The sequence below is a fragment of the Dipodomys spectabilis genome, unplaced genomic scaffold, assembly GCF_019054845.1.
Source record: "Dipodomys spectabilis isolate Male_0828 unplaced genomic scaffold, ASM1905484v1 ptg000108l, whole genome shotgun sequence".
Classification (NCBI taxonomy): Eukaryota; Metazoa; Chordata; class Mammalia; order Rodentia; family Heteromyidae; genus Dipodomys; species Dipodomys spectabilis.
In genome coordinates, this window is record NW_024870785.1 from 6,844,885 (window position 1) to 7,049,004 (window position 204,120).

General features: G+C 48.0%; 7 protein-coding genes, 1 long non-coding RNA gene and 3 other non-coding genes across 12 annotated transcripts; 5 read left to right on the forward strand and 6 right to left on the reverse strand.

The window, feature by feature from the left end:
• The first annotated feature begins 561 nt into the window (after window positions 1–561).
• On the forward strand, window positions 562–32,913 carry Sord (sorbitol dehydrogenase). Its single transcript, XM_042687766.1, has 9 exons — window positions 562–708; window positions 11,638–11,671; window positions 18,553–18,717; window positions 20,564–20,723; window positions 24,357–24,475; window positions 24,707–24,772; window positions 26,089–26,264; window positions 30,467–30,588; window positions 31,849–32,913. The coding sequence occupies exons 1-9, from the start codon at window positions 643–645 to the stop codon at window positions 32,012–32,014; spliced, it is 1,074 nt and encodes a 357-aa protein (XP_042543700.1). The 5' UTR covers window positions 562–642; the 3' UTR covers window positions 32,015–32,913.
• Window positions 32,914–44,616: 11,703 nt separating this feature from the next.
• Window positions 44,617–66,165, reverse strand: Duox2 (dual oxidase 2). The gene is made up of 33 exons (XM_042687681.1): window positions 66,119–66,165; window positions 65,845–65,957; window positions 65,415–65,579; window positions 64,490–64,677; window positions 64,173–64,374; window positions 63,872–64,038; window positions 63,095–63,155; window positions 62,873–62,969; window positions 61,845–61,935; window positions 61,000–61,102; window positions 60,078–60,241; window positions 59,450–59,625; window positions 59,139–59,257; window positions 58,695–58,832; window positions 58,340–58,453; window positions 57,978–58,180; window positions 57,485–57,670; window positions 56,064–56,289; window positions 55,869–55,962; window positions 53,794–53,981; window positions 53,275–53,344; window positions 52,849–52,917; window positions 52,090–52,268; window positions 51,685–51,915; window positions 51,421–51,520; window positions 50,669–50,718; window positions 50,355–50,482; window positions 50,001–50,154; window positions 48,180–48,412; window positions 47,782–47,940; window positions 47,332–47,487; window positions 47,100–47,228; window positions 44,617–46,462 (listed from the first exon to the last, which is right to left on the reverse strand). The coding sequence occupies exons 1-33, from the start codon at window positions 66,163–66,165 to the stop codon at window positions 46,340–46,342; spliced, it is 4,623 nt and encodes a 1,540-aa protein (XP_042543615.1). The 3' UTR covers window positions 44,617–46,339.
• Window positions 66,166–67,387: 1,222 nt separating this feature from the next.
• Duoxa2 (dual oxidase maturation factor 2) lies at window positions 67,388–71,302 on the forward strand. The gene is made up of 6 exons (XM_042687595.1): window positions 67,388–67,536; window positions 68,822–68,879; window positions 69,895–70,029; window positions 70,362–70,575; window positions 70,691–70,905; window positions 71,133–71,302. The coding sequence occupies exons 1-6, from the start codon at window positions 67,390–67,392 to the stop codon at window positions 71,300–71,302; spliced, it is 939 nt and encodes a 312-aa protein (XP_042543529.1). The 5' UTR covers window positions 67,388–67,389.
• A 1,345-nt stretch (window positions 71,303–72,647) lies between these two features.
• Window positions 72,648–83,995, reverse strand: Duoxa1 (dual oxidase maturation factor 1). The gene is made up of 8 exons (XM_042687773.1): window positions 83,945–83,995; window positions 83,146–83,266; window positions 76,890–77,052; window positions 76,330–76,387; window positions 75,300–75,434; window positions 74,938–75,151; window positions 74,467–74,684; window positions 72,648–73,533 (listed from the first exon to the last, which is right to left on the reverse strand). The coding sequence occupies exons 3-8, from the start codon at window positions 77,034–77,036 to the stop codon at window positions 73,280–73,282; spliced, it is 1,026 nt and encodes a 341-aa protein (XP_042543707.1). The 5' UTR covers window positions 77,037–77,052; window positions 83,146–83,266; window positions 83,945–83,995; the 3' UTR covers window positions 72,648–73,279.
• A 747-nt stretch (window positions 83,996–84,742) lies between these two features.
• Window positions 84,743–122,283, forward strand: Duox1 (dual oxidase 1). The gene is made up of 34 exons (XM_042688010.1): window positions 84,743–84,769; window positions 86,804–86,913; window positions 89,278–89,361; window positions 89,565–89,729; window positions 90,505–90,692; window positions 90,808–91,009; window positions 91,143–91,309; window positions 92,015–92,075; window positions 92,198–92,294; window positions 94,215–94,305; window positions 95,596–95,698; window positions 95,917–96,089; window positions 98,005–98,180; window positions 98,264–98,382; window positions 98,808–98,945; window positions 99,774–99,887; window positions 100,636–100,835; window positions 101,858–102,043; window positions 105,310–105,535; window positions 106,090–106,183; window positions 106,411–106,586; window positions 108,700–108,769; window positions 109,066–109,185; window positions 109,673–109,851; window positions 110,213–110,443; window positions 111,359–111,458; window positions 111,725–111,774; window positions 113,197–113,324; window positions 118,262–118,415; window positions 118,814–119,046; window positions 119,265–119,423; window positions 120,668–120,823; window positions 120,927–121,055; window positions 121,551–122,283. Exons 2-34 carry the CDS (start codon window positions 86,856–86,858, stop codon window positions 121,671–121,673), a joined length of 4,650 nt encoding a protein of 1,549 aa, XP_042543944.1. The 5' UTR covers window positions 84,743–84,769; window positions 86,804–86,855; the 3' UTR covers window positions 121,674–122,283.
• Window positions 122,284–123,712: 1,429 nt separating this feature from the next.
• Shf (Src homology 2 domain containing F) lies at window positions 123,713–144,810 on the reverse strand. 2 transcript variants are annotated; one of them, XM_042687684.1, is made up of 7 exons: window positions 144,258–144,810; window positions 134,534–134,675; window positions 131,915–132,121; window positions 130,103–130,243; window positions 128,631–128,802; window positions 128,327–128,446; window positions 123,713–124,410 (listed from the first exon to the last, which is right to left on the reverse strand). In XM_042687684.1, exons 1-7 carry the CDS (start codon window positions 144,771–144,773, stop codon window positions 124,224–124,226), a joined length of 1,485 nt encoding a protein of 494 aa, XP_042543618.1. In that variant the 5' UTR covers window positions 144,774–144,810; the 3' UTR covers window positions 123,713–124,223. The 2 variants fall into 2 exon arrangements, with proteins under 2 accessions (XP_042543618.1, XP_042543617.1); XM_042687683.1 differs by lacking the exon at window positions 130,103–130,243.
• Window positions 144,811–148,400: 3,590 nt separating this feature from the next.
• Window positions 148,401–150,410, reverse strand: LOC122114701. Its single transcript, XR_006148601.1, has 3 exons — window positions 150,128–150,410; window positions 149,096–149,242; window positions 148,401–148,547 (listed from the first exon to the last, which is right to left on the reverse strand). It is a non-coding gene; the product is annotated as an uncharacterized LOC122114701 (long non-coding RNA).
• On the reverse strand, window positions 149,318–149,389 carry Trnah-gug. The gene has a single exon. It is a non-coding gene; the product is annotated as a tRNA-His (tRNA).
• Window positions 150,411–151,240: 830 nt separating the features above from the next.
• On the reverse strand, window positions 151,241–151,312 carry Trnah-gug. Its single transcript has one exon. It is a non-coding gene; the product is annotated as a tRNA-His (tRNA).
• A 619-nt stretch (window positions 151,313–151,931) lies between these two features.
• Window positions 151,932–152,003, forward strand: Trnah-gug. The gene has a single exon. It is a non-coding gene; the product is annotated as a tRNA-His (tRNA).
• A 15,067-nt stretch (window positions 152,004–167,070) lies between these two features.
• Slc28a2 (solute carrier family 28 member 2) lies at window positions 167,071–186,386 on the forward strand. The gene is made up of 18 exons (XM_042687596.1): window positions 167,071–167,151; window positions 167,286–167,374; window positions 171,424–171,515; window positions 172,388–172,571; window positions 174,708–174,849; window positions 175,670–175,783; window positions 176,375–176,452; window positions 177,138–177,218; window positions 177,860–177,940; window positions 179,770–179,895; window positions 179,976–180,106; window positions 180,516–180,684; window positions 180,916–181,113; window positions 181,966–182,047; window positions 183,833–183,931; window positions 184,136–184,247; window positions 185,948–185,992; window positions 186,181–186,386. Exons 1-18 carry the CDS (start codon window positions 167,071–167,073, stop codon window positions 186,296–186,298), a joined length of 2,022 nt encoding a protein of 673 aa, XP_042543530.1. The 3' UTR covers window positions 186,299–186,386.
• The last annotated feature ends 17,734 nt before the right edge of the window (window positions 186,387–204,120 follow it).

Sequence of the window (204,120 nt, forward strand, 5' to 3'; positions counted from 1 at the left end):
CTCAAGCTGGACCTTTTGCTGGATGCTGGGGTCACGGAACCAACATGGGTCCTGCATCTTGCAAGGCACACAGTGTGCTACCTGCAGTGCCATGGTTGTCACTTTAGTGACAGACCCTTGGGCCTCACCTCGGGCTTAGATTGACAGTGTTGGTCCTGAGAACCTGCCCTCACTACCACTGCCCACATTCCCCAAGCCCATTTTTCTGCAGCGAGCAGCCGGTGGCCACCTTTTTGGCAATCTGGTCTAAGGGATGCGGACAGAAAGAGCACGCGGCAGACGGGAGGAGGTGCGCGGCTGCCCACCGCGCGGCGCACCCTCTCCCCCCCCCCCCCCCCCCCCCCCCACCCGCCAGGCGAGCCCAGCTCCTCCGCGCCAGTCCCGCCCCCGGCTGTCTGTCAAGGAGGAGGAGGCCCCGCCCCTTCGCGCCAGCCCCGCCCTCAGCTGTCAAGCTCGCGGGTGACCCCGCCCCTGGCCCTCCAGGCCCGCGCGCCCCAGTGCGCGCGCTTCTCGAAGTCCAGGCCCCGCCTCCGCCCTGACCCCGGACCCTTCGCCCCGCGGGTGACGGACCAGAACCACCGCCTGCCCCGCAGACCGCGGCCTCCACTGCAGCCCGCACTACGGAGCGAGGGAGAAAGCGACATGGCGGCGGCAGCGAAGGCCGAGAACCTCTCACTGGTGGTGCACGGACCCGGGGACCTTCGCCTGGTAAAAAAAAAAAAAAAAAAGGAAGAAGGGTGGGAAGCCCGCTCCAACCGGCCTCACCCCTCCCGGGCCGGCCGCGGCTCCCCAGCTCCAGCCGCGGGGCCCCAGCCCGGCGGGGCCCCAGCACGGAAGGGCCCTGCGCTCCGCAGCCCCGATCAGCGCTGATTTGGGGCTAGTGGGGGTGGGGTGGCAGTTTGAGGTTATCGTTGAAGGAGGGACCTGGTCTGGTGTCTTCGAACCTCAGTCCCGTGCCTGGCACGTGGCCTGCCCCCAGAACTGCTGGAAATATCTGGAAGCCTTCCTCTTTCGGTGCCTGCTCCAAGTCACGGTCCAGACCCTTGCTAATTGCGTTTTTTTGGTTTTTTAAACGGGACAGATAAGAGGGAATGTGGCCGGACCTACCCTGAACTTCTCTGGCTGGGCAGGCAACGCAGAACCGAGAGAGGGATGCAAGATTTAATCTCCTTTGGCCTGATTAAAAAACAAAAACAGAAAACCTTCCTAGACTGAGTACTGCAATTGTGAGGGTGCTCAGAAAGTGCCGGCTTTGGATGAGGATGTAGCTTATCTTTTATCTACCTTAAGTCCACGTGTGGTTTTTGCTTTCTAGTCATTTTCCTTTCAGATCTGGTACCCTATAGGAAGGTTCTGTATAGGTCTGGCTGAGACCTTGATCCTGGCTATGGGAACCAAAGTTCTGAGAATTGCTGAATCGCCTGTGGTCATGTGAGAATTCCCCCTGGCAAAGTCCAGCTCTGATGAGGCTGGGATGGTACTCAGTAAGTGAGGCCACTACCAGCCATCACTGCTGCTCCCATCTCCTCCTTCAAAGAATAGGCATGGGAATCTAAATTGGAGAGCTTCTGTACTGTCTACAACACCAGTTCTTGGCTGTTTTAAGAATCTGTAGTTGGTTGTCTCTCCACAGAATGTAAACAGACTGAGCAATTTCAGATTGTTGGATTCCCTTTACTTCCATCTACAGACTTCTCTCTGTGGATGCCAGAATGTTTGACCCCTGTGGAACGGAGACTTTATCTGGTAAAGAATATACTACTTCAAGGTGATAGTTCCTTCTCAGAGCCTAGACAAGAACTTGGAAGTTCTATCCTAGTGCTGTTTCTATACACCTTGGAGCCTCCACCCAACGGCCAGACTTAAGCAGTATTATCAGTGTTTTTCAGTAAACATCAGTGGTATTCTGAGGAAAAAGTGTTGTACTCTATACCACCTTTATTAGATGAAAGGCTGTCCACTTATCTTTCCCAAACACTGGGGAAAGGACACAGCAACTGCCCTCAAGTACCAAATAGTTCTCTGTGGGATAACCAGATGACTAAGCTTGCCTGTGCTAGGGGGAAGGAAAGAAGTGGAGGACAGTGCCCTTAGAGACTGGAAGAGCTTTCTTTAGTGGTTTTGGTTGGGTTGATGGTATTAACAGTGAACCAGAGATAGCAACTGGGAAGAAGAATACTAGGGGAGTTATGAGGGGGTGGGTCCTGTTTTCCCTGGGGAGGATCAAGGTAAAACAAAAAATGTCTTGGTCAAAATGTTGGCATTTGAGCAGGGTGCTAGTGGCTCACACCGGTAATCCAGCTACTCCGGAGGCTGAGATCTGAGGATCAGGTTCAAAGCCAGCCTAGGCAGGAAAGTCTGTGAGACTCTAATCTTCAATAAACCACCAGAAAACTGCAAGTGCTGCAGTTAGGCCCTGCCTAACTCTACCACTAAGCCACATTACTAGCACCATTCCCCTTTTCTTTTCTTTTGGGGGGGGGGTCCGGTCGTGGGGCCTGAACTCTGGGCCTGGGCGCTGTCCCTCAGCTCTTCAGCTCAAGGCTAGCAGTCTACCACTTGAGCCACAGCACCACTTCTGGCTTTTTTTTTTCTGCTTATGTGGGGGGGGCCTCATGCATGTAAGACAAGCACTCTACCACTGAGCCACCTTCCCAGCCCAAAAGAAGGCATTTTCAAATGCCACCTTTTATTAATTTTTTTCTTTTTTTTTTTTTTTTTCTGGTCCTGAGCCTTGAACTCTGGGCCTGGGAGCTGTCCCTAAGCTTCTTTTGTTCAAGGCTAGTGCTCTACTACCTGAGCTATAACACCACTCCTGGCTTTTTACTGTGACTAATTTGAGATAAAAGTCTCAGGACTTTTTCCTTGGGGGCTGGCTTACAACTGTGATCATATCTCAGCCCAGAATAGCTAGGATTAAAGGTGTGAGCTACTGGCACACAGCAAACACCATCATTTTGACCAAGGTAAAAACATCACAATTATTTTCCCTTTTACCTTTTCTACTTCATATCCACCCTAGCCAAAGGCTTTTCCCAGATGCCACTTTTTTTTTTTTTTTTGTCAGTTGAGGGGTTTGAACTATGGGCCTGGGCGCTGTCCCTCAGCTCTTCTGCACAGGCTAGCACTCTACCACTTGAGCCACAGTGCCACTTCTGGCTTCTTCTGCTTATATGGTACTGAGGAATTGAACCCAGGGCTTCATGCATGTTAGGCAAGCACTCTACTACTAAGCCACATTCCCAGCCCTAAACATCAGTGTTTTTTTTTGTTTGTTTGTTTTTTGTTGGTCATGGGGCTTGAACTCTTAGCCTGGGCACTGTCCCTCAGCTCTTTTGCTTAAGGCTAGGGCTCTACCACTTGAGCTATAATGCCACTTCCGGTTTTCTGGTGGTTTACTGGAAATAAGAGTCTCATGGACTTTCCTGCCCAGGCTGGCTTTGAACCTGGATGTTCAGATCTCAGCCTCCTGAGCAGCTGAGATTACAGGCGTGTGCCACCCACACCCCGCTAAACATCAGTTTTAAAGCAGAATGCATTCTTTCCTAAAAGAGATGCCTAATTATAATAGTCACATAGTTAAAGAACAGGTCATTCTTAGACTCTAAGCTTAAGTAATAAAAGTGTAACACTAAGAATAATTAAGAGCAAAGAGATACACTCATCTTAAAGTCAAACCCTGCCTTTGTTTCATGTGTGTGTGTGTATGTGTGTGTGTGTGTGTGTGTGCATGCATGCATGCATGCTAGGCAAGCACTGTACCATTAAGCCACATTCCCAGGCCTGGTTTTCTTAAATTTAGAAGAAAAATTCACACCTGTAATCCTAGGTGCTCAGGAGGCTGAGATATGAGGATTGCTGTTCAAAGTCTGGAAGGACAGGAAAGTCCAAGAGACTCCTATCTCCAACTACTCACCAAAAAAATGGAAGTGGAGCTGTGACTCAAGTGATAAAGGGCTAGCCTTCAACCAGAAAAAGCTCAAGCTCAAGGACAGTGCCTAGGACCCGAGTTCAAGTCCCAAGGCCAACACCAAAAAATAAAAAAATCTCAGATTCAAGAATTTTTGCTTTCTATTTTATATAATTTTTATCAGATATGGGGCTTGAACTCAGGGCCTGAGCGCTGTCCCTGAGCCTCTTTGTGTTGTGCTCAAGGTTAGTGCTCTACCACTTGAGCCACAGCACCACTTCTGGCTTTTTCTGAGTGGTTTATTGGAGATAAGGTTCTCACAGACTTTTCTGCCCAGGCTGGCTTCAAGCCGCAATCCTCAGATTTCAGCCTACCAAGTAGCTAGGATTACAGGTGTTAGCTATGAGCACTCAGCTTTCTCTCTGGTTTAGATGGAGAAGATTTGGGACTTTAAATGGAGCAAGAGGAAGGAGCAGTCAAGCCAATGCAAACAGCCCATCAGTGTTAGCTCTCTGAAGTCTTTTTTTTTTGGTTTTGTAAAGTTTATTGAAATATTCATTCTGAGGACAAATTCTTATTTTGTGTTTAGGAAGCTTTTCTTTCCATTTCTTCGGGTTGGACCTTAGGGCCTCACAGCTAAGGGCTTTCTGTTGAACCACATCTCCAATTCTTTTTTTTTTTAATTTAATTTTATTTTATTTGTGAACATACTGTACAGAGGGGTTAAAATTACATGGGCAGGATAATGCGTACATTTCTTACCAAGCATTGCAGCCTCCTCCTTTGGTTTACCCTTCACATCCCTTCCCAGCCTCCCCCCTCCCCCCCAATCCCAATCCTTCTCCTTCCCACCCCTTCCCCCCCTCCCTCTCTGAAGTCTTTAAGCAGTAGTAATGTCAATGTCAACCTGGAGCCTTGGAATAGCATTTAGTCTCAGCCTCTACTGCTGCAATTTTGTGGATCAACCATTTTTATTTGGCTTCAATTTCCTCATCTTGAAAAGGAGAATGGTGGAGCTGGGAAGGTGGCTTAGTGGTAGAGCACTTCCCTTGCATCCTTGAGGCCCTGGGTTCGATTCCTCAGCCCCACATAAGCAGAAAAAAAAAGCCAGAAGTGGTGCTGTGGCTCAAGTGGTAGAGTGCTAGCCTTGAGCTGAAGAGCTGAGGGACAGCGCCCAGGCCAAGAGTTCAGGCCCCACGACCGGACTCCCCCCCCCAAAAAAAAAGAAAAGGGGAATGGTGCTAGTAATGTGGTTTAGTGGTAGAGTTAGGCAGGAGATCAAAGTCCATGAGAACTGCACATTTTAAAACAGGGGCTGGGAATGTGGCTTAGTTAGTGGTAGAGTGCTTGCCTAGCATGCAGGAAGCCCTGGGTTTGATTCCTCAGTATCACATACACAGAAAAAGCCAGAAGTGGCACTGTGGCTCAAGAGGTAGAGTGCTAGTCTTGAGCAAAAGAAGCTCAGGGACAGTGCCCAGGCCCTGAGTTCAAGCCCTAGGACTGGCCAAAAAAAAGTTGCATAATAGAGAAGGTGAAATATCTCGTATTGACATCCAAATCAGAAGTCTTTCCCCATGCATTTAAAGCTGAGTTTCCTCCAAACCAGATTGGCATAGAGAATGTTAATTTCTGAGGAGAATACCTATAAAAATTGTGCCCAGTGGGCTGGGAAGGTGGCTCAGTGGTAGAGCGCTTGCCTTGCATGCCTGAGGCCCTGGGTTTGATTCCTCAGCACCACATAAGCAAAAAGAAAAAAGCCGGAAGTGGCGCTGTGGCTCAAGTGGTAGAGTGCTAGCTTTGAGCTGAAGAGCTAAAGGACAGCACCCAGGCCCAGAGTTCAGGCCCCAGGACCGGACCCAAAAAAAAAAAAAAATTGTGCCCAGCTCAGCAATGAAAAAAAAACACACAAACATGTAAATGTACAATTATGTAGACATGAGCACAATGAGCAATTATTCAATATTGATAATAGGCAGTAAGAAGCATCTAGAAAGTTAACCTGTGTCTACGTTCTTTTTTTTGGGGGGGGGGGGGTCTGGTCGTGGGACCTGAACTCTGGGCCTGGGCGCTGTCCCTCAGCTCTTCAGCTCAAGGCTAGCACTCTACCACTTGAGCCACAGCGCCACTTCCAGCCTTTTCTGTTTATGTAGTGCTAAGGAAACCCAGGGCCTCATGCATGCAAGGCAAGCACTCTACCACTGAGCCACCTTCCCAGCCCCAGGAGATAATTTTTATACTTTTATTAATGTTGAGAAGTAAATAGTCCCGTGACTATACTGTCTGAGTTTAGTTGGGGGTGGAGGGGGGGAGTGGAAGATAGGGAGGTGGAAAGGAGAGGAGGAGTCACTTTCCTAATCCGGTAGCCACCAGGAAAGATCTTACTGGAGATGTTACCGGAGTACCAGTCCCTAGAACAAAGGTCAACCCAATCTGGATGTCTCTTCTTTTTTGTTTGTTTCAGTCCTGGGGCTTGAACTCAGGGCCTGGGCACTGTCCCTAAGCTTCTTTTGCTCAAAGCTAGCACTCTATCACTCGGGCCACAATGTGACTTCCAGATTTGTCTATTTATGTGGTATTGAGGAATTGAACCCAGGGCTTCGAGTATACTAGGCAACCACTAAGCCACATTTCCAGCCCTGCATGTCTCTTAAACACCTAAGTGCCGAACACATCCAAACTTAAGTCTCTTCAAGTTCCCATTGGAATTAGGTCTTGTGTGGTGTCTTGCAGGAAAGGGAAAATTGGCCTCTGCAGGGTGCTTGACATGGTCAGAGTTACCGTGAGAGGGAGGCACAGTTAGCCATAGGAGGGGGCATAGGCTTTCCAGGGTCACTGGAGACTGTAAACAATTTGCAGTTCAGAAAGATTGTTATCTGCAGATCAAAGGCGGGACTAGTGAGAGCTTGGGCAAGGAACCAGCTTAGCGGATGATGGGAGTGCATCCAACCACCTACTCTGAACCCCTGCTGTGCCAGACCCACAGCTAGAACAAATCCTCTGAAGTAAGGGCCAGTTGGGGAACCTTTGGCTTTTCTTCCTACCCCCAAAACACCTTTCAAGTACCCAAGGAAAGGGGCAACAATGGGACCTCCTGTTCTCTGTAAGTATGCAGGACAGCCCCTAAGGGTCACAGGGGACCTGACAGGTAGAAACAAGTGGCAAGGATGTCTGCTGAAAATCTGAGGGCTACTGCCTTCTTTATTCCCTGTCCTGCCTGCTGTCCCATCTAAGGGGTGGTTTTATCTTCTTTTCATAACTGAGAGAAGCAAGCCTTGAGGCTTGAGTCCTATTCTTCCAACTCCCCAGCCTTTTAAAGAACAGTTGGCTAAAAACAATGGGAATATAACTTTTTCCAAAAACAATTTTAGCAACTTTGCCCTTTATAGTTGTCTAGAACTGTTTCAACCACTGTACGAGGTGATTGTGGAAAACAACTTCACTTCCTTCCTTCCTTCCCCTCTCCTCCCCCTTTCCTTTCCTCCTCCCTTCCCCTTCCCTTCCTTCCTTCCTCTCCTTTCCTTTCTTTTTTTGCCAGTCCTGGGGCTTGACCTCAGGGCCCATGCACTCTCCCTGAGCTTCTTTTACTCGCGGCTAAAAGTCTACCACTGGAGCCACAACGTCACTTCTGGCTTTCTCTGTGTATGTGGTACTGAGGAATCAAACTCAGGACGTCATGCATGCTAGGCAAGCACTCTACCGCCAAGCCACATTCCTAGTCCATCACTTTTATTGCTTTTGTCATAAGAGCAAGCTTATTTCCCTTTTATGACCCTTCTTGTTATACAGAGGAGGAAATTGAGGACACAAAGAGGTTAACTGCCCAAGGTACACAGTGGGTGGCAGAGAGCCCAGTTAGCACATGGACAGACCATTCCAGAGTCTGAACTCCACATGGTCACGCATAGGTCAGCTGGAGGAGGGGAAAAGTATCTTCCTGTTTTTTGTGTTGTGGACCCAGTAAAAAGCCACATGGGACAGGTGGAGGGTGTGAACTCAGATGAACAGGTAAAAGTAGAGGAAAGAGAACCAATGATGACATATTTAGGAAATATATATTCTGGCTGACTTTAGAACAAATAGGGCAAGACAGAGTATAGGATGAGAGAGATACCTGAGATAGTCCTGGATGCCCAAAGAGGTCTTCCTGGGGCATTTCCATGAGCTACTGTGGGGGTGGGGGTGGATGGCTGTGCGAATGGCTATAAGGAGGGGGAGACTACAGATGAGATTCAGATAGGTACTTCTAACTTGAAACATGCTAGGCATAACTGACATACCTATACTGTATGTATGTATGTATGCATGCATGTATGTATGCATGCATACATGCAGTTCCTCTAGCCTTTGCTATTCTCTTACAGAAAGATTAAGAATCCTTAGCTGGGCACGGGTGGCTCACACCTGCAATCCTAGCTACTCAGAGGCTGAGATCTGAGAATCGCAGTTCAAAACCAGCCCTGGCAAAAAAAAAAAAAAAAAAAAAAAAGGCCCTGTGAGATTTGAGATTTACCTCCAATGAACTACCAGAAAACCAGAAGTGGCACTGTGGCTCAAAGTGGCAGAACCCCAGCCTTGAGAAAAAGAGTTCAGAGACAGCACCCAGGCCCTGAATTCAAGCCCCATGACAGACCAAATTAAAAAAAAAAAAATTCCTTGAATGTGTCAGACTTCAGAACCTTTGGGAATGAAGAATAGGGATACAGATCTCAGAGGAGCCAAGAAGCCTGTGTATGTGATTGTGTGAATGTGGGTGTGTATTGTTGCTGGAGGTCAAACTCAGGTTTTTGGACATGATAAGGAAGCATTCTGCACCCAGCTACATCTCCAGCTCTAAATAACTGTGAGAAATGAGAAAGGATTAAAAAAAAAAAAGCATGTTACCACTGAAATCTGAGATAGAAAAGGAGATTAAGTAAACAGGATTGTAGCCAACATACTAAGGAAGCAAAATCAGAGCAAGGGGTTTTAGTGACTAGGCTTTAAAAAACAATGTGGGCTTCACAAGGTGCTTAGAATAGTGTTTACAATTTTAAGATTGACAATCTTTTCTTTTTATTTGGCGATTGAAGGGCTTCAACTCAAGGCTGGGGTGCTATCCCTGAGCTCTTTTTTTTTTTTTTTTTTGCCGGATGTGGGGCCTGAACTCTGGGCCTGGGCACTGTCCTTCAGCTCTTCAGCTCACGGCTAGTGCTCTACTACTTGAGCCACAGCGCCACTTCCGGCTTTTTCTGATTACGTGGTGCTGAGGAATTGAACTCAGGGCCTCATGCATACAAGCAAGGCAAGCACTCTACCACTGAGCCACCTTCCCACCCCCTCCCTGAGCTCTTTTGCTTAAGGCTAGTGCTCTACCACTTTAAGCCACAGTTCTACTTCTAGTTTTCTGGTGGCTAATTAGAGATGAGTCTCTCATATTTTCCTGCCCAGAATGACTTTGAGCTGTGAGTCTTAGATCTCAAACTCCTGAGTAGCTAGGATTACAGGTGTAAGCCACCAGTGCCCAGCAATCTTTTTTCTTTCTTTCTTTCTTTTTTTTTGTTTTAACACAACACTCAGTCGTGAGGGTTGATGGCAGTATGGTCTCATGCCTCATATGGCATCTCTCCTGCAACAAAGGGAAGCAGGAACTGAACCTGAGTTTTAAGGGTGATTAGAATCTGCAAGAAAGAGAAGGGAAAAGTAAAGTTGCTATGCAGGGAGAATAACTGAAGTTCTTCAGGATGTGTCTTTACTAAGGAAAAAAAAAAAAAAAAAAAAGCTGCAGCACAGCACACTCTAGTGTTTCAGAGAAGCACTGCAGCTTTACCTATAGTCCAAAAACAGAGATTACAGTACAATAGTAACTTCTGGTGGACCTAGGGCTTATTTGCACTTGACTGTTTCTCTGAGCTTGAATCTTACCGCCCCAATGTTCCCAAATGGCAAGTCCACACTTGACTGATCTGGAGAATTGTCTATTAATGTCATAGGGTGGGTTGGGGGGATAGGGGACACCCGTGGTTCATGCCTGTAATTAAGCCTAGCTACTCAGAAGGCTGAGATCTCAGGATCTTGGTTTGAAGCCAACCCAGGCAAAAATGTCTATCAGACTCCTATCTCCAATTAATCACCAGAAGGCCAAAAGTGGAGCTGTGGCTCAAGTGGTGGAGTATTAGACTGGAGCACAAAAGCTCAGACACAGCACTCATGTTGATTGAGTTCAAGCTCCAGAACCAGCATACAAACAAATCATAATACTAATGAGTATGTGTTTTTATGCTGTGAGCAGCCTGTAAAAGCATTTAGGGAAGCTTTGAGCAGTATCTCCTCTGAGACTACTCTGTATGGGGCCTACCTATCAATCTGACCTGACTGAGACAGTTCTTTATATCACCTGAAGGACAAGAGAGTCCACTGTGAGCGTGTACTAGGATACAGTGGAAGCCTAAGTATGGAAGTCAGACACACATGGGTTGAGCCCTAGTTAATCCATGATATGATCTTAGCCAAATTATGTAACTTCTCAGCCTTGGGTCTCTTATCTACAAATTACAAACTGTGGACTGTTGGCCCAGCGCAGGCATTGTAAACACTATATTTTCCTTTGATTCTTGTGCCCTCAAAGTACTAATAATACCGGCTGGGAAGGTGGCTCAGTGGTAGAGTGCTTGCCTTGTATGCATGAGGCCCTGGGTTCGATTCCTCAGCACCACATAAGCAGAAAAAGCCAGAAGTGGCACTTGTGGCTCAAGTGGTAGAGCACTAGCCGTGAGCTGAAGAGCTGAGGGAGAGCGCCCAGGCCCAGAGTTCAGGCCCCACAACTGGCAAAAAAAACCACTAATAATAGGAACACTTGGATTTTGTCACTCAATGTCCCTCCTATCACTAGGACCTTCTTATCTTGGTATTGGAGAGAAAGAGTTTGGTAGGCCAATTCTGCTCTATTTGTGATGAATACCAGAATAGACCAGACTGCTTTTTGCACCTTTGAGAGTGGCCAAAATGTGCATTGACAAGGACCCCTAAAACTATCCGGGAGATTTGTAACAGATATTCTCTGATAGAACAAGAAAGTAGAAGCACAGATACTTTCCCAGCTGCCTAGAGATTACACACAGCCCTCCTGCACCTACCAGAAACTCCTTGAATCCTTTCTCTGTAAGAGTAGGCTAGAACAAACAAACTGGCATGTAAGAACATGTTTTTTCAGGATGGAAGGATCTGGTAAGGAAAGCAGATGTGGAGACCTAGAGGCCGACCAAACATCCCTTCTCCTGATTATCATCTAAACAGCCTTTTTCTTGGTCCTGGGCAAGTTGCACTAGTGGGCTGGATGAAGTTGATAGCCCAGGCCCAGAGTTCAGGCCCCATGACCAGACCCCTCCCAAAAAAAAAGAAGAAAAGGGCAGGCACCTGTAGCTCAACCTGTAATCCTAGCTACTCAGAAGGCTAAGATCTGAGGATCATGGTTCAAAGGCAGCCCAGGCAGGAAAAGCCATGAGACTCTTAGCTCCAATTAATCACAGAAAATGCCAAAAGTGACTCTTTGGCTCAAAAAGAGCTCAGGGACAGAGCCCAAGCCCCAGGACCTGTAAAAAATAAATAAATAAAATTTACTCACTATCTGACTTATGAAATAACAACCCCTCTGTACAACAATAAAATTATTTTAAAATAAGAAATACTCATTAGTTACAAAGCTAAGTTATTGTGCATGCTAACCAACTTTTTGTGTTTTATTTTTTTAGGAGAATTATCCAGTTCCTGAACCAGGCCCAAATGGTAGGTTCTTAGGAAACTGAACTGCTAGTTTGTTTTATATTGTTTAGTTGAAGAGATTACTTTTGTGTAACTGTGTGACTGTGGCAAAAATACCAGTGGAAGAAAGGAATTATTTTGGCTCATGATTTTCAGATGTTTTAGTCCATAGTCCATGTCTCCCTTGATTTTGGGCCTATGTGAGGCAGAAAGAATCATGGCAGCAGGAATGTGGAAGAGGAGAGTGCTTACCTCCTGGTGGACAGGAAGCAGAGGAACTGGGGACCAGATATAGCCTTCAAAATCTGTTTCCAGAACTCCCCAAATTAGGGCCACCATCTGAGGACAAAGCTCCCCAACATATGAGCCTTTTTGGAGGACACATCATACCTAAACCATAACACACAGCATATTGCTCCCTGAACCCTCTTCACCAATCTCTTTTTTCTTTTCGCTCCATTTAAAAAGAAATAAGCAAAGTATGCTTCAGGCTAAGGACCAAGTCCATTCTCCACAAGACTCATCTGTGTGGGCTGCTCTGTGAGAGAGTGGCAGACCCAGGGCTGGTCCCTGGAGTCACAGCATTTGCTAGGGAAAGAGGATTATGACTTTTAGGTAAGCCTGAGACACACTGAGCTCTATATACTGGTAACTGTGGTAGGGCTTACTCAACATGTTGAAAGCTGAACTTGATCCCTAACACCACAAAACAAAAAGAATCAGAAAAATTCTTTCAGACTGTAGACTAGTCCCAGAGGTTTTTTGTTGTTATTTTGTGTTTGTGTGTGTGTCTTTTGCCAATCCTGGGGCTTGAACTCAGGACACTGTTCCTGAGCTATTCTTTAGCTCAAGGATAGCACTCTACCACTTGAGCCATAGTGCCACTTCCAGCATTTTCTGTGTATGTGGTACTGAGAAATCAAGCCCAGGGCTTCATGCATGGTTGGCAAGCACTCTACCGCTAAGCCATATTCCCAGCCCGCTAAGTTTTTGATGTAAAGTATCCCTAGTCTTTCCTTTCCTCTCCTCCTTTCCCCCTCTTCTTCTCCTTTTTTTTTTTTTTTTTAATTTCTTTTGGGTATAGGGTATTTTTGAGTGCCCCATGCCTCTTTTTTTCTTTTGCCGGTTGTGGGGCTTGAACTCTGGGCCTGGGCGCTGTCCCTCAGCTCTTCAGTTCAAGGTGAGCGCTCTAGCACTTGAGCCACAGTGCCACTTCCGGTTTCCTAGTGGTTTATTGGAGATAAGAGTCTCCCAGACTTTCCTGCCTGGGGTTGGCTTTGAACTGTGATCCTCAGATCTCAGCCTCCTGAGTAGCTAGGATTACAGGCATGAGCCACCAATGCCCAGCTGCCCCATGCCTCTTAAGTGTTGATTACAGACATGTACTGCCAAGCCCAGCAGAACTATCCTCATTTGACCTAACAAATGAGGATCATGTTTGAGTTTGTAAATCATGTCCTAATCCTAATACCAAAATAGAGTGAATCTCCAGAATTTAATCTTTCAATTAGCAAAGGGAGCACCAGGACAGCGTAACCTAGGACAGCCAGTTTCCAACAAGTAGAACAGCCCGAGACTTTCTTTCTAGGAGCCTTGCCCCCTGCTCTAATCAACCAACACTAAAGGTGAGGAGCACACCAGCGCCGGGCCCCTGACACCTTGGCTCCACTACTTCCAGGCCTGTCACTGGGCGAGCCCATGGGGCCTAGCAGACATGCATGTAGGTTTTCTGGAGTGGCGGGTGACAGGTCTGTATCTGGGGACAATACCACCACCCCGCTGGCTAGGGCAGATCCTTGCTGGTGGTTCCTAATCCCCCCCCCCCCATCCCTGGAATCCCACTTCTAGTCTGTTGGAATCAGCCAGAGGCTGGAGACAACTGGCAAAGTATCTATGAACAGTTCAAACTCAGCCACTCAGGTCCCCCTCCTTGTCCTTGATGAGTTGGGATGATGTCCACCCTCACCCTGCCACACCTCAGTCCACAACCTGAGCATCTGTGAGAATATCATCAGATTGAAGGCTGCCTTCGCTTTGATAATCAAAGGTCAGTTGAGTTATTGACTTAAAGTGATAAGACACTGAAAACAACCCTTTTTATCAATGTTTGGCAAGCAATGTGTACTTAGGATTTAAGACTTTTTCACAGAAACAACATGTTCAGGGAAGTAAGTGACTGATGGAGAAAACTCAGTGTCATGAACAATCAGGGGTGTTGATCCCAGAGGTGGCCAAACAAAGGCTATCTTGGATTCCAAAGGATCCTCCCCCCCCCCCCCCCCCCCCCCCCCCCCGCAACACCTTTACTGAGACTGAGACTGCAGTGTTGTGCTCTCCTTTGCTTGTCTTATCATGCTTGAATTGGGAGGGAGAAAATTATATGTCAGCTATCATTCTCTAGCAAGTTTGATTTCATCTCTTGGGTATACACTGGTAACTGGAAAGAAAATTCTGAGGCAGATTTCCTAATTCCAAGATTTTTCCCTACCTTTGCTCTCACAATTTGCTCTGCCAGTTCTTACACTGGTCACCAAAGCCAAGAACAAAGGGAAGTTTTCCAGAACCACACCTGGCACATACATCTAATCATAGCAGACCTACTGCGTTGCTCTTTTTTCCCAGAGAACTAATTGTAACATGGTCATCTTGGTCTGATTAAGATTACAATCCTTCATACTTCTTTCTGCTGAGCAGCTCAGTGGCATCAGGAACAATATCACAAGGTCTCATGTTTTTTAGCCCTTGGGAGGGAAATGCCAGTTGATATCTGACTGCTTTAAATAAATGCACATCTTTTTATTTTAAAATTTTTATTCAGGCTCATTTACCCTCATTAGCCCAACCCCTCCCACTTATACCTATTCCCAACAGAGCTTGTTTCTTTATCCCTTCCTCTGTAACTTTATCAATCAGCACTTTTCATTGAGATTATTCTGGTTTTAATATCTAGCTTGAATGTATTTCAAATCTGTTCACATACTATCCCTATTTTAATTGCTATTCCAGGCCTCCTGAGTCTGTTTACTGTTCCTTTCCTCTCTTTTTTTTTTTTTTTTTCCAGTCCTGGGGCTTGAACTCAGGACCTGGGCACTGACCCTGAGCTTCTTTTTGCTCAAGGCTAGCACTCTACCACTTGAGCCACAGTGTCACTTTGAGCTTTTTCTGTTTATGTGGTACTGAGGAATTGAACCCAGGGCTTCATGCATACTAGGTAAGCACTCTACCACTGAGCCACGTTCCCAGCATCCTTTCCTCTTTTTTTTTTTTCCAGTACTGAGGAACCCAAGGTTTATCATGAATTAGAGGTCTACCACTGAACTATATCTCTAGCCCTGCTTGATTTTCTTAACTATATAACTTGTTCCATAAAATCAGTTGAGAGAGCTGGAAATTTGGCGTAGTGACAGAATGCTCACTTAGTATGCATGAAGCCCTGAGTTCGATTCCTCAGTACCATATCACCAGAAAAAAACAGAAGTGGCACTGTGGCTCAAGTGTTAAGAGTGCTAGCCTTAAGCAAAAGAGTGCTCAGGGACAGTGCCCAGGCCCTGAGTTCAAGCCCTGTGACTGAAAAAAATTCAGTTGAGATTCCTGCAAGTAATTTTTGCTGAATCAAGACAGAAGTTCTAGAGACAAATAAATTGGTTCTCAAAAAATAAGCTGAAATCTGAAGTATACATCTGTTTCCAGTTAAGTGTTACCTGGAGACCATCTACTGTACAATTCATCAATCTCCATATTGAATAGCTTTCCTAGAATAAGGTTTGTTTAATGAACATCTTCTCACAGTTTTTTAGCATAAAGAGTCAGAGATATAGTCATAAAACGAAACAAGACAGTGCATGTTGGTTTGGGGCTAAAAGCCCATACTCTTTTATGTGGTAGTACGAGGATCTTGAAAATAAGATAATAACTAACTAAAAGTATCATCAGAACACTAAATGGTTTAGGGCATGTAGTGTTCATACAGCTGCTGCTACATTAATTTTCTTTCCTATTTTTCCATTTATAACAGCAGACACTGTTTTCTTCTTTACTTTTGGCCTATAATAAAATTACCTGAATACATCTATTTCCTTCTTCTTCTTCTTTTTTTTTTTTGTCAGTCATGGGGCTTGAACCCTGGGCCTGGGTGCTGTCCCTGTGCTCTTCAGCTCAAGGTGAGCACTCTACTGCTTGAGCTACAATGCCACTTCTGGTTTTCTAATAGTTTATTGGAGCTAAGAGTCTCACAGACTTTCCTGCCCAGGCTGGCTTTAGGGAACCATGATCCTCAGATCTCAGCCTCCTGAGTAGCTAGGATTAAAGGAGTGAGCCACCGGTGCCCAGCTTATTTCCTATTTTTTTTTTGTTGGTCGTGGGGCCTGAACTCTGGGCCTGGGCACTGTCCCTCAGCTCTTCAGCTGAAGGCTAGCGTTCTACCGCTTGAGCCTCAGCCCCACTTCCGTTTTTTTCTGCTTATGTGGTGCTGAGGAATCGAACCCAGGGCCTCAGGCATGCAAGGCAAGCGCTCTACCACTGAGCCACCTTCCCAGGCTCACCACATAAGCAAAAAGAAAAAAGCTGGAAGTGGTGCTGTGGCTCAAGAGGTACAGCGCTAGCCTTGAGCTAAAGAGCTGAGGGACAGCGCCCAGGCCCAGTTCCCACGACCAGACCCCCCTCCCCCCCAAAAAAAAGAAAAAAAAAGTTATACAAAAAACAGGAAAGTCAGTTATCATTTTTAATTTTGAGACAAGGTCTTCAATCAATGGAATTTGACAGTGAAGTTGCAACACAGAAGTCTATCTGTGCAAAGAAATTGTGATACAAGGATTTATATCCTGCTAAATTGACTCAGAGGATAAAGGTTATAGACAAAGAGTCTCATTTGTTCTTTGCTTTTTCCAACTTGACTGGCACTCTTATCACTTGAGCCACATGTCCACTTCTGACCTAGTAAGACAGGTGCCCAGCTCATGAAATGCTATGATAGAAGTGACATTCTATTACCTTTAATGTATTCCATGGTAGCACTCATACAGGCTCTCTCCACTGAACAATGATGGAAACACAGGGAATGGACCATAGGTCCTGGTCACAGGTCCACCAGAGATTTTTAAAGAACTTCTTGCTGGAAAACCACCTTTTCTTATTGTGATGGTGGCTGAATTCAGATTTGCTGGCATGCTAAGTGTGTGTTCTACACTGAGCTACATCCCACACTCCATCACCTTAAGTAGTAGGAAACTAAGGCAAGTAATTAAGAACTGTGGTTGCTGAGAAGGGTCAGGTGTAGAGTTGGCAGGTTACCCAGCTGAAGCAGAGGGATGGCTGCTTAAATGATGCCAACATTTGTAATATAGTTCTGTCCAACTCAAGTACAGATCTTCAGTTGAGGTAGTAGTCTTCAAACACCAACTCTATTTGAGGGATCTGGACACATTTCCCCAAAAGGAAAAAATCCATGCCACCAAGAATGCTACGTGGCCAGAGGACAGCAGTCACTGGAGACCACTGTGGTGTACTTTAAATGACTCAGGATGTTAATATCAAAATATAATAACTAAGTATAGATATGCCAATTTGAATAGTAAATAACATAGTATCTACAACAAAGAAACACCAATATGATTAAATCCATGACTTCATAGTATTACCTAACACAAGCTTAATTGGTCATAGTTAGTATATAATAGTATACTCATTCATTGATTCAAAACTTGAAGATTAAGTGAGAAGAAAAAAATCCACCATTGATCATAGATCATGTATGTCTATAGTACCACTGGCATACCAAAAAGCTAGTGGAGGCATTTTCTTTATAGAAAAAAAAAAGCACGAAGAAATTGGCCTGATAGCTCAGCATATGCTGGCAACAAAAGTGCCACATTTGTTCTCATGAATCAGGTACAGTGTAGTAATTTTCTGGAAACAGTTATCTCTTGAAGTACTGTTTGTTTGCCTAAGTGGTTGGTATATTGCTTCCTCCTAATATTTCCTTTACACCATGACTGGCTAGAACTCTTCAGACAAAAAGAACAAATAAGATCTGTGTGTATGTATATGTATGTGCATACACAGAGACAGGCAGGGGGCAAGGGAGAGAAGGGAAGTTTATTTTAAACAATTGGCTCCTATGATTACGGGAGATTGTAAGGTTTGAGGTTTGCATGCCAGAGCAGCAGGAAGAATCAATCCCATCTTTCCAGAAATCTCTCTCTTTCCTTTTAAGCCTTCACCTGATTGGATCTTGTTCACTTATTTTATATAGAATAATCTGGTCTCAAAATCTGATTTAGCCAAGTGTGGTAGTGGATACTACCTATGAGGGAAATGGAAATGAAAAGATTGCTGTTTGTGGCCAGCCTGGGCAAACAAATAGAGACTCTATCTCAAAAAGCCAGCTAGGAGTCTTGGCTCCTATTCACTGTAGTCTAAGGGTGGCCTCAGGCAAAAATTGCCAAACCTTATCAGAGAAATTAAACTAAACAGGGATGGCTAAAGTAGTAGAGTGCTTACCTAGCAAGCACAACGCTCTGAGTTCAAATCTGAATAGCTCTCTCTCTCTCTCTCTCTCTCTCTCTCTCTCACACACACACACACACACACACACACACACACACACACACACACACACACAAATGTACTGACTTAACTGCTAATCATACCTTAAAAAATGGCTTCAAAACAACATCTACACTGGCACTTGCCTAAACTAACTGTTCAGCACAGCCTGATCAAATTGACACATAAAGTTACCTACCCATCACTGGTCAAGGAAGCAGTTCTGCCTTAATACTCTTAACTTGTTTTTACTCCAGGGTCTGAATTTGACCTGGAGATTTCCAAAGGGAAATCGCTGGGCCTCTTCAGTGACAGCAGTGGCTCCTTCCCTTACTAGTTTCCCCCTTTCCTGTCTCCATCAGAGGTACTGTTGAAGATGCACTCAGTTGGAATTTGCGGCTCAGATGTCCACTACTGGCAGCACGGTCGAATCGGGGATTTCATTGTGAAAAAGCCAATGGTGCTGGGGCATGAAGCTGCAGGAACAGTCATAAAAGTGGGATCATCGGTGAAGCACCTCAAACCAGGTCAGCAAGGTCCTTCAGTTAAGGCATGGGTAATCATTTCACCTAAGTGTTTGTAGATGCTCTCCCTGGACCAGGCCCTGTTAAACACTGGTGTACGACAATGAATACAATGGTGCTGGCCCCTGCATGTATTCATCTGACCTTCCACAGGGGACGCAGATGGGACAGACAGGTAGTAAGGCACAGGTGGTGTTAAGGGCAGAGGAAAAGAATGCTAGCAGTGTTGGCAAGTCTTATCTAGACTTTAGTTCCTTTTATGAGAAACTTTATCTCCACTGCCTGGAGATTAAGCAGGTAGGGAAATGTTGCTACCTCAACTGGAGAAGAGGCATTGCCTGAAATACAGCTTTCAATATGAACAGGAGCCACAAAATGCCTCAACAGGCTAGGAACTAAGGCCTTAAATGCAATCCTCCATTCTTATTGGAGTCTGGGCAAATGGCTGTATTTCCCCCTAGATCGGCTTAATTTATTTTCCAGAGGGAAGAATCCTCAGCTTTGGGCAGTTATCCCTGACCCCATGAATTACAGCCCAGCTGCCTCGGCATAGCTAGCTGTGGGCTAGTTTTACTTTGTTAACAAGAGAGGCCTGTTCAGGCCTGGACAGAGGATGTCAGCTAACTTGAAAGAAGAGGGAGGGTAGCAGGAGGGGTGCAATCTTGTGTTAGTCATAACTCAAGAGCCCCAAGCCACATTAGCTCAAAAGACATTAAGCACATATCTCACTTAAGATTTTTTTTGATGGATTCTTTTAATTGTAAAGATACTGTACAGAGGGGTTGGTTACACTTAAAATTTTAACTCTAGGATTCCAGCCATCATTAGTGATCATTGGAAAAGCATCTGTGCTGTCACAGGGTTGTTCCAGAGCCAAAAGTTCCTATCGTCCAATAACCACTTATGATTGAGTCTTACTTGTGAGACCATGTTTCCAAATACTGGGTTATCTAAATGTAAGTTCTAATAAATGCTTAGTATCATGAATTCAATCCTGGGCACCAGGTGTGAGCCTGTAATCCTAGCTACTCAGGAGGCTGAGATCTGAGGATCAAGGTTCAAAGTCAGCCACAGCCAGACAGTCCTTGAGACTTAATCTCCATTTAATCACCAAAAAGAAGGAAGAAGCTCAAATAGTAGGGCGCTAGCCTTGAGCAAAAAAGCTCAGGGACTGTACCAAGACCTTGAGTTCAAGCCCCAGAACCAGTATTTTAAAAAAAAATGCTACCTGTGGCACATGCCTTAATCCCAATTTAGGAGATGGAGGCAGGCAGGGTGCCAGCGGCTCATGCCTGTAATACTAGCTACTCAGGAGGCTAAGATTTGAGGACCATAGTTCAAAGCCAGCCTGGGCAGGAAAGCCCATGAGACTCTTATTTCAAATTAACCGTTAGAAAATAGAACTGCTAGAAGTGGTGCTGTGCCTTCAAGCAGTGCAGCACTTGCTTAAAGGGGAAAAAAAAGGGTTGGAGGGCTCAAGTGATAGTGTGCTTGTTTAATAACATAAGACCTTGGGCACCATTCCCAGTACTGGGGAGAGGGAAGAGAAGGGAGAGATAGTGTTTTTGTTTTTCTGTTTTTCATCCTGGGGCTTGAACTCTGGGCCTGGGCACTGTCTCTGAGCTTCTTTTGCTCAAGTCTAGCCTTCAACCACTTGAGCCACAGCACCACTTCTGGCTTTTTCTGTTTATGTGGTACTAAGGAGTTGAACCCAGGGCTTCACGCACACCAGGCAAGCACTCCACCACTAAGTTATACTCCCAGCCCCCAATTTTTTTTTTTTTTTTTAAAGAAAAAAGCTCTGCTTCCTTTGCCAAACACAGCAATCCATTTTGGTTTTCCTTTCCAGGTGATCGTGTTGCCATTGAGCCTGGGTCTCCCCGAGAAAATGATTATTTCTGCAAGATCGGGCGGTATAATCTGACCCCATCCATTTTCTTTTGTGCCACTCCCCCTGATGATGGAAATCTGTCCCGATTCTACAAGCATAATGCTGACTTCTGCTACAAGTTAGTATTCACATTCCAGCTGCTGGGACCTCTTTCCTCTTGGTTGTTTCATGATGCTTCTATATCCCAGTGATTTCATCATTTTCAGTTCATGCACATGAAGCACACCCCTAGTGGGCCCGCCTATCTTGGTGGCACAGAGGGAGGGTAGCCTTATGGGGCTAGATTGACTCAGTGGTAGATTTTAATCTAGAAGAATACAAAATTGGTGCCAAGATCTGTCATCCCCTCCAGCCATCCTAGAGAGAACGCATGGTTCCATTTTGGTTTCCACTATAATCCCCAGAAAGCTGTAGTGTGCTGCCATGGTATGAGTCTTGGCATGCTGAATCCACTCTTGCCTTTTCAGTGACTTTAAGGACATGATTGAACCTTCCTCTGCTGTAGTTTCAATTAATCACCAGGAGACTAAATTAGACAATTACTACAGACCTGCCTTTGTATAATACAATAGGGGCTTTGCATGCCGTATAATCACAAGGTGCACGTTATTGTTGCAGTTTCATCCAAGGGCTAAAGGATCCAGACACAGAGCAGATCCAGGACAGGGGTCCACCTCTTATCTGAAATGGCCCTGGGCTGAGAAGCTGTGTCTGAGAGATGCCCCACAATGGAGCTCTGTGGTATTAGTGTGTGGCTCCCTGCTAACCTGACTCAAATTTTCCTTCCACCCCAACCTGGCCCCAGTGATGGCTCTTAGCTGGTATGGGAGCCAGTCACAGGGGCAGTCTGATAGCTTTTATGGGGTGCCCACTAGAAGTCTTGGAAATAATCAACAGACCAGAGACCTTGTGTGTGGTGAATTTAAGTCAACACCTGAGCCTGCTCTGGAGGAAAGCAGTTTTGTGGGCCAATTCCTCCTTCCAGTAGGTGGTTGCTGAATCAACCCATCTTTTTTGGAACCTGTCCAAGTCAAGATACAAACAATAAGCCAGGTGCTGGTGGCTTTGACTGTTAATCCTAGCTACTCAGGAAAGTGAGATGTGAGGACCCTAGTTCTAAGCCAGCCCAAGCATGAGAGTTAACCAACCTGAAAAAAAAAAAGCTGGAAGTAGAGCTGTGGCTCTACTAAGGGACAGGTCCTGAGTTGAAGTCACAAAGAAACAGACATAAACTATTTTCATGGAAGGCAGAAGAACAAGTGGTAAAGTTCAAGGTCAATCATTCATCTCCATCACACACTGTGTATCCCTGAAGGAATGCCTTAAGGTTTGTGACTTCAGTATCCTTGTCTGTGAAGTGGACATAATATTGGCACCTCTGTCACAGAACAGCTGATGAGATTCAATGAGAAACGTGTACCAAGTACTCCATATGAAGCTGGCACAGAGACCTGGTGCACACAGATAAATGGTGCCAACCTGAGTCAGCCATGGTCTTGTCATCCAGCAATGGAGGTACAGATTAGATCTGAGAGGGAAGCCTGGCACTGGCAATTGAGATAGCTGTAGCTTGTGTGTAGGGACTGGTGTAGGGGTGTAACTGGTTGGCAGTGCTCTGGGACAGCAGAGCACCCAAGGATCTCTGGGGGCTATGTAACCCTTGACCTTCCTCTCTGAGGATACTTCCTGCCCCTGCAACTACTGTAGTCCTAGACCTTAGTTCTCTTCTGATACCTGTTTGTGAGGATGCATTCCTACATCACTACTACCTCTTTATTTTCCTACCCTCCTATCTTCTATCTTCCTGCTTCCTTCTCCTTGCTTCTTGGTCATTCTTTCCTCCTTTGTCTGTTTCCTGTGGCGTATTATAAAAAACAACTTGTTTTGTTCTCTGGTGTTCATAAAAACATGAATGGTCAGGGATGGACAGAAGCCTGGAACTCTCTCTTCTCCATTCCCTCTGAACCCCCACTGGACAATGTTGGAGAGAGAGGACCCAGGAATCTAACCCCTGACCGGTGACAGAGGGACCAGCTATAGAACTCCTGTTCATGTATCTGAGGGAAATACTCAGCCTTCATCACCCTGCCATCTCCAATTCCACTTCTCTTTGATGTTCTTTTCCTTTGGGGGGGGGGGGTGTTACTGGATTTTTTTTGAAACTTTTTTTGTGTGAAAATACTGTACAGAGGGGTTAAAATTACATGGGCAAGATAATGAGTACATGTCTTATGTTACTGGATTTTTTTAAGGGAAAGGGTACTTGCTGTTCTTTGGGGAGGGGTACTGGTGTTTATACTCACTCAGTTCCTTGTACCTGCTAGACAGGCAGTTTACCACTTGTGCCAGGCCTGTTGTAATTCTAAGAGGTCAAAGGAAGGACAGAGAAGGAACTGGCTTAGAACCATTGGAGATCTGTGGGAATCCAGACGTGAAGTGGCAGGCTATTGTGTCTAGAGCATGTGGTATGTGTGTGTGTATGTGGGGGGGAAGTTTAAAGAATGAGGGCAAGTTCATTATTTCATTTCCAGTTCTTTCCCCTTCCATGGAATTGATGCCTGTGGAGATGATGTAAGAAAAGTTGAGGGACAAGGAAGAAGTGAGGCTGCTAACCACAGGCTTGGAATTTATTTAGTTGAGGATTGGAAACAGAGACAGGAGGACCACAAGACTTGGGGATGAGCATACGTATGCACTTGGCTAGCTACTCTGTATTTCTTTTGGGAATTTGAAGGATTTTGTGTTCCATCACATGTAGGTTTTGGGGCACTCAGTAAATACTGGACAGCAAGGAACTAACAGAAATGAGATACTACCCACAGAACCAAAAACCAGCTAATGTGGGGTCAGGCAGAAGATACAGAACTAGGACACCTTGGTTCAAGGCCTGGAACTGGCCTTCCAACCTTGGGCCACTTTTAATGTCATTGAGCTTCAGTTTCCTGTTCTGTAAGATAAAGGTAAAAATAAAACCTGTCTTGTCTGCCCAATACTGTTATACTGAGGATTAAATCAGATAATGGGTGAGTAAGTTCTCTAACCTCTAAAGCCTACTGCAAATGTTTACTGTCATCATCAGCGGGATTGAGGATGGGGTTGAGATGCCAGTGAACTCAGAAGTGAAAACCAAGAACCCTGTGGTGAAAGTGACACAGCACTGAGTGAGCTAAGTGGAACAGGCTCTGTTCCCAGTTTAACCAGTCCTGGACAGCCAGGCAGCTGCTGTCACCAGACGTGGCTCCTCTGAAACACAGAGTGGGGGACAAACAACAGATTGACACCTGCTGTTACCTCACCGTGCTTCTGACAGCAAAGAGAATGTGTTCACTGAGAACTCTGAAGTGAGTCTCCAAAGAGAATCATTGCATGAGAGGAGTGTGGCCTGTGTTCTGGAGCCAGACATATATCTAGCTTCGAATTCAAAACCTTTTGAGCCCCTGACTAGTTTTGAATCTTTGGGGCAAGTCCTTTATCCACAAAGCCTCAGTTTCCTCATCAGAAAAGTAGAAATAATGGTATCTATTATAGAAGTGTTCTGAGATGGATATGAGTGAATGTGTCTAAAGTGCTAAGCACATTGTCTTGCCATAAATAAATAATGCTCAGTGTTATTACTATTATGTAATAAGTATGTTATAATTATGTAATAATAATATGCTACAATAATTATGCAATAATTATGTTACAGTAATATACTGTTGTTAGTGTAGTTAAGCCAGAGGATCTAACTGCATGTTGGGTAACTCCTTAGGCTCCCTGACAATGTCACCTTTGAGGAAGGGGCCCTGATTGAGCCCCTCTCTGTGGGGATCTATGCCTGCCGTCGAGGTGGAGTATCCCTGGGGAACAAGATCCTGGTGTGTGGAGCTGGTAAGAAATGGAGGACACTTGGTTATATGGTTGTGGTTTTACTGATTGGGAATGGAGACCCCTCTTCCATGTGACTCCCCCTCCAAATGCTAAGATTCTTTCCAGAATCTTACTCAATGATCAGCACTCTTCTGTGCCCTGGAGGCCTCAGATGAATGCCCGTGACACTGGATTATAGGAAGAGCTGATACTGAATAATCTACAAACATCTTTTTTTTCTTTTTAATGCAGGGCCCATTGGACTGGTTAATCTGATTGTGGCCAAGGCAATGGGAGCAGCTCAAGTCCTGGTAACTGGTATGAAAGTTGGGTTTGTGGGGGTTTTTTTTGTTTGTTTGCTTGCTTTAATCTTGAGATGGAAAGAGCTGCATAAAGTATAATTCAGGGCAGGAGCATGAGACCCATTGCTTTCATTATTAGTCTACTTTCTGTTCCTATAACAAGATACCCAAGGCTGGGTACCTTGAAAGGGGTTTATTTAGCTCACTGTTTCAGAGGCTGAGAGACTGGGCAGCCCCATTGGTTTATCCTTTAGTGAAAGCCCTATGCAGCTGGCAGAAGCACATGCAGAAGGTATCATGTATCTGTTAACTGAACAACCCCTTTGTACAACTACTTTAATTTTTGCTGGGCGCCAGTGGCTCACGCCTGTAATCCTAGCCACTCAGGAGGCTAAGATCTGAGGATCATGGTTCAAAGGCAGCCAGGGCAGGAAAAAATCTGTGAGACTTTTATTTCCAATAAACCACCAGAAAACCAGAAGTGGCGCTGTGGCTCAAGTGGTAGAGCGCTCGCCTTGAGCTAAAGAGCTGAGAGATAGTGCCCAGGCCAGAGTTCAGGCCCCATGACCAAGAACAACAACAATAACAACAAAAGAAAAATCACAAGTTAAGACAAGAAGCCAGAGAACCTTGCACTCTCTGCAAGGTCAGCATTAACCCTTTCATGGGCAGTAACCCTAATGAATCCAATTCCCTTGTATTGGGTCTTTAGGGGTTCCACCATTCTAACACTAGAGGCAAACCTCCAACACTTGCTTATCCTGTAAGGAACAAACCACAGGTACTTGTCAGGGCACTAGGTTCCTTAAGGAGTTCTACCTCTTCTCCTGGATTCTAGGGTTGAAAAGTCTACCCGGGGATGAGTAACTCAGGACTGAGGTTGTGAAGAGAGAGGTAGCAGCTGGGGAGAATAGGATGTGGTCCTTCATGTGTGGACACACAGCCCTTGGACTGTTTGACTATTAGGAGGCAAACAAGATTTGTGTGTGTGGTATGGTAGTGGTGGCAAGCATCATAAATTCGTAAAAATGTAAGGGTGTATGTGCTGTGTACGTATGCACTACGGGATCAAATATGTGTGGAAGTACTGTGTAGTTGTGAAGAGCTGTGGTGTTCACAGGGCCTTGTGCAGATGTAAAGGTGTGTGTGTGTGAGTGTGTCGTGAGGAGAGGACTTTGTGAAGCTGTGTGGCAGTGGGTGAGGTTGCAGAGTGCTTCGGGCTCAGCATCACCTCCAGTACAGCTTTGTTGCCATCAGATCATACACGTGTTTTTCCCTTATCAGTCAGTCATCCCCTTTCTCAGTTTAAAAGGAATTTTGGCTTACCTTTAGATATGAATGCCTCTCGGTTGAGTAAAGCCAAGGAAGTAGGAGCTGATTTCATTCTCCAGATCAACAAGGAGAGTCCTAAGGAAATTGCCAGTAAAGTGGAAAAACTTCTGGGGTCCAAGCCGGAAGTCACCATCGAGTGCACAGGGGCAGAGTCCTCCATCCAGACGGGGATCTATGTGAGTGGACTGCAGGCGCTGAGCTGGGGGGCGGCTTCAGGCAATAAAGAGAGCAGAAGTAAGGAGACTCGTTTTCAAGCTTCTCTACTAATTTGCTGTGTGACACCTCCCCCTCCCCCAAGCAGTACTCTCCATAGTTTGTCTTCTTTTTCTTGGACAATATTGAGGTTTGAACTCAAGGCCTCATGCCTGCCAGACAGTCAAGTCTACAATTAGCCTACATCCTGCTCCTAAAATTTTGTGTGTTTTTTTTTTTCCCCCTCAGTCCTAGGCTTGAACTCAGGGCCTGAGCACTGTCCCTGAGCCTCTTTGTGTTCAAGACTAGCATTCTACCACTAAAGCCACAGCAACACTTCTGGCCTTTTCTGAGTAGTTTATTGGAGATAAAGGTCTCACAACTTTTCTGCCAGGGCTGGCTTCAAACTGCAATCATCAGATCTCAGCCTCCTGAATAGCTAGGATTAGAGTTGTGAGCCACTGGCACCCAGCTCAAAATTCTGTTGTTGTTTTTTTTTTAATCTCTAACGTGGACATGGTAGCATTTGCTTTACTATTAGCAGGAGGAACAGAAGTCATACCTTAGTCCAGTGGGAAATTCCTGGATTATTTTACTGAGGAAAATTGTAATGTTTGAGCCATTGCTATTGGGCAAAAGTCAATTCAGTTCATCACAAAGATGAAGTGATTTCTTGGGGTCAAAGTTGTCTCCTATTGTGCTGTCACCTAGAACTAGAAACTGATAAGTTGCCAATGCCTGATTTACTGTAAATCAGGGGTCCCACCCATCAGCAATTTATGGGAAATGGACAAGGAGTTGGGGTGGAGAGTTGCATCAACAGATCAAAGTACAAGGAAAAGAGGGAAAAGGATAACTTCTAGGTTCCCAGAACTACTGTATAATGTGAGGGACCTGTGTTCATTGCTTTCTATAGCATGATGTCTAATCTGCACAAGTCAGGTACCACACTGTTTTGTTTTGTTTTTTTGGTTAGTCATGGGACCTGAACTCTAGGCCTAGGCACTGTCCCTGAGCTCTTCAGCTCAAGGCTAGCGCTCTACCACTTGAGCCACAGCACCACTTCCTGCTTTTTTCTTTTTGCTTATGTGGTGCTGAGGAATCGAACCCAGGGCCTAATGCATGCAAGGCAAGCACTCCACCACTGAGCCACCTTCCCAGCCCCTCAGGCACCACACTGAGAGTTACATTGCTGACCTAGCTTCAAGCTCTATAAAGTCTTATAGTCATCAGCTATAGTCAGTGCCTGAGCTTTTCACAATGTTCTCGCGTGGCTCCAGAAACAAAAGGAAGCAACTGTGATCACACGGAAAGAGCTGAGCTAAGGAAGGCAGCTGGCCAGGAACTGTCCCTGCCTCCCAGACTGCTGCCTCACAGGAGCACGGGCTTCCAGCCGGTCCACACATAGGACACTGCAGTGTGAAAAGTATTGATCAGGCTAACCCCTCTGGTGGTGGCACATCCTCGAGCCTGGTACAGCTGCCTAGTCCTCCTCCTATCAAGATTCCTGGTGGCTTTGGGAACACAGGGAGTAGCCCCAGGGACCAGCAGGTGTCACTTAGCCCTGTCCTGAGTTTCATCTGGAGTCAGCCAGCCCTTTGCTCTACTGTCATAGACCAGTTGCCGTGTGGGAAGGGGCAAGAAGAAATCAAAACCTCAGAAGGGATGATGGGTCCATGTGTGATAGGTCTACTACACCTTAGGTACTTGCTGAATGCAAGTACTCGGTATTAGGCATCTTGAGGGCAATAGCAGCAGGGACGGTTTATCTACTGTCTGAAGCGGATGGCAGGTCAGTGGTTGCCCAGTACAGAGGCACACTGGGACAGCTGAGGGACTTAGGGCACATCTTTCTTTGCTCGTCTGCTCTGACATGAGTGCCTTTGGGAACAGATGTTTCTTCCAGTTGTTGATGGTAGAAGTCCAGTGGCAGGGGACCAACCTGAGATGGGCAGGGAGAGGAATGAGAGCCAGGGGCTTCAGCAGCTTGAAATGGCATCTCTCCTGAGTAGCAAGTGGAGCCTTCAGCAGCTCATACACACATATCTGAGCATCTTGTTTCTGCCCCATGCTCAATGGATGTTGTTTGTGAGATGCTCCTTGGCACAGAGGACTGATCACCTCCTTGGTGTACTAGTGGTCAGATAGTCTTGAGCAATGCTGGGCATGTGGTCAAAAGCTGTTAAAACTCCTGGCCGTTTGGCATGGCTGACTGTGGGTGAGTAACTGCAAATGGTTGGAAGATCGTTTTTCTGGAAAATTTTTCAGTCACGAGTTTTCTATGCACTAGGTACCTAGAAAGACAGGTTCACGCCTGTCATCATTGCTACTCAGAGCTGAGATCTGAGGATTGTGGTTCAAAGCCAGACTAGGCATGGAAGTCTTTGAGAATCTTATCTCCAATTAGCCATCAATAAACCGAAACAGAGCTGTGATTCAAGTGGCAGAGTGTCAACCTTGAACAAAAAAGCCTAGTTAAATCCCTAGTACCAGTACAAAAAAAAAAGTTTTCTTTAGCTCAACTCACAACTTTGACCCTTCTCTCCCATTTACCCAAAAGGACCGCAATATCTGTGACTGCGCGTCAGCAAAAATATAAAACAGCCAAACTCCCAGTCCAACTACTATGACTGTTACACACCAGAGACTAGCCTAGAGGCAAGCCCAGGGTCCCGCAGCTCAACACCGGGAGTCACCCCTACTTGGCTCTAGACCCATGCTCTGCCTCTGGCTCCCAGCACTGCAAAATCCTCTCCATACGTCATTGAGAATGGGTCTGCGTCACTTATCTTTTTTATAGCTCTACCCTTTTTTCCCCTAGTCCTAGGGCTTGAACTCAGGGCCTGGGCACTGTCTTTGGCTCAAGACTAGCACTCTAGGGCTGGGAAGGTGGCTCAGTGGTAGAATACTTGCCTTGCATGCATGAGGCCCTGGGGTTCGATTCCTCAGCACCAAATACGCAGAAAAAGCCATAAGTGGTGCTATGGCTCAAGTGGTAGAGCACTAGCCTTGAGCTGAAGAGCTGAGGGACAACGCCCAGACCCAGAGTTCAGGCCCCACGACCGGACCCCCCACCCCCAAAAAAAAAAAATAAAACTAGCACTCTACCACTTGAGCCTCAGCAGCACTTTTAGCTTTTTTTTTCTCCTTCTTGGTACTGAGGAATCAAACCCAGGGCTCATGCATCTAGACAAGCACTCTACCACTGAGCCACCTTCCCAGCCAGCTCTACTCTTTTGGTTGTTGGTCGTGGGACTTAAAGGCAGGGCCAGGGCAATTTTGCACTCAAGGCTAGCCCTCTACCACTTTGAGCTACTGAGCCACTTCTGGATTTCTGGTGGTTAATTGAGGGACTTTCCTGCCTAGGCTGGTTTGGAACTGCAATCCTCAGATCTCAGCCTTCTGAGTAGCTAGGATTACAGACATGAGCCACAGTGCCTAGCCAGGAAGTCATTTTTACAACCACAGAATTCCAGGAGCCCAGCTGTTTGGGTGCAGTTTTTTCCCTGCTGGTGAGCTCAGAAGGTGGCTACTGAGGGGCCTGTTGAAGTCCTGCCAGGATATGGACGTGGCTAATGCCAATATCTACTATTGAGGTTATTTACTTATTTATTTTTGTGGTACTGGTGCTTTAAATTCAAGGCCTCAGGCTTGCTAGGCAGGTACTCATCTTTTGAGCCATACCTCCAGCCCTCTGGTACTGAATTTTTTTTTTTTGGGGGGGGGGAGGGTCTGGTTGTGGGCCTGGGCGCTGTCCCTCAGCTCTTCAGCTCAAGGCTAACGCTCTACCACTTGAGCCACAGTGCCACTTTCGGCTTTTTTCTTTTTGCTTATATGGTGCTGAGGAATCGAACCCAGGGCCTCATGCATGCAAGGCAAGTACTCTACCACTGAGCCACCTTCCCAGCCCACTGAATTTTTAAGGCTCTGAAAGATATACCTGGTTCTTCTCCATTGGTCAAATATGTTGTTTCAGGGCCTACAAAGCTGATATTTACTATGTTGCTCTGACAAGTTTGATAGGCATGTTGAAGATTTCAGGAATAGAATGAGAATCAAACCCTCTCGAACTTTTCGCATGCACACCAGATGCAGGCAGAAGACATCTGTGTGACATTGCAGGTCTCAGTGAAAGTCTGTGTTTTCTTTTCAACTGGGTCTTCTTGCTTCTATGATTCTTCTGCAGGCCACTATCTCTGGTGGAACCCTGGTGCTTGTGGGAATGGGTGCTGAGATGGTGTCTGTACCCCTAGTGCATGCAGCCGCCCGGGAGGTGGATATCAAGGGTGTATTTCGATACTGCAACACGTGAGTATGCTGTGGGTGAGCCGGGGTGGCCAGCCGCCAATCAGTCCAGGGCAGGCCCACACAGCCTCTGAGACTATGAGTCTCTGCCTGTTTATTCATGAGGGGCACTCCCTGGCCACACTGACAGCCATGTGATATGATAGTGCTCCAAAGAGAGAACATGTACTTCTTTCCCTGATGGAGAGACAGGGAGGGGAAATTTGAGGCATGCACTACTGGCTGTTTGCTGCTGTTACCCAGGTTCCCTCCACTGTGGCTCACACCTGTAATCTTAGCTACTCAGAAGGCTGAGATCTGAGGATCACAGTTCAAAGTCAGCCTAGGCAGAAAAGACTGTGAGACACTTACCTCCAAATAAGCGCCAAAATCCAGTAGTGGAGCTGTGGCTCAACTAGTAAAGTACTAGCCTTGACCAAAAACCTCAGGAACATCACCAAGGCCCTGAGGTCAAGCCCCAGGGCTAGCTAAATAAATTCAATTTAAAATTTAAAGAAGAGCACTGGGAAGGTGGCTCAGTAGTAGAGTGCTTGCCTTGCATGCATGAGGCCCTGGGTTCGATTCCTCAGCACCACATAATCAGAAAAAAGCCAGAAGTGGTGCTGTGGCTCAAGTGGTAGAGCGTGCTCGCCTTGAACTGAAGAGCTGAGGGACAGCCTCCAAGCCCAGAGTTCAAGCCTCACAACCGACAAAAAAAAAAAAAATAATAATAATAAAGGAGAAGGAGGACAAGTCCAAGAAATCAAGTCCTTTGGCTCACACTTGTGAATCCCAGGTTCCATTTTGGAGAATAGAGTCTTATTTATCCCACCCACATCCTATATACTACTTTGTTATCTCCTAGAGCCCTCTATCTGGGACATCTTTCCCAGCTTAAGGGTCTGTAAGTCCAGTTCCTCAATAGAGCATCTGTTTTCTAGTAAACTTTGCCAAGCTGAGCTGGTAGTGGATGTGACTGGATTATCCTAACTGCCTTTTCACAGAGGCTTCTGTAGGATACATATCATCTTCATGCCAATGCAATCCTATGCTTCATGATGAACCTTGTAAAATGAAGGGATGGGGTATGGGCCACGGGGCAATTAGAAATGGTTCCTACACCTGCGAGCGATTAGGTGCTTTCCTCAAGCAACAGTGTATAAAATTTGCCTTAGAGAAGCACAGTGCTAAAAATCAATGTGGCCAAGGTGTTTTGGTGCTCGGTACTTTCCGGGGACCTGTCTCTTCCTGAAGTTTCAGTATAATGCTTGTGATCTCTTACAGGTGGCCAATGGCAATTTCAATGCTTGCATCCAAGACTATAAACGTGAAGCCCTTAGTCACACATAGGTTTCCTCTGGAGAAAGCCATGGAGGCCTTTGAAACATCCAAACAGGGAGTGGGGCTGAAAGTCATGATCAAGTGTGACCCTAATGACCAGGATCCCTGATGTGAACTGGGCGGTGCCCCCTTCCTACCCTTTCAGCATCTCAGGGCTAAACAGCTGAGCAGGGTGGGCCTCGTGACAAACTTTTTTTTTTCTGAATGACAAGAATAATTAATGTAATTCATTAAGCACAGAGCCTTACAGAGGAGTTGGTGTGCCTTGAAAATGCAAATAGGTAGAGTTTGGAGACCTTGTACCCAGAATGACCTGCTTGTGCTAAGCCAAGTCCTGCACATAGAGCTATGTCTGGCAGCCAAGGGTTAGGACCTGCCCTTCTTCTCTTCTTTGGGTGGGGACAGAAATTCTGCCCTTGTGTTTCTGGTACCACCATGACTGCCAGGGAATGGGCAGCCCTGAGGCTGAATGCCTTGCAAAGTGTCTAACCATCTTTCTCCTACTCCTAACTCTACCTGAAGCATGGCCTCTACTGCTAGTCAACTTGGAGACCTTCAATGCTTCCTGACTAGCCCAAAAGAGCTTGGTCAACTACCTGAGGATTTGATATCCCCACCCTAACCCCTCCTAGGCTCCCTCAGTTAATAGACAATTCTATTCGATTCTGGTCATTGTAAGTGGAGGAAAAATGGTCCCTCTGATCACTGCAGTTGAGGCTCTTGGTATCTTCCTGTCTTTTGGAAGAGTATCTCTAAACTTACCCTATTTTAATCTTGGGTTGTTACTTTTTTCCTGTATAACATTTTAAAAGGCCAATCACACCCTTGGTGATTTTTGAGATTAATAATCAAGAATGAGGATATAGTAGCTGTGACGGAACTTGGGCTATAGCCTTTAATTCCTTACTTCAGATGTGGGCAGAGGGTTTATATGGGGAAACAGCATGGCCAGTGCCTAAAATTCATCAAACTGCTTTGGGCAATAAATTCTCTGCTTCTGGTATCTGACTACAGCTGTTGTTTGTGTCCGTTTGTGGAGGAGTGGACTTAGGTTATCTGCTTCACAGAAGGAAGAATCCCAGGACTTTACCGAGTATACATTGTGCACTAGATAGGATTTTCATTAACTGCTGGAAATCTACACAAATCATTCAATCCACACAGCAAGCCAAACTCATTATGATAGTCTGCAGGTAACAAAGTAATTTGATCAAGGCCATATACTGCTTTTCTCTCACCCCTGGAAGGATAGGGTCAGGAGACATCTGTCTCTGCACACTCTCAGTAGCCAGGTAGCCCAGCCCACCTGGTCCTTCCTTCTCTTAGTTCTATTTAGTTAGGACCACACTTGGCACCTGCCTTCTCTTTAATCCACTTCCACAGCCAAGGTTCCTTTAGCAGTTAAGAGGCCTGGTCTTCAAAGCCAAGATCCTGATAACTTCCATTTTCTAGTCCCAGATGCCAGTGTGTGACTATGAAGTGAATGGGCAGATCAAAAGTAGTCCAGAGCTAGGAATAGTGGTCACACCTGTAACTCCAGCACTTGAAGGGCTTAGGCAGGAGAACGACAAGTTTGAGGACATCCTGGACTTCACGGCAAGACCCTGTCTCAAAAACACACCAAATAGCCAGGTGCTGGTGGCTCACACCTCTAATCCTAGCTACTCGGGAGGCTGAGATCTGAGGATCCCACTTCAAAGCCAGCCCAGGCATTCCCTACCACCGCCTCCACAAGGTGCTCAATCAGTGTTGATTGACTCAGTGAATCAGTCCCGGAACAAGAATATGAATTCCCCGCGAGTTCCCCAACCTTGGGAGGCCTGGCAGCCTCTGTGTGCTCTGTCACCAGGCACTGGTTCACTTTCTGTCAACACTGAGGACCCCACCCAGCCGGCACTCCCAGCACTGAATCGAGTGGGGGTGTAAGGGTGGAGAGCAGGGAAGGACCCTACATGCAACCTTGAAGGTGAAAAGGGGAGGATTACCTCATGCCCCCCCTCTGCCCCCCCTCGCCCCCATCCCAAGAAGGAAGGAGTGCACTGACTCCAGCAACAGCTCCCACCCTGTGGTCATGGCAAATGCTGGTGTGAGATCATTTCTGGACACACTCCCTGAATCTGAGCCATCTTTCCTCTTTTCTCTCGGTTCCCTGTTTTACATAAAGGGAGCCTTATTGAAGCCAGAGGTCAGGCTCAGGATCAGGGAGATGCCAGGATGAGTGGAGTATTTGCCCTTCTCCAGAACTGACGCAGGCTCATGGTATCAGTAGGTCCAGTACAGAGGCCAAACAACAGGCAACGCCTGCCCAGTTCTGAACATCAGGCTGGGGACTGAAGCTGGGTGAGGTGTCGTTACAGGTTACAGATGGTGACTGATATGTACTCTGGGTGACGGGTCTACAGCATCTCCATCTTCCTTACTACATACTGCAAACCATTCAAATAGGATGGAGAAGGGGCAGCAATAGTGCAGTGGCTTGGCCAAGGAGCTCATGGCTCATGGGAAGCACCTTCCAGACATCAGTAGATGGTCTCTGACACAGTAGCATCCAACCCTGGCTTACCTATGCTCTGAAAGCCCTGGCTAAGTCAGATACTCTGCTCCTTCCCGGGGCACCTAAAAGTGGGTACAGGTATGAGGATGATGTTACCTCCAAGAGATTATTCAATGCATCAAGGAGGAGCTGGTTGAAGACTGTGTCCTCAAGAGCGCAGCCTCTGAGAGGTAGCAAGTTTTAAAAGATTTAATTCAAGTATTCCTGGGTTCTGTCTAATCTTGGGCACTTCCATCAGTCTGTTTCCTCCTATGCTACCAGCAGGGTTGTACTAGACTATCTTAAGGTCTCTTCAGGCACTGATACCGTATATGTCTCCATCGCCCAGAGGGCCTGGGGCGTGAGGAGGCCTTAGGACTGACTGACAGGGGCATTCTCAAGTTCCACTTCTAGTCTTGTCTCCATGGCTAGAGTGAAGGGTCGGGGGAGGGCTGCCTGTGAAAACACTCTTGGCTTCAGGCTCCTAGGTGTGTTGTCTGAAGGGTCTACACAGCCCAGATGTAGGCTCTGGCAGGTCAGACTCATCGCTGACTTCACTATTGTGGCAACTAACTGGCCTTCTTGTGCTCCATAATAGAAGCCTGCTAGGGGCAGAGGGTAGGAAAAAGGTGGGCCTTCAGGTAGGTGGGTTTGTACTAGGCCTGTCACCTCTGAGGCATGATGGAGGAACAGATCCCTCACGCCAGCCCAAGCTGGCCGACAGGCTGCTAGCTGCTTAGCCCATCCAGTGCCTACGGCCTTTCCCTTAGGCCTCTTCACAACTCCTTCCTGGTTACAATCCCAAGGCACTTCAAATCAGCTGTTTACTGAGCCCTCATCACCAGGAGATACCATAATCCCTTTTCACACAAGTTGGTGCATTGTAAGAAAATAAAGGCAGAAAAATAAAAAAGAGAAAGTCAGTATAATCCATTTGCTAAAGATGTTAAGCTACTGAGGTGCCGGGCATGAATCCTGTGAATCACAGGAAGAAAGATGCCGGAGTACTCTCTTCCAGCTTTTCCCTTGACAATCTCTTTACATGTAAAACATGTATATATATTCATAAGTATAATGACAGCATTGACTTTTTTCCATTTTCACTCATAACTTTAAAAAAACACTTATTAAATGATTCTCATCATTATATCCACCAGATTAACAATGATGTCTTTATATCATACACTAATCAATTTTCCCTAATTATCTTAGGTCCCACTACTTTGGCTTAAATGTCATCATTCTAACATATACACAAATACACACACAAATACACATGCACACATACACACATACATACATACACACCTATACATTGTGTTACTGGGGATTGAATGCAGGGTCTCACACTTGCTAGATAAGTTTTCTATCATTTGGGCTACTACACCAGCCCTTTTATTTACTTGTTTATTTTGTTGTTTTCTAACTTTGCCCTGGGTGGACTTGGATTCACAAGCCTCCTGTCATTGCCTCTTGAGTGACAGAACTCAGACATGTGCTTGTTACATTTTAGAATGAAAATAACTGGGTTGGAGACTACATATCTTTCTGTACCTTCCTTCCCCCTCCTTCTCTTTCCTTCCTTCTTTGCTAGGGATGGAACCTAGGGCCTTTGTGCTTGTTAGGCAAGCACTCTACCACTGAGCCACACCTCAAGCCTTGAGTAGACCTGGCAGACAAGAAATTAAAGTACTGAGGCTGGGAAAGTGGCTCAGTGGTAGAGTGCTTTGCCTTGCATGCATGAGGCCCTGGGTTCGATTCCTCAGCACCACATAAGCAGAAAAAGCCAGAAGTGATACTATGTCTGCTAGCTGAAGGACAATGCCCAGACCCAGAGTTCAGGCCCTACGACTGACCAAATTAAAAAGAAAAAAGAAATTAGAGTATTGACACTGAGAACAATGAACTCTGGAGATCCCCCTCCCAGGCCATGTACATGTGGAAGAACTTGGATCTAAAGGAGTACTCAGGGGCTGCTGAGGATCTAAAGGAGTACTCAGGGGCTGCTGAGGATAGAACCCCAGTGGTTGTAGAGGGTTCCTTTGCAGCTCTGGACTGTCTTAAGTTGGTATAAATCTGGATGGCTTAGAATGAGTTGGATGAGCTATTAATGCAAATCTTGGATCCTCAGGTCCCAAGAAGCTTGGCAATTTATAGGACCCTTGAGGGACTCAGATTCAAATACAATTGTCGCTTTACTATTTTATTTTCGTACCACATATAATATACATTTAATGGCATGGTTACCTATCTTAACAATGTAGATTTTTCAAGATTTGCTCTCAGAATCCCCAAAGTGAATCATTTCCCTGGTCACCCACTACGTGATGGAATGGGATGGGGCTACCAACAAACAGTACTTATCAGGGACTAATTTGGAAGAATTTCTTGGAAGAACTGTTATCAGTAATTGGGAAGTCAACAAGTTATCAGACAGAAAGTGAAAGAGGAAGGTGGTTGAGGAAAAAACTGAGCAACAAAGAACCACTAATCCAAGGTAGTGAGAAGAATGTGACTCAGCACTGGCCTAGGCTTTCAAAGAAACACAGGAACAGACAAGCTCCAGCCAGACCCCCGCCCACTCGGCCATCCCTAACCTTACCACACCCTAACTTCCACACTTAGACACCCAACTAAACCAGGATGCCAGAAAGCTTTGTTTTTCCCCAAGCAGAGGTTGGCTGCCATTGACTTACATCTTCTCATGGGCCATAGGGCAACATGGGGAAAAGACGCCCATGTACTAATTCAGAAGAGAAGGTCAGGAAAGAAGCCAGTGGATGTCTTGGGTTCTATTCTATGCATAGAAAGAATGAAGAATTCAATTACTCGATTGACTCAAAACCTTGAACACCTCAAGTGACTTCTTCAAAGGCTTGAGTTTCCTCATCTTTTTTTGTTTACAGTGCCAGTACTTGAAATCAGGGCCTCATGGACCTTCTCCCTGAGTTGTTTTCTGATGTTGATGATGATGTTGCTTGTTTTGTGCCTGTTCTGGGGGCTTGAACTCAGGGCCTGGGTATTGACCCTTAGCTAACACTGGGCCACTGGAGCCACAGTTCTACTTCTGACATTTTGGTGGCTGAGATTAAGCAATCAATCAATCAATGTTTCACAGACTTTCTTGCCCGGCCTAGCTTTGAACCAGGCTTTTCAGCTCTTACCCTCCTGAGTAGTGGCTGGAATTGCAGGCAAGAGCCAGCAGTGAGCGCCTGCATTTCCTCATCTCTTCAATGGGAGAAATCACACCTACCTCAGGGTCACCACAGGGATGGACGGAGCCATCCAGAAGTTCTGGGCAGGATGAATGGGTGCTCGCAACAGACCTTCTCTCTTCGGCTCTTACACGAGCAGTGTGGCCCATTCCTCTAGTTCCGAGGCCTCACGCTGCAAAGGTGCCTGCCACCTTTGGAAATGGGCAGCGGGCACGAAGGCCAACATGGCAGGCGGGAAAACAGCGACGCAGCACAAAAACAGCTCTCCTTCCGGGTCAGGCCACAGGCGCGCTGGGCCTTTAACGCATGCGCCGCCCGCGTCGAGGTGGAGTGCCCGCCTCTCCACGTGTGTGCGCTTAAGGCGCCATTCCTGTTGTGGGCGCCAATCAGAAGGAAACTTCCTCACCCGCCCCAATAGGGAAGGGAACCAATCGTAGAGCATCCATGACCACGACTCGACCAATCAAATCAACGATGGGCGGGAAGGGGTGGAGAGACTGACCCATACATTTGGTAGACCCAAGCAATCATTGTAGAAACTCAGTTCCTGGAACCCTTCTCTTCTGAGAAGCTAGGACACTCTCAAATAAACTTGCTCCATCTATTTTAAACACGTGTGTGTGTGTGTGTGTGTGTGTGTGTGTGTGTGTGTGTGTGTTTAAAGTGTCTTTAGATGCCAGTACTAGGGCATGAACTCAGGGCCTGGGCATTGTCCTTTAGCTTGTTTCTAGTTCAGGCTAGTGCCTTATCACTTGAGCCATTTAATTTGTGTAAATTCTTGCATAGTCTGTGATGAACCTCACTGAAACCACTCTCGGCATTATTGCCACCTATCAACAGAATACTACACTGCAATGAAAAAGAAGGGAACCATCCTAGCAGCTACCTGCAAAGACCAGGTGTCTTAAATCCTTTAATCATTGACTTATTACTACTCCATTTTATAGCAGGAAAAAAAAGATGAAACAATCCCAGTTTCACACCTACACCCCACACACATACACATATTTGAGAGTGTGTGGAAAACATTCTGTCTCCAGGGATGGATGTCAAATTGTGAGAAGGTAATTGTAGAAGAAAAGATTTGAGCCAGGTGCATGGTGGTTCACACCTGTAATCCTAGCTACTCAGGAGGCTGAGATCTAAGAATCACAGTTAGCCTGGGCAGAAAAGTCAGTGAGAGTATTATCTCTAATAAACTACATTAAAAAAAAGCTACTTAGTGATGCTGTGGCTCAAGTGGTAGAGTGCTAGCCTTGAGCATAAAGAGGTTCAGGGACAGTGTTCAGGCTCTGAGTTCAAGCCCCAGGACTGGCAAAAAAAAAAAGAAAAAATCACAGTTTCAATGGTGGTTCTCAGGCTCAAAAGCAGAAAAACAGAAGCAATGACACAGGTTCCCACAGCTGAGTACCTCTTCATCCCCCCACAGGCCTTTGGCTGTAGCCATGAGGAGGTGCTGAATGAGGAAGGAACTGCACACTCATGTGCCCACCCCAGCGGAGCCTCTGAACCCCAGGCAGGATGAGCTGTTAATCACAGAGCCATGAAAGCACAGTAAACACACCCGGCAAAGGCTGCTTCCAAGAAGTCACCTGCTTTCTCTCCTTCTTGGTCTTTTAAGCAATGATCCTTTATTTGCTGAGCAGCTAGTGATTTCCACAACAGGGAAGTCCGTGTCACTTCCTTTTAGATGAGTGCATCTGTGGTTTTGGTCTTAGCCATATCTTCTGGAGTCTCTGTACCACTTGGGTAACACCTCCCAGCCCTTTTTACTTTTAGTTGTTTTTCTAAAAGTAGTAGTCTGCTATGGCCAGCCTCAGATTACAATCCTTCTATTTATGCTCTAACACGGCTGGGATTACAGGCTGGACTACTGTGTTGTGTGAGGGGAGGGGGAAGAGGGACCTGTGCACTTTCACTCAAAGATAGCCCTCTGCCACTTGAGCCATAGCTCCACTTCCTGCTCTTTTGGTAGTTAATTGGAGAGAAGAGTCTCAAGGACTTTCTTGCCCTGAGTTGGCTTTTTTAATCCTTAGATCTCAGCTTCCTAAGTAGCTAGGATTGCAGACATGAGACAAGCCACCTCTGGATTTTATTACTGAACCAAGTCAATGATCCTTTTATTTTCTGAGGAATTCATTATGCCTATGATTACAATGTCTGTATTTTCATCCCCCCTTGGAGATGGTGTTTTGCTGTTTTTGTTTTTGTTTTCTTCCTTTGAATAGCTATGAGTTTTACCTCTGGGTTCTTCATGAATTTTCCAGTTGCAACTTTACCTCCTCTCAAAAGGAATAAATCAAAGCAAGGAGCCAGTGGCTCATACCTATAATCCTAGGTACTCTGGAGACTGAGGTCTGAGGATTGTAGCTCAAAGCCAGACTAGGCAGGAAAGTCCATGAGATTCTTATCTCCAATTAACCACCAGAAAAACCAGAAGTGGTGCTGTGGCTCAAATGGTAGAGCGCTAGTCTTGAGCTGAAGAGCTGAGGGACAGTGCCTAGGCCCAAGGTTCAAACCCCATGACCAACAGCAACAAAAAAAAGGAATAAATCAAAAAAGCCTGTAATTTCAACTATGAAATGTTGAGAAAGTAACAACCTTATGTAAATAAATATTGAGCTTAAGCTTTGACAAAGAAATGGCAAATCTTCCAAAAAAGTGAAGGGAGAATAAACTTTATACCAAGATATAACTGTGATAATATAAATAACTTTGCATTCAAGAAAGGTTATCCATATGCAATGTAACCATGCAAATATAATCTATTAAAAAACAGGAGCTGGGCGCCAGTGGCTCACGGCTGTAATCCTAGCTACTCAGGAGACTAAAATCTGAGGATCGCAGTTCAAAGCCAGCCTGGGCAGGAAAGTCTGGGAGACTCTTAGCTCCAATAAACCACCAGGAAACTGGAAGTGGCGCTGTGGCTCAAGTGGTAGAGTGCTACCCTTGAGCTGAAGAGCTGAGAGACAGTGCCCAGGTGCAGAGTTCAAGCCCTACAACCGATAAAAAAAAAAAAAAAAAAAAGAGGAGCCGGGCGCTGGTGGCGCACGCCTGTAATCCTAGCTACTCAGGAGGCTGAGATCTGAGGATCGCAGTTCAAAGCCAGCCCGGGCAGGAGAGACCATGAGACTCCTATCTCCAATAAACCACCAGAAAACCGGAAGTGGCACTGTAGCTCAAGTGGTAGAGCACTCGCCTTGAGCTGAAGAGCTGAGGGACAACGCCCAGGCCCAGAGTTCAAGCCCCACGACCGACAAAAAAAAAAAAAAAAAAAAAAGAGGATGGAGGAAACCGAAACAGGAAAAGAAACTGGAAAAGAAATATATGGGAAAAAAAGAAATATATGGCTATGAAATCCAGAAGGCCTGCAGAATCATTCAATATTCATTTTATAAGAATTCATTGCTGAGATATATTTTTTTGTGTGTCTGTTTGCTTGCCTATCCCAGGGCTTGAACTCAGGGCATGGGCACTGTCCCTAAGCTTCTTTTGCTCAAGGCTAGCATTCTATCACTTGAACCACAGTGCCACTTCTGGCTTTTTCTGTTTATGTGGTACTGAGGAATCAAACCCAGGGCATGCTAGGCAAACACTCTACCACTAAGCCACATTCCCAGGCCCTGCTGAGACATTTTCTATGTAGTCCAGACTAGCCTCAAATTCATGATGCTTCTATCTTAGCCTCCCAAGTGCTGAAATTTATCAATGTGCACCACCATATCTGGCTAGTACATTGACTCTACCACTTGAGTTATATACTTGTCTTTACACTGACTTAAAAATTTTTAATTTTTTCATAAAGGTGATGTACAGAGGGTTACAGTTGCATAAGTTAGGTAAAGAGTACATGTCTTTTTGGTCAATGTTATGCATTGACTTTTTTTTTTTTTTTTGGTCATGGGGCTTGAGCTCTGCACCTTGGCACTGTCCCTCAGCTCTTCAGCTCAAGGCTAGCATTCTACCACTTGAGCCACAGCACCACTTCTGGCTTTTTTCTGCTTATGTGGTGCTAAGGAATCGAACCCAGCGCATCATGCATGCAAGGCAAGCACTCTACCACTGAGCCACCATCCCAGCCCATGCATTGACTTTTGATGGCTGTTTTTCAAACCTGTCTCTACTGTATTGGGAGAATTCTGCACATTTTCCCAGAGGGAGGGTAGGATGATCACCAGCAACCTAGAAGGTACTGAGTAGCAGCCTCTCCCCTCCCCCCCTCCCATCAGCTTCACATCTTCCTCCTTGGGCTTGCCTGTGTTCACTTCCTCCTTTTGCTTTCCTTTCCCTCCTTCTATGTGGTTCCTGTGGAGGACTTAGCTGTCTTTGTCCTTTTACATTCGCTCAGAAGAAAACATGACTTTAACTTTGTAGCTTTCAAAGCCAAAAAGTTAGTTTCAAAGCTGGTTTTCTTTTATTTATTGTTTACTTATTTATTTCATGTAACAGGATTCTATATCCAAGGCTAGTTTCAAGTTCTGTTCCTTCTACCTCGACTTCCTGGGTGCTGGGATTGCAGGCATGAAACTCCATGCTTGACTTTTAAAACTGGTTCCTTTATCATAAGAAGTTTTTACATGTATCTATAGAGATAGATAGATAACTAGATTTAGGTACTCTACTATTAATTTCCTTTTAGGGCCCTGTGTATGTTAGGCAAATGCTTTACCACTGAACTACCAACTAGCCAACGCTAGTAATGATTTCTATTAACAATTGAGTTGTCTTTTTGTTTGTTTGTTTATGTGGTATTGAGGATTTGAACCCAGAGCCTTATGCGTGCTAGATAAGTACTCTAAGCCACATTCCCAGCCTTGAGTTGTCTTTTAATATTGCTCTAGAGAAACATAGATTTCAGATTTCCTCCAATAACTTCATCCACATATTGGTATTTATTTCTGCCAGATCTTCCTATCCATTCTTTTAGTTGTTTTCATGATAGTGAATCCTACCACTAGTTAACTGCCCTCGGGTCATTAAGTATTCCATCAGCAAGCCTTTCAGATAATTTTTCTGTTTATGTTCTAATGTTCTTTTGAGACTTCCATTCCTTCTGTGTGTGTGTGTGTGTGTGTGTGTGTGTGTGTGTGTGTGTGTGTGTGTGCGCCTGCACTGGGAATTGAACTCAGGGCCTAGACACTGTCCCTGAGCCTCTTTTTGCTCAAAGATAGTGCTCTACCACTTTGAGCCACCACACCACTTCCAGTTTTTTCTGGGTAGTTTATTGGAGATAAGAGTCTCATGAACTTTCCATGCTGGCTTTGGACTGCAATCCTCAGATCTCAGCCTCCTGAGGAGCTAGGATTACAGGCATGAGCCACTAGCACCCAGCTAAGATTATGATTCTTTTCTTTAAAGTTGTTCTCATTTTCTGAGGCTGGAGAAATTATTTCTTTTTTTTTTGGGGGGGGGGGGGTCTGGTCATGGGGCTTGAACTCTGGGCCTGGGCACTGTCCCTCAGCTCTTCAGCTCAAGGCTAGCGCTCTACCACTTGAGCCACAGCGCCACTTCTGGCTTTTTTTCTTTTTGCTTATGTTGTGCTGGGGAATCAAACCCAGGGCCTCAGTCATGCAAGGCAAGTGCTCTACCACTGAGCCACCTTCCCAGCCTTGGAGAAATTATTTCTAGGAACATCGTATGCCAGCATTTTTTTTGTCAGCTGTGGGGGTTGAACTCATTGCCTGAGTTCTATCCTCCAGCCTCTTGTGCTCAAGGCTAGCACTCTATCACTTGAGCCACAAAACCACTTCTGGTTTTTTTTTGTTGTTGTTGTTCTTGTTTTTGTTTTTTGCCAGTCCTGGGGCTTGAACTCAGGGCTTGGGCACTGTCCCTGAGCTTCTTTTGCTCAAGGCTAGCACTCTGCCACTTGAGCCATAGGACCACTTCTAGCTTTTTCTGTTTATGTGGTACCGAGAAATCAAACCCATGCATGCTAGGCAAGCAGTCTACCACTGAGCCACATTCCCAGTGTTTTTAGTGGTTTATTGGAGATAAGAGTCTCGCAGGGACTTTTCTGCCCTGACTGCTAAGAACTACAATCCTCCGATCTCAGCCTCTTTAGTAGCTAGGATTATAGGCTCGAGCCACAGAACCCAGCTTCCAGCATCTTAAGAGATCTCTTTCTCTACCTTCCAACCACTCACCAAGTCCTATACTCATGTTCATATGATCCTTCTTGATTGTATCTCTGCATTGGTGTCTCGGAGTTGGCAGGTAGAGCTGCAGGAGAAGTCATAGGGGATCATATTTCTTTCTGAGTTTTACAAACACTGTATCATCTTACCCTCACGGGGGAGGAAATTGAGACCCAGAACAGTAATGAAACCTGGATAAAGGTAACTGGCGTGGTATGATTGGAGCCCCAGCTTGGTGGCCCCAAAGGCCATTTCCTCAACCACAATGACTTTGTACTTTCTTCATGATACTCTTAGTCCAGTCATTGCCCTTGAATCTTGTTGTTTTCTTTGACTAGTTGCTAGATTCCTGGGGATTGTTTTTTTTGTTTTGTTTTGTTTTTGGGTGGGTACTGATCCTGAACTTTTTGCTCAAGGCTAGGGCTCTACCACTTGATTGGCAACTCCACTTCTGGCTTTTTGGTGGTTAATTAGAGAGAAGAGTCTCATAGTCTCTTTCCTGCCCGAGCTGGTTTCAAACCCGTGATCCTAAGACCTCAGCCTCCTAAGAACTTGGTTTACAGATGTGAGTCCCTGTGCTCTGCCCTCGTATTACTATAGTGTTGTCAGAGAAGGATCTCCAATATCTTGGGAAGCAGAGACATTTGGCTTCTGAATAAATCTAATGCAGAGAGGAGCCAGGCTCAGAGAGATTGAGATAGCCTGAAACTCCTCCTATTACAACTTCTACCAACTGGAGAACTTCACCCCCCTCCTTCCACCCCCAGCCATGCCATCTATCCCTTAGCTATATACCAAAGAGAAATGAGCACATTTAGTCCACTAAAAGGTAGGTACAAGAATCTCATAGCAGTTTATTCACAGCAAAACAAACCCAAACAACACAAAAGCCCATCAACAGAAGAATGGGGCAGCAACAGAATACTACTCAGCAATAAAAAGAAACAAACTACTGACGAACAGACAGAACAGCATGAATGAGTCTAAAAGGCACTGTGGTGAATGAAATGCGCTGGGCTTATAGGAATACATTCAGTATGATCCAAACTTGAGCGACAGAAATCATATTAGTAGTTGCATCCAAGCGTTAGGGTAAGAAGGACTGGAGGGGAATGCAAGGAAAGTTTCTGGGGTGATGGGACTCTTGAACTATTTTATATCTAAACCTGAATGATGATAAACCTTTACATGATTACTTCAAGATTTGTATACCTCCATCTGGGTTCTGTGGAGCATCCCTATAATTTCAGCTACTTGGGAGGCAGAGATAGGAGGATCATGATTCAAGGTAAGCCCAGAACAAATCATTTATTGAGATCTTATGGCAAAGAATAAGCTGGTGGTTTGCATGTGTAATTCAGTTACTCAGAAGGTAGAGGTAGAAGAATTGTGGTTCTGAAAGAAGCTTTTGAAATCCTTTTCCAAAATATAACCTTTTGAAATCCTTTTCTGAAATATAATAACTAAAAGCAAAATAAGTTCAGGAGGTAGGGGCACGGTAGGCATGAAGCCTTGAGCTCAAAACCCCAGTATTGGCAAAAGAAAGTCTGTATACCTTACTATACGCAAAGCCCAGCTTTTTAGGGGGTGTGGGGAGGGTAAAAAGGTAAAGAAGAAAAAGGACAAATATTAATGCTGGTGGAAGTAACATGTCAGGTTAGCTTCTAGGTGAGGTGATCAAGTGCCCTGATCTGCCCGAGAATGAGAGACTTCCGGTGCTAACTATGTCCAGGGCAATCCTGGACAGTCAGTTATTTATTTCCCCTGGTAGTTGGGAACTGAAAGAGAGCTCTGGACATCTGGTAGACTGGCTGCTCCAAGCAGTTTGGAGAGAGGCCTGCCCAGAGTGGTTAGAACAGCAGACACCCTGGCTAACAGCAGGAACATTAGGGCTTGGAAAGGCATCTTTCTTCTCTGGGGTCTCCTAAGACTCTTCTAAGGGACAGGAAGCAGGAGTCAGGCTGCTTTTCTTCAGAGCAGGAGGAGGAAAGGCCCAGAGGTGGTTGGGTTGTCCTGATTTCTAGCATCATGGCGCTTGAGCTGGGCTTGGAGATTCTCTCGCAGAGATATCCTCATTTCTCCTTTTTTTTTCAAAGGCTTCTGGCGAAGCCAGTTGCAAACAATTTTGTAGGAACAAAATGGAGGAGTTCTCAGAAGTGACCAGTTTGGACCGTTTCACAGTTGAGACTGTGAGAGACAGTGGAGACAGCAGAGCTGTCCCTTCCCCACGTTCCTTATGACAACTTGCAGGGCTTGAGCTAGGACGAGGGTAGGGGAGACTTTCTCTAGTGTCCCAGAGCACTGGATGGGTAGGGCAAAGACAAGCATTCTGGCTGAGGCGAATGCTCACAGAGATATCACCAGCAGGTCAGGATTGTTTTTGGTTGTTGTTGTTTTTTTTGAAAAAAAGCCCAGGCTAGCCTCCAACTCAAGACCCTCTTGCTTCAGCCTTCCAAGGGCTGAGATTACAGGCATCCGCCACCATTCCCAATTGGTGGCAAGCTCATTTCTGGGGAATGGGAGACTGGAAGCAGGATCCAGGGAGGACAAGCTTAGAAATTCTTATAGTGGTGCACGAAGTGGGCCCGGTCCTGTCTGTTGATGAGCTGGCAGGCCTTCTCCACATTCTTGGTCATTCCTGGAGGGCCACAGCTGAACACGCCGATCTTGTGCACCTGTCAGGTAATTGGAAAGAAAAGGAGAGGCCTAGCCCGGGCACTAATGGCTCACGCCTGTAATCCTAGCTACTCAGGAGGCTGAGATTTGAGGATCACAGTTCAAAGCCAGCCCGGGCAGGAAAGGCCTGTGAGAGTCTTATCTCCAATAAACCATCAGAAAACAGGAAGTGGTGGTGTGGATCAAGTAGTAGAGTGCTTGCCTTTGAGCTGAAGAGCTCAGGGACAGCGCCCAGGCCCAGAGTTCAAGTCCTACAACCAACAACAACAAAAAACAGAAACAGAAAGAAAGAAAGGAAGGAAGGAAGGAAGGAAGGAAGGAAGGAAGGAAGGAAGGAAGGAAGGAAGGAAGGAAGGAAGGAAGGAAGGAAAGGAGAGGTCTGCAGCCTTGTCATGCTCACAACCCCAAAGAAAGATTCTTCCACAGCCTGACCAGAATGACCAGAGTTCTACCCCAGACTCTGGGGAGGAATCTTGAGCTATTTAGGGTTGAAATCCTCTTGCAACAATACCCTACCTTAGCCAGGATAGAACTTCTCTGCTCAAGACAGAGCTAGGGAGGAGGGGGGAGACCTTGAGGACCAAGATATCCTGGCAGGGCAAGACCAGAGTCCCAGGGTGACAGTAGATGACTGACCTGTGGGTGGACCTCCTGCAGGGAGTTGAAGAAGGGCTCAAAGGGCGGGCGGCCAAAGTGGGTGATGGAACGCAGCCCCGTGAAGAGACTCCGGTTCAGCACCTTCTGGAAATGTCGCTCACAGATGTACTGGAGGAGGGGACACGGAGGAAGATCACACAGATGCCACCAGGCCCAACCCCTCACCCAGACACGGGTTCTGCCTGCCCTAGCCCGGCCAGTCGTGACCCACCAGCATGGTGGTCCTGAGGTCGAATTTCTCAGCCAGCTGGGTGATGTAGATGTGCACAGACACCAGGTCCTGGCAGTCATTCTCCTCCACCTCCCGGATGATGTCAGCCAGCCACTCGAACTGCCTCTGGGTCCTGGTCACCCAGATGAAGTAGATCTGAGTGGGGACACACTCTGCTCAGGCTCCGTACAATCCCAAGTGCCTTCGCCTGAGAGACTGGGAAGCCCACCGGCCTGATGCCGGGTCTGACCACACTCCTTCCTCCCTCTGAGTCTGTTATCTGGATAACTGCATGTAACAGCTGCTGAAGACCCCAGAGCCCCAGCACACAGCTTTCCTAACTCTGCTGCAAGGTCAGAACACCATCAAGCCCTGAGTTCCTCAAGGATGGGGGAGGAAGGGAGGGAGGAAGAGAGGGAGGAAGGAAGGGAGGGAGGGAGGGAGAGTTACCTTTTTGCAGAGCATCTGAGTGCCCACTGAGGATTTGAAGACCAAGTCTTTGAGGATGGAGGCAAAAGGGGTGACCCCAATGCCCCCTCCCACCAGCACGGACACCTCAAACTTATGCCACTCCTGGTGGCCTTCTCCAAATGGTCCATCAAGATACAGCTGCCGAGAGAACAAGAGAGAGATGAGCCTGACCTGTCCCAGCATGCAGGCCACAATGGAAGCTGGAGGGAGGGGGGAAGAGGGGGGACACAGACAGGAGGGGACCAGAGCTTCTCCTCTAAGGTACCCCAGCCTCCTCACAGCCTGGCCTTGGAGTGGCTGGAGAGCCTGATCTCCGGGCATGAGAGATTAGGATCTTCAGCCAATGACAGAGACTGAAAAGGGAGATTTGTAGATACCTTTGGGTATCTGGCACAGCTGTCCCCCGTTGGCGGGGAGTAGATCTCCCGGAGCCGAGTGGTCCAGGGTCCTACTGCCCGGATGTGCAGGCTGAGGGTGTCCTCGTGGGGCGCCGAGGTCAGCGTGAAGGGGTGGTACTCAGTGGTCCCCAGGGCCAGGCAAGCGATCTGCACCCACTGCCCTGACTTGTACTCAAAGTCTTGGGGCCGCTGGAACTGCAGGTGGGTTACACCTGGGGGGGGGGAGTGTCATAGGAGGGGAAAAGCATAGATCAGAAGGTCTATTTCTGGGTGGCTGACAACTGATGGGTGTCTGTCCTTTCTACACTGATAAGGCCCAGGGAGTGTCACGTGGTCTGGGTTCCTGGGGACAGAGAATAGGAGCATCCCCATCTTTATTTTGTGGGTTGGAGTTCTCTGCTTCTTTTTTTTTTGGGTCCAGTCGTGGGGCCTGAACTCTGGGCCTGGGCGCTGTCCCTCAGCTCTTCAGCTCAAGGCTAGTGCTCTACCACTTGAGCCACAGCCCTACTTCCGGCTTTTTTCTTTTTGCTTATGTGGTACTGAGGAATCGAACCCAGGGCCTTGAGCATGCAAGGCAAGCGCTCTACCACTGAGCCACCTTCCCAGCCCCAGTTCTCTGCTTCTTTGACCCAGCCTCTCTCTTTTTCTATCCTTCTTCCCATGAAGGGTTCAGGCCTCTTATTACTGCCCTGAATTCCGGCCTGCAGGTAGAGGGGAACTCAAGTTCCCCATCAAACCTGCTACCATCGAACTGATGGTGACTGCCATGCCTTGACCAAGCTGAGCCTCGGGGCCTGCCGGATCTTTCTTGAACAAGGAGGTGCTGGTGAGAACCAAAGGATTACTAACACCGCCGCCAAGACATTTTGGTCGGAGTCAAATGAAAAGGAGAAACAATTTTCTTACAACGTGAGCCCTGAAGATGTGATGGTTATGTGACACCTAAAATCATCTCCACCACCTCCCATAATGATCGGCATCCCTATCGTGGCTAATCCTGACCCAACGACATCTGGACAATCACAGCCATTTCCATGTCTTCATTCTTTCTTTCCTTTTTTTTTTTTGGTCAGCTGTGGGGCCTGAACTCTGGGCCTGGGCGCTGTCCTTCAGCTCTTCAGCTCAAGGTGAGCACCCTACCACTTGAGCCACAGCGCCACTTCTGGCTTTTTTCTGCTTATGTGGTGCTGAGGAATCGAACCCAGGTCCTCATGCATGCAAGGCAAGCACTCTACCACTGAGCCACCTTCCCAGCCCATTTCCATGTCTTCAAAGGACTGTTCTGAGAAAACAGACAACTCCCTGACCTGCACCTCCTATACCCACATCACACATTTAGGGGGTCTTTTGTATCCTCAAACTCCTATGCATCACTTTAGCCACCTCTCCCTCTCTCTCTCTCTTTCTTTCTTTCTTCCTTCCCTTCTTTCTTTCTTTCTTTTTCCTCTTTCTCTCTCTCTTTCTTAGCTTTTTTGCTAAAGGCTATACTCTACCACTTGATCCACTTCTGGCTTTCTTGCTGGGTAATGGCAGATAAAGAGTTTCCCAAACTTTTCTGCCCAGGCCGGTGCTGAATCACAACCTTCAGATCTCAGCCTCCTGAGTAGCTAGGCTTACAGGCGTGAGCCACTGATGCCCAGCTACTCTGGCCTTTCTTTGGGCCAGCTGCATTTCTATCGGGGGAAAGCTTCAGGAGTTCCCAAGAGGGTGTCAGAGGCAGTGCCAGAGGTCAGGAGACCTGTCCTGTGTTGAACCTGAGGAACTGATCTTCGGTGCTCCCCCACCCAAGCTGGCTGGTACCTGAAGGCAGCAGCTCCACCTTCACCACGCTGATCTCCACCTTCTTCCGGCTCAGGCTCACCAGCTTGTCCCCACCAAAGATAATCGCAGGGACCAGGAAGTAGATGTGGAAACTGGGCAGTTGGATGAGAGCGAAGCTGCCGTGGATGATGAGCTGGAGATGATGGCCAATTAATATAGCTCAGTCCCAGCGGGATCCCTGTCCTGCACCCCTGTGCAGACTCCAAGATCTCAAATCTCAGGGACTCAGTCTGAGATCGTAAGTCTCATTCTCCTGCATCCACCTTTATTTACCCTCCACCCCTCTCCTGAGGACCCTCATCTATGGCCTGATACAGCTCAGAAATGTCTTACCAGGGCATAAAGAATGACATAGAGGTGATGAGTCAGCCAGAAACCCCGGAAGCTGCAGCAGCGGAAGTGGTGAGAGGCAAAGACATACATAATGGCCAGGACCAGGAGCAACAGAACTCCTGTCATACCTGGGATAGGCCGGAGGATAGGATCAGTGACTGGTCTCAGGACTGCAGCCTGGACTGAAAAGATAACAATGCACTCCCCCATGTCCCCCTCTCTCCCCTCTCATCTCTTCAGCCCGATTCCAGGCCAGTGTGTATTCAGGGAAATGGAGTCAGACAGACAGACAGACTCACAGGTCCACTTCCTACCTGGAATCGTCTCGAAGAACCACCAGTAGAACTTCTGGGGAAGCTTAGACCTGTGGGGAAAAAGCACATGGTACCTCTGGCTGGGGCAGGAGGGGTTCCACTACAACCACACCCCAAGCTGACTTTGTTCCTCTTGGCCCTGACTGTTGAGGTTATCAGACCCTTCCACCCAGATGGCCAAGAGATTCTTCCAAGAAGTTAATGGCCCTCATTTTCCCATATTCCTCTCCTCTTCACCCTCAGCAATCTTTCTCCTCTGTTATCCTAAACTCTCTTACTGCGGTTGACTCTTTCTGTCTTGAGTATCCAGTCCTTTGTTTTGAGAGCTCTGTGTGGGCAAAGGGTTTCTATTTTACTTACTACTCTACCCCTAGGCTCACAGCTCTACTGACATATGCAGTAGAGATTCAATAAGCATCTGTTGAACATCTGTATCTATTTTGGCATCCCCACTTCCAGGCAAGTGAATCACCACCCAGAACATGGCTCATAAATGTTGGCCTGATGAATGGCTGGTAAACTGATATGGTAAGCTATGTGGTAGGTACTTCTCCTGCTCTTTTTCTGCTTGATCACAGCCAGCATCCTGCCTGAGGGCAAACACGGCACCTTTTATCTTCCTCCGGAGGGCTGGCTTTGTACCTTTACTGGGGAAGGAGTTCAGTGTGGGTATCTTATGGCCATCTATGTCTTCGTAGATCCCCTCAGGTCATGCAAGAGACTCAGGAGACCCCCCCTTCCCCAGAACTGACCCATCATTCACAAAGACGTTGGGGAATACGCAGGCCATCAGGCTGAGGGGGCTGACTGAGAAGATGTAGAAATTCACCACGTGACCAGCACTGTGCAAAACTGAAAGAGAGATCCTTGTCAGAGATGTTAACCAGGGCCGATGACCTCTAGTCCTGCGTGAGAGAGCAGAGGCACCCAGGAGGAGAGAAGAAGACACAGGGAGTTCCCCGGCTCCTCACGGTAGGGGGCTACAGCAAAGGGGGAGAATGTCAGGGGCCACCTACTGGCCAGGATGACAGCCCCCATGGCGATCCAGCGGTGGAAGTCCACGGCGGCATCGAAGGGGATGTAGCGGTTGAGGAAGGTCTCCCGCAGGAAGGTGAGGAGGTTGCGGCACATGGTGAGCAGGATGTAGGAGAACATGAAGGAGATGCTGGCTGCCGTGCCCCGGGACACGATGATGCCCACGTAGGTGGTCTCTTCGATGTCGGTGGGTGGTGAGGAAAACGCATAATCTGGGGCATGGTAGAAGAAGAAGTAGGTTCTTGAGCCCCAATTGGAACATCTGAAGGGGGGCGGGGCGGGGTTCTCGATCCAGGTATTGAGCAGCAAGAAAGGCGACCCAAGCTCCATTCCTCCCTGAAAGCAAGGGGGGGGGGGAACCCTCCTCCCCAGCCCAGAGCTCTTACAGTAGGAACGTTCTGCAAACAGGCCCACACAGATGGCTGAGAAGATTGCGATACACATGATATGACGTCGGTAGTTCTCCACAAAGCGCTTGAATTGCTGTAGTTTCTGGGTGACAAGGCCCCGTTGCATCTTCTCCTGAAGGGCTTCTGTGTACAGCTGGGGAGGGGTCCCCACTGCCCTAGAGAAGGCAACCTGTCATTCTTCCAACTCATTTTTTTTTTTCTGTCAGTTGTGGGGTTTGAACTCTGGGCCTGGGCGCTGTTCCCTGAGCTCTTCAGCTCAAGGCAAGCACTCTACCACTTGAGCCACAGCACCACTTCTGGTTTTCTGGTGGTTAATAGGAGATAAGAGTCTCATGGATGTTCCTGCCCTGTCTGGCTTGGAGCCACGATCCCCAGATCTCAGTCTCCTGAATAGCTAGGATTAGAGGTGTGGGCCACCAGCATCAGGCTTCTCCCAACTCTTTCTCTCCATTCTTACTTGTTCTGTCCTTCCCTCCTCCTGCTCCCTGCACAGACCCACTGCTGTGCCCAAGGCCACAGGGGCCAAGAGAGCCTTTACTACCACTATGGTGTTATTCTGAGCCAGCTGGAGAAGGTGATGTAGAGGTTGAGAGAGGAGGAAAAGTCATTGGGCACCCTAGCCCCAGGTAGATCAGGGATGAGATTTCGAAGGGTCTCTCTTTATGTCAAAGACCAGAGACCCCCCAAGACTTCTCTCCTTGTCTTCTTGGGCCCAGAGCTCTAAGAAGCACTCACTTTTTGCCAAATCTCTTCTTTAGACCAGGGGTGTCTGAGGCAGGGAGGACCAGCTCCTGGGGGTAAGAGCTAAGAAAAAGAAAAACGGAGCCTGTTCACCCCTGGTCTTTCCAGCCAGGAAAAGAAGCACTGGGTGAGAGCGTGGGGTGGAGGTGGGAGGGGGGGGTGAATCCTGGGACCAGGCAGGGGACATGGTGGAATGAGTGGTTAGGGTTGGCTGATGTGTTCTGCAGGATAACAAGAGTCTAGAATGGCAGGAAGACACCCAATCTCCTGGGAAGTATTCACTTGGGAGGCAACTGGGATTTGGGTTGAAACTGGCCATGTCGATAAGAACTACTTTCTTGGGGCAAACATCTGACCATAGGGGCTGATTGGCCCAGGGACCCTAGCCAAGGAGACCTCCAGTGCTTTGTTCCGCAATGCCAGTTCTCAGGAGTCCGAGTGATGAATGAGACTCGAGAGCTGATATTTGGTTTAAAGATGTTTCCAACACCTGAAAAAGGAGAAGAAGAAACTGGACTGGCTTCCACATGGTGGGAAACTGCGTTCTTCTCTCAATGCCTCTGGGTCATGTGTACATCTCAGCCTTTAACCCTACTCTCCTCCCTCTCCCCCACAAAGAATCGACTGTATGTACATAGGGCAACTAGATGCAATCCTGTCTGTCCTTTGTGTAAAGAATAGAGTAAGTCCTCCTCTGGCCAGATATAGTCCAGGTCAACGCCCACAGCTTTGGAAAGTGTATAGGCTGAGTTCCAATGACTCCAGTGAGCAACTTTGTGCAGAATACTACTTGACACGGAGCCCTTGGTTCCATGTCAGACTCAGTATAAGGCACTAAGGACGCAGAGAAGAATTAGACCTGGGTCCTGTCCATCGGGACAACTGCTTTGAAGACACACTCTCTACCTGACTGTGACCATTCTTTATACACTCCCACACCTCCAACTCTACCTTTGACACAGAGCTGTGTGAAGCAGAGCTCGCTGTCATGGTCCCGAAGCATAAAGTGGAAGTCCTCCCAGGTCAGCTCCTCCTTGTCCTGGAAACCTGACTCTCGGAACATGGACTCCATCACCTCGGCCAGCTGGGCCTTGGATAGGCAGTTGTTGGAGATCTCGATGAAGGATCTGGAGGACAAGAGACAAACAACCTGTTGCCCAGTGAGGTCAGGCTTAGGCCAAGTACAGGGAGGTGCAGATCCCAGATTCCTTAAAGTGGCTACCAGTGACCTGAGAAACAACATTGAGAACATGCTAAGTTCATAAATTCAGCTTGGCTAACTCACCCAAAGCTGGGAAAGGTAATGGCTAGGGGTCACCAGCACCTGGCTGTTTTGCTCTTTTAAGAGCCCATGTCAGAAAAGTGGGGCTATGGCTCAAGTGGTAGAGTGCTAGCCTTGAGCACAAAGAAACTCAGGGACAGCACTCAGGTCCTGAGTTCAAGCCCCATCTCTCTCTCTCTCTCTCTCTCTCTCTCTCTCTCTCACACACACACACACACACACACACACACACACACACACACCTGTGTCTAGCTGGAGTATCTAGACTGTAAGAGGTAAAAGTGTAGAGGGACAGAAACATGAAAAGTATCTGGGCTGCTATTTTTCATTCCTTGTTTATTTGCTCATTTATTTCACTCTGTCTTACTCCTTGAGCTAAGTATCAAATCCCTGCTCTGTGTCAATGTCAATATGGAAGAAACAGATGTTAAAAAAAAGAACAAAGAGAAATATGCCCTGGTGGTGCTGAAGCGGGGTATGTTACTGATGTCGGGTCCTCAGGAATGAGATGTTCATGATGCCCAAAGTTGGTCTTTCTTGGCATATCAAAACAAGAAATGGGCTGGGCACTAGTGGCTTATACCTGTAATCCTAGCTACTCAGGAATCTGAAATCTGAGGATTGCAGTTAGAAGCTAGCCCAGGTAGGAAAGTTCATGAGACTCTTATCTCCAATTAAGCACCACAAAACCAAAAATGGAGATATAGCTTAAGTGGTAGAACACTAGATTTATGCAAAAAAAAAAAAAAAAAAAAAAAGCTCAGGGACAGCACCCAGGCCCTAAGTTCAAGCCCCAGGATTGGCACATATAAATAAGACATGGTGGGCTGGGAAGGTAGCTCAATGGTAGAGCGCTTGCTTCGCATGCCTTGCCCTGGGTTCAATTCCTCAGCACCATATAAACAGAAAAAGCTGGAAGTGGCACTGTGGCTCAAGTGGTAGAGTGCTAGCCTTGAGCTGAAGAGCTGAGGGACAGAGCTCAGGCCCAGAGTTCAAGCCCCACAACTGACAAAAAACAAACAAACAAACATGGTTTCACACACAGAATAAAAGGACTGAAACTCTCCATGTTTCTCCTACCAGCTTGTCATGCTGATTAACATTAGGTGAACAACCTTCATTCATCCATCATTGCATCATGTAAAGATCAGTGTTCAGCATACAGCAAAAGAGTTGACAAGAATTCAAAGACATCCAAAAGGATTATATGAACTTTTGCTGTTGGTTACACTGGAGTTTTTTGTTGTTGCTGTTTATTTTTGTCAGTCATGGGGCTTGAACTCTGGGCCTGGGTGCTGTCCCTCAGCTCTTCAGCTCAAGGCTAGAGCTCTACCACTTGAGCCACAGTGCCACTTCTGGTTTTCTGGTGGTTTATTGGAGATAAGAATCTCACGGGGTTTCCTGCCCAGGCTGGCTTTGAACCCCGATCCTCAGATCTCAGCCTCCTGAGTAGCTCGGATTACAGGTGTGAGCCACTAGCGCCTGGCCACACTGGTATTTCGTTGTTGTCGTGTTAGCTAGGGAGACTTTTCTGGCTGTTGTGGACAATGGAAATATAGATCCTGCTCAAGGCAGAGGTGTGGACAAGGTAAACTGTGGGTGCTCTGAGAGTCTATGATGTAATGTCCCCTTTCAACACAGGTGGACACCTAGCCTTGCCTGTCCTTCTTTGGACTTGTTTTCCCATTGAAACCATCAGGCTGTCTTAGGATTGCCAGGGCCCACTTGGTACCGCATCATGGTGAAGAATTCATCCTTGGAGAGGAAGCCATTCCCATCCAGGTCATACATGGTGAACATCAGTCGGGACTTATCTTCTGGGGAGCCTGAGAGAAAAAAAAAAAAGACGTGTGTGTGGAGGGGGGGATTCAGGCTACTTCCCTGTTTACAGAACCCCGAAATGGCCTGCCATCGTCCATGCTTCTACCTTTCATGAAGACCACCAGGATGTCCAGGAACTCGTGGAAGGACAGGTAGCCATTGCCATCTTTGTCAGCCAAAGAGAACATGGACTCCACAAACATGTCCTGAGGCCTGAGACCCAGGGACTCAGCAAACTCAGCCCTGCTCAGCTCACAGGTCAGGGCTTCTCGAACCTTCTGGGATGAGTCCACTGGCAAGGTCCCTGCATCCGCCTGGTTGATGTTTAACACCTGTACTTGGGCAGCCACAGAGGAAGGGGAAGAAGGCTGTGAGGCTAGGTGGAATACAACCCCAAAGTCCAATGCTGAACAGTTGAACCCTGCTGATACTTAGGTATGCTAACCGGAGCCTCTGCTCTCCTAGGGAAGTCAAGTGAATAACAGCAGCCTTCCATTTCTCCTTAGGCCTGAGCACAACAGAGAATAATGATGGCAGAAGGAGGAGGTGGGGAAGGGAGGGTGGATGGGTGGGGTGCAAACTTGGAGAATGCAAAGTAAAACAACCTGCACTGGGGCAGGAAGATGTTGGTCATAGACGTGGCAGGAAGAGGCTAGAAATGGGAGCTTATGTCAAACACAGATTCGTGAGTCTTACTCCCCAGCAAGCTGTTTGGGAAGGAAACTGAGAAGCTGCATTTCTAAGTACTCTGGTGAGGTTCATGTTGGTCTAGGGATGAACATTTGAGAATCTGTCACGTTGGGTAGCTCACTGGGTCTACTCCACAGTGTGTGTGTTGGGTTGGGAAGGTGGCTCAGTGGTAAAGTGTTTGCCTTGCATGCTTGAAGCCCTAGGTTCGATTCCTCAGGACCACATAAGCAGAAAAAAAGCCAGAAGTGGCGCTATGGTTCAACTTTGAACTGAAGAGCTGAGGGACAGTGCCCAGGCCCAGAGTTCAGACCCTGCAACTAGCCAAAAACAAAAACACAAAACAACAACAACAACAAAAAAGTGTGTGTGTGTGTGTGTGTGCGTGCGTGCATGCGCATGTGTACACACGTGTGCCAATACTAGGGCTTGAACTCAAGACATGGGCGCTTGAGCTTTTTCACTCAGGACTAGTGGTCTACCACTTGAGCTATAGCTTTTTGGTGGCTTATCCCAGACTTTTCTGCTCAAGCTGGCTTGGAAATACAATCCTCAGATCTCAGCCACCTGAGTAGCTAGGCTTACAGGCATGAGTTACCAGCACTGGGCTTTAATTACTGCTTCATAGATGACAACATGGAAATAGAGAGCCCAGATGATGTGAGTTTCCTAACATCACATAGTCCACAAGGGTCACAACCCAAGCTGTCTGCCTCCCACCCACAGGATGGAAGCTTAGCTCACTCACATAGAAGGTTCTGCCCAACCCAGGTTGGTCTAATCCCCTATGCCAGTCTCCCCCCCCCCCCCCCCGCCTCCAGAAGGCACAAGTCATGGCACCTGAGCAAAAAGATGCCTGAAGAAGATCTCCAGGATGCAGCCTCGCTGTTGCTTAGTGACAGCCTTCTTGAAGAGCTCACTCTCGCTCATCTGAGCCACACGGAGGCCTGGACTCCAGCACTTACAGAGGTCCTGCAGTTGCTGCACAAAGGCGCCTCGCTCCTCTTCTGAGTTAAACTGCAACACCTAGGTGAGAAGGAGCCCCCCACACCCCCATGTCATACTTAAAGCTCAAACTTCTGGTCCAGCCTCCTCACAGAGGACATCAGGTTGGGAAAAGGAGAGAAAAGTCCCTCCCTATCCATCCAGGCTTGGGCCAGGTAGGTAGTCTTGGAGGCGGGGGGGGGGGGGAGGATGGTGGTGGTCAGGTAGAATTTGGGGAGCCCCTTTCCCAGCATCAGCCTTCCCAGGCGAGCATTGTGGCTGCGGATGGAGTAGTCATCTGAGAGGGAAATATATGTGAGAACTCCTGTGTGGGCAGGAGGGGCTGTACCAGGTCATACTCCTTGGGGATCTTGAGCAGCAGTGTCCTGCATCCCCGGTTGCTGGACAGGATAAGGTTGACCTGCTGCAGGGGCTGCAGCTGGATGGTGCGAAGCACCGTGAGCCCTCCGTCCAGCACCTGTAAGCACTTGTCCGGGAGCAGCCGGATGGTGATAGGATAGCTACTCTCCTTGGGGCCTGGCCACTCCATCCCTGGGAAAGAGACACTGGGCAGAGTGAGTCATGGGAGTCTGCGCAGGACATCAGCTCTCCCCCCCACCCAACTCTGTGATTTAGTTTTTTCCTCAGACCTCCCCCCCCCCAACCCCACCATCTCCTCTTTCTCCCTCCTTCTCCTCTGCCTCGGCTCACCTGTCACTCCAACTTTGATGGCTTCATCCTTCATGCTCTCTTTGCCTTTCCTTTGTAGCTTCTTGCGCTCTTGGTTCCGGAAATGAGCCACCACCCCAGCCATAAGCAGACTCACTGAAGAAGACCAGAGAAGCCAGTCAGGAGGACATCCCCTTTGATCCAGCAGCTTCAGATGCTGCTCCTCCCTTCTGAAGACCTCCCTTCCCCCCCCCCCCCCCCCCCGCCCCGTCTCCACTCCAGGAGCCTGGCCTCAAGCTAATCCAAAGAGTTCATCCCAGGAGCCAGTGCAGCTCAGAGGGGCTGAGCTAGTCTGTGGGGGAGAGAAGAGACAGCAGGAGGAGGTTGAAGGACTCACCTAAGGGAAAGCAGCAGAGAGCCACAATGACAAGGCCATAGCCCGCACCGCTGCCCTTGAAGTAGTCAGTCACAGTAAGGGGCACACAGTTGGGCAAGCCTTCAGTTGTGAGCTGCCGGGGCTGTGGGCAGGGCGCACCTAAGAGACAGAGCACAGAAGAGCCCCAAGTCCAAGGGCCCTCTCCTTGAGCAGGTGTGATTCTGCATCTTGGAAAAGACCAAGATATCCTACACCACCATCTTCAAGGCCTACCTCCCTGGGCCTTGTTCCCCTTCCCAAATCCCTCAGCATCCACCCCAGATTGACCTGCTGTGAGAATTAGCCAAATGTAGACCTCTCCACCCAACACAGAAAGCACCTGGCTCTCTGGATGTCACCAAGTCACCAAGTAGTTCCGTCTCCCCGCTCCCACCTCCACCCACCAGGTGCTCCTAGGCTACTCACCTTCCTGCCAGACAAAGACATTGGGCTGCAAGGAGCTAGGGTCAACGTTAGTGACCGCTACCAACACATCCCGGAGGGTGGTGTTTCTGATTTCTGCAATCTCTTCCTCGGAGAACAGCCTGGGTTGGAGAAAGGCAAGAGTTATCAGAGTAGGAAGAGAATAGGAGCCTCTGGAACCCCAAACCCAAGGACCTAGATGAGAAAAGAACCCTAGAGGGCATGAGTAGGAGGGCTGGAATCAACACCTCTAGGGGGCCATCCTGGTCCAGGCTGAGGTCGAGGCTGAGGTGGGGTCCAAAGCCAGGTCTTACCCATTCTTGGTGTTCTCAAACCAATAACGGTCACCATCCCTCAGTCGCACAAACTGATTGAGGATGATGTTGCTGAATAGGGGTCCAGGGTCTCCATAGCTCTCCAGGAGCCCACCCAGGAGTAGCTCTAGCCGAGACAGGTCCTGGTTGTACAAGGCAGCTGTAGCCTCCAGCACCTAGGGCATCATGGGAGGTAAATAGTGTCTATGCATGTGTGTGAACTCGCCAACAATGTCATCAGTAAAGTGGGAGATGTTGAAAAGTATCTATACTATATGTATATGGCCAGGCACCAGTGGCTCACACTTGTAATCCTAGCTACTCAGGAGGCTGAGATCTGAGGATGGCCCTTCAAAGCCAGCCCAGGCTGGAAAGCCTGTGACACTCTAATCTCCAGTTAAGCACCAGGAAACTGGAAGTGGTGCTGTGGCTCAAGTGGTAGAGCACTGGCCTTGAGCTGAAGAGCTCAGGGACAGAACCCAGGTCCAGAGTTCAAGTCCCACGACCGACAAAAAAACAAACAAACAAAAAACTGTATAAGGATTACACATAAGCTAACATAAAGGATTTGAGGCAGCATTGCCATGGGAAAGCTTCAACTGTCGTTATTATCGTTATTCTTCTTTACCTGGGGTTCTACCTTGGGGTTGAGGTCCCTCCAGTTCTTTGGGGGCTCCTGTCCCAAAGCCAGCATGGCTTGGCTATAGCTGGGCAGCCCCATATCTCGACCACGTTGGATGCTGCTGGCCACGTAGTCTGTGCGGGAGAACTTGTCAGGGCCAGGCCAATAATCTGAGGAAAGATGGGACTTTGAAGTTAATCCTCTCAACACTTCCTTTGCCTGCAGTCTTCTATCCATCTGTCAGTACTATCACACCCTCAACACATACACAGACATACACAGAGTCCTCCACATCCCTCTCCATGAGATCTATGCCCACATTGGCCTTGTCTTGGTGTGGGTCCAATGTTATTGTGTGTTTTTGTCAAGATTCTTCTTCTAAGACTCAAGATGGATCTTTTTTCTTTCTTTTTTGTCACTCAGGGCCTGAGTGCTGTCCCTAAGCACTTTTGCTCTAGGCTAGTACTCTACCACTTTGAGCCACAGCTCCACTACTTCCGGTTTTCTGGTGGTTAATTGGAGTTAAGAGTCTTATGGACTTTCCTGCCCAGGCTAGCTTTGAACCAACATCCTCAGATCTCACCTAGGATTATAGGCATGAGCCACCAGTGCCCAGCTTCAAGATGGTTCTTGATATAATGCAGAAATTACATGCCCTATGCCTCCCCAACCTTAAAGCAAGATTGGATGAAAATATTCACCCCCACACTCCAATACTCGTATCTGATTTAAGTTAGAAACAACATAGAACTGTGTATTAGGAGAGAGGAAGCTCAAAGTTTCATTTTATTCTGATGAGTATTTGAAGTCTGTGTGTACATCTTTGCTTCTGGATCATGGTCATTCTAGATCTACCTGTTGACCCACCCAGAAGGATCCCCAGTCTCCCTGGGGATCTGGCTCCCATCCCTTCCAGCTCTAAGCTTACCCCTCAAGTCTTCGATCACTATCCTGTCCTCCAGTTCTGAGATCTGCGAGGCCATTCCCAGTAGCAGTTCATTCACATCCTGGGTATTCTTCAGATTAGGATTCTGAAAGGAAGCAAACAACTCATTCAAGATAAGTTATAGGGTCCTTCCCAAAAACTCATTCCCTCTTATCTTGTAGGTAAGAGTTAAGCACTTTGGGACAAAAGCTTCACACACACACACACACACATACTTTCTTCCCCTTTTCCTTTCCCCTTTCCCTCCCTACTTTTTTGTCTTTTTTTTTGGTCGTGGGGCTTGAACTCTGAGCCTGGGCGCTGTCCCTGCGCTCTTCAGCTCAAGGCGAGCGCTCTACCGCATAAGCCACAGCACCACTTCCAGTTTTCTAGTGGTTTATTGGAGATAAGAGTCTCATGGACTTTCCTGCCCGAGCTGGCTTTGAACCGCGATCCTCAGGTCTCAGCCTCCTGAGTAGCTAGGATTACAGGCATGAGCCACTGGTGCCCAGCTTCTTTTGTCTTTTTATCTCTTCAGAAAGCCTTCATTTCTGTTCCTGCTCTACCCCTTCTCTATTGTCTTTTAGTCTTGTTAAAACGCTCAAGCTGGCCTTGAATTCTGGGGTTCAACCAATCCTCTTGCCTCAGCCTTCTAAGAGGCTGGGATTACAGGCATGTGTCACTGCCTGAGCTCTCTTGGGAAGTTGTCTCAAGGTGATTTTTTTTTTCTTGCCCCTTTCCCACCAATCTGGATCACCCACACCATTAAGTCAATTTTTTTTCTAAGAATTTGTAAAGACATTGATCATGACACACATGCACACCCCTATCCCTCGTTTCAGCCTGACCTCCCGAATCCAGTAGCTGTTGCAGACCCTGAGAGCTGGAGAGCTGCCCAAATCCTTGTTCAGGACTTCCCGGAAATGACAGCTGGAGTTTCTGAAATGAGAAATCGGGATGAGGTGAAGGAATTCAGGGAAGAAAGTAAGATGGGGTTCAGTAAGGTTAGGGACTCCGTTGTGGTTGGCCAGGATTGAAAGGTGGCTCACAAACTTCCTTGAACATAACAGGGATATGACAATGTATTTTTTTTTTTTTGTCGGTCGTGGGACTTGAACTCTGGGCCTGGGCGCTGTCCCTCAGCTCTTCAGCTCAAGGCGAGCGCTCTACCACTTGAGATACAGCGCCACTTCCGGTTTTTTCTGGTGGTTTATTGGAGATAGGAGTCCCACGGTCTCTCCTGCCCGGGCTGGCTTTGAACCGCGATCCTCAGATCTCAGCCTCCTGAGTAGCTAGGATTACAGGCGTGAGCCACCAGCGCCCGGCTAATGTATTTTTTTTTTAATTAAAGAAAGAGTAAGCTGTTTGTCCACACAGGATAAGTAGGGAATGAGGGAGGAGGGTGACCTATCTGTTGGACAAATCACATATTCTGCTACCAAAATTCTGTCATTAGGCCCCGTGCTGGTGGCTCACACCTGTAACCCTAGCTACTCAGGAAGCTAAAATCTGAGGATCCTGGTTCAAAGCCAACCCAGGCAGGAATTAACTACCAAGAAGCTGAAGTGGAGCTGTGGTTCAAGTGGTAGAACACTAGCCTAGAATACAAAAGCTCAGGGACAGTGCCTAGGCCCTGAGTTCAAGCCTCAGGACTAGCATATACCACACTCACAAATCTGCCATTAGAAAAACTGGAGATTTCCCTATTGAGATCACACCAACCATGTATAAGTGTCCCAAATTCTGCTTCCCTTTTTTTGAAACACAAAGAGGTGCATGAAAAGCCCCAGACCTCCAAATCCACCCCTTAGCACCTGGGATCATTGTGATGTACCTGTTGGCACCTCCCCCTCCCCCCCCCCAGGTCTTCCCTGACCTCATGTAGACACCAGGGGGCACCATAGTGGAGAAGAACTGCTCAGTGGCCACCACGAACTCCGGGGAGATGCTGGGATCAGTGAAAGGGTGGTACCCTGTAGTAAACAGGACACAAAACAGATCAGATCCCCACACCCACATCCTGGCATCGCATGAATCTAGCTGTCTTCTCCCCCCTATGAATCTTCAGCCCAGGGATTCCCAACCCCCTCATCCTCACCTGTATACGGCGGGGGCGTTTTCTGCAGGAAGCTGGGCAGCCACTCATACAGAGCAATGTTCTGAGGGGACAGGGCGGGGGGGGGGGGGGGGGACACACGTGTTGGGCTGGACCAGGAGGAAATCCGAGCCTAAGGGAGGCTGAGGTGCAGAGATGAGGGGCAGGGGCAGGACAGACTTCCGCAGGATCCAGATGAGCCCCGTCTCCCCATTCGGGGAAGACTTGAGGGGTGCGCATGCCAACTAGCTTCCCAAGCGACATCTCCCCCAGAAGCCGCGTTCTGGCCCCTACTTGTCATCCAGGGGGGGCTTTGCGTGGACATGAGGTCTCTGGGCACAGGGGCCTCCTGGAAGGGGCGTTCCTGGGTGGGGGTGGTCCCCGGGTTGGAGGAGCTCTGCGGGGAGTCCCGAGTGTCGGGGTACCGCAGGTGGATGGGGTGGGCACAGGGGAGGGGTGGCAGGTGCACCTGGTGGATGGGGTGGGGGGCGGGCTCACCTGGTGGATGGGGGTTGGGCTCAGCTGGTGGATGGGGCGGGGGGGGGGGGACGGGCTCACCTGGTGGATGGGGCGGGGGGGGGACGGGCTCACCTGGTGGATGGGGCGGGGGGGGGCGGGCTCACCTGGTGGATGGGGTGGGGGGCGGGCTCACCTGGTGGATGGGGGTTGGGCTCACCTGGTGGATGGGGGGCGGGCTCACCTGGTGGATGGGGGGCGGGCTCACCTGGTGGATGGGGTGGGGGGTCGGGCTCACCTGGTGGATGGGGTGGGGGGGCTCACCTGGAAGGTGGCGATGACCCTCTTGCGCGCGTGCTGGAACAGCTCCTCGTCGCCCCAGCGCGGCCGCTCCCGCGCCAGCCTGCGCGCGCACGCGTTGTGGTAGCGGAACCACAGCAGGCCCAGCGCCTGCAGGAAGGGCTCCCTGTTGCCCCGCGGGGCCCCGAAGGCTGCGAGCAAGCGGGCGCCAGGGGCTGAGCGGGGCTGGCGCAGGGGACGCGGGGGCCCGGGGATCCCCCCCCCCGCCCTCTGCGCGCCCCGACGCGTGCGGCCCGCACCCCGCGCCGGCCGGCCGGGCGCTCACCGTACAGCCCGCGGGGCCCGCCCTGGCCCGTGGCGGGGTCGGGCGCCGACCACATGAGCAGCGCGGCCTGCGGGTCCCGCGGGAAGTTGGGGTCGGACCCCGACGCCAGCTGTCCCCCGGAGAAGCTCCTCAGGGCGTCGCTCCACGAGTGCGAGGAGCCGTAGATGGCGCTGCCGTCCAGCCAGCCGCTCACCTGGTTGGTCTGGGGGGGGCGAGGGAAGGTCAGGGCAGGACTGGACCCCAGGGCTAGGCTGGGGGAGCCGGGGGGGACCCCCAAGTGCTAAGGCATGCCCAGCTCCTGGTGTGCGCGTCCTCACCAGGTCCCGGGGGTTACTGGGGCTCTGTCCGGTCTCGGGGTCCCAGCGGCTCCTCTGGAAGGGCAGCACCACGTCCCCGCGCCGCTGGGGGTCAAACACGGGGTCTCCGGGCGGGATGCGGATGTTGAGGAACTCGGCGGGGCAGCCGGGGGTCTCCACGCTCACCAGGTCGGACAGCACGTGGTAGCCTGGAGCAAACCCCCACCGTCGGGCCCTGCGCCGCCGGACCCAGGGCCAGGGCGGCCCCCAGGAGCCGAAGCACAGAGGTCCCCGCGCCGGCTCTGTGGGCCTCAACTCCTTTTTTTGGAGGGGGAAGGGGTTCGGTCGTGGGGCTTGAACTCGGGGCCTGGGCGCTGTCCCTCAGCTCTTCAGCTCAGGGCGAGCGCTCTACCACTGGAGCCACAGCGCCGCTTCCAGTTTTGGGGGGGTTTATTGGAGATCAGAGTCTCATAGACTTTCTGCCTGGGCTGGCTTTGAACTATGATCCTCCGCTCTCACACTCCTGAGTAATAGCTAGGATGACGGGCGTGAGCCACTCGGCACCTTGCTGGGCCTCAAACTTTCTCCATGGTAGAAGAAGCGTGGGAGAATCACAAGGATGGAATGAATAGCAAGCCCTCACCCCTTCTTCATTTGAGCAAACCAAGTCCCTGCCCCTCTGTGCCTCAATACTATCATGGGGGGGGGGGGGTTGGAACAGAGATGGGGTGGCAAATGTCCCTTGCACAGACAGACACTCCAAAGCCTTCCAAGAACGAGGAGGCAGAGCAGACATGCAGCTTGGGGATCCGGGCTGGTCTCTTGAAGACTGGCAAGGGAACCCCAACGTCCCCACCCCTCCCGACCCCTCACTCCCCAACTCCCACCTCCGGGGGTGTTAAATGGCTTCCCTCCCCACCCCACTCCCTCTTTCTTTTGCGCTCACCATAGAAGACGCCCAGCACCGTGCGGTTGCGCAGCGACGCCATCCCGGCTCGGCCCCGAGCCACCGCATCGCTCAGCCGGCGAGGGTTGGGCAGCAGCGGCTCCTCCAAGGCCTGGTAGACGCCATCCGCGTAATGGGCCGGGACTAAGCGCTGCAGCCGCGAACCTGGAGAAGGCAAAGGGCTAGGTTCTGTGGAGCACTGGGTTACCCCCCACCATTCATGCATTCGCCCCCCCCTTCCAGCCCTCGACCTTTTCTGCCATGTCCCTTTGGGGGGGGATAGAGAGGTTGGGGAGGTAGGAATGAGGTGCATTAGAAGCTGGGCTGAGTGCCCGTTACCTCATCTCACACTCTACAAGCCAGGGCTGCTGTGCACTCCCCCGGCTTCTGCAACCCCCCCAAAAACACCCATTCCAACACCCCGACTTACCAACCGCCCCGCGTTCATGGTGCCTGAGATTGTTGAACCAGCCGTCATAGCGCTGCACTTCCCAGGCCAGTGGGGGCGCATCCTGGCCGCCTGGGGGGGGGGCACCCAGAGATATCCTTTTAGCACTGTGTGCCCCCCCAGACCCCTTCCACCCTCCCATCATTTGGACCCAACATCCCAGATTGAACAGCCGCCTGTCTGCACATCTTTCTTCCTATACCCCCAGCATGTACCTCTAAAATTAGGGTGCTTACCCACTGCATCCTCCACGGGTCCAGTCAGCAGAGTTCCCAGGAATATCAGGGCTCTTGCTCTCAGCATGGTGTCTCTGAGTCTGGGAGTGGAGTTGAGGGGAAAGGATTTGAGAGGGGTGCACACACACACACACACACACACACACACACACACACACCAGGAGTTTCTACTTCTGGAGCATCAAGAACCTACATCTGCTGGGGCTGGGAAGGTGGCTCAGTGGTCCAGTGCCTGCCCAGCATGCATGAAGCCCTGGGTGCCATTCCTCAGTACCACAGACACAGAAAAAGCCGGAAGTGGTGCTGTGGCTCAAGTAGTAGAGTGCTAGCTTTGAGCAAAAGAGGCTTAGGGGACAGTGCCCAGGCCCTGAGTTCAAGCCCCAGGAGAGAGAGAGAGAGAGAGAGAGACAGAGAGAGAGACAGAGACAGAGAGACAGAGACAGAGAGACAGAGACAGAGACAGACAGAGACAGAGACAGACAGAGACAGAGAGACAGAGACAGAGACAGACAGAGAGAGGAGAATCTACATCTTCACTCTTTCCAGGAGAGCTGGCTCTTTTCCTACCTTCACCCCCTCCCCACCATCCCAGGGCTAAAACTTCAATCACAGAAACCCACTGGGAACCATCTTGGACCCCATACCAGTCCTAGACAGCACTGGCCTAGTTTTCTAGGAGGTTCTAGCCCAAAGCCTGGGGGCCACCCGCCCCCGTCCCTCCCCACCCCCTATCCCAGTTCGCTAGGTATTACTTCTGCTCATCAGAAGAACTGGCAACCCAGGACTGGCACCTTCCCCCTCCACGCGCACCCCATGCATGGAAAGCGAGGGCTAAGGAAGACCAATAACCGTTCTGCCCTCCCCACCCCACCCGCCTCTCACCCCTAGGTCAACCCCGTCTCCCGGCTGCGTGCGGCGCCGCCGGCGTCCGCTTGGACTGTGCAGCGGGTGTGAATGTCTGCACCGCGGGGCTCTCCCGCCTGCGGGGTGGGCGGGGCTCCCGTCCTATTTGCATACCCGCCCTTCATTTGCATAGCGCCTGTCCCGGGCTCAGACCCCGTATAAAGACAAAAAACAGGTGCGGGTCTCCCCCGGGGACTTCCAACCGGATCGCAGCCGGGAGAACTAACCCCGGAGCGCTGGGAGGGTTTTTGGGGTGGGGTGGGGGGACCTCTCTCTGCGCTCAGACTGAGCTCGCTCACACTTGATTGGCTTTTGTCCCCACACTCCAGCTCGCTCTGGGGGCGCAGAGCTCCCCCCCCCAATCCACCTCCCCACCCCCGCTTGCAGGATGACCCTGTGGAACGGTGTGTTGCCTTTTTACCCCCAGCCCCGGCATGCTGCTGGCTTCAGCGTCCAACTGCTCATAGTCATTCTGGTATTCCTGGCCTTGGCTGCCAGCTTCCTGCTCATTTTGCCTGGGATCCGTGGTCACTCGGTAAGAGGGGTGCTAAAAGCTGGGGGGAAGGTGGGGGTGTTTGGGTGGGGGGGGGCGGAGAAGGGGGGGAAATCTTAGGGAGTCCTGCCTAAAACCCAGGATAACCAAGACCATTGCAAGGATCTCCAGAAATATTCAACATAAGGTCAGGAGAAACGAATTCAGAAATCTAATTGGATCAAGAACAACTCCCCTACCCCCACCCCTTTTTCTTAAACCAAGAGCAGGGAGAGTTCCTGATCCAAGGTTTCCTGGAAAGGAACCCCAGCTGTGGCAGAGAGTGGGCACCCAGTCTAATAACCAGCTCCATGATCTCCCTCTACTGCGATCAAACTATCCTGTCCTCCAGGTGACGGCTTTCCTGCCAAGAGGACAGACCCCCGCGGCTGAGACTGATGTGTTCTCCTTTGGTCTTGGCCCAAAAGAGGGGTTTGGCTGTGCATGGGTGTCCTATTCTTAGGGACTAAGAGAATCCCACACAGGATTTTTTTTTTTTTGGTCCGGTTGTGGGACCTGAACTCTGGGCTTGGGCGCTGACCCTCAGCTCTTCAGCTCAAGGCTAGCGCTCTACCACTTGAGCCACAGCGCCACTTCCGGCTTTTTTCTTTTTGCTTATGTGGTGCTGCGGAATCGAACCCAGGGCCTCAAGCATGCAAGGCAAGCACTCTACCACTGAGCCAACTTCCCAGCCCCATCCCACACAGGATTTTTAAGTTGTAGCAGACTACAGTCATTGCCTTAGACTTTCCCTTCTTCCAGACCCTAGATTGTGCTTTTGCTTTTTTTTTTTTTCTTTTTTTTTCCAAATACAAGACCACCCTCAATCTTAGTGCCTGTCAATCTTTTTCATTTTAGTTGCCAGGGAACCAATGTACTTAGTAATACCTACATTTCCACCTCGTTTATTTGGCCACCAAGCCCTGGGGCCTCCCTCTTTTTTGGGGGGGAGGGGTAGTCCTTGCTTTCTTTCCTAATACTTCTGAACTCACTGAGCCTCACCAAGCAGTGGCTGGGGAGAAGTGAATTGGGGGCCAGGTGCCAGATAACTAGGGGTGTAAAAGTGCCCAGAGAGTACTAGGCAGGGTGGATCTGGAAATTGGACACCAGGTAAGGTAGAAACATATGACCAAACAACAACAACAACAAAAGCACCCTCAAAATGTCAGTGGTCCAGGAAAAGCACATGTTGACATCAGCAGTTAAAGGTCGGGAGTGTGGCTGAGATTGAAGTGGCAGGGAGTGGAGGGAGAGGCCTTGGGGGCTGACTTGAGTGTCTGTTCTGCAGCGCTGGTTCTGGTTGGTGAGAGTTCTTCTCAGCCTGTTCATAGGAGCAGAAATTGTGGGTGAGTATGTGATTCAGCCTGAGGGAAGGGGGAAACAGGTGGGGAATGAGGTGGGAAGAGGGTACCTGGGGAAATGGGATCTGCTTCCTCTTCCCACTTCCTACACTTTTCTTTATCCACTCTTGAATATGCATTTTTTTAAACAACAACAACATATTTTGGTCTTTTTTTTTGGGGGGGGTCCGGTTGTGGGGCCTGAACTCTGGGCCTGGGCGCTGTCCCTCAGCTCTTCAGCTCAAGGCTAGCGCTCTACCACTTGAGCCACAGTGCCACTTCTGGCTTTTTTTTTTCTTTTTGCTTATGTGGTGCTGAGGAATCAAACCCAGGGCCTCAGGCATGCAAGGCAAGCGCTCTACCACCACGGAGCCATTTTCCCAGCCCGGTATTTTTGGTCTTGTATTTTGTTTGGTTTTGGAAGCACCGGGATTTGAACTCAAGGTTGTGCTTGCTAAGCAGTGGTCCGCCACAGAACCATGCCCCTCCAGCGCCCTCCCCCTTTTTTTTGGCACCAGTTATTTTTGACCTTAGGTCTTGCTTCTAGCCTGAACCACCATCCATCTATTTTAGGCTCTCTGTACTAGCTAGGATGGCAGTTGTAGGTTGCCACCCCAAGAGTCTTTTGGTTGCAATGGGCTTTTCTGAACAGCTGGCCTCCAGCTGGTCTCATTCTCCTAAGCAGTGGCTAGGATTGCCAGTGTGTGAGGCAGGAGCACCTGGCTTGTGTTAGTTTGTTTCTTTGAGACCTGGACTCACTGTCGCCCCTGGTCTGTCTGTCCTGCCTCTGACTGGAACTCTGCGATGGCAAGTGTGTGACACACGCCCACTCTTCACTACTTACCCTTCTGCTCTTCTCTGTGCTTCTGTTGGAATCCCCTAGACTCCTCCCCCAGCTCTTTGGACCTCCTAGACCGCCCCCCCCCAGTTCTCTGGACCCCCTAGACCCAGTTGTCTTCTGTTTCATTACTCTCCTAAATTCCATTCCCCCCCTACCACCACCATATGCATTTCCCCACAGCTGTGCACTTCAGTGGAGACTGGTTCGTGGGCAGCGTGTGGACCAACACATCGTACAAGGCGTTCAGTGTGGAGCGTGTGCAAGCCCACGTCGGTCTGCACGTGGGGCTGGTGGGCATTAACATCACCCTCAGAGGTGAGGCCATGGTTGAGGGAGGGAAGGTGGGAGGGAGGGGAAGCTGCCCTCTTCTCAGCCCTCAGATTGGGGGGAAACACACACACACAGACACACAGACACACACACACACATCTCAGCACCACCAAACCTTTGGTATTGGTAGAGTTGTGATTTCTCCCAACCGTCAACCAACCCATCTGCATCCCCCCCTCCCCATCCCAACCCCATGGGCGCCCCACCCAATGGAAATCAGTTTGGTTTCCGGGTCCATGACCTTGTACGGGGGTGTGTGTGTGGGGGGGGTCCCCCTCGTTTGACCCCACCCCTTCCTCCCCTCCCCGCCCTTGCAGGAACCCCAGTGCAGCAGCTGAACGAGACCATCGACTACAACGAGAGGTTCACCTGGCGTCTGGACGAAGACTACACCAAGGAGTACGTGAATGCCCTGAAAAAGGGGCTGCCGGACCCCGTGCTCTACCTGGCAGAGAAATTCACCCCGACCAGCCCCTGCGGGCTGTACCCCCAATACCACCTGGCGGGACACTACGCGGCGGCCACGCTGTGGTGAGCGCGGGGGGCGCGGAGCGGTGTGCGGGGCGGCGGGGCCGGGTGCGATCACCGACCGATCATCGATCGATCGCGGGGACCCGATCGCGGGACCCGGTCCCCCCCCCCCCAGGGTGGCCTTCTGCTTCTGGATCGTCGCCAACGCGCTGCTGTCCACGCCCGCCGCGCTGTACGGGGGCCTGGCGCTGCTGGCCACCGGCGCCTTCGCGCTCTTCGCCGTCTTCGCCTTCGCCTCGGTCTCCTCCGTGCCGCTCTGCACCTTCCGCCCGGGCTCCGCGGCGCTCACGCCTCGCTACGGCGCCTCCTTCTGGGTCACGCTGGCCACGGGTGAGAACCCGAGGGCTGGGGGGGGGGGGGGGGGAGCGCGCACGCATGCGCATTTGGAGAGGGAACTCCCAAGGATAGCCCTCCCCACCCCCCCCACAACCACCAAAGGGGAGGGAGTGGGGGACAGGGCCCCCGGTTTCCAGCCTGGAGTCTTCCCTGCTGGGTCCGCTTCATGCCTGTGTCCCCCCTCCCCTTCCTGTCCCCCTCCCTCCCTCCCCCCCATACAGGCCTCCTGAGCCTCCTCCTGGGAGGGGCGGTGGTGCTGCTGCACTACACCCGGCCCCGTGTTCTTCGCATCCTTCTGGATCAAAGTGTCCAGGGCTACAGTAACTCCCCTTTCACCCTCAGCACCCCGCGATTGGGGGCCCCACACTTACAGATTACCACTGCCTTGTAAAGGAAATACAATGGTGGACAGCTACTCAGTGCTGTCAGTGGGGGGGAGGGGGGAGGAGGAGGGATGGGGGAGGAGAGCACGGTGCTGTTTGTTCCCCACCCCCATCCTTGCCAGTGGACATGCTGCCCACTTGCAGCAGGGTGGGTTGTAAATAAACTTTATGATTATTTTATTTAAAAGCTTGTGTGTGTGTGTGTGTGTGTGTGTGTGAGTACTGAGGCTTGAACTCAAGGCCCTAGCCTTTTTTTTCTGCTCTAGGTTGGCACTCTACCACTTGAGCCATAGCTCCGTGTGTGTGTGTGTGTGTGTGTGTGTGGAGTTGCTGGTTAATTGGAGATAAAAGTCACACACACCTGGTGACACACACCTGTAATCCTAACTACTCAGGAGGCTGAGATCTGAGGATCTCGGTTCAAAGCCAGCCGGGGGCAGGAAAGTCCATGACACTTTTTTTTTTTTTTTGTCAGTCGTGGGGCCTGAACTCTGGGCCTGGGCGCTGTCCCTCAGCTCTTCAGCTCAAAAGGCAGCGCTCCACCACTTGAGTCACAGTGCCACTTCCAGCTTTTTTCTGCTTCTGTGGTGCTGAGAATTCAAACCCAGGGCGTCATGCATGTGAAGCAAGCACTCTACCACTGAGCCAACTTCCAGTCCCTCCATGAGACTATCTCCGGTAAACCACCAAAAAACAGAAAGTGGAGCTGTGACTCAAGTGGTAGGGCAGTTTCCTTAAGCTGAAGAGCTGAGGGACAGCATCCAGACCCAGAGTTCAAACCCCACAACCAAAAAAAAAAAAAAAGTCTCACACAGACTTTCCTGCCCAGGCTGGCTTCAAACCACAATCCTCAGATCTCAGCTTCCTGAGTAGCTGGAATGACAGGCATGAGTACTAGCACCCAGCCTTTAATTTTTTTTTTTTCTTTCCCCTGTCAATTTCCATGGCTTCTTTGGGTTCTTGGAATCCACGTGCCTCAAGAGATTTAGCCGGGCTGGAAACAACTTTTACTTTGCAGTCTCTAATTCTGCGAATCTCATTCTCTTTGGAGAAACCGAAAAACAAAAATGAAACAAAACAAACCAGAACAAAACAAAACAAAAAACAAAACAGAAAGGCTCTGGGAAGAGCGCCCTCTAGTGAGGCCAGATAGGAATCAACCGGCTCCAGCTTCCTGAGCTGCCCTGGCCGGATTGGGTAGGGTTTAGTGACCACGCAGTGACTTTCCTATTCTTTCTTTTGGCCAAGCTGAATGGACTGGGAAAGGCATAGGGTTTGGAATTGATTACTAATACTTCCCAGTTTTGTTTTTTGAGAGGGGGAAGACTATCTTAGTGCCAAGGTAAATGCCAGTCAGGTATAAAAATATACATCTTAGGATTTATTTATTTTTCTTTAAAAAAAAAAATCCTTGGCAAGTCTTACCATCTCATTTGACATATCTGGGAACTGAAATGAGGCACAAAGTGAATGTGGAATGGCTGGTTAATGTTAGACCCGGCCTGAGATGTGTGGTCTCCTCGTTCCAGTGCAGACCAAGAGGTCACTTAGAAGAAAAGGTGATCCAGAAAAAAAAGACAGAAAGAAAACAAGAGTAGCTGAGGGCCAAGAAGGACCAAAAGAAGATCACTTTGGAACCGCTCTGCCTCCCCACACATTCCTTATTGCGAGAAAGCTGGGTTTCACTGAAGGACACCTTGAAGAGAGGAAGCATCCAGGAAAAGTGCATTGCTGTGCAAAAATAAGAGCCACTCTCGCTTGGGTTGATCATAGCAACAGGGCTTCTGGGTAGGAGCCACATCTCCTCAGTACCTTAGGGCTTTTGTTTTGTAGAGCCTCCTTTTTTCTTTCCTTCACCTGTAGGTTGGAGCTGTGGGTCTAATACAACCCTCAACCCCTTCCCTCCGCCCTTGCCCCCCATTGATGGTTCTGGTGAATCCTGAGGGCTCCTTGATTCGGAGAGGAATTCCTCTCCATGTCTGGAGTTACAGGGCACAATCGGAATCTTTGGGGTGTTCCTCCTTACAGCATGCCTCAGAGGGAGTCTCTGACAGGGGAATGTCCTGGGGTTCAGGACTGTCAGTCACGGCCCTGTAGCGGGGAGTCAGGAGTTCTCCTTCTTCGGGACTCCACTCCAGCACAGGGTCCTCCGCACTCTGGTTGAAGAAAGCCTTCAGCCTCTGGGGCTGCATCTTATGGGCCACCGCCAGGATCAGGCCCAGCAGCATACACAGCAGTCCTGAGGATGAGGGCCACAGGTGCTTAGCTCTAGGAATACCTTCCCAAGGAGATCTCATAGGAACATCAACTTTAAGAGCGACCTGGGCCCGCCCTCAGGGTAATGAGGGCTCAGAGAAGGGACTGGCTGGCTTCCAGTCATATGACTGAGGAGGGTCTAGTGTTCTGCATTTCCAGATTCACAGCCCAGACGTCTTTTAGTTGAATCCCAGTTGCAGAGGGAGAGACAGCAGAGGAGAAAAGAAGAGGGAGAAGGATGAAGAGGAAGAAGGAGAGAAGGAGAAGGAAAGGGAGGAGGAGGAGAGAGAGTTTGCCTCTAAAAACAGGAAGAAGAGGAGAAAAGAGGTAAATAGGGGCACAAAGGGTTAGACGGGGGTGGGGGGGGGGATAGGAGGTGAATAAAACTGTAGGACAAACTGATTTAGGGCTAGTGAGAGGAGACATGGAGCTGGAATTCTTTTGTTTGTTTTTGTCGGTCGTGGGGTTTGAACTCTGGGCCTGGGCACTGTCCCTCAGCTCTTCAGCTCAAGGCGAGCGCTCTACCACTTGAGCCACAGCGCCACTTCTGGTTTCCTGGTGGTTCACTGGAGATCAGAGTCTCATGGACTTTCTTGCCCGGGCTGGCTTTGAACCTATGATCCTCAGATCTCAGCCTCCTGAGTAGCTAGGATGACAGGCGTGAGTGTCCAGGGAGGATCTAGGTAAAAAGGGGTCAGGTGACCTGACAGGGACAGAGCGAGAAGATACAGGGAAGCAAGCATATGAGGAAGAAGAGGAAATGGCATCAGGAGGAGAAATCCAGGAGTTGAAGGCTCTGGCTTTTAAGAGGGCAGAAGTTATCTCAGCCTCTAGAAGCAGACCCTCAACCTCCCAACCTAACGGTGCCTTCTCAGCCCTGAGTCCCGCAGTGCCTGTCATTAGGAGCGGGTCTCACCTGTGGCCAAGGTGGTCCAGAAGGCAGGACCGTGGTGAACTCGCAGCACAGCGGTGCCCAGGCGGAGGGGGCAGGGTGGGGTGAGTGACGTGGTGGTGGAGAAGAAGAGCAAGGCCAACAGCTGGAAGATGCCAGTAGCCAGCAGCATGTGGCCACCATAGACCAGCACAGGCATGGACAACATCACATTGGTCAGCAGCCAGCAGAGGAATGATACCCTGAAGAGCCAGGACTCAGTGAGAACAGGCCTGGACACCTGTATCTGCAGGTGAGACTAAAGGGACCCGTGTGGAGACTCAGGGACTTAAGGAGGAGGAGATTCCTGCCTGTGGGCTTCCCAACCAGCCACCCATGGCGACCCATAGACCAGCCCATCCCATTCAGAATGCTCACACACACGAGGAGAGATGGAAGAAACGGGCTTCCTGCGTCTAGTCTGGGAGGACTTATCCCTCTCCTTCCATGGCTCACCACAGCATGACTGAGGCATAGTGTCCGGCCAGGCGGTACTGGTTGTGCAGGCCACATGGGCTTCGAGGGGTGAACTTCTCGGCCAGGTAGAGCACGGGATCTGGTAGGCCTTTCTCCAGTGCCTTGGCGTAGGCCTCGGTGTAGGCGCCCCCTAGAGGCCAGTTGAATTCCTCGTTGTAATCGATGGTCTCATTGAGCTGCTGCACCGGAGTTCCTGGGGAATGTAACAGTTCATCTCCACTGGGCAGAAATCCAGGGGTTCATCTCTCAACAGAGAGATGACAGCTTTGGTTCTACCCTTCCCACCATCCCTCCAACACACACACACACACACACACACACACGTAAGTACCCTCCCTTACCTGTGAGTGTAATGTTGACTCCTCTGAGCCCGACCTGCAGCCCCACGCTAGCGCTGATCCTCTCGGGACTGAAGGCTTTGTATGTTGTGTTGGCATTGACCTGACCCACAGACCACTCAGAGCTGAAATTCACAGCTGGGGAAGGTGGGGGGGGGGCAGGGCATGGAGGAGTTGGATATTTGGGAACTCATGGAGGTGGAGGTTAGCCAAAAAGGAGAGAGCTACAAGGGCTTCGTGCCTGTATGGGCTATCATCATTGCAGACCCATAAACTAGCCCAGGGTTTGGCTCCTAGGAAGTCAAACCACCATTGTTGGGAAAGAATACTTGGGTTAGAAAATCCAAGATCTAAGCCAGGTACCAGTGGCTCCTGCGTCTCCCTAGCTACTCAGGAGGCTATGATCTGAGGATCAAGGTTCAAAGCCAGCCTGGGCAGGAAGTCGGTGAGACTCTTATCTCCAATAAATCACTCAGGAAACCGGAAGTGGCGCTGTGGCTCAAGTGGTAGAGCGCTCGCCTTGAGCTGAAGAGCTGAGGAACAGCGCCCAGGCCCAGAGTTCAAGCCCCACGACGACCACCACCAAAATCCAAGATCTACAACTCTGTATACGTTGCCCCAACTCAGGAACATTCACTGAGGTGCAGGGGGACAGGGGGTGGGGGTAGGAGAGTATCCTAGCGTATATCCTAATGGACAAATGCAGACAGCTTCAACATAGACTCTATCTCTTCTTCCTGCCTAATCACCAAAGCCAAGCCAGCCGCCAGCCCTCCCTCATTTTTTCCACTCCTGTCCTCATCCCGGGAAGTCTTCTGGCCCAAATATTGAGGAGAGGCAACCACAGAAGGGCTCCCTGCCACCTTCTCTGGGCAAGTGAATGAGTGCAGGGACAAGAAGGATGTAGCTGGATCACCAGCAGAAATGGAAAACCCCTTCTGGAAAAACCAGGAGAGGCAAGCAGGCTGCCCAGCGAGCTACAGGAGACAGGGACGCCTGCCCACGTCCGTCATCATCCGGGCTTGGCACTCACCCAGGATCACAGCACCGACGAATAAGCTGGTCACCACCCGGAACAGCCAGAACAGCCTCTGAGTCACAGGGAAGGCAGGCTCAGGAAGCAGAGCCTTCTTCCCTTCCCCACCCTTCCTCTTCCCACATTTGGGGAGAGGTAGGGACTCCATTGAGATCAGACCACACCAGCGTGGACAAGAATTCTCTACTGGGAAGGTGGCTCAGCGGTAGAGTTCTGGCTCACATGCATGGGGCCCTGGGTTCGATTCCTCGGCACCACATAAGCAGGAAAAGCCAGAAGTGGTGCTGTGGCTCAAGTGGCAGAGTGCAAGAGCCAGGGACAACGCCCAGGCCTAGAGTTCAAGCCCCACGACCGACCAAAAAAAGAATTCTCTATTGGATTTCTGAATGGGGGTGGAGGGAAGGGGAGACGCAACTCCCTGCTAAGGGTGGTGGTGATGTTTTTCTCAGCATTGGAGTCTTTTCCTTGAATCTGGTTGTAGACAGAATCTGTATCTCATATTCTGAGGTTGAGGTGTCTGTGGGGCTTGGGTCTCCAGGGCTGGATTTGTTTCTTACCGTCTTGCCCCGGATGCCAGGTAGGATGATGATAAAGATGACCAAGGCAGTCAGGAAGATGGTGATGATGACAGCCAAGGTGGTGTCCACTGGGAAGATGGGCTTGGGGCCAGCATAGAAAGGGAATGTGTGTCCCAGAGCAGCCATTTTGCTGGAGGTGGTTCTGTAACAACAGACATTTGCCTTCGATGGACCAGGCACATTGTGTGTGTGTGTGTGTGTGTGTGTGTGTGTGTGTGTGTGGTCTACCACTTGAGCCTCAGCTCCACTTCTGGCTTTTTGCCGGTTGATGAGACACGAGTCTCTCAGGTTTGTCTACCTGGTTGGCTTCAAACCATGATTCTCAGAGATCTCAGCCTATTGAGTAGCTAGAGTTACAGGTGTGAGCACTTGGTCTCCAGACATTATTTGTTTTTGGTGGTGGAGCTCCAATGGAGAATAAACTAGACTGGTTCCTCATCTCCGGAGCTCACCTTTTTGGCCTTACCCTTCAGTCTTCCTTACTCCATCATTTTTTTGTTTGTTTGTTTGTTTTGATCTGATTAAAGTTTTGGCAGCTCACCTCTGCTCTCCTGTGCTCTCTTCCTAACCCCTAGTTTCCTCAGTCAGTGCCAACATTACCACTGAAGCTTCTCCGTTTCTTCTCAGATTACTTAAGAGATGTAATTCTCTAGCACAAGCCGATAGATCACAGAACGAACAAACAAACAAAAAAGAGCTGTAGTAACTGTTGAGTTAAAGCCTTAGGGTAAAAGAGAGAGCCTATTACAAGATTAGCTTTCTTCCTTTGTTCCCAAAGCAACAGAAGCCAAACAGCTCTGCTAAGTATACACTGCACATTAGAGGACTGAGTCCCAGACCCGGCCCCGCCCACAGCAGTCAGACCAAGCTTTCTCAAGCATTCTGACTATCGTTGTGATGAATTCAGAACCACCGAACTCTAGTTCACCTGAATAAGCTCTGACGGAGCCCCTGCCTCTCCCCCCCCCCCTCCCAGGTAGTGCTGGGCCAGATGTCTTCCTGAGGCTCACATCAGTCACATAGACCCTTCTCTCCCACTCGAATTCCGAGCTCATGTTGCAGCTCATTAACTGGTTTTCTCTGCCAGACTACTGAGCTTGGAACTTATTTGTCCCGTTACAGACAGAATATTGGGGAAATGGAACCTGGACACACAAGGCCTACTGTTATTTTACATACAAGAAAGAAAGAGGAAGGAAGGAAGGAAGGAAGGAAGGAAGGAAGGGAGGGAGGGAGGGAGGGAGGGAGGGGAGGAGAGGGGGAGAGGAAAGAGAGGAGGGAAGGAAGGAAGGAAGGTAGGGAAGGAGAGAAGGAAGGAAGGAAGGGAGGGAGGGAGGAAAGAAGGGAGGGAGGAAGGAAGGAAGGGAGGGAGGAAGGAAGGAAGGAAGGGAGGGAGGGAGGGAGGGAAGGAGGGAAGGAGGAAGGGAGGGGGAGGAGGAGAAGGGGAGAGGAAAGAGAGGAGGGAAGAAAGGAAGGAAGGAAGGGAGGGAAGGAGAGAAGGAAGGAAGGAAGGGAGGAAGAAAGGGAAGGAGGGAAGAAAGAGTGAAAGAGAGAGACACAGAGAGAGAGAGAATTACTACTTAAACCATGACAGCCATTACTGGCAAGACACACCTAATTTCAGAAATGTTAAAATGTGCGGGGTGCCAGTGGCTCACGCCTGTAATCCTAGCTACTCAGGAGGCTGAGATCTGAGGATCATGGTTCGAAGCCAGCTGGGGAAGGAAAGTCCGTGAGACTCTTATCTCCAATAAAACCACCAGAAAACCAGAAGTGGTGCTGGGGCTCATGTGGTAGAGCGCTAGCCTTGAGCTGAAGAACTGAGGGACAGCGTCCAGGCCTAGAGTTCAAGCCCCATGACCGACAAAAAAAGAAATGTTAAAATGTGAGGTTGAGGGCGGGGGTGGGGGGGGGTGGGGGGGGAGGGGAGGACTTTAGCATCAATGGTCCAAGCTTTGTTCACTCTGCAGTGTCAGCAAATCTCTTGCTGAGGTGCCATAATGTAATCATGCAGCTCATTTCTTGGCAATATTTGAATTTGAACTCAGAGCCTTGAGCTTGCTAGGTAAGCACTCTAGCACTTGAGTCATGCACACAGTTTTAAGTGATATGAAATGTAAGCTGTGGAATCCAGAAGCTCCATAGGGTTTGAATTTCACCTCTGTTTCTCCCAATTTCTGTGACCTCTACGGAGACCTAGCTTTAGTGAGAACTGGGAAAAGTCATGTCTGCTTCACAGGATGAATTGAGTTTGAATATGGAAAATGTGAAGAATATTACAAATAAGCTGTCAGTTGGGAAAAAGAGGCATTTTAGTTACACCATTTAAAAAAAATAAATTTTTGGTCATGGGACTTGAACTCTGGGCCTGGGCACTGTCCCTGAGCTCTTCAGCTCTACCACTTGAGCCACAGTGCCACTTCTGGTTTTCTGGTGGTTAACTGAAGTTAAGAGTCTCATGGACTTTCCTGCCTGGGCTGGCTTGGAACCATGATCCTCAGATCTCAGCCTCCTGAGTAGCTAGGATTACAGGCGTGAGCCATCAGTGTTTGGCTCTTTATCACCTCTTCTAGCAGGTCTTGGATAGACTCCTGAGATAGTTCTGGTCTGGGTGCAGTTCTTCCCTCATTAACAGGTAAAGCTCTCCCTCATTTTCAACTAGATATGACCATCTTCAGGTCCCTTTTAGTGAGTTTGCTTGTTTTTCTGTCAGTTTTGGGGCTTGAACTCAGGGCCTGGGCACTGAAAGTTCTCCAATGAATATCTGGATATCAAACTCAAAGGACTCATTACTTCATGGAGGTTTGCCCTTGACTGTTCCTTCAGTGCCTCTGATTTTTCTAAAAGGCAAATAGGACCACTTCACTTCTTTACTTTAGGTAAAACCTAGTCTCACTGTCACACATAGGGCGCTCTGTGATCTGGTATCCTTCCCCATTGGTCCAGCTCTACCCTGGGCCCCGTCTAGTCTACAGCAACGCCTCTCTACATGTATCCGACATGTTCCACGCCTTCCTGCCTTTGTACGCTAGCCTTTTCTTTACCTGAAATCCTCTACCCCTTTTGGCAAATAGCTTTTCACTCTTCAAGTCTGAGCTTGCTCCACCTCCTCTCTCAAGTTTCCTCTGAGATGACTGGGCCAGCCCAAATGTTCCCTACTCCAGAACATTCTAATTGCATGTGAGTATATCTCCATGATCACAACAATTACACAGTCCTCTAATTGTTTTCACATTGTCTCCTTATTAGATTCTAATCTTCTCGCAGGCAAGGACTTAATCTTCCCATCTTTATATTGCCTACTTGTAATGTATATACTAATCAAGTTCCAGATCAAATGACCAAATACAAATGAGTTCTTCCCACGTGTTGCTTCTGATTCCTTACACAAGGGGGAGCTATACTCCACCACTGGCCATACTACATACAACACAATAATCAAGTATCACCGATAGAAGAAGGGATTTCACTAACCACTGTTCAGTGATTTCAAAATATTTTCAGAAAGCCTCTTCCAATATATTGGAGCCTCCAAAACTAGCAAAGACCCAAGCATGAATATCTGTGTTTAAGTGAATATGCAACATACATTTCAACCCTAGCTGAGGAAGTGTAACTAAGGATTTATTAAATAAATTATTTTGTAAAATATGTGATGAGTGACATTTATTTTAAGGCTGAATTCTTTTTATTGAATTTATGATGCCTAGATTTAGGCCACTTTTTTTTAAAGTAAAAGGCTGTAGGAGGAAGGGTCATAAAATGTAGAATATCTTGGTTAATAAGCTGGGAAGATAAAGCAAAGTTGTTCATAAGTAGACGCATATTATGTGCTGGAATTTCAAAAGCAAATATTTTTTTAATACAAGCAAATAACAAATAATGTAATGTATTTTGCTTCAGATCATATAGTAGTAGTATTCCTGCATTTTATTTTATTTTATTTTATTGTCAATCATGGGGCCTGAACTCTGGGCCTGGGCACTGTCCCTCAGCTCTTCAGCTCAAGACTAGTGTTCTACTACTTGAACCACAGTGCCACTTCCAGTTTTCTGATGGCTTATTGGAGATAAGAGTTTCATGGACTTTCCTGCCCAGGCTGGCTTTGAACTTCAATCCTCAGATCTCAGCCTTCTGAGTAACTAGGATTACAGGCGTGAGCCATGGATGCCTGGCTCCTGCATTTAATTTAATGAGAGGTTATAAATTTTTTTACAAGAATAGCTCATCTCTATTAACATGCTTCAAAGAAACACTAACAAAAGTCTTTCTGTCTTAAGTACAGAAGGATAATGTTATTTCCAATTTTCCAAAATATTGCTTTAAAGTGACTTAAAGCAAAAGAGGCAGTTGGCAAGCCTACAGTGGTAGTGCATGCCTATAATCCCACCATTTGAGAGGTTGAGACAGGAGGATTGCAAGGTCGAGAGCGATTTCCAAAACAACAGCACAAAGCGTTTGGTGAATAAAATTTGCCTTTCTTAAATCTCTTCTGGGTCAAATTTATAATTTGCTCTTCCTTAATCTACATTTAATCTCATTTAACTTTAACTTTCATGAGCCTGAGCTCCATTCACTTTTCATTACTAAACTAACATGAAGAAGTAGGACTCGAAAAAAAAGTCTCTGGAAATCCTGCTGTCTTTTGGGTTAGCCAGGTGTAGTGGCTCAAGCCTGTAGCCCTAGCGAAACTGCAGTCATGGTGCAAGGCCAGCCCTGAACTGAGACACCATCTTCACTAATGGCAGAGTGTGGTACCATCCATGTATCTCTTATCCCCAGTGACATGGGAAGGCATAGGTACCAGGATCATAGCCCTCTACCCACGGGAGATAAAGTGAGCCACAGTGTGGAAAAGAACCAATGTCAAAAGAAGAGTCTGGAGGTGTGGCTCAAGTGATAGAGCTTCTATTCAGTCCTCAGTACTATCTTTCTCCCTGTTGACATGTAAAGTCTGACAATGGAATTGGTTCTAATATGATTCCCCCCCAAAAACAACAACAACAACAACAACAACAAACTCATGTCAAGATTAACTTGAGCTGGGCGCCAGTGGCTCATTCCTGTAATCCTAGCCACTCAGGAGGCTGAGAAATGAGAATCTCAATTCAAAGCCAACAGGGACAGGAAAGTCCGTGAGACTCTTATCTCCAATTAACCACCAGAAATCTAGAAGTGCACTGTGGCTCAAAGTGCTAGCCTTGAGTAAAAGAGCTCAGGGACAGCACCTCGCCCGACTTGTCCCCTAGCTCGCCACTGTGGCTGGTCTACATTTACAGTGTATACTGACCTAAATAAGCAGGCAGCAAATACAAAGAGGATGTGGTCTTGGGGAAAATTCAGCCTGGTAAAGTGTCAGTCTTCATCACTCAAATCACATGCCTTTGTGAAGTGCTCTGTACCTTTACTAATCCCCTACAAAGTACCAGAAGGTGACACCCCTAAAGCTGTCAAAGGCTCTGACTGGAAAATGCATGGCTACTGGAATTTCATGCTTTATTTCTCTGGCTTGGGTAGATGTCAAAATTTATGACTTTGGCTAGCTGTCAGGAACTCCTGTCTTTGTCTTTCCTCTGGAGGAAGTAGAATGTGTGTGTGTGTGTGTGTGTGTGTGTGTGTGTGTGTGTGTGTTGTTGTTGTTGTTGTTGCATTAAAGGAGGTCTTAGGTGGAGAAACAGAACAAGATCTAAAGAGTGAGTTGAGACAGGGCTCCCCAGTGAGGGATGATGAGGTAAGCAGTCAGGGGAGGGGTGATTATGCAAGTGAACCTATCCAGTTAAAAGACAGTAAGGATTCAATATCTGTTAAGCAGGTGTCTTTTATAGCCTAAGGAACTTTCCCTTGCCTTCATTTCTTATCAAACTTTCCCCGGGGGGAGCCCCTGACTTGATCTTAATTTGGTCCAGCAAAACTCAAGCAACGAAGCCCCTAAAAATGAACTATGTCCTTTGTGGGCAGGGACAGGAGGGGAAAACTGAGGGAAAGCGAAATAAGGGGTGACATTGTTCAAAACAGGAAATGTTCTCATTACCTGACTTATGAAATGCTTAACCCTTCTGTATAGCACCTTAATAATAATAATAATAAAATTGCATTAAAGAAAAATGTGCCCCTAGAGGCCAGTATAAGAGCAGGAACACTTCAAGGCCTCTGAACCCACTCTGCTAAGGGTAACCCCCAGTAGTCACATTCCATCCCAACCCCCAACCCCAAAATCCAGACCACTGTTCCCTACCTTTTCCTCTTCCGAATAATAGCTGTGTGGCAGCCGGCGGCTGTGCTGGCCTCTGGCTGTGCAACCTCACAAGCGGGCTTTGAGGCTGGGGGAGTCAGGAAGGGGACCCGGTCCAGATGTCCTGTCAACAAAAGCACGCACTTTTCTCCCGGTTTTTTGTTTCTTTTGGCGGGGGGTGGAGGCGGGAATGGGACTCCCTTCCAACCTCTACTCCTCTTCATTCAGGACCAGGTTAGGACTGGACAAACCGGGTCTGGGGTGCTCCCCCGCCCTGTCACTTTAAGTCCTCCCCAACCTTCTCAGACTGCGCCCGAAGGGAAGGATGGGTGTCCCAGGACAGGTTACCCTGTGTCTGCCCCCTCCCACAGCCACCACTACCCCTCCCAACCCCCTCCTTCCCCCCCCCCATTCCCCATCCATGCGCAAAGCACTCGGGTGTCTCCGATGCAAACCCAGCAATGCAGTTCCTCCCCCGCTCCATCCCCCCACGCCTCGGAGTCCTGTCTGGAGAAAGTTCTCAGGATGCCTAGCTTTGGCATCAGGACTGCTCCGTGGGCAGAGGTCGGATGGTCCCCTTCCGTTTCCGAGACCTGACCAGGATGGAGAGGGTTTGGGGACAGCCTCTCCGCCTTCTCCCCACACCCACTGCACCCTCTTTTGTCTTTTCTCCCACCCTCTCCTCTACCCCAACCAACTTAATAGAAGCGGGCCAGTGGCGTTCGTGGCCACCCTCGCTGAGCCCCGAGCCCCGCAGGGACACCCCGCATCTGAGCCAGGCGAGGCTAACACGCGGTCTCACCTCTCTGCGTGCGCGCCAGTGGCTCCCGAGCACCTTGGCGGGTCCCGGCGCCAGCGCTCCCGCCTCTACCCGGCCCCGCCCGCCCCGCCCCTCGGGCATAGCCCCGCCCCTCGAGCATAGCCCCGCCCCGCCTTGGAGCTGGGCCCTCTCCACCCCCAGCCCTGCCCGCCCCGCCCCATAGCCCCGCCCCCTCAGAGCCCCGCCCCGCCTCGGCTCTGGGCCCTCTTCACCCCCCCACCCCATTCGCCCCGCCCCCATTCGCCCCGCCCCCTCGGAGCCCCGCCCCGCCTCGGCGCTGGGCCCTCTTCACTCCCAGCCCTACCCGCCACGCCCCTCGGAGCCCCGCCCCCAGAAGCCCCGCCCCACTCCGCCTCGGCGCCGGGCCCTCTTCACCCCCAGCCCCACCCGACCCGCCCCTTAGAGCCCCGCCCCTCTCGGAGCCCCGCCCCGCCTCGGCGCTGGGCCCTCTTCACCCTCAGCCCCATCCGCCCCGCCTCCTCACAGCCCCGCCCCCTCGGAGCCCCGCCCAGCTTCGCCCCGCCCAGCCTCGGCGCCCGGCCCTCTTCACCCCAAGCCCCACCCGCCCCGCCCCTCAGAGCCCCGCCCCCTCGGAGCCCCGCCCCTCGCGGAGCCCCGCCCCTCCTCGGCGCCGGGCCCTCTTCACCCCAGCCCCACCCGCCCCGGCTCACAGCTCTGAGGCAGCGGAGCCGCGAGCGAGCGAGCGAGCAAGGAGAGAGCGCGAACGAGTTGGGGGGCCCCAGTCGAACCCCAGACCGGAGCCCATCGCAGTCCCAGGCTGGGGTGGGGGGGGACCACGCTGCCAAGGTCAGATCCTGGGGGGGGCTTCTCCTGGCGGGTGGATGTGGGTGCTTGAGGAGAAACGCGCTCCCGTGGGCTCCGAGGGCCGCGGGGAGCCACCCGCCCCCCAAAATCTGGGCCCTTTTTTATTGTTTTGAGGGAGGGGGAATTCTTCCCAGCCACCTCGTCCACACCTGCTACCTTTTCCTGAGGCTGAAAGGGGGTCCAGGTTAGAGCCTGTGCTCTTCCTCATCAAGGTTTGGGGAGAGTTGGGGGGTCTTCGGGGTCCGGGAATGTCGGATGACCCAGTTTGCTTGGGCTGAGGATCTCCTGACATCAGCACAATCTGGCCGAGGCAAGGAATGTGGGTCCATCCTTTTACCCTTTGGCCCTCTTTTGGAACCAGCTTAGAGTCTCTAGGCTCTTAACTCATCTTTCCCCCTGTCTCAAGAGCCACCCGGGACCCTATTCTGTAACTTTAGGCTGGAAAGAACAACAAAACAACAATAACAAAGTGGTCTTGTGGAACCAGAACCTAGCAGGCCTGTGCTTGTTCCCAGGTACCACTGCTTGCTGGTTTTTTATTGCCTTGTGCCTGGGCCTGCTGCCTTCATTTCAAGGCTGTGTGGAAGCCACTGCACCCATGTGGCGGTGTAAATCCTCCAGGGATATTTGCCCACAAGGAGTGGTTGTGAAGCATACCTCTTGTCCCCCCCCCCCCCCACCAGCCTGGCCTGAAAGCCATGACAGCATGACAGCATGCCCTCAGGTGGGGCAAGTGGTACATGGGGGTTTGGGGCCCAGGATCCTGAAGACCTGTTGAGAGGGGGAGGGGAAGGGGAGGACAGTGCGGATGAGGGAGGAGCACAGTGGCCGCTTCAGCATTTCCAGCCTTCCAGCTTCAAAGAGCCAGAGCCCAGCTCTCTTTACACATTTCCCAAGGCAGCGTGGGGAGGACTCGGTGGGATGGTGTCATACTGAGTTTGGAATTGTGGCGAGGCCTAACAATTCAGTAGTTGGTTGGTTGGTTTTCCGTTTGTTTCATAGAGTATTAAGGCATGAGAATGAGGTCACTTCCTGGAACTCTGAGGTTTGGCTAAAGCAACTCCATTTCTTACCCCATCCCCAGGTTGCCTGTAGAAGGACTTCACTGGCTTTAGATCTGCTTTGTGCCACTCAGAAGTGCCAGCCTGGGTCTTCCTCTGCTTTTGTTTCCTTCTGGTCTCAGTGTGGTGTGTTGGCCTATATGGGTGGGGAGAGCTGGAAGCCTATACTAAATCCTGAGTAGCAAGCCCTGCACCCCTCCTGAGTTTACCCAGAGGAGCCATATCACACTTGGGTCACACTTGTCACTTTTCTTGCTCTAAGTTCAACCTCATTGTCACATCTGGTTTCTGGAGATCATGCTGGGAAGTAAACAGGCATATTTACTACCAAGGCTGGAAAGAGGGGAAAAAAGGGTCCAACCAGATAAGTGACTAGTCTAATACCCTGTTGTAGGAGGGGGAGCCACACTGAGATCATAGCCCAGCCTCCTGCCCTCTGTGGGCAGCTGGGCCACAGCATGGGTTTTCTAACTAATCAGAAGCTAAGATCTGTGAAGGCCAAGGTTATGATTATGTTCATTTTTCCTTAATCTCATGCCTATGTTAGTTTCTGTTTGCAGCAGGCCCATTGAGGATTTATAGAATGAATAAAAGAATCTCAGGAGGGGCTGGGAAGGTGGCTCAGTGGTAGAGTGCTTGCCTTGCATGCATGAGGCCCTGGGTTCCATTCCTCAGCACCACATCAGCAGAAAAAGCCAGAAGTGGCGCTGTGGCTCAAGTGGTAGAGCACTCGCCTTGAGCTGAAGAGCTGAGGGACAGCGCCCAGCTCAGAGTTCAGGCTCCATGACCACCACCACCACCACCAAAAGAATCTCAGGAAAGAGTGGGTCTCTTACCCCACTCTGGCCTGGGCTCAGCCCTCCCCCCGCCCCCTTCCGGCTTTGATTCTTAACATCTGCTGAGATGGATGCTTCTGAATTGCTCGGGCTCATTTCTTTGTTCTCTCCTTTTCTAGGATCTCCACTTTGGAGTAGTCTAACATCTGAGCTCCTATTATCATTGTCATCATGAGCTTCCACCTGGCTCTGGCATGGGCGTTACTGGTTGGACCATGGACCCCCCTGGGTGAGTAGACATTAGGAGGAAAACAGCTAGGAACAGAGGGACCAGAATCTTCTTGGTTCCTCCAGGGACAGCAGCTGTGTCATATTCATCTCTGTATCTTTAGTCCCTGGCTGACCCAATCTCTGGTAGATACCCATTTCTAGCTGCTGAATAAATAAGTGGATATTGGAATGATAATTATTTCCAAGGGCTGGGAAGTTGGCTCAGTGGTAGAGTGCTTGCCTCTCATGCATGAAGCCCTGGGTTCAATTCCTCAGCACCACATAAGCAAAAAAAAAAAAAAAAAACCATGCAATCCAAATACATTTAGTAATTCACTTGGTATTTGATCCCTTCTAGTTTTTTGGGGAGCAATTTCTCTTTTTCTTCTTTTTTTTTCATAAAACAAGTACTTCTGATTTGATACAGGAAAAGATTAATTAGAGAGTAGAGACAGAAATGGAATTTTGGGTCAGATTGTACCCAAAGCTGAAGAAGAGTGACCAATTAAAAAAAATAATATGATGGAAACTAAAAATAGGATTAACCACAAGAATTCAGCTTTGGACAGCCTCTGTTTTTCTTTTTTTCTTCTGTTCTATTTTTTCCTTCCTTCCTTTCTTCCCTCTCTCCTTCCCTTCCTCTCTCCCTCCCTCCCTCCCTCCTTCCTTCCTTCCTTTCTTCATGCTGGTACTGGGGTTGAACTCAGGCCCTCTCCTTTAGCTTGTTCACTCAATGCTGGTGCTCTACCATTTGAACCACACCTCCACTTCCAGTTTTTTGCTAGTTAGTTGGAGATAAAAGTCTCACAGACTTTTCTGCCCAGGTTAGGTTCGAACCATGATCCTCAAATCTCAGCCTCCTGAGTATCCTGGATTACATGTATGAGCCACTGGTGCCCAGCTCTGACAATCTCTTATTAAAAATCTAAGGCTCTTCCCTTAGAAGGGAAGTGGGTTTAAGATGCCAAAAGTTAGGCTACAAAGAGCCAATCTCTGCTCATTAGGGATGGATGATGTAAAACAAGAGAAAAGGAAAACCCATGGAATGATCTGCCCTGGTTTGAAGATGGTGGCTCGGCCTCTCCAGTTCTCCTTTGTCAGAGCTGCTCAACTTTGAGTTCTTTCCCGTCCTCCCTTTTCCTTGGCTTTGGTGTTTCCCTTTATCCTCAGCTCTTGCCCCAAATCCTTAATAGATATTCTCTCTCTGTATTCTCCTTCTAAAGCCCCTTCCATGTTCTGCTACCCGTTCATCTTACTTTAAAGATCACATGTATATGGCTGTCCTAGTCCTTGCCCAGATCTTATACAGATCCCAGCCATGTTCTTTGCTTAAACTTCAGTGCCTGAGTCATTTTTCCCTCCCTAGCCCCTAGCTCGTCATCCAATATACTGGCCAGAATGACTTCCATTCCTTACCTGATTCTGGACCCTCCTTCCTGCCCCTCCCTTCCTCAGTTCTTCCCTTCTGGAAGGGATGCAATAGCATCAAAGGCAGGAATTCTATGGGGGACAAGATGTTCCAAAGGGGGAAGGAGCAAAGTCATTCACGTGGCCAGTACAGTCCCTGTTCCCACCCAAGAAACTGGGAAAAAGACCAGAGGAGCAGCACCACACCTCTGCCCTGGGCTCAGCTCAACCACAGAGGGCCAGGCCCCTCTTCCCATTGCCCCTGCCCATTGATGGGTCACAGAATGACTTGTCCTTCCCAAGTATGGGGTGTGGTTGGCCCTTCCTCTGTGTGATGTCTGAGAACTAGGAAAGATTTCTGTCCTACTGGGTCCCCCAGGGATCTGACAGGTGTGGGGAGCACAGATTCCTGCATCTTCTTCTCCATCCATGGCCACTCCTCTTCCTTGAGGCCATTTGTCTCCAGGCATTGTATCCTGCTAGAAGTATCCTTTAGAAGGCGCCGGTGGCTCATGCCTGTAATCCTAGCTACTCAGGAGACTGAGAGCTGAGGATCATAGGTTCAAAGCCAGCCCAGGCAAGACAGTCCATGAGACTGATCTCCAATTAAGCACCAGAAAACCAGAAGTGGCGCTGTGCCTCCAGTGGTAGAGCGCTCACCTTGAGCTGAAGAGCTGAGGGACAGTGCCCAGGCCCAGAGTTCAAGCCCCACAACTGACACACACAAAAAGAAGTAATGGTATCTGTTAAAAGTAATGTTGTCCCACTGAATGGCTTAGAGTGGACTTGAGTTTGACATTATTTTACCCTGTTTTCTCCCTCTGTACCCTATCTCCGAACCCCCTACCTCCCCTGCCCCATCTGAGCTGGGGGTCCCGCTACTGCTACTCGAAGTGCTAGACTCACAGAGCTCCGTAGCCTGCCTGGCCTCTCACCCTGACTTGTCCAGCTGCCCCTTGTCCCTATTTTCACACAGGAGCTCAGAACCCCATTTCATGGGAGGTGCAGAGATTTGACGGGTGGTACAACAACCTCATGGAACACAGATGGGGCAGCAAAGGTAGGTGAGAGCCAAGAGTTGATAGAGTCCCGGGGCTGGGGTGGCACCTACTGATGGAAGCCAAGGCTGGCAAACATCCACAAAGGCCATCCAGGTCTAAGTAAAACCATTTTCAGATCCCAGGTACGGAAAGCAGCTTGGGAGAGAAGAGGCCAAAAACGCTCCCTGATCCTTCATGCGTGTTCTTAACTCTCCTATTCTAGGCTCTCGACTTCAGCGCCTGGTCCCAGCCAACTATGCAGATGGTGTGTACCAGCCTTTGGGAGAACCCTACCTGCCTAATCCCCGGGACCTTAGCAACACTGCCACGAAGGGCCCTGCAGGGCAGGCTTCTCTGCGGAACCGTACAGTGCTGGGAGTCTTCTTCGGTGAGGACGCTTTCTGGGGAGAGGTCAGCATCTATGTATGGACAGGGGATGAGGAGAGAAGCGGAAGGGAGATGCGGAGGACCCTTGCTGAAGGGGGGTGGACAGAAGCATAAATGTGTTCCTCGCAAGAAGGAGAGGTGGGGGGGGGGAGGGAAAACAGGGAGCATCTCTATACGTGGCTGTTGGAGGCTGGCGGGTAGAAGCAGGATGTGAAAAGGATCTGGTAGGTATTTTTCCTTCTGCCCTGTGTTCCCAGTTGCTTCTGGGACAGGCTCAGGGCTCTGGACTGTTGGCAGGCCGAGGGGAGGTCACGGGGAGAGCGCTAGGGTGCTCAGGGTTGGTGGCAAGTCCAGCCACAAAGCCAGGCGTCTCCTTCGCCATCTATGTGGGCTCCTTCGGCGTTGGCTGGCAGTGGGGCGAGCCAGGGAGGCTCCCAAGTGCGTGTTGGCACGGGTCGTGTCGGCCTGTCTGCCCAGCCCCAGCACCTCCCAGTTACCAAGGAGAATGCCAAACTGACTGACGACAACATCTGAGATCAGGTGTTGGGCACGGGCAGGGCGAGAAGGCCTGGAGAGACGAAGAACGGGGAGGGAACGCAAGAGGTCAAGGCTTGGACTTGCCCATCGTGGAAGGAAGATGACTCTGGAAGCTTCTCAGGGGAGGGAGGAGGGCTAAGAGCCTGGGAGGGGGTGGGGAGGAGGAGGTTGGGCGGGGCGGAGAGCCCGCCTTCCACTGGCCCAGCGCCCCCCACCCCCTCCCCCGGCCTCGTGGGCAGGCTACCACGTGCTGTCCGACCTGGTGAGCGTGGAGACCCCCGGCTGCCCCGCCGAGTTCCTCAACATCCGCATCCCGCCCGGAGACCCCGTGTTTGACCCCCAGCGGCGCGGGGACGTGGTGCTGCCCTTCCAGAGGAGCCGCTGGGACCCCGAGACCGGACAGAGCCCCAGTAACCCCCGGGACCTGGTGAGGACGCGCACACCAGGAGCTGGGCATGCCTTAGCACTTGGGGGTCCCCCCTGGCCCCCCCAGCCTAGCCCTGGGGTCCAGTCCTGCCCTGACCTTCCCTCGCCCCCCCCAGACCAACCAGGTGAGCGGCTGGCTGGACGGCAGCGCCATCTACGGCTCCTCGCACTCGTGGAGCGACGCCCTGAGGAGCTTCTCCGGGGGACAGCTGGCGTCGGGGCCCGACCCCAACTTCCCGCGGGACCCGCAGGCCGCGCTGCTCATGTGGTCGGCGCCCGACCCCGCCACGGGCCAGGGCGGGCCCCGCGGGCTGTACGGTGAGCGCCCGGCCGGCCGGCGCGGGGTGCGGGCCGCACGCGTCGGGGCGCGCAGAGGGCGGGGGGGGGATCCCCGGGCCCCCGCGTCCCCTGCGCCAGCCCCGCTCAGCCCCTGGCGCCCGCTTGCTCGCAGCCTTCGGGGCCCCGCGGGGCAACAGGGAGCCCTTCCTGCAGGCGCTGGGCCTGCTGTGGTTCCGCTACCACAACGCGTGCGCGCGCAGGCTGGCGCGGGAGCGGCCGCGCTGGGGCGACGAGGAGCTGTTCCAGCACGCGCGCAAGAGGGTCATCGCCACCTTCCAGGTGAGCCCCCCCCACCCCATCCACCAGGTGAGCCCGACCCCCCACCCCATCCACCAGGTGAGCCCGTCCCCCATCCACCAGGTGAGCCCGCCCCCCATCCACCAGGTGAGCCCAACCCCCATCCACCAGGTGAGCCCGCCCCCCACCCCATCCACCAGGTGAGCCCGTCCCCCCACCCCATCCACCAGGTGAGCCCGTCCCCCCACCCCATCCACCAGGTGAGCCCGCCCCCCATCCACCAGGTGAGCCCGCCCCCCCCCCGCCCCATCCAGGTGAGCCCGCCCCCCACCCCATCCACCAGGTGCACCTGCCCCCCCCCTCCCCTGTGCCCACCCCATCCACCTGCGGTACCCCGACACTCGGGACTCCCCGCAGAGCTCCTCCAACCCGGGGACCACCCCCACCCAGGAACGCCCCTTCCAGGAGGCCCCTGTGCCCAGAGACCTCATGTCCACGCAAAGCCCCCCTGGATGACAAGTAGGGGCCAGAACGCGGCTTCTGGGGGAGATGTCGCTTGGGAAGCTAGTTGGCCTGCGCACCCCTCAAGTCTTCCCCGAAGGGGGAGACGGGGCTCATCTGGATCCTGCGGAAGTCTGTCCTGCCCCTGCCCCTCATCTCTGCACCTCAGCCTCCCTTAGGCTCAGATTTCCTCCTGGTCCAGCCCAACACGTGTGTCCCCCCCCCCCCCCTGCCCTGTCCCCTCAGAACATTGCTCTGTATGAGTGGCTGCCCAGCTTCCTGCAGAAAACGCCCCCGCCGTATACAGGTGAGGGGATGGGGAAGAGGGGGAGACAGTTGGCTGGAGGTGGTTGTCAATAGAGATATTTGGGGGGTAGGGGTGGCTGTAGGATGGAGTAGTTGCACGACTCTCTCCCTTTCTTCCGTCAGGATACCGTCCATTTGTGGACCCCAGCATCTCCCCCGAGTTCGTGGCTGCGTCAGAGCAGTTCCTCTCCACCATGGTGCCCCCTGCTGTGTACATGAGGTGCGGGAGGGGCTGGTCCTTTTCAGTCTTGGGATGGTGTTGATAAAAATCTGCCCTCAGGAACCCTTAGGACACAGTTATCAGGGGGCTGGGAAGGTGGCTCAGTGGAAGAGCCCTTGCCTTGCATGCCTGAGGCCCTGGGTTCGATTCCTCAGCACCACATAAGCAAAAGGAAAAAAGCCAGAAGTGGCGCTGTGGCTCAAGTGGTAGAGCGCTAGCCTTGAGCTGAAGAGCTGAGGGACAGCGCCCAGGCCCAGAGTTCAGGCCCCACGACCGGACCCCCCCCCCAAAAAAAAGGACCCAGTTATCAGTTGGAATCTTGCTTGTTCCTCCAAGGAAAGTAAGTGTTAAAGAAGGTAGATCTTGGTGATAACATCTTTTGGGGAAGGAGGCTGTGAGCAAGCTGGACAGGTGCTCTTCCATTTAAGCCGCGCCTTCAGCCCTTGTAGGGAACTTTTATGCCCTTTCTCGTGCAGCTGCTGTAGTACACACACACACACACACACACACACACACACACACACACACAAAGGCAGAGTAACTGAGGCCCAGAGGAAGCCCACCAGTAGGAGCCTCAGGTCCCAGCACTAAACTTGGGGCATATTTAACTAGAAGCACCAAATGAGGGGCTGGCAAGCCTTTGGAAGAAGTTTGAAAAATAAGCACAATGGGAGAGTGAGAGAAGAGGTGACATTATCCAAAGAGGAATACACTTATTACTTCACTTCCAGCACTGGAACCACTCTGTATGTCACAATAAAAATGAAAAAAATTTTAAATGTGTGCAAAACATGAGGAAAAACTATTGCCTCCAAAAGACTGCAAAGGGAACATTGAAATAAAAATACACAAGCTTGAATAAACGTATATGAAAGAAAGGCAAGTCAATTTACTGTGCTTTGGGTTTGGGTTTTTTGGTTTGTTTTTACAATTGCATTACAGTTTTTACAGGACAAATTTTCAAGACAATGTCTAGGTATACCTGATGATAGAATCTCATTATAAAGTCCAGGCTGACCTTGAACTCACAATTCCTCTTCCTCAGCCTCCCAACTCAGTGGGATTACAGTTGTGCCACAGACTAGTTTTATATCCCTTAAAAATATTTACACACATATAATGTTATATATAGTATGAATACAGTAAGCCTTCCGTATCGGCAAATTCCCCTCTATACATTCATCTGACCTCAGATTAAAATTTTTTATTTTTATTTATTTATTTTTTTTGTCAGTCATAGGGCCTGAACTCTGGGCCTGGGCACTGTCCCTTAGCTCTTCAGCTCAAGGCTGGCACTCTACCACTGAGCCACAGTGCTACTTCTGGCTTTTTCTGCTTATGTGGTGCTTAGGAATTGAACCCAGGGCCTCATGCATGCAAAGCAAGCACTCTACCACTGAGCCACCTTCCTAGCCCTAAAAATATTTTTAATGCATCTGCACAGATGCAATTAATGACCTGCATTAGTCCCTTATTAATCTCTCATATAGCCTAACAACTATTTACTTAGCATTTACCTTGAATTAAGTAATGTAAGAATCAAGAGATGAGTTAAGGTATACAGATAGATGTCTGTAGATTATGGCATTTTATGCAAAGGACTTGAACAAAAATGAATTTGATATTTGCAAGGGTCTGAGAATCAGTCCCCAGTAGATACTAAGAGGCCGTTGTATATGTGTGCATGCATATGTGTGTTTATACAGGGACCTTCTTCCTAGAAGGAGAGACAGGAAGAGTGCTCTATGGGCTATATTTGACCAAAAAAAGTCAGCTTGTCTAGCCAGGTAGCATGACGGCATACCATCTAAGGCAGACCATAACCCAGGGCCCCTGGCCATAGTCTCAGAGATCACAGCTGAGGCCTGACATTAGGACCTTATGGCCGTGGTCACCACTCCCCTGCTCCTTGCATTTTAGGAATGCCAGCTGTCACTTCCAGAGGATTGTCAATCGGAACTCGAGTTTCTCCAGAGCTCTCCGGGTCTGCAACAGCTACTGGAGTCGAGAGGTCAGTGTTGGGGACGCATACGTGGGTAGCTGTATGTGTGTGTGGTGTGTGTGATGTGTAGTGTGCATGCCTTGTGTGTTTGTGTCTGAGAGCATGTGGGAGGGGTGTAATAGAACTGATGGGCTGGGCTTAAGTGAAGGGGGGCTTTCCGGGGTGTCTACTCATAAATCCAGCCTCTCACCTCAGGGCTCTGTGAGAGATCATGGGGGCTGTACTGGAGTGGTTCTATAGCTTTGGGTTCTTTGAGGTTTTGGGGCACCTAACCCTACCCCCAGAGAAGCTTTCTATGGCAGAGTGAGAAAGTGTGTGTGTGTGTGTGTGTGTGTGTGTGTGTGTGTGTGTGTGTGTGTGTGTGTGTGTGTGTGTTGGGTGGAGAGGAGAGGCGGTTCTAAGAGATTATGGGGGGGGGAAAGTCTGTCCATCCAAAACAAGCCAGTGTGTGAAGAGCCTTGGCCACTAATTTAAAGCAAAATCAAGCATTTCTGTGAGTGCTTACAAAGGAGACAGTTGAGGGCTGGGAAGGTGGCTCAGTGGTAGAGTGCTTGCCTTGCACGCATGAGGCCCTGGGTTCGATTCCTCAGCACCACATAAGCAAAAAGAAAAAAGCTGGAAGTGGTGCTGTGGCTCAAGTGGTAGAGCGCTAGCCTTGAGCTGCAGAGCTGAGGGACAGCGCCCAGGCCCAGAGTTCAGGCCCCACAACCGACCAAAACAAAAAACAAAAAAAAACAAAGGAGACAGTTGAGAGCCAAGGAGAAGAGGGTAGCAGCATGCAGCAGAGGTGGCCGAGGACGCAGCATCCTCCCAATCGGTTACGTGTTGGGATTTTTGTTGTTTTTTGGTGCTGGGATCGAACCAAAGCTGCGGTCATCCTTGGCAATGGCTCTATCCCTGAGCCACACCCCTGCCCCAAGTATTTTTATTTTTATTTATTTATTTATTTACTAATGGGAGGACAATGAGTTCAGAGAAGTCCTAACATTTGCCCAAGATGATACAGCTGATGCATGCCAACACAAGGGACAAAGAAGACCTAGATATTGTAATGCCCTTGCCAACCATATTGTCAAGTCTCCCAAGATAAATAGCACGTGTTAAGGTTGTTTGTGCTCTTAGAAGCCTGGGCACTGACTGGGAACATTGCTCAACATGAATGGGGAATTCACCTGCAGGGATCAAGCACCAGCACTGAGCTGGCTCAAGGATTTGGAGGATGTATGTAGTGGAGAAAGGCTGGCTGCCCAACTCTGGCCTCGTTAACCACATCCTTCTCCTTCCTCCTACTCACCAAAGCACCCAAGCCTACAAAGGGCTGAGGATGTGGATTCCCTGCTGCTGGGCATGGCTTCCCAGATCGCAGAGAGAGAGGACCATGTGATGGTAGAAGATGTGCGAGGTGAGCCTCAGGCTGTCTCTGTGGATCTCCGGCCTCTGGGAGGAGATCCCTGGAGAGCCAGGGAGGCCACCCTGGGTTGAGGACCTGCAGCTCTTTCTTTGTTGAGAGAGCTTCTAACCCACTCGCTGGGGCTGCCTCTGGAGTTGGTTAGAGCAACTTGAACTAGAGGCTACATCGGTGGCCCTCAGCTGACTCTGACCCTCTGATCTTTGTTCCAGATTTCTGGCCTGGCCCACTGAAGTTTTCCAGGACAGATCACTTTGCCAGCTGTCTGCAGCGAGGCCGGGATCTGGGCCTACCCTCTTACATGAAGGCCAGGGAAGCCATGGGCCTGCCTCCCATTACTCAATGGCAGGACATCAACTCTGCACTTGCAAAGAGCCATGGCAATGTAAGGAGGGGCCGGGGTGGGAGGGGCTAAGCACACACCTTCCCTAGACATGGAAGTTAGGCGACGAGACACGGGTACCAGAGAGCAGCACCTGGTGGGCAGAGCAGGGCTCATTCTTCCCCATCTCACACACTGGGATGGAGAACAATCAGATTTGGCTTTTAGCTCTGAAGGCTCAGCTCCAGCAAACATTTCTATTGCATGCCAGGCACTTAGTAGATGTTACCTCCTTTATTCTTCCCAACGGTCCCTGAGTGAATGTAACAGGTCTTTGACTTAGGAACAAGCTATTTTATGTACTAATATCCCAGCCACCTTTGGGAAGTCAGCTGGTCTACTCTGACTTTCTTACCTGACCAAGCGGTGTGGCCTGCTATCCCAGCAGATCAGCTTTGGCTGCCTTAACAACCTGGCACTGTGTTTCTACCATTGTATGCCTTATTACATTCTGCTTTTACTGTGTGATAGAGTTGTTGGAAAGTGGAAAATTGCAAGGCCCATAAAGAAGCGATGCCTGGGGAATGGGGCTCACACAATTTATATAAAAATCCAGATAAAGATAAGAATCTCAGGCATCTCAGTAGGATCAAATATTTGCCTTCAACGGGCCTTCTTTACACTGTGGAGTATAGAACTAAAGATCAGGTTGAAAATACTGGCTCTAGGCATAGCGGCACACACATGTAGTCCTAGCATTCAGGAGGCTGAATTAAGAAAATGGAGAGAGGGGCTGGGAAGGTAGCTCAGTGGTAGAGTGCATGCCTTGCAAGCATGAGGCCCTGGGTTCGATTCCTCAGCACCACATAAACAGAAAAAGCCGGAAGTGGTACTGTGGCTCCAGTGGTAGAGCACTAGCCTTGAGCTGAAGAGCTGAGGGACAGCGCCCAGACCCAGAGTTCAGGCCCCATGACCGGCAAAAAAAAAAAAAAAAAAAGAAAATGTAGAGAAGCCGGGTGCCAGTGGCTCACACCTGTAATCCTAGCTACTCAGGAGGCTGAGATCTGAGGATCATGGTTCAAAGCCAGCCCAGGCAGAAAAGTCCGTGAGACTCTTATCTCCAATTAAGCCAGACAACTGGAAGTGTCACTGTGGCGCAAAGTGGTAGAGCACTAGCCTTGAGTGAAAAAGTTCAGGGACCGTGCCCAGGTCCTGAGTTCAATTAAGAGAAAAAGAAAAAAGGCTGGGAATGTGGCTTAATGGTAGAGTCCTTGCCTTGCATGCATGAAACCTTGGGTTTGATTCCTCAGTACCACATACACAGAAAAAGCTGCAAGTGACACTATGGCTCAAGTGGTAGAGTGTTAGCCTTGAGCAAAAGAAGCTCAGGGACAGTGCCCAGGCCCTGAGTTCAAGCCCCAGGACTGGCAAAGAGGTGGGGGGGAGAAAGATGTGGAGGTTGAAACCAGTTAGGACTACATGATAAGACCTTGTTTCAAAGTGATAGAGATAGGAAAGGGGGGAGGAAGGGAGAGAGAAACAGTGGTGATATGTTATTGAGGACTGTCTCTAAAAAGCAAGGCATAGTCAAAGATTTGATGGTCTAAAAAGCATTTCTTAAGTTCTGAAGAATAGAAACCACTAGGTTTCACTGAAGTGGTAAAGCACTTAGCAGACTCGAGGCCCTGAATTCAATCCCCACTACATTTTTTAAAAATGTGTGGGAGATGCTCTGATGTTGTCGGATCTATTCCAACTTCGTCACACAGGCCGTTGGATCTGGGAGAAAAGTTCCCGGAAATGAGTTAACTTGGTAAAGCACCCAGAGCAGTGCCTGGGGCATATAAGAAGCCTTTTCCAGGCATCAGTAATTGTGGCTGCCACTTTGTTATCCCTGGAGCTAATTCCTAGGAGCCTCATCTTTGCTGCAGTCTGCGTGCTGACTCCTTTCACGCATTCTTGCCTCTACTGGTTGCAGGTGCTGCAGGCCACGGCTGCTCTGTATAACCAGGACCTGTCTCGGCTGGAGCTGCTCCCAGGTGGGTTTCTGGAGAGCCATGGAGACCCTGGACCCCTGTTCAGCGCCATTGTCCTTGACCAGTTTGTGCGGCTGCGGGATGGTGACCGCTATTGGTTTGAGAACACCAGGAATGGGTAAGAGCTGCCTGGACCTCACCTCAGTCTGGGGGGACCATAGACCCCTCTGCACCTCTCTTCTCTACTTGTGCCTCTCCTAGGCTGTTTTCTGAGGATGAGATTGCAGAGATCAGAAACACTTCCCTGAGGGATGTTCTGGTGGCTGTCACCAATGTGGAACCCGCTGCTCTGCAGCCCAATGTCTTTTTTTGGCTGGCAGGTAAGTGGCAGCTGGAGGGCCGAAGGGGTATGTGTGTGTCTGGAACCTTTTTGTCCCTCTTCACCTGCGAGCATGGCATAGATGTGACTGGTCAGCCAGATTGTGAGCTATGGCTCTGCCTGCCCTTGGGAACTTTGGTTCTGAGGACCAAGGCTACTACCTACATGGTACACCCCTAGGAGGCGCTGTGCATGAATGAGTCAGGGCGGAATTGGCCCTTTCAGAGACAGGTGGAGAGCCTTACATTCATCTGGGATGGGGTTGGGGCATTAGGAGGGCCAAATACAATGATGAGGGAAGTGTGTGTGTGTGTGTGTGTGTGTGTGTGTGTGTGTGTGTGTGTGTGTGATACAACCTCAGTGATCCTGTTCCAGAGCCTCTACCCAGCCTTTACTCATGACTCTTGACTTCTTTTGCCTCCCCAGGAGACCCCTGTCCACAGCCAAAACAGCTCAGCACTGAGGGCCTGCCAACCTGTGTCCCCCTCATCATTCGTGACTATTTCGAGGGCAGTGGATTTGGCTTTGGGCTCACTATTGGGACCTTATGCTGCTTCCCGCTAGGTAAAAGTGAAGGGTGGGCAGGGTGGGGCTAGGTGCCAGCTAGGGGCTGGGGTGGAGTGGTTCCATCTATGACAACAAACTGTACACATGGTTGTCCTTCTAGCAGGTGAAGCGAACAGGGTAAAGGAATGTGGCTTAGTGGTAGAGTGCTTGCCTAGCATGCATGTAGCTTCGATTCCTCAGTACCACATACACAGAAAAAGCCAGAAGTGGTGCTGTGGCTCACGTGGTACAGCGCTAGCCTTAAGCAAAAGAAGCTCAGAGACAGTGCCCAGGCCCTGAGGTCAAGCTCCAATTCTGCCCCCCACCACGCACACACACACACACACACACACACACACAAAAGAATTGTCTTGCTGAAGATAAGTGAGCTCCAGGGACCCTCCCTGATCTCCTGGGATCTGCTTGGATCCAGCCTGAGAGAGATCAAAGTCAACAATTGTTAGCTGGAACCCAGGGGACTGTCTAAAGCAAATTCTCACTTGAGAACCAGAGCTGGGGGCAGTGCCTGGGACTTTGTCTTTGGCAAGGCCAGGTCTGGGTAGACCAGATGTACGGATGACTCAAAGACTCTGGGCTTCATTTTTGGCTGGAAAGGGGCTTAAGTAGTAGAAGCAAGGGTGGTTGGAAGAATGCCTTAAATTCTTCCCAGAACTCTTCATGGGATGTAGAATAGCTCTCTGTCCACAGACATTCACAATTTGAAAGTTGCATAAGACTTGGGAGCTGAGGAAAGCAGGGGGGCTTTAGCCAAGGAAAGGAGCTGGGAAGGGAATTCCTTCCATCTCACCTTCCTGAGCATCTCACTACTTGTCTCTGTCTCTTCAGTGAGCCTGCTCAGTGCCTGGATTGTTGCCCGGCTCCGGATGAGGAATTTCAAGAAGCTCCAGGGCCAGGGCCGTCAGAGCGTCATGTCTGAGAAGCTCGTGGGGGGAGTAGAAGGTAACCAGAGTACTGATAGGAAGGACATGGCTCTGGGCTGCAGTCTCCACTTTCATCCTCAGGAAAAGGGATCTCTTTTCTAGAGCTGTAGACAAGGCCAGAGCAGGTGATAGAAGTTGGACTTACAGTCTTCCCATTTCAATAGCTCCTCCCAAATCAAGGGAGCATGATAGATTTGTGGAAGCATCATAAGACCCTGCCTACATCTCCCAGGGTTATTATGACTCACAAATCCCTGAAGACGTCTGCTTTGTGGCATCTCACCCTGGAACTGCGGCCACAGAGAAGTGATTATGAAGGTCTGGAATCAGATTGGGGTTGGACTCTGAGTTCCACCACTGTAGGTTGGTTGTTGGATGGATCTTTGGCAGATTTATGTATGTATGTATGTATGTATTTTTGGTCGGTCAGGGGGCTTGAACTCTGGGCCTGGGCTCTTCAGCTCAAGGCGAGCGCTCTACCGCTTGAGCCACAGCTCTTTGGCAGATTTTTGTTGTTGTTTTTCGTCTATAATCTCTCCAAACCTATTTCTTCTTTCCAGTAAAAATAACAGCTTCCACCCCCATAGGTTTACGATGAAAAATATCTCATGTGGAACACTCCAGAAAGGATAGTCATGGGTTTCTTGTCCAAGAGGAAACGAGGTTCCTAGGAACCTGTGGAGTCCAATCCTGGGCCGGTCCTCTTTCATCCAGTGTATCTCTGGAGACGCCTCAGTTGGCCTAATCCATCTTTCTTTTCCCCCCAGCTTTGGAATGGCAAGGCCGCAAGGAGCCCTGCCGGCCTGTGCTTGTACACCTACAGCCTGGGCAGATCCGGGTGGTAGACGGCAGGCTCACGGTACTCCGCACTGTCCAGCTGCGGCTCCCTCAACAAGTCAACCTCATCCTGTCCAGCAATCGAGGACGCCGCACCCTGCTGCTCAAGATCCCAAAGGAGTATGACCTGGTAGGCGCCAAGCTGGCCTCTGGTTGCTTGTTCATAGCCATAGCCAGTGAGACAGGTGGAAGTGAAGGAACACTGGGCCACAAGGCAGGCTTTCTGGCATCTAGTCCTCAATGGTAGGGCCTGATAGAGAGATAAACTTGAACATGTTTGTCCTGTTCTAGGGCTACAGGATATTTATTACTGCAGCCACAGTCAGCTTCCTCCTTTTCTTTTCCTCTCTCTCTCTCTCTCTCTCTCTCTCATTCTTTGTTTAGTTGTAGGGCTTGAGCTCTAGGCCTGGGCGCTGTCCCTGAGCTCTTCAGCTCAAGGCTAGTGCTCTACCATTGGAACCATAGTGCCACTTCCAATTTTCTGGTGGTTTATTGGAGATAAGAGTCTCATGGACTTTCCTGCCCCGGCTGGCTTTGAAACACCATTTTCAGATCTTAGCCTTATGAGTAGCTAGGATTACAGGTGTGAGCCACCAGCACCTGGCTAACTTTCTCCTTTTCTAAGGATATTCTCATGCATTCTACCTTGGGGTCCTTGGAGCTAGGTCCTGTGCCTTACCCTTTAATTTCAGGATCTAGTGATTTTTAGGAATTCGGGATGGGAGCTAAATTAGAGGCTGATCACGGACTGACTGCCTAGCTCATTTTTTGACCTCCCCTTTTACAGTATGGAATTGGGGGGGGGGAAGAATAGCTTTGTAAAAGTGCCTTTGAAGCCATGTGCTGACGGCTCATGCCTGTAATCCTAGCTACTCAGGAGACTAAGCTATGAAGGTCACGGTTCAAAGCCAGCAGGGACAGGAAAATTTGTGAAACTCTTGTCCCCAGTTAACTCCCCCCCCCCCCCCCACAAACCCCAGAAGTGGAGCCGTGGCTCAAGTGGTAAAGCACTAGCCTTGAGCCAAAAAGCTCAGGAACAGCACCCAGGCCCTACAAGGCTGTAACAGTGGTCCCTCTGGTATAATCTATATAAAGTACCTGCCTTTAAGAGGCCTTGGCAAAGGATTGTTCTTATGTCTGCTGCCTCCGAAGGTGCTGCTGTTTAACCTGGAGGAAGAGCGTCAGGCCCTGGTGGAAAACCTTCGGGGGACTCTGAAGGAGAGTGGGCTGAGCTTCCAGGAGTGGGAGCTGCGGGAGCAAGAGCTGATGCGGGTGGCGGTGACTCGGGAGCAGCGGAGCCACCTCCTGGAGACCTTTTTCAGGCACCTTTTCTCCCAGGTGCGTAACACGGGATCAGATCTGTCCGTGTGAGTGTACGTGGGCTGGCATCCTTACCGCCAGTGGCATCCTTCCCCACATGAGGCCCTGGGGTGAACTCTGAAGAAGTCAGAAGTGCTGAGTTCTCAGCTGAACACCAACGCTTGTCACCACTGTTGGATAAGTCACCTGACTTCATGTTATAGGATCCCTAGAACGGAGGTCCAGATTTGAAGAGGTCCCACCAAGTAAGGTCTGACCATTTGCCCCAGAAATTAAGCAGAAAAGTAATGGTAGGAAAGGAATTTAATCAATACAGCCACATGGGGAAGATGGAAGAGGTCAAACATCTCAGTCCTGTCTTCTGGGAATACTGATGTCAGCTTTCACATTATGTCCAAAAGGAATAGAAGAGGGGAAAGCAGGAAGCAGGCAGAGCTAATCAGTCTCGGTCAGAACTGAGCTCTGGCTGACCATTATCTCAGTTCTGGTTTTGTGAGGTGGCTTCTGAGAGCTTGTTCTTGCTGTCATTGCTTGAGAGGGCCATCTGGTTCTTGGGAAATGATTTCTCATGTCTGGGGGCAGGGAGGGGGGGAAAGGGTGGTGGGAAGGGCAGCCTCAGTGCCCATCATGGGGCTCCTACTTAAGAGGGAAATACCATCAAGGGATGACCTGAATGCAGGCTTTGATGTTCCTGGGATCCAAAATGACTGAAGATTTAGGATAATAACTGGATACTCTCTGGTGCTTGTTGTTGTTGTTGTTGTTGGTCGTGGGGCTTGAACTCTGTGCCTGAGCACTGTCCCTCAGCTATTCTGCTCAAGGCGAGTGCTCTACCAGTTGAGCCACAGCACCACTTCAGGTTTTCTGGTGGTTTATTGGAGATAAAGAGTCTCACGGCCGGGCTGGGAAGTTGGCTCAGTGGTAGAGCACTTGCCTTGCATGCCTGAGGCTCTGGGTTCGATTCCTCAGCACCACATAAGCAAAAAGCCAGGAGTGGCATTGTGGCTCAAGTGGTAGAGTGCTAGCCTTGAGCTGAAGAGCTGAGGGACAACACCTAGGCCCAGAGTTCAGACCCCACGACCGGACCCCCCCCCCCAAAAAAAAGAGTCTCACAGCCTTTCCTGCTTGGGCTGGTTTTGAACCTCCATCCTCAGATCTCAGCCTCCTGAATAGCTAGGATTACAGTGCCCAGCTGCAGTACAGCTTTTTTAAGTCAGCACCTTGCATACACTCAGCTTTGCTTACTTACTCCACTAGTGCTCCACCACTTGAGCCACGTCTTCAGCTCTGCTTTTCACTGCTTAGTTTGGAGATGGAATTTCTTGGACTTTCCTGCCTAAGATTATATTCAAACCATGATCCTCGGGGTTGGGAAGGTGGCTCAGTGGTAAAGTGCTTGCGTTGCATGCATGAGGCGCTGGGTTCGATTCCTCAGCACCACATAAGCAAAAAAGAAAAAAAGCCAAAATTGTGCTGTGGTTCAAATGGTAGAGCGCTCACCTTGAGCTGAAGAGCTGCGGAACAACGCCCAGACCCAGAGTTCAGGCCCCATGACTGACCAAAAAACAAAACAAAACAAAACAAAACCGTGATCCTCTGCATCTTAGCCTCCTGAATCACTAGCATTACAGACATGAGCCACTGCCACCCACTTTATCCTCCTTTTAGTTATCCATTGGGCATCTGCAGGCCCGAGGGAAGAGTAGATGATGGTCCTTGTTACATTTACTGCAAAGAGATGTCCCTGCCCCCATCTGAATCCTGTCTCAGGATGTGAGAGGGAGTCACGTCCAGGAATGGGGCAGGACAAGCCAAGCAGTCCTGAGAACCACAGTTCCTCCCTCCCGTGGGGGAAATGTAGCGGGTTTGGACAACTAATAGAAAGATGCTAGCTCATGCCTGTATATTCCTAGCTACTCAAGAGGCTGAGCTCTGAGGGTGGCGGTACACAGTTAGTCTGGGCAGGCAAATCTGAAAGACTCCTATCTCCGATTAGTTGCAAAATCTGCAACTGTAGGTGTGGCTGACATAGTAGAGTACTATCCTTGAGCCAAAAAAACACAACAACAACAAAATCTAATAAGCAAGTGAGACTCCAGTATCAGGCACAAAAAGAAGAAGAAGAGGAGGAGGAAGAGGAGAAGAGGAGGTGGAGAAGAAGGAAGATTGGCTAGGGAGAGAGTTCTGTGGGACTCTGCCATACTATTATCCAATGTGTATATTTGTGCCACATTTAACCCTTCTACGGCTTGAATATCAAAAATGCCTGAGAACTGAAGGGTTCTTCACTGGGAAAATTCCTAGCTAGGGCCCAGGCAGAGCCTGGAAACCTCCCTGCCCCTCACAATGCATCAGGGCCATGGGGAGCCCCTGTGCTGGGCAGTCGGGGGGGGGGGGGACTGCTGTCTCCTGGGAGTGGCTGTCCATCCCAGATAGCTGTCTGGGTGCTTTCCTCTTTCGAAACTTTGCCCACACAACAATTCCTGTTGATTGTCACAATAACCCTGTGAGCTGAGCAGGGCAGGAGAGGAAATGAAACCCAGATGACTGAAGAGAACTGCCTGGGGTCATGCAGCAAGCAGGTAGCAGAGTTGAGCCGTGAACCCAGGTCTCTAGCTTCCAGCCCCAGGCTCTTTCCATTAAAGCACCTGTTCAAAGCTGTACACTTGGCCCCGTGAACCACAACCAGGCTTACACTAACTAGCCAAGTTGATAGGCAGGAAAGACAGGTACCTTGGCCTGTCGCCTGTCTGTTCTCTGATGAGGGCGGCCCCCGGGTGAGCCAGAAAAGGCTTGTAAGGAGAATTGTCTTTTCTCAAACCCTTCTCTGAGTTCAACTTCTTTTAGATGCAAGGGTCAGGTGACACCGAGGATCCAAACCATCTCAGGGATTCCAGTGAGAAAACTCTCACCAAGCAAGACTGCTCCTCCATTAGGCTGTCTCTGTTTGCTCCCTGCTTTTGCTTTTTCCTGGATCTCTGAGCACCTGAAGGAGAAACATGGTCTCTGTCATGTGGAATTTTGGGGGGCTCAGGACAACACATATCTAGGACTTTTACTTCCAATTCTAGATTCCCCAGCTCCGATCAACTTTATATCAAGTTTGGTCCAATCAGCTAAGACAGAGAGGCCAAGACTTGATAATACAAATATAGTCCCGGGGACTGCCCAATGGGCTGCTTATCTAGGAGTGATGGGCAGACCCCTCAGAAGGTGGTTCCTCCATGGTTTTCAAGGCAGCTTTGTCTCTTTTTCTCCCTCCTTCTGTGGCTGGCCAAGTACAGGTGTTGGACATCAACCAGGCAGATGCAGGGACCCTGCCACTGGACTCATCCCAGAAGGTTCGAGAAGCCCTGACCTGTGAGCTGAGCAGGGCTGAGTTTGCTGAGTCCCTGGGTCTCAAGCCTCAGGACATGTTTGTGGAGTCCATGTTCTCTTTGGCTGACAGAGATGGCAATGGCTACCTGTCCTTCCGGGAGTTCCTGGACATCCTGGTGGTCTTCATGAAAGGTAAGGGAGGAGAAAAAGCTATGTGGAGGGTAGAGCGTGGACAAGCAATGGGGACAGAGTTTGGGGTGTGACTGGGCTGTTAGAGATAGGAAACAATGGGGCTGCATCTCCAGACGTGGCAGACATCTACAACTGCTCAGGGGGGAGTTAAAAGAAGCAGAACAAATCAGGCGCCGGTGGCTCACGCCTGTCATCCTAGCTACTCAGGAGGCTGAGATCTGAGGATCACGGTTCAAAGCCAGCCCGAGGCAGGAAAGTCCTTGAGACTCTTATCTCCAATCAGCTACTGAAAAAGCCAGAAGTGGAGCTGTGGTTCTGTGGTTCACATGGTAGAGGGCTAGCCTTGAGCAAAAATAAAGCTCAAAGGATAACACCCAGGCCCTGAGTTCAAGTCCCAGGATGGAGACAAAAAATAATTAAAATTAAAAAATGAAAGAAGCAGAATGACCCCTTGCCGGGTCTGGCAGTGAGTCTTGACCCTGCTGCCTCGGGTCAGCCTGAGGGTTTCCAGATAGTGGGCCCATGTTCTCCTCACAGAGTCCTTCTTCTCCCAGGCTCCCCTGAGGAGAAGTCTCGCCTGATGTTCCGCATGTATGACTTCGATGGGAATGGCCTCATTTCCAAGGAAGAGTTCATCAGAATGTTGAGGTCAGTCCTCTCGATGGCCCGGAGATTAAGCAAGGGCAGAGACTTCTTGGGAAAGGAGGAGACCTGCTCGGGGAGGGAAAGCAGATGTGTAAAGGAGAATTGGAGGCCTCCTCTTTACCTTCATAACCACACTCCTGTTAGAACTTAGTAAGAGGCTTGGGATGTGGCCAATGGAGGCCTGGTGGCCATTGTGTCTGGGTACGAGGATTCTTCTTCCTCAACTCCAGATCCTTCATCGAGATCTCCAACAACTGCTTGCCCAAGGCCCAGCTGGCCGAGGTGGTGGAGTCCATGTTCCGAGAGTCAGGTTTCCAGGACAAGGAGGAGCTGACCTGGGAGGACTTCCACTTTATGCTTCGGGATCACGACAGCGAGCTCCGCTTCACACAGCTCTGTGTCAAAGGTGAGGCCCAGCTGGCAGGCAGATGGGCCCCACCTGACTACTCTGTTAGACCCAATACATTGTTAGAAAATACGTTAGAAGAATATTGGGAAAAAATATTTTCTTTCTCTTTTTTTTTGTTGGTCGTGAGGCTTGAACTCTGGGCCTGGGTGCTGTCCCTCAGCTCTTCAGCTTAAGGATAGCACTCTACCACTTGAGCCACAGCACCACTTCTGGCTTTCTAGTGGTTTATCGGAGATAAGAGTCTCAAGGACTTTCCTGCCCGGGCTGGCTTTGAACCACGATCCTCAGATCTCCGCCTCCTGAGTAGCTGGGATTACAGACATGAGCCACTGTGTACCCAGCTAGAAAATATATTTTCTAATCGACAGTTTTATTTGTATGAGGAAAGGGATCTGAGATGCATGTTCTTCAGGCTCATGAAAGTCATTAGACAGGGGCTGGGAATGTAGCTTAGTGGTAGAGTGCTTGCCTAGCATGCATGAAGCCCTGGGTTCAATTCCTGAGTACCACATACACAGAAAAAGCTGGTAGTAACGCCGTGGCTCAAATGGTAGAGTGCTAGCCTTGAGCAAAAGAAGGGACAGTGCCTAAGCCCTGAGTTCAAGCCCTAGGACTGGCCCCCCCCCCCCAAAAAAAAAAAACCCAAAGACAAAAACAGTCATTAAACAGCCCTGCTGGTGGGATGGGTAGAATCAGGATGTGCACACATACACACACACACACACACACACACACACACACACACACTCCCCCTGGCTAAGTATCCTTCCCCCAGCTCCCTGCCCTGCCTGAGTCTGGCTCAAGTTAATAGAAGCTGGAGTCAGAATGGCAGGGAGCAGGCAGAAGGGGTCTGTGAGTGGCCTCCTCTCTCTGAGAACTGGCACGATGTCTTCTCAGTTTCAGATTCTCACTGGGACATGTTGAGACCAAACCCAGTCCCTCCCAGGATTATGAGAAGAGTGGGGAGCAGGGCAGATTCCATGGGGAACCAGGAGCAAGTTTAAGAGAAAATGTGGGTGCAAGAGTATTTCCTGGCCCTGGGGGTGGGGGCGGGGGGTGAAGGGAGTTGGTAAAGAAGCTTTCTATCTTTCCCAGGTAGTGGGCTCCTGAGTCTAAGGTAGGGGTATGAGAGTTTCCTGGAGGCAGACCATAAACCTGGCTACTGAGGCCCAGGGACATCCAATAATGACAGGGACTGAGGATGAAGCAGAGGGCTAGCTTTGTTTGTTGTCTTGTTTTAATCACTGATGTGCTTTATTGTTTCCTCCAGACTTTATTTTCATCGATTTTTGAACTATACAAAACAACAAGAACAATACAAACAGCCCTTTACTTCTCCCCTAGATTTGCCCTTGTTTTTCTAATCTTTTTTTTTTTTTTTTTTTGCCAGATTTGCTGTTTATTGAACCATTTAAGCGTATAGACCATTATGCTTTGTTTTAAACACTCAAATTCCAGTTACATCAGCTCACTCACTTTTGACCTTGGCTGTAGACCAGGGTTCACATGGAGATTGGTTCAGCACTGGAAAACTGTCCTAGAGACTCCTGGGCCTTTTACAAGAACCTGGATTTGTAGCTCCATCTTGCCCTGTCAGCCAAGACAGGAACAATGAAGTGGGGTTCCCCCCTCCCTGGTATTTTATTATGAACATTTTTTTTTTTAAAAGCAAAGTAGAAAGAGTTTTTGAGTGATCTCCCCTATCCCTATCACCTGGACTGTATATTTCTCTCTTGGGAGGTTTTAAGTTGGAGGGCCTTTGACAGAGTTGTTTGTTTTTGTAGCAAAAGGGGCTTTAACAGGCAAGTTACATAGTTTCTGAATTTTACCCCCATACCCCATACCAGTCCTAGTAGTGCCACACATCCTCATGGATGCCTGTCTGGTCAATTTCACCTCATGCCTTCCTTTTCCTCACCCACACAAGTCTGGGTGCAATGTCCATTAGAGACAAGGGCTGAGGTTGGGGTGCCTGCAAAGTCACGGTGTCCACTGAAGGAGGACTCTGTTTAGGTATGAACATGGGAAAGTAGGGTGCCATGCCTTGAGCCAGGCTCTCTAGTCTCTGGGCACTGAGATGCTTTCTAACCGAGCTCTGCATTCATTGCAGGAGTGGAGGTACCAGAAGTTATCAAGAACCTCTGCCGGCGGGCTTCCTACATGAGCCAGGAGATGATCTGGTGAGCCTCTCTCTGGGAACTGCCGTTTCTCTCCCTAGAACGGCTGGGATGGGGGCACCCAGATTATTCCATATAGTACCTTCCAACAAACCTACTAGATTTCCGTGCTCACTGCCTGGGTCACGTGACCTTGTGGTGGGTACAAATATAGGACCCAAGGATCTCTCTGTCTCTATCTCTCTGGGAGTCCCACTGTCTTCTCATGGAGAGCTCTGGGCTTTTCCAGAGAAAGTGAGTTTGGAGGCAGGCTACGGGCAGGAAGTGGCCAAGGTCTTAGCTCTTGTGTTCCTTCCTAGTCCCTCTCCCAGAGTAAGTGCCCGCAACAACGTCAGGACTGAGATGACACCACCGCAGAGGCTGCAGTGCCCCCGGGACACAGACCCACCCCAGGAGATCCGGCGGAGGTTTGGCAAGAAGTACGTCGGCTCTTACCCGCTTTGAGCCCATCCACCCCTTCAACATCTCATGCCAGGCCCTCTGCTCACCACCAGGGAGGCAGACAGTTACTGCCCAAGAAATGCCACCCTTGCCTGAGAGTCCAGCAACACTGATGATGACAATGCCCCACGGGTGAATGTTAAAGCAGTGCTTAAGAGCAAGAGGCTTGCTTGGAAAGTCAGGAAAGCCTTCCTGGAGGAGGTGTCCTGTGAGCTTCCCTTAGAGGCTGATTGTGGGTGCCCTTTGCACCCACAGAGTACAGAATTATTCAGAGTGCAGAATAACCTTTAGTAGAAGGAGTCGGGGGGGGGGGTCTGAACCCAGCTTCTAAGTGAGTGACTGAAAGCCCCTGTTTGTTCAGTAGTTCACCCCAGAGAAGCAGGGAGGGGGGGAATGTCCCCCTGGGGGGGATAAATAGCTCAGACTTCTTGTGTCCTCCCTCCTCCCCCCCTTCCCCTCCCCCAGGGTAACTTCTTTCCAGCCCTTGCTGTTCACCGAGGCGCACCGAGAGAAGTTTCAACGCAGCTGGCGCCACCAGACCGTCCAGCAGTTCAAGCGGTTCATTGAGAACTACCGGCGCCACATCGGCTGCGTGGCCGTGTTCTACGCCATCTCCGGGGGGCTCTTCCTGGAGAGGGCCTACTGTGAGGGGGGGCATCACTTACTGCAATGGGGGGGGGCGGCGGAAGTAATGCACAGAGCTGAGGATCAGAGTCTCCTGGGGGCAGGGCCCTGGGACAAGGGACCAACTCCAAGGGCAGGGCTTGTGGTGGGCACTTGGCAGCCTGGTGAATGAGTGGGCATTGTGTGTGTATGTGTGTGTGAAGGTTGGTCTGTTGTGAGTGGCAGGTGTCCAGGGTTTGATGACCCATTCAGAGGGGAGGGCAGCATTGGGGTGTGAGGTCAGGGCCTTAAGGCTTTCCTAGGGAGGTGTTGTAACACGGGCAATGCCCCGTTTATGGGGTTCTCTGACCTCTGTCCCTTTGTCACCCCCACCCCCCACAGACTACGCCTTTGCAGCACACCACAAGGGCATCACCGACACCACCCGCGTGGGCATCATCGTGTCCCGGGGCACGGCAGCCAGCATCTCCTTCATGTTCTCCTACATCCTGCTCACCATGTGCCGCAACCTCCTCACCTTCCTGCGGGAGACCTTCCTCAACCGCTACATCCCCTTCGATGCCGCCGTGGACTTCCACCGCCTCATCGCCTCCACTGCCATCGTCCTCACAGGCAAGGGCCTGCCGCTCTTTTTTTGTTTTTTTGTCAGACGTGGGGCTTGAACTCTGGGCCTGGGCGCTGTCCCTGAGCTCTTCAGCTCAAGGCGAGCGCTCTACCGCGTGAGCCACAGCGCCACTTCTGGTTTTCTGGTGGTTTATTGGAGATAAGAGTCTCACAGATGTCCCTGCCCCAGCTGGCGTGGAGCTGCGATCCTCAGATCTCAGCCTCCTGAGTAGCTAGGTGTACAGGCGTGAGCCACCGGCGCCCAGCTTTGAGAGCTTTAAGGATGGAGTTGGCAAAGAAGTCTTAGAGGCTTCCCCCCCCCACCCCCCGCCCTGAGTTCCTCTCCCCAGCTTTCTAGCACACCTCTCCAGCTTCCAGCTGGCAATCTACTAACAACCTAGGAGGAGTGTGCATACCGCGTATCTCCCAGTTCTTACGAAAGCGTAACTTAGTGTGAGAAACCAAAGCAATGAGCTGCTAATGGGGTAACTTCAGACTCGCGTGGTTGCATTCATGGACAGTGTGCAGGAGGATCAGGAGAATGAGAGCGAGAAATACAGATTTTTAGGGTTCTTCTTCAGACCCCTCCATCCTGCTTGTTGTTGTGCAGGTACTGGGGCTTGAACTTAGGGTCTGTCCATTCACCTTTCTGGCTCAAGGCTGGTGCTCCACCACTTGAGCCACCCCTCTACTTCTGGTTTTTTGTTGGTTCATTGGAAATGAGTCTCATGGACTTTCCTGCCTGGGCTGGTTTTGAACCATGATCCTCAGATCTCAGCTTCCTGAGTAGCTGGGATTACAGGCGGGAGCCACTGGCATCCCACCAGACTCCCAACTCTGGTTGACATTTTCGGCCTTGAGCACCTACCTTTGGGCGGTCCTTAGGAATCCCTGGGGCCCAACCCTTCCATCTTTCTTTCTTAGTCTTACACAGCGTGGGCCATGTGGTCAATGTATACCTGTTCTCCATCAGTCCACTCAGCATCCTCTCCTGCCTCTTCCCTGGCCTCTTCCATGATGATGGGTGAGTATGTAGAGGTATTCACAGACAAAAGTGGGAAAGGGTGTGTGTGGGGGGGGTGAGGATTTCTTGCATGTGGAAAATTTCAAATCGTTTTGGCCAGAGGAACATGTTATCCTCCAGACTCTGGGAAAAACCACCAGCAGCCTACACTCCTAAGCTCAAGTCAGCAGGGGTGACCGGTGGCGGGGCTGGGGTGTCTCCTTTGGGTGGTCCCCCCCAGATGTTCCCCCTCTTGGGGGTTACTCATGGTTGTCTGTTACACACAGGTCTGAGTTCCCCCAGAAGTATTACTGGTGGTTCTTCCAGACCGTACCAGGTGAGAGCCTTTTCCCTCCGTGATTTTCCAAGCCTGACTCAGAACACCAAGGCTCTGGGTTCATGCTGTCCCAGAGCAGTCCAGACTCATTCGGCTCTCACTGGGAAACTAGGCTCTGCTCTCTCCGCCTGGTGACCCTCCTGCGGAGCAGAAGATGTAGATCCTCTCTGACTTAGGTCTAGTGAACCAGCCCCTATGTGGGTAGTGTCCAGCGGAGCCCTCCTCCACGCATACATCCCAAGCACAACAGCAGCTTGGGGAAATGCTATGCTCTAGTTGTGCAAGGGAGGAGTCAGGCTCTTTGTAAACCCAGACAGAAGCCTCCCCCACCCCTCCACCTTGTAAGATGTCTTGACAAGGGCTATTTAGGGGCCTATTCCTAACTCCCTGTAATCATCCATTTTAGAGCGATTAGCTGTGAATCTCTTCAAACTCTTCTTGGGTCTATTTATATTTCCAGTCTGTTCCCTCCTGGGAGGAGGTGGAGGGTAACACTTTTTTTTTTTTTTTTCCTATACTCTCTTCTCTCCGTGAAACAGTGTGGGTTATTTATTTATTTAAATCCTAAAAAGCTCTGCTTTGAACTTCAGAGGGGGCTTGCTAATTCCTGCACGCGGGGATTTGGTGGATAAGGTTGTATTTATGCTCTCCTCTTAGTTCAGGATTTGACAGGCTGTGGTTGATTCGTCCTCTTAACCTTTGCTTTTCCACACTTCAGGGGGAGGGGGGCCTCTAATCGTCCTAATTACTGCCTTTCTCCTCCTTGATCACCTGAGGGACTGTTCTCTGGGCTTTCATTCCCCAACCCCAACCCGGGCTTCAGCATTATCCCTTCCACGTAGCTCTGGCCTGGTCTGGGATTCTCTAGTAGTGGAAGAGGCTTTCTTTCTACACACTCCAGGCTGGTCCTGAGAGATCAGGTGATAAGCTCAGATGATGTCGTCCCAATCCATGCCTTAATGATGCTATAGCGCTCAAGTGGTGTGCCGCCAAGAGCCAGGTATAGTAATAGGGGGACAAGGACCAAACCTTCACTCCATGAACATTGGGCTCTGCAATTTCTAATACATGACCCCAACGAGCCAAGTAAACTCTCCTTGCGTTCATTCATTTCTGCAGCACACCTTTATACAAGGCCTATAGCGTGCCAGGCTTTGTCTCCAGCACTAAGGATTCTATGATGAGCCAGCTTAGCCCAGTGCTTGTTCCTGTGGACCTAAGAGTCAAGAAAGCAAGAGACATTAAAAAAAAAAAAAAAAAAGATCACACAGATGAAAAGTGGCTGGTATGGGGGGTGGGGGTGGGCAGAGGAGGACGTGAGTTTTGCCATTCCCACTTAGGGAAGTGGAGTGGATCCTTGACCCTAGGGACCTCAGAACTGCCCGTGTCTCCAACCCTCCTGTTTTCCTGTTCACTGTGCAGGACTCACAGGCGTCGTGCTGCTGCTGGTCCTGGCAGTCATGTATGTCTTCGCCTCCCACCACTTCCGCCGACGCAGCTTCCGAGGCTTCTGGCTGACCCACCACCTCTACATCCTGCTCTATGTCCTGGTGAGAGCTTTCGGCTATGCGCAGGGCCAGCTGGGCACGGGCAGGGCATTCCCATGAGTGACACATAGGACATCCGTCCTCCATCCTCTTTCATTATTTCAAGCATCCACTTCTCCACGTCCCTCTGTAAAGGTGGAAATTATACTGTGGGGTTCCCCAGGAGGCTCACCCCAATAGGCAACCTTTGGAGAGCACCTCCCTGGCGTGGGTTTTGCATTAGCAATCCTTGCAGGCTGGTCTACATTCCTCACAGACTCCGGGCTCCCCCATATCGTTTTGGCCCACGCAGTCTTCCTTGCCTTTGAATAGCTGGGCTTTGGCTCCTGGGGGTAAACTGTGGGAGGAGTCACTTTGTTTGGAGAAATTTAAGTGAGTTCCTGGCAAGTGTTGTCCTGGTCTTCTTTGGAAGGGGGGGGGGGTGAGGAGTGTTTGCCTTCCCACCCTGCTAAATGCTACCTGTAAGGTTCATGAGCTTGCTCTCATCATCTTTAGGATCGCTGATAGGATGGTTTTTTTGTTTTTTGCCAGTCCTTGGGCTTGAACTCAGGGCCTGGGCACTGTCCCTGAGCTTCTTTTGCTCAAGGCTAGCACTCTACCACTTGAGCCACAGCGCCACTTCCAGCTTTTTTCTGTGTATGTAGTACTGAGGAATTGAAGCCAGGGCTTCATGCATGCTAGGCAAGCACTCTACCACTGAGCCACATTCATAGCCCAGGATGGATTTTTAAGATTCCATCTATTCCATTTAGTTCTTCACCTAAGTCCCTTGTTGCCCTTCATTCACATTCCCCCCTTTGTCTGTTGCCCTCCATCTTCTGTGAGTTTGCTATCAGCTGATTTTCCTGGTCAGTTCCCCTGCTGACTCTGGCATGTATCTCTGTTGCTGTCACTGCTTGTCTGCAGCTCACCAAAGGGCAACCCGGGACCTCAATGAGAAGCTAAATCAAGTCCCAAGGTCCCCTATGGTTCCCACAGTCCATGGCTTGGTTGCCAGCATTCAAGGCGTCTAGAGGCCTAGGGCCAAGCCTGTTTATCCCCAGGCAGAACTGCACACAGGGGTCTTCTTTGTTCTGAAACAGAATCCACCATTTGCTCCTGTCTTATTATTATTATTTTTTTTGTCGGTCATGGGGCTTGAACTCTGGGCCTGGGCGCTGTCCCTCAGCTCTTCAGCTCAAGGCAAGCACTCTACCACCTGAGCCACAGCATCACTTCTGGTTTTCTGAGTGGTTTGTTGGAGATAAAGAGTCTCACAGACTTGCCTGCCCTGGGTGGCTTTGAACCACGATCCTCAGATCTCAGCCCCCTAAGTAGCTAGAATTACAGGACGCTCATGCTGTTTGGCCTGTCCCTTCCAGGTGCAGTTTTGTCCTCACTTGTAGCGGGGAGGAGGCTCTGCTCCACCTTGCCTGTACCTCAGCACCTCATGGTTCTCAAGGGACCCAGACTTAAGCCTAAGGTGTTTCCTACAACTGCTGATGTTATTTCCAAAGAAATCACTTCCTCTTTGGAGCGCTGTGGCTAATTTATTCCTCCCACCCATCTTCTCAGTAATGGGTGGAGCGCCAGCATCCCAGGCTATGGTTTCTGCTAGGAATGGAGGCCATGTACTTGTTCCTGGTGATACAGCAGTTGCTTTGAACTGGTGGAGAGACCCAGAAGAGGAGCTAGCCTGGCTCCCTCAGACCCAAGACTTCTTTCTGCTTTATCAGTCACTATGATACAGAGAGCCGCCAGCAGGAAAGTTAAGGGGCTTAGAAATGTTCCAGCTCCCTCTGCTGGGCAATGCTATCCTGGCCATTAGCCCAGGATAGACCCTTCCCTCTCACATGACCACTTGGCTTTGGTAAAGGATCCTCATATAGGTCCCTGGGGAGGGACGTCCAGGCCCCCCGATCCAGGTTGAAGAGGGGGAGCCAGCATCTCAGAGCAGGAGTCTACAGCAGCTTTGTGGCTTAAAAAGTAAAGCCAACCCCAAATGTGGTGTATACACAGAGGCGTATGAGGTCACCCTGCCATTGTAGTCAGACTGGCTGAAGGCTTTGGAGAACTTTGGGGGTGAGGGAACTCCAAAATGTAAGGAACTCTGAGAAAGCACAGCCAAGTCAGAGAAGAGCTCCCAGAGGCTTAAGTTCGTCCTGTGGAGATAAAGATCAAGAATTTTGGTGGGGGGGGGGCACTAGGTAACAGTGGCTCACGCCTGTAATCTTAGCTACTCAGGAGACAGATCTGAGGATTGCAGTTCAAAGCCAGCCTGGGCAGAGATGTCCGTGAGACTCTTATCTCCAATTAACCACCAGAAAACCGGAAGTGGCGCTGTGGCTGAAGCGGTAGAGCGCTCACCTTGAGCTGAAGAGCTGAGGGACAGCGCCCAGGCCTAGAGTTCAAGCCCCACAACCGACCAAAAAAAAAAAAAAGGACTTTGGGAACCCTCAATGAAGGGAAAGCATTCCTGGAGGTGAGACCCAAGTTCAATCATCGGCGGAGGTCTCTTATGCATTAGCTCTGTGTGAGTTCTAGCAGGGGAGGAAACTCTAATCTGACCCTGAAGAACCTCAGATTCACTGCACAGAGAGTCACACGCACACACAATATTGCATGCACTGCTGAGCAGAAGTTCCTATAGTAAGTTATAGGAAGAGGGTTTTACCAGCACTGAACTGGTTAGGGGAGACTTTAGGGAAAAGATGGGACTTGGGCCAAAGTTTTAGGAGAGATAAGCTAAACAGTGACAGGAAATGAGGAGTTGAAACTGAAGAGCAGCTGAGGGCTGGTAGCTCAACGCTTGAAATCCTAGCTACTCAGGGGGCTGATATCTGAGGATCGCATTTTGAAGCCAGTCCAAGCTGGAAAATCCAGGAGACTCTTATCTCCAATAAACTATTGCGGGGGGGGGGGGGGGGGGAGCCAAAAGCGGTGCTGTGGCTCAAATGGTAGAATACTAGCTCCAGACCCTGAGTTCAAGCCCTAGGACTGGCATACAACACACACACACACACACACACACACACACACACTTGATGGAATCCAGGCAATAGGGCAGAGGTGGAAGTGGGAACGGCCGTGGGGTGTTCAGGAGACCAAAGCAGGCCTGGCTGTGCTGGTGACGCGTGGACATGCTGGTGACACAGGGGACCTGCACCCGCAGCTGAGGGACTGTCATTATTTGTGGATGAAGCCCAGAAAGAAAAAGAGCAGATGAGGAGGAAACCTGGCTCGGGCAACACCTATGATTGGGGGTGGCAGAAGGAATAAGCCAGTAGTAGAACTGGAAAGTTCCGATGGGCCCAAGAGTCAAAGAGGGACAACCAGTAGAGCATTGTTGCCCACGCAGCAGGAGGCTGTGGGGGTGGGAGGATTGTCACTAGTGTCCTAGGTTGCCAAGAGGGAGTGGACATCTAGAAGGAGACTTCAAGGCTTGGCCATTCTCGGGGTTGGTGGGACTGTGGTGGGCAGGAACAAAGGGGAGACAAATGTGGAACCACACCGGCCAGACTTGGGAGTCAGTGAGTGGGAAGAGTGGGTGCAAGTAGTGTGTACCCACATTAGACAAGATTATCAAGGAAAGAACCAGAGCTGGACAATCCCTATCAGTTATTGCAAGGAAAGGAGGTACTTAGGTATTCTTAGTCTCCCAAAGGGGGAGCCACGCAGATGATGCTAAGAACGGAGAGTGTATTGAACTGAAGGTTCCCATCCTTTGAGTCCAGTGTGGAGAGCAATAGTAAACATGTAAGTGAATGGGCCAAAAAAAAATGGTTGTGGCTGATGACAGGGATTGTGGAGTGAGCAGAAGGAAGGTGGGATGGACCTGAGGGAAGGCTGGAGAAGGTGGCGTTTCTGCTGCAACTTGGAAAAAGGAGATGAAGGTAGCCATGGGAAGAACCAGGGAAAGGACAGCCCAGGCCACCCCAAGTGCAAAAGTCCTGCAGCAGAAAAGACTTGCTGTATTGACTTTAAGGAACAGGGAGGGAAACCCAGCTGCCAGGAAGAGGTCAGGGTACGCCAAAGCCTTGTAGACAAACAAAGTTCATGAAAGTTTTTAGCGGGGGATGACATAAAAGCACAGCTTCAAAAAGTCACATCAGAGTTGGGTGGTGCACATTTGTAATCTTTGCTACTGGGGAGAGAGAGGCTAGCTCAAGGCTAGCCCAGGCAAAGTTATCAACCCTGTCTCAAAAACATGAACAGGGGCTGGGAAGGTGGCTCAGTGGTAGAGTGCTTGTGTTGCATGCATGAGGCCCTGGGTTCAATTCCTCAGCACCACATACGCAGAAAAAGCCAGAAGTGGCACTGTGGCTCAAGTAGTAACGTGCTAGCCTTGAGCTGAAGAGCTGAGGGACAGCGCCCAGGCCCAGAGTTCAGGCCCCACGACCAACAAAAACAAGCAAGCACAAAAATATGAACAGCTAGATGATGGTGGCTCTTGTCTGTAATCTAGCTACTCAGGAAGCTGAGATCTGAAGATCAAAGTTCGAAACCACCCTGAGCAGGAAAAGTCTGTGAGACATTTGATCTCTAATAAACTACTCAGAAAAAGCCAGAAGTGGCACCATGGTGCAAGTGGTAGAACACTATCCTTGAGAAAAAGAATCTCAAGGACAGTGCCCAGGGCCAGGACACACACACAATGAAAAAAAGGGCTAGCAACATTGCTCAAGTGGTTACAGAAATTACCCAGTGTGTTCAAGGCCTGACTTGAAGAGTCTCAGCTACTGCATGGGAGTCACATAGCCTGCTTTAAGATGGTCACAGGGAGATGGAAAATAGTATTCTCATCGAATGCTTTGGAAGACAGAATTGGGAGTGGTGAAGTCTTAGCATCTGGGAGAAGTGTGGTACATGGTGTGGTGGGGATTCGATGGACCTGGACCAGTGGAGAAGAATACAGGGATCCTTGGGACTAAGCTGAATTCTGTATTCTTGGCTCTCTCCAGCTCATCATCCACGGCAGCTTTGCTCTGATCCAGCTGCCCCGGTTCCACATCTTCTTCCTGGTCCCAGCACTTATCTATGTGGGGGACAAGCTGGTGAGCCTGAGCCGGAAGAAAGTGGAGATCAGCGTTGTGAAGGCAGAGCTACTGCCTTCAGGTATCAAGCAGGCCAGAGGCGGTGATCAGGGAAGCAGTTTAGTGGCCACTGAAGCAGCTGACAGGGCAGGGGCAGAGCCTGGCCAAGAGTCTCCTGCAGACTGGCATGGCAGTGGGCTGACGTAGTTGCACGAAGGAATCTGGGGGAAAAGGGAGAGAGCGCTCTTTTGTCGGGAGACTGAACCTTTCTCACCAGAGAGTGCAGGCGCTTAGGCCTCATTTCCCCTTGTCCTGATCATCCCCAGTTCCTCCTCAAGGCCAGTTTCTGGAGGTAGAAAGACTCCCCTGCGACCTTCTAGAAGCAGGGCTGAGGCGGTGGTTGGAGGTGGGGGACGCTCTCCGGGGACCACACCGTTGCCATGGTTCGTTCAGGGCAGCAGCCCACCATCCCTCCCCTAGGAGTGACTCACCTGCGTTTCCAGAGGCCCCAGGGCTTTGAGTACAAGTCAGGGCAGTGGGTGCAGATCGCTTGCCTGGCCCTGGGGACCACTGAGTACCACCCCTTCACGCTGACCTCGGCGCCCCACGAGGACACCCTCAGCCTGCACATCCGGGCAGCAGGGCCCTGGACCACTCGGCTCCGGGAGATCTACTCCCCACCAACGGGGGACAGCTGTGCCAGATACCCAAAGGTACTCAGACCCAGGCCAGAGGTGCCACATGCCCCCACATCTCCTTAACCACCCCAGTCTCCCCACAGTGTCCCTCCCTTCCCTGAACCCGGAGACTAGATTGCAAATATGAGGGGCCACTCTCATTCCTGTTGGATTCTTCCTCACTGCATGACTCCCTACCAGGCTGGTAGCTGGCGGTGAGCAAACTGATCTCTAACTCACTGTCCTCCCTACAGCTTTATCTTGATGGACCATTTGGGGAAGGCCACCAGGAATGGCATAAGTTTGAGGTGTCCGTGCTGGTGGGAGGGGGCATTGGGGTCACCCCCTTTGCCTCCATCCTCAAAGACCTGGTTTTCAAGTCATCAGTCAGCTGCCAATTGCTCTGTAAGAAGGTGAGTGGCCCTCAGTCCCAGCAGCCCATGGTCCCTCTCTGGCCTCTGTTCTTGGTCTCCATCTGGGAAAAGGTAGTAGGTACATTTATATTTATTTATTGGTCGGTTGTGGAGTTTGAACTCTGGGCCTGGGCGCTGTCCCTCATTTCTTGAGTTCAAGGCGAGCGTTCTTACCGCTTGAGCTACAGAGCCACTTCTGGTTTTCTAGTGGTTTATTGGAGATAAGAGTCTCAGGGACTGGTACTGAACCACTATCAGATCTCAGCCTTCCTGGGTAGCTGGGATTACAGGCATGAGCCACCGGCGTCTGGCTGGGAAAAGGTAGTGGAGAGGTAGATGGGGAAGTGTCAGGATATCCCCGAATTCTGAAGGGTATAATTGGTTTATTGATGCCTAGTCTCCCACCTGGTCTCTTGGGGTGCCTTCATTCAACTTCTGGGTATCCCTCTTCCACAGAAGGCCAGCCCAAGAAGCACTGCTGGCTGTGAGAGAAAGGCTTAGCTTAGGGTAGGGCAGAAATGAACTCTTACGAGGAAGGGAAGTGGCCAAGGCAGGGCTAGTGGGCTGGGCTATCCCCAGGAATACTGCTGAATCTTCAAGCCCCTTCTACATGGGGTGCCTTCCCTCCAGCCTGGTCCCAGGGGCAGGCCCCTGCTTGTCCCTCTGGGCCTGGCAGGTGAGTCAGGAGGGCTGGAATGCAGCATGCCCAGCCCAGATGCTGTCAGCACTCAGAAAGTGACAGCTCCCTTCCTCTTTTCTATCCTTGCCAGCTCTGCCTTTTTGCTTCTTAACCCACAGTCCTACTTCTCATTTCTCCTTGGAAAGCCAGAACCTCCCTCCAAGGGTCGTCCCTACTACCTGCTCTCCTTTCGGGCTCATTCCTGGCCCACTGGTCTAAGCAGCTGCACTCTAGTGCGCTCGGCTTGCTCTATGAAGTGTCCCTCAGCCCCAAAGAGCTCCCTCTGGGCGGCCTGGTGATGGGCAGCCTCCTGATGGAGTCCAGTGGAGAGTGGTAAAGGAAGCTGCTTCCCACCCACCCACCCATCCTTCCCCTCTTCACTGGTCTGCCCCAGGTAGCCTATCACTTCCAACTCTCTGTGCCCTGGGGCAACCTGTCTCTAGTCTCCAAGCCTGGCCCAGTAGCCCCCAAAGTACAGGCTGTCTGTGCACAGGTGGAAACTGGCTTCCTACAACATAAGGGAGCCTGAGTGGAATGGCTCCTAAGCGCCAATGTGTGCCCACAGATCTACTTCATCTGGGTGACCAGGACCCAGAGGCAGTTCGAGTGGCTGGCTGACATCATCCGGGAGGTGGAGGAGAATGACTGCCAGGACCTGGTGTCTGTGCACATCTACATCACCCAGCTGGCTGAGAAATTCGACCTCAGGACCACCATGCTGGTGGGTCACGCCTGGCCGGGCTGGGGCAGGCAGAACCCGTGTCTGGGTGAGGGGTTGGGCCTGGTGGCATCTGTGTGATCTTCCTCCATGTCCCCTCCTCCAGTACATCTGTGAGCGACACTTCCAGAAGGTGCTGAACCGGAGTCTGTTCACGGGGCTGCGTTCCATCACCCACTTTGGCCGCCCGCCCTTTGAGCCCTTCTTCAACTCCCTGCAGGAGGTCCACCCACAGGTCAGCCCATCAGCCCACAACTAGCTTCGCACTTTCACAAAACATCTGCGTGCTAAGTTTCTAGAACTCAACCAGGGAAAGAATGCATCCCCTGGGAGTCTGGTTGGGTAACCGGAGGAAAGAGGTACTGAGAGTCACCCAGAGGGACAAGGAGAAGCCACAGGCAAAAGAGATTTACTAACTCTGAAGCCATGACTTGTCCCAAGAGAAAAGCTCGGTAAGTGAAACTAGCCCTCACCATAAAGGCAGGCCTACCTCCATACTACGCTCATACCAAGTCAGCCCACGAGGCTGGCTCATATTAGAAACACCGAGCCAACCCTCATCCTGCAGGGCGCGAAGCGGACCTTCCTCAGGAACGCTGGCTCTTGCTGGTCTTAAACATGTAAGGGAAGCTAGCCTGAATCTTGCACCTGACCCTAGCGTTCTCTCTGAACACTGAGCTGACTCTGTGAATGGACAACATAGCAGTTTTCGCCTGTGCTTTTGATACAGGTCCGGAAGATTGGGGTCTTTAGCTGTGGTCCTCCTGGGATGACCAAGGATGTGGAGAAGGCCTGTCAGCTCATCAACAGACAGGACCGGACTCATTTCTCCCACCATTATGAAAACTTCTAGGCCCAATGCCCAGTTGACTCCACTCACTACCCAGCAGAGCAGAGGTTTTGGCTGCCAGCTGACTTCTACTTCCTGTTTCTGGCTGCCTCAGTCCTTTCTCCAGCTTAGTCTGGGCAGCCATGTGCAGATGTGATGTGTGGGCTCAGGTGTCTTAGGCCCAGGATATATCTCAGCCTAGCAAAGTGGGGGAGGAAATGTTTGAGAGCTACAGGTTGGGAAGTAGGAGAACTACTGATTTGGGATAAAGTGAGACCTCTTCCCCAGGTTAAGTGGAAAAAGACACCCCCACAACAAAAGTCAGTAGACAAGCTGACATTTGAGTGTGTGTGCGTGTGTTGGGGACCACAGGCCTAAGATGAAGTGGAGGCACAGATGCTGGCATCTTAGAACCCTCCCCACCCCAAGCTCCTCCTCTCTTCTGGGTTCCTCACTTTCAAATGGGCAGGCAAAGGCTTTGCCGAATGGGTAGTCTGGACTGATAGAAAGCAGCTTACAGAAATGTCCTCGGCGCTCATCTAAACTAACCCACCTGATATTCTCTCCCAAGTTTTTAAGCAGACATAGCTGGCCCAACAGCTACCCCGGTGTCCCTCAGCCCTTTTCTCCTTGCTCTCATAGTCTCTTTTGCAAATAAATCAGTTTTCTACCTCTGGGGTTTCTTTTTTTTCCTGCTGCAGGACAGGGTGAGACCTCAGCTTCCTCTCAGGAAACTACTCACCCAGCCGGCTTGCCAGACATCTAAGTTTGGCAGTATTCACTGAATCAAGGAATCTGCCTAAGGCCAAAGGCCCCAGCTGGAGGCCGTTCCTCTCCCAGGGGGAGCTCTTGGGAGGCCTCTGATACCTGATCAGGAAGGGAAGAGGGACAGTAATGGGGGAGGGGGAGGTCAGGCTAGGCAGGGATGAGGGGATGGTAGAGGACACGCCGGAGCCCGCAGGGAGCCACAGCTGACCTGGCTTCTTCCAGGACCTCAGCTACTCCCAGCTCTTCTCTGGGCAAGAGGCGAGCTGACCACTGGGGTCATCTCCCCATAATGACATGACAGCAAAGTTATGTGCCTCGCACTTAACCTCTTTTAAGCCTATTGTCTCCTAAGCCAAAAGTGGCTGGATTCTCTCACCAATCACTCAAAAGACAGGCGACCCGCCAAGAGGGAATTTCTGAAACACTTTCCGAGCCATTTCTACGGTTGTCTCATCCACTGCCACAGAATGAGAAACTCCTGGAGTCCTGCACATGTTTGGATTGTGGCAGAGGGTCCTCAGATGGCCGGGTCAGGGCCGGTCCCCGTCCCCTCTCCCTGAGGAAACAGGAGGGGCGGGCAGAGCCTTGTGCCTGCGGCTCTGCTCCGCAGCGGAGGCCCAGTGGGTGTTCCTGGGGGCTGAGCCCACAGGCGTGTCAGCGGGGCCCCAGCTGTGGCCAGCTGTGGGTGGCCTAGCGCCCTGGGCACATGGGGAGGGGGTGACCACGAGAGGGCGCGCGTGCGTCGGGCACACACATCCAGAGCTTTGTGTCATACCGCCACCCCCCCTCCCCTGCAAGCAAGTCTCCAGGGTCCCCAGCCACCCACCCATCCATCCATCCAGTCAGGAGTGGTGGGGGGTGGGCACAGCGGCCTAAAGGACCGAGGTGCCCGGCAGTCCACTCCTCCGCCTCCCCCCTCCGCCTGGCGCGCCGCCTCTTTGTCTCTGCTCCGCCCAGACAAATGGCTGTTGGCAAGACATTGGACGCGCTCTTGGGGAGCCGTGTGCTCGGTGCTGCGGTGAGCAGGGGGCGCCACGTGGCCGCTGAGTGTCCCCCCCCCCCCATACACTGGGAATGGGGTGGGGAAGAGGGGAGGGGAGGGAGGGAGGAAGGCGGGCGCTATTTTGACATCTCATCAAAGAACTTGCTGCCCGTGTCTGCTCCGCAGCTGATGGATAAACAAGGATCTGCTCTGGCTTCCCGCCCCTCCACCCCCCCCCACTCCCACCACCCCGCTCCCCCCCCAATCAGTTCAGGGGCGGCGGCGCCGGAGGAGCAGACGCTCCACAGCCTGGCAGGATCAGATTTATTTACTGCCTCTGGCAGGGAGCCTGGGCGGCCCAGGGACTGCGGCAAAGATCCCTCGGCCACAGTGGGATCTCTGCTTCTCTCCGCCCAACGGGCAACCCCACCACCATCACCACCACCCCAATCTCCATCCCAGGGTGGGGGAGGTCTGCCTCCCCCACAATCCCTGGCAACAGGCTGGGCGAAGGCTACGGGTGATTTTAGAGGTGGGCTGGAGACGGAGGGGGCGGCTAGCATCCCAAGGCTCACCCAGTAGGGAGAGGGGGGTGGTGGTGAACATTGGGGATTGCAGCTGCCAGTTGGCAAACTTCCGGGAGACCAGCAGGCTCTGGAGTCCGCTTCCTCTAGGAGCTTTCTCCTGTCTCTCCAGACACGCTCCTAACTCCAAGGCCCCAGTAGCCCTTGCCCTTGAGAATAAATTAAGGAGTCTCCAACATCTACTAGATCCCAGGTGACGGGGCTGGGTCCAGATCTGTCATGGTGCCCTGGCCTCCCATCTTACAGAGTCCGGATGGCCACGGGGTAGAGCAGGGACATGTGTTCGGCCCCCTTAATGGGCAGTTTGCGGCTGGCATAGTGGTGCACGATCTCGGGCACGCTGCTGAAGGGCGGGCTGTTCTGGCCCAGCACATACTTATGTTCCTTGGTCCGGGACAGCTTCATGTGCATGAAGCCCTGACTGCTCCTGGGAAAGAGGAAGAGACTCTGGTGAGTTTGGGGGGTCGAGGGATCTCCCCAGCCTCCACCTTGTCCTCCAGTAACCTCCACACCTGACATGGTGGTTTCTGAAGCTAGCTGAGGGTGTGTGTGTGTGTGTGCGTGCGCGCGCACGTGCGCAGTGTGTGAAGGAGGGGTGTGAATGGAGATGGAGGTCAGTCCGGAGGTATGAGTAGCAGCATGAGACACTGGCTTTGTGGTGCGGACACTGGGTGTGCTGAGAGACAGTGTGTACACCGTGAGTGTGCAGGGTGTGCACAGGGTGTGTGCAGGTGGAAAAGGGAACCCCAGCACCTCTGCCCATCCGCCTGTGTGGCCCGGATGCCTAGGAGGGGCTCCTGATGACTCACAAGCCACCGCAGATGCCCTGGGCCAGACGATGGGTGGACACATGTAACCACCACCTCGTCTCGGTTGGGGCTCTCTCTTGGCCTTGGGGAGAAAACAAATTAATCTGGAAGCAACCTCAAATCTGGGAATGTTCAGCTGCCCCCTGGGACACCCCTTTACCCTTTTGCTATCTGGGCCTTGGGCCCAACCCTTCGGCTTAGGATGACATCACACTTTCTGAGGCGGTAGCTCTGTTTCCTTCCCCAGGGAGGCCTCACTTCACCACCTCTCCCACAACAACCCAAGGAAATGGGCATTAGAGGTCCATGGCACCCGGCGCCTGCCAGCTCCATCCCTTAAGAGAGGAGGCATGGTGGTAAAGCCCCCAGCAAGAAAGAACATTTATCCAAACCTCAGGCTTAGTATGCCAGAACCCGCCCCCCCCCCCCCAAAACCCCATCTGAAGCCCTCAGGCAAGAGGGAAGGAAGTGTTTGGAGGGACTCTGAAGCTTGACTTTTTTGCTGTTGGCCCCAGCTCACCTGGGACAAGGGCTGGGTGTAGAGATGGGTACAAAATAGGACCCGCAAGGGGACCTTTTTGAGCACAACCCCTTCCTTCCGAGGTGAGGCTGATGAGGCTGGCAAACCTCTTCCCCCTGCCTCCCCTGGTTGGAGGCACCTCACTAGGCACCAAGTGAATGGGGGGAGACTGGAGGGAAGAAAGGGACAGAGGAAATTCACAGGCCTCTAAGTCCTACTCCTGCCCCCTCCCAAGCAGAAGCCTTGTTGGGAGCCTAGTAGCCTCCGGGGTGAGAAGGCTGGGTGTGTAGCAGGGTGCGGGTCCACCTGTGCGTCTGAGATAGTGCCTGGGGCTGACAGAGACCGTGCAGGCCCAGGGGAAGGTTGCCAAAGGGCCCCGGGGTGGGTAGGCCGTGGAGAGGCAATGGAACTGCCACCCTCCCTCACCTGCCCCATGCCGAGGCCCAGGATGAAAGCTGTGGGAAGTAGTGTGGGCCTCACTGTTTCCCAGTGTGAAACTGACCCCTTCCCCACAGTCTACTTGGGGACACTGTCTCTTCCCAAAGTACACCTTAAGACTTTCTTGTCAAGGGACAGAGTTAAGCCAAGAAGGGCAACAGGGGTCTGGGCACGCATCCGCTATCAGTGGTACTGAGCTCCTGAGGAGAGGATGGCGGTGCAGTGCAAACCCCCACCCCCCAATGGGTCCCAAGAGTCCATTATTAAAGGTCTCTGCCAAGTCCTCAGGGAGCTGGGTGGGACCAGCTGGACCACAGGGCCGGGGCTGGCAAGGCTCTTTGAGGAAGCTGTTTAATTACCAGTGAAAGCCCTTCCATTAGGGAGAGAAGAGAAACCATAATTGTATTTCAGAGAAGCCATTTATATGCAAACGAGGCCCCTGCAGATTGATGCTGCTGGCCAGGCCAGATCAGTCGATCTAAGGCAAGGCCTGCTCAGTTCCACTCCAGGGAGCCAGACCGCTGGCATCTCCCCTGGCATTGGCAACTCTGGATCACAGGCATTGCCCCCACTAAGGGGTGGAGCCCTGCAACTGAACAGTGTGGTTCTTGTAGTCAGATTGAGTCTAAACCCTGGATCTGAGGGCTTAATATGTGAATGTATTGTCTCTCTTGCCTGTGTCTCTCCCTCCAACCTTCCCCTGTCTTCCCTATCTGTATTCTATCATATTCTCTCTCTCTGCCTCTTACTATCTGTATGCTGTGTTTTCAGATAGGGTCTGGCTACATTGCCCAGGCTAGCCTTGAACTCCTGGGCTTAAGGGATCCTCCAACCTCAGCCTCTAACGTAACTAAGACTATAGGCAGATGCTACCCTGCTTGGCTTGGGTCCTTTATTAGGTGGTGATCTTGAGCAAGTTAAAACTTAATCCTTGAATCTCTTTTAGGTGTGAAAGAAAGAGATCTGACAGGGTGGTAGTTGATGAGGAGGTGGGATATGATTCTTGGTATGTTCCGTGAATTTAAACGATAATGTATAAAGCAATTCACCACTAAAGTTATGTACGTCAAATTGCTGACAAACTAATTTTTCCAAAATGCTCCCATGCTTTTTTAATAATTCAGTTTGCTAGGCAAGGAGAGCAGGAGGAAGAACTCTAAGAGATAACTACCAACCCATTTTGTGGAGAAACCAAGGCTCCGAAAAGTTAAGTGGTTTGCCTAGGGTCACCCAGCTAGTTTTTATCAAACCCAAGGGTATCTAACTATAGTTTGGTGCCTTGTCTGTTTTCTTTTAGAATAATCATCTCCCCAATAATGTGGTCTAACAGTTCCATATTTCCATAGATTGGATTTTTTTTTTTTTTGGTCGGCCATGGGGCTTGAACTCTGGGTTCTGAAGAATGCTGTCCCTGCACTCTCCAGCTCAAGGCGAGTGCTCTACCGCTTGAGCCACAGCGCCACTTCTGGTTTTTTTTTTTTTTTTGGGTCCGGTCGAGGGGCCTGAACTCTGGGCCTGGGCGCTGTCCCTCAGCTCTTCAGCTCAAGGCTAGCGCTCTACCACTTGAGCCACAGCGCCACTTCCGGCTTTTTTCTTTTTGCTTATATGGTGCTGAGGAATCGAACCCAGGGCCTCAGGCATGCAAGGCAAGCGCTTTACCACTGAGCCAACTTCCCAGCCCCCACTTCTGGTTTTTGAGTGGTTTATTGGAGATAAGAGTCTCACAAACTTTCCTGCCCAGGCTGGCTTTGAACTGCGTCCTCAGATTTTTTGGGGGGAAGGGGGGAATGGAGGGGACTGGTAGTGGTTATCTAATGCTCCCAACGAATTTGGTAGGAAGTGATTAGAGCTCTAGAGGTACATAGATACCCCGTTCCAGCCTGTCTTGTGTGGGGTGTAGCTCTACCAGGTAGAATTCCTGATTGCTAAGAGGGCTGGTCATTCTGCTAGGAATGGACAGGAGGCTTAGGGTTGTGCATATCTGTTCCTGAGGAGTGAGACTGAGAGCCAGGGACAGTGCTGGCCATCACAGCCTTTAAAGCTCAGAACTTCCCTGCATACGCGCATGCTGAGACCCTCAAAGGAGAATGGCTTTGTGTCCACGGTCCTGCCCTCCTCCCAGCACCCAGCATCCCATTTCATCCCTTTAGATTCTCTTGGGCAAAGCTCTTTTCTCCTTGTCAACTTCTAGAACCTCTTGGGCTTCCATGACCAATGATGATGGAGACAATTTGTTAAGCGCTCAGCCTGGTGTTAAGCACTTGATTGGGTGTTACTTCATTCTTGCCTGTCAGATGGAGACTATTACTCCAAGTTATAAGGAAGGAGGAGGCCTAGACACATTAAGGGGGAGCCCCAGGCCATTCAGCCAATGACAGAAGCCTTCTGAACTGGACACTGAGGCCCTATTCAGGGAGGGAGGGAGGGAGGCTGAGTCTCAGGATCCCCCCCCCCCCCCAGGTGTCTTTTGTGGAGTCACAAGTCATTCACAAGGGATGGCATGCTCCCGCAGGAACACTGGCATCCCCTCCCGCCCTGCCAGCTGTGCAACTCCAGCCATGGCTGGCCCCACTCACTTGAGGGACAGGGAGAAATCGTTCTTGCTGGTCTCACTGTTTCGCACCAGGTAGCTGGCCTCTTTGCACAGCCGGAGCAGATTCTCGGCGTCTGTTCGGCTGATGGCCCCGTGGTACCAGCTGAGGATGGGAGAGAGGGAAGAAGGGGGGGGTGGGCATCTCTGCTGGGTCCCTCTCCAGCCAGGTCCCCTCCCCCACCCCCATTCTGGGTGTATCCCCCCCACAGGGAAGCCAGTGCCAGAAAGGGGACCAAAAAAAAAAAAAAAGGGAGAGGGGGTGTCCCCGCCTGGACACAGACACTCACACCTGGTTTTCCAGCGGCAGCGCTGGGTCTGTCCACTCGCCCAGGGGACTGCTGGGCTCCGTGCCTAGGGGCTTGGCTGACTTGGGGTTCCCTGCAGAAAGTCGGGGAGGTAGTCTCCCCTTCTCCTCCCGGCCAGGCGACAGGCAGCCCTTCTCGGATCCTTCAAACTGGGCTGTAGGGGAAGAGAGGGGTCATGGATTCTGAGGACTCTGGAGTTGGCGTCCTATCGGAATAGCTGGCGCCCTATTTCCTCCAGCTCCCAAAGGAGGTGCAGTGCATGTTCTGCGAGGGCAGTGCAAGCTAAGCTCACGACCAGACTGTGGGGACAGTGGGGACACACGCAACCCTGGGCCCATCCCCTGCTGGGGTGGGGGCAGGGCTCAGCTTCCAGGGCCTTGCAGCCTCCTGTCGCTGTGAGAGGGGAGGGAGGAAGGAGAGAAAACACCAGAAACCACTTAAGCGGCTCCCTCAGGAGCAGCTGCTGGCCATCCCTTCTCCCATCCCCCCCAGGGTGGCTTCGGGGCTGATAATATTGTTTCTTTCTCCTCCTCAGAGTTCATTACCGTTCTCCAAATCAGCCTGCCAAGCCATTCTGTAGAAATGACTTATTGATCTGAGAACAATTATCCGATTCCCCTTGGTGCCATCCTGACAGGCTAATCCTGCTGAAAGCCGCCAGACAGCCGGTCATCCTGCGCCCAAGGTCGCTGCCCACAGGCTCCCCTCCCCCACCCACCCCAGGGAGTGACTTCCCACAGGTACCCATGCACAGGTGACAGACCCTCTCATGCACACGTGTACAGACGTGCTCACACACACGGATGCCCCCCCTACAACTGAGCACCCATTCTGGGTAAAGCTGAGCGGAGATGGAAGAATTTGGTCTCTCTCTCTCTCTTTCAATCACCAGATAACCAGGATCAGACCTTCTTCAGTGCCAGCACCCTTCAACTCCCCCCCCCCCAGAGTATACCCTGCACTGTTAGACAAAGATCTACCTAAAGCCGGGCACCGGTGGCTCACGCCTGTAATCCCAGCTACTCAGGAGGCTGAGATCTGAGGATTGCGGTTCAAAGCCAGCCTGGGCAGGAAAGTCTGTGAGACTCTTATCTCCAATTAGCCACCAAAAACCCGGAAGTGGTGCTGTGGCTCAAGTGGAAGAATGCTCGCCTTGAGCTGAAGAGCTGAGGGACAGCGCCCAGGCCCGGAGTTCAAGCCCCCCAACTGACAAAAGAGGTGAATTTGAAATAGTAGACTTTTGTGGCCTGGTGAGGACGTAAGGCCTCCCTTCACAGTTACCTTCCCCATCGCTCCATAGACAGTCTGCCTCGTCCTCCTCCTACCATGACAAGAGGGATCGATTCTTCCTGGGTTCTCAAACCCTTCTCCACCTCTCAGCATCCCCAACCCAAGCCCCAAGGGGCCTCACGAGGACATGTCATGCTGGTCAGAACCACCCCCACGAGACCCACCGCTGCTGTCCTCCAGGCTGGGCTCAGGGAGGGGTGAGGCTGGACCGGAGACGTCCCTGTCCCCGTCTGGCAGGGAAGGGCTGCTGTCCAGCTGTCCCACAGGCGGAGGCCAAGGTAGGTCTTTGATGACCTTTATGTCAACTGGAGCCAGTAGCAAAGGGAGAAGAGAAAGACAGACAAGTGACAGAGGTAGACAGACAGAGGCAGAAGTTGAGACACTAAAACCCAGAGCCAGGACACAGAACAGCCTAGAAAAGAGGAGGAGCTGAGCCGAGTGCTGGCGGCTCACGCCTGTCATCCTAGCTCCTCAGGAGACTGAGATCTGAGGATCACAGTTCAAAGTCAGCCGGGGGCAGGAAAGTCTGTGAGACTCCTATCTCCAATGAACCACCAGAAAAGCAGAAGTGGCGCTGTGGCTCAAGTGGTAGAGCGCTCGCCTTGAGCTGAAGAGCTGAGGGACAGCGCCCAGACCCAGAGTTCAAGCCCCACAACCAACAAAAAAAAAAAAGAGGAGGTGCTGAAGCAGAGGCGAGGACAGCTTCTGGGGAGCAACAGAACTTTGAGAGGATTGAGTGCAGTCAACAACTTTGACCAAGCACAGCACGGTGGCTTGGTCAAAACGTGGGGTTGGGGGACGGCTGGGACCAGCAGGGCCCCGAGTTTTGCTCTGACAGCCCGTGGATCGCCCCCTTCCTTAACTCTCTAGGGTCCAAAGAGATCAGGACAGCTAGCCAAGTGGGAGTAGGAGTTACTCCCATTTCCCACAGTGACACTCAGGTCTGTCCACAGACTCTTAGCACCTCCCCTCCCACCCCACTCCAACCTTGTCTCTCTCTGTCTCTGTCTCTCTCTCCCTTTCTCTTCTCCTCCTCCCCAAGCTGGGAAGTCATGGGCAGTCATGGAGGCTCAGGTTGTCAGGAACACTCAAGTTGGAGGCAGATGGGTTGTTTTGCAATTGAATCTTGCCCCTGGATCCTGAGAAGAGTGATGCTACCACAGCGGCTGTGGGCCTGCTAACGAGGTTTGCTAATGATGAGCATAGATTTTCCCATTAAGCAACCCAAACAGTATTGATTCTCCAAGGAGGCTTCGGGAGATAAATGGCCCATCCTCAATGGTACTCGGTTTTTTACTGGAAGCCAATCAGAAACCTGAGGTTCCCCTCTGTCTGGCTGCCCAGGGTGGGGCAGCTGCAGGAGGAGCGTCTCTCCCACCCACCAAGTCCAAGGGGGGCATTTAATTCCTCCGGATTCAGGACTTCAATCTTGAATGATGCTCTCTCCCAACTAGTGGCTCTTATTTTACCCGCGTCAGAGTGCACTTATGTACTTTTCCATGGAGGATAGGCCTGGGAGAGACAGTATGGTTAGGACAGGAGAAACCTGATCTTTATTTAGCAATCGGGATTCCTTTCCGAGATGCTGTGGGGCCAGACACTCATAGTCTGCCACTGGGAGACACAGCCCTAGAATTCAGGTGACACACACAGCTATTCCATCGTTTGAAGTGTTGAATGCCATCATTTGTTAAACGTGCTTCACACAGGCCACAGGTTTCATCATGTCATATTGGAATTGCTTTATTTTTTTTTTAAAGTGTACCCAGCTTCCCCAGAGTGGAAGTAGTCCAAACGTCTTGGTTTCTGAGAGGTGACAATGCCAGGATGAAATGCCCTGCCCATTCTCCCATGCCTGCTACTCCCTGGCATGCTCTGTCTCCTAAGTCCCCGATTCTCTGTGCTATGGAACTCGCTGTCCTGCTGCGTAGTCCCCAGATCCCCGGGATCGATTCCTATGCTTCAACCAATCTCACCTGCAAAGGCTTTGGAAATCCGCTCCTTCTTCCACTCCCAGGGTTGGTCATATTCTTCGGGGGGCCGCTCATCATCCTCAGGCAGGCGGGACTCCCGGGGCCAGGGGGACCCCTCGGCCTCTGGGGTGGCTCCCTCTTCCTCTGGCTCATAGGGTGTATCGTACAAGGGCAAGGGCTGAGCTGTCATCTCCTTACAGCCCCGGATCTCTACCAGGGCAGGAGAGGGAGAGGTATGAGCTAAGCCTAGCTACCCGGCCATGCCCCCCCCCCCCCCCACCTTTGGCAGCTATCTTTTGCCACGAGCCAGGCTTCCTTCCAAGGAGATGCTCCGCTCTGGGGGAACTCTACAGCCACACATCCTGAATCCCTTGTCCTGGAAACACTTCCAGGACTCTTAACAGCACGGAGAAAAGGGAATTAGGGGCAGACAAGTGACAAAGAGACAGAAAAAGAATCCCATGATGACTAGTAAAATCAAGGAAGCTGAAGTTGACGTGTTAGGGAAACTGAGGCACATCCTCCCCCGTAATACATCTCCTTGTCCTTCTCTATCTACCTACCTACCTACCTACCTGTCATTTACCTTCCACTTAGGTTCATTCCCATGGTATCGCGATATCATTTCACAAGTAGGAAGTCTTTGTTGCTCAGACACTGCTGGCCACCCACTTCTTGAAACTTCCTTTTGACAAAGTCCGTTTCACGAACTGCCTTCTCTCTCATCACTCCCATTCGGTCTTTCCCCCTGCTCTTGGCCTCTGTTTCTTAATCATCTGCCGCATCTCTATTTCTAATCTCATTCCCGTGGCCATAAACAAAGATGTCAACGCGCTGTTTCAAACTCACCACCTTCTTCTATAGTTAGTGATTTGCTTCTGGGGATCACTGTCCTCAAAAGTGAATCTGGTAAAAAAGCTATGGATCTATTCTCCAGAAAAATGTGTGCTCAAAAATTTCCACATTTGGGCGGGTGCCGGTGGCTTCACCTGTAATCCTAGCTACTCAGGAGGCTGAGATCCAAGGACCACAGTTCAAAGTCAGGCTGGGCAGGAAAGTCTGTGAGACTCTGATCTCCAATAACCCATCAGAAAACCGGAAGTGGCTCTGTGGCTCAAGTGGCAGAGTGCATGCCTTGAGCTGAAGAGCTCAGGGACAGCACCCAGGCCCAGAGTTCAAGTCCCATGACCAACAAAAAAAATAAAAAATAAAATCCACATTTAACTGCTGGGCACTGGTGGCACAACACCCCTGTGACCTCAGTGGTAACCACTTTCTCACTTGGTTCCATTTCTGAGCATTACATTGTTCTCCTTGGACCTGGTCCTAACTTCTTCATTCTTTGCTCTCATGTCTTCCTATCTGGATCACTGTCAGAGCAAACCTCTAGAGCACAGATTCACATTTCCAGGACTCCAACAGAATAACAGTTCTCAGGGCTCTCCGCCATAGGGGAATAGCAACTTATTGGCTGGCCTAGCAAATGCTCATGCTCTTCCTCAGCTCTGCCTCCTTGCAGAGACAGAACAATTCTAGTTCTTTCTTTTCTATGCAGTGAATGGCCTGCCCCCACGCACGAGACCCATCGCTTCCCTGAATTGCCAAAGCCTTAAGAGGGCAAGTTCAATTCTGTCACCCACTGTAGTCACAGAACTAAGAAACAGTCTCCGTCAGTAACAGAGCTGGCATTTTAATCTCCATTTGTTTGTTTCCTTAATCTTACGTCTCAGTTATTTCCAAGTTCAGGAGAGGAAGAAAGAGGTCTTTAATTATTGGCCCTGTAAGAACCCCCAACGATTGCCACAAAAAGCCTGCTCACTCAACTTTCTGATGTGTGGTTCTTCTAGTCCATTCTGCACACCAAGACGTCAGTAATCCTCTTAAAATGTCACATTAATTCTGAGTCTTTCTGGCTTAGGAATTTATAATGAGTCCATTTCCCCTTTTGGAGCAAATCCAAATCCTTCGCTGCAGTTTTCAGAGTGCTTCCCTGTGCCCTCTTGGTCTTGCTCATCTCAGCTCTCAAGTATGACCATCCCTTCCCTACCATCCCTCCTTTCAGCTTGTTTGGGGCTTTGGTTTCCACATATCTACTCTTCTCCTCTCTGATCACCCTCCCCCGCGCCCACGTGAACTCTTTCCCTGGATCTTCTTTTGGCTTCGGATCCCCAAGGATCTCCTTAATTCTGAACGATTTCATGGCTCCTATGGTTCTCTATGTTTCTAGTCCTATTTCTAGTTGTCCAAATCTGTTTCACTTCAGTGCAAGGTCACCTGAACCTTATCACTCTTCCCCAGAGCTAGCTAGCGCTCCTCTTTTGGGGATCCTTGCTCTCTAGCCCATGCTTCAACCTTGCCATTCCTAACCATCTCAAATGCTTCTACCTGACTTTATATTGCATGACCTCCTCTAAGGCCTCAAGTTTCAATGAGTCTCTGCTCTGGTCTCCGAAATGACTCTATCTTAAATGCAGGGGCCATCTTGCCAGGGATCTGACAAAGGCTTTCTCTGTATTTCTCCAAGAAAGTAGTCCCAAAGATGTATGAGTCCCGGAGTCTGTTCTGCAGAGCCTACACCTCAGGGAGCATCTCCTGAGCATCTCCTCCGCCCCTGTCACTCACCAGCCATCATTTTTTGGGCCTTATAGGGTTCCATGTAGCCATCATTTTCAGGCACCTTCTCTGGGGCCCCTGGAGCACCTGAGGTGGCTTCACCAGTCTCCTGAGCATCAAATGGGTCCGCATAGTCTTCTAGGATTGCCAACTGTGGGAGGAGGGCAAAGACAGCAGGCTTCAGACAGCTCGGATCTTCCCTAACTGACCACAGGAACAAGAGTCCTGGGAAAGCTGTGTTGGACTGGGATCCCAACTAACTCCCCAAGGATGGGCTCTGGGGCTTGGATGGGGACCAGGCTATTATTATGGCTCTTCTTTCGCAGAGTCCCCCACTTCTAGCCGACTGCCAAAATGGTACATCTCTCTTCTCTGCAAATGTTGTGTCTCGGGGCCATATGCCAGGCTAAATAGCCAGGAAGAGGCTACTTACTGTAGGGTCTTACTGTCCAAGAAGAACACGTGTCTACACCAGGTGGTGGTTCAAAGGCAGGAATTAATTCGGAGGAGTGGTTACTAAGGTGTTAGGAGAGTTCAAGTAGCAAGCCGAGAATGGTGAGAGAACTTAAGAGATTAGTGTGCTCCACGCTGCCGCTGCTCCTCTTGGCAGGAAGGAATGGTGAGCACCCACTTGGTCACCATTCTGCTGTTTGACCTGCACAAGGGTCCTTGTCACATGGGCATCATTATCCCCATTTACAGAAACAGGAGGCCCCAAGACCACTTTGCTTAAGTGGGGGACTCAGGATTGGAAGCTTTGCTCTTTGTACAAAGAACCGTCGGATCTGCCACCAGTGGGTGTCTGGGCTGACCAGGAAGAAATATGCTTTCGGGTAGCTTTGAGGCCCTGTTGAAATCCCCGTGGCTTCCAGAGGACAGGGACAGGAAAGGCCTTAGTCCTCTATGTCCCAAGCTGTCCGTCTCTCCCACACAGTGGCTCACAGCCACCCCTCTGTCCTTGCTTCCAGTCAAGGCAGAGCTAACCACAAGCTGCCGGTCCTGCAAGGCGCCCAAGGTGCTCAAGGCTGGGGGTGGGTGGGTGGGGGCGGGGCAGCCACTGGAGACAATAGAGCCTTTCTCCAAGCTGGGCACTGGTTTTTCCTGGGGAGACGGAGCCCAGCCCACCTAGAGCCGCCAGCACCCTAGAGCTCTAGGCCACTAGGAGTGGCTCCGGGGACGGTGGTGTGAGGAAAACCTGCCTTTCTCCCTACTCCATGCTAGGCATTTGTTCTGAAGTAGATTAGGCCTTGGAGAGCTGTTGGGGGAACCACTCTGCCCTGAGTGAGAGGATTTGGGAATGGGGACCCACCCCCTTCCCCTTAGTTAAGGACACCAGGCAGGGTGGTTCCTGTCTGTCATCCCAGAGCTCAGGAGGCTGAGGCAGGAGGATTGAGAGTTTTGAGGCCAGCCTGGGCTACAAAGGAAGACATGGACAGAGGAACAGAAGGAACTAATCCTAATTCAAGGGTCCCTTCAACGTATTGCTTGAACCCCTGTTGGCCTCCAGCAACCTCTGAAGCACATTCTAGTGGCCTCTACCAGCCTTTCCTTCAGGTTTTCAGCTCCTTCGCCTCCCTCTTCACGTCTCTGCCTGAGACCACCATCTCGTGCCACCCATCTGTAGCACCATCTACTAGTCTGGGGCTCACTGGCATACAGAAGGCACTAGAAAAATGTCTCTACTCCATCACCACCCCTTTTCTCTTCGCCCTTGGTGTTCTTCTTTTCTCCAGGAGGCAGAGAAAAGAAATGTACTCACTTACATATACGCTGCTTCTACACAGACCAACGGCATCCACACGCTTACTCCTAAACCCAGGGGGCTCCAGAGCCTGTCCGCTGTTGGGGATTCTGCCTGTCCGCACCCGTCACTCGTGGAAGCTTCTCAATAGCGTCTGACTCCCCTGACACTTCAAATCTCACACCAGCTTTCCAGGGCTTTGAGAAAAAGCACAAAGCGACTTCAAGTTCTACCTTTCCTCTTTGTTTCTCTCTGCCCATCCTAGCTCAGTGTTCTCGGGAAAACTCTGGACTCTTAACCATTTTCTCTTTGCCGTGTCACTTTCCTGTTCCTCCACGACTGGCCAATCCTCACTCATTCTTCTCTTTCTTCAGAAAGTCCTTCTGGAGCCCCTCTAAACACTTCCTTCCACGCCCCAGGCCCATACAGGGCCTCTGGGCTGGCCTGTGATCACCTTGTGTGGTAAATGCTTGTTTTACTCAGGATCTCCTTCAGACTGAGCTTCCTGGGGGCTGGACACAGAGCCTGAACGCTGTCAGTCATTATGTTAAATCTGTTCATAGAAGACAGGAAAATGGACAAAGGAAGCACTTGTCCTAGTTTATTCAGGGGAAGAAGAATGCTTCTGGGTGGGGTGGAGTCATAAAGGGGGACTTAGTCTCCCCAAGTGAGTCTGTGTTCCCAGAAGCTGCTCACGGGGATGAAGAGACACTCCTGGTCCAAGCCCCCTGATGCCCCTTCCCTGTCTCCAATCCACACAGGCCCTTCGTCTTTCCTCGCCCGGTCTGATCAGAGCCACGCATAGTATAATGTTTCTCTCTGGAGTTTTGGGTCTGTGCCTAGAGCCACAGCCCATCCCAGGCTGGCATGGGCTTTCCCAGCGCCAGTCGCCAGTTGCCCATGGGGCAACCAGGTGGCAGCTCTTGTGGGTAGCTCAATGGCTCCTCTGTTCCACTCCTAGCTCCACGCCCTGCTCCAGGAAGCCTTGGTCCTGGGCTGGGGCTCCCATAGGATCTATGACAGGAACAGCAGTAAAGACACCAGGTTTGGCAGCACAGGTGGCTACCCTGGGCATGGAGGATACCAGACAGAACCCAGGCCTCCATGCTCAGTGCTTCTAGATCCCCACTGCTGCTCAATGGGGGTAAGCAAGCGGTCCCTGTGAGTCTCTTACACCACATGTTGTTTTGTCTGTGGTCCTTTGATCCCCCTTTGATGTGTCCTGTACCTCTTCACTGGGCCTGGCACATAGTAGCCACACAGTGCACATCTGTCAGATGCCCAAAAGCCCCCTTTCCTTTCCCGGGCTCCATCTGTGGGGTGACACCAGCATTCGGATTCCTGGTCAGTGTGACTTCTGAGTGATGATCAGCGGTGACAGGATCAGACTCACGAGGAGAATCTACATTTGAACTAGGATCAAAACCTCTGGCTCAAAAGGCAAAAAGAGAAGAACTACCAGCCAAGGGACTTCAGGAAAGGCTTCTAACACAGGGCTGGTATTTTGGCATGTCCACTGGTCATCCAGAATTGACTGAAAAGCTGGCATATTTCTGAACAAGTAAGTAAAGTAGCTGCTATCCAGAAGGTCCTGTGAGTTCCCTTCCTCCGGCCACCTAGGCCCCTCGATTCTCATCTGTCAGCTAGGCATTGCCCTTCCCGGAGCAGCTGTCAGACTTTAAATCTCCTTCCTGCCCACACCTGGTCTCCAAGGTAGCTAGCTCTGGTTTGGCCATCTGGCTTTGGTTTGGCCCTACCCCATGGACTGCAGGGGGTATGAACACAAGGCAGAGATAGGAGGATGGACATTGCAGGATGTTGGCTCTGCAAGGTTCCCAAACTCTCTACCGTTTTGTGTGTGTGTGTGTGTGTGCACGCGCACGCATGCATGCAGGTAATTTTGAATCAGTGTCTCCCAATTTAGCCAAGCTGGCATCAGATTCACGATCTTCCTGCCTCAGTCTTCCTAGTGCTAGAATTACAGGCTTGTGCCACCCCATCAGCTCTTGCGCTTCTTCAGTTTACATTTGAGGTCCAGAAGCCCCTGGCTGGTTCAACTGTCATTGTAGGTAAGGGCAGAAAAGAGGGAAATGAAATTGTAACAGTGCTTATTCGAAAGGCTGGCCCGGAGTGAGTGTTCAACATTTAATATCATAATCTTTTCTATTCAGGTAATGAAGGCATCAAGAGTTCTGATTGGTGACCAGTACACTGCCTGTCGGCAGCATGGAGAGGAGTAGGAGCCAGGTCTCCTGACTCTCGGTGTCTTGGCACTGTTTTCTATAAATATGGCAAATGCAGCACCTCCTCTAGTTGCACACTTAGAATTTATTTTAGGGTCTAGGGATATTGTTTAGTGATAGAGCACTTGTCTAGCATGTCAAGACCTCAGGTTCAATCAAATCTCTGCACAGGAAAAAAAAAATTAGCCTGGGGAATTCAAGTAGCCAATAAATCTAAACACATTTCTTTTAAAAAATTAAACCATTTTGTTTCCTTTAAAGCATTTAACCACAGAAGCCCTATGTTACTGAAAACCTATCAACCAACTAATTTGGAAAAAGGTAACACTACTTAACTTTCCTGAAAGCCAAGTTTTGGGTACCTATTGTTTCTACGTCCTGGGCTGCCTATTTTAATCTGCCTGGGAAACTCTTTCAACATAAAACAAATTGATTGTTTTGCCTTTTCTAATTACAAGAGCAATGCCAGGCTTACGAAACACTCAACATATCAGACTGCCGCTGCTGCCACTAACCTTTGTAAGAACCTTTGGTGTATCCGTGGCCACCTCAAGAATGCATGGCCAGCAAGGTCACATCATTCAGGAAATTGTGAATTCAGCACAAAACAAGACCCCGATTTTCTTCTCTAAAAGCCTCCTTGGTGCTAGGTGCTAAGAGACTGCCCACGGATGCTCAGCCCAGAGCCAGGCTGCAAGGATGTGAACCATGCAAAGGTGTTTTAACATTCCTGTGTTTCATTTCATCCATAGGTAATTCAGGTATAGAATCTTCCTTACAGGGTTGTTACAAGTGTCATCTGGTCTAATACACATCCTGCTGCTTCAAAATGATACCAGCTATGAGGCAGGTACTTAGAAAATGTCAGCATGGGGCTGGGAATGTGGCTTAATGGTAGAGTGCTTGCCTATCATGTATGAAGCCCTGGGTTCAATCCCTCAGTACCACAGGGGGAAAAAAAAGCCGGAAGTGGTGCTGTGGCTCAAGTAGTAGAGCTCTAGCCTTGAGCATAAAGAGGCTCAGGGACAGTGCCCAGGCCCCCCAGAGTTCAAGCCCCAGTATTAGTAAAAAAGAAAAGAAAACAAAATGTCAGGCACTATATTATTAAGGATGAAAAGATCAAATACTGGAGGAGGGCTGGGAAGGTGGCTCAGTGGCAGAGTGCTTGCCTTGCATGCATGAGGCTCTGGGTTCGATTCCATAGCAGAAAAAGCAAAAAGCCGGAAGTGGTGCTGTGGCTCAAGTGGTAGAGCGCTAGCCTTGAGCTGAAGAGCTGAGGGGCAGCACCCAGTCCCAGAGTTCAGGCCCCACGACCGGACCCCTCCAAACCTCGGGCCCTATTTAGCCAAGTCAGCTTAGCCATCCAAGATCACCAGGGTCCCAGCTAGTTCCTGCTCCCAAGAGACAAGATTGTCAGGGCTGAGGTGTGACTGAGTTACTCACTGGCCAAGGCACTAAAGCACAGATGTCTTCCAGACAGTGAGTGCTCTAGGGTAGGGTGGCATTGGCACAGGTAGAGTGGGCAGGCTAGCCTTACAATCCCCTAGTAGCCATAAGCCTCAGCTGAACTTGAAGCACCAGCGGTAGCATAGATGGCCAAAGCGGCAGAGACCAAAAAGGGCTAAGGCATCTAACCATTCTACAACAACCTGGACCCCTCCGCCATCCTCATCCTTTCCCACGACTTTCCTCCTCTCGGTATCTCTAACAGAGAATGACTGCTCCTTTTGGGAGCAAATTCAAGTACAGAAACTCAGGCCAAGATCATTTTAGTACCTAGACGGCCCAATAGTCAATGAACACTGGATAAAGGATGGTCCAACAACTGGCAGTCCAATCATCATCTCAGGGCAAGAATGTCTTTTTTTTTTTTTTTTGCCAGTCGTGGGGCCTGAACTCTGGGTCTGGGCGCTGTCCCTCAGCTCTTCAGCCCAAGGTTAGCGCTCTACCACTTGAGCCACAGTGCCACTTCTGGCTTTTTCTGCTTATGTGGTGCTGAGGAATTGAAACCAGGGCCTCATGCATGCAAGGCAAGTACTCTACCACTGAGCCATCTTCCCAGCCCAAAATTGTTTTTTTGTTTGTGTCAGTCATGAGGCTTGAACTCTGGGGTCTGGGCATTGTCCCTGAGCTCTTCAGCTCAAGGCAAGTGCTCTACCACTTGAGCCACAATGTCACTTCCAGGGCAAGAATGTCTTGTTCAACTCTAGACCCTTTGACGGCCTTTTACTTTTCCTACCACTTGTTTGCTTACTCCTTTCTAAACAGGGGCCTCGAAGACTCAAGTCTATATATGGAGATTACCCATGAGCTACATCTGCTTTTTTTTTTGGCGCGGGGATGGGGGGGTGGGGGGGGTGGGGGGGGGGGAGGAGGGGAGTGAGTGGTCGTGGGGCTTGAACTCTGGGCCTGGGTGTTGTCCCTCAGCTCTTCAGCTCAAGGTGAGCACTCTACCACTTGAACCACAGCACCACTTCCACTTTTCTAGTTGCTTATTGGAGGTAAAAGTCTCAGGGTCTTGCCAGCCCGGGCTGGCTTTGAACCACGATCCTCAGATCTCAGCATCCTCAGTAGCAAGGGTTACAGGCATGAGCCACCAGCACCCAGCTTCTGCTTTTAAAAGTTCTTAATTCTTTACTTTGGGAGCTATAAACTCCTATCAGAATCTGAGAACTGTGTGTCTTTCCCAGAAAAAAAATAGGAATGATCCTGATGCACACCATTTCTTGAGCGAGTTGAAAACGCCAGGAACCAAAGCTCTGGTTTCAATATAAGGTGCCCGGCTAGCTTATTATCCATGTTGCTCCCCATCCCTCCATGTCTTGGCATGAAAGAGGCCAAGGACACACTGCGCAGATGGTCTCAGGCAGTTCAAAGCTTCATCCAATCAGGGGCCTAGGCCCCTAGCCATCCCCCTTCCCTAATTAGAGCAGGTTTTTCCGGTTGAAGGTTGGAGAAAAGTAAGCAAATCAAAAGGACTGCCCAAGCTCTCTGGCCCCCTCTGCCAGAGCACAGCCTGGGGAAGGTGGGACAAGTGCCCAGCACCAGAGGGAGCTCTTCCTGGGGCCATCTGCTGAGGCCCTGCCTGCCCATTTCAGGGTGCTGCTCCTGCTGCTCCCACACCTGCCCTGCCAGGCCTGCCCAGATGGCCAGAGTGCATGAGCCTTAGGCTGACAGCCAGAGTCCTGAGTGAGGAGAAAGCTAATGGTCCTACACACTCTGAGCCTCTCAGGGTCCTGTTCGGGCCCTCATTCTCCCTTGCCTCTATACTTAATGGATGCCTTTCCCCGCTCAGTCTTTCAAGTTCATCACAGAAGCACCACCACCCCCTTTCATCCAACCTCCGGACGTGGCCCCTCTGTTCCCCGCACTGGCCACTAGAAGAAGGAGAGAAGCAAGCCAGCACAAGGCCCACCCTGGTCTCCCAGTCTCCTCCACCTCACTTCAGGAGGAGGCCCCAAAGCAACAAACCTCAGTGCCTTGAAGAGCTGAGAACGAGAATACAGCAGTCAGAGGGTACAAAACACCAGTTTGGCCAGAGCAGGGGCAAGGGAGCTCACCATGCAGGAACAGCACCTTACATGAACCCTACGCCACTGTGCCACTCATAAGGCCCAAGGGATGCTCAGGTATTGTGCTTATGGTAAGGATTCAGGGACGCTGGGTTTTACCTAGAGGAAGTTGCTCACTCTAAATAATGGGGGAGCCCTTGCAACTGTTACAGCCCATGAAACAGTGTTCCAGCTCAAACGGCATTCTGGATTCTTCTCATCATATTCGCAGAAGAAAGTACAGATTGTGTGGCTCCTGGAAGAGCCTGCTGGATGTCATTCCTGCCCCTCCAGCTGACAAAGGAGTCAGCCATGTCCTGGCCTCCTCAGGTCTGAACAACCTACAGATTTCAGAGCTGACCCAGGCTGAGGCATAGATGCTCTCCAGTAAGAAGAGACTAAGAGTCTGTCTGAATGATTTCAGTGGGTTCAGCACCTTTCTTGAGGTCTCTGGAAAAATGTGCAAGGGAAGGATGACCCTCAGACTACCCTGGGAGTGGATGGTCACCATTTAGGACATACATATGTCAAGAATTTGTCAGACACTTGGGCGACACAGACATGAGGAGGATACAGTCCTTATCCTGGAGGAAACCACAGCTTGGTGAGCAGCCTGTTAGGTCATTCTTACCCACTTACAGAGAGGAAAAGGGTCCAAGACAGCTTAAGGCCCTGTGCCAATAGCCAGTGGTTTAGAGAAGAGATTAACTGATCGGCGGAGAGACTAGGGCCTAGCTACTCCCTGGGCCTCAATGCCACACCATCAACACATATCACACAGCCACATGGTCCTGATGACAATTAGAAAGGAAACAGCACAGCCTGGGACACCCTAAGGAGCCTGGCCTTCATGGGCAGCCATGCTTCACAGCAGGGACTACGGGAAAAATTACTCACATTCCTGAGGCTTCTTTCTGACCTTGACACATCTCTCTCATCCAGAAGTGGGCAGAGTATCTCTCCACTAAAATCCTCCATTCTAGAATCCTGTGATTCAGACAGCAACTTTGCTCTCCGATCCAGAAAAAAAAAAAAAAGTCCTCTTGCATAGGAGAGGTTACTGAAGCTCCAGGGCCTAGCTCCCAGGGAGTGCCAGGGTAGCTCACAGTCTCTGATCTAGGACTTAGGGCTGTGGGGGCCTGGGGATGGCTTTCAGCTGTCACTCTTCCAGAGAAGGTTATGAGTGGAGGCGTTGGGGTGTGGGGAGGGTCTCTGAGGGAAAGGAGACGTCTTGGGGAACAGTGACTTGCCTGCTGTCCTCTCTGCCCCATGAAGAACCATGAAAGACTGCACAGCCTCTCTGAGAATGGATCTAGGGGGAGGCAGGCCTGGAGGACATGGGCTCTGCTTCGGAGCCCTATCTAGGCAACAGGTCCTGAGCAGCAACTGTGCTCATAAGTGTGTGCATGTGTGTAGGTGGAAAGGGGGACCAGGAAAGAGTGGGCCTGTAGTAGCCTCTGGAGATAGCTGACTACCCCAGTATAATCAGCTTCCTTGGCAAGAGCCACACAGTGCCCAAAGCTACTATCCTGAGAACAGCTCACCCGGTTCTAGTTGCCACACTGGGGGGGGGGGGGGGGACGGGGGGAGAGTTAAAGCCGAGGTCAGCCCTTGCTGTGTCTACAAAGAGAAACCCTAGCCTTCTTTTCGGGAGGGAGGGGGGGGGGCTTCAGTACCTGTAAGGATGCTTGGGCTCAAAGAGGAGAAGGAGGGGGGGGGGGAGGAGGAGGAGGAGTGAAAGGGAGTAGGGATGAGAGAAAGGACGGGAAAGCTTTGTGCAGATTCTACCCTGGGGGGAAGGGTCAGAGATCAAAGGGCAGAGAAGCCGCGGCTCGGAAAGGGCTGCAGGGGTGAGGGGTGGGGTGTGCTTCCCCATTCCCGTTAGATCAGGCTGGGTCGTGGGGAAGTGGGGGTGGGGGAAGGTGCTGTGGAATCAAGGAGGAGGAGGAGGAGGGGGGGGGTCACCAGTCCGGGGACCACGGGCAGAGTTTGGGGGGGTTCCTTGTTCGCTTCCGATTTAGCTGGCCGGGAACCTGAACAAAGGTAGGCTAAGACCTCGAGCCCCGGGGTCAGGGGCCGTGACAGCCCCCAGGCCCAGGGCCGGCCAGGCGCCACCTTTGTCCCCCCCACCCCCCCCCCCCCGCGACCTCCAGGCCTCCGCCCGCTCTCCCCTCGGGCCCACCCGCCGCCGCACTCACCCTGTCGCTGCTGGCCGGGGTTCCCGAGCTCCGCTCCTCGGGAGGGGGCGCCGGGGGCCCGGGGGTCTCGACCCGGATGAGGCGGTGCGGGGGCGAGCCGTGGCGCGGGGGCGGCGTGGGTCCCGGGGCCGCGGGGGCGGCCAGGGCGGCGGAGCCCGACGACCCCCCGGAGGAGTAAGGGTCTTCGAAGTCGCGCTCCCGCTGCAGCCTGTAGGCGGCCAGGATGTCCGGGGGCGGCGCGGGGGGCGCGGCCGGGCCGGGCGCGGGGGGGCGGTAGTCGGGCTCCGGGGGCGCCGGCTTGCTCCCCCCGCCTCCGCCGCCGCCGCCGCCCCCCCCGCCCCCGCGGAAGCCCAGGTGCTCCCGGAGCCACTTGGCTACTCCACCGCTGCCACCCCCTCCCGGACCGGCCCCGGTACCTCCGGCACTCCGGCGGGATCCTCCCGGGCCGCTCCCGGCGCCCCCCTGCGCCCGCGGCCCCGGGCCGGAGCCCGCCGGAGGAGCTCCGCTCAGTAACATGGGGCCGGCGGGACTGGGCGAGGGGAGCGCGGGAGCCCGGCGGGGGCGTGGCCACGCCGCCGTGGGATGGGCGTGGCTTCGGTGGGCGGGGCGGGGCCTTCGCAGGGGCAGGGGCGGGGCCTAGCCGGGCGGGAAGGGGCAGTGTGTGTGGGGGGGGAATAGCCTTCAATAACAAGGGAGGGGCGGGGCTCTGCTGTCTCTCGGGGTCGTCCTCGCTCCGCCCCGGAGGTGAGGAGCGGAGATCATCTCCTCACCTGGGGTGGATGAAGTGGGGACCCCCTCCCCCGGAGATGGGAATGCAACTCCTGGGCTAGGGTGTATCCTCCTGCACGTGTCATCTGGGGGTGTGGGGGGGGGCGCATCCATGTATCCCCATCTGTTTCCCTTCTCCAGCTCCCAGCAGGTGCGAGGAGATGCTGAAAAGGTGTGTGTGGGGATCCCTAGCCTTCCCGCCCTCTGTCCTTCTTTCTCCTCCCTCCCCCTCAAAGGCCTGGCAAACGGAAAGCGATGTTTTTGGATTTGGGGAGGGTTGGGCGAGAAAAAGGGGGGTTTCCTAAGATATGTCTGCAATTGCTCCCCCATACACACACCCCCCCCCAGGCCTTGGGGGCCCCACCTACCTCCTCCTGCCCCCGCAGATACCCAATCCAGGCCAACCCTTCCCGCATCACTTTGCCCGTGTCGTTCCCACGGACCCCTCTCCCCCCCACCCTTTGCGTGCAAACAACCCTTGCACAAATATCTCCAACAACAGGCGCACCTGCCCAGAAGAGGCCCACCCAGCCCGCAAGGCGGAGTGCACACTCGCAGAAATCCCTTTAAGCCACATCCAGGGTTTCATTGTCAATCATATGAATGACAGAATGGAAACAGACACGTCAATAAATCAAGTCTAGAAACAGTTCCAATCTTGTCTATCACAATCCCTTATCCTCCCGAGGCTCTGATGCTCAAGCCCTAAGCATTTTTGGTCTTGGAAATAAGGCCAATTCCTCACCGGAAGTGTTGTAGCCCTGAAGCCAGGGCCAGCATTTGAGTTTGGCTCAGCTGGGGAAGGTCTCAGTGTACAGTCTGTAGCTCCCATCTTCTTGCCTTAGACTCCTGGGTGCTGGAACTACAATCATCCATCACCACACCCCACCATAACTGCCTTTTGAGCTTCCAAAGAGCCTCAATGAGGTGAGAGTTCAAGCTGGGGGAGAAGCATGTGATAGGGAAGGGGGGATTTCCTATAATACCCTGTCTCAAAATATTAAATTCCTGCTATGTGTAAATTCTATTGTTTTATGTCTATGGGACCATGCTTGTAAAACTGTCATGTGAACACTTGTCTCCTGGGAATCGTGTTTAAATTACAGGTTACCATTTCTTTAGATCTAGCTGGGGTGCAGTCCTAGAACTCATAGTTTTGACAGACTCTCAGATGACACAAATGCTATTGGCCCCCAGATACATATTGAGTAGTAAGACTCCGATCCTATGCTTAGCTTCATGAAGTCTAATAGAGAAAATAATGAACACATTCTTAAAAGTGTGGTTAAAAATATTAAATGCAAGCCCGGTGCTAGTGGCTCACGCCTGTAATCCTAGCTACTCAGGAGACTGAGATCTGAGGATCACGGTTCAAAGCCAGCCCAGGCACTAAAGTCTGTGAGACTCTTCTCTCCAATCAACCACCCAGAAAACTGGAGATGGCACTGTGGCTCAAGTGGTAGAGTGCTTGCCTTGAGCTGAAGAACTGAGGGACAGCGCCCAGGCCCAGAGTTCAAGCCCCACAACCGACTATATGTATTATATATATATATATATGTGTGTGTGTGTGTGTGTGTGTGTGTGTGTGTAATATTATTTATAATATATAATATGTATAATATATATTAAATGCTGTAAACCTGGTCAAAGGAATGACACATAGCTGAGGGATGGTATAGTTAATCCATGTATAAAGGTCTCCACAACTTCAGTTGTGGAGGGCTAGGAAGGGCACTGACCAGGAGTCAACAGCTATGGGTTCTGGTAAGATATTTGGGCAAGAATTCAATGGCACTGATCTTTCCTGGAAATGGTTGGTAATGGTATGGCGATTATGGGAGATGATTAAATTTGAACTAGCTTTTCAAACTGTAAAATGTTCAGCCAGGCATCCCAGTCACAAAAGAAGCAGAGATCAGAAGAATCACAATTCAAAGTCCACAAGTCCACTCTAAGCAAAAGGCAAAAGAGCCTCTCTGAAAAATAACTAAAGAAAAAAAAAGGAATAGGAGCATGACTGAAGTGACATGATTGAGGCCCTCCGTTCAAACCCCTGTACCACAAAAACAACAAGCCAACACAAATCTGTAAAAATGGTTATATGGAAAGGTGCCACATGGCTAGAAAGTAGGCTAGAGTTAGGTGGTAACTGTTGAGAGGAATGGGACCAACCAAGTTGCAGGCTTCATGAAGAAGGTAAACTTGAGCTGTGTAGCACTTGGACAAATGAAGCAAAGGGATGAAGAGTCATTCCAAGCTAGGAGATTAGCATGAGCAGAACAAAGGCGCAGAGATAGGAAGCAATACAGCAGAGGAAGGAGTACATTCATGGTGGGTTTATTTCTCTTACTGCAACCAGTTGCTTTTTTTCTTTCTTTTTTTGGGGGGGTCCAGTCATAGAGCCTGAACTCTGGGCCTGGGCGCTGTCCCTCAGCTCTTCAGCTCAAGGCTAGCACTCTACCACTTGAGCCACAGCGCCACTTCCGGTTTTTTTCTTTTTGCTTCTGTGGTGCTGAGGAATCAAACCCAGGGCCCCAGGCATGCATGGCAAGCGCTCTACCACTGAGACACCTTCCTAGCCCCACAACCAGTTGCTTTTACCACCAACTTTCATTTTTTTCCTCTTACTATAAAGAGGAAAATGAAATATTTTCCCAAGTCATATCCTTGTTAAGAATAGGAGAAGGAAGGAAAAAAGAAGGAAGGAAAGATGGAAGAAAGGAGGAAGGAAGAAAGGAAAAGAAAGAGAGGGACAAGAGAGGAAGGACCTACAGTTACATGTTACTAGAAAATGGGAGAGGGGGCTGGGAAGGTGGCTCAGTGGTAGAGCGCTTGCCTTGCATGCCTTGAGGCCCTGGGTTCGATTCTTCAGCACCACTATAAGCAAAAAGAAAAAAGCTGGAAGTAGCGCTGTGGCTCAAGTGGTAGATCGCTAGCCTTGAGCTGAAAAGCTGAGGGACAGTGCCAAGGCCCAGAATTCAGGCCCCACAACAGGATCCAAAAAAGAAAAGAAAAATGGAAGAGTGAATTTTCTTTTTTTGGTAGGCTCACAGACAAGTTCTATTTAATATGAAAATGGCATGATTCATTATTTAAATATGCAATTAATATATGCAATTCTAAAGCAAACCTGGCCACTTCATTCATTTGTAGACTCCCCCCAGAACCAGACATTTGATGTCACTGTAATTCCAGGTACCCAGAAGCTGGAGATCTATGAGTCTGAGGCCAACCTTGTTAACCCAGTGAGACCCTGACTAAGAAAAACAAACTAAACAAACAGACCTTCAGTTTAAATATTTATAGAGAGGCCGTGTGCTTGGAACACAAACTTGAAGACTCAGTCAGTCCTGATTACAATCCACTTGATTTTTCAAACTTTGGTGGTTTGTGACTTAAATTGGATTTCGACCATAAGAAAGGGGGCGGGGGAGGTGGGTGAATAGAACGTTCCCAGATGGACAGCCAAGTCAACTTGGTCTTCTATACCCCCAATTCAAGCTGCTCCCCTGATTTCCCAACCTGAAAAATCAAATAACAGAATTGCTTTGTAAAAGGAGCCCAGAAAAAAGGTTTTAACGGCTACAATAAAGAATTTTTCCCCACGTTTGGCTACTCCAAACTGTCCCCACCCTCCCTAGCTAAATGGAAGGTGGTGTGTGTGTGTGTGTGTGTGTACTTTTCCCCATAAAGCGAGATTGCCTACCCAAGGGAAAATCTGTCACCTCGAATTCTGTTCTTATTACATCATTCTGGAGGGTGTGTGTGTGTGGGATATGTTTTATGCAAGACGTACAGGAATATATTCACATATATGTACATAAACATCTGTTTGCACAAGGACTGTCAAGGCAAATATATCCCAGCCATTGGCAATCATTGGTGGCATGAGAAAGATCCTTTTCACTACCGCGTGTGCAGATAGTCTATTGAAAAATGGATGACACAATTTTAAATAATGCATGAAGAAGCTGGGGGGAGGAGGGGGAGAGCAAGGAAGGGAACCCCACCACGTCGGGGGGGGGGGGGGTCGGGGGAGCTCATTGTGGTGGAACGATTTGGACACTGACTTGGAGTCAGGAAGGGAGAAGAAGCTGATCCGAAGCCACATCCAGAGCCTGGAAAGGAATGACAGGAGGTGGCGATCTTTTCTTCTCCGCAGGGGAGAGCAGAGCGGCAGTTCCTTTCATCCGAGACCGGCTTCCAGTTTATCTAGACTGGAAGAGGAGGGGAAAAGGGGAAAAAAATAAAAAAAAGAAGGCGAACCCCTTGCCGTGCCATTGTTCCCACAATGCCGTGACTCGGATTCGAACCGAGGTTGCTGCGGCCACAACGCAGAGTACTAACCACTATACGATCACGGCGAGCTACCGGGGACCTGTGGGGCGAGCCTTCCGAAAGTCCTCTTCAACACTCATAGGCCGGCCCACTGGCTACGTCACCGCCTGACTAACCAACGGGGCGGGGTTTCGGCCTGACGCGGACGGTGGGGAGTGCGCAGGCGCATTACGCTCTTAGCCCGTTGGCTTGAGTGGTTCTTGTTTTGGTTCTTTTTTTTTTGGTCCAGAGAAGCTGAGGATGACGCTACTGGGAAGTTGGGGTGGGTTGGGGGTTGGGGGAGAGGCGGGGAGGAGGGTGGTGCTGGCGATCCTCCCGGCTTCCCGGTGAAGGGGGTGGGGGAGACCGCTGGGAGGGGGTGGTGGTGGTGGCGGGGCTCAGACCCATCGCTCCCAGAGGCCTGCAGGGGGCGATCCTCACCGGGGTGTGTGTGTGCGGGGGGCTGGGGGGGGTGGAGGGGGGCTGAAGGGTGGGGGAGGCCTCCTGATGGCTTGATTTCCCCGCAGCTGGGACCCATCGAGGCCTTGCGGAGCGAGTGGACGTTCCCCCCGGACCCAGATCGGTTACTAGACCGAAGTCAGCCTCTCTCGGCCCCGCCACCCAGTCCTTGCAGCCTCTCGGACTCCCCGATGCCCCCCCCCCCCTCATCCGAAGCCCGGGAATGCTCACCTCCCTGCAGCCAGCAGGGACCCCCCGCCCCCCCCTCCACGGATTTTGTTTCTCCCCCTTCTGGTCCACCTGCTCGCACCCCCCCCCCCAAGCACCTTTGGGCCCAATCCAATAGGCGATGACTGTTTACGAAACGGAGGATGCGCCCACGGTCTCTGACACATGAATTGAGGGTCCCCATGGAAGTCTTCCTTCGGCGTCTTCAGCCCCAATGAGCCCCTCCGGGGACACCGGAGTGGGGGGGGGGGCTCTGGATGAACACGATCAGATCACTGCTGTCACTCCCGAGAGTCGCAGGACATCCAACAAGCTCTGCTAGCTATTTCTCGGCTTCCCACTCCCCAGGTACTTGCATTCAATCAACAGGTACTTGAGGAGCGCCTGGGAGAGGCCCGGGCCCCGCGGGGGGGGGGGGGCTTATAGCAGTGGGGGGCCTTTATAAAGAAGATTTAGGGAGAAACACTCAGAAAGAGGAATTACTACACCGCCTTGTCCACACTCCCTGCAAGCCTCTGCATATTAAATTATCCCGTTTTTCCCCCCACTAACATTTTATATTAATTTTTTTATTAGCATACATTATTAAGGGAGGGGGGGTTGTGAAATTTCCATACAAGCTATCCCAATCCACCGACCCCCTCTACCACTTTCCCCCTCTGCCCCCCAGCCCCCCTCCAGAAACAATTCCAACAGGTTTCAGACATGCATCTAAAACTGCCATCATGTTTCCTCTCTCCATTCCCCCTCCTCTCCATAACCGACCCCCCGCCCCGAGCCTGTTTTAGTCTCCTGACATGCATTTGTTTTTTTAAAGTGCATATTCATTGCACAAAGGGGTTTCAATCATATTCTGCTTTTTTAAGAGGTACCTTCCAGGAGCCTTCCTTCCAGGAGCCTCCTCTTCCAGAACGATCTGGAATCCACGCCAGGGCGTTTGGGTGGAAATCTGCGAGACGATGTCCTTTCACGTTTCAGCCTGGCGAGTTCCCGGTGCTTTTGTCTCCCGAAACGTCCCCCAGTCGCTTAGGCACCAGGAAGCCCAAATCCTTGGGTAGTCCGGTTGTGAATCAACTTTATCCTGTGACAAGGGAACGGGATCCATTTCCTCCATCGTAACGATGGAGGGTTTAAAAAGAAAAAAGAAAAAAAAAAAAAAATGGAGGAGATGGACAAAACGCTGGCCCCTTGCCGTGCCATTGTTCTCACAATGCCGTGACTCGGATTCGAACCGAGGTTGCTGCGGCCACAACGCAGAGTACTAACCACTATACGATCACGGCGAGCTACCGGGAACCTGGAGCCAAACGGCCTCCCTTAGTCTCTTCTCTGTCAAGAGTCCCGCCCCCTTTTGACGTCATCACCCCGTCCCGGCTAGTTCCCGCCTATCAGCAACCTCGCCGCCGCGCCCGCAGCCGCCGAAGCCGGCGCGCTTTCTCCTCAGCTTTCGGGGCGGACTCGGAGCTCGCGATACACTTCCTCCCCCCCCTCCCCACCCTGTTTCTCTAAGATAGCGTTTGTTTTTTTTTTTGGGGGGGGTGGTGGTACTGTGGTCAGAATTCCTTTTCGTAGCATGTTGAGAGAGAACGACGAGTCCCTCCCGCTGACCTGCGCGACCCCGGGCTCGCCACACGTCACGGTGGGCCCGGCGTCGTCGGCGTCCCGGCGTCGGCCGAGCGCTCCCACGTCCCCCCCCCCCCCCCCACTTCGGCGGTGTACGCGGGTCTCCCAGGCAGAGCCTGGCGCTGTCCTCCCCCCCACCTCACCCCCGCCCCGGGGGGGGGCGTGGAAGGGGTCAGCTGGCGCTCCCTCCGCGGAAAGTTCGAGAAAGACCGGACGGCGGCTCTCCACACCTCAAGGACGGCCCTTGGCGCCCGGCAGGCCGTGGCGTCCCGGTAGCTCGCCGTGATCGTATAGTGGTTAGTACTCTGCGTTGTGGCCGCAGCAACCTCGGTTCGAATCCGAGTCACGGCATTGTGGGAACAATGGCACGGCAGAGGGCCGCCCTTCGTTTTAGGGATCCCCCCCCCCCCCCCCGTTCCCGGGGTCATCAACCCCGAGAAGCTGTGTGTGGTTGGCCCATTGGGCTTAGGTCAGGGCCGACAGTTTTTTTTTTCCCCGGGAAGAACGACTCTGGGCCGCGACGTGTTCCTTGGATGTGATTTTCTTTACGTGGCCAGTTTCTTGTGCTGATGGTTTACTCCCTGCTGCCTTAGGTCCTTCGTGCTTTTTGTTAATGCAAAGACACATTTCCCTGTAAGGGCACTCAGTGGTTTGTCTCATGTAAAAACTAGTGGGTCTGCTCACCAACTAGCCAACCCCTTCCATCCCAATAGGTGAATATCTTTTTTTTTGTTGTTTTTTTTTTGTTTTTCCAGTCTGGTAGGATGATGGTGTAGTTGTACAAAGGGGTTACAATTCCGTAAGTCCAGTTTTGAGTACAGTGCTGCTTGGGCCCTGTCACCCCTTCCCTTGTTTTCCTCCATTTCTTCCCTCTTGTCCCTATTCTCAAGTTATTTAGGAATGTCTTTTTTTAAAAAATATATTTTATATATTTTTATATATTTTATAATATATATATAATATATATTATATTTTTTATATATTCTGGGAGCTACTACTCTGTCTTCATTTGGTACCCGTCAATGGTCAAGCCATGGAGTGGTTTCTGTGAAACGTCTCATTAACGTTTGGTGGCCCAGGTGTTCTAGTAGTAAGGTGCAAGCTTTTGATTAAGGGTTAGAAGAAGGCAGGTTAGACAACGCACTGAGCCATGTTTGATTTAGATCTTGAGACAACTAAAAATATGACCAGATGTAATGAAAGTATTAGTTCTTTTCGCCACTATGAAGGATGCCCCAGAAATGATACTCACTTTCTCTTTGAGGCTTTTTATCTCTTACTCTGGGCTTAAAAAGCAAATTTAACTTGTTTTATCTGCACTTTAAGAGTGAAACTCAATACGTTCAACACATTAGCATGAGGCAGAATGAAAGTGAGCTTTGGAGTTGGTTCTCTTGTGTTTGGTGGTGGCTTTGTCACCACGGAGGAAGGAATGAATGAGAGAGGGATCAAGAAATAAACCTCTGCCTCTGCAGCGACTCCTCCTGGTCCTGCGGTGGCAAAGCAGGTTGGGGAGCATTTGTGAGAGACGGGCATTCGATGGGGTTGTGCTTTTACTCACAATCCATCAACAAATACTGAACAGGATGTTAAAAAACAAGACACCGCTGCAGTGTTCCTGGGTTTCTCAGTACCCAGTTCCCTCGATTTGATGAATTTAAAGCCACACAACAGGATAGCTCACATCATGGGATGTTCTGAGTAGAAAAGAATAAGGAAAGGTGAACCTGAGATTTTGGCTGTTACAATCATCTAGAAAATGAACATCACTAACAAAAACCAACACAAACCAGCCAATAGGAACATGATATCTTTATACCTCAAATCCCTCACCAAATAACTTCACCAAGTTTTTACTATGTGAGCTGAATTTAGGTGACAAGGTAGGAAACAAAGGCTCTTGCTCATTCCCAGTGGCTCTGCCCCCATGTCCTTGCTGTGCTTGCTTGCAAGCGCTTCTGTACTCTGTGCTATGAGTTCACCCTAGAGCCTAGGAGTGGGGGAAAGTAATGAGTTGTCATTATGCTTATTACTAATAAACACAAGAAAACAAAAGCCACCAACTACTATCTGATGTAACCTACTGGTTATCTATATCCTAAGCCAGGAAAACTGAACGGAGAGTTGCACTGTGACTTGGATATAGGGAGAGTAACAGGATGGGAGGTGATTTCCTGTACTTCCCACTGCTGATTTTTTTTGGCCTGGAGATGGATGAATGCAGCTATCAAAATTTCATAACAACCTGATTTAAGGTCACTCTGCCAGTTTCCCTTACTGATTTGAAGCCTACAAAGTAGACTTCGGTACTGATTTGACAGCCCATTAGGCTTTCCTGCAGGGAAAAGCTCTGCTTTGCTCAAGCTTTTGCATTGTTGACACTTATTCTTTAAATGTGATATTTTGGTTCAGATTCTTTTGTGTGTGTGTGTGTGTGTGTGTGTGTGTGTGTGTGTGTGTCTGGTGCTAGGCCTGGGCACTATCCCTGAACTTTTTTTTTGTTTGTTTGTTTGAGATTTTCTTTAAATTGAGTTTTATTTCATTTAATTTATGTTTTCTTCATCACCAGTACCTATGGCACAATAAAGATAAAACTACAAAGGTGCAAATTATCAGCATGTGTTTGACAATGACAGTCACAATTTTTGGTGTGTTTCACTACATATCTCATTTTTCTTTTTTTTGGGTCCGGTCGTGGGGCCTGAATTCTGGGCCTGAGCACTGTCCCTCAGCTTTTCAGCTCAAGGCTAGCGCTCTACCACTTGAGCCACAGCACCACTTCCACCTTTTTTCTTTTTGCTTATGTGGTGCTGAGGAATCGAACCCAGGGCCTCAGGGATGCAAGGCAAGCGCTCTACCACTGAGCCACCTTCCCAGCCCCTTCTTTTTCTTTTTTTTTAAACAAAATTAATAGTATAATTTAAGAATCAGATCAGAGCTTGATCACTGTCAACCAGATTTCACCTTGGTGATGCTGGACACATTCAAACATTGAATTTGTATAAAATTTAATTTGTACACAATTTACTCTGTTGGGGTAGGAATTGAATGAAACACTTCAATTTTTTTTTTTTCTCGATTCAGGGTCTTGTGATGGAACCTGGCATGGCCTTAAACTGGTTATCCTCCTGCCTTTGAGGGCTGGAATTATAAATGTGAACCACCACACTTGGCTCATGCCTTTCCATCTTTAACAGAAATTTTTATATTATTCCCTAGAATATCTGCACACTTTTCAAAGTACTGACATACTTAGAAAAATGATATATACCAAGATGAGAAATCCATGAAGAGCATGGTTTCTACATGTATTTCTCTGTAAGGAATGTGCTGAATTTTCTGCATAAGATAAATTCTGTTCCTTAATACCAACAAGTACCTTCATAAGAAAGTTACTAAGTGTAAGAAAAAAACATTCCAAAACACATAACCTGGACAGTACAGAAATGAAATATTCGTTGAATAAAAGGATGTGGTAATCTTTCTGTGGAGAAAAAAACATTGAGGAGATTTATATATATTCTGAAAAGTAAACTAGCTTTGAAAAGTAAACTGGCTTTGCCGTTCTCTGTTCAAACACTTGGTATAGCTATAGACTGAACCAACAACTTCCTATGTTTTGGAATCAGTCTTCCTGCCAATGAACTACATCCCCAGCCACAGAACATAATTCTTGTACTTAATCTTTTATGCTAAAATATGTGTATGTATGTCCTAAAAAATCACAGTGAAAAATATTTGAGAAATATTCAACCATTTATTTGGTTTGGTCCTGAGTATTGAACTCAGGATCAGAGTACTGTCCCTGGTTTTTTTTTTTGTTCTGTTTTGTTTTGTTTTTTACAATTTTTTTTTTTTTTTGGGTCCGGTCGTGGGGCCTGAACTCTGGGCCTGGGCACTGTCCCTCAGCTCTTCAACTCAAGGCTAGCGCTCTAGCACTTGAGCCACAGCGCCACTTCCAGCTTTTTTCTTTTTGCTTATGTGGTGCTGAGGAATCAAACACAGGGCCTCAGGCATGCAAGGCAAGCGCTCTACCACTGAGCCACCTTCCCAGCCTCTCTCTTGCTTTTAAAACTGTTTGTTTTATGAGTGTTGGTTCTGGGAATGTGGCTGCCCCCACCCATCACTTCAGCTGGATAATCAAACTCTTTCCCAGGTTTCAGTGCCAAAAAAATGGCAGGCAGTACAAGAATCCTTTACTCACACATTGCAGCTCTGTTTCTGGTTTTGGTTGGATTTGTCACTTTCTGCAGGTATCTGGTGTTCACTGTAAGTCACTTTGTTTTTCTTTCTTCTGTCTGGTAGTCTTTGAGGTACAGAAGCAGGTCCCTTCTTTTGCTACATCCTAACTTCCATTAAGGAGTAGCCAAGCTTTGAATTGAAATCTATGGCACTTAGATATTAATAGGCTGTTGAGCCAGGTGCTGGAAGCTCACTCCTATAATTCTAGCTACTCAGAAGGCTGAGATCTGAGGATCACAGTTCAAAGCCAGCCTGGGCAGAAAAGTCAGTGAGACTCTTATCTCCAATTAACCACCAGAAAACCAGTGCCCTACTACTTGAGCCACAGTGCCACTTCCAGCTTTTTTCTGCTTATGTGGTGCTGAAGAATTGAACCCAGGGCCTCATACATGCAAGGCAAACAACTCTACCACTGAGCCAACATCCCAGCCCTCATGGGTATTTTAAGGTACAGGTTCCAACAATTACAAGAATATTTTAAGCAACATGCTAGCAAAATCTGATTTGGAATAAATTCGAGCTGTGTAGTAGGTGCCTAGGGAGGAGGCTACATTTCCACTAGGAGGCGCTGTATCCCAGATGAAAAGACTAACACAAAAGGAAAAGGAGCTAACATCCTGCTGGGACTGGTGGCTCAAGCCTGTAATTCTGTCTCAGGAGGCTGGGATCTGAGGATCTTGGTTCAAAGCCAGCCTGGAAAGAAAAGTCCGTGAGACACTTATCTCTAATAAAATACTCAGAGAAAGTCAGAAGCAGCACCGTGGCTCAAGTGATAGAGTGCTAGCTTTGAGCACAAAGGGACAGCAAGCGCCAAGGCCCTGAGTTCACACACCAGGACCAGGGGGAAAAAAAAAAAAAGGCCGCCTTTCCTTCCACCTACTTATCCATCTATCCATACATTCACTCCAGTCCTTTTGCTTTTCTTTCATGTAGGACTTACTGCTTTCCCCATAATCCTCCTATTCTTGCCTCCCAGGCAGCTGTAATTATAAGCATGCGTCATCATATCGTCTCTGAAAAGGAAATTTATTGGAATGTTTTATTTATATATAAATCATATTTGAAAATTTTGTAGTAATAAATGAATAGCTGTTTTGGCAGAGGAAATACTAGCAATTTTCAGTGAAAATTGAAAAAGTTGTTGAATCTGTGCTAAATGATTTAGGGGTCTGGTTAGCAGTAAAGGCTTAGCCACGAGACACCAAGCTATCTTGTATTTTTACAGAGCAAAATATAGAGTCACTACTCTCCCCCAAACAACAAAGGCCCAACATTTTAATGAGGTAGAAGGTTAAGACATACACAGAAAATAAATCAGATAATAAGCTTTAAAGAAATAATCTAGGGCTGGGAAGGTGGCTTAGTGCTAGGGTAGCTTGCCTTGCATGCATGAGGCCCTGGGTTCGATTCCTCAGCACCACATAAGCAGAAAAAGCCGGAAGTGGCACTGTGGCTCAAGTGGTAGAGCACTAGCCTTGAGCCGAATAGCTGAAGGACAGCACCAGGCCCAGAGTTCAGGCCTCATGACCGACCAAAAAAAAAATAATTAGTGGCTGGGAAGGTGGCTCAGTGGTAGAGTGCTTGCCTCACATGTGTGAGGCCCTGGGTTCGAGTCCTCAGCACCACTTAAGTAGGTAAAGCCAGAAGTGGTGCTGTGGCTCAAGTGGTAGAGCACTAATTAGCCTTAAGCTGAAGAGCTGAGGGACAGTGTCCAGGCCCAAGTTCAAGCTCCATGACTGATAAACAACAACAAAACACTAATATTTTCAGTGGTTTCTTTATAACCCCTCATATGCAGTTAGTGGTATACCAAAAGCAAGAATCTTTGGAAAGAGTCTATGGAAAAGACTTTGTGATAAATGTCCAGCATCATGGCTACTCTAAACATTGCATTGATAAATGTATACTTGCCAGTCATTTCTGTTTATGAATACTTACTGCTCTTAATACTCCTCCCTCTTTCCAGCCAGTTCTAACAGGAGTTCCTCCCACCATAGCCTCTTCTTTGTTGTTATTATCTAAAAATAATGAGAAAGCTTAATAGTACTAATTTTTCATAACAAGCTTTCCATGTATCCTCATCTTCCCTTAGTTGTTCATATTACATGCATAGAAAAGGGCATCTTGAGTATGCAGATTGATGTCAGCATTCTTGATGTCCAAATGAGCAGTATTGGCTACTGCTTCTATTTAAAATTCTGTTGTGTATTGATTGTGATCTAGAGCTTTAAGGCACTACTTGGCATCTTTTCTTGCTTAAGGTGTTTGCCAGTAACACGACAGATTTGATAAGAAACTATTAGGTTGACTCCTGCTTGCCTTCATTCAGGTCATCTTACAAATCTAATGTTTGGTTGTAGGTTTTTTTTTTCTCCCGGTCTTTTCTTTTTATCATCACTTTTAAAATTTGCATTAATCAGCAGTACAAGGAGTTTCATTTTGATATATCTGTATATTTGTACGGTGTACCTTGATCAGACTCACCCTTTCCTGACTCTCCCTCCTACCTCTTCCCCATTGCAGCCTCTTCTTACTACTGTCTGGACCCTGTCCCTACGTCATTTATATAACCTATTATATTATTAAGCAAGCTGGACACGAGGACTCTCTTAACTTGAAAGATAATCATTTAGTCATTGAAAATTTTAATCTTAAATGCTTTATAATTGATTATTAACCTTTATGTTTGTATGCTGTGCTGCCACTGAGTACTTTATTGTAGTTTTCTATCTTTTGATAGATGCAGGCAAATTATCAAGTCAGTAAACCTGGTTTTTTAACATTAGCTTCACAGTGTACTTAGAGAGACCAGCTCTCTTCCCTAATCTTCTTCCCCAGCCCTATTTAAATATCTCTTTATCCAGTTCCTTTCAGAGAACCAGCTAACCTGGTATTTGTTGAAGGGTGTTAAAATATTATCCTTGTACCCCAAAGTAACACAGTTATTTTCTTTTTCTTTTTTTATTATCTTTAAGTAGTTGTACAAAGAAGTTCCCATTCTACAAAACAGTATATGAATACAAAGTGTCTGACAACATTGTCACCCATCTCTCTTAACCCATCCCTTCTCTCACTTTTTTTTCTTTAATTGAGATTAGGTGATTATATAAATTTCACATATTTCACAGTTTTGTGGAATAGTGATACTTAGAGTCACAAACACACTTTAATTTTCACAAGGCAAATTGTCATTATCATGGTCTATACAGTCTGTGAATTCTATGAGCTTTGACTTTACAAGTTATTTTTTCACATCAGGTGATGTTTACATTTCTTTCCTTTTGCTTAGTCTGGGCTGTTCCCACTTAATTCTATTCCTCCTCCTGACCTCCTTCTGTTCCGTGCATTGCATATATCTACCATATTTATGGTCCAGAGCATGGAGTCATTTAGCAATGATATGACAAAATGGGTGGCTTTCTTTTGTTTCTTGAGTCTTGTTTGCCATATCTTCTTGTATTTTGGCAGTGCTGCAGTAAACATGGAGGTGCGTGTGTCTTTGTATACTGGTTCCTGTTGCTCAGTGTAGATGCCTAGGAGTGGTATGTCTGGGTCATAAGGGAGGTCTATATTTAGCTTTTGGAGGTATCTCCAGACTATTTTCCAAAATTGTTGTATTAGTATACATTCCCACCAGCAATGCAGTAGGGTTTCTCTTTCTCCACATCCCCTCCAGCATTTGTCATTGGCTTACTTTAGGATGTAGGCCATTCTGATTGGGGTAAGGTGGTATCTCAGTATTGTTTTTATTTGCATTTCCTTCACAACCAGGGATGGTGAACATTTCCTCATGTGTTTCTTTGCTATTTTTATCTCTTCTTCTGAGAAGTCTCTCTTTAGTTCCCTTGCCCATTTTATGATTGGTTTGTTAGATTTGTGAGGGGTTAGTTTCTTGAGTTCCCTGTATATAATGGCTATTAGAACCTTGTCTGATATTTTGCTGGTAAATATTTTTTTCTCAATTAGTAGGCTGTCTTTCTAGTTTGGTTGCTATTTCTTTGTCTGTGCAGAAACTTTTTATTTTAAGGTAGTCCCATTTGTCCAGTCTCTCTCCAATTTGTTGTGACCCTGGGACTCTGTTTAGGAAGTTCATGCCTGTGTCTATAAGTTCAAGTGTCTTTCCTAGTCTGTCCTGCAGTAGTTTCAGAGTATCAGGTTTGATGTTAAGATCTTTAATCCATTTTGAGTTGATGTTAGTTCATGGTGATAGGCTAGGGTCCACTTTCATTTTTCTGCATGTAACACAGTCATTTTAATGGAATTCTCTCGAACCAACCTCTCAGACCTCTCATACAGATGGAAAAAAAAATGATTCTCTGGTACCACCAGGGTCTTGTGGTGTACCTGGGTCTTCAAAGCACACATCATCTAAGACATGGCAAAGAGCAATGAAGTATGGAAAAGTATGTCTATAAGTGAAGTAGAGCATGTAACACAAGAGTCAGCTTAGACTGTATGTCTCTCATTTAACCCTCAGATTATAGCACTCCCATATCCCTATACTGTCTATTTTATTTATTTATTTATTTTATTTATTTATTTATTTTTTGGTCAGTCGTGGGGCTTGAACTCTGGGCCTGGGCGCTGTCCCTCAGCTCTTCAGCTCAAGGCGAGTGCTCTACCACTTGAGCTACAGCGCCACTTCCGGTTTTCTGGTGGTTTATTGGAGATAGGAGTCTCACGGTCTCTCCTGCCCGGGCTGGCTTTGAACCGCGATCCTCAGATCTCAGCCTCCTGAGTAGCTAGGATTACAGGCGTGAGCCACCAGCGCCCGGCTGTCTATTTTATTTATTTAGCCAATCCTGGGGCTTGACCTCAGGGTCTGGGCACTGTCCCTGAGCCTCTGTGTGCTCAAGGCTATCACTTTACCACTTGAGCCACAGCATACTTCAGCCTTTTCTGAGGAATTGAACCCAGGGCTTCCTGCATGCTAGGCAAGCACTCTACCACTAAGCCACATTTCCAGCCCTATACTGTCTCTTTAGAGTGCAGTTCTCTAACAGTTATTTCCTTCTTCTGTCCAGCTTCCTCACTTGGCACTTTGCCCAAGCTAATCCAAGCCCAGCTCTGGTCCCACCATCCTAGTTTACCTTTGGCTCCCACAACCTCCTACGGGAACTTGAAGGTACAAAGTGAAAGGAATATGTTCTTCCTAATTTAGGAACAACATTGAACCTAAATATAGGGATAGAGAAAGAAAGCCACAGAGAGAAGAAAAGAAGCAATTATTGAACATGGCTATGTCCCACATGATGTGTTAAAGTCTTTTATTTATTTCATTTAATTAAATGTATTATTTCATTTAATTCCACAGCTTTCTAAAGATGGCAAAGTTCTTTCCCTTTCAAATAGCTTGTCAGGGACCAACAAACACTTGGGTGTGGTTATAGAAGATTGTTGAGTGTGGTTCAGAAAACAGGGCATAGAATGCTGAGAAAGACATATGAGAAAGACCTATGTCCTCTCTCACATGTGGCGCCCATATCTGAAAACAAAAGGAGATGAGTATAAAATTCAAGGAATGCTTAGTGGTAGGAATCTGTGGGAGGAGGAAGGTGAAAGGAGAGAGTAAAGGCTGGGGAATGAAAATACTTGGTGGGCATGTGTGAAAAATGCAGTAATCAAATCTATTAAAAATATTTTTTAAATTTTTATTTAATTTTTTTTTTTTTTGTCAGTCATGGGGCTTGAACTCTGGCCTGTCCCTCAGCTCTTCAGTTCAAGGCAAGCACTCTGTCGCTTGAGCCACAACACCACTTCTGGTTTTCTGGTGGTTTATTGGAGATAAGAGTCTCACAGACTTTCCTGCCCGGGCTGGCTTTGAACCATGATCCTCAGATCTCAGCCTCCTGAGTAGTTAGGATTATAGGCATGAGCCACTGGCACCTGGGTAAAAGTATTTTTAAAAGGAGGATAAAAGAGGGGCTGGGAAAGTGGCTCAGTGGTAGAGTGCTTGCCTTGCATGCATGAGGCCCTGGGTTCGATTCCTCAGCACCACATAAGCAAAAAGAAAAAAGCCAGAAGTGGTGCTAGCCTTGAGCTGATGAGCTGAGGGACAGTGCCAGGCCCAGAGTTCAGGTCCCATGACTGGACCCCCCCCCCAAAAAAAAAGGAGGATAAAAGAGTAATAGAAGATAAGTTTGATCAAAGTACATTACATGCATATATGGAAATACTACCATGAAGCCCTTTGTATAATTAATATATGCTAATAAAAATGGAGATCCTATTTTCTCCTGCCTGGTTTTACTCTTGTTCTATATCTATATCTCCCCCGACCTGTCAGATTTCCCTGGACTACACTGTGTGGCTGGCTCCAGGGTTTTTTTTTGTTTGTGTTTTGTCAGCTGTGGGGCTTGAACTCTGGGCCTGGATGCTATCCCTCAGCTCTTTAGCTCAAGGCTAGTGCTCTACCACTTGGGCCCACAGCACCACTTCCAGTTTTCTGAATGGTTTATTGGAGATAAGAGTCTCACGGACTTTCCTGCCCCGCCTGGCTTTGAAACACGATTTTCAGATCTCAGGCTCCTGAGTAGCTAAGATTACAGGCGAGAGCCACCAGTGCCAGGCCTGGCTCCAGTTTTGTCTTTGAGGATGCACTGTTCTAAAACCTCTTTGTTCTTTGTGTTATGTCTATTTTATGGGAAGGAATGAAATAAGTAGAGGGGCTGGAGAGTGAAGGAGAGGATTAAGACGCGTATCCAAACCTGGTGCTGGTGGCTCACATCTGTAATCCTGGCTTCTTGGGAGGCTAAGATGTGAGGATCACCGTTCAAAGCCAGCTCAGGTAAGAAATCTTAGTCTGTGAGACTTTTATCTGTAATTAACCATGGAAATAGTTAGTTATAAGTAGAGCTGTGGCTCAAAAGTAGTAGAGCACTAGCCTTGAGCAGAAAATGCTCAGGGACAGTACCCAGGACCCTCCACCGGCAAAAAAGTAGATCCAAGAGATCAGTTTGACCCAAGAAGATTTAGTCTTGTCAGTAAAAGGAATTGCCCTTTGATCATTGTCTGAAATGAGATGAAAATGGAATGGGAGAAAGGATCAGAAAACATCTCCCTGTGGTTTAGTACGGATGGAGTAATAGATTAGCAAAACTTTTAGAATCTATTCCTAAACTACACTGTATCAAATGCTTTTGGAATGTTGAACACATTTACTTAGAGGCCAGCAGTATAAGCCTGTGATTTGAGTACCTCCACTGTCCACAGCCAGTGCAGTTGGCATTAGCAGGAAGGTCATAAGGCCCATTTAGCTTTGAGAAATTGGCCTCTACACCCACTGATAACAACTTCTTTATGACATTTGTTATCTTACCTTGGTACTCAGGTCAGACAGAATTGAACAAGGAAGGGGAGGTAGAATTTCTATGGAGTCAGCAAGATTTCCAAATCTATTTTCTTCCTTAATTGATAAAAAGTTAACAGAATATAGTATTTTCACTTAACATTAACTCAGCCAGTGATAAGAAACTAGAAAATTTCAGTTGTTGATTTTTTCCCCCTTTCCTCTAAGTGTAATTTTTCCATTTAATCAATTCCTCCCATCCCCCCTCCTCCCACTTCTCCACAATCGCAAAGTGACCTTATTGGGGTTGCATTAGCAGTCAGGTCAATTTTATAGAGGTAAAGCTGTTTTCTCATTCCAGCTCTACCCTAACAGTATGATTTTGAAATAGGGATACTACATCTAAGAAATGTCATCTTGGCATCTTGATAGAAGTTAATAGAAGATGGAGACTTTCTGAGAACTCTAGAGGTTATAGAGGACATGCTTTGGATTGCAAATATGTCATAAGTTGTTAGGTTCTAGGAAGCTTATGCTTTCTCTAGATAATTGGGGTCCTGATTACCCCCTATTGATCCCCTGGATAGCCTGCTTTGCCTGCGTATAACACTTTCATTAGGAATATGTGTCCTTTGGGGGAGGAGGGGGGAGGCTGGGAAGGGATGTGAAGGATAAACAAAGGAGGAGGCTGCAATGCTTGGTAAGAAATGTACGCATTATCCTGCCCATGTAATTGTAACCCCTCTGTACAGTATGTTCACAAATAAAATAAAATAAAATAAAAAGGAATATGTGTCCTTGTCTAGCTTGCTTTGTTTTATATATAACACTTTTGTTAATGCTTGGTCTCCACCCTAATATGTGGTTTTTGCCTTTAAAAGCTTTGTGCTCTTTTTTTTTTTTTTTTCCAGGCTGCAGGTCTTTGAGACAGGAGTTCACCTGCCGACGCTGTCTCTCCAATAAAGACTCCCAATTCAACCTCTCAAAATATGGCTTCCCTGTTTTCTTGTGACCAAGTTCCTGTACAACAATTTTTGACAAGTTATTCATCGCTTTTGAGTCCATTTTTATTTATATATAAATAAACCAGATTAGTAGCTGACTAAATTACCTGTGGGAGATATTGTGAGGATGAATTGTGAAAGTACAGGAAAAAAAATCTCTTGAAAGACTATACAATTTTGCAGAAACAGAGGTATTTCTTCCTACCTTTTGACCATATAGCCCAGAAATAGCTCAGAACTGGGGGAGGGAATTTCAGGACATGCAATTGACTGAGCCATAAACTAAATGATGCTGCTGCGAAATCATTTCATTTTTCCTGATCTTTTAAGAGTGTTCATAGATCAAAGTATAAGTGATAAGACAAAAGTACACTGTAAGGTTCAAGATAGCTAAGAGGATTGATTCATCAGGTTATGAGATGAATGTGAAAGAGATGAATGCTAAGGCTTTAACTTAGTTGGTGAGTGTGTGTGTGTGTGTGTGTGTGTGTGTGTGTGTGTGTGTGTGTGTGCGCGCGCCTGTGTGTGTCTGTGTTGGTCTTGGGAATTGAACTCAGTGCCTAGGTGCTATCCCTGAGCTTTTTTGCTCAAGGCTAACACTCTACCACTTGAGCCACAGTGCCACTTCTGGTTTTTTGAGTGGTTAATTGGAGATAAGCATCTCTTGAGGACTTTTCTGCCCGTGCTGCCTTTGAACCGCAATCCTCAGATCTCAGCCTCCTGAGTAGCTAGGATTACAGGTGTGAGCCACTGGCGCCTGGACAGAGTTTTTTTGTTTGTTTGTTTGTTTGTTTTGTTTTATTTTTTTTGGGGGGGGTCTGGTCGTGGGGCCTGAACTCTGGGCCTGGGCGCTGTCCCTCAGCTCTTCAGCTCAAGGCTAGCACTCTACCACTTGAGCCACAGCGCCACTTCTGGCTTTTTCCTTTTTGCTTTTGTGGTGCTGAGAAATTGAACCCAGGGCCTCAGGCATGCAAGGCAAGCACTCTACCACTGAGCCACCTTCCCAGCCCCCCCTTCCTCCCTACTTATTTTTTTGAGTGTTTGGTCTCAGTGTGTTGTCTGTCTGGGCACAAGTCTTTTGAGAGCAGAGACTATAGCTATTATTACCAGCCTCTGTTTTCACTTTAAGACTGTAAACTCAGGATTATATTACCAGCTTTCTTGACACATCTGTGTTGCCTTAGTGATTCCTAGGTTCTCAATGGCAAACATCTGGCTCATGTTTAGGTCTTTAACAGCCAAAACAAAACTTGGTGATAATGAGTACTTAATAAATACTTGAGTGAATTAATAAAAAGAATTCCTGTCAGTTGTTTGGCAAAGAGGAAATGTTTTTCCATTACAAAATAAAGTAAGTTTCATGGTCTGGAAGGTGGCTCAGTGGTAGAGCGCTTGCCTTGCATGCCTGAGGCCCTGGGTTCGATTCCTCAGCACCACATAAGCAAAAAGAAAAAAGCCAGAAGTGGCGCTGTGGCTCAAGTGGTAGAGTGCTAGCCTTGAGCTGAAGAGCTGAGGGACAGCGCCCAGGCCCAGAGTTCAGGCCCCACGACTGGACCCAAAAAAAAATAAAAAATAAAGTAAGTTTCTGAGTGGAGAGACTTGTTTTACATACTACCAATGCTTAGCCCACAGTGAGTGCTGCAGTATAAATGCTGTAAGTCTGAAATGTCCATAGGATACTTAAATTGAAATGTGTACTCCTCCCCCTATATATAGTGAGCAAGGTCAGGACTGCCAACCAATGACAGAAGCTCCCATTTACCCTTATGCCTCATGTTGATTCCTTCTGCAGAGCAGAAGGAATCCGACTACAGAGCAGAAGGAATCCTCGAAACTGTGGTAAGCCAGGGTATTGGAGGAGAGCAGGAGCCTGATTTGCCATTTTTTAATGTATCATATTTATATGAAAGAGAGGTAGTTTTGTGCCTGTACAGGAAGGGTACTAGTTCCATGATAGAATTTGGTTATATATGTTTATTGTAATGATATATTTTCTTGGAGGTGGATAATCCTGGGGATTCAATTCAGAGTTTTGCAGTTAATCAGGCAGGTACCCCACCATTTGAGTCATACCACCGGCTGGAATGATACTTTAAATGCTTAAAGCAATCATATATTTTTTTAAAGCGTATCCTTTGTGAAAGAAATTTTCTGCAAAGTAAGGAAGTACCTCCAAATGAATCTGCATTATAAATATGAATGGTCAAGTACTAGGTTTGTTATTTTGATACTCAAGTGTTTGCTTAAATGTCTGTATTCATTTTGTTTTAAAACTTTAATTGGAATCATTGACATTCATATTGATTACTCTAAATGCAGATTTCTTTTATTTGACTGATGAAGTGTTCTCTGTGATGCTCAGAAAACAATTCTTAATCTCTACATTGTAGTCATGAACTTGAAAGACGGTTTATCCCTATTTTCAGCAACATTAGTCTGGAGTTTTCCCCTAGCTCTCGTCTTCCTTCTTATTTCCTTCTCAGCAGGACAGCTCAGTGGAGCCTTCACTAGGCAAAAAGGAGCACTGGCCTTATGGTTTTTCCTTTGACTCAGAGGAGAGGTTTTTAGTCCATGTCCTGGGACCCTAGGTAGCCCACTGGTTTATTCCAATTCCCCTTGCCTATAATTTTCTTCTCCTGTCTTCTTTCCTTTTATTAGGGATAGCTATTGATAATAAGAATAGAATTCTCCCTTTCATTATATTAAAATCAGTCCCCAATCTTTCCAGTTCTCTTTCTTAATAAATTCAACTAATTTTCTAAAGAAATTTAGGTTTGTATTTCCAGCTAGTGTTTGGTCCTAAAAATTCTTCTCAGCGCACAAGACCGAGTGGCAAATCTTACCACCCTTGGCCTGAACTTGTTTTTCAGTTGAGGAAAACGAGATGGAGAAAGCAAGTGGAAGAGAGTCCATTGACCCATCTACCCTGGAGCCTGGCTTAGAGAATTCAGGACTAGAGGTCATGGTAATTTACCAGTTTTGTTTATGCATCGCGTTGTGGGCTGCTCTGTTGCTTCTGTGAGGTCTCTGGCTGCCTTCTTGATCTCCATCAACTCTAGCAGTACTCTATGACTGATTCCATTCTACCTGTGCTTACAGGAGGAAGGAAGAAATCCTGAGGGAACCAAAAAGACTGAAGTAGAGGAACTTAGCTTCAAGGAATACCTGGGGCCTCCCCCTCTTCTGAGGTACAAATGTACTAGAATCCAGTTTAGTTAGGACCTAAGGTCCTGGGGTGGACTGGGTAAGAAGAGATCAAATCTACCCCAGTCTGGGAGAGCTTGTCTAATTGTTGGGATGAACCTATAAACACCTCATATGCACATGCATAGACCTACACTTTATGCGTTTTTTACATAAACCCGTGCTATAAACAAGTTCATCAGTGTTGGTAGGGTTAACAGTAAAAAATAGCAGCAAGAATAGTGATAATAATAGCTAACATTTATTGAGCGCTTTGCCATTATTTAATTTTAATCATAGGTAGATACTCATTTTAACACTTTAAATGAGAGCACTAAGTCTTCACATTTAAATTACCCATATCAATAGAATATTTTTTTGAAATACTCAGGTTTAGGGACAGGAGGAATGGCAAACTGGGAGGTGCGAGGAAAAGGTGCTCCAGAGTGGAGGTTCCTCTGATTGCTTCTACTACCCACTTATTATTCAAATATGTATTAGTCAGTCACCACACATGGATAATTTTTTTTCTCTTAGTATTGGTTTATAATTTTATCCCATCATCTTCTAATAAGATACAAATAATCATTTCAAGTTTTTGTACTTGTTAAGACTTGTTTTCTGGCCTCAAATGTGGTCTATTTGGAAGAAAATTTCAGTGAGCTGGGTGCCAGTGCCTCATGCCTATAATCCTAGCTACTCAGAAGGCTGAGATCTTAGCATCATGGTTTGAAGCCAGCCTAGGCAATTACTCAGAAAAAGCTGGAAGTGGCGCTGTGGCTCAAGTGGTAGAGCACAGAGAGGCCCAGGGACAGCACCCAGACCCTGAGTTCAAGTCCCAGGACAGGCAAGAAATAAAAAATTTCAAGGATTCCTGAGAAGATATATGTATTGGGCAGCTACTGGATAGAACATTCTGTCGATATTTGGTTTGAATTGTAGTGTAGTTTACCTCTGAAGTTTTCTGTTGTTTATGGTCTGGATTTGTACTGATAAAAGTGGATGTCTATGTCACCCATTATTACTGTATCTGGATCATTTTGTCTCTTTATATTTAGTATTGTTGGTTTTATGAGGCTGGGTGCACCAACATTTAGTATATATCAATTAATAATTAGCCTATCTTTTTCTAATACTAGTGATTGAGACTCATGGCTTCATACTTAGTAGGCAGATGCTTTATAACACCTTTAACACCAAGCCACTCTCACAGTCCTTTTGCTTTTAGTTTGTTTTTCAGATGGAGTCTCACAATAACTTTGTTTGGGCTGCTCTTACTTAAGCCATGATCCTCATACCTTTGCCTTGCAAGTAGCTGAGATTACTGATCTGCATCACCACAACTGGTTTACTTATTTGATATGCTCTCACTAACTTTTGCCTGGGCTGTCCTCAAACTGTAATCCTCCTGTCTCTACCTTAGGAATAGCCAAGTGTTACATTTTCTTGATGGATTGTTTTCTTTTTTGATATATAGTGCACTTTTTTTTCAGTCATGGGGCTTGAACTCTGGACCTGGGTACTGTCACTCAGTTCTTCAGCTTAAGGCTAGTGCTCTACCACTTGAGCAATACTGCCACTTCCAGTTTTCTGGTGATTTATTGGAGATAAAGAGTCTCACAGACTTTCTTGCTTGGGCTGGCTTTGAACCGCAATCCTCAGATCTCAGCCTCCTGAGTAGCTAGGATTACAGGCATGAGCCACCAGCGCCCAGCCTTATTTTTCTTAATTTGGCTTGAAGTATGCCTTATGAAGTATTAGTATAGCCATTCTAAGTTACTTTCAGATTCTATCTGCTTGAGGTTATCATTTTTCCATCCTTTTACATTCAGGTCTTTTTAGTCCATTTAGAGTGTTTTATTTTTCTTGCTTCCTTCCTTAAGATTACCTCACATTGCTGCTGCAATCCAGGATATCTTGTTTGTGTTCCAGGGAGCAGGAATGAGGAAGTGGCCAGGGCAATAGGACAAGTTAAGTTAGTTTCTTTTAAAGCCCTATCCAATGACTCCTTCTTTTAAAAAAAAAAGGTTTTTTTGAGTGTGTACTGGTACTTGAACTTAGGGTCTGGGTGCTGTCTTTTGCTCAAGGCTAATACTCTACCACCTGAGCTACTGAACTACAGCTCTGCCTCTGTTTTTTTTTTTTTTCTAATTTTTATTGGTGCTTAATTGGAGATGAGAGTCTCAAGGACTTTGCTGCCTTGACTGCTTTAGATGCCATCCTCTGCTCTCAGCCTTCTAGTAGTTAGGATTACAGGAATGAGCCACCAATGCCTGGCCTCTTTTTTTTTTTTTTAAGTTTTGAAAAGATTTTTTGGCATAATTAATTTATAAGGCCATTGTGGCCTTTCCATTTATGCATAGAGTGTAGCCAATCAGCCTTATCCCTTCTATCACCTTTCTTATCCCTTATCTTATCTCCCTCTTCTGTAAACAATTGTAACAGGTTTTATTGTTCCATTTTCATGCATGTATATAAAGTACTTCAACCATATTCATCCTCATTCACTCTCTCCATTCATCCTCCCTCTCCCACTGATGCTCATACTCCAATAGAGCATGTTTTATTCTCCTATCATTCATTTTTTAGTGTATATTAATTGCAATAAAGTGTTTCACCATGGTGTTTTACATACACATACATTAAATTTTTTTTTTTTGGGTCCGGTCGTGGGGCCTGAACTCTGGGCCTGGGCACTGTCCCTCAGCAATTCAGCTCAAGGCTAGCGCTCTACCACTTGAGCCACAGTGCCACTTCCGGCTTTTTGCTTTTTGCTTGTGTGCTGAGGAATCGAACCCAGGGTCTCATGCATGCAAGGCAAGCACTCTACCACTGAGCCACCTTCCCAACCCCACATACATTAAATTTTAACCATAATAATCCATGTTATTACTCTCTTTGCCCATTTCCATTCCCTATTAACAGCTTTCAGAAATTTCTTATGCCATTTTTATAGAGACACAATGCATATGTGGGTATATATTGATTTGTAAGCATATCTCTATCATCTATTTCTCTATCTGTATATGTAAGTCTTTAAAGTCAGATTTTGAAAATGATTTTTTTTGTGTTTGTGGATGGCCTATATGTTGGTGAAACTGTACAAGTGTACATCAGTGCTTGTAAGTTCAGAAGTGCTTGTTTAATGAACTTGCATGTGCCACGGTTTGGTGCATCTGTCTTAACAACTGTAATTTCTTCTTCATGGGTCATACAACAAATACACATAGAGATAGGAGAGGAAATGAAGAGAAGAAACTTTATACATTGTTAATGGGAATGCTAGTTCAGCCTCTATTAAAATCAGTATGGAGGTTCTTCAAGAAACTGAAAATGGAGCTGCCATATGAAACCGGTACAACTCGTGGGCATATATCTGAAGGAATATAAAACAACGTATAAGAAAGATATCTGTACCTATGTTTATAGCATTACAATTTGCCAAAGTCAAGGTTTCCAATAACCATGATTGGATAAGGAAAATGTAACCACCTCTGGGTGATTCTTAGGAAGACTTAATATTTGCAAAGTTCTTAGAGCTAAAACACATGGAAAGCACTATACAAATGTTGCTTAAATCATACTTAAATAGTGCTGGCTGCTTACAGGGCATCTTCTTGTATACTGCCAACCCAGGAACTCTTGAGGTTGGTGCTGTTTTCCTTCCTGTTTGTCAGTGTACACTGGCTGTCTAGTAAAGATAGTAGGTATGGCTTTTAGGGACAGATACAAATTATCTATAAGAACTGGCCCTCTGTTCTTTGGAAACAGGAAAAGAGTAGATTGCTAATAAGACCACTATCAACAACTTCTGTGGCAGGAAATTACCAACAGTAATCCTAGTCCAGGCTGAATAGGGTCATTGTAATCTGCTACAAATTGACAAGGCTAGATATGTTCTTTGGGGCATTGCTTTAATACTACCTAACTTGTCCTTAATTGAAATAAATATTTTGTTACTCAGAGCAAATTCTGCCTTGGGCCAGGAAAATGCTGAAAAAAAGCATAAATGGGATGGAATAATTCTTTTATTTTAATTTTGGGTTTTTATCAGGAGAAATCTACAACCTTTCATTAAGGCAAGAGATTTCTGGGAAAGACATGCCAGATTGTTCAAGAAGATCATGTTGGGCCTGTTATGTGTTGGTAAGATAATGAGAATTGGGCTGGTAATGTGGTTTGGTGGTAGAGTGCTTGCCTAGCATGTATGAAGCCTTGGGTTTGATTCCTCAGTACCACATAACAGAAAAAGCCAGAGTGGTACCGTGATTCAAGTGGTAGAGTGCCAGCCTTGAGCACAGAGAGGCTCAGGGACAGAGCCCAGGGACAAACCACAGGACTGGCCAAAAAAAAAAAAAAAAGGATACTGAGAATTAGTGGAAGCTAGAAACATACTCATTTTAGGAATGTTACTTTGTGTCAAGTTGATTACTAAATGGAAAGTATTTTAAAAGACAACCAAACTGTATTTAAAGTCCTCTGTCAGTAACATGTAGGGCTTTGATGTCAACATATTAGAGGCAGCCTATGTAATGAGATAAAAAATTGTTGGGTTCAGTTGGTGAACAATGGGTCATACATGGCTTTACTTCTTAGTGGTAGTCTTATTTACCTGGTTTTGAACAAGAAGAAAGGGTAACCTTTTAATATAACTGGGCTAATAAAGCTTCAAGAATAGATGACTGACTGGTTTTTGAAGTGTCTAAGATGGATGCTGATCAAATATAGGTGATGGGCAGGGAGAAGATAGCAGATTAAAGGAAAGGAATAAGATTTCACCAGGAGCAAGTGAAAATATGTGGTCAAACTAAGTAAGTAAGACTGTCTTTGGGAATCCCAAGAAGGTTGCAGTTAACTGCCTGGCCTTGAGTAGTGCAGTTCAGTTTAACAGGAAGACTGGGTGGCAAGATCTCTGGAAGCTTTCTCTTGCTATAAGTCCCAGGTGCTTAGGGTTGAAGCTTCATTTGCTCTGTGGAAGCTCTGTCTTGCTGACCCTTACCTTCACCTTCTTTCTTTAGCTTATGCTGCTTACTTCCTGGCAGCTTGCATCCTGGATTTCCAGAGGGCACTGGCTTTGTTTGTCATCACCTGCCTAGTAATATTTATCCTGGTTTCTCACTTTCTAAAAAAGTTCTTTGGTAAAAATTTAACAAGATATCTGAAGCCCTTTAGAAACCCCCACCTGAGACGCTGGATGAAATGGTAAGTGTGTTAGCTTTTGGTTTCTCTGATCAAAAAGCCTCAGAAAAAGAACTTGGAGGAGCCAAGGTTTATTTCAGGTCACGGTTTTAGAGTTATCAGTCCCTTGTTGCTAGGTCTCATCACTATGGGGTTGTTGGAAGGCAGAGTATCATGGTGGAAAGCACATGACTGAGCACAGCTGCTCATCTCCAGCATCCAGGAAGCAAAGATAATAAGAGCAAGAGCGATGAGACAAACTATACTCTTCAATATACCCATAGTAACTACTTCTTCTAACTATGTCCCTTCTTCTACAGTTTTTAACAGAGAATATAGACTCATTACCTTTATTAGTGCCTTCATTTGATGCAGTCTTTTTCTCAATTAGAAATCCATCACTGGATTAATCCACTGATGATATCAGAACCCTTGTGATCCAGTTATTCTCCAGCAGTCCCACTTCTAAATACTGCTGCACTGTGGATCAAGACTTTAACACACGAGGTTTTGGGCAATATTTTAGATTCATAACAGTAATATAAGAATTCTCAGGTCTGGGAAGGTAGCTCAGTGGTAGAGTGTTTGCCTTGCATGCATGAGGCCCTGGGTTCGATTCCTCAGCACCACATACACAGAAAAAGCCAGAAGTGGGTACTGTGGCTCAAGTGGTAGAGTGCTTGCCTTGAGCTGAAGAGCTCAGGGACAGAACCCAGGCCCAAAATTCAAGCCCCATGACAAAAAAAAAAAAAAAAAAAGAATTCTCAACATCCTAGATGCCCCCAGTGAATCTCAGATTCCAGTCTAATTCTTTGTATTTTGCCCTCCATTGACAGTTCCAGAGTGATCTCTTAGCTTTTTACCTATACTCTGCAAAATTTGTTGTTGTGGAGCACAAATAGCAACAGGCATCTAATCACCAGATTTAAGTCCAGTTTCTTATATTCATGGGTTAACATTGTCAGGGAGCAGGAGGAACTCGGTTTCAGAGAAAAGTTTCAGTGTCTTTAAGCATTAGAGCCCAGGTCAGAAATGAGAAAAATCCATGCATTTCTTCAATGAAGGAATCAGAACAAAGACATTAGCAGCTACAATAACTTATGAAGTTGATTTGCTGGTCATCTATTTCTCCTATAATCCCTGTTACATTTTATACATTCTTTTCTCTAGTCCTCCATACTTCCACCCTTGGATGTCTTTTACATTTCCTTAGAATTTAGAAGCAAACTTCCTGTTTAATATATACTGTTCTGGATTTACAGTAGCCATAGCTCATCTATCCATGGCATGCACATGTGCTTTGGTCATAAGTCAGGATTAAGAGAATGACTTTACAACTTTATTTACAAAGTTCTTATTTCTGCCCTTTCCTTGGTGGATGCCCAGATAATAGATTTTGTTAATGTTTATAACAATGATAATTTGGAGATATAACATCAGATTACACTTAAATTTTGGGTTATAATTATTTGACACTAGGGAAATAGAGCTTAAAATGACTTTATTCATTAAGCAAAATGGATTATGAAAGTCAGATTTTACTTCATGAGATGGGCTTCCAGGAGAAGAGCTCCAAATTCCAATTCTGACATATAATGAATTTAATTGTTTTGCTCCAGAAGTGTCTCAGTGAACATTGTGTTCTTTTTGTTTTGGTTTCATCCCTGATCTCTTTTCTAATTCTTTTCTTCTTGGATTGAAGGGCTCTAACACTCAGACATGAGAATACCAGTCTGTCATTAGTCAAATGTGTTTGTTACATGAAAGGACCATGAGCCCTTAAATACTTGATTTGTGACTAGGTCTTTAATCTTAACCTTAGAGTGGTAAAAAAAAAATTGTGTAAAGGCCCTCAGTGCATACTTTTCCTCCTTTTGGGATTTAGTCTTTTGGTTATTCAAGATTAAGTTTTTATATCACATCTCATTGATATGGAAGCCTGAGAAAAAGGAAGTTTGTGATTTGATTGTAAGAAAAAGTTGAGGGAAAAGAGGTAGAAACTAGAGAACTACTAGATAAATGATTCTCAAAATATCTCTCTAATCAACAACCTGTTGAGCTATTTCACTTATTCTTGGGCTGAATTTCTGCTTTTCAGAGGTGAATTTATTGTTTTTCATTTACTGCGTTGACAACATAGACTTGGTCTTCCTTCTTCAGGGGGTTCTCAGGACTCTCAGTGGTTGGCCTCATCCTGTGGTTAGCTCTTGACACCGCTCAAAGGCCGGAACAGCTAATCTCCTTTGCAGGAATTTGCATGTTCATCCTCATCCTGTTTGTCTGCTCCAAACACCACAGTGCAGTGAGTTTTGGGTAATCAAGTTGATCATAACATTACATAACAACAAGGCCCAAGTACTAATTTTTGTGTAGAGTATTACATACTTTAAAAATATGTATGTCAAGCCGGGCACTGGTGGCTCACGCCTGTAATCCTAGCTACTCAGGAGGCTGAGATCTGAGGATCGCGGTTCAAAGCCAGCCCGGGCAGGAGAGACTGTGAGACTCCTATCTCCAATAAACCACCAGAAAACCGGAAGTGGCGCTGTAGCTCAAGTGGTAGAGTGCTCGCCTTGAGCTGAAGAGCTGAGGGACAGCGCTCAGGCCCAGAGTTCAAGCCCCACGACCAACCAAAAAAAAAAAATGTATGTCAGAAAGTGCCACTGTGGCTCAAGTGGTAGATTGCTCGCCTTGAGCTGAAGAGCTAAGGGACAGCCCCCAGGCCCAGAGTTCAAGCCCCACGACCAACCAAAAAAATTGTATGTGTCAAGTATTAGTTAAAAGGCATAGAACTGGTTGGTATTATAAAGTATGCCTATAATCCCAGTTACTCAGAAGACAGAGGTTTGGAGGATTGCAGGTAGGGCTAGTTCAGGTAAAAAATAGCAATATCACATTTCAATATATAATCTGGGCTTGGACATATTTTGTGATTTATAAATTCCTGTCATATTTTTCTTTAACATTCTCTCTGTTCCCTACACCATTCTATCCTAGACTTACTATTAAAATCTTAGATTGGTTTCACCTAGGGCATATATATCCATTTTAAAATTTCATATACATGCATTGTCCAATAGGGGTTAGAACTTATATTGGATTGATTTTCTTATTGATTGTAGGTGTCCTGGAGAACGGTGTTTTGGGGCTTGGGTCTTCAATTTGTCTTCGGGATCGTGGTCATCAGAACAGATCCTGGATTTAAAGCATTTCAATGGCTGGGGGAACAGATCCAGGTATGAAAACTGAATGAAAGGTTTGGTCTTTTGGAAGTGTAGAGAAGGAGCTCAGTGCTAGTGGCTCACAACTGTAATCCTAGTTACTCAGGAGGCTGAGATCTGAGGACCACTGTTCAAAGCCAGTCCCGGCAGCAAAGTCTGTGAGAGTCTTATCTCCAATAAACCACTAGAAAACCACAAGTGGCACTGAGCTCAAGTGATAGAGTGTTAGACTTAAGTTGAAGAACTAAGGGACAGTGCCCAGGCCCAGAGTTCAAGGCCCCATGACCAACAGAAAAAGAAGTGTAGAGAAGGAGGATGTGAAGGAAGCATAAGATTAGGCTGCATCATGTTAATGGTGTTGGTGTAAGATCTGTTTGTAAAAAGAGAAAGTAATGGAGTACAGCAAAATATATGAGAGAACTGATCTGCTGAGTGTTACTCAGTGAGTCACTTGTGGGGACACAGCTTGCCCAAAGGCGGTGAAAGGGAAACCAACTTTAGTCCCAGCAGTAAATCCTAATCACAGAAGATGCAGATCCCATCTTCTCTTGTGTGTCCTGTCAGGATTCACTCTTGTTTTCTGTATTCTTCCCTTCCCTTCTTCAGATTTTCCTGAACTACACTGTGGCTGGTTCCAGTTTTGTCTTCGGGGAGGAGCTGATCCAAAATGTCTTTGCTTTTCAGGTTATGTCTGTTTCATGGTCAAGAAAGATGAGCAGTAGAGGGGGTGAGGAGTAAAACAAAGGAAGAAATGTATGTCTAAGAGATCAGCCAGCCAGGTGCTGGTGGCTCCTGTCTGTAATCCTAGTTACTCAGGAGGCAGAGATCTGAGAATCACAGTTCAGAGCCAGCTCTGGCAGGAGAGTGTGTGAAACTTATCTCCAATTAAACAGGAACAGCCAGAAGTAGAGCTGTAGCTCAGGTGGTAAGAGTGCTAGCTTTGAGCAGAAGGTGCTTAGGACAAGACCTAGGCCCTGAATTCAAGGCCCAGGACTGGCAAAAAAGAAAAAAGAAAAGAAAAAAGAAGAGATCAGTTAGCCTGTAGACCAATATGACTATAAGAGTTTAACTTCATCAGTAAAGGAAACAGCATCTATCCCTTGCATTTGATCATTACTATCTTGAAACTGGATGAAAGAGTGATAGGAAGAAAAGCTCAGAAACATCTTGTTAGTACTGAAGGATTTGCAGCATATTTAGAATTTATTCCTAAAATATAGTGAATTCCTAAACAAAACTAGAATACTGACATCTAAATTTAGAAGGCTGAAATAGTTTACTTATTATATATTATATATATATATATATATATATACATATATATCATATAAAGTAATCTCTCACTAGATGCCCAACATTGTCATTACAGTCCTTACCAATCATCCTTTTCTTTGGATGTGTGATGTCCATTCTGTATTATCTGGGCCTCGTGCAGTGGGTAATTCAGAAGGTGAGTCATTTTCCTATATAAGTTAGGAGATGGGCCTCCAGTTTGGGATCTGTCAAGGGCATAAAAATGACCCTTACTTTGGAAATACGCTTATCCATAGGAGGTAGAGTATGTTGTTCTGTAAAAACAATATGAAATGGCAAACACGGGGCTGGGAATGTGGCTCAGTGGTAGAGTACTTGCCCAGCATGCATGAAGCCTTGGGTTCAAATCCTCAGCACCACATACACAGATAAAGTCAGAAATGGTGCTGTGGCTCAAGTGGTAGAGAGGCTCAGGGACAGTGCCCAAGCCCTGAGTTCAAGCCCCAGGACTGGCCAAAAAGAAAAAAAAAAGAAACGGCAAACATTCCTAACCATTCTGATATTAAGTGGTCAGCCAGGTCCTAGGGCCAATGGGCAGAGCAGGGAGAAAAGCTAGGCTGAATCACCTTTTCATACAGTTTGAATGTACTTGCTCTTGAATTGAAGAAGCCCGTGATTTGGTTAAGGTTGTTCACAACTTGTTTTGTGACTCTGTGCTACACCATTTTTGTAGCCTTGAGTTTTCTTATCAGTTTCTGTGTCAGGAGGAATAGAGGTTTTGTTGGGCATCCTCCAAGCCTCCTGATATTGATGGATTAGTACTCTGAGTTCTTTTAGATTACCTGGGTTTTGCAAATCACCATGGGAACCACTGCCACAGAGACCCTGGCTGTAGCAGGAAACATCTTTGTGGGGATGGTAAGTATTCTCAGTCCTTCTTAAACTCAGAGGACTCAGTTCTAGCTTCCATCATTAATGCCTAAAAATGCTTACTAAGGCACACTTAATATGAATGGACAGTTTTAGCCACTGGTACTACTCTTCTTCCTTTTCTCTCTTTTTCTTTCTCCCCCCAGTTCTCTGCCAGAACTGGGGCTTGAACTCAGGGCCACTTGGCTCTTTTGCTCAAAGCTGACACTTACTTGAACCACACATTCACTTCCAGGTTTTTTTCTGGTTAATTGGAGATTTAAAAAAATCTCTTGTATTTATCAGCATGGGCTAGTTTTTAACCACAGTCCTCAGATTTCAGCCTCCTCAATAGCTAGGATTATAGGAATGAGCCTCCAGTCCCGATTTTTTTAAAAGACCTTGTCATACAGCTTCAGGCTGTACTAGATAGAACTCAATATGTAGCTCAGGATGGCCTTGAACTGGTGATCCTCTAGCCTAGACTTGAATCAACTTCTTACATGGAAATATGGGCAAATGACCTGGTCCAAGTATTATTCCCTTTTCTTCCTTCGACTTCCTGTAACCTTTCTTTTCCAGAGTCTCCAATGAGGGAACAGCTTGTCTTGCTCAGGACTAACATGAAGATTTTTTTTCCCATAATACATGTGTCTGTAGAATAGTTGTCTTGAATGGAGTAGGTACTCAAGAGACACTGTTGACATCAGTTCAACATTAGGGATTATAGCTTGTCAAATTAGCAAGTAGTTATTTCTGAGGTCTTTTTCTCCCAAGGATGTAAGTTGATTATCTATAATCATTCTAGTTTGGCCTGCTAGACTATAATCTTTTAAGAGTAGGAACTTTGCCTTATTCATATTAATATCCCTCAAATTTAGTACAGTACATCAATACTTTAGTTGGTATCTATTATGATAGATAAATCTTAGGTATATGCTAAATGTAGCTTTCATAGTTGGGCCTTCTAATTTTATAGATTTCACAGACATTATTTCTTTTGATTCATTCATAAAAATGGCTTCAATCGAACTTCAGTGATATGGAAGCATGCACGAGGTGAATACCTCATAACTTAGCCTCTTCACTGCTTTTATGCATGTCTGCCCCTCCCTCCATTTGTAATTCATGTAATATGGCAGTAAATTCTATTGGATATTTAAACATTTTGCATTGTTCCTTTTGTAAGGATTCTCTGAAATGAAATTACTGCAGCAGCAGCATTTCATCTTTTTCTCTGTTTAGTTATTAGCTTACATTAGTTACACAGAAGAGAAGGATTTCACTGTTACCTACTAGGTATGTTTACAGTGTATCCCAATCAATCTTGTCCCCTCTAATATTCTTCTTTCCCCCATCATCTCCTCTTCCCAAAACAATTTTCATTATGTTTTCTTGTTCTATTTACATAGTTACAAACAATCTATTTTGACCTTTTTTTCTGAGTCTTATAACACCATAATTTTCTGTGTCTTGTACAATTAAAATAATGAACCAGTAAAAAAAAATGGCTTCAATCAGTGATTTGTAATTCATGTAATGAATATATGTAAGGGTCTAATATGTCTTCACAAACTCATTCAGCCAGTGTGTTGTTTTAGACACTGAAAACAAAGGAACACATCACTGGTGAGGTGATATCATGATTAGGTGCTGGGGGAGTGAGGAAGTTTCTGGAAGAGCAAAGAGCAGAGCTTGTTGTTTACCTGGCAGGCTGTCTGTCTATTGAATAGCACTCACACTATGTGTATAATAAGCTGAGTCTCTGGACAGGGCTGGGACTTTGGCTTAAGGAATCATACCCTCTTGGAACATGACTATTCTCTCCTTGTTTATAGACAGATGCACCTCTACTCATCCGTCCCTACCTTGCAGACATGACTCTTTCTGAAATCCATGCAGTGATGACTGGAGGGTTTGCCACCATCGCAGGCACTGTGTTGGGAGCCTTCATATCCTTTGGGGTAGGCACAGCCACATGATCATTCCTGGATGAGCCCATGCTGGGTTCTACAGTGATGCTGACCTCAGTCTGGTATTACAGATTGATGCATCTTCCTTGATTTCTGCCTCCGTGATGGCTGCCCCTTGTGCTCTTGCCTTGTCTAAGCTGGTATATCCAGAAGTAGAAGAGTCCAAATTCAATAGTAAAGAGGGAGTGAAACTGCATCGTGGGTGAGTCTGTGGAGGCATGTAACTTGAGAGATGGTGAGGCAGTTGAAGTTAGGAGTAGCCTTGTAGAGAACACAGACTTCAAGCCTTCCCAAAAGAAAGAATGAGATTCCATGTTCCCTCTTGCCTGTCTCTGCCTCCAGATACTCATCTTCATTTTCTTTGCTTTAAGCTTCACACCTGCCTCTAGCTTCTGGTATTCCCATCCTCTCTGACCGTGGTATCAGTGTAATTAGATGGTCATTATATCTGATACAACTTCTAATCTCCACAAATGCACTCACTAAGGAACTCCACCACCCCTCACACTGGTCTTGCACCCACTTCCTGCACTACAAAGAAATGCTTACTCTTCTTTGAGGGCCTGAGACTGCTGTAGGTAACATTCTTTCCTCATGCTTGATAACCACAGGAAAGAGAAGAATATCTTGGAAGCTGCCAGTAATGGAGCTACAGATGCCATAGCGCTTGTTGCTAATGTAGCAGGAAATTTGATTGCCTTTTTGGCTGTTTTGGCATTCATCAATGCTACTCTCTCCTGGCTGGGAGAACTGGTGAATATACATGGGCTCACCTTCCAGGTATAGGATTACATTTGTTGATTTTCTTCCTCCTGGTGGTGGTTAAATAATCTTTAAATTGAATATGTCCTCTGGATTCACAGTAAGCTAGGAGAAAGCATTAAGAAGAGAGGGAAGAGAAGAGGAAAAGACTGGATCAAAGTTCCAGAAAAGGCAACAGGCACCTGACTTTTGTTATTTGTTGTTTCCCCCCCCCCCCCCCGCCCCTTGGGGTTTCTTTCTTTTACTCAGGTCATCTGTTCCTATGTCCTAAGGCCCATGGTTTTTATGATGGGTGTAGAGTGGGCAGACTGTCCAGTGGTGGCTGAAATAGTGGGAATCAAATTCTTCATAAACGAATTTGTGGCCTATCAGCAACTATCTCAATATAAGAACAGACGTCTATCTGGAATAGAAGAATGGATGGAGGGAGAGAAACAGTGGATTTCTGTAAGTGACAATCCAGAAAAGCATAACCAGCACAAGGTCTTGGTAATGGATATCTGAGGGCAGACAGAAAGTGCAATGCAGAAGTTGGTGGCCGATCCACAGGTGCTTTCCAGGATTGCAGACCTAATCACAAAGTAAGCATGGTTTCTCAGCAACCTTGTTTTTGGTACTGGAGCTAACTACTCCAAGGTCTGTGGGTTCTTTCTCCCCTGCAGTGACCTAACTTTATAATTGTTGAGTCTTTACAGTTAAGGCAGTTGAGAGAAGACACAGTTTTTTGGATGTCTAAGCCCCCTTCTTCATTTTTATGATTAAATGGCTATGAAGTTACTTCTTTTTCCTCTTCGTCTTTCTAGATCATCCTGTTTATTCATCCTCAGCCTATTTCTTCTCCTTATTCACAGCCTTTATCGTAGTGGTTAGAATATTTTTATCTCCATTGTAACTCAGCAAGCAGTTATTTTCTAACATTATTTGTGTGCTCCTTAAAATAGTATAGAAAAGAATAGGTGCTGTAAGCACTCTGGACGTCTATCGTGATTATAAGACTGCACACAAGCCGGGCGCTGGTGGCTCACGCCTGTAATCTTAGCTACTCAGGAGGCTGAGATCTGAGGATTGCGGTTCAAAGCCAGCCCGGGCAGGAGAGACCGTGAGACTCCTATCTCCAATAAACCACCAGAAAACCTGAAGTGACGCTGTAGCTCAAGTGGTAGAGTCTCGCCTTGAGCTGAAGAGCTGAGGGACAGTGCCCAGGCCCAGAGTTCAAACCCCACGACTGACAAAAAAAAAAAAAAAGACTGCACACATGGGACTGAATTTATCTGCTTATCATTTTTTTGTTTTCCCTAGGTGAGAGCTGAAATCATTACAACATTTGCACTCTGTGGATTTGCCAATCTTAGTTCCATAGGAATCACACTAGGAGGCTTGAGTGAGTTGTTAACTTTTCCCAGCTCTCCAATAAGCTAGCCAGATCCCAGCTTTTGTAGTGAGCTGTTCTTGGTGCTTAATACAAGTTGAGATTAGATAGAGAAACTGATGTGAAGTGGGACCTATAGGCTTCAGTTAACTTGGATAATCACTTGCAGAGAGTCCTTTTTTCTTTGTATCAAATGCCCAAGGTTACTTTTATTTTACCTGAGGGAGAAAATATAATGATATATTTCTATTTTCCATTAAAATATATGTGTACTACAGTACACATATAATTTTTTCAGTTAGTAACAAAGGTATTTTCTGAAACTAGTCTACTCACCATCTGTCTCCATAGACTCAAGATTTACACAGGAATAAAAATAATATAAATGAAAGCCGGGTGCTAGTGGCTCATGCCTGTAATCCTAGCTGCTCAGAGGCTGAGATCTGAGGATGGTGGTTCAAAGCCAACTGGGGCAGGAAAGTCTGTGAGACTCTTATCTCCAATAAACCACTAGAAAACCAGAAGTGGCGCTGTAGCTCAAATGGTAGAGTGCTCGCCTTGAGCTGAAGAGCACGGGGACAGCGCCCAAGCCCAGAGTTCAAGCCCCGCAACCAACCAAAAAACGAAACAAAAAAATCATATAAATGAAAGTAATAGAATAGATAATAAGAGTGCATGGGAGAAAGTATTGGGTTAAAAGCTTAGACTTACCAATTGTGGGAGGAATTAGTCTTTGAAATAGATTGAACTGATGGAGATATTGCTGAATGTAGCTGATTATTGGAAGAATAGCATGAGGAAGGTGGAATGGTCCTGGAAGGCAAGGGCAGGTGAATGACTAGCAGATCCCCAGTGGTTTGGAAGATTAAAGTTATAAATGAATCGTAGAATAAATGGAGTAGAAGAAGAAATACAATTCAGCATATAAACAAATCACCATGTTATGGCAATTATATTCTGGAATAGAACCATTAAATTTATTTATTTTTAGCTGATTGAACAATTTGATCATTATAGTTTATCTTTTCCTTTCTATTAAACACCTATCTATATTGCTTTAACTCTGATGTCTGATTGATATTTATTGTGAAATAGCATCTAGTATTGGGATATGCATGTATGTCTAAGGCTTAAGTGAATGTTGCTCTCCTAAGACCTCTGGCTCAAAATGGTCCGTATAATTCTGGTCCAGGCTTTAAAGTACCAATCTCAACTGCAAAACACTAGGCATTTGTACATGGCCTAGCACAACTCAGAGCCTTGCTTGTTCCAGATACATCTTGGATATGTTCACAGAACCATTGAAGCGAAGATCAAATGCACAACCCCTGACTCAAGAAAAGTTTGAAGCTGGGTGTTGGTGGCTCACACCTGTAATCCTAGCTACTCAGGAGGCTGAGATCTGAGGATCATGGTTCAAAGCCAGCCCAGGCAGGAAAGTCTGTGAGACTCTTACCTCCAATAAACCACTAGAAAACTGGAAGTGGCGCTGTGGCTCAAGTAGTAGAGCGCTGGTCTTGAGCTGAAGAGCTGAGGGACAGCGCCCAGGCCCAGAGTTCAAGCCCCACGACCGACCCTTCCCCCCCCACCCCCCCCAAAAAAAATTTGAGTTGGTGATCCCTTGTTAAATGTATATATATACTTCTCAGTAGAGCACTGGCACCCCCAGGTGGTTGGTAGTAACACCATCACCATATTTATCTGCTGGGTTTTCTTCCTCTACATTCTTCTAAATGGGGACTCGTGGAATTGCTGGGTAGGGAAGAGATCAATTTAACTTTCTTGTGTTGTCTGCAGCATCAATAGCACCCCAACGGAAGAGTGACTTTTCTAAGGTTGTGGTCAGGGCCCTCTTCACAGGAGCCTGTGTATCCCTTATCAGTGCCTGTATGGCAGGTAGGTGCCTCAGCATGGTCTCTTGGCTGAAATCACTTACATAGGTCATGACAAGATATCTCTCAGAACATTGATTTAATTCTCCATTCCACAATTGAGTAGGAGGGGTTCCTCTTCTACAGTGTTTCAATTCAGAACTAAACAAGAAACAACTCTAAGAAACAGGTCAGATCTTTTCCCTTAGTATGTACTTTCATTTTCCAGGAATCCTCTATGTCCCCAGGGGAGCTGAAACTGACTGTCTCTCCTTCTTGAACACAAGTTTTGTCAACAGAACGTATGAGACCTATATGTGTTGTAGAGAGCTCTTTCAGAGGTAAGTGATCACTGAGTCCCTGCTTCCTCTTCTTACAGGCTGTCCTCCATGAAACAGTCCTCTGGAGGTATGAGAAATATGGCCTTGAGGATAGATAGTCCTCTGGAGACTGAGTAAAGTACATGAGAGAAGATATAGGTAGTTGTGATGGTCTAGATCTGTGTTATTTTGCCCTGGCCAAACAAGTTTCTACTGTGTTGGTAGGGTCCTAAGGAGTAGAGAGTCAAAAGAAGGGTTGTTTCTCTGATAAGAAGCTACTGTATTTATTGTTACTGAAAGACACGGAACTTCAGTGATGGCCCTAAGTGGCTAATAACATATAGGCTTCTTCAGATAGAAATGAAGACCAAAAAAGATAAAATTGATCCTACCTACTCAAGAGGCTGAAATCTGAAGATTGAGGTTCAAAACTAGCCTGGGCAGGAAAATCTGTAAGACTTATCTCAGTTAAATTACAAAAAAAGCCAGAAATATGGCTGTGGCACAAGTGGTAGAGCACTAGCCTTGAGTAGAAGAAGCTTAGAGACAGAGTGTAGACCCTGAGTTCAAGCCCCAGGGACTGGCATACACATAAAAAAAGACAAAAATTTAATTTAAAAATCATGGTTAGTTTACATAGTGTAAGAACTTGTTGAACTTGTTCAACTAATTCCAGGACATGAAGAGAATATATCACTAACTGAAAACTAATGACACATAAAAGGATGTGTATGAGGAAATGGAATGTATGGTACTGTCAAAGTGAAAAGTATGTGTACTTGAACACATAGGCAAGTGAGGAGAATAAGGCTGAAATATCATAAAAGACCTTGCATGAAACACTAAGGAATTTTTATTTTGACCTTGAAAAATTTGAATACTGGCATGATTAACTATTCTTTTTCAAAAGATATATTTTTTGGTAGCCTTTTGGATAGCAGGGAGACCAAAAATCATACTGCTGTAGTTGAGATGGTGAGAACTGAATTTAGGTAGTTGTGAAGAAAAAGATGTACTAGTCCAGGGAAAATCAGTGGGGTTGATCCTCAGCTAGGTAGGAGGAAGGGATGTGATGAAGATGAAAGGGACTGTCTTTTTTCTGGCTTGGGCAAGTAGGTCCAAAGAGTGCCATTTTTTCATTAGGAGAAAGAGGACTAATTCCAGAGATGGGAAGAAAGGGGATAGATACTTTATTGCCCTATTCAGTTTTGGACATGTTGGGAGTACCTATATAACTACAATGTAAAGGTATTTACAGTCCAGCTGGAGTCTGGGTTCCAGAGCTAAAGCTAGCTTTGGAAGTTATAAATAAGTATGTGATCTGTTCACTGTTGAGTAGATATTTTGCAGTTAGCTGGTTAGCAGATTGTCAGGCCAAGTAAATGAGTATTACCCTGTCGATTTGGAAGCTGCCACCAGAGAAGGCAACCAATGTTCTCACAAAATTATCTTTTTGATGTACTATTAAAGATGAATTATGAGCAGGATAGATCATTGGTCTACAATAATAGTAATTCCTATGTTCTTGTTGTATGGTTTATCAGTGAATTTCCTAAAGCCATATATTGAGGGTCATTAGCAGATATTATCTAAAAGGGACAATGTTTTTGTGTTATTTATTTAATTAAGTAGATTTCCTTTCTCAAGAGGAGAATAGCCTTGGGTTCATACCTTATTATTATTTTTAGAAAAATATTTAATTTTATATCATTACAATGCAGATTTTACCTCAAACACCTAGAAAAGGAGCATCTAAATGGACCATGGTAGGGTTCTTTGACAATGTCTATTAACTTAGTTATGAATGAGAAAATACATTTAAAGTACTTGCTTGATGGATCCATTTGTTTTGTGTTGTCTTTATTTTCATATACTTGGTGTACTTTAATGATTATGTTTTCTTGCCTTGTTTTTCATCTAACCCACTGTGTATCTCTGTGGCTTTTCATTCAAGTACTTCTCTGAATGGCACCAACCTACCCTCTTTCTCGGGTCCCTGGGAAGACAAGGAATTCAGTGCCATGGCCCTTACTAACTGCTGTGAACTCTACACCAATGCTGTCTGTGCCTAAGACAGCAGTCCAGTTTTATAGTAAAACTGATCTTAACAGTTTTTTTCTTTTTTTATTGTGAAAATACTGTACAGAGGGGTTATAATTATATGGGCAAGATAATGAGTAAATTTCTTATCAAGCATTGTTGACTCCTCCTTTGTTTCTCCTTCCCCTTCCTTCCCATATGCCCCCCCCACCCGCCCCCTACCCGATCCTCCCCACCACTTAACAGTTTTTTTAATGGCAAAGATATTTATATACATGGGATTCCCATTCTGTTAGAAACTCTTTAAGATTTATGATAGTAAAATGTAAAAGATTCATTTTGATAGACTGTATCCCAATAATGAAAATTAGCATTCATTTTTCCATTGGTTGGCTGAAACAAACAGGAAATTCCTCATGTGTTCTCCTGAGCTACTATTTGAACAGGTAATACTTAACATATTAAAAGAATCTTGGAATTTTTGCTTCCGGTTACACTGCTAAAATGACGTGTCATGATGTTCTGTAACAGTGACTTAGCATGTGATGGGAGTAAGGAAACCTGTATTTCATATGTAACTAAAGATACTTAGGAAAGACATGATAATTTAATAAGTTTTTCTAGATGTCTCTTTCTCTCTCTCTCTCTCTCTCTCTCTCTCTCTCTCTCTCTCTCTCACACACACACACACACACATAAACCTGCAATCTCTTTAATATAGTTACACAGTAAACAAAATATACTTCTAAGTCAAATGCTAGTGGCTCACATCTGTAATCCTAGTTACTTAGGAGGTTGAGATCTGAGGATCACAAAATCAAAGCCAACCCAGGCAGGAAAGTCAATGAAACTCATCACCAATTAACCACCAAAAAGCCAGAAGTGGAGCTATGGCTCAGATGGTAGAGCATTAGCCTTGAGCTAATGTTTAGGGCTCTAGGACAGTGCTCAGACCTGAGTTCAAGCCCCAGGGTAGGTACAAAAATAAGTAAATGAATGAATAAATTTCTATATATTTTGTATGTAAACTTCTAAATAATATCCATTTCTTTCTTTTCTTTTCTTTCCTTTTTCTTTTTGGCCAGTTGTGGGGCTTGAACTCTGGGCCTGTGCTCTTCAGCTCAAGCCTAGTATTTTACCACTTGAGCCACAGTGCCACTTCCGGTTTTCTGGTGGTTTATTGGAGATAGGAATCTCACAACTTTCCTTCCTGGGCTGGCTTTGAACCACAAATCCTCAGATCTTAGCCTCCTCAGATCTCAGTTTCCTGAGTAGTTAGGATTACAGGGGTGAGCCAGCAGTACCTGGCTAGTAAAATCCATTTCTTAAAGGTACTTACATTGTTTAGCATTCTGATTTAGTGCATCTCTATTTATTCCTAGTTTGTAGTGAATCCATTAAAACAGTGCTTTTCAGTGGGAAGAGTCCAGACCAATTTTGCTTTCCAGGGGACATTAACTGTCCAGCTATCATTGGTTAGCTGGACAACGAGGAGGAAGCTACTGACATCTAGATAGAGATCAGGATTGCTACAATGCTCTTGGCTTGTGGCCTTCCACAACAAAAAATTGTCTGCCCCAAATATCACTAGTTACTAAGATGGAGAAAGTGATTCACAGTACTTAATATATTAATAATATTGCCTTAAAGGAGGATTTCCAAGGATATAGAAGTTCCTAAAAAATATAGAATTGTCGTAAGACTAGACATATTTCATTCCTATCCTCAAAGAACTGAAAATAGATAATCAAATAAGTCAGCGTACATGTTGGTATGTACATGAATGTTCATAGCAGTATTCTTAGCAATAGTCAAAAAGCTGAAGTGGCTGGGCACCAGTGGCTCACACCGATAACCCTATCTACTCAAGAGGCTGAGATCTGAGGATCGCAGGCAACCTGGGGAGGAAAATCTGTGAGACTCTCATCTCCAGTTAACTACCAGAAAAAACCGGTTGTGGTGCTGTGACTCAAGTGGTAGAGTGTTTGCCTTGAGCTGAAGAGCTCAGTGAGAGCTCCTAGGCCCAGGGTTCAAACCCCACAACTGACATTTTTTTTTTGCGGGGGGGGTCCGGTTGTGGAGCCTGAACTCTGGGCCTGGGTGCTGTCCCTCAGTTCTTCAGCTCAAGGCTAGCGCTCTACCACTTGAGCCACAGCGCCACTTCCACCTTTTTTCTTATGTGGTGCTGAGGAATCAAACCCAGGGCCTCAGGCATGCAAGGCAAGCACTCTACCACTGAGCCAACTTCCCAGCCTCTGACATTTTTTTTTTTTAAGTAGAAATGATCCACATATCATGGATGGGTGAATATTATGGTATATACATCACAATCCAATTGTATCCAGCCATTAAAGAGATGATGTATTGATACATGCTAAGTAGAGAAACGATGAACACATTATGATTCCATTAGTGAATTATCCAGCGTTGATAAACCCATGGAGACAGGACACAGATTGGTGATTGCCAGGCAGTAAGAGTGGGTAAGTGAGGTGATGATGGCACTGAAGAGTTCCTGTTTAATGAGCATAGGTTTTTATTTTGGGGGTGAAAAGAATACTTTAGAACTAGATTTAGGTGATGTTTGTGGCTGCACTAAATGGTATTGAATTGTTCACTTTAATGTGGTTAATTTTATGTAATTTTTTTTCTCAGTATCTTTGAAAAATAGATGTTGCTGCTTGCATGTTCCCTTAGCTAATCTGACTCTTTCAATGTCCGAATTCTCTGAGCTCAGAACCGCTTGGTCTTCTCAGTCCTCACTTTCTAATTTTATTTTTTGGCCAGTCCTGGGGCTTGAACTCAGGGCCTGGGCACTGTCCCTGAGCTTCTTTTGCTCAAGGCTAGCATTCTACCACTAGAGCTACAGCACCTCCTCGGGCTTTTTCTGTGTATGTGGTACTGAGGAATCAAACCAAGGGCTTCATGCATGCGAGGCAAGCACTCTACCACAAGCCACATTCCCAGCCCAGCCCTCACTTTTACATTCTCTTTTTTCCAAATTTGAATTAAAAGAAAAAAGGAAGTAGAAATAAATTAGTCTATCTTAATGCCTGTGGGTTTTTGTTTGTTTATTTTTTACTGTAAGGCATAGCATGTAGTGATTGCCAATATTGGACCCTTGGCCAGATTGCTTGAATTATGTCACAGATTCTGCCTACTTATCGCTGTGGTGATCTTAGACAGGTTGCTAAACTTCTCTGTGCCTTGGTATCTTTCAGTTGTTAAATGAGGATAGCAAGGTCTATATTTTGGGTTCAGATTGTGAGATTGTTCTGAAGAGACCAAACAGTATAAGATTACTACTAGTGCTATTTAAGAAGTTGGATTCATGGCTAACAGTTTGTAATATATTAAATCCAGTTCACACAGACTTGGGAAAAAGGGAGCATCCTGTCTCCCTTCATGGACAAGGACTGGCTTTGTGTTTCCTATTTAGAGTAAATTTGATATAGTCTTGCACGTAGGGTCTCACTCTAATACTTGTGGCAAGTATAATAATCTGAACAGCAGTGTCTGAAAAACAGTTTTGAAAGCCAGAGAGAAGGAACTGTTGGCTATTTCAGTAACTGCAATGCCCAGTTCTGGGCTTAAGAAGTGCTCCAGATAAAGGCAGAAGTGGCACTGCTGCTGGAGGTGCCAGCTTAGAACCCTGACCAAATGCTCTTGGGCTCTGCTCTGGGGGGCGGGGCAAACCTGGTGTCTCCCAGCACCACATGTGTTCAGCAGCCAGTTCTGCTGGCTTCCTCACTTATATGTGAGTCTGATACACAGCTGAGGCTAAGAAGGTGAGGAAGAGTCCTGAGAGAAAAGAGAATCAAGAAAAATGGGGGCTGCCATACGGGGTCACTAGAGATAGGAAACCGTGGAGAGGAGACCACAGGAATGAGCAGAGAGGGGCATGCTATGCCATTGAAAGGGTAGAATCTTTTAAGTGAAAATATAATGTGTGACTTTTTGAGTTCAGGTTTTCTTGTGCAATATGATGCCCTCTGATTCCATGCATTTTCCAGCAAAAGATATGATTCCAGTGTGGAAATTCTTAATCTGTCTGAGCCTCAAATTCTACTTCTGTATAACAAAATTAATGATATTTATATGTACCTTAAAAGTTGCTAGGAAATCTAAGAAGATATTACATAAAAGATTGCATGGTATAGATTGTAAAATGTTCCAAAGCTATTCTTTTCACAAGTAGTTAGGTATAAAGATCTTTACTAGTGACCTTTCCTCCTTTAATTTGCTTAGCGCTTGTCACATCCCTGGCATTGCCTAAGGAGCTTTATGTGTTTTGTGCTCTCTTTTCCTGCTTTTCTACCCTCCCTGCACTTAATTCACATACTTCAAAGGTCTTGCTCTTACCCATAATGTCCATTCTTATATTATCCTAGCCCTTCCTGCCTGCCTTTTCTCTGTTTCTTCCAGTCCATTGCCTCAGGTTACATTTGAACTCAATTGATCTCATCTTATTTCTAAACTCCAAGTATCTTATACTCTCTTGACCTCTGTACATGCTAGTCATCTTTTGCTGTCTTTTATATTTTTGTCATATATTGATTATTTTATTATTCTCTTCTATTACAGTGAGTTGAACAAAATACAGTGAGTTGCTAAAATAATTATCAGTTCTCTCAAAGTAAAATTGCTTGATTTTGCAAGTTACTTTGATTAGCTCTTTGAAATGGAGATACTCAAAGGCAGAGACCAAGTCTGTTTTGTCTATTGAATTCACCAGTAGATTTATTTCCCTTGACTATAAAGATCTTTCCATGTATTTGAAGCAGGAACCCAAACAGAATATTAAAGCAGTTTTAAACAAACATAAAGCAGCAAGTTTTTTTTTGTGCTGAAATCCTATTTCCACTTGTCAGGAGCTGCTATTCCCTCAAGGGAAGTAAACATTGTATCTGTGGAATTGAGTGTCTCATAAAAAAATAGGAGGAGAGCTTTCTTTTCTATGATGCCAAGACTCAGATTTGAATTATTCATCAGCTGGAGGATATGCCTTTATGGTTAACTAAATTCAAAAGATATTATATTAGACATCCAGAAGAAAATATTCTTGATCTATTTGACATTTGAGAGATCTCTAGTTATGGTTTCAGAAACAAATCAATAATTGTGAATGGGAAAGTTATCCTTCAACTACATGGTTATAACTTATAGAACAAAATACAATAGCAGTTTTTTCCTGGGTGGGTTTCAGAGACAAGTCATATATTTAAAAGCATGTTTAAAGGCATGCAGACAATGAAAGGCATACCACTAGTCATATTTTTATGAAAGCAAAACACTCAGCTCAGTTGCCTCACTATACGGTGTTTAGAGGGTAGATGCCACCAATGTAGATTTTCTGCACAGTCAATTTGCTCCCCGGCTGCCCCATGCTGCTGTGGAACCATACCCCATGGCATTGTTGAACCACTCAGATATGGCTGTCTTTGTGTCTACCTGCTGATTGAGCACAGTAGTACTTAATGGAGGCTGTTTTGTGTGTGTGTGTGGGGGGAAGGTGGGATGGTTAAACAATTATGTCATAATCACACATAATCCAGTAATTACTATCAAAAATAATAGCTGGCTGAGCATGTGGCTTAGTGGCAGAGTACTTGCCTAGCATGCAGGAAGGCCTGGGTTTGATTCCTCAGTACCACATAACCAGAAAAAGCCGGAAGTGGTGCTGTGGTTCAAGTGGTAGATTGCTAGCCTTGAGTACAGACAGGCTCAGAGACAAGGCTCAGGCTGTGAGTTTAAGCCCAGGACTGTTAAAAAAATAAAATAAAATAGCTGAACTTTTAATGAATTACCTACCAGGCAGTATATATTTCTAGATCATATTCTTACAAAATCTCTCTGATGCATGTTACAGTCATAAATCCATAGCCAGAAGCCCCTAGTTAGCTTGCTTTCCTCAAACTGAGGGTCCCTCACATGTAGTACTAACTGGAAAGACTAACGTACCTGAAAAGGGCTAGAATGATCCGCAGAAATTCTGACTTCCCAAGAAGCTACCTAGAAGAGCTGTGTAATATAATCTAGAAGGGTGGATTAGCTAATTTGTGGAATGGGGTAAAGCTCAACCACTGAGAGATAGGAAATAGAAAGAAGCCAGCATTGCTTACCCAGTCTCTGATGGATGGTTCTGAGAAACAGTGGTTTCATTTGCCCTGGAAGAACAAGCAATCAGCTTTGTTTACATGCAGCCATGGCCATCTTGGTATTCTATTCCTTATATTCATATCTACTTCTTCTCTACCTCACATCTGTTTTCCCTTCACAATTTCTTCCCTGGATTTTCACTGGTCAATAAAGCATTGTCACAAATGTGTGTTTACATTTTTTGCTTTCAAACTTTGCTTTCTTTCTTTCTTTCTTTTTCCTTTTTTCTTGGTTGGTCGTGAGGCCTGAACTCTGGGCCTGGACGCTGGCCCTCAGCTCTTCAGCTCAAGGCTAGCGCTCTACCACTTGAGCCACAGCGCCACTTCTGGCTTTTTCTGCTTATGCGGTGCTGAGAAATCAAATCCAGGGCCTTATGCATGCAAGGCAAGCACTCTACCACTGAGCCACCTTCCTGCCCATCAGACTTTGCTTTCTTGAGACCCTAGGCTAAAAGTGATTATGCCAGGCCTGGTCCTTCTGAGCAAATCATCAAAATAGGATTTTGGAATTCAGTAGTCTGGGTACACCTATCCAAAGGCAACAGGGACTATTTCCCAGTGGTTGATGGCAAAAATCTCTGCCATGCAGTCACATGCATCATGCTTATTACAGCTTCTGCCTATAAAATCGATATGAGGTGCAGATGGAAGATAAGGCTTCAGGATGTCTATTGAATGTTATACTTGATAGGTATGGGAACAAGATAATGATGAAGATTGAGGAGTAGAGTGGATGTTTTTGACAGCACTGCAAGTCTTGCAAAAAGAAAAAGATGATTCAAAGATGCTAATTTACCAATTTGTTTTCCTCTGCCTTCATTTTAAAACACTATGGTTTTGTACCGACTGGTTTAGGAATAAAGTAAAAAAATTGTAACCCATAATTTTATTTATTTATTTTGTCCATCATGAGGCTTGAACTCTGGGCCTGGGCACTGTCCTTCAACTCTTCAGCTCAAGGCAAGCGCTCTACCACTTGAGTCACTGCTCCACTTCAGGTTTTCTGGTGGTTAATTGGAGATAAGAATCTTACGGACTTTCCTGCCCGGGCTGGCTTTGAACCATGATCCTCAGATCTCAGCCTCCTGAGTAGTTAGGATTATAGACATGAGCCATCGGCACCTGGTGGAACCCACAATTTTTACAGCCAATTACTGCCCTAGTTCTCCGTAGATTTAACACTTAAGCCAGAATTCCTTAGAAAAAAAGGCTGAGACCAATTTTTATGCTAATGTTTCATCAGAAGTGTCATGCTAGTGGAGTAAGGGAAGAAGAAAAGGATGGCAGGGAAAGAGGGCAAAGGAAAAAGTGTTGCTGGTACCAGTGGATCACAACTGTAACCCTAGCTACTCAGGAGACTGAGATCTGAGGCAGTTTGAAGCCAGTCCAGGCATGAAAGTCCATGATACTCTTATCTTCCGTTAAACATTTAACAAGCCAGAAGTAGAGGTGTAGTTTAAGTGGTAGAGTGCTAGCCTTGAGCAAAAAAGCTCAGGGACAATGCGCAGGCCCTGAGTAAAAGCCCCAGGACCAGCACCATAAATTAAGAAAGTATTTCATCCCATATTCATCCACTAACAAGTCCTTATTTTGCCTGGTTCAGATGCAGCACAACTTTTCAACACCCCTTTCCTTCTTGAAATTCATCTTTGTTTCCATTAACACTAAACTAGCTTGTATTTCCTCCTCTGGCTGGCTGATTTCTGCATACATCACTAACTCTTGTTTTTCACATTCAGAGAACTTGTAAAAATTTTTTCCATGGTCCATCTCATTCCTTTACTTATGTCTTGCTTCATAAAACAACATTGTTGCATACAAAGTAACTTCACAGGTTTGCATTGTTCTCATAAGCTTCTAGATTTAAACTTCAAACAGCTTACTATTATTATTTCACGCATATTATTTGTGTTCTCTCAGACTTTGTATGTCAAAAATCATCTCAAATCAACATACATTTAGCACATCTTTTCTGTTAGGTCTGTTAGGTATACAAAGACAAATAACCTTACACATCAACTCCAGACTCATTCCTCTTCATACATTTACTGTGATTTATAAATATCAGCATTCCCAGGCCCCCTGGAAAATCTCTGTGCTCATCCCCCATCTTTACCCTCTACATTCTATTGATTGTCTTAACACCCATTCCTTTCTCCTCCTCCACTCGTTCTTTGTTTCTGGGATTATCACAACTGTCTCCTAAACTGGCCATCTGTACCATCACTGCCACCAGCATAGCCCTCTGAAAGCTTAAAACTCTTCAATGATTCTCAGTTCCCTTAGGATAATTCTGAGCTGTACTTTGTAGATAAGGCTCATTAGAATATTGTATTTGCATAATTTTCCAGGATTTTTCTTCATCATCCTCAAGTTCTCTCCCTCTAAAAGTATGATATATTCAGTTATTGTGTTGCAAATGATAGTTTCACTCAAGCTTCAAAGTCATTTTCTGGGCTGCTCTTCTGCCAGAGACACTCCACAGCTCTCTCCCATTCTATTATCCTCTTAGCAGAGTTTTCCTCCTTTTTGGCTCCTTCTCAACCCTCAGCAATTATAGTTTATGTAACAGCTTCTATGGAGTTTGGTTCTAGTTCTTAATCAGATGTAGTGTGGGGTCACAAACTTTTAGTCTAGCAGCCTGAGATTTTTTTTTTTTAATTTTATTTTATTTTATTTGAGAACATACTGTACAGAGGGGTTACAATTACATGGTCAGGATAATGCATACATTTCTTACCAAGCATTGCAGCCTCCTCCTTTGTTTACCCTTCACCTCCCTTCCCAGCCTCCCCCCTCCCCCCCCACCCAATCATACCCCCCCTCCCCCCCCTCCGACATTGTAAAGCTGGTTTTGACATGACATTTTGTACTTCTCATTGTTGCAACAGGTCCACCTGAATCCTTAAACGACTTGTTTGTCCCCATCTCCTCCACATGTTATACTGACATCAAATATAGTGAAAGCAGGGGTTACACTGTGGGGGAGGGACATACAAAGCAACCAAGAAATAATCTTATAAATGCGTTAGAAACACATGCATGAAAGAAACAAAAACATTAAAATACATATTTGAGGGTTCGTTTTCCTAACATCACCTTCTCTGACTTTTTCCGCTTGACTCATACCTATACTAGATATTGCAAATAAGGGAAACCATGGGACCTATGTTTCTTTGGGCCTGGCTTACTTCACTTAATATAATTTTTTCCAAGCCTTTCCATTTCCTAACAAATGGGGCAATGTCATTCTTTCTGATGGAGGCATAGAATTCCATTGTGTATATATACCACATTTTCTTGATCCATTCATCTATTGAGGGGCATCTGGGTTGGTTCCATATAGCCTGAGATTTTTAAATCTTTGACTGCCACCTACTGGTAGAATCAGGGGGATAACAGGGTGGCTGTGAGGATGTTAAATTCCCCCACACAAAGTTGGTTGTGGTGGCACATGTCTGTAATCCCAGCACATAGGATTCAAGGCCAGACTGGGGCTACATAGACTCTATCTTAAAAACAAATCACACACACACACACACATATAACATGAGTCTAAGGTACTTCAGAAAAGATGAGGAATAGGAAACATAGAGGACGAATAATTTTGAAAGAGTATGAATGTAGTCTAAATTGTTTTTAACTGAAAATAGAACAAGGAAACCTGTTGAAATGTTTTTTTTATTGTGAAAATACTGTACAGAGGGGTTACAATTACATGGGCAACATAATGAGTACATTTCTTATCAAGCATTGTAGCCTCCTCCTTTGTTTCCCCTTACCATCCCTTCCCACCTCCTACCCCCCTCCCCAGTCCTCCTCTCCCCTCCCCCCCCCCCCCCACCAAAGTGAAATGTTTTTTGTGAAAGGGAGAAAGGAAAATGAGAGGGGGAGTGAGACTGATTAGAATATATGCAAATGTGTATAAATGTAGCAATGAACTCTGTATAATGTAAACTAATAAAAAAATAAAAATGCTCTACCAATGCAGAACCTGGCAGAAAGTGCTGTTATTTTGCCTACTATAAAATTCACTTAGATCCAGGTGCTGGTGGCTCATGCCTGTAAGATCTGAGGATCATGGTTCAAAGCCAGCCGGGGCAGAAAAGTCTGTGAGACTCTTATTTCCAATTAACCACCAGAAAACCGGAAATGGTGCTGTGGCTCAAGTGGTAGAGCGCCAACCTAGAGCTGAAGAGCTGGAGGACCGCGCCCAGGCCCAGAGTTCAAGCTCCACGACTGACAAAAATAAAAAATCACTTAGATAAAAATGCATCAGTGCAAGGACAATTGTTTTTCCAAAGCAGTTCTTCCTATAGACATCTCTGCATCAGTAGCTGCGTTCTCTCAGCCGTCTGGTCTGAATCCCCATCACATTGAGTTCTTCCTTGTTCATTTGCCTATATTTAACAAGCAACTAGAGCCTGTCCTTTTCTTGCCTTCTGCCACCATTCTAGCGCTACATTTCAGAATTTTCTACCTGGACAAGTGCCATTGTCTTCTTGCTAGTCTCAAATACCACTTTACAAAATGTCACAGTTGAATGCCAAAATCCTCCACAAGTCCACACTAACCATGGATTAAAGTCTAAGTTCTTTAGCATATATCACAATCCTCTACAATCTGCTCCTATAGATGCCAGCTTTTTAGGAAATAGAAATACAGAATGCCCAGTTACTTTTGAATTTTAGATAAGTAAGTTTTTTTTAAAAGTAAAAGTATGTCACATGCAATATTTGGAACATACTTAAAGTGATGATTGTTTGTTGTCTATTTGAAATTCAAATGTAACTCCAAATTTAACTGGGCATGTTGTTTCTCATCTGGAAAACCCATTTGGTCTTTACCTTTCTCTTTGGTCCTACCCCTCAGTACTTTCCATGAGTCTTAGCAACTTACAATCTGTCCTCACGTTTCGTTGTTATTTGGCCTGAGATACCCAAGGAATAAAACAGACCTTGTAATCAGAATTACCTGAGTTTATACCTCAGCTTTTTGTGCTTTACCAACTTTATAATTGAGCAACTGATTTGACACCTCTGACTTCACTGGGAGGCAGTTGACAAGATTACCAAAAGCAGCTGGAGTACCTGGCATCATCAAATCATATCCAAACCCCTCCTGGTGTGACTTCCAATGCAATTTTATTTATGTGTTCTGAATGCAGGCTCCCTCCCCCTAACTTTCTTCCTCTTTTTGATTCTTTCTAATTTGGGGGTACTTTTTCAGAATTAACTAGGTGATAGCATCCAAACACTTCATATTTTCATGAATAAAGATACTGAAAAAAAAAAGATTGCCAACAGCACTCAACCAGAAGAACACCCAGAGGTGTGCTGATAGTAAGATGCTGTGGAATCTTGAGTGTAAGCAAGCACCATTGAGTATCCCTCAGCCAAAGGAAGGAAGGAAGGAAGGAAGGAGTTCAGTTTAGTAATTAAAATACTTTAGCTTTTTCACAAAGCTTCCCCTATAGATTGATCATTGAAAAGCTAAAAGCCAGTTACTTGTCTTTTTCTTTATTATTGCACATGGTTTCCAAATAGTAAGTTTTCCAATATCATGCCCAATTATTGCTTTTTGGGGTTTTTTTTTTTTTTTTTTTGTCAGTTGTAGGGCCTGAACTCTGGGCCTAGGGACTGTCCCTCAGCTCTTCAGCTCAAGGCTCTACCACTTGAGCCACTTCTGGTTTTTAGTGGTTAATTGGAGATAAGAGTCTCACGGACTTTCTTGCTTGGGCTGGCTTTGAACCGTGATCCTCAGATCTCAGTCTCCTGAGTAGCTAGGATTACAGGTGTGAGCCACCGATACCTGGCTATCATGTCCAGTTATTGATTCATTCTTAATTGAAATACATTTAAAATCACAGATTAGACGTTGAATGGGGACTTGAGTAATATAATGCAAACCCCTAGTTATATGTGGTTGAATGAACACATTTACTTATTTCTGCTGCCTCTCCAAAGCCCTCCAGACTGACAAAAAGTTCAAAATGCACAAACCTACAAGGACAAAGACACTAAGTAAGATGACAACAGTGACCATATTTTGGGAGTTGTAGAGGCAATGGAAGAGTGGAAAGTAACTTAGCAGAGTGGTAACTGCTAAACACTAAACTATTAGGGAAGCCCAGAGCAAGCCAATTCCTAGAGCCCCCTAAAAAGTTTAAATATTGGGTGTTTCTGAAGGGAGAAAGTGACAGACAAAATATGAGGTATAACTGATGGTAAGGATGCTGTACTAAGAATGGGAATTAAGTGAAAGCCAATATTAGATGGTGATATCCTAACTCCCACGTCCAATCAGCTTTGTGAATGCTGGTAGCCGGGCTTACTTACCATCTTCAACTCAGAGATGATTGGGAAATTCCCTGTTGCGAAAATGTACCAGCTCAGTGGATGTGGTCAGGGGAGATCTCTGGTTTTCTTAACCTCATCTGGGCAACCCAGCCTCCTACAAACCTCACCCCTGCTGTTGGTCTCACCGATGTGTTCTCTTCTTTATATTTTACTGTGATAAGAACACTTAAGATGAAATCTATCAGTAACATTTTAAGTAAGTGTATGATACATTTTTGTTCCCTAATATAGCAGATCTCTAAAGCTTATTCACATTGTTCAACTGGTATTTTTTGGCTTGTTGATTAGTCTTCACTCCTAGACAGCCAAGGATCACCTCTGCAAGTCAAGGAGTGCCACCAGTATGAAGACAAAATGGAACTCCACTAAGAACACTCATTAAAATAAATAGCCAAGTGTTCAGTTTATCATTAAGCCACAATTTTCTCCCCAATAATCTTTGATCCTCTTGCTTCAAAAATCTTTGCTGATCTTGTGCATCAACCTCAAACTATTGTGTTTGTCTAATCCTGATCAATCCCTAGTATGGGGAGACCTGCATTAACCTAGACTTCAAAACTCCACCAGTTTTAATTTTTGCCTTCCTCTTCCTCTGACTACCAAAATAGTCAGGTTAGTGTTCTTTACTGCAGAAAGAATGAACAGCTTTGTTGACTCAACAGGTTGATTTGGTGATATTTTGGTGGGACCAAAACCATTACCTTTCAAAACATACTGCAAAAAAGATAAAAAGAACATGAGAGATAAAACCATTAGAAAGTAAAATATCAAGTCAGGAATTCTAACATCTAAATTATTGAAGTTCCAGCATGACAAAATGGTAGAGAAAAAAATAAAGGCATTCAGGAAAATTTCCAAGAATTGAAGTACAGAAATTTCCAGTATGGGCATGCATGATGGACACATATAGATCCACACAAAGATTACAGTTGTAAAATTTCAGAAAATTTAGGCTGGGGATGTGGCTTAGTGGTAGAGTGCTTGCCTAGCATGCATGAAGCCGTGGGTTCTATTCCTCAGTACCACACACACAGAAAAAGCTGGAAGTAATGCTGTAGCTCAAGTGGTAGAGTTCTAGCTTTGAGCACAGAGAGGCTCAAGGACAGTGCCTAGGCCCTGAGTTCAAGCTCCAGGATCGTTAAAAAAAAAAAAAAAGACACATAGAAAGCATAGGGAAATGTTCTTGGTTCCTGTAGATTAAGACAGTTACCACCAGATGGCGGGAATGCCTCAAAGGCTCTTAAGGTTATTATTGTTGTTGTTATTGTTATTATTATCATTAAATCTCCTTCCATAGCATTAGAAAGAAGTAGACTCTGTGTCTATTCTTTCTGTCCTGTGAGGCTTTAGTGACTATGGGGGTGATGAAATGGGTAAGGAAAGCTTTTAAAAGATTGAATTATGGACTATAATTATCTTTTGTGCTCAGAAGACTTTCATTATACAAAGATTCTACAAGGCATTTATTCATTCTCTCAAGTTGTGTTGATACCTCCTGTGTGTCAGGTACTGTGATAGATTGTGTCAGGCATGATGCTGGTGTCTCACACTTGTAATCCTAGCTATTCAGGAGGCTGAGAGCTGAAGATCACTGTTTTAAGTCAGTCTCGGCAAAAAAAAGGCCCCATTAGTCTATCTCCAATTAACCACCAGAAAGCCAGAAGTGGTGTTGTGGCTCATTGTGGTAGAGCACTAGCCTTGAGAAAAAGGAACTCAGGGACAGCTTCCAAGCCCTGATTTCAAATCCCATGATAGACAAAATTTTAAAAAAGAAAGTCAGGGGGCTGGGAAGTTGGCTCAGTGGTAGAGCGCTTGCCTTGCATGCCTGAGGCCCTGGGTTCGATTCCTCAGCACCACATAAGCAAAAAGAAAAAAGCCGGAAGTGGTGCTGTGGCTCAAGTGGTGGAGCGCTAGCCTTGAGCTGAAGAGCTGAGGGACAGCGCTCAGGCCCAGAGTTCAGGCCCCACGACTGGACCCAAAAAAAACAAAAACAACAAAAAAAAAGAAAAGTCAGGCATGATTTTCTTTATGAAGCTTAAATTCTGAAGGGAGGTAAAGGCTTGGGGAAGAGATTTTGGAGGAAAGGGTGATATAGGATTCACGAGGTCAGTGCAGACCAGGATCATCTCCAAATGGATCAAAGACCTCAAAGTCAAAGCAGACACTCTGAAAACATTACAGGATGGAATAGGAGAAACCCTAGGTCTCCTTGGCACAGGCTGAAATTTTCTTAAAAGAGACTCAGAAACACAACATATCAAAGAAATGTTGGAAAAATGGGATTGCATGAAATTGCAGAGCTTCTGTATGGCAAAGAACATAGCTAGAAAGCCCATGGATTGATTGGGAGAAGATCTTCACTAGTCATACAATAGACAAGGGTCTCATATCTAAAATATACCTGGAACTCAAAAAATTAAATCCCAAACAACAAATCCTCAAAGAAACAACTGCCTGATATAAATAAGTGGGCTGAAGACTGAAAGAGAAACTTCTCTGAAGAGGAAAGAAGGATGGCCAATAGACACATGAAGAAATGCTCAACATCCCTAGCCATAAAAGAAATGCAAATCAAAACAACATTGAGATGCCACCTCACCCCAATTAGAATGGCTATAATCAAGAACTCTAACAACAGATGCTGGAGGGGATGTGGACAGAAGGGAACCCTACTGCATTGTTGGTGAGAGTGTAAACTTTTCAACCACTTTAGAAAGCAGTATGGAGGTTCCTCAAAAGATTCCACATAGAGCTCCCACTTTTGGGCATTTACTCGAATGATCACAAACAAGACCATACTAAAGCTACCAGCACAACTATGTCTATTGCAGCATTATTTACCATAGCTAAGATAAAGAAATAACCCAGATGCCTCTCAGTAGATGAATGGATCAAGAAAATGTGGTATATATACACAATGGAATTCTATGCCTCCATCAGAAAGAATGACATCACCCCATTTGTTAGAAAATGGAAAGACTTGGAACAAATTATATTAAGTGAAGTATGCCAGGTCCAAGGAAACATAGGTCCCATGGTTTCCCTTATTAGCAATAACTAGTATATGTCTGAGACAAGCAGAAATGGTCATATAAGTTGATGTTAAGCAAAATGAACCCCAAGATAAGGACTCAAATGTTTTTTTTCTTTCTTGCTATTGTGTCTAACATATTTATAAGGTATTTCTTTGTTGCCTTGTATGTCCCTCCCCCACAGTATAACTCCTGTTTTCACTGTATTTGATGTTGGTATAATTTGTGGCGGGGAAGGGAAAAAACAAATTGTTTAAATAGGGTTACAGGATGTACAAGATGTTATGTTGAAAATGAACTTTACAACTTTGGCATGGGAGGACGGTGGCGGGGGGAGATGACGGGGGGAGAGATGAAAAGAGATAGGGAGGGGAAACAAAGGAGGAGGCAACAATGCTTGATAAGAAATGCACTCATTACCTTGCCCATGTAATTGTAACCCCTCTGTATGGTATTTTCACAAAGAAAAAAAAAAGAGCTCAGTGCAGAATGTTACGTAAACTGGCCTTTCTCCAAGGCATGTGGCTTATTATGGATTTTGAAAAGCATATTTTGAAAAAAACATTTTAATTGTTATGTAACATACAAGCCAGGTTAAAAAATAATGTGTGTACTATGCAGAAACAGCATTAAGATAAGTTCTCTAGTTCTACAGCTGTTGTCAAGAATAGAAGCCAATGCCTGGCAGAGGGTCCTGCATTCCTCTCTGTAAGCTGAGTCCCTAATTCCTATTCTCCCTTCTCCCATTAGCTAGTGCTGCCTTTGCACTATCGTTCTGTTGGATTTTCAGAGGATTTTATCCTTTCTTATTTTTGCTAGTCTTAAGACTTGAATTCGGGGCCTAGGCACTCTTCCTGAGCTTCTTTTGCTCAAGGATAGTGCTCTACTACTTGAGCCACAGTGCCACTTTCGGCTTTGTCTGTGTATGTGGTACTGAGGAATCAAACCCAGGGCTTCATGCATGCTAAGCAAGCACTCTACCACCAAGCCACATTCCGAGCCTCCCTTTCTTATCTTTATATGTGTGATTCTTACCGTAGTCCAAAGCTTTTCATTTAATTGACTTCTAGGGAAAATAGGTTCAAAGTCCTATGAAAAGTCCTCCTTGAACTTTGACTGAAAGTGGTAAGACAAAGTTTACTGCACCTGGAATCTGGACTTGTTATAAATTCTTTCGTTTTTTATTTTTTTATTTTTCATATTTTTGACAGTCCTGGGGCTTGAACTCAGGGCCTGGGCACTGTCCTTGAGCTTCTTTTCCTTAAGGCTAGCATTCTACCATTTGAGCCACAGCACCACTTCTGGTTTTCTGGTAGTTAATTGCAGAAAAGAATCTTATGGGCGGGGGGGGGGGGGGGGGGGGGGGGGGGAGTCTCATGGGGACTTTTCTGCCCCGGCTGTCTTCAAACCATAATCCTCAGATGTCAGCTTCCTGAATAGTTTAGGATTACAGGCATGAGCCACTGCTCTGTTTTTCATAATATTCACACAAATCTACATTTCCACCCTTTTCATCACATTACCTGCCCCCAAACAGGACCTTCTTGACTATGGCCTAGATTTTTAAGTGAAATAAGATGAAGAATGGGCCGGGCGCCAGTGGCTCTTAGCTATTCAGGAGGTAATCTTAGCTATTCAGGAGGCTGAGATCTGAGGATCACTGTTCAAAGCCAGCCCGGGCAGGAAAGCCTGTGAAACTCTTATCTCCAATAAACTACCAGCAAACTGGAAGTGGCGCTGTAGCTCAAGTGGTAGAACGCTAGCCTTGAGTTGAAGAGCTGAGGGACAGCTCTCAGGCCCAGAGTTCAAGCCCCATGGCCGACAAAAAAAAAAAAAAAAAAAAGATGAAGGATGAATGTGGGATTTGTAATGGGAAATAGGATACAAGAATGTTTCTAGGAGACTGATAGAAGAGAAGCAATTAAGGGAGAGAAGGAGATTTAGCTATTTAAATATATACTTACATATATGTACATATAGTGCATCCATTATAAAAATCAGTTTTGGGGTTCCTAAAGAAATTAAAATTTGGGGCTGGGAAGGTGGCTCCGCGGTAGAGCGCTTGCCTTGCATGCCTGAGGCCCTGGGTTCAATTCGTCAGCACCACATAAGCAAAAAGAAAAAAGCTGGAAGTGGCACTGTAGCTCAAGTGGTAGAGCACTAGCCTTGAGCAGACGAGCTGAGGGACAGCGCCCAGGCCCAGAGTTCAGGCCCCACGACTGGACCCCCCCCCAAAAAAATTAAAATTTAATATATCATAATCTATATTATAAATAAAGTAAATAGATCATATATATGTACATTT

Excerpts from the sequence above, each read along its gene's own strand:
- Sord (XM_042687766.1), top strand. The coding sequence starts at position 643 with ATGGCGGCGGCAGCGAAGGCCGAGAACCTCTCACTGGTGGTGCACGGA. Across the intron at positions 20,724-24,356 it reads AATGCTGACTTCTGCTACAA|GCTCCCTGACAATGTCACCT; the intron begins GTTAGTATTCAC and ends GTAACTCCTTAG. Across the intron at positions 24,476-24,706 it reads GATCCTGGTGTGTGGAGCTG|GGCCCATTGGACTGGTTAAT; the intron begins GTAAGAAATGGA and ends TTTTTAATGCAG.
- Duox2 (XM_042687681.1), bottom strand. The coding sequence starts at position 66,165 with ATGCTGAGAGCAAGAGCCCTGATATTCCTGGGAACTCTGCTGACTGG. Across the intron at positions 64,678-65,414 it reads GGTGCTGGGCGTCTTCTATG|GCTACCACGTGCTGTCCGAC; the intron begins GTGAGCGCAAAA and ends GGTTTGCTCCAG. Across the intron at positions 50,719-51,420 it reads AACGTCTTTGTGAATGATGG|GTCTAAGCTTCCCCAGAAGT; the intron begins GTCAGTTCTGGG and ends TTTTCCCCACAG.
- Duoxa2 (XM_042687595.1), top strand. The coding sequence starts at position 67,390 with ATGACCCTGTGGAACGGTGTGTTGCCTTTTTACCCCCAGCCCCGGCAT. Across the intron at positions 67,537-68,821 it reads CTGGGATCCGTGGTCACTCG|CGCTGGTTCTGGTTGGTGAG; the intron begins GTAAGAGGGGTG and ends TCTGTTCTGCAG. Across the intron at positions 70,576-70,690 it reads TACGCGGCGGCCACGCTGTG|GGTGGCCTTCTGCTTCTGGA; the intron begins GTGAGCGCGGGG and ends CCCCCCCCCCAG.
- Duoxa1 (XM_042687773.1), bottom strand. The coding sequence starts at position 77,036 with ATGGCTGCTCTGGGACACACATTCCCTTTCTATGCTGGCCCCAAGCCC. Across the intron at positions 76,388-76,889 it reads CTGGCATCCGGGGCAAGACG|AGGCTGTTCTGGCTGTTCCG; the intron begins GTAAGAAACAAA and ends CCTGTGACTCAG. Across the intron at positions 75,435-76,329 it reads CGTCGGTGCTGTGATCCTGG|CTGTGAATTTCAGCTCTGAG; the intron begins GTGAGTGCCAAG and ends CACCTTCCCCAG.
- Duox1 (XM_042688010.1), top strand. The coding sequence starts at position 86,856 with ATGAGCTTCCACCTGGCTCTGGCATGGGCGTTACTGGTTGGACCATGG. Across the intron at positions 98,383-98,807 it reads TGTCTTTTTTTGGCTGGCAG|GAGACCCCTGTCCACAGCCA; the intron begins GTAAGTGGCAGC and ends TTGCCTCCCCAG. Across the intron at positions 121,056-121,550 it reads TGCAGGAGGTCCACCCACAG|GTCCGGAAGATTGGGGTCTT; the intron begins GTCAGCCCATCA and ends CTTTTGATACAG.
- Shf (XM_042687684.1), bottom strand. The coding sequence starts at position 144,773 with ATGTTACTGAGCGGAGCTCCTCCGGCGGGCTCCGGCCCGGGGCCGCGG. Across the intron at positions 132,122-134,533 it reads GGCCCAAAAAATGATGGCTG|AGATCCGGGGCTGTAAGGAG; the intron begins GTGAGTGACAGG and ends CTGCCCTGGTAG. Across the intron at positions 128,803-130,102 it reads CAGCCTGGAGGACAGCAGCG|CCCAGTTTGAAGGATCCGAG; the intron begins GTGGGTCTCGTG and ends CTTCCCCTACAG.
- Slc28a2 (XM_042687596.1), top strand. The coding sequence starts at position 167,071 with ATGGAGAAAGCAAGTGGAAGAGAGTCCATTGACCCATCTACCCTGGAG. Across the intron at positions 167,375-171,423 it reads GGGCCTCCCCCTCTTCTGAG|GAGAAATCTACAACCTTTCA; the intron begins GTACAAATGTAC and ends GGTTTTTATCAG. Across the intron at positions 181,114-181,965 it reads GAGAGAAACAGTGGATTTCT|GTGAGAGCTGAAATCATTAC; the intron begins GTAAGTGACAAT and ends TGTTTTCCCTAG.